The following is a 238,883-nucleotide window of genomic DNA, read 5'->3' as shown; positions in this document are numbered from 1 at the left end:
GTAGGCTCCCAAAGATTACAAATCCTGTGAAGACAAGCACCACATCTGCACTAATAAATGGAAACCAGTATATTAACATTATATCTATATAATTTCCAACACATACCCATCCTGACTCAACAAAATAATACTCAACTGAATGCCGCTATCTTGTTAACCCTCCTCATAAGCAGTAGATGCCGAAAGGCCAGAGAGTGAAGTTCTCTGGCACCAGGGTCTCCTTTCTAACTCAGCCCATGGTTTCAAGGTTCAAGGATCCAGAACTCTACCTCCTTCTTACAAAAAATCGGAAGTAGAACTTCCCATTGAGTGGCTCACTGGGTGGGGTGGGAGGTGTGTGGAAGCCCTCCTCCCTCAACAACATACATAACTAGAGAATGAACTATTAAACTAAAGAAAAAGGTGGGGGGCAGAGAACTCCCTACACTCCAGGGAATTGATCTTCAAGGTTCCCTCTATTTCCAAACAAGAGTCTGCCATTTGTGGTCATTTCTGTCCCCTCAATTCTAAAAATGTTTAGTAGAATGCATTCATTTCATCAAAAAGCGTTTCTTGAGCATTTACTATGAGCATAAACACTGTGATGGAGTCAAAGAAATGTTTACTAACATTTTCATAGTGCTTACTAAGTTTCAGGCACAATTCTAAGGTACTTAACATATATCAATTCATTTACTCCCTCCAAGAATCCTATATTATAGGTACTATTACTGTTTTACAAATGAAGAAATGGAGGCACATCAAGATTCAATAACTTGATCAAATTCACCGAGCTGGCATGCAGTAGAGCTGAGATTTGGATCCAAGCAGTATAGCAGTATAACTCATGACCTTGACAATTTTGCTGTATTATTTTTATTTAATCTAGCAAAGGAAATAAGATATAATTTTATTAAATTGTATGTCATGTGAAAGCAAAATAAGAAATACACACAAAAATTCTTCACATCTATACCTTCTTCCTTCTTTTACCTTCTTTCTATACATTGGCCCCAGGAAAGGAGCAGCGGGAGAAGGTCAGAGAACTTATTAGTGTTGACCCCTTGTCTTAGAACCATGAGTAACATACACAATGTATCTTATTCTGATTGAATATAGTTCTGGTTCTTAAAAAATTACTCATTCTTCCACATGTGATGTCAGACCAAAAACCACAAATGGCTTATTTAGAAAATGAGTCAGCCAGGAACTGCTAGGGTGACAAAAAGGGGAGGCATTTACCATAGGTCATGTAGCACCCTAGTCCAAAGGACACATGGATTCTACTCAACCCTTAGTAATGGGGTGGGGTCAGAGGTGGGGGAGTTCCATTTAGAAACACTCCTCTTGGCACATAATAAAGCTGGCCTCAGAGATTGGGAAATTTGCCACTCACCACAGTCAATAAATATTTAATATTGTGATAAAAATAAACGATCTAAACCTGGGATCTTCCAAGGTTGGTGATAGTCCACATAGATCTTGAAGCCTTCAGTCTGTAGGCCAGTCATGACCACTCTGCAGCCCTCTAGGCAGCTCATGGGGATTCCCTACCCATATCTTTACCCCAGATTAACAAGGATACAACACTTCATCCCAGCCCCATGGAACTTCCCATCTCCTTGGGTCAAGATTAACTAATTCTGCATATTTATTTGCTCACAACTCTTGTTTGTATATTTACTAAGCTCAACACATTTTGTGGGAAGAATATAAAAATGGATTAAGCAAAAATTCTGCCCTTATAAAATTTACCATCCAGTAGAGAAGGTAGCATATATACAAATATAAAGAAGGAAGTGATCAGTGCTGTAAGACATACACAGTCAAAATGTTAGTTTGGGAAAAAATTAAGCTTGATAGGCATTGGTAAAGAAATAGGAGTCAGAATGCTTACACATTGCACATGGGAACATATGTTGGTACTACCACTTAGGGGAACAATTTGGCAATATTTAATGCATAAACCCTATTACTCAATAATTCCATTTCTAGACATCCACTTGCACATGTACTCAAGAAGGCAAGTAAAAGGATATTAGTCACAGCACCATTTATGAAAAAATGGAAACAACCAATTGTCTCTCATGGAGGAATTAGAACATAAATTGTGGTTTACTCATAAATTGGAATACTATATAGAAGTTAAAGAAATAAAAATATTTGTGGAATTCAGTTAAATTCAGATAAGATGTGGAAGGAGAATGAAAAAAAAGCCAAATAAATGTAAAATGCAACAAGCAGTACAACAAGCAGTAGGTGTTATGGGGGTGGAGCATACTTCTAGCTTGAGTGTCAGAGAAGGGGAGCACCCTACTAGTGAGTTGTGAGCAGCCCACAGGATGAGGAGACATGCCCACTAGAGAAATGGGGTGAGCACACAGAATACAGTCACTGAATTTTACAGCTGGAGGTTTCATCTAGTCCTATCCTCTCATTTTACAATTGAGAAAACTGAGGCCCAGGGAACTTAAGGAGCTGGCCAAGGTCATGAAGAAAGTTAGTAATAACAGTAAATGAGTCTCAGTTCTAGGTGTCTGATGGGCCATTTGAGACACTGTCCTTCGTAAGATAAATGAATAGGTTTCACTTCCAAGAGCCCTCCAGGGAGGCCTAGGCTTACAGAACATTTTAGAAGCCAGGAAAGAAATGGAAGAGACAGTGTTGGGCCACAGGAAGGGGCTAAAATCAAATCTGAATTTAAATTCTGGCTTTGCTAATTATTAGCTAATTGACTTTGATTATAGCTTTTATGTGTCTCAATTTTCTCAGCTATGAAATTAGAACAGTAGTACCTTTCTGAGGAGATTATTTTAAAGATTAACTGAGCTAAGCTTCATCAGTAAATTGTGTTGGGAAAACTGGACAGCTACCTGCAAAAGAATAAAACTATATCACTTTCTCTCACCATACATAAAAATAAACTCAAAATGGATTAAAGGCTTAAATGTGAGAGCCGTTCTTCTAGACAAAATTCCTGGAAGAAAACAGGCAGTAATTTCTTTGACATTAGCTATTAAAACATTTTTCTAGATATGTCTCCTCTGGCAAGGGAAATAAAACAAAAGCAAAATTAAACAAATGGGACTACACCAAAATAAAAGGCTTCTGCACAGCAAAGGAAGCTGTCAACAAAACAAAAAGGCAGCCTACTGAATGGGAGAAGATATTTGCAAATGATATATCCCATAAGAGGTTAATATCCAAAATATATGAAGAACCTATAACACACACACACCACACACACAAACCCTGAATAATCCAATTAAAAAATGAGCAGAGGATCTGAATAGACATTTTTCCAAGAAGACCTACAAATGGCCAAAACACATTAGGAGATGCTCAACATCACTAATAATCAGGGGACTGCAAATTAAGACACAATGAATTATCACTTTATACCTGTCAGAATTGCTAAAATCAAAAATGCAAGAAATAACAAGCATTGGCAAGGATCTGGAGAAAAGGGAACCCTTGTGCAGTTCCTGGGAATGCAAACTTGTGTAGACAGATGGGGTTTCCTCAAAAATTAAGAATAGAATTACTATATGACCCAGCAATTCCACTACTGGGTATTTACCCAAAAAAGGAAAACACTAATTTGAAAAGATATATGTACCCCTCTATTTATTGCAGTGGTGTTTACAATAGCCAAGATAGGGAAACAACTGAAGCATCCAACAATAGATGAATGGATAAGGAAGATGAAAAGAACACAGGAGACTCAATTGGAAGGCACTTGGCTTATTGCTAAATCCTAGTGGTCTACACCACCAAGCATCACCTGGGCCCTGGGCAGGTCTCTGTCCTCTGCCTCAGGCCATGGTGAGAACACATGAATAGAAGAAGAAAATTTCTTCTTGCCTCAGTTCTTACTCTCCAGAATTCCAGTTTTATATATCATTTATATCAGATGTGCTTCTCTTGGATAATCCTAGTCTCCAAAAGCTAAATCAAATCAACATTCAACTATTTTGAACAACTAGAAAGATTACCTGAGGATTAAGGAAACAATCTGTACAGTTGGAGGGAGAGAATGTGGGCAGATGCGAGGCTTATCGTGACAAAAAAAAAAAAAAAAATCAAAGTTCCCTACATAAAGGCCCAAACACTGCACTATAGCAAGGAGGAACTCTGTAGAGGAAGGTACAACAGAAAAGAGCAGCTAAAACACAACAACAGGTTGTATGCATAATATAGCAGAAGCACTTCTTGAAGTTGTTGTGTTTTTGTTTTTGTTTTTGTTTTCGTTGTTGCTGTTTTTGCTGGATTTTTTTCTTTTTTCTTTTCCTTTCCTCCTTTCTTTTCTGGACACAATGACAGATGGAGAAATTCACCCCAAAAGAATGAACAGGAGGTAATACTCACCACCATGGATTTAATCAATACAGATATAAGTAAAATATCTGACCTAGAATTTAAAACAATGATTATAAAAATACTAGGTGGGCTTGAAAGAAACATAGAAGACACTAGAGAATCCCCTTACTGTATGAATGAAAGAACTAAAATCTAATCAGGCTGAAATTAAAAATGCTATTACTGAGATGCAGTCACAAATAGAGGCTTTAACAATGAAGCTAAATGAAGCTGAAGAGACAGTGATATAAAAGATAAAATAATGAAAGAATAAGGAAGCTGAAAAGAGAGAGAAAGACAACTAATGGATCTCAAAGGGAGACTTCAAGAATTCAGCAATTCATAAAGTGAAATAACATCCAGATAATAGGGGTCTCAGAAGATGAAGAGCAGGAGAAAGGGACAGAAAATTTATGTGAACAAATTATAGCTGAGAACTTCCCTAATCTGGGGAAAGAAACAAGCATTCAAGTCCAGGAGGCACAAAGGAACACCCTCCCCCCAACAAAATCAATAAAAATATGTCAACACTTCAACATATTATAGTGAAACTTGCAAAATTCAAAGATAAAAAGAAAATCCTGAAAGCAGTGCAGGACAAGAGGTCTTTAACCTACAAGGGCAGACACATAAGAGTGTCAGTAGACCTGTCCAGAGACCTGGCAGGCCAGAAAGGACTGGCATGATATAGTCAACGTGCTGAATGGGAAAAATATGCAGCCAAGAATCTTTATCCAGGAAGACTGACATTCAGGATAGAAGGAGAGATCAAGAGTTTCCAGGAAAAACAGAAACTAAGAGAATTTGTGATCACTAAATCAGCCCTGCAAGAGATATTAAAGAGGATCCTTTGAGTGAACAGAGAGCCCAAAAGTAACAAAGACCAGAAAGGAACAGAGACAATCTATAGGAACAGCAACTTTACAAAGGTAATACAATGGCACTAACTTCATATCTTTCAGTAAATACCGTAAATGTAAATGGACTAAATGCTCCAATCAAAAGACACAGGGTATCAGACTGGCAAAAAAAAAAAAAAAAAAAAAAGACCCTCTTGCTGCTTATAAGAGACTCATTTTAGACCCAAAGACTCCTCCAGATTGAAAGTGATGACGGGGTGAAAAACCATTTATCATGCTAATGGACATCAAAAGAAAGCTAGAGTAGCAATCCTTATATCAGACAAATTAGACTTTAAACCAAAGAATGTAAAGGACATTATATAATAATAAAAGTGTCTATCCAACAAGAAGATGTAGCAATTATAAATATTTATGCCCCTAACTTGAAAGTAGCCAATTATATAAGCCAACTAATAACAAAATTAAAGAAACACATTGATAATAATACAATAATAGGGGACTTTAACACCTCACTTGCTGTAATGGACAGATTATCTAAGCAGAAGATCAACAGTGAAACAAGGGCTTTGAATGACACAATGGACCAGATGGATTTCACAGATATATTCAGAGCATTTGATCTGAAAGCAACAGAATACACATTCTTCTCAAGTGCACATGGAACATTCTTCGGAATAGCTCACATACTTGGTCACAAATCAGGTCTCAATCAGTACCAAAAGACTGAGATTTTCCATGCATATTTTCAGGCCACAATGCTTTAAAACTTGAAGTTAACTACAAGAAAAAATTTGGAAGGACCACAAATACATGGAGACTAAAGAGCATCCCCCTAAAGGATGAATGGGTCAACCAGTAAATTAAAGAATTTGAAAAATACATGGAAGCAAGTGAAAATGAAAACACAGCAGTTCAGAACCTTTAGGATGTAGCAAAAGTGGTCCTAAGGGAAATATATAGCAATACAGGCCTTTCTCAAGAAACAAGAAAAGCCTCAAATACACAACCTAACCTTACACCTAATGGAGCTGGAAAAAGAACAGCAAAGAAAGCTTAAATCCAGCAGGAGAAGAGAAATAACAAAGATTAGAGCAGAAGTCAATGATATAGAAATGTTTTAAAAGGTAGAACAGATCAACAAAACTGGGAGATGTTTCCTTGAAAGAATTAATAAGATCAATAAATTCCTAATCAGACTTATCAAAAAGAAAAGAGAAAGGAATAATAAATAAGATCATAAATGAAAGAGGAGAGATCACAACCAACATCAAAGAAATATAATTATAAGAGAATATTATAAGAAATTATATGCCAACAAATTAGGCAATCTGGAAGAAATGGATGCATTCCTAGAAACATAAAGTACCAAAACTGAAACAGGAAGAAATAGAAAACCTGAACAGATCCAAAACCAGCAAATAAATTGAATCAGTAATCAAATATCTCCCAACAGGGGTGCCTGGGTGGCTCAGTCAGTTAAGCATCTGCCTTCAGCTCAGGTCATGATCTCAGGGTCCTGGGATGAAGCCCCACATAGGGCTCCCTGCTCTGCAGGGAATCTGCCTCTTCCTCTCTCTCTGTGTTCTCTCTCACTCTCAGTATCTCTTAAGTAAAGAAATTAAATCTTTACAAAAAATTGTTTTTAAATCTCCCAACAAACAAGAGTCTAGGGCTGGATGGTTTCCCAGCAGAATTCTACCAAACATTTAAATAAGAATTAATGCCTATTCTTCTGAAGTTGTTTCAAAAACCAGAAATGGAAGGAAAATTTCCAAACTCATTCTATGAAGCCAACCTTACCTTGATCTCAAAACCAAAGGTCCCATCAGAAAGGAGAATTACAGACCAATATCCCTAATGAACATGAATGCAAAAATTCTCACCAACAGACTAGCCAGTAGGGTTTAACCTATTGGCTATTTAGATTATTCGCCACAACCAAGTAAAATTTATTCTTGGGATGTAAGCGTGGTTCAACATCTGCAAATCAATCAATGTGATGCACCACATTACCAAAAGGACAAGAACCCTATGATCTTCTCAATAGATGCAGAAAAAGCATTTGACAAAGTACAACATCTTTTCTTGATTAAAACTCTTCACAGTGTAGGAATAGAGGGAACATGTCTCAATATCATAAAAGCCTTATATGAAAAACTCACAGTGAATATTATCTTCAATGGGGAAAAACTGAGATCCTTTCCCCTAAGTTCAAGAACACAACAGGATGCCCGCTATCACCACCAATGTTCAACATAGTACTAGAAGTCCTAGCCTCAGCATTCAGACAACAAAAAGAAATGAAAGACATCCAAATTGGCAAAGAAGTCAAACTTTCACTCTTCACAGATCACAAAAACCCCAACAGAAAATTGCTAGAACTGATATAGGAATTCAGCAAAGAGGGAGGATATAAAATCAATGCACAGAAATCCATTGCAATTCTATATATACTAACAATGAGGCAGAAGCAAGAGAAATCAAGGAATTGATCCCATTTACAATTGCAACAAAAACCATAAGATACCTAGGAAAAAACCTAACCAAAGAGATAAAGGATCTGTACTCAGAAAACTAGAAAACACTCATGGAAGAAATTGAGGAAGACACAGAGAAATGGAAAAACATTCTATGCTCATGGATTGGAAGAACAAAATGTCCATACTACCCTAAGCAGTCTACACATTCAAAGCAATCCCTATCAAAAGACTATCAACATTTTTTTACAGAACTGGAACAAACAATTCTAAAGTTTTCATGGAACCAGAAAAGACCTCGAATAGCCAAAGGAATGTTGAAAAAGAAAATCAAAGCTGAAGGCATTACAATTCTAGACTTCAAGCATAATACAAAGCTGTAATCATCAAGACGTTATGGTACTGGCACAAAAACAGACACATAGATCAACAGAACAGAATAAAGAACCCTCAACTCTATGGTCAACTAATCTTTGACAAAGCAGGAAAAAATACCCAATGGTAAAAAGTCTCTCTCAATGGTGTTGGGAAAATTGGACAGCCACATGCAGAAGAATGAAACTGGACTGCTTTCTTACCACCCTACACGAAAATAGACTCAAATGGATGAAAGACCTAAATAAATATGAGACAAGAATCTATCAAAATCCTAGAGGAAAAAACTGACAGCAAACTCTGTGACCTCAGCCACAGCAACGTCTTGCTAGACATGTCTCCAAAGCAAGAGAAACAAAAGCAAAAATGAACTATTGGGACTTCACTGAGATTAAAAACAACAACAAAACTTTTGCACAGTAAAGGAAACAGTCAACAAAACTAAAAGGCAACCTGTGAATGGGAGAAGATATTTGCAAATGTCTTATCATATAAAGGACTGCTATCCAAAATCGATAAAGAACTTATCTCACTCAACACCCCAAAAAAACAAAAACCCTGGTCAAGAAATGGCAGAAGACATAAATAGACATTTCTCCAGAGTAGACATACAAATGGCCAACAGACACATGAATAAATGCTGAACATCACTCGGCATCAGGGAAATACAAATCAAATCACAATAAGATACCACTTCACACCAGTAAAAAGTGCTAAAATTAACAACTCAGGAAACAACAGATGTTGGTGAGGATGTGGAGAAAGAGGAACCTCTTATATTGTTGGTGGGAATACAAACTGGTGAGGCCACTCTGGAAAATGGTATGGAGGTTCCTCAAAAAGTTAAAAATAGAGCTACCCTATGACTCAGCAATTGCACTACTAGGTATTTATCTAGAGGATACAAACATAGTTATCCAAAGGGACACATGCACCCCAATGTTTATAGCATTAGTGTCCACAATTGCCAAACTGTGGAAAGAGCCCAGATATCTAGCAACAGAATAATGGATAAAGAAGATGTGGTATATACATACAATGGAATATTACTTAGCCATCAAGAAAGAATGAAATCTTGCCATTCACAATGATGTGAATGGAACTAGAGGTATTATGCTAAGTGAAGTAAGTCTGTCAGAAAAAGATAAATACCATATGATTTCACTCATTGATGGAATTTAAGAAACAAAACAGATGAACATAGGGGAAGTGAAGGAAAAATAAGAGGAAAACAGTGAGGAAGACAAATCATAAGAGACTCTTAACTACAGGGAACAAACAGGGTTGCTTGAGGGGAGATGGGTGGGGGATTGAGTAACTGGGTGATGGACACTTGAAGTAATGAGCATTGGGTGTTATATAGAACAGATGAATCACTGAATTCTACCTCTGAAATTAATAATATAGTGTATGTTAATTAAATTAAATTTAAATTTTAATTTTTTTAATTAAAAAAGATGTGGTGTGTATATACTACAGAATATTATTCAGCCATAAAAAAGATTGAAATCTTGCCATTTGTAACATGAGTGGACCTACAGGATATAATACTAAGTGAAAAAAGAGTCAGAGAAAGGCAAATACCATATGATTTCACTCATGTGGAACTTAAGAAACAAATGAAGATAGTAATAAACATTTGGAAAAAAGGAATAAACAAGAAAACAGACTCTTAAATACAGAGAACAAACTGATGGTTGCCAGAGGTAGCTGGAAAGATAGATGAAATAGATAAGGGGAATTAAAAGAATGCTTATCTTATGGGCAGTGAAAAATGTATAGAATTGTTGGATCATTATATTGTACATCTGAAACTAATTTAATACTGTATGTTAATTATACTTGAATAAAAAATAAATGAATTAATTAATCTAAAGTCTATTCTTAACAGTGGTTGGTGTGTAAGAGGATCACGATAAATCCTCTCTGTTTCATGAAGAGAACATCAGTGGAAGCCAGCCCCAAATCTCCCCTTGGCCAGGACTTCTCCAGGAGCAGCTAAACAAATGCCAATCATGCCTTTCTTCTTCTCTGGTAACCAGGTGGGCCTCTAGGGCAACTTCAGCCCATTAGATGCTTTTCCTAGGGCTATGCCTCTTTCAGATTAGGTTGGCTAAATTGAGTTGAGGGTAGACACCTAGGGAGGCAAATGCTGCTGCCCTAGGCATCCCACTAGAAAAGAGCGTGCATGTACAAACACACACACACACATGCACACACACAACAAAACCATTGCAGCTATGGAAATGACGACACAAATCCTGTATGACTCTAATGGCCTAATTTTTAGATACGCATACCATGTGATCATTCCAACAGTGGTGTGGTTTCCTTCAAACAATTCCTTTGGGAGACTAAACATTTATTCCAGCAAGATGGATGCTTATGCTCAGAAAATGATCATCCTCAGCTCTGTAACCCTCAAATTTAAATTTCTGTGACTTGTGGAAGATCAGGAGTTCTTTACCTGGGAAAATACAGATTCCCATGCAGACTATTCTCTGTGTTGTACATTTTGTCAGGTCCTCAACACACAAAAAATGGTTAAGAATTATTGTTTTAGGGAGTGAATTTTGATTTTTAAAAAACATGTAAAATTATTTTTGAGTCAATCATGATTAAGCTAGATAATATGTAAGGCTCGAAACAAAATGCAACTACAAATTAATGAGATAATTTTGTGTGGTTTATAAACTGGTTCTGAAGGAAATTAATCCCATTAAAGGAGTCTCATATGTTTTGAATTATTTCTCTTTGAAATAAATGTCAAGCCCCATCAAGATTATTAATTTTGAAAGAAAAAAGATGCATTTCAACAGGCAAGTTCTGTTGTTTGTTAAAAATAACCTTATTACCGCCTATTCTCAAGCCACAGACCAGATTCAGAATAATATTTTCCTCCTCAAGTAATCATAGTCAGCATCCCTTACATTTGTATAGTATTTTACAGTTTATATAGCATCTTGCAATTTAAAGGCTTTCTACAGCTTATAAAGAACTGATTCATCTATATTTTTGTTAGATTCTCACAATAGCCCCATGAGGCTATCCTTTACAGGTGATTTCTGAGTGTCTGAGCTTTGGGCTTCAACTTGAATGGTACTCTTCCTTCTACAAATCTCCTTGGACTTCAAAGTCTTTGAGTGTAAATATGTGGGGAAAATAATGCAATTATTGATTCTGTCTGATGTACACACCCTCTTCAATACCCTATCATTCTTTGAGAACTTGCTTTCTACCTTTTTTGGATATTGATATAGTCACACACATGTACATATGCACACACACACACATATGTGTTGGTCCACTGGTCTATATTTTCAGGAATCTTTTCTTCTCTTGTTTCACAGTCCATACTCCGCCCCCACCCCCCCGCCTTTCACCTTTATCAAGAAATAACCTGCAACAGAGAGAGGGGAAGAAGAAACACCATAGAGCTCTTTCAGGAAGCCCACACCATCTGTAAATAAATGTTCCCCAAGGAACACCACCTCTCTCATTTTCATCCACCTCCATATCCATATATATATCTATTTTGATAAGAATGTCCACCTTTCAACTAACTCCTTCAGGCAGCTCACAATAGAAAGTAAAAGCCATCCCAGTGAATCAGGTCAAATTCAGTGACTGCCTAACAAACCCTGGTTGTTCTAGATCCAATTCTTTGGGAAAGGAGATTGCCTCTGCTGGATAACTCTTGGGATGACACAGGTTTGGATTCTTGGATCCATTGTAGAGCTCATGGATGGTAATAGAGAGTTGGAAGACTTGGTCCAAAGGAGCCCTGTAGATGGCTCAACCAAGCCTGACCTATCAATACTCTAAAGACTCTCTCTGGGTGCCTCAATGGCTCAGTCAGTTAAGCATCTGACTTTGGCTGAGGTCATGATCTCAGAGTCCTAGAATGGAGCCCCACATCAGCCTCCCTGCTCAGCGGGGAGTTTGCTTCTCCCTCTCCCTCTCCCTCTGCCCCCCCGCCCCCTCCAGTCATGCTCCCTCTGTCTCTCTTTCTCTCAAATAAATAAATAAATAAATAAATAAATAAATAATAAAATCTTTGAAAATAATACTCTAAAGATTCTCAAACCAGCCCTGAAACCTGAGTGGCTTGGTGAGTAGACTGGAATGACATTTGGGCTGCTCATTTGCCTTTGGAGTTCCACTGAGCTAACACAATATAACTCCTAAAGACACTTTTGAGCTGAATATTTAATACTAAAGCAGTGAATTTCTCAATATTATATTAGTAGGAAGAGGTCAATAGATTATTTCTTCTTAAAGGCTATTCCTTTATTCTGGCTCCAAAGGTATTATTCTGGAGTAAAACATTTTTTCACATCTCTTATTGTTACAGTCTCTTAATTGGGCTTTCTGGCTTCAATCTCTTGCTTATTTCTTTAAGGTACACTTCTTTTAAGATCTCTGATCATCAAAATCTTTCAGTGGATCTCCAGTTAGAGAGTGGAGACCAAACTCCCTATCTTGGTGGGTAAGCCCCCCTAGAGTCTGGCCTCAATTTATCAGAGAGGCATTTCTAATGGTTAAGTATTTGGGCTTTCAGGTTAGACAAACATGGTTTCAGTGCCACTTTACCACTTGTTAGCTGTGTAACCTTGGGCAAATTACCAAACTTCTCTAAACTTCAGTTCCCTTATTGTAATGATTGTAGTTGTAATATCTCATATGGTTGTTTTGTGGATTAAATGAGATAATGCATGGAAAGTGCTATGTACAGGTATCTCATACATATAAGAAAGATTCTAACACATTTTATTTATCATTATTATTGTTTTCCAATCCTATCTCCTCCTTTTCAGTTGCAGCTAAGCTGATATAAAATTCACTGTCCTTGTTTTTGCATTCTTGCTCTACACATATATTCCCTTTATCATTTTTAGCTATCTTCAGCTTCTAAAAAATTACTTTTCTTATCTTCATTACCCATCCAAATTATGTACATCGTTCAATACCCAGCTGAAATATCACTGACTACATTAAGTACTTTTTTTCCACCTGAGTAGTCTCCTATGATTGTTGTCTGTCATCTAAACTCTTACAATATACTTATTGGTTCTACTACTTACATAGATTTTTTGCAAGTTCACACAGTTTTATTAAAATGTATACATTTATTTCATATCTTTGTTCTATTCATAATATTGAACTCTTGTTGAGTATTTTTATATTGAATTGTTTTCTTCAGCTCTTTTTCTATCAAAATCTATGTTTTAGGCTATTCTGAATCACATATTTTCCCCAACATTTTATCTTGAAAAATTTAAGATACACGGAAAGTTGAAGTATAAAACAAATATCCTTATACCCACTACCTATATTCCCCAAATTAACATATTACACTTGCTTTGTGCCTGTCTATTCATCCCTCTATGCATCCAATAGTCCATCTTACATTTTTAATGCATTTCATACTAGTTGCAGCCATCAGAACTCTTCACAAATCATGACACAGATTAGCTCCATCTGCTAAGGATTGTGAGGATGATCTACTTTATCTCTTGGCTTACAGATGAAAAAACTAAAGCCCTAAGATATTGGGCAATTAATTTAACATTGGTTAGTTAATCTCCAAGTATATATTGATTACCTATATGTGGGTCCTGGAGATATAATAATGAACAAAACAGATAAAGTCTTTGCCATCATGAGGCTTACAGGATCCTGAGATCTCCAGACCCTTACTACTGGTGATATCTGAACACTTTCATGTATAATAATAATCGCTTTTTTTCTACATGAATAAATGACTGTAGTTTAGAATTATTTTTCTTGAACATATAAGAGAAATCTCACAAATTCCTCCAGGGGAGACGAAATATTATGAGAGTTGAAATTGTAGCCTCTGTGGAAGAAAAGATTCTCAGAAACATGGAGATGTGAGCCTGAGCCCAAGAGTTAAAGCTGTGAACCAGAAACAGCAGTCTCCTGGGAGCTAGAGCAGGGACACCCAGATGAGGCTACAAGAAGCATATGAATTCAGGCAAAAGGAACCCTAGACTTGCAGAAAGCTCAATATAAGGTGGGACCAAGAATTACAGATACAAGGATTTCATTAAGAGTGGCCTCCCTAAGCTGGACTTTGTGCCTATTTTTATTTTTATTTTCTTAAGATTATTTATTTATTTATTCATGAAAGATACAGAGAGAGGCAGAGACACAGGCAGAGGGAGAAGCAGGCTCCATGCAGGGAGCCTGATGTGGGACTCATCCAGGGACTCCAGGATCATGCCCTGGGTGAAGACAGATGCGCAACCGCTGAGCCACGCAGGCTTCCCCTGTGCCTATTTTTAGAGTTGTAATTTCCTAGTAGACTGAGTATGTGTGAGTGAAACATGACTTTTCCTTAGGAAATTTCTAGAATTTCTCTCCTATTGAACAATTTAAGGATTTCACAAGATCTCCTCCAAGTTTGTACTGTTGGGATCTGTTTTTCTGTTTTAAGGTAAAGAAATGGGTCCATGGCTCAATTCAAGGGAATAGGTTAGAGATTTATCAAGGCTTTCAATCTGATCTTTAGAATTCCGAAGCCAGATTTTGGCCCCTAGGCTAAGTTCATCAATTGACGGCACATTTCCCTAAGACTGCCCTTTCAAAAAACATTGTTATAAATGGAGAGAGAGACTAGCTTTCTTCTTTCTTTTTTAAAACATTCTTTTTAATATTTTTTTGGTTGAGGTATAATTGACATATAACATTATATTAGTTTCAGATGGACAACATAATGATTTGGTATTTATATATATATATATTGCAAAATGATCACCATCTTAAGTCTAGTTAACATGCATCACCACACAGATACAAGGTTTTTTTTAACTGGTGATGAGAACTTTTAGGATCTACTTTCTTAGCAACTTTCAAATATGCAATATGGTATTATTAACTGTAGGTACCAAGCTGTACATTACGTCCCAATGACTTATTTATTTTATAACTGAAGTTTTTCTTTTTACACATCATCTATCTTCCCTAACCCCTGACTCCACCTCCACCTCTGGCAACCACAAATCTGTTCTCTGTATCTATGAGCTTAGTTTTTTGTTTTTGTTTTTTAGATTCTACATATAAGTGAATACAGTATTTGTTTTTCTGTCTTGTTTTGTTCAGCATAATGCCTCAAACTCCATCCATGTTGTCACAAATGGCAAGATTTCATTCTCTTTTTATAGCTGAATAATATTCCATCATGTATATATACCACATTTTTAAATCCATTTATCCAACTATGGATACTTAGGTTATTTCCATATCTTGGCTATTTTAAATAATGCTGCAGTGAACATAGGGATGCATATATCTGTCAAGTTAAGGTTTTCATTTTCTTCAAATAAATATTCAGAAGTGGAACTGCAGGATATTATGGTAGTTCTATTGTTAAGTTTTTGAAGCACCTCCATGCTGTTTGCCCTGTACACAAGGGTTCCCTTTTCTCCACATCCTTACCAACAATTATTATTTCTTGCCTTTCTGATAACAGCCATTCTAACCTGTCTGAGGTAATATCTTATTGTGCTTTTGATTTGCAGTTCCCTGATGATTGCTGGTGTATCTGTTGCCTATCTGTATGCCTGTTTTGAAAAAATAAAAAAGTTTATTCAGATCTTCTGCCCATTTTTTAATCAGACTGTTACACTATTGAGTTATATGAATATTTTGGCTATTAATCCCTTATCAGTTATATGAGTTGCAAATATTTTCTTCCATTCAGTAGGTTGCCTTTCATTTTGTTGATGGTTTTCTTTGCTGTGAAGAAGCTTTTTAGTTTGATATGATCCCAATTGTTTAATTTTTGCCTTTTTAAAAAAAGATTTATTTATTTATTTATTTATTCATGAGAAACACAGAGAGAGAGGCAGATATATAGGCAAAGGAAGAAGCAGACTCTCCGCAGGAAGCCTGATAGGGGACTCAACCTGGGACCCCGGGATCATGCCCTGAGCTGAAGGCAGATGCTCAACCACTGAGCCACCCAGGTGTCCTTGTTGCTTTTGCTTTTGTTTTTGGTGTCAAACCCAAAAAATTATCACCAAAGTCAATGTTAAGGAGTTTACTGTCTATGTTTTCTTCCAGGAGTTTTATAGTTTCAAGTCTTATTATATTCAAGTCTTTAATCCAACTTGAGTTAATTTTTGCATATAGTGTAAGATAGTGATCCAGTTCCTTTTCTTTCTTCTTTCTTTCTTTCTTTCTTTCTTTCCTTCTTTCTTTCTTTCTTTCTTCTTTCTTTCTTTCTTTCTTTCTTTCTTTCTTTCTTTCTTTCTTTCTTTCTTCTTCCTTTTTTTTTTGATGTGGCTGTCCAATTTTTTCAACACTGTTTATTGAAGAGATGTTCTTTCCTCATTATATATTCTTGGCTCCTTTGTTATAAATTAATTGACTGTATATGTGTCCATTTATTTCTGGGCTTTGTATTCTGTTTCACTGATCTGTATGTGTTTTATGACAATACCATATTGTTTTGCTTACTATAACTTCATAATATAGTTTAAAATCAGAGAGTGTGATACTTACAGCTTTGTTCTTCTTTCTCAAGATTGCCTTGGCTATTTAGGGTCTTTTGTGGTTCCACACAAAATTTTAGAATTTTTCTCTTTTATTTATCTTACATTTGGTAAATAGACTATTTGTAGGTGGCCCTAAAAAATTACAGATGTCATCAACAGGGAGGATTGTGAGTAGTTTGGATTATTGTTCCCAATTATTCACTCTTCTCCTTTCTTGTAAGCTGATGACATGTCCCCATGCATTGCTGAGGTGATTTGTCTCCCTATCCCACTGACATGGGATTTGGTTATGAGACCTGTTTTGGCCAATAGCATTGGAAATCAACAGAATTTACTCCATGAAAGCCAAATGATTTGGTTTTCGCACTTCCACAAAAATTGGTCAGACTGAGTCTCGGAATGGAAAGACCAGTGGAACAGAACTACCACTAGTTTGCAACTGCCAGCATATACTGTAAGTGATAAAAGCATGTTTATGTTATTAACAATTGTTGTTATGGAGTTGTTTGTTTCTACAGCAAAGCTGACTGATATATATTTACAAAAGCCTATTGAGACTAGCCCTTCCCCAAAGTTTTGCCTAGAGTAGATGAGATACTTCAAAACGTTAGGTTTTTCTTTCTTTTTTTTTTTTTTTTTAACTCTTGCAATATTGCAGGAAGGTGATTTGGAAATTAAAGGATACTAATTCAAGTGAATGAGAATAGTATAGAAAGAGACAGCAGGTCTGTACTGGGAATAGGTAAAAATGTTTCCTTGACTTTAAAATCTTTAGTTTGTTACATTATCCTTAGGCTCCCTAGAAAATCCTTTTTAAACTTTGGAGTTTGATTTCTCCCAGAATAGCCATGGCCTGTGAAATGACTAATAGTTTTATTGAAAAATTAAGTTGCTTTAAATATTTAATAAAATACTTTCAAGCACTATACTTGAAAATAAACCTTTTTTCCCAAGCAACTGTCTAGTGACATAGAAATCAGCAGACTTTGTTGATTTTTATCTGAAAATATGGTTAGATTCTCTTCCTATGGGATGGTAATATAGGCCAGCAATGCCTTTTCCAAGATCTACTGAACCCTGTGAGGACCATCTGGAATCTAATAGGAATTTTTAAATCTTGAGCATTCTAAAAACTCCTGAAATTCTAACTTCTTATTAACTGGGCACCATTTTAGACCATTTGACACTGTTTTCAAAAGCAAATGTCACCCTTATTTAAGTCCCTGTCTTTGTATCCTTGTACTGTTCTGGTTGCTCTCAGACCCACTTTTTCATCCATTTTGAAAAAACAAGACAGATAAAGCCCAAAGTGTCACTTTCATCAAAGCACATATCTGACTCCTATGCCATTACCTAGAGCATGAAGGCCAAACCATAACTTATCAAGGCCCTCTGCAAATAAAACCCAATATTAGGTCTTAGCTTCCTACAACACAAACTCTCTACTCAAGATTAATGATCTACTCACTATTCCCCAAATATAACTTGTGCTTTCCTGCTTCTTCACCCCTACTCATGAAGCTAAAGATATGTGCTCTCCCTCTCTCTCTCTCTTTCTCTCTCTCTCTCTCAACTGCTTGTCCAAATATTCCTCATTCTTTAAACCCTTGGTAACATTTCACTCATGAAGCTATCCATGACAACACAATCACCAGGAACTTGGTTTTCATTACTATCACAAGGAACATGAGATGATACAGGTTTTTCAGAACCTAATATTGCCTGACTTTGTGAAGTCAAAGGACAAGAATTTATTACAACTTCTTAGGAGATAAATAGCTTGACCATAAGGCAAAAAGATAAACACCACATTCAAGCGTATTCTATAAGGCCAGATTCTGCTGTGGGCATTTTTGTTGGAATTTAGGGACAAATACAAACACCAAAATCACCTTTTTATAGTAATGGCTACTGCTCAAGCAATCTTTTCAGAACCTGGAGATCTTTTAGAGATTGTGGGCTCTTAGGATAATAGAGAGTAATTCCTGTTTTGTTTTGTTTTGTTTTGTTTCAAGTTTTTATTTAACTTCTAGTTAGTTGGGATGCCTGGGTGGCTCAGTGGTTAATAAGCATCTGCCTTCAGCTCAGGGCATGATCCTGGAGTCCCAGGATTGAGTCCCACATCTGGCTCCCTGCATGGAGCCTGCTTCTCCCTCTGCCTATGTCTCTGACTCTCTCTCTCTCTCTGTGTCTCACTTGAATAAATAAATAAAATCTTAATAAATAAATAAATAAATAAATAAATAAATAAATAAATAAATAAATTCTAGTTAGTTAATATAGTGTATTATTGCTTTCAGGAGTAAAGTTTAGTAATTCAACACTTATATATAACACCCAGTGCTCATCACAACATGGTGTCCTTAATACTCATCACCAATTTAGCCCATCCCCCCACCTGCCCTCTAGCAACCCTCTGTTTGTTCTCTATAGTTAAGTCTCTTTCAGGGTACCTAAGTGTTTCAGCTGGTTAAACATCCAGCTTTTGGTTTCGGCTCAGGTTGTGATCTCAGGATTGAGAGATTGAGCCCTGTGTCAGGCTCACACTCTGTGAGGAGTCTGCTGGAAATTCTCCTTCCCCCTCTCTCTCTCCCTCCCCCTTTCCATCTCCCTTCCTCCTGTGCCCCCACCCTGCTCACCTGTGCTCTCTCTCTTTCTCAAATAAAATAAATATTTTTAAAAAAGAGTCTTTTTCATGATTTGCCCCCTCTTTTTTTTCCTTCCACTCTGTTCACCCCTTTTTTTCTTAAATTCCACATGAGTGAAATCATATGGTATTTGTCTTTCTCTGACTTGTTTCACTTAGCATAATGCACTCTAGCTCCATCCACATCATTGCAAATGGCAAGATTGTATTCTTTTTGATGACTGAGAAATATTCCATTATATATTCCATTATATATATATATAATATATATAATACATATAATATATGTTATCTATATATAATGTGGGATATATATATATATATATATATATCCCACATCATCTTTATCCATTCATCAGTGAATGGACATTTGGGCTCTTTCCATAATTTGGCTATTGTCGATAATGCTGTTATAAACATCAGGGTTCATGTGTCCCTTTGAATCAGTATTTTTGTATCCTTTGAGCAAATACCCAGTAGTGCAATTGCTGGATTGTAGAGTATTTCTATTTTTAACTTCTTGAGGAACCTCTATGTTTTCCAGAGTGGCTGCACCACTTTGAATTCCCACCAACAGTGTAAGAGGGTTCCCATTTCTTTACATTCTTGCCAACATCTATTGTTTTCTGTGTTGTTAATTTTAGCCAGGTATGTGGTGGTATCATTGTAGTTTTGATTTGTAGTCCCCTCATGATGAGTAATGTTGAACATCTTTTCATATGTCTGTTAGCTATCTATATATCTTCTTTGGAAAAATGTCTATTTATATATTTTGCCCATTTCTTTTTTTTTTCTTCTGCTCATTTCTTTTGTTTTGTTTTTCTTCTGCCCATTTCTTAATAGGATTATTTGTTTCTTGGGTGTTGAGCTTGATAAGTTCTTTATATACTTTGGATACTAACCTTTTATCAGATTGTCATTTGCAAATATCTTCTCCTATTCCATAGGTTGCCTTTTAGTCTTGCTAATTGTTTCTTTCATGGTGCAGAAGCTTTTATCTTGATGAAGTCCCAATAGTTCATTTTTGCTTTTGTTTCCCTTACCTCCAGGGATGTGCCTAGTAAGAAGTTGCTACAGCCAATATTAAAGGGATTACTGCCTGTGTTCTTCTCTAGGATTTTGCTGATTTCATATCTCGCATTTAGGTCTCTCATCCATTTTGAATTTATTTTTGCGTATGGTGTAAGAAAGTGATCGAGTTTCATTCTTCTGTGTGTGGTTATCCAATTTTCCCAACACCATTTGTTGCAGACTGTCTTTTTTTCTTTCCATTGAATATTCTTTCCTGCATTGTCAAAGATTAGTTGACCATATAGTTGTAAGTCCATTTCTAGGTTCTCTATTCTGTCCCATTGATCTATGTGTCCATTTCTGTGCCAGTACCATTCTGTCTTGATGACTACAACTTTGTAATATACCTTGAAGTCCAGAATTGAGATGCCTCCCACTTTGCTTTTCATTTTCAAGATTGCTTTGGCTATTTGGGTCTTTTGTAGTTCCATATAATTATTAGGCTTGTTTGTTCTAGCTCTGTGAAAATTACTGGTAGTATTTTGATAGGGATTGCATTAAATGTGTAGATTGCTTTGGGTAGTATGGACATATTAATAATATTCTTCCAATCATGGAGAGCAAGTCTTAAAAGTCTGGGGGATTTGTGCATTCTCTAAAAAATTTAAGTATGATTTTTAGTCCATTAGTTTTAAACCTTATTTATTTTGTAATAGAACACCTTTTATTTTCAAAAAAGTTTTTCGGGCGGCCCCGGTGGCACAACGGTTTAGTGCCACCTGCAGCCCAGGACGTGATCCTGGGGACCCTGGATCAAGTCCCACGTCAGGCTGTCTGCATGATGCCTGCTTCTCCCTCTGCCTGTGTTTCTGCCTCTCTCTCTATGTGTCTCTATGAATGAATAAATAAAATCTTAAAAAAAAAAAGTTTTTCACACAGAACCTTAATGAATAAAACAGATCAAATGTATTTTAATTAAAGGAGGACAGCAGGTTAGGCATACCACTCAGTTGACCTATACCCCAAGGTGATTTCTGCTTCCCTTCCATGCAAGACCAATTATGCTGGTCTAGCTCAACTCTGCTATCCAGTCTACAACATCTCTGATGATGTTCACCCAGCCTGTCTTTATTTTTCTTTTAAGATTTTATTTATTTTTTAAGACAGTATGCACAAGAGAAAGCACAAATGTGGAGAAGGGCAGAGGGAGAGGGGGAAGCAACCTCCCCACTGCGTAGGGAGCCCGATACAGGGCTTGATCCCAGAACCCTGGGATCATGACCTGAACCAAAGGTAGACACTTAGCTGACTGAACCACCCAGGCGTCCCCACTCAACCTGTCTTTAAGTCTAAGATCTTAGACTTCCTGCTTTGCTGAATCTGAGCTATAAACTAATATAACCATTATCAAAATGGGGAAGTAGCAGCTGCTCAAATCAAAATCCACCTGGGATGAACAGGTTAGGAACCTTCAACAGATAGCAACATGTGCTGTGCATGCCAAAGTACTCAGACAACAATGAGGGAAAGGACTCAATGTCAACCTCTGGATCAGAGCCAGCTGCCTCCAGGTCAGTGAAGATAGCAGGAGGAGCTCTACAGAGTGTACTTTGGAAAATGGGATTGGGCTTTTTGGCACTATCTTTACTCCTTACAATTGCTTCAAGCCTCAGGGTTGCTGGCTGTTTGAAATATCATTTTAATTAAAACATTTACTCTAAGTGACAGAATCAATCTAATGAAAGGTTACAAAGACTAAGGCTGGAGAACATTAAAAATGTGTATCATATTGCTATTTCACTCACACCCATACCAGGTCTCTTTCTTTCATAATGAAGTCCAAGACCAATAGATGGGATCTTCCAGAATCACAAAATACATGTATTTTTCATCTCATGGAAAAAGGAGTTTTTCATAAACCAATGAACATTTAAATGGCGTTGTGGGAAGAAAGATTCCTCATGCCAGGTTCCACATCCAAATGAGCTGAGGAAAAGTACTATGTGGCAGGTAATCATGGATAAACACAAGTAGGAAGCTTAACTTCCTCCTGGTGGCTGTCCAGAGCCTCTTGAGGCTAAGCCAGTGTTTCCACTCCCACTCCTGAGTTAGGTGTTATTGCCTTCCAACAAACCTGCAAAGGTGCCACAGATGTAAGATAGAAGGAAGAGAGGAAGACAAAACTCTGTATGAAAGGAAGTGATTCACTTAAAAATATACTATATTTAAATACATTATTAATGTGAGCATAGGATTCTATACTCTAGTGAGAGTAAGGGTATGTCTGCTGGAAGCCAAATTGGGAAAAAACAAAACAACCAAAGTTGGATTTTGGGAGTTGTACACTAACCCATGGGTAAAATGCCAGCCAGGTGCCTACTGGGAGAATGTATACTGGAGAGCACAAAAGCAAAAGGTGTTGCTGAGAAAACACCTGGCAAACCCTCAGAACACAGAATGCAGGCAATCAAACAGAACCATGAAATAAACACAACATAAAACCCACCAGTCAACCACTTTGCTTCTTCTGAATTATGCTGAGAGTGGTGGCATACTTCCAAATATAGATGGTATGTTATTTAATGGGTAGTAACAAACTGCTGGCATAGGGGTTTCATGTTGTCAGTGTATAAATAGGAGTCATTTGGCCTCCTTGCTGCACAATTGCCCTTGCTGGAGATAAATAGTGTGTGCAATTTCTGCTGTCAACAGAATACAGTATAATAGGCCTTCAGTGGGATGAAATGACACTGGGCAGTAGTGGCTTGAGACCAGGGGCCCTGGTTGGTAATGGCCAGCATTGCATTCAGTGTCATGCACTTTTGCCACCTCCACTTTCATCTAAACTCATCTCCTATAAGAAATTTTCTACCTGGCTGCAGTCAGTCTAGGTGTGAGGCACAGAATGAAGACATTTGCTTTTTCTCTGAGGCCATAAAATCTTTCTGAGAAGAGGAACAACTCTTTTTTAAAAAAAGAATTTTAAAGGGCCCCTTGGATGTTTCAGTTGGTTAAGCATTTGCCTTCAGATCAAGTTGTGATACCAGGGTCCTGGAATGAACCTGAATTGTCTCCCTGCTCAGCGGGGAGTCTCCTCTCCCTCTCCAGGTGCCCCTCCCCCTCACTTGTGCACACACTCTTTCTCTCAAATAAATAAATAAAATCTTTTTAAAAAAGAATTTTAAAATCTTATCTGTATATGTACACTTAGAATAACCAAATCTTACAACTGGAAGGAATTTCAAAAGGGATCTAACCCAAATTCATCTATCACAAACCTGGCATGAAGCAGTGCCTGAGGTTTACAAAGTACAAACAGATAAAGAGTAAAACTTCATGCTTTTAAGTTCTATTATTTCAAATTTTGGAGTATTTCATAAGAGACATAGAAAAACAAAAAGGAAAATTAAAAAAACCTATGTTGTTTATGGTATTTGAAATATATATAATCAAAGAGCCCCCCCCCCAAAAAAAAGAGCCCCAGAGTCAAGGGGAAATACAACATGATACTGCAGAATTTCTAGAAAATGCTGATATTGAAAACAGACAAGTCAGAATCTCATGAATATAGCTAAACAGTACTCAAGGAAATCAATAGTATTAAATATCTATGCTAATAAATATTAAAATAAATGAATTAAACATGTAACCAAAAAGTAGGAAAATAACATAAATGGAAAGAGAGCAGAAGAAAAAAATTGATAAGGATAAAAGAAATTAATGAGATTTTAAAAACTGACACTATTACATCAAAAAGCTGGCCCATTGAAAAAATTTTAAAAATAAATAATCCAATAGCCCATGTAGTTTTGAAAAGAAGAGGAAGCCTAAAGGCACAAAATAAGAAATGGCAAGGGAAAAGTAACCATCAAAAGAGAAGCAATTTTGGGGGCTCCTAGAAATTACTGAAGTCCCAAAGGAAAGTTCATTTATGTGGGTTGTATGTATTACTATTTACTATATTTGATATTAATTTGACAATTTAAACAATGTTTATTAATTAAATTTTAAATAATTAAAAATCCATTTCATGTTAATATAAATAACAATTTTAGGAAAAATAAAAACTCTATTCTCCTTTAAAAATTACTGAGAAGAGTGGCTTGTTTACATCTTTGCAGATCTCTTTAATATCTGGCTTAATAGAAGACAGCTGGATTCTCATCCACTTCTGTATTGTATATTGTTATGTAACATGCTATAGCCTCTGAACACCTCTACCATGTGTTAGTAAGACAGTGAAGGAAAGACCTGGAGGCTTGGTGTTCTAGGAAAATATAATTTACAAAAAAATATATGTAATTTAACAACAAAGAACTAAAGACCAATCTTGCTTGTGACTACTGATGCAGAAATCTTAAATAGAATATTTGAAAATAGAACCCAACAGTGTAGCATTTTAACCAAACATCAGGATCAAGCAGGACTCGTTCCAGAATGCAAGAATACTTTGATATTAGGAAATCATTAGTCATCATAAGTCAACCAAATACATAAGTCATCATATTAGTAGATTGAAGCATTTGACAAAATTAAAAACCCATTCTTGATAGAAACAATCAATAAAATAGGAACCAATAAATACTTTTTAAAAATCATAAAGTGCATAACTATCATGTTATTTCATTAACGTAAATTTATGTACACACTTCTTTTATTTATTTTTTTAAAGATTTTATTTATTTATTCATGAAAGAGAGAGAAAGAAGCAGAGACACAGACAGAGGGAGAAGCAGGCTCCATGCAGGGAGCCCGATGTGGGACTCCATCCCAGGACTCCAGGATCACACCCTAAGCCCAAAGGCAGACATTCAACCGCTGAGCCACCCAGGCGTCCCAGACACTCCTTTAATACAACTTTATATATGATATAGATGTAGATATGAAGATGGAGAAAGAAATAGAGACAGAGATAAAAACAGAGATATCTTAGCTCCTAGACCAGCATCTTATTTAATGGAAAATCCTAAAGGCATTCCCACTAAAGTGGAATTTAAGACAAGGGTGATCTCAGTCACCATTATTAACCTGATATTGGAGATGTTAGTCAATGCTGTCCAGTAAGTGAAAGCCGGGCAGCCCGGGTGGCTCCTTGGTTTAGCGCCTCCTTCCGAAGGATCGAGTCCCACATTGGGCTCCCACAGGGAGCCTGCTTCTCCCTCTGCCTGTGTCTCTGCCTCTCTGTGTCTCTCATGAATAAATAAATAAAATATTTTTTTAAAAAAAGTGAAAGCAATTAGAAGCATAAGAATTGGAAAAGAAGGATAAAATTATCTTTCAGGGTAAATCCAAGAGAAGTGGTGGAAAACTACAAATAATTAGAGACTTTAGTTAAGAAGCAGGAAATTGGGTCTCCCCAACACCACCACTTATTTCATATGCCACATTCCTGTTTATTCTCTGTTCCATTACTTTGTTTTTTCTATTTGTATATCAGGATCATGCAATTTTAATTATTATAACTTCATGATGTGTTTCTATTGTTAGGAAAATTCTAGCCTTTTCTCCCTTTCCAAAGTTGGTTTGATTATTTTTCTCTTGCACTTTTTCTCTTCCATGTGAAACTTAGGACTAGATCGTCAAGTTCCATTTAAAAGCCTTTTGATACACGCACCCCTACATTTATTGCAGTATTATTTGCAATAGCCAAATAATGGAAGTCGCTCAAGTGTCCACTGACTGATGAATGGATAAAGAAAATGTGGTATAGGGGTGCCTGGATGGCTCAATCTGTTAAGCATCTGCCTTTGGCTCCAGTCATGAGCTCAGGGTCCTTGATCAAGCCCTGCATTAGGCTCCCTGCTCCACAAAGAGCCTGCTGTTTGCCTTCCCTCCACCTGCTGTTCCCCCTGTTTGTGCTTTCCCTCTCTCCTGTTGCTCTCCCTCTCTGTGTCTTTTTAAATAAATAAATAAAATCTTTTTAAAAATGATGTGGTATATATACACAATGGAATATTATTCAGCCATAAAGGAGAATGAAATCTTATGATTTGTAACAACATGGATGGAACTAGAGAATATAATGCTAAGTGAAATAAGTCAGAGAAAGACAAATACCATATGATTTCACTCATATGTGGAGTTTAAGAAACAAAACAAATGAACAAAGAAAAAAAGGCAGATTAAGAAACAGACTCTTAACTATAGAGAACAAACTGATGGTTACCAGAGGGCAGGTGGGTAGGGCAATGGGCGAAATAGGTGAGGAGATTAAAGAGTACACTTATCATGATGAGCACTGAGTAATGTATAGAATCATTGAATCACTATATTGTACACCTGAAACTAATATAACACTGTATGCTAGTTCTACGGGATTTTTTTTTAAGAGAGAGGGAGAATGCAAGCGAGGGAAGAGGGCAGTGGGGGAGAGGAGAGAGAGCATCTTAAGCAGACTCCATGCCCAGTACAGTTCCGACTGTGGGGTTTGATCTCAAGACCTTGAGATCAGGACCTGAGCTGAAATTAAAAGTCAGACACTTAATGGACTGAGTCACCCGGGCGCCCCTTGTAATTTTTTTTTTTGAAAGCCTTTTGACATTGCCATTGGGAAAGCATTGTATTTGCATATTTATTTACCAGGAGAATTGACATCACTATAATATAAGACTTCCCATCTTCTAGCATATGCTTTCCCTCTAAGCAAGGCCCTCCCTGACCACCCTATTTTAAACTGCATTCCCCCAACACTCCCTCTTCTCCTACCCTGCCTTATTTTTCTCCACAGCACTTGTCTCCATCTAACCTACTTTATATTTTATTATTTATTTTATTGATCATCTGTCTCCCCTTACTAGAATGGAAGCTCCATGAGGACAAGTACCTTTGTTTTCTCTACTGTTGTAAATAGTCCCAATGCCTAGGATGATGCCTGACACTCAGCAGGTGCTCAACAGATATTTGCTGATAAATTAACACATTGAGTCTTCTTTTATTCCTTAAATCACACTTTACAGTTTTCTTCATATATGATTTGCTAATTTCTTGAAAATTTGTTTCAGCTATGTTTGTGGTTGCTGCTATTGTGAAAAGAATTTGATTCTACTTAACTTTCTAATTTGTTGGAAGTTAGAAAGTTCTAACAGTTTCTTTATTGACTGTCTTGGACTTTCTAGATCAATAATGATATGATTTGCAAATATTATCTTTTTCTTTCTAATATTTATACCTGAAATCTTTCCCTGTCTTGTATTTTCATTGGCTGGGACCTCCAATAAAATATTGAAAATTATGAGTAAGAAGAATCCTAGTTTTGTTTCTTAATTTTAGGAAATGCTCATCATGGTAAATTATTAAATATGATAGAGGGACTTTATAGGTCAAGGAAGTTTCCTTTTATTCCTAGGAAATAGGAGGCACAAAAGTTTTAAATTTTAATATACTCAAATTATTAATATTTTCCCCTATGGTTTGTATTTTCTCTGCATCTTATTTGAGAAATCCTTCTTTACCTCAAGGTTATAAAGATACTTTCCACATCTCCTTCTATAAATCTGCCACAACCATTAAGGTCTTTGGTGTACCTGAAGTTATTACCTATGGTATCGTGGGCAGCCCGGGTGGATCAGCAGTGTAGCGCCACCTTCCGCCCAGGGCGTGATCCTGGAGACCCGGAATTGAGTCCCATGTTGGGGTCCCTGCATGGAGCCTGCTTCTCCCTCTGCCTGTGTCTCTAAATAAAATAAAATCTTAATATTAATGGTATTGTGATATAGGAATACAGTTTCATTTTTCTCCTATATGGATAACAATGATCCCAGAATTACCTCTTGAACAGTCCTCATCTACTTGCAGTGATATTTCTATCATATACCAATGCTTGGGTCTATTTGTGGGCTCCTCAGATTTATTCCATTAATTTATTCATCTGTCCTTACACAAATACCACACTATCTTCCTGTAATTAATAAATCTTAAAATCTGATAGGAAAAATCCCCTACCATATTATCCTTCAAAATTGTCTTTGTGATACTTGATTTTCTGCCCTTCCATAAAAATTTAGGATTAGTTTGTTTGGTGGACGAATTGATCTTGTTGAGATTTTGAATTTTAATTGTATTAAATATATAGATGAATTCCAGGGAGAAGTGCCATTTTTACAAACTGAGTCTTTTAGTGCATAAATGTGATATATCTCTCCGTTTATTTAGGATTTCTTTTTATGTTTTTCAGTAGTATTTTTAAATTATCCTCACATAACTATCTTGCATAAGCTTTTTTAGATTTATTCCTGGATAGCTTATAGTTTTTGTTATTATGATAGACATCCTTTATTTTGCTATATTTTCTAATTGAATTATTATTACTGGTGTATAAAATGCTATTGGTTTTTCTAAATGTTGATTTCTTCAGGAATATTGTATTCTCTCATTAGCTGTATGTTTAGAAATTTTTGGATTTTCTGTGTTGACATTCATATTGTCTACCAAGAAGGACTATTTTCAATCTTCCTTTACAATCGTTTAGGCTCTAATTTACTTTCCCTACCTCTTGATGAACAGAAATTCTTAATTGTAATTGTCCTAAATGTCAAGATTTCCTTTCATTTTATTGTTTTCTGCTCCTATTTAAGAAATTGTTCTGCATTCTCCTATATTCTAAAGTATTTGTTGTTTTCCTTTTATATTTAAATCTACAAGTCATTTGGGATTGATTGGAGGAAATAGTAGGAGATAGAAGTCAAGATTTATTTGTTTTTCCATATCAGATCAATTCATCACCATTCAATGAAAAAAACAACCTATGACCTACTGAATTACAGTGACTACTTTGTTGTAAATCTCTGGAGGTCTGTTCTAGAACCCCTTATTATGTTTTAATGGTCTACATTTTTGTAAATAGCAGATTGTCTGAATTACTGTATTTTTATGGTAAACCTTGTTATCAAGTAGCTTTAACACTAATGTTGATCAGAATTATCTTAATATTCTTCAGCTTGTCATTTTCCACAAAAAGCCACCTGAGTTTTTTTGTTTTTTGTGTTTTTTTTGGTAGTATCCGTTTGGAAGACTTGACATTTTTACAATATTGAACCCACCAATTCATAAATAGAGTATATCCTTCTAGTTATTTAGGTATTTTTTAATTCCTCTAAGTAATGTTTTGTAGTTTTCTGTATAGTCTTCCACACCTTTTGCTAGATTTTTTCCCTAGATAGTTGATTTTTTCTATTATAAATACACACACATACACACATATATGTGTGTTATAACATTTTATAAATATATATAAATAATTATTTAACAAGTTATATCTAATTGTTTATTTCTGGCATATGGGAATATCTCTGATATTTTGTATATAGATCTTATATCTAGCAATTTTGCTTAATTTACTTATTTGTAATGGTTTGTAGACTTTTTTGGATTCTACTTAGGCAATCACGTCATCTGTGGATGATGGTTGTTTTTTCCCCAATCTTTATGTCTTTTTTCTTTCTGGCCTTACTATACTGGCTAGGACTTCCAATATAATATTGACTGAAGTGGTGATAGCATATATTCTTGTCTTATCTCTATTTCAGGAGGAAAGTTTTCAATATTTCTCTATTAAATATATTTACTAGTTTTTTTCCTGCTATTTATTTGGTGGGTTAATTTTTAACATACTTTATCAGATTAAGGAAGTTCCCTTATATTCTTAGCTTATTAAGACTATTTTAAAAAATCAGTAGTGAATGTTGAATTTTATCAAATGCTTTTTCTCCATCTATTAAGATGATCATATGTGATTTCTTCTTGATTCTGTTAATGCATAAATTATATTACCCTGCTTATATATCAATGGATTTGATTTGCTAATATTTTGTTTAGGGTTTTTTCTGTATTTATGGGAAAGATTAGTCTGTAATTTTATTTATTTGTGATGTCCTTGCTAAGTTTTGGTGTCAATTATATTGGCCTCATAAAATGAGTTGGAAAATGATTCCTCTTTTTCTTTGGGAAAGTTTTTCCTTAGACTAATGTTATTTCTTCCTTAAGTGTTTGAAAATTTACCAATGAAGCCATCTGAATCTGGGATTTTCTTCATGAGAAAGTTGTAAGCTAAAATTCAGTCTCCCCAGTAGATATAGGACAATTCCCATTTTCTGTCTTCTTTTGTCTGTTTTGGTAGGATGTGTTTTTCCAGGAATTTGCCCATTAATTTAAAATTTCAATTCATTGGCATAAAGCTGTCCATAATACTCATCTTTTAAATATTTGTAATATCTTATTCCTATGGTTTCTTTCTCATTACAAGTATTGGTAATTCTGCTTTGTCTAATATTATTACAGCTACAACTGTTTTGATCATTGTTCAGATATTCATTTGATAAGGCTACCATTTAGATTTGTACCAATATTTTTTTCTAACAATTTTTACATAGATTTGTACCAATTTTTTTCTAATTTTTACAGTTTTGTTCTTTCAATTAGGGCTTTGATCTATTTTGAATTAGTTTTGTGTATGGTATGAGGTAAAGGTCCAACTTCATTCTTTCACATGTGTGTATCCAATTGTCCCAACACCATTTGCTGAAAAAACTACTCTTTCTCCCATTGAATTGTTTTGATACCCCTTTGAAAATGAATTAACTATAATGTAAGGACCTTTTTGGGTTTTGCTTTTTACATTTTGCAGTCATTTCTACATGTTTGAAGCATATAAGATATGTGAAAATGTGAACTTATTGCAGTATATCAGTGAAAAGTTACTATATTTATTTCATACTCTTCTTCTGTTAGCTTGGGAATTAATGTCTATGTTGAATTTAATGTTTCCGTTATCATGCTGTTCATTTTCTTCAAATATTGGTGATTCCTTTTTGTATGTTATCTTGTATGTGAGATCCCTATGTGAATGCATTTTCTGTTTGTCACTCTCTAATTCAGATGCTAAATTAAGGAGGACAGACATTTTCCAAATGTGATATTACAGTGGTTGTTTTTTGGCTGTGGAGATTCCCTGTCTCTCATAGTTGGTTTTTATGGGTACACTCGCCTACTTTGATTATTCCAGTGCCCAAATTCAATGCATTCAATGGATTAAAGTCCCAAATGTGAGATATGAAACCATAAAAATCTTAGAGGAGAACCTCTTTTGACTTTGGCTACAGCAACCTCTTACTAACTATGTCTCCTTAGGCAAGGGAAACAAAAGCAAAAATTAACTATTGAGACTTCAACAAAATAAAAAGCTTCTGTGCAGTGAAGGAAACAATCAACAAAACTAAAAGGCAATCTATGGAATGGGAGAAGACATTTGTAAATCACATATCTAATAAAGGGTTAGTATCCAAAATATACAAAGAATTTATCAAACTCAATACCCCAAAAAATGAATAACTTTTTAGGAAACTTCATACTATTTTCCGGAGTGGATGTACCAGTTTCATTCCCACTGATAGTGCAAGGGGGATCCCCTTTCTCCATATCCTCACCAACACCTGTTATTTCTTGTGTTGCTTATTTTAGCCATTCTAACAGGTGTGAGGTGATAACTCATTGTGGTTTTGATTTTCCTGATGATGAGTGATTTTGAGCATTTTTTCATATGTCTGTTAGCCATCTGTATGTCTTCTTTGAAATATGTCTATTCATGTCTTCTGGCCATTTTCTGATTAGATTATTCAGTTCTTTGGGTGTTTAGTTTGATAAATTCTTTATAGATTTTGGATACTAGCCCTTTATCTGATAAGACATTCCTTTTGTTTCCTTTGCCTTTGGAGACGTGTCTAGCAAGAAGTTGCTATGGCTGAGGTCACAGAGGTTGCTGCCTGTGTTTTCCTCTAGGATTTTGATGGATTGCTGTCTCACATTTAGGTCTTTCATACATTTTGAGTCTATTTTTGTGTATGGTGTAAGGAAATTATTCAGTTTCATTCTTCTTCATGTGGCTGTCCAATTTTCCCAATACCATTTGTTGAAGAGACTATCTTTTTTCCGTTGGATATTCTTTCTTCCATTGTCGAAGCGTAGTTGACCATAGAGTTGAGGGTCCATTTCTGCGTTCTCTCTTCTGTTCCATTGACCTATGTGTTGGTTTTTGTGCCAGTACCATACTGTCTTGATGATTACAGCTTTGTAGTAGACCTTGCAGTCCGGAATTGTGATGCCTCCAGCTTTGATTTTCTTTTTCACCATTCCTTTGGGTATTTAGGGTCTTTTCTGGTTCCATACAAATTTTAGGATTGTTTGTTCCAGCTCTGTGAAAAAAGTTGACAGTATTTTGATAGGGATTGCATTGAATGTATAGATTGCTCTAGATGGCATAGAAATTTTAACAATATTTATTCTTTCAATCTGTGAGCATAGGACGTTTTTCCATTTCTTTGTATCTTCCCCAATAGATTTCATACGTGTTCTATAGTTTCCTGAGTACAGATCCTTTACCTCTTTGGTTAGGTTTATTCCTAGATATCTTATGGTTTATGGTGCAATTGTCAATGGGATCAGCTCCTTAATTTCCCTTACTTCCTTTTCATTATTAGTGCATAGAAATGCAATGGATTTCTGCCATTATATCTTGCTAATTTTCTGAATTCCTGTATGAGTTCTAGCAATTTTGAGGTGCAGTCTTTTGGATTTTCCACATAGAGTATCATGTCATCTGCGAAGAGTGAGTTTGACTTCTTTGTTGATTCAGATGCCTTTCATCTCTTTTTGTTGTCTGAATACTGAGGCTAGGACTTCTAGTACTATCTTGAACAATGGTGGTAAGAGTAAGCATCTCTGCGGTGTTCCTGAGCTTAGGGGAAAGGATTTTAGTTTTTCCCCATTGAGAATGATATTCACTGTGGGTTTTTCGTGTATGGCTTTTATGATATTGAGACATGTTCCCTCTATCCCTACACTGTGAAAAGTTTTAATCAAGAAAAGATGCAAAAAAAAAAAAAAAAGAAAAGATGCTGTACTTTGTCAAATGCTTCTATTGAGAGGATCATAGGGTTCTTGTCCTTATACTAATGTGGTGTGTCACATTGATTTGCAGATGTTGAACCACCCTTGTATCCCAGGAATAAATCCCACCTAGTTGTGGTGAATAAACCTTTCACCTAAATGTACTGTTGGATCCTATTGGTGAGTATGTGAGAATTTTTACATCCATGTTCATCAGGGATATTGGTCTGTAATTCTCCCTTTTGGTGGAGTCTTTGTCTGGTTTTTAGACCAAGGTAATGCTGATCTCATAGAAAGAGTTTGGAAGTTTTCCTTCCATTTCCATTTAAAAAAAGTCTTCAGAAGAATAGGTATTAATTCTTCTTAAATGTTTGGTAGAATTCCCCTGGGAAGCCATCCAACCCTGGACTCTTGTTTGTTGGGAGATTTTTTAAATTACTGCCTCAATATCTTTGCTGGTAATGGGTCTGTTCAGGTTTTCTATTTCTTCCTGTTTCAGTTTTGGTAGTTTATACATCTCTAGGAATGCATCCATTTATTCCAGATTGCCTAATGTATTGGCATATAGTTGCTCATAATATGTTCTTATAATTGCTTGCATTTTTTTGGTGTTGGTTATGGTCTCTCCTTTTTCATTCATGATTTTATTTATTTGGGTCCTTTCTCTTTTCTTTTTGATAAGTTCCACCAGGAGTTTATCAATCTTATTAATTCTTACAAAGAACCAACTCCTAGTTTTGTTGATCTGTTCTACTGTTCTTTTGGTTTTTATTTCATTGATTTCCGCTCTAATCTTTTTATTTCTCTTCTCCTGCTAGATTTAGGCTTTATTTGCTGTTCTTTCTCCAGCGCCTTTAGGTATAAGGTCAGGTCGTATATTTGAGACTTTCCTTGTCTCTTGATAAAGACTTGTATTTGCTATATACTTCCCTCTTAGGACTGCCTTTGCTGCATCCTGAAGGTTTTGAACGGTTGTTTCAAATGAATATTTAAAATTTTTCTTTAATTTCTTAGTTGACCTATTCATTCTTTAGGAGGATGCCCTTTAACCTCCATGTATTTGAGATCTTTCCAAATTTCCTCTTGTGATTGAGTTCAAGTTTCAAAGCATTGTGGTCTGAAAATATGCAGGGAATGATCTCAATCTTTTGTGACCCAGTATGTGATCTATTCTGGAGAATATTCCATGTGCACTTGAGAAGAATGTGTATTCTGTTGCTTTAGGATAGAATGCTCTGAATATATCTGTGAAGTCTATCTAGTTCAGTGTGTCATTCAAAGCCCTTGTTTTCTTGTTGATCTTCTGCCTAGATGATCTATCCATAGCAGTGATGTTAAAGTCCCTACTATTATTGTATTATTATTGATATGTTTCTTTAATTTTGTTATTGTTTGGTTTATATAATTGGCTGCCCCCATGTTAAGGGCATAAATATTTATAGTTGTTAGATCTTCTTGTTGGATAGACAGTCTTATTATCATATAATGTCCTTCTTCATCTCTTATTACATTCTTTGATTTAAAGTCTAATTTGTCTGATATAAAGACTGCTATTCTAGCTTTCTTTTGATGTCCATTAGCATGATAAATGGTTTTCACTCCCTTACTTTCAGTCTGGAGGTGTCTTTGGGTCTAAAATGAGTGTCTGTGGAAGAAGCCTCGGTGTCCATTGAAAGATGAATGGATAAAGAAGATGTGGTCTATATATACAATGGAATATTACTCAGCCATTAGAAACAACAAATACCCACCATTTGCTTCAACATGGATGGAACTGGAGGGTATTATGCTGAGTAAAGTAAGTCAATCAGAGAAGGACAAACATTATATGGTCTCATTCATTTGGGGAATATAAAAAAATAGTGAAAGTGAATAAAGGGGAAAGGAAAGAAAATGAGTGGGAAATATCAGTGAGAGTGACAGAACACGAGAGACACCTAACACTGGGAAACAAACAAGGGGTGGTAGAAAGGGAGGTGGGTGGGGGATTGGGGTGACTGGGTGACAGGCACTGAGGGGGGCACTTGACAGGATGAGCACTGGGTGTTATGCTATATGTTGGCATATCGAGCTCCAATAAAAAAATATATATATACAAAATAAAAAAATAAATAAAAATAGGGCAGCCCAGGTGGCTCAGTGGTTTAGTGCTGTCTTTAGCCCAGGGCCTGATCCTGGAGACCCAGGATCGAGTCCCACGTCAGGCTCCCTGCGTGGGGCCTGCTTCTCCCTCTGCCTGTGTCTCTGCCCTCGCTCTCTCTCTCTCTCTCTCTCTGTATCTCTCATTGATGAATGAATAAAAATCTTTTAAATTAATTAATTAATTAAAAAAATAAAATAAATAAAATTAGTCTCTTGCAGACAGCATATTGATGGGTCTTCCTTTTTATCCAATCTGATACCCCGTGTCTTTGGTTAGGGCATTTAGCCCATTTACATCCAGAGTACTATTGAAAGATATGAATTTGGTGCCATTGTATTACTTGTAAAGTCACTGTTTCTGTAGATTGTTACTTTCTGGTCTATGTTTCTTTTTTTTTTTTTTTAATTTATTTATGATAGGCACACAGTGAGAGAGAGAGAGGCAGAGACACAGGCAGAGGGAGAAGCAGGCTCCAAGCACCGGGAGCCCGATGTGGGATTCGATCCCGGGTCTCCAGGATCACGCCCTGGGCCAAAGGCAGGCGCCAAACCGCTGTGCCACCCAGGGATCCCTGGTCTATGTTTCTTTTGGGCTCTCTGGTCACTCAAAGGATCCCCTTTAATACTTCTTGCAGGGCTGGTTTAGTGATCACAGATTCTTTTAGTTTCTGTTTGTCCTGGAAGATTTTTATCTCTCCTTCTATTCTGATTGACAACCTTGCTGGATAAGGTATTCTTGACCGCCTATTTTTCTAATTTAGGACCCTGAATATATCAAGCCAGTTCTTTCCGGGCTGTTAGGTCTCTGGATAAGTCTGTTGCCAGTCTAATTTTTCTACCCTTGTAGGTTACAGACTTCTTCTCCCAAGCTGCTTTCAGAATTTTCTCTTTATCTCTGAGATTTGCAAGTTTCACTATTATTATTTTTTTAATTTTTATTTATTTATGATAGTCAGAGAGAGAGAGAGAGAGAGAGGCAGAGACACAGGCAGAGGGAGAAGCAGGCTCCATGCACCGGGAGCCTGACGTGGGATTCGATCCGGGGTCTCCAGGATGGCGCCCTGGGCCAAAGGCAGGCGCCAAACCGCTGCGCCACCCAGGGATCCCAGTTTCACTATTATAAGAGGAGGTGTTGACCTATTTTTATTGATTTTTGAGTAGGGGTTCTCTGTGCCTCCTGCACTTGAATGCCTATCTCCTTCCCCAGATTAGAATGCCTATCTCCTTCCCCAGAAGTTCTTCACTATAATTTGCTCCAATATACCTTCTGCCCCCCTTCCTCTTCTTCCGGGATCCCAATTATTCTAATATTGTTTTGCTTTATAGTATCACTTATCTCTAGAATTCACCCCTCATAATCCAGTAGTTGTTTATCTCTCTTTTCCCAGGTTCTTTATTCTCTAACATTTTGTCTTCTATATCACTAATTCTCACTTCTGCCTCATTTATCTTAGCAGTTAGAGACTCCATTTTTTATTGCATCTCATTAATGGCCTTTTTGATTTTCACTTGATTAGATTTGACTTTTTTTTTTTTTTTATTTCTCCAGAAAGAGATTCTCTAGTGTCTTCTATGCTTTTTTCAATCCCAGGTAGTATCTTTATAATCATTATTCTGAACTCTAGTTCTGACATCTTACTTATAGCAATACTGATCAGGTCCCTAGCAGTCAGTACTGCCTCTTGTTCTTTTTTGAGGGGAGTTTTTCTGTCTTGTCATTCTTGCAGAAAGTGGTCACTGTTCTATTTGTAGAGTTGTAGCTATTCTTTTCTTAGGTCTCTGGTTGAATTCATAAGTGATCAGAATGATTTGATAGCTCTCTAGCTGAATTCCTGGGACCAGACAAAACTAAGATCTCCTACTCCTCCCCCATCTTAGATTCCTCTCTTACTATTTATTTTTTATACACATTTAAAAAATTTTTTATTTAAATTCAATTTGCCAATATATAGTGTAACACCCAGTGCTCATCCCATCAAGTTATACACATTTTTTGTCATTGTGTAGATTTTTGCATAGGAGGAATGTATAGATTTATTTCATGTTTACTTGACTATCTTAATTCAATCTCTGTATTTTCATTAAAAAAGGATTTTTCTCAAGAAATGCTTTTCTAGATAAATGAAAAATATAAAGCAGATCTTAGAACATTTAAGACACTAAAAGAATGCTATCATGCACTTTAGAGATATCCAATTATGAATAATTGATATTACTAATTACAAATCATTAATCATAGGACCTACACAGTGCTTTGACACAGTTGAAATACATTATGTATTTACTGAATGAATGATAAAATGAAGTATTTTTTGGGGGGGCAGCCATCCTCAGACAGGTGCATTAGAATCCTCTGGATTCTAGGGACATAGAGATCTTTAATTTAGTAGGTCTTGTGTAGATAGAATGTGATCAAGGAATATGTTTTTTGCAACACTCTCCTAGTACCTTTTCTAGCCAACCAGTTTTGGAAACTACTCTTAGGGCAGTCTTGGGAGTTAAAATTTTACATGCTGAGTTAAAACACACACACACACACAGTGAAGTTTCTACTTATGTCTCTGGAGATTTATAATAATAGTCAGAATTTACATTGTGTCCTGTTGTTTGCAAAGGACTTTTAAATAATTCTCTCATTTGATACTCACAAAGTTCTATTCTATACATATTATAAATTAAGTCTAAAGTAAGCAGTAAAGAAAAGCTATGTTAATTGTATCCTTTCAAAACACTATGATAAGTAATTTAACTTAAATCATCTCATTTAATCAAAAGCCCTCCATAAATTATTCTTGCCCAGTAGACAAGAAAGTTGAGCCTCAAAGACCTATGTTACTTGCCAAATTACACAGAGCTAATAAGTACCAAACTGGAATTTGAGGCAGTAAAGTAGTTGAGAAGTTGAGCTCCAGGAGCAATAGACTTTGGTTCAGTTCCTGGCTTTGTCTGTTTTGAGTTTGTAAACTTGGCAAAGTTATTTAATCTTTCCAATTGTCCAATCTTTCCAAGTTTCTTCATCTGTAAATATGTAATAATAATAATAATAATAATAATAATAATAATACCCACTTCACAGGTGGATTCATTGTGAAGATTCAATAAGGTAAAGCATGCAAAGAACTTTGCACACTGCCAGGCACCTGCTAAACTCTCATAAATGTTAGCTATTATTATAGCTAATCTAGCTATTACTAGATTTCTCTCCAAAGCTTACACTTCTTTTGTCATGCCAGTTTATCTTCATAAAAGAATGTGATAAAGAAAAAAGTATACAATGCCATCAGTTCTTTATTATTTATTAATGATACCTTACCTCTCAAATCCTAAATTACATAACTTCCTATTCAACAAGAATTTCTTAAATGTGTTTTGCATATTGTTACAAATGTAACAATGGGGTTTAAGTTAAAATATTTAATGCTTTATTATACATGGTTATATGCAGGTTTTATGGTGAAAGCCCTGCCCCCACTAGCTGAATCCACATTATTCTTATAGGTTTTAGAAGGCTAGACTAAATCTTGTCCTTTCATGGTAGTATGAAATTATAAAAGGATATAATTACAATTTGTTTTGTATAATAATTATCTATATCACTATCTGTCTAAAGAAAGGTATAGAAAAGCAAGGCCGTGTCTAATTCAACTTTGTATTCCCTCCTTGGAATTTAGTGCAAAGTTGTATTGCATTAAACAACCTGACTGTTAACTTAATGTTACAATAATCAGCATTTTTAAAACTTTAAAAAATCAACTTCCCCGATGTATAGTTTATACGCAATAACATATACTCATTTTTAAAAGGTATGCAGTTTGATGAGCTTTAAAAAATGAGTATACCCATGTAACCACCCACCCTCAGGATATAGAGTGTTGCTACCACTCCAAAAAGTTCCCTTGGGCCCTTCGCAGTCAATTCCTATACTTCTCCACCAGTCAAACAGTCCTGAGCTAAAGACAACCACTGATTTGATAATCCTACCTGTTCTAGCACTTCATAAATGAAATAAAAAAGAGAGTACTGTTTTGTGTCTGACTTATTTTGCTCAGCATCTTGTTTTTAAGAATCATGCTTCATCATTTGTAAATCCTCCTTTGTGAAGTGTCTATTCAAACCTTTTCCCACTTAAAAATAATTGGCTTGTCTTCTTAATACATAGAGTTCTTTACATTTTCTGAATACAAGTCTCTTGTCACATATATATATTATGAATATTCTAGTTCATGGCTTGTCCTCTATTTTCTTAGTAGATGTCTTCTAAGAGTAGATTGTAATCTTGATGAAGTCAAATTTATCATTATTTTTCTTTTATGGTTAGTTCTTTATGCATCTTATATAAATAATTTTTGCTTATCCTAAACTCGTGAATATTTTTCTCCTAACTTTTTTTTTCTAGACCTTACAATCTTTTATTTATATGTAAGTCTATAATTCATTTTGACCTAGTTTAGTGATATGAAGATTGAGGCTTATTTTTTTCCACATAGGTATCTAGTTATTCTAGCACTGTTCATTGAAAAGATTTTTCTATCCCCATTGCATTTCCTTGGATTATTTTGTTGCAAATAAATTCTATATAAAATATAGATGCATCTATCTATATCTATATGATATCTATATGATAAAATATAGATAATATTTTATATATACCATATAATGTATAATACATTATTATATATTTTATATACCTATGTCTATCTATATTCTATAAATATATATATTCTATATATAGTATATTTCATATGTGTATATATATACACATATATATGTAATCTCATTGTTTTATTGATATATAGGTCAATCTATATGCCTATACCATATTGTCTTGATTATTATAGCTTTTTACTAAGTTAGGTAATATAATTTTCCATTTTTTTTTTGCTAGTCCAGGTATTTTATGTTTCCATATAATTTTTAGATTCAGCTTATACATTTCTTTTCTTCAGCAAGTCTGTTGGGACTTTGATTTGGATTATGTTGGGTCTATAGGTGAGTATGAGAAGAACTGAGTCTTTTAATACATAAACATGATTTCTTCCTTCATTTATTTTAGCCATATTTGTAGTTTTCAGTGTATAAGTCTTACACATATTTTGTCAAATATTTCTCTAAGTAATTTAGGTTTAGGGATGTTATTATGAATGTATTTTTAATTTTACTTTCTACTTGTTCTTTTCTACTATGTAGAAATACAAATGAATTTGTATATTGATCTTCTAATCTGCGACCTTGCTGGGGTACCCAGTAGCTCAGTTGGTTAAGCATCTGTCTTTGGCTTGGATCATGATCCCAGGGTTCTGGAATCAAGACCCATGTTGGGCTCTCTGCTCAGTGGGGAGCCTGCTTCTCCCTCTCCCTCTGCCTGCTGCTCTGCCTGATTGTGCTCTCTCACTTTCAAACAAATAAATAAAATCTTTAAAAAAAAAATCTGTGATCCTGTTAATATCACTTAGCAGTGTACTGGGGTTTTACTTTTCCCATATTCTTTTTAAAACTTTTTATTAAGTTTTTAATTTTAATTCCAGTTTAGTTAACATACAGTGCTATATTAGTTTCAGGTGTACAATATAGTGATTCAACAATTCTATACATTATTGAGTGCTCATCATGATAATTGTACTCTTTAATCCACATCACCTCTTTCACCCATCTCCCAACGACCTACTTTTCTCATATTTTTGTCAGCACTTGTTATTATCTGTCTTTTGGTTTATAGCCACCCTAGTGAGTGTGAAGTGGTATCTCATTGTGGTTTTTATTTCCATTTCCATGATGGCTAATGATTCTAAGCATCGTTTCATGTCCTTATTGGCCATTTGCATATCTTTTTTGGAAAAATGTCTATTCAAATGCTTTGCCTATTTTTAAATTTGAGTATTTGTCTTTTTATTGCTGAGTTGCAAAAATCCTTTATATACTTTGGATGATATCCTTTTAGCTAATCTGTATCTTTAAATGTAAACTTTACTTTTTGCAAATAGTATACACTTAGGACTTTGTTTACTTTGTTTACAATTCAGCCTGGAGGGGCACCTGGATGACTCAGTGGTTGAGCATCTGCCGTCAGTTCCTGGGATCAAGTCCCACATCAGGCTCCCCAGAGGGAGCCTGCTTCTCCCTCTGCCTATGTCTCTCCCTCTGTGTCTCTCATGAATAAATAAATAAAATCTTTTTTTAAAAATAAAATAAAATTCAGGCTGGAAATCTTCACACTTAAATGTTTAGATCATTTACATATAATATATTATAGATACATTTGAATTCAGGTCTATTGTCTTACTATTTATTTGTCCCTTTTAGTCTTTGCTCCTTTTTTGCTCTTTTCCCACCTCCTTTGGATTAATTTAATATTTTTAGAGTACCATTTTATATCTTTGATTGGTATATTAAGTAAACTCTCTGTGTTGCCTTTTTTCCATTTGCTCTAGATTTATAATACGCATCTTTGCATAACTTTTTAACTTTATATACAGCTAAGTAATATTATACTTTTCACATATAATGTAAGAATCTTTAAAAAAGATACTTCCTAGTCATGGAAAACAGTGAAGGAGAAAGCTTTGGGATGAGTCCCAAAAACAGTCAAGGAGAAAGCTTTGGGATGAGTTCCTTCACTGAAACAAATATTAACCTGGAAAAAATCAGAATCAACTATTTCAGAACTCTAGAACCTGGCCAGACATTTATAGCAACCAGTGGAACACTTGGTGAAAGGAGAGACTACTGAACAAGAGAGCAGCATGCATGAACCAGCTACCATGCCCTATTCCTTAGTCTCTCTTCTGTGGGGATAGTGTCAGTATGGGCAATGTCCCCTGGAGTGCCTGAGTGGCTCAGTTAGTTAAGAGTCTGCCTTTGGCTCAGGTTTTAATCCCAGGGTCCTGGGATTGAGCCCCACATCAGGCTCCCTGCTCTGCAGGGAACCTGCTTCTTCCTCTCCTGTCCCCCCTGCTTGTGCTATCTCTCTGTCAATAAATAAATACAGTATTTTAAAAAAGGATCTTGTCCCCCATAATTTGAGTTGTACATTTTGGTCAATTTGATGGTTCCCTGGGAGACCAGCACAGATACTTACCTCTGTTTCAGCCCTCTCAGGTTGTGATGGCTTCTCTAACAGTATCTATCAGAAGATTTAAAGAGATAGAACACGTTGTTGAGAAGGTCAGACTTTTCCTGTCATAGGCTAACTTCAAAAATAACAACAGAAATTTCAGTGACCACATACAACAAAGAATACAAGCTCTGCAAAAAAAGTTTGGAAAAGTCATTATTAAAATAGGCTGCAGTTGCAGCCCTCAATGGCAAACCCTGAGAAGAAGCAAGACTGATTTCCAGAGTTACCACATTATGATATTCAAAATGTCCAGGTCTTAACAACAACAACAACAACAACAAAACAAATATAATGCATACAAGAAACAGGAAAATGTGGCTCATTCACAAGGAAAAAAAGCGTTTGACATATGAAAATCAGTGCATGTTAATAGAACAAAAGAAAGACCACATGATCATCTCAATTGACACAGAAAATCATTTGACAAAATACAACACCCTTTGATAATAAAAAAACACTCCTTAACCTAGTAATATAAAAGATCTTCTTCAACATAATAGAAACTGAAGCCATACACAAAAATTCTAGTGAATATTCTGCTTAATAGTTATATACTGAAAAATTTTCTCCTAGGATCAGAAACAAACCAAGGATACCTGCTTCTGATACTTCTATTCAACATAGTACTGGGAGTTCTAACCAGAATAATTAAACAATAAAAAGAAATTGAAAGCATCAAAATTGGAAAGGATGAAGTAAACTGAACTCTTTTGCAGATGACATGATCTTATATGTAGAAAATCCTAATAAATCCGCCCAACCCCAATCCTCCAAAACACCATGTTATAGCTAACAAACAGATTCAGCCCAGTTGTTACAACAAATTTCATTTGTTTTTAAAATGAAAAGTATAATAAAATACTTACACATATTCAACAAAGCAAGTGGAAAACTTGTACATTTAACTCCAAAATATTGCTTAAAGAAATTAAAGACCTAAATAAACAGAAGAACATTCCATGTTCATAGATCAGAAGATTTAATTTTGTTAAGATGACAATACTTCCCAAAGTAGTTTACAGGTTCAATGCAATTCCTATCAAAATCCCAATTATGTTTTCATACAAAATTTCAAAGTATCCCAAATAGCCAAAATAATCTTGAAAAAGAACTAAGTTGGAAAATTCAAACTTCACAGTTTCAAAACTTACTCCAAAGCTACAGGAATGTGCTATTGGGTGTACAGGTAGACAGTTGACCAATAAAATACAATTCAGAGCCCATAAAGTGACATCTATGGTCAATTGCTTTTTTTGGCTAGAGTGCCAAGACTATTGAATGGGAAAAAGATAGGCTTCAGGAAGTGATGCTGGGAATATTGGATACCCACATGTAGAAATGAAGTTGGACCTTTAACTTACCAAAATTTAAGAGCTAAAGCTCTTAAAAGTCTAAGAAAATAAAGAGCAAATCTTCACAACTTTGGATTTGGCAATGACTTCATAACTATGATACCAAAAACATAGAGAATAAAAGGAAAATTAGATAAATTTGAGTGTATTAAAAAAAAAGCTTTTGTGCCTCAAAGGAAACCATCAAGAGAATGAAAAACAACATGCAGAGTGGGAGAAAATATTTGCAAAACATATATATGATAAAGGTTTAATATTCAAAATATATAAAGAACTCTACAATTCAACAACAAAAAGACAAACAATTTTTAAATGGACAAAGGAATTAAATAGAAAATTTTCCAAAGAAAATATACAAATGGCAAGTAAGCACATGGAAAGATGCTAAACATCATTAGTCATTGGGGAAATACAAATCAAGACCACAGTAAGATGCTATGTCACACCTAATAGAATGGTTATTATTCCCCCAAAATGATAAAATAACAAATGTTAGTGAGGCTGTAAACTTTGGAACTTTCATATAATGCTGGTGGGAATGTAGAATAGTGTTTCCCTTGTGGAAACAGGTTGTCACTTCCTCAAAAAGTTAAACATAGAATTACCATATGGCCTAGGAATTCCACTCCTAGATATACCCAAATAATAGAATACCGAAGCTAAAACAGGGACTCAGATACTTGGACACTAATGATCATAGCAGCATCATTCACAATCACCAAAAGGTGGGACAACTCAAGTTTTTACCAATGGATGAACGGATAAACAAAATGTGGTATTACATGCAATAGATTATGATTCAGTCATAGGAAGAAACGGAGTTCTGATACTTGCTACTACATGGATGAAACTTGAAAACATTGTGAAATAAGCCAGATAAAAAAGGACAAATATGGTATGATCCCACTTATATGAAATAAATGGAATAGACAAATTCATAAATGTATAGTTAAAAATGGTTATAAAGGCAAATTTTATTCTACCACAATAAAAAATGCAGAAAACAAAAAACAAAACAAAAATGATATCCTATTCCTCCCTCATGCTTTTGTGTTATTATTGTATACATTCTAAATTTTATATATGTTGTAAACACTCTGTACATTGAATATAATACATTCAATACAATAAAAAAGAAAAAATCTTTTATATTTACCCACATATTTATTATGTCTGAGATTCATCATTCTTTTGTGTAAATCCAAATAATATTGTCCTTCATACTGAATAGCTTTTTAAACATTTCTTGCAGTGCTTGTAAGCTGCTGACCAATTGTCCCAGAGTTTGTTTATCTAATAATGTCATTATTTTACCTTTATTTTTAGAGATATTTTCACCATGTATTTTTTTCTTTCAGTATTTAAAAATCATCCGGTTTGCATGGTTTCTGAGGAAAAGTCAGAAGTCAGTCTTATCTTCATTTTTTATGTATTATATAATGTGTCTTTTTTTCCTCTGGCCGATTTAAATTTTTTTCTTTATAACTTGTTTTTAGCAATTTGGTTGTGATGTGTCTTGATATAGTTTCCTTCATATTAATTTTGCTTGGGATTCACTAAGCCTCTTTGATTTGTGGGTTTATAGATCACTTGTTTTTTTTTAATTTGGGGGTAAATTGGTCTTCATTTTTTTTCTGCATCTCTTCCTTCTTGGACTTTAATTATATTCATGTTAGGCCATTTCATGTTGTCACAAAGTCACAAAGCTCTGTCCATTTTTTTCTCAATAGTTTTCTTCAATGTTTAGTCCACATAGTTTCTACAGCTATGGCTTCAATTTCCCTGGTATTCTTTTATATTTCTAAAGTACTGTTACTCTCATCCAGTGGATTTTTCAATTCAGATATTGCCTTTTCAGCTCTAGAATGTACATCCAGTTCTCTTACATATCTTTAATTTCACTCTTCATTGTGTTCATAATTTTACTCAAACTCTTGAATACATTTACAATAGCTTTTAAAGTCCTTTCTGATAATTCCATCATCTCTGTCATTTTTATGACTGTCCTTATTGAGTAATTTTCATTACAGCTATGGATCAATTTCTTGCTTCCTCACAAGTCTAACAATTTTTTGTTGAATACTAGATATTGTGATTTTTTGGTGTGTTGATCATTTGGATTTTGTTATCTTCCTTGAAAGAGTATTGTGGGATTTTGGCAGGTGGCTAAAATACTTGGAGATAAATTTGGTCCTTTTGAGGCTTGGTTTTTAAGTTTTGTTACAGAGGTGTAGAATAGCCTTAATCTATGGTTAGTTTAGTCCTACTTTTTTTTTCTTTTTTCTTTTTTTTTCAGAGAAAGGAGAGAGAGAGCACAAGGGAAGGGGGAAGGGTAGAGGAAGAAGGAGAGAGAGAATCTTAAGCAGGCTCCATGCCCAGTGTGGAGCCCAACCCTGGGCTCGATCTCACAACTCTGAGATTATGATCTGAGCTGAAATCAAGTCAGACACTCAACTGACTGGGCCATCCAGGTGTCCCTAGTCTTACTTCTAAGGTATGGTCTTCCTGAGGTCTTTACTGAATGTGCTAGGTGTTTAAAGAGGTCTGTATTTGAATGTTCTCAGCGTTGTGTGAGCTCCATGAATTGTGTTCTATGAATTGAACTAGAAGCTTATAGTTCCCTGATATTTATCTTTTCCCCAGTAATTGTAGTTTTTACTACCCCTGCCTTATGTATTCTCATTCTATGCATGCTCAGTTTAGTATTCAGGCACAGACTAAAGGGGAACCCATTCAAACTTTCAGAGCTTTTCTCTCCTCACTATTAGTCTACACCATAGACTTCAGCCTCCTCATTCTCCCAGAACTCTAATATCTGTCTCCTCATTTAACATGACCTACCTGTTGGGCTTGGCTTCCTCATCCCTATGCTGTAATCCAGAAAGTGCCCTGGCAGAAAGTTCTGGTGATCATAGGACTCTCCTATTTTGTTTCTCTTCTCTTAAGGATCACAGTCCTATACTACTGACTAATGTCTGAAAATAGTTGTCTCATAAATTTTTTTCTGTTTTCTAGTCACTTACAGTGGGAGGACAAGTCTGGTCCCAGTTCTGCCATGGAAGAAGTAGAACTATAATCTGTTTTTTCCTCTCATGGAACAATGATAGTTTACAGCTATGTTCCCACTTAAGGTAAAGGAAGAATGAGTGAATGAGTAAAACTAAGTATAGTAAAATAAATTGCCAATGGTATAATCAAAGCTTCTATAGGTTGGAGAAACTTTAAGTTCTCACTTTCAACAAGAATTCTTTAAGTTGTGTTGCCAGTTTAATTCAAGGTTCTTTCTTCCTCCCAGGTCAGGCATATTTTAGAAATTACCCCCTCACAATAGTTCTTTAATTGATCATTAACACCAATGGAATGCTACCTCAAGTAACTTTAGCTATCCTCTGTGATTTCCTCCAACATGAAGTTAGGAACACTGGGTATATTCCAAATGTGCCTTATTTCACTGAGGGACAAATAACAAGTTCCAGCTTGCTCCAATGATATTGGAATTAAGTCAGCCAACCATGTTTTCAAGGTCAGGTATGTTAATTTTTGTTTATGATTTCATAGGAAAAATAAAGTCTTTCTTTGTAAGATCTAAAAGTATAAGATTCTGTTTTTGAGATTATGGCCAATTTTCTCATTTGATTTGTATTGAGTGTTTGGATTTCTTTAACCATGGGGCCATGATGAATAGTTTGAATGGGTCTTACATATTTTTATGCATACTTCCAGATGGATCCCTCCACTTCAAGGCTTACATCATGCTAGATATTTTATCTGAGTAGAAAATTAACAATTGGGATAAATATAAAGGTGAGTCTCTTTCTTAAGTGTAAAAATCTCTAATTTGAGTCAGTTTGTCTTATGTCTGGTGAGGGCTACAGAAGATGTAAAGCAACTTCAAACAGAAAAGGTAAGTAAAGGAGACATAATTATTTTTGCTTGTTAATATTTATTCAACTGCCCGCAGCACTCCCAGTGCAGTGTTGAAGATACACTATAAGCAGAACTGTTAACCTGCAAAATGGGTGGATTTAGTTAGCAGAGAGGTTGCCAGGGTATAATATATCATGCTTTTCTATGAAAACATAGCAATCAAGGTGAATGTCAGAAATGCTGTGTAAGCCAGGAGGCTTGACCAAGAACAAAGAAAGAGGAGGGTAAGAGAAAGGCAGAGAGTGAATATGACTTGTATGCACTGAAGATGAGAAGATTTCTAGAATCTCGAAGAGTTATTAGCACTTCCATGTTCATCACAGCACTCACTATTCACAGTAGCCAAGATATGGGAACAGCCTCTGTGTTCTTTGGTAGATGAATGGATAAAGGAAATGTGGTTTATACATATAATGGAATATTATTGAGTCTCAAAGGTGAAAGAAATTCTGCAATACGTGACAACATGGATGGACCTTGAGGATGTTATATTCAGTGAAATAAGCCAGACACAGAAAGACAAATAGTTCATGATTTCACTTATATGAAGTATCTAAAGTAGTCAGTTTTGCAGGATGACAGAGGAGAATGCTGGTTACCAGAGACTACGGGGAGAACAGGGTGTTACTAATCAAGAAGCGTAAAGTTTCAGTTAACAAGATGAATGAGCTCTCGATTTCTCCTGTACAACTTTGTACCTATAGTCAACAACATTGTATTGTACAGTTAAAAATCAGTCGAGAGGGTAGATCTCGTGTTAAGTATTCTTATTACAATCTGAAAAAAAAAGATGAGAGGATTTAGTTGTATTCATGATAAAGAGATCTTACAGGAATGTTAAAAAGACTTCAAAGCAAAAAAAAAAAAAAAATTGTTTTTAAGTCCAGTCCTGTAATGACTTTCAGGTTTTCGGCACATGCCTCGTTCTTTGACTTTATGAATGGAAAAAGGTGGCAAGTATCCACTGGCTTAATCTAAGGTGTCAACAATCCCTCTCCAAAACTATTGAAATAAGAGGAGTGCCTACAATTACTAAAGATCTTCCGGTGATAAAAAGAAATTGCATAAACTTCTGGCTAATATATCAGAATGATTCAGCGTTTCACAAAAAATTTACTTCCATTGACTTTCCAGTTAGGTAAATTTTCAGGAATACTTTCTTCTTACACTTAGCTGAGTCAGTGGAAAAGCAACAACCGCTCATTCCCAAAGCAGTCATGGCGCTTCAGAAGGCTGGTCAGAGCCCTGCTTTTACTGTCTTCTTTATATCCATTTTCCCCTCTGAAAGCAAGACTGAGTGGATGACGAAGCCGGCGCAGAATTCTACCTGCTGGCAGACGTTTTTCTAAGCTCGGTTAGCAAGGGTGAGGCAGCTAGTGAGGCAAAGAGCATGCTCCAAACTCCTTGTAATTGAATTGTCTAATTCACTTGAAAGAATCCGTGCCTAACTTCTTGCTTATCAAGTATACTCTCTGGGGGACCTGATTAAGAAAGGAAAGAAATAGGATATTTTTTTTTTTTTTAGAAATAGGATATTGAAGCCACTGCTACAGAACTTCTGTGTGAACATCTACCTAATAAAACCTGTTGAAGCCATGCCTATTAACCTTTAACTTCTAAGTTTATGTATATAGTAAACACTTAGCTATAAGGGTCCTTTCAAGGATGGACTGGAATCTGGACCACCAAGGTTTTCTGGATAACTATGAATAAGCATCAAGCTTTTTAAAACTATTCTAAAAGGAGGGGATCCCTGGGTGGCTCAGTGGTTTAGCGCCTGCCTTCAGCCCAGGGTGTGATTCTGGAATTCCAGGATCGAGTCCCACATCAGGCTCCCTGCATGGAGCCTGCTTCTCCCTCTCCCTCTCCCTCTGCCTGTGTCTCTGCCTCTCGTTCTCTCTGTGTGTCTCATGAATAAATAAATAAATAAATAAATAAATAAATAAATAAATAATCTTTAAAAAAACTATTCTAAAAGGAAATAATTCTGAAATTTATTTTTCTTTTATAAGCAAAATTTATAGAATACAAATTTTCACAAATACCTAGTTGTTAAAAATTGCAGTCACAGTAATGAGCTGTAATGTGGTGATACCCTTAGGTATAGTGAGATGCTAGGACACATTTTCCCTATGATACTACCTCGTTCCAGACTCCTGTCCCTTTTAAGTTGTTGAGTTTTTTCCCCCCTTATATCATTTTGTTTGATTCTTTCCTCACAGATACGGTGTTAGTAGTCACTACTTCCTGTTATTAAGAAATTTTTTAATGCTTCTCTTAATTTGTTATTATTGGATATGGGCATAGATGATATATTGCCAGATTTCCTTTGCAGAGACTCTCCATGAATCAAGTTTGCTAGCTTTGGTGCATAGACTTGGTGGCATCTGTTTTGTCTGTTCAAAGGCATTTGTTATCATGATCTTTTCTGGAAAAGATAGGTAAGGTTGCTTAGAAGCTGATCTCTTGTCTATTGATGTTTTGTTACTATTTTATATAATTTTTTACACAGTGAAGAGTTAGTTTTCATACTATGAAACCAAATAGTAGATGCTGTGGTACAGTACCCCAAATGTCCCTTCAGGTAAGTTTCTCTCTGGGCACTGCCATCAGCCATGGGGACCTGCATTGCCACAGGTTATGCTCCTTCCTGAGATACAGCTCACATCCAATGACCAATTTGTATGAATGTACATAGGTCCAGCCTTCTTACCTTGATTGAAGACAACTTTTAAAAGCCATCCCAGCTCCAGAACTTTCTGTGGGATTGGCTAAAGCCATTATTGCAGCTGAACCACAACTTAGTTTCTCTTGCCCAATCCTGCTCCCCTTCACTCTCTTCCAGGTGTTGATCTAGAGAGAATTCCCATTGAAACTTCTTCAAACAAATCTCCATCCCAGTCCCCATCTTAGGCAACCCAGCCTAACAAAGGCAGTAACGAGTTCCTCAGCCAATGGATAGTGTCATCCTTCACAGTTCTGACATGAACATTTACGCATTAGGTTAGTACCTCTATCATGTTCCTCTTCTGCTGCAATTTCTAGATTTCCATATTTTCTACAGAATTTCTTCTTTGAGTAGAGGCTTTGAAGTTTACCAGCTGAGGTCATGAAACTTAGGCTTGAAAAGATAGACTATAAGCTAACATTTATTCAGATATTAACTTTTATTGAAGAAGTTTTACTTAGATCTTTGCTTACAGCCTATGAAGTATCCAGGCCTTTTTTTTTTTTAATTCATGAGAGACAGAGAGAGAGAGAGAGGCAGAGACACAGGCAGAGGGAGAAGCAGGCTCCATACAGGGGGCCTGATGCAGGACTTGATCCAGGGACTCCAAGATCATGACCCAGGCCGAAGGGAGGCACTAAACTGCTGAGCCACCCAGGGATCCCCTATGCAGGCCTTTTAATGTTACAGTATTTTATTTCTTCAGTGTTACAAATGCTCATTTTGATCATCCTCTGTGTGTGCTTTATTCTTTTAAATCAAAATTTATGTTCCAGAATAAGCAAATATTTTGAACATCTATTTTCCTACCATGGCCTTCTTTGAATTCCCTTGCTCTCATGTTCTGTCTGCTAAAACTTATACAAATGTTAAACATCTTCATCCTTGTCTTTGATATAAGGTCTCCATGCTACTATTGTGACGATCTAATCTAATAATCTAATCTAATAATCTCCATGCTGCATTTATTCTTTTATCGTTATTTTATTGAGGTACAGTTAATGATCCTATCAATTTTACCTGGTGATTTCTAGTCTTAAACTATTTAAATAGCCTGGTTAACCATCTTAAATGCAGGGATTTAAAAAAAATTGAGAAAATCCCAAGCACCCTAATGTAGTACAATTTTTAATTAAATTATGTATAAACAGCAACAAAAAGTATTGCTGATTAAAACCAGCATACACTAAACTAAGGTCACCTATCTCACAGAGTAACAGAATTGAAAGGGACCTCAGAGAAATAATCTAATTTAAGCACCTTACTCTATGGATGAAACCCAGAGAGAAGTGAATTCCCCAGTGTACGGCAACAAAAGGTGGAATCTAAAGCTAGATCTCTTAACTATTGATTGGTTCAGAAATCTTACTGCCTTATAACCACTGAATTCAATTTGCTTCTCTCCAAATCACTCCATGAACTCAGAGCATTTCCTTGACTCAATACTTTGGAGACCACAGTTATTTTAACTTCATTGCTCTTTAAACCTCAAGTGGGTTTTTGGTATGGCTGCTTCCTGATTCAGTTATGCAACTCATCAGCATAATTTAACCAATACAAGTTTGCTCCGGTGAGAAAATATTTAGGTACTTTCATCCATATTGGGTTATTTAAGAATAACCCAATAAGATCTTTTTATAAGTTCTACTTGAACCCAATGTGCTAAAGTAATTGTCAGAAAATGTATATGTTCCTTTTACAAAGGCCTCATATAATATGCTTTGTTGTGCGACATTTAGCTTCATCTATTGTAGGATGAAACTCTTATTCTGACCTAAAATACATGCAAATTGGTTCACTTCCATATACTTAGGCTTCATCTACAATAGATTGGTTAACTAAATAAGGAACAGATGAACAACCAGTTATACAAATATTCATCATAGAAAGGCATCAGGGTAAGTTTCAACTTGAATAGGAGTCTTAGAATTACTCTAGAAAGATAAGAATTATGCCAAAAGGAGGGAGCAGGGACTCTGATTTGGTTTTACAAATATTTTCCTTTCATATCTCTGGTCTTTGTCAATCTCTTCAGAGCCACCAAGGTAGACAGGCAATTGACAGTTTCTTGCAGTAAATTATTTTGCTTAGAAATCCTGCATAGCAGGTATTGCCTGACTTCGCTGGAAATGATAAACTAGCAATGTTGTTATTCGAGTTAGAAGGACCTGAAGGAGCATAAAGCTACCTGCTGTGTCGTCATGGTATCTGCTTAAGAGGATGATAAAGAACTTCATTTTAGGGAAGTGGAAGGCTTCTGCATGCATGAAGAACTGAATTCTCCAAAGCCTTCCATGTAGGTTAAACTACCTAGAGAGGAAGTCAGATCCAGTCTTGACCTCACATATAATTCCATTCTCTAGCAACATCTCCAAAGATACCATAGATCTACAAAGATTTCAGTTATAGAAATGTTTCTCAGGCCCCTGGCTTCTTATGAAGTTTTCTTACATGACTGGTGTGGGTGAATCTGGCCTTGCTTCTTATTTTTGCTTCTTATTTTTGTGAAGGGACCACACTGGAATGTACCACGTCCCTACTATGGGTTTGGTAGGGGCTAATAGCAATGGAACTGTGAGCATTTCAATATCATGCTGCCTCTCTGGAGCCAGACAGTCTCATTTACAAATCATGACCCTCCTTCCATACCAATCCCACCACCACCCCCAACAACAACCTCCTGGCATTCTTTACCAGGCACTGAGATTCAGGCTGAGACCTGCTTCCTTACAAAGGACTTGTTTCCTTCCTATCTGGCATATTCCAGGTAGAAATCACGTTTCATAATGTTTTTCTCCTTTTGTTCTCAGATGTTCTAAGTCGGCTCCCTGCAGTGCATGTCAACATTAGAACACCTGGGGCAGAGCTGGCTCCCAGAACAACAGGAGAGACTTGCCAACAAGCTTGCTTAGGATTTCTCTGCAGTGGAAATTTTGGGACTGGGACCTGTTTGGAAATATCAGAGATAACTAGAGGTGGGGGTAACGCCAATGCTTCCTAGTAGAACAAGATAGAAAACCACATGGATCATTTCAAAGAAGCCACAGTTTGGATTGGATGCAAGAAGGAATGGTTTAGAAGAGGTCACAGGTCACTGCCCCTTTGTTATTGAGCATACTTTGGTTTTGTTTCCTCTGTCATGATTGGAAAAGGATCTGTTGCTAACCTTCTATCAAGTTGTTCTTGTATAACTTGAGGCCCAGCATCAACTCTCGAGAGGAGTGAAAAAGCTACTGAATGCAAGTAGAACATGGAGCCTCTCCATCACTCTATCATTTTTGTCTATCACTAAGTCTGTTGATTCATTGAAGTCCAAACTTTTGCTGGCACCACCTTGGCCTCTCACGGTCACCTCCACAAAATCTCCAAGTGAGTCAGATGAAATGGTAAAGAGTAAAGAGGTGTGTTTCTGGCTCCTCCACTCCAGACTCTGAGCAATGAACAACTCAAACAAAGTCTTTCAACCTGAAACTCTCAAGGGCAGGGTGTGGGGAGGTGTGCAGCATGGTTCATGTTCAGCAGGTTGAACATGTGTACTTTCAGTCCATTTAATAACTAACTCCCCAGCTGAGCTGCAGTCCGGCTTCCAATGCTTTTCATAGAAAATACCACTAAAACACCGATCTTCAAAACTTTTGTGTTTTATGGCCAGGAATAAAAGCTTACCTCTTTCCCTGCAGTGATTATCTTTCCCTGGTTGCTCATGTTCTAAAAAGTTTATTAATTAAATTTGGCTTCTCTGGTTGATTTTGTAGAAAGATTTTTTTCACACATTGAAGTCAAGCATCTGTACACATATTGGTTGACACTCTGTTGATAGCTAAGGATGCAAATGGAAAAGGCTTTTGCCTGTAAGCTGTCTTGTATGACTACAGAGCCCCACCATTCATGCAATTCTTCAAGTTCCATATAACTAGAAGGAGTTCTTTGCTAGCTAACAGAGAAGACATCACTCCTCTCATACCTCTATGGAATGTTGCTAGGTAAGAAATAAGAATTGTTCATCCAAAGCCTGGAAAGTCCAGTATTCTGCCTCTAATGGAGGACCAACAGATATATTTTTTTCCAGCAGATATTTTGTAAGAATCCTGGGTTGTTTTCCTTGATGTGAGGCTTAAAAATCTAGAAAAACATTATGAAATGTGATTTCTATCTACTTGGCAGGGAGGGATGGTGTGGTATTAGATTTAAACACACACACACACACACACACACACACACACACAACTCTGTGGAGACAAGTTTCAACCTGTATCTTGGAACCCCTGGTTCAATCCTAAGAGACAAAGGACATCAGACCTTGTAGAGAGAGGTATCAGAATGTGGACTTGAATCAGACTGCCCATATTCAGATACTGGCTCCTTTAGTTACCAAGTTAGGCAAGTTACTTATGTCTTTGTGCTTCAGTTACCCAATCTGTAAAATGGGGACAATAGTAGATCCTACTTCATAGAGTTGTTATGATAATTAAGATTTGTAAAGTACTGGGGTTCCTGGATGGCTCAGTCAGTAGAGCATGAGACTATTGATCTCGGGGATTGTGAGTTCAAGCCCCACACTGAGCATAGTAGAATTATATAAAAATAAAATCTTTTTTAAAAAATTAAATAAAATTTGTAAAGTGCTTAGAAATGTGTTGGCCACATAGTAAGCTCTGTATAGGTGTTTCTTAAATAAATTAAATAAAAGTGCGTTATAACCATATTGGTTTGCTAGGGACTGCCATAACAATACCACAGACTGGGTGGCTTGAACAACAGAATTTTTTTTTAAGATTCTATTTATTTATTTGAGAGAGGGAGAGTGAGCATGAGTGGGGGAGGGAGGAACAGAAGGAGAGAGTGAAGCAGACTCCCCCTGTTGAGCGTTGAGCTCAACACAGGGCTTGGTCCCAGGACTCCAAGACCATGACCTGTGCTGAAGGCAGACGCTTAACCAACTGAGCCATCCAGGCACCCCTAAATGACATTTATTGTCTCATAATAATAAATGGGGCTAGAAGTCCTAAACCAAGGTTTGGGTAGGATTGTTTCCTTCTGATAATAGTGAAGGAAAAATCTACCACAGACCTTGCTCCTTGGCTTGTAGTTGGTGGCCTTCTCCCTGTGTCTTCACACCATCTTCCTTCCATACATGCATGTGTCCAGATTTTCTCTTCTTATAAGTACACCAGTGATACTGCATTAGGGCAATGCAATGGCCTTATTGCAATTTAAACACAATGATAAAGGCTCTATCTATACAGTCACAGTCTGAAGTACTGGAGGTTAGGACTTCAACATATGAATTTATGTGGGGAAGGCACAAAAGATGATGCACAATGCAGTCCATAGTAGCAATTTTAACATGAGCTCCTCTATCTCCAGAGGGACTATGTACAGTTGAAACAGCCACATGTAAAAGCAGCTACCAAACCATGTGCATGGGGGCCCTTCTTTCTGCATAATTTCTGCTTTAAACCTGTTGTATTCCTTTATCAACCTCTATTGCAACTACACGTACAGCCTTGCCTCTCCTGGGAACTTGGTGCATCCAGTAAGCCCAGGCTATTTCTTCACAGCAGCACATTTGAATGTCAGGTTTTTCTTATTTAATTTGTCCAGAGTTCATTTTTTGAGTTCAGTTGGATTCTTCCTAGTTCTAGAATCCTTTCATCCAAATCTATCAATATTTGTTAGATGGTGATGTTGTCACTCATAAGCCTTCATCTTTCCAGACTAAGAGTCTTAGTCCTTTAAAATAGCTTGTATTACTGTATACTTACCATGCTTTTTGAATAACTAAAAATTTTTGTTTCTAATTTTTCTTCGTGACATGCCTTGATAGGTGAAATACAGAGCTCTCTGTACCATGCCATATTTGCAAAGGCTTTAGTTTGTGAATGACTAGATACATGTTAATATCACCCGGACAAAAAAAATTCAATGTTCTGAATGGGGAAAGAAAATCAGAGAAAGAAATATTGCAGGATTAATCAATTTTAGAAATAGTAATGACAATAAAATTCAAGTATAAGTTTAGGATAAGCTGAAAGAAAATTTTAAAAAGCAATAATACCCCAAACTCAGGACACAGTTGATTAGGTTTAGAGCCACACCATTGTTTTATACTACACACTCTCTTTTAATTCCTCATGGTGACTAACATAATTCTGGACATATATAAATATAATGAATATTTGTGTATTAAAAACATTTAATTGAGGCTTAGGTTTAAAAGAGAAAATCTTAGAGTTTATCTGAAGGAAATCTAGGATGCCTGCGTGGCTCAGCAGTTGAGCGTCAGCCTTTGGCTCAGGGCATGATCCCAGATTCCCGGGATCGAGTCCCACATCGGGTTCCCTGCATGGAGCCTGCTTCTCCTCCCTCTGCCTATGTCTCTGCCTCTCTTTCTGTGTCTCTCATGAATAAATAAATAAATTATAAAAAATAAAAAATAAAAATAAAGGAAACTAATGAAACTCATTACATGTCAAAGGCAGTGCAAATTGAAAACATGAACAGACAAAAAAAAGAAAGAAAACATGAACAGACTCAAAAAGAGCTTAGAAGTAGAGAATTTTTCTCTTAAAGAATCATTTGCTCAAAGAGAAGAAAATCCAAAATAATCTCATACAAGCAGGGAAAAATTAGCCCTCTTGCTTTAAACACGAGGATCAAGAACAAGAAATCATAGACCTTAGAAGGACATCCATCTTGACCAAACTCCTCATTTTACAGATGTACAAACAGAGGCCCAACCATATTAACTGTCCTAGATCATGCAGTTAACTATTTACTGGACACCAAGCTGTTAACCTGATTTCCATACACTATGCTTCCTCCCTTCCTCCTGATGGATTTACTTAGTGAAGAAATGATTTAAAATATACTTCAGTTCCCTGACTTGTACAAAGAAGAAGACGGAAAGGAACTACTACACATGGAAAGCACACCTGGTAACAAAGAGGTGGAAGCACCCACTGTGTCCACTGATGGATGGATAGATAAACCAGGTACAGTCTATAACACAAAGGAAATTTATCAGCCTGGAAAGGAATGAGATTCACACACAGACTACGACATGGACCTTATGTTGAGTGAAAGAGGCTAGTCACAAATGGATAAATACAGTGAGATTCCATTCATATGAGGTACTAGATTCACAGAAACAGAAAGTAGAATGGTGGTTGCTGGGCGCTAAGAAGAGGGGGAACGGAATGATAAATTGTAATCTAATGGGTGCTGTTTCAGTTGTGTAAGATGGAAACATTCTGGAGGTTGGTTGATTGGTTGCCCATCAGTGTGAATATATTTACCACTACTGAATTGTGCTTAGAAATGGTTAAAAGGGTGCATTTTATGTTATGTGGGGTTTTTTAAACCACAATTAAAACAAACAAAAAGGAAAGAAGAGACAAACATAAAATAATAATAATAATAATAATAATAATAATTAATAATAAAAGGACAAAGAAGGCACAATGCCAAGGAAAGCAAAGGATCGGCATAGTTCCTCTCAATCATGGAGCTCCTCACCACCTGCACCTGCACCCCTAACTCCAGCCTTCTGTTCTGATTCTTAGATCCATTTACTGTACTTGTCCATCTGTTTATCAAAACCACTCTGCTGTTCATGTCAGAACTCCCTGCTCTGCTATCAAATTTCTTTTTTTTATATAAATTTATTTTTTATTGGTGTTCAATTTGCCAACATATACAATAACACCCAGTGCTCATCCCGTCAAGTGCCTCCCTCAGTGCCTGTCACCCAGTCACCCCCACCTCCACCCACCTCCCCTTCCACCACCCCTAGTTCGTTTCCCAGAGCTAGGAGTCTTTCACGTTCTGTCTCCCTTTCTGATATTTCCCACTCATTTTTTTTCCTTTCCCTTTTATTCCCTTTCACTATTTTTTATATTCCCCAAATGAATGAGACCATATAATGTTTGTCCTTCTCCGATTATGCTGTCAAATTTCTGATCCAAATTTCTACACACACACACACACACACACACACACACCATGGTAGGCCAAAACCATCCTCCCATTCTGCAATCTTCTCCTCCCCAGGTTTGACCTGTCACCAAAGCCAAAATCCTTGTCATCTCTTCTACTCTGTAGGTGGCCAAGAGTCAGAACTAAACCAAACTGTGAAGATAAGATCTATTTCAGGAGCCTCTTTCTCTCTTTTCCCGGGCTCTGGCTGCCCAGGGCCCTCATGCAGCTCCCAGGCATATAGGAGGCACTCACTGTGCTCAACCCAGAGATGTTTGGGTCAGTGCCCTTGCTTTGCACAATTTTCTCTGTGTGGTTTCTGCACGTGGTTCTTGCATGTGATTCTCCTTCCCTCCATCTCTATGCCATCCCCGCTCCCCACTAGTGTCACTGTCACTCCTACACACCATCCAAATTTGCTCTCCAGCAACTGTCATGCTAAAAATAGAATCAGACTACAGAAATCACACTGTGGCAGCATGGAGAGATAACAGTTTATTTATATGTGTTGATCTCTCAGGAAATATTTGCATTATAGTAGGTAACAATTCAAATGGTCATCTCTGTAGTGGTGAGATTTTAGCTGTCCGAGACAGGCCTCTGGGAACATAATTTCAGAGTAGCAAGGCCTCTAGTACATGTCCAAAGGACATGGAGCTCTGTCTCTTCCTTCTTTCCTGCCTTCCCACTCCTGAGACAACTGCCCTGTCTCTTGAGAGTGTCACCTGAGAGAGACATGCCTGTGATGTTTTGGTGCTTGGCTTCATAGAGAGATAACATGACAAAGTCCTACTTTTCAGTAGTTTATAATCTATAGTTAATGACTTCCCTAGCTCAAAATTGCTATTTATTCAGGTGGTCAATTCTGAAAAATTCTCATTGAGGGACTTCAAAAGGATGGCCAGATGAAACATAATTCTTAAATTCCTGGTAAATAAAGCGCTGGTCTCTTTCTCATAGAACTTTTCCCCAAATCTGTTGTTTTGCATAGGATGCAAATTCCTGTTTGAGTTCCATCTTTTACACTTTCCTCCATTTTTGTTGGAGAAGCTAGTGAGTAGTTATCTATGGTAAAAAATTGCTCAGGAAGGTGGTCAAGAAATGGAGAGTACCAGTAATACGGAATTATCAGCTCCTTATCTTACTGGGGGCTAACTTGGCCAAAGTGATTTTTGTTTAATTATGTGTTTCTAATATAACTGGGTACACTTGCACTGTAGAGGTGAACCCCTACAAAATAAATTCTTCACTGAAAAGCATTTCAAGAAATGGTACATATATCCTTCTAAATTACCAAAAGACATTCAAGCACTGGGCTAAATTCATAGCTGGCCTTGTCACTGATGAGATTCACTAGGCATTCTGAAGGCAGTAATATAAAGATGTGCAGCTTCCTGTGTGTCTTCCCCGTGATGATAGCTTATCTTTTGTTCTCTACTGAGACATCCAAATATCTGAGTATTGGTCTTCAGACTAATAAATGGATTTTCTGTTCTCACTTACCTTGAGTTGTGGGAATGAAAGATCAAATAATGTTCACTGTTTTTCATTGCACTTGGCTTAAGAGACCCTTTCCTCTGTTTTTTTTTCAAGGCTTGCTCTTTCCTTGAAGTGTCACACCAGATAAAACAAGAATTTCTCCTATAGCATATTTAAAGCCACCCCCATGTTCCTAGCACCAGTACAAAGCAGGAGAAAGCTCAGAATGAACATTTGTTTTTTAAGGAAGAACATTACCAATAAACTATCTCTCTCACACAGACTGTCTTCAAACAAGCAAAAGAAAAAAAAAAAAAGATGTAATTGCCAATAAACCAATGAAGCTGCACAGCCATGCTAGCTATTATGGTGTTTGATAGCTAGAACAGCTTCAAAAGCCAAATCCAATTCTGTAAGAACAGGAGTTGAGCTAACACTCCTGGGTAATCCAATAAAGCTTCCAGTAATTCTGCTTTTTTTTTTTCCTACTCCTGGTTATTTTATTTTTGTCTTTTGCTTATCGTTTGGAATAATGACTCATATTTGCTACTGGGCAGCTACCTTTGGTGACTCAACTTTCATTTTAGACTGAAGGCACACTGCACCCTTTTCAAAAGTTTGGAATTCCTTTTCTAGGGAACGTGTTATGGCAAATCCTAGGGACCATAAACCTCCGTAAGTCTTATTTATAAACAGGTTACCTCCTTTCATCTCCTAAAAAGGTTTTTTTTTTTTCTTTTAAATACATTAACAAGAAAGAAATACCAGTCTTCCCAGGAACTAAAATCTTAGTGAGCCTGTATTTCAACTTTTTAAAAAATCTACTTGAATTCCAATATTTTTTTTAACAGACTAGATAAATCCTGGTTATCAGTGCCCAGGAAAGGAAGATACCTCTCCTAGGGTCCCCTCAAACTTAATTAACTAACATTTTGGCTGGGGCAGATGCTACAGAAATTTAATCAAATTTATTTCTGCCCAAACCAGTATTTTATTCTTGGTCTTTGAAAGGAAGAATAAAATAGAAATAACAAAGAAGTTTCTATAAAGATTTTTAAAAACATTTGGGATTGGAATGTCTACATTTGCACTACATTTTATAATTGTTGTCATCATCACATTGAAAAACACTTATTAAGCCATTGAGTCTGCATGGTGCTGTGGTAAGCAATGTATAAGGAGAACTACACAGAAACAATTCCCATTTTGCTGGGTGGAAAGGGGAACCTAAAGCATGAGGGATATAGATTTGTGAGTGATGAATTATGAAGATTAAAAAAGTAGGTGGATTTTTCTTGTTTTGATTTCACAGTTAATTTTTAAAAATTAAAAAGCAAAACAGTCATACAACTGTAGAAGTAGAAGCAATATTAAGGATCATCCAGACCAATGCTTTTATTTTATAAATTAGAAAACTGTACGCAAGAGACTCAAAATGATTTGCCCAAAGTTACAGAAAATGAAAGACATCCTCGGGGATTATGACCTAGGAATCGTAAATCCAAATTTAATATCCTTTTCATGGCACTATTCAGCCACCACGTTTTCCCAAAAAAAAAAAACCACATTAATAAGTTATTATAGACGCTGTCTTAGCAAAGACTCAAGAATTGGAAGGTTAGCAGTTACAGGATTAGTTTCGAGGAGAACAAGGGAAAGAAAAGAGCATGTCTGAGAAAAAGAAAAGTTTAAGAGGCAAATGGAAATAAGAGGGGACTGCAAGTTAACACGTAATTCCTCCCACAAATGAGCAGCAGTGTGAAAGGCAGATTATAGCAGAAAACATGGGGCCGGGTGACAGGATACCTGGGTTCTGCTTCTCATTAGCTCCAGAACTATTGATCAGTTCCTTCATATCCTTGCATCTTCGTTCCTTCATGGATAAAACAAAAGAGTTGAACTGAATTCCCTCTAAGATGCCCTTTCCTGCTTTCACGTGCTCCAATTCTATTATTTGATGGGCACTGCAAAACATAGGCCGTTCTGGAAAGAAAATCCTATATTGTTATGGAAGAATGTGTAAGCTTCCCGCAGGGCCACCAGTGAAAAGGTAGTAGTCCTGAGTCAAGAAGAATGATCTCTTTCACTAAAAGCCTCAGAAACTCAGAAAATCAGGAAGTAATTTCTTTTTTTCCCTGTCTCAGTTACTTCTTTACCACACAGGAGGATTTGGTTTGGGTCATTGTTTGCTTCTATATTAGAGCCATGGGAGCCTGACTTTTTGTTGTTAGTTCTGGGTGCATATCAATGCATGTAAACATATATAGTAATAACCTTAGAAGTTATTAATAAGGGAAGCATTTCTTTCCTTTCTCTGTTCTTTCTTTCTTCTTCTTCTTTTATTTATTTGGTTAAACTCTCCCCTGCCTTAAGTTCCAAATTTGGGGTACTGGGTTTAGAGTAACGTTCCTCTGGTAGAATGAGCGTTGCCACTCTTGACTCTCTCCAAGGGGGATGCTCTGGTTAGAGAGAGTACTCATTCTTGTGTTGTCCTCATTTCAAGAAAAAAGACAACTAAGTCATATGTGGTTGGTGCTTTCTGTTATGTTTTAAAATGCAGCTACCAGTTGTCCACTTGAGACCAAGCAGAGCTCTAAAATAAATTTAATAAATTCCTGATCCCGGGTTGTACCCCCACACTACAAATCTTTTTTAAAATTTTTGCTTGATGTGCTAAACAAAATAGTCTAACTTGCATGTATGATTATTAAAGCAAAGATTTGTAATCATAACTCATTTCAGCAAAAAAATCCAGCTAGCTTAAGGCAGATTTAAACAAAGCCATGCACCTTGCACAGCCCATTTCCTGAGGCCTGAGATAAGAGCAATGAGCATCTAACTACACCATCCCAAATATCTGTACGCAACCTGCGAGGTTCTGTGAAATATCTTTGTGTTTTGAGTTATGCTATTCGTATGTTTTGTCTACATGTCTACATTGCACTGAATAGTTAGATGTTTGGGAACATCCAAATGATGGGTTTAAAAATTCTTGTGGGTTTTAAAAAATATTTTATTTATTTATTTGAGAGAGAATGAGCAAGACAGAGAGCACAAGTAGGGGCAGGGAAAGGGGCAGGAGTAAAGGCAGAGGGAGAAGCAGACCCCCACTGAGCAGGGAGCTCAATGTGGGGCTCCATTCCAGGATCCCAGGATCATGACCCAAGCGGAAGGCAGATGCTTAATTGACTGAGCCACCCAGGTGTCCCTCAAAAATTCTTGATTTGATGAGATTGTTGGCATTATAACCAAGAAGCCTTACCAATCAATAATACTGACATCACTGGCCTTTGAAAAAGCTTATACTTTTATTATTTTATTTTAGATTTACATGAGAGAGTAAAAATCTCTGTAACCATAACATTTTAACTCGGTTTTGCATATTGCCTTCCATTTGCAAAAATTATAGAATGAAATGCCATAAATTATAGTGACGATGCCTCTAAAGTTTTAGAAACTTCTCACTCACTGTCTACTTCTTTGTTTTTCCTTTTTTATATTATAAATTTGATCTTTGCCTTATTGGAACTATGAAGAAATCTAAATCTGAATAGCCCTTTTTATAATAGACAGTCATTGTTTGTACTTGCAAAATTGGATTAAGAAATCACTGGTATTCTTAACACATGTTTTTTTGCCAAAGAAAATTCAGCATATTTCTGCTTAGCCTTGAAATTTCCACCAACCAGACTGAGTGATTGGGTACCACCCACACTCTTCTCCTTGGCGTCCCTACTTCCCCAGCGAAATCTCAGCTTGAAACCCATAACATGTATAAACTCTTCTTGTGCCTTGTTCTGTTACACCTGTCTTGCAGGTGAAATGATTCCCCAACTATACCACATTATGGGATCGAGCATTTAGTTTGTAAAAATCAAATAAACATCTTTTCTATGTTTCTTCCTTTCTGTTCTGTGTATATCTTAAATTGTAAACTATACCCTTCTATTTGATGGGAACACCTCTCTTTGCACGTTCTTTTCTATTATTTTTAAAGATTTTATTTATTTATTTATTTATTTATTTGAGAGAGAACAAGCACAAGCAGGGAGAGGGAGGCAAACGGAGAGGGAGAAACAGACTCACCACTGAGCAGGAAGCCTGATGTGGGGCTCGATCCCAGGACCCCAGGATCATAACCTGAGCAGAAGGTAAACGCTTAACCTACTGAGCCACCCAGGCACCTCTTCCTTTTCTTATTTTTAAGCATCAAACTTCCTTTAGATCATAATTACTATATTAAGCATGAGTATATCATAGTACATGTAATGAATACAGGTTCCTTCTTTCATTGCACAAATACCTGAATTGTTCAAAACCCACTCTTCCTTTTTCTCTGCCTCCAAACCAACACACACACATACACACACACACACACACAACTTTAAAAAATTCACATAAACTGGGGCACCTCAGTGGCTCAGTGGGGTACCTGCGTGTCTGTCTTTGGCTCAGGTGGTGATCCTGGGGTCCTGGGATTGAGTCCCACATTGGGCTCCCTACAGGGAGTCTGCTTCTCCGTCTGCCTATGTTTCTGCCTCTTTCTCTGTGTCTGTTGTGAATAAATAAATCTTTTTTAAAAATTAGCATAAAATTAATTTTATCATGAATATAACAATCAAATCTTTATAATTGGCAACTCCCCCTTTGCTTTACTTATATCCTAGTACTATCAAAAAAGGAAATATAAAATAAATACATTGTTAATCATTGTAATAAGCAGATAGTTGGAATTTTAAAATGTTCTCCTTTATTCAAAGAGTACATGTAAGAAGTGAACTAATAGTATTATACTACTTATTACAAATGAAAAAGAATGTACCCCCCACCCTGAAAAAAACTACAATCCACTTACTCGCACCACCATTTCTGAGTTCTACTTCTCAGATACAATGTCTTTTACCAATTTCTTTTGCTCTTTCTGTTTCTTCTGGGAGTTCCCTCCATATTTCTAAATGATATGCTTTTGCTGCTTTTTCTTCATTAGTCAATCTATGTATGATCTGACTTGTACCTATGGAAGCTGGGAATTTAGCACTCTCCCCCATCCACCCTCATCCTTTCTTTCCTTTTTTCCTTTCTCGATATAGTTCTGTCATAAGTTTTAGACAAATAAACATTCTGTGTTTACATTATTACTACCGTGTACAAATTATTCATGAGTGAGCCAATAGCATAGTATGTTACATTTTTTCTGTATGTTTACTTTTCCCTAGAGTTAATAATTTCCCCCCCACCCTTTTTAAATTTTTTATTTATTTATTTTACTATGGCCAATTTTTACCAGACTCTTCAAAAGAATGGTAAAACTTTTAACACAGCCACATTAGGTGATCTATTGGTTTCATTTTGAGGAAATCGGGAAACATCTTTCTGGAAGTTCTCCAGCCTCCCACTCCAGGTGGGATTAATTGTTCTTTTCTGCCTCCTGCAAAGTTGCCAATCTTGCCTTTACCACCATCCTGAGAATTGTTCTCTCTTTCTTCAATGGTTTTCCCAGTCTCCTGGATTTTTGTCTTCTTTGTTTTGTTTTGTTTTTTGTTTTGTTTTGTTTTTAAGATTTTATTTATTCATGAGAGACACAGCGTGGAGGGAGGCGGGAGCAGAGACACAGGCAGAGGGAGAAGCAGGCTCCATGCAAGGAGCCTGATGCGGGACTACATCCTGGAACTCCAGGATCACTCCCTGAGCTGAAGGAAAACGCTCAACTGCTGAGCCACCCTGGCATCCCTTTTGTCTTCTTTGTAATTGGTTTGCTCTGGACTTTTGTTAGAGCCTGTCTTCTAGTAGCCTCCTAAGGGAAAGGGAGATGGAAGCAATTTTAACAACTTTTTATTTGTAAATAGCTACAAGATGACATGGGTGTAATCGTAGATTATAGTTTCCCCCAGACTCTCTTATTCTTAGTATTTTGCCCCATTTGTGCACACACACACATCTTGAGCTTAAAACTAAGCTCTATACGTAATGATCCCCTATCCCTAAATATTTCAATATATATTTTACAAGAATAAAATATTTATGTATCTTATATCTTTATGGTTCCATCATCAACTTTGAAGAATTTAACATGACACAATAATCTACCATGCATATTCCAATAGATCAATTTTGTCAATTGATCCAGAAGTGTTTTTTTATATTGCTTTTTCCCCTCTGCTACAGGATCCATTCTAAGATCAGGTATTGCATTTAGATGGCATTAATCTTCTTTAATCTGGAACATTTCCACAGCTTATCTTGGTCTTTTATGATGCTTTTTTCTAAAATAAATAAATCCCCAGGGTGGCTGAGTGGCTCAGTGGGTTAAGGGCCCAACTCAGGTTTCAGCTCAGGTCATATCAGGGCCCTGAGAGTGAGCCCTGAGTTGAAGCCTGTTAAGATTCATTCTCCCCTTCTCCCTCTGCCCTCCTCCCCCTCTACAAAATAAAAAAATAAAAGAATAAAATAAAATAAGTAAAGCCCCCTCCATTCTATTTAAATAGGGTGTTTATCAGTTTGGTTTCCTGTTGTTTCTTCCTGGATAGATTCAAATTATGCATTCCTAGTCCTGTGTTCTTTTTTGGGGATGTGCTGACATTTGGAGGATCCAGTGTCCATCACACCTTATTTGTGAAGTTAATTTGGTTATCAGGTCAAGGTTCTAGCTAATTTTTTCCCCATTAGATACTTTGGTTTTCCCCCTTCCAATAACTAATCTGTGGGAAGACACTTTAAGACCATGCTAATGTTCTCTTCATTGACATTTCCCCCTAGATTTTGCAACCATTGATGATTCTTACCTAAACCAATCATTACTTTGATGGCTGCAAATTATGATTTAACTCCTGCACTCCCTATACATTTATAAGTAAGCACTTGGCATGCTACCAAAAGAGCCTTCCTTTTCCATATATTCAACCATCCACCCACCTATCCATCCATCCTTCTGTATCTTATCTACCTATCATCTCTCTATTCTTTATATGGACTATTCATGGATTTCTTTTTTTTCCCAATGATTTATAATTCAATAATGTCCCTACTCTTTCTTTCTAGAACTCCTATTTTTCAAATTCTGGCATGATACTCTAATTTTCTTATCTTTTTTCTTCTGTTTTTCACCTTTTGGTCTTTTAATTCTACTTTCTGGAAGAGTTTTTCAACTTTATCTCCTAAACCTTATATTGACTGTTTTTAATTTTAGCTATCACTTTTTTAATTTTTGAGAGCTCTTTCTTGTTTCTGATTGTTTTTATTTCTTGGATGCAGCATATACTCTTCTGCCTTTCAGAACATTATTGAACCTGTTTTCTGCTCCCTGCATTGTTTCTATTTCTTTTCTCTGAGTTTTTTTTCAAATTACTAAAAACAAATTATTAATTGTTTTTTCAAATTATTATTTGTGTGCCTGTCATGTTGGAGGTGTTACTCAAATGTTTAGTGATCTTTGACAGATTCTACTTAAGAGTGAGGCATGGGCAGGGTTTGTTGACTGGTGGCTGCACTGTGATATGATTTGGTAGGGCCCATTTGTTTCACTGAGATGTCTCCAAATGTCAGTGTTTAGATTTGTTTTCTCTTGAGGTAGTTTCTCCAGGGAAGAATCATCCAATCTTCTGGTTGGCAAAAACTGTGATGGTTGTGGGGCAGGGCAGGGAGTCTGAGGGACTGATTGGGGGCAAGAGGGAGATAGAAACTTGGATGCTGAAGCACAAAGGAGGAACTTCTTCACAGTGTTCACCGACACCCTTCATTGTGCCTACAGTCCCTGCACTCAGAGCCTCTCTCTCTTTCAGTTCCTTCAACAAATAAATCTCCATTCTTGTATAGGGTAAGAGAGGAATAGTCACCTAACTGGGTAAAGTAATGGACTAGATGGAGGTGGAGAGAGCTAAATGCTCTTGGGACAGACTCTCAAACAGTCCTCAATCCTCTCCATCCCAAAGTTTACCTGATGTCTCTAATTCCTGAACTTCTTAGTGTTCTGTAGAATGAATTAACTTTCTTCTCACTGCCTTCTGCCATCTGTAGACTTAGGTTTTAGCTTTCTCCACTCCATTAAGTCAGTTATGATGGGTCCTTCGACTTTCCATCTCTTAGAATTTGTGGAATCTTCCATCCATTGTCATTTCCTCTCTCATTATCTGTATTAGTGAGTTTATGCCATTTAAAATTCCTGTTCTGTCATTTTGATGATGCTTCACAGAGGAACAGAGATAAAGATATGTATTTAATCCACCTTGTTAACTAGAATATAAACACAAATTTGAAATATGATGAGAGAAGCAAAGTCCAAGATTAGAATTAACATTCTGGACACATGCACTTACTCCTCTCCAGTTTAAGGAAATGGCTGCAGGGTGTGAGTTCTGCTCACATAAGTTTGTTTTGTGATCAGGGAGAAAGACAGGATCCTAAAGGATTAGCATTGGGGAGGATGTGGTATAGCTGCTAAAGGAAGGGTATCAAGAGAAGCTATTTACATCATATTTCTTTATATAATATGTAAAACTATATCTTATCTGCACTGACCTACATACCTTTGCAAAATTGATCTAGAAAAATAGAACAACTTCAAGAAGACCCAGTTCTGGAGATCATAGTATGGATTTGATACAAATTATCTATATTTAAAAAGACAATTCAGATATAACATGGGATCCAGGGATGGATTTAATAGGGATTTCAATCATAAAATAGATTAAAGAGGTGCAAACTTCCAGTTATAAAAAAATAAATCTCAGAGATAAAAAGTACAGCATAGGGCATATAGTCAATAATATTGTAATAACACTGGTGAATAAACTGCATTTACCATAGTTAGCATTAATTAATGTAAATAGACTTGTTGAATCAATATGTTGTACACTTGAAACTAACATCACATTATATTTTAATTATACTTCAGTTAAGAAAATAGAGGGGGTTGCGCCTGGGTAGCTCAGTTGGTTAAACATCCAACTCTTGTTTCAGCTCAGGTCATGATCTCAGGGCCGTGAGATGGAGCCCCACATCAGGATCTGTGCTGGGCATGGAGCCTGTTTGGTATTTTCTCTCTCACTCCCTCTGCCCCTCACCATCCTCTCCTTCTCTAAAAAAGAGAGAAAGAGAGAGAGAGAACAGAACTTAATTTTCAATGTGTTCAAAAAATGTGAGATACCCATGTGCCAGGCACCATGCTAGGTGCTTATTTCCTAGATGCTCATGCTAGGTTATTATTAATATCCTCAGCAGGAGAAAATGTGTTTTTGACAGAAATGCAGACAAACTCAAGTTACAATGATGAAATAAGGAAACTGGTTGACTCTATACAGTAATAAAACTGGAGAGTGACTATAAAATATAATCTGCTTATGGTGCAGTTTGACTTATCTCATAGGGATTTGACCAATAAAATGTTACTTATGTACCTAAGGAAACTGTATTTTATGATTCCATAACTAACTGGAAATGAAGCAATTTGGCTGAATCAATAGTTTATTTATAAATATTCATATTTTTGTGAAACCACAGCCAGTTTGGGGGTAAAGTTTATCTAATCAAACAGTGACACAATATAAGAAAAGGAAGACCCATTGGATGCTCTATATATCAAGGGGAAGAAAATTCCATATACCAGTCAGGATTTTCAACTTGATACTCCATTAAAATTTGGCTGGGTTTAGTTAAATTATGGACAAAGGAAGGAAGGAATAGTTTTCCTACACAATTCCTTCACAGACTTTGTCATTGGTAAGGGGTAGATGAAGGAGGATTGTGGAGTTCTCCACAATTTGTGGAGTTCTCCACAATCTATAGTTGAATGAACAAAGGAGGTCATGATATGTATTTATAATATGCAGTCTGCATGAGAAAGTCAAGCAGTATTTACACAAATGGTTAAAGGAGGTAATATTGGGATGCCTGGGTGGCTTAGTTGGTTAAGCATCCCTCTTCAGCTCAGGTCATGATCTCAGGGTTCTGGGATCAAGTTCAGCATTGAGCTCCCTGCTCAGCAGGAGTCTGCTTATCTCTTTCCCTCTACCCCTCCCCCTGCACTTTCTCTTTCTATCTCTCTCTCTCTCTCTCTCCCTCTCTCTTAAATAAATAAATAAAATATTTTTTTAAAAAAAGAGATAATATCAAATTTGTAAGCTACTTAGGCCAACTGATGACATCCTTGTTCCCTAGATGTCAAGTGCAGGGAATGATGTGGGCCAAAATAAATGCTAATATATTGCTAATGGGAATGAAAGTTGGTATAGCTACTCTGGAGAGCAATCAAACTTCACATCAGAAAAAATGCAAAATAAAACAGGAGATACCATTTGGTGCACATCAGATTAGAAACAATTTTAATATCTTACAAACTAAATGTTGGCAAGTACTTGGGAAAGTTCACACTGTGTATGCTTACAAATCCAAGGGACCATGTTGAAGAACATTTTGGCAATTGCCAGTAAAGTTGAAAATAGGCATATTCTGTGTCCCAGACATTACAGGTTTTAGTTTTATTTCAGTTCTTTCTTGATTAAATTATATCATCAAGTAGACTTCAAGAAATGATCTACAGAATCCATACTTATCTGCCACTATCTATTGTATGTTTCCTGTATGTATCTATGCCCTAAAAGACACTAAATGACAGGTATAGAATTTTTCAGCCAAATTCCTTATCTCTCAAAACATTTAGATATTACTTCAGTTTGTGGATGAATGTTCCAGAGAAGAGGTCTCAAGTCAGTTGAATTACTTTTCCCTGTGTAGGTGGTTTAGTATTTATAAATAAACTATTGATTCAGCCTAATTGTGGTTTAACTCCTATGGAAGCCCATAGGAGTTGACTTAAAGCAGCATTGGTGTTAATTATTCTTTGTTATTTTTTCCTGAAAACCTTTAATATGTAAATAGAACTAATCATTTCAGAAATATTTCTGCCACTGAATATACTTTTGATTTGGTTTTCCACATGTTCATTCTGTGCCTCTCTATTTCTAATATATGTCTTTGTTCTGGGACTGGATTATTTTCTTCTCAGTTCCTTTCATTGACATTTCCAGCTCCTTTTATTTTATTTATTTATGTTTTGTTTTTTCTCGGAGAGGGAGAGAGAGAATCTTAAGCAGGCTTCATGCCCAGCACAGAGCCTGATGTGGGCCTCGATCTCACAACTCTGAGATTATGACCTGAACAGAAATCAAGAGTCAGATGTCCAACTGACTGAGCCACCCAGGCAGCCTGACATTTTCAGCTTTTTAGAACTTATTCTGTCATTTTGTCATTTTTCACATTCTCCTTAATTTCTTCAAGAGTGTGAGGAATATAGTATCTAAACATTTCTTCTCCTTCCAGGGTAACATGTCTTCCAGTTTAGATTCTTCACCACATTTCTCCCCTTTAGGGGGACCTATGGAGGGGAGACTAACAAATTTTTGCACAGGTCCCATTTCAGCTTGTTTTGCCTACTCATCTCTGGCTTGCCAATCCTATCCTGGCCTTTTGGCCTCCAAATAATGTAGCAAATCCTCCTTGACTCCAGATCTTTTTCATCTGGGTAATATTTGAATACTCCCCTTGAACAGGACTTTACAGCTTCATGTTAACAGGCTGTGATTTTGTTCTATTCTTTACTTGCTTGTGGATGGGAGTAGGGAGTTGGGGGTTTGGGGAGATGAGATTATGGAACTTTATCACCTCTCTTTAATGAACCCTGCATAACGAGGCCATTCCATTGAGTTGGGAGATAAGGGTCTGTCCTTGCAGACAGATAGTTGGGGCACTAAGATTCTCTTGAGTTGCACTGTGTTCCCCTGTTTCAAGGTAATTAATGTATTGAGTGTGCAAGCATTCGGTGTTTTCAATTTTCAGTTTGATGTGACATGTTCTCCCACCCACCTAGGGACTTTATTTGTTAGTTAAACAAAAACAAACAAACGAAATTCTCTTTCACTTTACACCAAAGGGAAAAGAGGTAAATTTTACAAATTTTTCTAAATTAGGCTCACACTGAGATTGGAGGGTGGGGCTTCAAGTTAGAAGTTCTCTACATTTTATCATTTACATCCCCACTCTTCATATCACCAAACCTCAGTGAGGTTTTCCAGAATTTTATCTGCCTACTGATTGCCTCACTGTGTTTCTGTCTTGCGAGAGGAAGTCAGGAGTCTCTTTCCTGCATCACCTTTAATTTGATAAAATTTGTTTTATATTGGATCATATTTTTGAAGTTTATAGCATAAGATGGCACCCTTGCATGATTGCAGCATCAATTATACATCCTTTGCTCTTTTCAGTTCATTTTGTATTTGGCTTAATTCAGAGAAGGAAAGTTCTGGAGTGGTTCTGCATTTTAACTATCATCTAAAGATCTTTTCAAGTTCATATTGTATATATCCTCTTTGTTGTGAACGCATTGGGTTAAGTACAGAATATTATTTGCATTGAAATTTTCTAGGGGAACCTGGGTGGCTCAGGGCATGATCTCAGGGTTCTGGTAGCATCGGGCTCCCCACACGGATCCTGCTTCTCCCTCTGCCTCAGTCTCTGCCTCTGTGGCTCTCATGAATAAATAAATAAAATCTTTAAAAATAGTCTTACACTAACATTCCAATAGGAAAATCAGAAAATGACATTGATAAGCCACTTAATGGAAAAAAAAATACAAATGACCATTAAAGATAATGTTCACCTCATTAGTTACCAAATGCATTTAAGGTAAAAGAAAATGCCATTATTTGCTTATTAAATTCACAAAGATAAAAATAATTTTATTCTAAGTGTTGAGAGAACATAATGAGATACACTGACATAAATAAAAATAAATACAACTTTGATGGAATGTAATTTGAAAATTCTTAGGCAGGCAGAAAAATTTGAAGTTTTTGCCCTTACCTACACATTCTACTGCTAGGAAATTATTCCAAGGAAATGACCAGAGAAGATTATAAGTATTTATGTATAAGAATATTTATTGCACTATTACTTATAAGAAGAAAAAAATTGAAAGCAACCTAATGTCAAGTATTAAGAGAATGCTTAAATAAATTGTATGACTTAAGATGAAATATTTAGCAATCATAAAAATTGTGTTTTGGAAGAATTATAGCAGCATGAGAAAAGTACAAAATATAACATTAAGTGAAAGAAGCAGACTATTCTGCTTAGGCTAACTAGCAATAGCTCATACACATAAAATAAATCTGGAAAGAAATACACCAAAATATCATCAGTGATTCTATCTGGATAATGAAATAATAAATAACCTTTATCTTATTCTTTAAATTTCATTATATTTTCCAAATGTTCTTTAATAAGCACGTATTATTTTATAATCAAGTAGATTTTTAAAATATATTGTATTTATATATGCCATACATGATATCTCTATATCCATATTATGTCCTCAGCAGGACAGGATCATATTATATACCCTTACAATGACATATAAGATCTTTCATGATATGTTCCTTACGTTCTCATTTTATATTTTACTCTCCTGAGATCTTTCCACTTCATTTTAGTAATGCTGGACTACTCGCAATCTCTCTGAAAGTGTTTATCTACACATGCTATTTGGGTTTTTTTTTTTCCTGGAACGCCGTGGGCTTGATTTTAGGAGCAGACATTCATTCTTTTGGAGGAGAGATTTGTAAGAACAAGACAGGGCCTAAGGTCTGAAGGGTTCTGGGGTGCCAGGCAAAACACCAAGACAAAAACTCAGGCAGAGAAATAGTGCAGAACCTCAGTTATCAGAATCGGGATACCAAGAATCATACTAACTTAAGTAGACCATCAAGGCACTGAAACTTTCTGAAGGTCCTGGCTAATGTGACTTCATGTTGAGTGCATAATGCCTGCTAAAACATGTCAGTCCCGACTTGCTAAGAAGTAGCCATATTTTCATTTAAAAACAAGGTCTTTTTTTTTTTTTAAAGATTTTATTTATTTATTCATGAGAGACACAGAGAGGCAGAGACATAGGCAGAGGGAGAAGCAGGCTCCTCTCAGCGAACCCGATGTGGGACTTGATCCCAGATCCTGGGATCACATCCTGAGCTGAAGGCAGTTGCTCAACCACTGAGCCACCCAGGGATCCCCTTAAAAACAAAATCTAAACAAACAAGCAAACAAACAAATTAATGAATACAAAGTCAAATTCTAAAAGCTAGATTAAAAAACCTCTTGTAATTATTACATCATTGTTTATCTTCATGAGAAGAAATGATGAGGAATTTATTATATCCTTAATCCTTACTGAATAATCATGTAGTTCAATCTCTGGGAAGCTTCACCTAAATATGAGCTTCTCAACCTTTTTCACATTGTGGAGCACATAGAAAATGGCGTTTATGTGGCACAGAGGCCTATCCAAGAGGACGTTTGTGGACAAAGATGATCAGTCTTGGGTCTCTGTGGGCCCCAGGCCCTGCACAGCTTCCCTTACGGCTGAAATGATCATTATCTCTGCACGCCCGAAACACATTCCCCACACACCAGCTCTGGTCTACATCATTCCAAGCAGAGGTACATCTAGTCTGTTTGGAAATGTCCCCAGGAAAAGAGTTTCTATTCCTCTTCCCGAGGTAAACTTTTTCCTCAGATTTCGTCACGTGGATACCAGCCAAAGATCCCTTATTCTAAGCCACATGCTAACCTAGCTCATTTTAAGGACTTTGTTCTAGGTGTATGGCCTCATTTTAGGCTTTGTTTTAGATTACATACTTTTAAAAAAACAATCTCCTGTCACTTTTTTTGTATAGCACCCTCATCTAATGCATACCTTACATAGGGGGACCAGACTATGACTTGTGTTTTCACAGATTGCTTAATAAGTATCTTTTCAATCAGGAGTCAGCAAAATTCTAGAGGTAGATACAGAAGTAAATCAGTTAGAATCAGCCAACAGTTATTTTCCTCCATTTGTGTGGGACCCTATCATAGATTCTTGGAGAGGGAACAAGGAACAAAAGAAAGACATGACAAGGTTGTGTGAACCACTACCTTCTGGCATGTTATTATTCATTACAAATAGACTTATTTCCCCCTTTCTTATTCTCTGCTAAAGGACTAGCCCTAAGTGTCCTGCTTAATTTTGGTGATTGTATTTCAAAGGAATAATGGATATGGTCAAAGGCATTTATTTGGAAGCACTGATAGACTGCTTATTTTTAAGGGAATAATATGATATGTGTGACAAATTACTTGAGTTTCATTTCTTTCCACCAGGAATATGATCAAGTATCTTTTGACTTTTTAAAATTGCTGTTTACCTGGACTAGTTCCTACCATGAATGGATAATGGGAAGGAGTGGCAGTCCAGGCTTTAGATTTGCTGTTTTTTTTCTGTTTCTCTTCTCCTCCTGCCCCATTATCCAGTGTAGAAGTGTCTGTGCTTAACATTATATAATCATGTATTTTTTCCTGCTATCAAATACTTCCTTAAAATGATACATATATCCCATACACTAGAAAATAGTGGCTACTGCTCCTTGCCTAGTGCCTGTTTTCTTGATAATTAATACTCAGTCCTAACAGTGACAGTGGCAGCAATAGAAGAATTTCAAAAAGAGGATTTAGGTAAATGACCTACTCCATGCATCTTGAAGGACATCTAGACCTAGGAGAAGCAAAGCTTTCTCATCATAACTTTTTTCTTTTTTCATCATAACTTTTTAACAGAAACAAGTGATTTTATGGGATCTGCATTTTTTTTTTTTTTTTAGTGCATATAAACTGCATTATTTGCCATAGGTTTATAGAATGGGATGTGTGGTCAGGCTTTTATGAAACTATTTTCCCTCATCTTGGTCAACAGGCTTACAATTTGGTTACCTGCCAATGGTTTAGAGGTGGGGCCTTGTGTTATGGCTTTATTGGGCAATCAGCTCAGTTTTTCTAGTCCATGTGAATAATTGAAAGCAGGACCAGCCCACAGCCTAGTCAGCCATGTTTTTCTTATTTTAAAAATAGCTAAATTATACCCATCGACTTGACTCCTAGATATATGGCCAAAAAAAAAATGAAAACACTAGTCACATAAAAACTTGTGTCCAAATGTGAATACCAACACTATTCATGGTAGTCAAAAAAGGAAAGCAATCCAAATGTCTATCAGCTGATGGATAGGTAAACAAAATGTGGTATATCCATACAATAGAATATTATTCAGCAATAAAGAGCAATGAAGTACGTACTATAACATGAATGTGCTACAAAAGTATTATGCTAAATGAAAAAAGCCAGTCACAAAACACCATGACTCCATTCATGTGAAATGTTCAGAAAACAGAAAGCAGATTAGGTTGTCACGCTGGGGGAGGGAGGTGGGGAGGGAAATGACTGTCAATAGGTATGGAGTTTCTTTTGGGGGAGGTAAAAATGTTTTAAAGTTGGTTGTGGTGATGTTTGCACAACTCTGCCAACATTTTGAAAACCACTGAACTGTACACTTCAAACAGATCAATTTTAAGGTATGCGAATTCTATCTCAATAAAGCTGTTCTTGTAATAATAGCTCAGTTATAACTCTCTACCCAGTAAGTGGGGGTTGGGAATGGTGACTTCCTTCCAAAGAGTACAGTATAAAAAGAGGGGAGAAAAGAATCATCTCGGGATCCCTGGGTGGCTCAGCAGTTTGGTGCCTGCCTTTGGCTCAGGGGCGATCCTGGAGTCAGGGGATCGAGTCCCGCGTTGGGCTGCCGGCATGGAGCTTGCTTCTCCCTCCTCCTCTGTCTCTGCCTCTCTCTCTCGGTCTATCATAAAGAAATAAATCCTTTTCTTTTTCTTTTTTTTTTTTAAAGAGTCACCTCACATTGGAGAAACTTGACAAGCACTACTACCTCAGCCAGGTGATCAAGGTTGACACGATATGTTGAGAACGCCACTTTATTATCTTTCTCCCCAAAACCTGTAACTCTATTCTAAACATGAGTAAAACACCAGACAAATAAGAATTGAGAAATATTCTACAAAATATCTGAGTAGTACTCTTCAAAACTGTCAAGGTCATCAAAAAGAAAGTAAAGTAGAAGTAAAAAAAAAAGAAGAAGAAGAAGAAAGTCTGAGAAACTGTTATAGCCAAGGAGACAGGAGGACTGAATGTAATGTGGTGTCCTGGGTAGGATCCTAGAATAGAAAAGGGACATTAAGTAAAAACTAAGGAAGTCTGAATGAAGCATGGACTTTTATAATAATAGATCAATGTTGGTACATTAATTGTGACAAAGTTACCATACTAATGTAATATGTTAATAACAGAGGAAACTGGGTGTTACCTAGCTTTCCCAAGCCTCAGTTTCTCATCTCTAAAGTAGGGATGATAATAGTGCCTACCTCATTGGTTTTGGGGATTTACATGATTTAAGCCATTTTATATATAATGTTTCAATAGTGCCTGACAAAATGGTAAGCGCTCAAAAAGTGCTAGCTATTATTACTACTATAGTTACCTACACTTTTTTTCCATGTATTTTTTTCTTAATGAGACAATGATTAAGAAGAAAGTCTAGCTAGTGCAAATATAAACCTGACTTTTTATAAGAGGTTCAGAAATGCTGCCCTTTTTTACAATGTTTATTAAGTAAACAAGTGCCTGTTTCAGAGGGAGGTGATAAGGAATTGAATATGTAGGTACATTTTTCTCCTTCAACCATCTACATTTTAGATGGAATTGGAAGGAAGTGAAAGAAGATATATACCAAAGGTGGAAAATAGAAAGGCAATATGTTATTTTGAATTCAGTATTAGTGGGGGACAAATAGATAAGAAATGGACTGTTCCCTCCCATAGAACCTCATGCCAGAACAAGTAAATAGCAAAATTAATTTTAATTATAGTTTTTTCACCATTACTCACTTTTATCTGATGGCCATCCACAGGGGCAGTAAAATCTCAATGGGAAACTGCACAAAGACTTCTAAATACAGAAAATAGCTGGCTACAAACATTACATATGTATAAAATATCAACCATAAATACTGAATACCCAGATAAACAACTGATAAAGAAAGAATACTTTTTTTAGTACACACATGTCTCAAATATTGCATGAAAATACTTAATACCAGGCAATTACTCATTGTTTATCTGAAAATTTTTTTTAAGATTTTTAAAAATTTATTTATTCATGAGAGACACACACACACACACAGAGAAAGAGAGGCAGAGACACAGGCAGAGGGAGAAGCAGGCTCCATGCAGGGAGCCCGATGCGGGACTCCAGGATCACCCCCTGGGCCAAAGACAGGCATTAAACCACTGAGTCACCCAGGGATCCCCCTGTTTATCTGAAATTTAAATTTAACTGGTGTTCTGTATTTTTATTCACTAAATCTGGCAACTCTACCCAAGGATAAGTATGCTCTTCAATGTTTGTGATATTTTCTTTCTAAAATTATCATAAGAAACTTAGATGAACAGCAGCTGCTGGGGTTGCTCACACATTTTCTAAGCAGCAGTTCTGTAAGCCCTAGTAAGAAGGCTTTCTCTTGTCAAAGGTCACTGACTCGTAGAAAAAAAAATATTAGAAGCCACAGCAATTCTATCTTTAAAGACATAGAAATTTATTAAATCACCAGCTCTTTCATCTAAATTCAAGAAAGAAAATGGAGAAAATGTGAATAAGTGTGAGAGAAGCAGGGAGGGAGAAGAGCAGACATGGAAACAGAGGAAGGCATTCAGACAGACACAGACACAGAAAGAGAAAGACCAAGGCAAGGGGCAGAGGAGGGAGATGGGGTGGAGGGAGTATCGTAGGTCTGAGATGAGTCAGTGGAGATGCACAGGGATTCTGGGGACTGCGGGCTGCAGGGCAGAGGGGCTGGGAGAGGAGGTCACAACAGCCAGACCAACATCCAACCAAGGACCAGCTGTGTGCATACTGAGGGATACATGGGAAGCTATCCTGCCTAGGTTGCAGCCAAGGAATCCTATGCTTTTGGCTCAGAGGAGACTGTTAGGAAGGATGGAAGGAAGGAAGGAAGGAAGGAAGGAAGGAAGGAAGGAAGGAAGAAGGAAGGAAGGAAGGAAGGAAGGAAGGAAGGAAGGAAGGAAAGAAGGAAGGAAGGAAAAGAGTGGGAGAGGAAAGGAGGGCAAAGAGGAGGGAGCGAGGGAGAAGAGGTACCCAGCTTTTTCTTAAGTTATATGTAGTGTTTTATCTAACTGGACAAAAGAGAGACTTCTTTTACTTAAAAAAAAAAAAGGTAATCTCAATTTGCCTTGGGAATTGAATCCGTCTCTCTCATGCTCACACACGTGCACACACACACACACACACACAGACACACACCCCATGATTACACTCTGCATGTTTGACCTTGACTGAGTTCAGCTTCATGTTCGGCATCCTCCAACCTGGCCAAGTGGCAAAGGTGAGGAAGAACTGAGTCATTAAAGATAAAGTATAATTCAAGTAATCCATTTATAAATCATAAAGATTTCGTTGTACGTTAAATTGTTAACAGGCCTAAAGAGTCAGACTTGGAGAAAAGATTTTTAAGCTGCTATCTCTTGGAACTTTCCAAAAAAATGAAAAATATTATAATAGCATTTTAATACTGGGGATGGGGAAATTGATTTCTATTGTGTATATTTTTTTCAAAGCACAGAGCTATGGACATTTTAGAGCAAAGTTTCCTTACATATCATCACAATAAAACATAAATGTGGTCTTGGTTAAAACGTGGACATATCAAAACTCTTATACGTGCTCCAATTGTCGGGAGAGAAAAGGCCTAAAACCAAGAAGCACCCGGGAGACGCCCTCTGCGGGGATGGAAAGGTCAGGCCGCCACGCCTTCCTCTGGGCCCCGCGCAGCCCCGCAGCCCCGCTCCTCTGGGCACCACTGCGGCTGCGCCTGTGCTGGCGGTGCCCCTGGAGCGGGGGCGCCCAAGCAGGAGAGCCCTGCCACCGGCCTGTCCTACCACCGGTACCTCCAGGAAGTCATCAACGTGCTGGAGACGGATGGGCATTTCCAAGAGAAGCTGCCGGCTGCCAATGCCGAGGACATCAAGAGTGGAGAGCTGAGCCGGGAGCTGGACTTTGTCAGCCACCATGTCCTCACCAAGCCGGATGGGCTCAAGCGACAGGAGGTGTCTCGGCTGCGGATGCTGCTCAAGGCCAAGAAGGATGCAGAGCAGGAGCCCAATGTACATACAGTTGGATCATCCGAGCCTCCTGAAGCTGGTTGAGCACCTGGACCCTCAGAATCAGCACACCTTTGAGGCCTGGGACCTGGAGATGCTGATCCAGAGGGGCCACCTGGGCCCTGGCCCAGGATGACACGGCCCATCACGAAGAGTTCAAACGCTACAAGATGCTGGAACATGAGAGACACCGTTATCTGGAGTCACTGGGTGAGGAGCAACGCAAGGAGGCAGAGAGGAAGCTGGAAGAACAACAGCGCCGGCACCAAGAGCACCCCAAAGTCAATGTACCTGGCAGCCAAGCCCAGTTGAAGGAGGCACTGGATGGATTGGACCCCAACAGGTTTAACCCTAAGATCGCCTTCATATTGCATGCAACCTAAGCCGGGGTTGCCAGGCCCCTGCAGCTATGCCTAGGACACTGACCCAGAAGCTGCAAGCAGTCGACAGAGCCAACCAGGGCCTGCTTCATTCATTCAGCAAACATTTACTAAGTTCCCTCTAAAGACCAAGCTTCACGGAAACCCTGTGGATCTACTGTGAACAAAACAAAGTTCCCCCTCTCACGCAGCCAGTGATCATGTAAACAGAGAACTCTGTATTTCAGTGTTTAAAGTGGGGCTTTACCCCACTAAAAAACTGGATAGTGTAAGCTATTCTAGAATTTTTCCATAAGGTGCCCATTAAACTAACACACCACCAAAACAACAACAACAACAACAACAAAAACCAAGAAGCAAGGATGGTAAGAATAATGTTTGAGGTTGTTTAATTTAGAAGGAAGGCTGGATAATAGCCAATAAATTTCTTGGCTTTAAATAAGACCCTGGTGACATGTTTCATTTTGATTTCTGAGATTAATTAATTATGGGAAAAACCCTAGAATTTATTTAAAGAGTCACATGGGAAAAGTCATACACGAGTTAGAGGGGTTTGGTCTGAGATCGAGGGGTTCCAAGATAGGATGACTGGCATGTGGAAAATTACTTAGAAACAAATAATGGCTAATGTTCTTGTTTTCTAAGTTAGAAAGGAGAAATTATTTTTGATACTGCTGTAGAGATCGTTAAAACCTTTACAAACTTTTTTGGGAAAGAACTGATGTACAGCAAGCCCGGGAAACTTTTCTGAATTTTCGGTGTTGTATATCCAGTATCTAATACAAGCGTGGCATAGATAGATAGGTAGATAGATAGATAGATAGATAGATAGATAGATAGATATCACCAAACCCAGAAAATTTAAGAGCAGCTTCAAATTCTGGTAAATGGAGAAACTGGAAGATTAAGAAAAAGGTTCGACAAAAAAAGAAATACACTTCATTTGACTAGTTTGGAATCTGTTTTGTCAATTTAGGTTTCTTAAGCATTTGCTAAGATGACTGCAAAAAAAAAAAAAAAAAAAAAAGTACGAAAATGAGTGCAACCAAAACATCAGACTTTAAAAAAACCAACCATAGCTCTGTTGAAATTCAAAATGCAAGGGTGAAGATTTAATTTTGGTCTGTCTGTATCTGTCTGAGAACCATTCCACATGCTTCATTTGCTTTTCAATTTTCATCATAAACCACAGAATATTCAAGAAATATTTCTACACCCTTTTGGGGTGTGTTTGGACAAACACACACATATACACACACACAATTTTTAGAGGAAAAATGCAAGACATGAGCAAAAGATAGAGTCTAGAAGCGAAATTTTAGCTCATCTCCTCAGTCCTCTCTCCTGGTTAGTCTGAGGTTTTCTGCAAAATAATAAAAATAATGGCAACATCACATGTCTGGTCACATACTCATTCTTCTTTCTCAACTTCCCTCTTTATCTCATGCCTCTTCTCTCTCAGAATTCTTTTACAAACTTCTGATTATTTTTTAATGATTGTACTAAAATTGTGTTCCAAAAAGTCATGTTAATAACTTCTTCCCTTTATTGATTACTACTTTTGCTGTAGTGATTTAGCCATGATTTAATTCTTTTTTGGTTCAGATGTCCCTTGCCTAATAGGCCTATAACTCCAGATTTTGCAGCTTTCTGTACACATTGCTTCATATTTTCCAATGAAAAAGATCACTTTTTCAGAATTACTACTATGTGAATGTTACTCTTCTCACAGAAAATTCTGCAGAAGCTTAATTCAGCTCTACCAAAAGCATCACTTTAGGTAAGCAAATCCTCAAATATACAATGTCTCTGTCGCAAGTAATACTTTTGAGGAAAGTAATTAATCAAATAATTATTAAAACTTACAGAGCAAATAGCTATAGTTTAATTTAAAAAATCATCAAGTTTTCAGTTAAAGCAAAGCACTGAGTTATATTCTACAATATCTACTCTTCCACTTAAAACTGCTCCATGTAATAAAACTCCGAAAAATACCATCTTGCTAATACTATCCCACAATTTCTATCATATTCATGCCAAGAGCAAAACTCTCACTTTTGTGCATAGTGGTAAGTGGAAAGTAGACTTGAATTCTTTTTCCTAATTTAGGAAGACTATTTATTCAGTAGCTATAGTTTTTTGGCGCTGCATCGGGATACAGGTGCAGTTCCTTTCTAGATTTCACATTGTCTGGAATGTTCCATGTTTTGATCCAAAATATACTTTATGTTCCACAAATGAGAGGAAGAGTTTAGAGTCCTGGATTCTTTTACAAAAGTAATTTTTTATTCTTTGAAAAAATTCAGTGTTTTACATATTTTATTCACACTTTCATGATCAATGGGAAACTTTTCCCCCTGTTTTACTGTTTTTCTCACAATAAATAATAGATGAAAAAAACATACGATTTCTGAAAAATTCAGAAAATACCAAGAAAAGAAAAATCACTAGTATCCCATAAGGCCTTTCAACAATTTGGAATCTTGTCAAGTCGTTCATAGATTTTAAATTTTATAGAAGTTTTGCATCTGCTTTTTAAATAATATATTGCACACTCTCCATTTTTGACCCCCTGAGTTAGAAAGCCAGTTTTGTTAACTACTATTTCTCCTCAAAAACAGTCCACGATTTGATGATGTGAAATTGGGTGGGAGAGGGGGGAATTCAGAAATAAAAATATCTGCTGGGACATAACAGAGAAGAGTGTCAAAGGGAGTCAGCATAAAGATAATTTGTGCCCTAAATATATAGTGCAAAACTTAAATTGCTTTGAATTTCTGCAAATTATTGAAGTGATTTAAATAAATTTGACCTGACTTACCCTTCTAAATTCTTCCCAGGATTTTTTTGTCTGAAAGGTTAATTATGGGCTTGCAAGTGTCAAGAAAAGTACTAGGGGGTAAGAAATGTTCATTGGTATCAGTGTTTTAGGTTTGAGTAAGGAGTAATAAGTTTTAAATATTCTTCAAATACCTTTTTGGTTTGAATAAAATCATGGCAAATAAACTCTTTCACTCAAAATACAGTAATAAACTAACAGTAATCAAGGCCTGAGATACTATAAAAGTATTGCCTTTTATCATATGATGCAGTTAGGGTCTCTAAGCTATTGTGTTTCAATATTTAATCATTTCTGAAGACAAATGTTTCTTTTTTTCAAAATTAAACAATCAGATACATGAAGCCTTATTTAAGATTTACATGGGGGGATCCCTGGGTGGCGCAGCGGTTTGGCGCCTGCCTTTGGCCCAGGGCGCGATCCTGGAGACCCGGGATCGAATCCCACGTCGGGCTCCCGGTGCATGGAGCCTGCTTCTCCCTCTGCCTATGTCTCTGCCTCTCTCTCTCTCTGTGACTATCATAAATAAATAAAAATTAAAAAAAAAAAGATTTAGATGGGGCGACATATTACAGGATCTCAGGTTTGTTGTTTTTTTCTAAACAGTACTCATTTTGGATGGGTGCTGAACTAACATGTTTATGACTTCTATTGCCATGGAAAATCGTATTTTTTTGTTTGGTGTTGTTTTTGACAATCAGTCCCCTGCCTGTAGCCTGGGTGACTTAAACTTAGACATTTTCTTTGCAATTTTCAATTACATTTGTTAAAATGACAGTATGTGTCACCCTTTGCTCTTTTTGTCCACTGAACATTAGCTAATTCTTTATACTGGGAGTTTTTTGCAAGGATCAAGAAAAAGAGAGAAAGGGATATTCGTTGCCAAATATAATGCAATGAATTGTAATCCTATTTTTGTATGTAATTTGTAGTTATGTGCTGCAATTTCCTAACAAATATTACTTGATTTCTCAGGCAATTCACTTCAGAAATTACATTTTCTCCCACAATACAAAAAAGTAATGTCACAAAGGTGAATTCTGAGATACATATTGACAATAAAGGGCCGTAAGCACACAGTGGGCAAAAGTCCTAGCAAACTTGAAAAATATTTAACTGAACAATAATGGAGCAATGCCAAATGCTAAAAGTCACCAAAGATAATTTTAATTGTTGTAGATATAATGGTGCTCAATGACAGCTGTTTTGGAACAAAAAGGTTATTTCCTGCAAATTTCAGTAAGGTTTCTCCTAAAATAAACTCTCATTGATTGTTAGAATTACCAATTGTCCTTAATGGCAAATGGACACCAATGTTGGCTAATAACTTTGAGTATGGAGTCATTCCTACTTGTTGATTTGTAAACACTATCTGGAGGAAAAATTAAAAAGACATAATGTAGCCCAGTGTTATTTCTCCCTATGGAGATATTACAGAGCTCTTATGTAAGAGAAGTAGTTGAAAAAAATATCTCAAGCAAAAAGTACTTACGAACTGAATGTTGCAACTTTCCCAGTAAGCACAGCTTCCTCTCTCCTTTCCCCTCTCTTTTTTTGGAAATGACAAGAATAAGCTTTTTTAAAACCAAAATTTTGTTACATTAAAAGTAAAAAATATTAGCTATTTAACAAAAAGAGACATAACTTAATAGCAAATAAAAATGTATTTTGTGTGTTGGCCTAATAACACTAGAATAAACTACTTTAGATGTTTTTTATTTATATATTAAAAGTCTATTTTTAACTTTATTTTGACCCAAGGTTATAATTTTATACACCACATATAATGGTCCAATGTTATTTCTTGGCCTTATAAATTTTTAAAATCTGACAACTATTTGAGTAAAAATAATGTGGGGAAATAGAAAGATAAAGGGTGAATGCTTCTTTTTCTTGAATCCAGAGACATAGTCATTTAGTTCATTTTCTATTAATTCATTACATTGCTTCAACTTTTTCTAATTAGGAAAAATATGCAAAAAAAGGGAAAAATATACATATTTATTGTTTTTAAAATTGAAAAGTTCAGAAAAAGATAAAGAATAAGAATCACCTTGACTACATCCCACCACCCAAAGATAACCACTATTAAAACATAAGCTTGTTTTTTCCTCTGCATTTTTCTATACATGCATACATACAGATATATCTTTAAACAAGATGTAAAGAGCATCTTGGTTTTTTGTTTGTTTGGGTTTTTTTGTTTTTTGTTTTTGTTTTTGAGGAGTGGGGAGAGGAAGGGCAGAGGGAGAGGGGGAGAGAGAGAGAGAGAGAGAGAGAGTCTTAAGAAGTCTCCATGCCCAGCTCTGAGCATGACGTGGGACTTGACCTAACAACCCTGGGATCATGATCTGAGCCAAAATCTAGAGTCAGATGCTTAACCCACTGAGCCACCCAGGCACCCCACCTCTTGCTTTTTAAAAAGATCTTAGTTGTCAGTTTAACAATGATGAGAAAAGAACTGAAATTTTTAGAAAGAACTCCCATTGTCCAGTACCATAAGAATTCTCATTATCCTTAGATATTTAAGATTTTTATTTTATTTTATTCTATTTCTGCCTGTGGGATCCACAGCATTCAATTATATATTCTTTGAGGTAGTATTCCAGTATTTTCTACTTAATTCTTCCTTTTAAGAATGCTTGGTTTTTAGCAAAATATTTATGTAAGGCATTTTATGTCAAAATAATGCATTAAATCCATGTTTTTAAAAGATTAAAAAGGTAGGAGAAAATTTCTATGAGGCTTCATCTTCTATCTCTCTCTCTAAGATTTTATTTATTTATTCATGAGACATAGAGAGAGAGAGGCAGAGACACAGGCAAAGGGAGAAGCAGGCTCCACACAGGGAGCCTGATGTGGGACTTGATCCTGGGACTCCGGGGTCACACCCTGAGCCAAAGGCAGACGCTCAACTGCTGAGCCACTCAGGCATCCCGGCTGTGCCTTCTCAAACAAGAAATTAAACATGGAAGTAATTTAATACAATCACTAGTGTTTGCCAATCAAAATTTTAGAAATTAATTGTTTTGTTTTGCTTTCTTTTGTAGGATACATTTTAAAAATTTATTAGGTAGTAATACAACACTGACTTTCAAAAGAATAAATCTGTGTATTCTGACATAAGAAGAGCTTATTAAGTGAGAAAAATCACGGAACAATGCATTTTAAATAATTTATGCCAAACAGCTGCGAAAGAGCCTGTACTAAACTACAAAAGTCCTTCCACACATATGAAAATGCATAGAGAAGAAATTAGTGAGAAACGCCTCAATCCGGGAAGGGAAGTGGAAGTGAGGAGGTAGTAAGGGGGAACTCTTATAATGTATTCTAGATATTTCTGTATTCCTTTAAAAAAAAAAAGAATAAATTCTTGCAACAAAAATAAATTCTTACTGGTATAACCATTTTTAAATGGAAGAAATTAGGGTGATCCAACACCATACTGCCATTTATATTGGCCCCTTACTACTCTGAATTCTAGTCATTTCTGTAATCTTTTCTAAGAAAGTTGAACGCTCCTAAAGAAACTATATGCATGGTACTTTGCATTTTCCACTACAGCCCTAGCATTAGTGTCATAGCACATTATGTGCTCTTACGTCTGTCTGCAATATATAAAATTATGAACTAGAAAAAATAATTATGAACTAGAGTATGAGTTAGATGTCACTGCACCAGCACTGCAAAACTATTATCTTTTGAAGAGGAATGTACAAAGAGTTTTGGTCATGGACTTCATTATAGAAATGAAATTTCATTAAGAAAGAATTTCATGAGGGGATCCCTGGGTGGCTCAGCGGTTTAGCGCCTGCCTTTGGCCTGGGGCGTGATCCTGGAGTCCCGGGATCTAGTCCCACATCGGGCTTCCGGCATGGAGCCTGCTTCTCCCTCTGCCTGTGTCTCTGTCTCTGTCTCTGTCTCTCTCTCTCTCATGAATAAATAAATAAAATCTTTAAAAAAAAAAAGAAATTTCATTAAGAAGCATTGGATTGTATTGCCCTTTCTAGTATAATTACTAGAAGCTCAGTTTAGGTCAAGTTTAACCACATTTGCATATATTTTTTAAAAATAAGACCAGGGAAAATTGAAACCAATAATTTCTAGTACCGTAGCTGGATCAGCTAAAAGCTCATCAATGGGCACCATTTTGTGAGCCTAAAAGAATAACTCTGAGAGTTCCACTGGAGCATAGTAACCAATAGAAGGAAAGAAGGCATTTGGTTTTATAATGTGAACATACGAAGGAAATGTAAAATGGAGCCTATCCCTGACTGTTAATATTTGCCTTGAACCTAGACAGATAGGGCCTAGTTTGATATGAAAAGTACAGTTGTGAATTGTAGTCAAATGAGAAATGCAGTCTACTTTGTCATGAATTATACTAACCATATTAATGGATTCCAAAATGAGAAAAGACTGGATGGACATTTATTATAGGTGTTTTCTTTCATGAAACATACTTAGTACCAAATAGCTTCAAGTAGTTATTCAAACTGACAGCCTCTTTCCCTATATATTTGGATCCAGCTACAGAAATAGAGCTTTGGCTAGAAATTCATCAACCTCTTCATTCTTAACACAACTTTCTTTCTCTCTTTCTTTTCACTGTCTCCTTCCCCTTAGCTTAAAATTATGTCCAAACCTCTCTCTTCTTTTTTTTAAATTTAAATTAAACTAATTAGCCTATAGCATATTATTAGTTTCAGGAGGTAGAGTTCAGTGATTTATCAGTTGTCTATAACACCCAGTGCTCATTACCCTCCTTAATGCCCATCACCCAGGTCCCCAGCCCATTACCTCCCTCCCCTCCAGCGACCCTCAGTTTGTTTCCTACAGTTAAGAGTCTCTTATGGTTTATCTCCCTCTCTGATTTTGTCTTATTTTATTTTTTTCTCCCTTCCCCTATGATCTTGTTTTGTTTCTTAAATTCTATATATTTTTCTCCAATTGACTTATTTTACTGAGCATAATACCCTCTAGTTCCATCCATGTCATTGCAAATGGTAAGATTTCATTTTTTATGGCTGAGTAATATTCCATATATTCCAATATACCACTTCTATATTCATCTGTTGATGGACATCTGGGTACTTTCCATATTTTGGCTATTGTGGACATTGCTGCTATAAATGTTGGGTACACTATGTTTGTATACTTTAGATCACTATGTTTGTATCCTTTGGGTAAATACCTAGTAGTCCAACTGCTGGGTCATAGGATTGTTCTGTTTTTAACTTTTCAAGGAGCCTCTATACCATTTTCCAGAGTGGCTGCACCAGTTTGCATTCCCACCAACAGTGTAAAAGGGTTCCACTTTCTTTCTCTGCATCTTTGCCAACATTTGTTGCTTCCTGAGTTGTTAATTTTAGTCATTGTGACCAGCATGAGGTAGTATCTCATTGTGGTTTTGATTTGTATTTCCCTGATATTGAGTGATGTTGAATAAAACTCTCTCTTCTTTTTTTTAAACTCCCTCTTCTTAAAAACAAAAATAAAACCCTAAAATCTACCTTGTTTAGACTCAATGTTCCCCTTATAAAATCTACCCTCTTTATTTCACTGATAAATGTCTCTAAAAAGGCATCTGCATATATTATCTCCACTCTTTTGCCACAACTGGTAACCAGAAATGGCTAAGAGACTGTGGAGTAGATAAGAGCTGAGTTTATCTTAGATCTGCTGTACGCTAGTTGTATGACTCTGGTCAGCTCCTGTCTGTCCTGTCTCAATTTACTCATCTATAATATGAGGATGACAGTAATAATAATACTGCCTTCCCTCGGAAGGCTGTAATGAAGAATAAAGAGCATGATATTTACAGTGCTTGGCACATAGTAGGTGCTCAATAAATGTTCCCGACTGATATAGCTTCTGCCTTGATCTCACCAGTTATCAGGCCTGCCTTAACTGACTTCTCTGTGCCATCTGAAAGTATTACTTCCTTCTTCTCTTGACTTTCATTATACCACACTGTTCTCATTTTCCTTTTTTTCTATTTCTTGGGCTGTTCCTTTTCAGATTCCCCTTATTCCTTAAAAGCTCATCTTCCCCAGAGATTCCTCCTTGGCCTCCTCCCCTTCTAGCTCTCCCTGGCAACCTCATTCACATCAGTGGGTTCAGTTGCTAAGTGAGTGATGACAATTCCACATTATATTTCCATCCCAGACCCTTTTCAAAAGTTATAGGATATCACCAATCGTCTCTCTGGACACCTTCATTTGGACATCCCCCCTGAACATCTAAAACTCAACATGTCTCAAACCGAGCCCATCAACTGCTCAAGTCAGAAACTTGAGCATCAGCTTAGACTTATGGTCTCTAGTGCAAATGCTTTATGGAGTTTTCTGTTTTTGTGTTTTTTTTAAAGCCTTGGATCCTAACTCCTAAATATTTTTGTATGGCTAGATTGTACTCTATCCTTCAAGATTGAGCTCAGATAATACATTTTTGGGAAGCCTTCCCATTAACCACCCCCTCCCCACCCTTTCAATCTGAGCTAGTTTTCTCCCCTTTTCTAGTACCCCATGGCACCAAGAACAACCCTTTCATAACACTTACCACATTGGTATTCTAGCTTTTTTTTTTTTTTTTAACTTCTTTGCCTTTTCCTCTTCTACAGGACTGTGAACTCCCTAAAAGCAGGGTTTTTACCTTTCAGCCTAACACAATGTATGGCAAAAGGATGTGCTTAATAAGGCTTTGAATGTCAACTATATTAGCCTACTGTTGAGTTTGATTCCACTTCTCTTGTGGGAGGACTACTGATAGTCAGGAATATAGCAACGTGATGGGGAGAAGCTCAATGACATTATAAACAATCTACAAAATAGTAAATCTAGTCCTAGATAAGCAGGAGTTAACTATACACTGGAGTTCAAGGGAGCCTTGCCAAACCAATAAATTACTTGATGTTTACTGAATACCAACTGTTTTCCCCACATACTGAATATGTTTACTATTACCATGGCTCACATTTCTTACTAAGAGTAATCGGAATTAAGCCTTTTTTTTTTTTTTTTCCGTGAGAAGGAAGAGATTCTTTCGGTAAGATATCATCTTAAATGATGGCCCTTAAATACTTGAAAAGGCAATTCTTCCATTTCTTTATTGGGACTTGGACTCTCTAATTCACATAATACAGAACAACGTTAAGAATCTGGCCTTATATTTTGAGTTCTAACAAAATTTTTTAGTTGTGCACAAGAGGTGCTCCTGAGTCAGGGAAGGATGAGAAGGAACCAGGATTGGGAACTAGGATGAGAATTTGGCATTATTTGAAATCTTCAATTTTTTCTAAGAAAAAAATGTTTATGTAGAATTTGAGTGGTTAAGAATAAAACCTAAAATATCACACAGGATGCTTTTTATTTTTTAAGAGAGAGGGCAGGGAGGGGCAGAGGAGAGAGAGAATCTCAAACAGGCTCCACACTCAGTGACCCTGAGATCATGACCTAAGTGGAAATCAAGAGTCAGACATTTGACTGAGCTACCCAGTCACTCCAAAATATCACTTAGGATGTTTCTTATATCAAAGATTCATGAGTTCAATCACGTGGCTCTTAATTAGCCTAGGAATCTTGGATTCTACCTTTCTAGGATTAGAAACAAACCCATAAACAAAACCAAAAAGAAAATAGCAAGTGTTTGATATGCAGCCAGATTTGAGAACCACTGATTATTCATTTATATATGGAAACACTTTTGAGTAATCCTGATAGTTAACAGTAAATACTTCTTTCATAAACAAATAAACAAACAAAAAATAACCACAAAAAAATCACTGACAGGGGCAGCCCCGGTGGCGCAGCGGTTTATCGCTGCCTGCAGCCCGGGGCCTGATCCCGGAGTCCTGGAATCGAGTCCCACGTTGGGCTCCCTGCATGGAGCCTGCTTCTCCCTCTGCCTGTGTCTCTGCCTCTCTCTCTTTCTCTCTGTGTGTGTCTCTCATGAATAAATACATAAAATCTTTAAAAAAAAATCATTGACAAAATCTTGCAGCTTGAAACACTGCAAATACTTAACACTAAAAGATTAATTTTCCAGAATTCTGGAGTTTCTCTTAGAAGTAGTCACTAATTGTATCACATTTTTCTCTCAAGGTGGAAATAAAGACCTATTAAATCTATGGCTATTAGCCAGTATCTAATCTTTAGGTATCATAAATAAACAAAATTGCACTTGATCCATTGATCCATTTCCAAATATTTGTTGAGTACCTACTATGCACCAGTCACATAAGCACTTTGTATGTAGAGTACCATGATTTGGGGGTTCTTCCTGTTTGGGATAGAGTGTTATTTTCAACATAATAGTAATTCAATAAATGTGCATTGACTCACTGATTAAATTTAGTGTCAAAAATACTATTATTTGAGCTCTTTTGAAATCTACAAGAATGCTGTCAGAAAAGTTGCATTGTTAGAACAAGTAAGTATTAGGAAATCCCCTTGATAGTGGTGATACTTTAGTGATATAAAATATAAAAACTATTGGAGGATCATAACATAAAGTTGAACAATAACACTGAGTCTTTTTTAAACAAACAAACAAACAAAAAAGCCAATCTAAAGGAACTGTATTACACACATTCAAACTAGAAATGTGCTTTTTGAGATTAATCAGATAATATTCAGTCCAACTTGTGAAGAGAGGGCCTAAAGGTGTTCCATTCTGGAAAATAACACATTATAGTAAATTCATTACAGTAAAATGAAGTGTTTGGCTTTTAATCGTAGGCAGTAGACTAAATACACATATTTACCAATCTTGACTACCCTAAAAGCCCATTAAAATGATTAGGGCCATTGCTTGTTCCTAAAGCTCTTCTGTGTGGGTCAGAAAAAGTCACTCCCCTTGGGGCGCCTGGGTGGCTCAGTGGGTCAAGCATCAACTCTTGATTTCAGCTCAGGTCATGATCTCAGGGTTGTGAGATTGAGCCTGATGTCAGTCTCCATATTGGGCAAGGAGCCTACTCAATTAAGATCCTCTCTTACTCTCCCTATGCCCCTCCCCCCATAAAAGGCACCCCTTCTTTCAGGTAGAATGAGTGCATGGCTAGGATTTTAGACCTTTTTTGTCCATTTGGCTGGCCTCTCTGGGCATAGTTACAACCTGTACAAACAATCTGCTGCAGCCCTGGAGAATGGAATGACATTACAAGGCAGGTGGGTGAAGAAGGGAAAAGTAAAAACATGCTAGTTCTTATTCACAAAGGAGGATAGATATAAATATTTTTTCTCAACATTTTTTAAATTGAGATATAATTCATGTATCATAAAATTCAGCCCTTTAAACAGACAATTCAGTGGACTTTTAATAAAGTATATTTTAACTTATTTTAAAGTATATTTTAATATAGTATATTTAATAAAGTCATGCAACCATCACCATTGTCTAATTCCAGAACATTTTGTCACTGCCCCAAACTATACCCGTTAACAATTATTCTTTGTTTTCTCTTCTCCCATCGAATCTACTTTGCGTCGCTGTGGATTTGCCTATTCTGAACATTTCATATAAGCGGAATTATAGAATATAAGGTCTTTATGACTGACTTCTTTCACTCAGCATAAGTTTTTTGAGGCTCACACATGTCATAACATGCATCAGCACCTCATTCATTTGTGCTGCTGAATAATATGCATCACCTTCTATTTACCTGTTCATCAGTTGCTGGACATTTGGATGGTTTCCACTTTTTTGGTTTCCTATGAGTAACACTGCTGTGAACATTAGTATTCAACTGGCTTGACTTTTTACAAGAAGCTTAATATGACTTCTATAATTTTTAAAATAATTAGAAAAAAAGGAAAAAAGCAATTATTTATATAAAAGTTCAAGGCTGTGATTTATTTTTCTTTTCTTATTTTGTTTTTCCACTTGGATGTGAATATCTTTCATTGTGTGGTTGGGTTGACTTTGCCCATATATTGTGATTCTTATTGATCTTATGGTTTGTAAATGTTTGTTTTATTTGTTTCATATAACATTGCATGCTTTAACCATGTAATATGATACATTAAAAACATGTTTTTGACTGTCTGGAGACACTATAGAATCATATTGAATTTCTGAAGCTTTACTGAAAGAATAAATGGTAGTTACAGGACATTTAAGACAGGAAAATACTTTGAGAAGGAAAAAATATCCATGTATCCAGGTTATGGTGGTAGGAAGAGAGGCTGCAAAGATATTAATGGCAACAATTATTGCTCTTCAGAAAAGCGCACCTGGCCCCATCTGACCCCTTAACTCCCTCTCCCATGACTTCCCAAGAGGTTACAAAAGTTTCTAAACATATAGAGTTAACCCTTGAACTGTATACAGTTTATAAAATAAATACAGTAACTATAAACATATTTTCTCTTATAGTTTTCTTAGTAACATTTTCTTTGTCTAGCTTTTTTATTGTAAGTATACGGTATATTATAAAATCCATATAACATATAAAATACATGTTCATTGACTGTTGATGTGATCAGTAAGCTTCAGGTCAACAGTGGGCTATTGGTAGTTAAGTCTAGGGGGAATCACTGTTATAAGCAGATTTTCAACTGCACAGAAGACCCCTAACCCTCACATTGCTAAAAGGTCAACTGTACATGCAATTTATGGCCAACTGACCAATTACTCTAACATTTAAATTGCAGTAGAACTGTAAAACAGAAGGAAAGTCTATGCTGTGCCAGGCTGTCACCCCTAGAAAGATGCTTTTCCCAAATGTCATGTCCTAGCCATATGAAAAATGCTCCTTTAGGTGTCAGGCGCTTGAGAAATAAATAGGCATGTAGGTGCTGGAAAATCTGTTCTGTAAAAGAGGAAAAGGGAAATTATATTACTGAAAAATCACAGAGGAAGAGAAAATCTAAAATAACTCTAATAGGAAGCACAGCTCTGGAACCCCAGGTTCAAACTTCCCCATCAGTCCTCAGACTGTGCTCAAAACAGAAATTGTGTATCTATAGTAGCTGTTCACCACCTCAAGAGCAAAGTTGCCACATGGGTTCAGAAGTTCAAACCAAAATTATGTTCACAAAAACGGAGAGGCCAGTGGCTACCTAAGGAAGGCTCAAATCAGTAGCAGAACCTGGGGATTTACTTATTAATCAATTTTGCAGGACATAAATGATGAAAATACAACTTTTAAAGGTTATTGAGTCTATGACAGTATTACTGTTACAATAATTAAAATGTTTTGAGCCCCTACCACTAGTCATGTTAGGCATACTATAAGCGAGGGCTACAACAGTGAATTTTTAAAAAGGCCCTATTCTTAAGGGGTAATGGGAAATCTCTGTATCTTACTCTTAATTTTGCTGTGAATCTAAAGCTGCTCTAAAATAACAAAGTCTTACAAAACTCCCTGCTTTCATGGAGTTTATATTCTAGTATGGGGAGACAATAAACAAAAGGTTAAAAACGTAATTTCAGGTGGTAGAAGAAAAATAAAACTGTCAAGAGAATAAAGAATAACAGTGATGGAAGACCTCTTGACGAGGTGACATTTACACAATTTACTTAACAGTAGGCAGTGGTTTGCAAATTAAACAGTCAGCAATCAATCATTCAACAGTCAGGGATAGCACACTTACCTGATTTCAGGCATTTAGTGAAGGAGGTCCTTGGCATTAAAATAAAAAAAATCAATGAACCAGGTTTCTGTGTCGAGGCACTTACATCTCAGTAGGAGAAGATGGACACTTCAACAACAACCTGTGCCAAAATATCGCAGTATTAGAGACTGAACTCAGTAGGCAGAGGAGTAAGCAGAAGCCCAGAGAACACAACCACTCCCAGGGAGGTCTTCCAGAAGGGCAGAGTAGGGTCTTGCAGTTCTTCCTAACCTTTAGCCCACAATTCTCATTTGGACAGTTCACATAAGGGGAAGAGGAACGTGAAAGAAGAGGGCTGCCCCCCCTGAGAGTGGGGCAGCCCCTGAACATTGCCAACCCAGGCCACACCCAGCTACCCCAAAGTGTGGGGAGCCGATAGCTGCTGAAATCTGTTCTTGGCACAGGTACACAAGGGTTGTTTTGCTTTTGTTTTTTATTTTGTGGTGTTGTTGTTGTTAGCAACTGAAACTACCATAACTGTCTTTCCTGAGGTCCAAGTTACTTGCCCATTTCTCAGCTTCCACATAGTTATGTTCTTGGGTCTTCTGGAACTCTGTAGCATGCAGACAACGGTTCTCTCAGCAATAAACATATTTTGCAGCCTACCAGTAATAGAGCTGAAAAAATGTCAGTAGAGAAACCTTTCTGATAAACCCCAAATCTCCCAGAGTAAATCATTTGAACCAACTTTTACATAGAAGACTTAAGAACAACATTTTAAAACAGTTTGAAAGTTTTATGCTGAAATGTGTTTTGGGGATTTGCTTCAGAATTATATTAGAAGTGAGGGAGATTAGTGAGGGTACAGAAGAAACAAGATTGGCCATAAACTGACACCGGATTATGAATACAGGGTTTCATTTCCTAATTCTGTCCACCTCTGTATATGTCTGATATTTTCCATCATAACAAGATTTTGCTTCTTAGCTTTATATGACAAAGCCTAACTAAGACTTATAAAATCACACAGGTGTCCTGAGAAAGCCCTTCTTATACAGAAATCTGGGGTTCATAGCTGTTTTTAAATCTATTCATTATATTACTGATTCTTTACATGCAAGAAAGGTAGAGCATCCATGTAGACTGATGATTAAATAAGATATATATATATATATATGAAAAAACACTTCAAAAAGTATTTCCAAAAATGTACTGAAAATACAATTTAGCATCCAAACTGTGCTTTAATACATTAATCAATGACTATCAGAAAGGACATTCTCTACACTTTCACTCAGTTAATAAAAATTTACTGAGTTCCTACTAGGAACCTGAATTGGCATTTTCTCATGTCATCTCATTGGTGAGATTGTAGGAATATATTATATTTCCATTTTATAGATGAGGAAACTAAGTTTCAGAGAGAGGAACCAGGTCTCATTGTGACCTTGAGCAGGGATAAAGGTCAGGGCTCTTTCCATTCTACCACTACTTAATACTCTTGAAAGGAAATGACAAATGGAAAGTAGGACAACTTTCCATTCTGAAAACTCTGCTGTTCCAGGGTGACTGGGAGTTCTCTTCCCAACATTTACTCACTTAACTTCCTCCCTCTTAACACTTAGGGGCCAAGCTGATATGCAAAATAGGTCAGTTTTTAGAAGGAAAAAGTAGAAAAAAATTGGCAAAGCAGGGCAAAGTCTCTCTCTCTCTCTCTCTCTTTTTAAATTTTATTTATTTATTATTTGACAGAGAGAGCAGCAGGCAGAGGGAGCGGGAGAAGCAGGCTCCCCGCTGAGCAGGGAGTCCGATTCAGGGCTCCATCCCAGGACCCTGGGATCATGACCTGAGCTGAAGGTGGATATTTAACTGACTGTGCTATTCAGGCACCCCAAGGCTCTCTTTTTATATTCCTTGAAAATCCAAGTATTTCTGAACCTTTAAAAGATGTTTTCAAATCATTAAAACTTTAAAATTTAAGTAGTCTAGTTCAAAGCCATTAAAATTACCAAATGGAATTACCTTGGTGTTAAATATCATCATTAAGTTCATAAGATGTTCACAAATGATAAAAAATAAAATATTTTCAAAAACAGGTGAGTAAAAGAAAAATGGGGAGTTAATTCATTCAACAGGAAAGAAAACAGTACTATTGAAGAAACAGCTTTGGGGCACGTGGGTGGCTCAGCAGTTTATAGCACCGCCCAGGGCCTGATCCTGGAGACCCAGGATCAAGTCCCACGTCGGGCTCCCTGCATGGAGCCTGCTTCTCCCTCTGCCTGTGTCTCTGCCCCCTCTCTCTGTGTCTCTCGTGAATAAATAAATAATATCTTCAAATAAAAGAAACGGCTTTAAAATTATTTCTTTCAATTCTTCCAAAGTATCTTTTAAAAAAGCTCAAAGTTGGGATACTAAGAAAAAATAAAATATTAATTTGGCTATGTTCTCTTATGGTTTTTAATTTGAATCAACATATAGCTGTATATATTGTAATAATTATTTGTTTCTAATCAAGATTAATACTTGTATGAAAATGTGCCAAAAATAAAATAAAGTGTTCCAGAAATTTTTTTTTTTTTACTTACAAGCAACCACTCAGAAATAGAAAGCTGACCTACACAGAGAGATATAATGAAGAGATCAATCAATTGGAAGTCAGAAGAAATGGGCTACCAGCCTGGCTATGGTACTTAAGATATTGCAACAAATGAGCAAGTCATTCAGTGAAGGACAAGATAACAGGTGTCAGAATACAGAGAGGAAGGGAAAAGGAACTTAAAGCAAAATTGGGAGGTTGCAGGGAAAGTTTCATAAGCTGATCCAGAAATCATGTATGGGAACATAATAGAGTCATTCAAAAAGTGGATGTATTTGTGGAAGTGTGCGTGTGTGCGCGCTCGTGTGTGTGTAACCTGTCTGGCGTGTTGAACTGGTTATAATTTTTTTAATTTTAAAATAAGATCTTCTAAATCTCCTGGGAATGTATGGTGTTTAGATACGACAAATGGTTTCTCAGATAAAGAGAAGGAGCAAATGTCAGAGCCAAGACTGTACACAGCGGCCATGAATAAGTGACTCAATTGGATGATTGGAAACAGAGCACATTAATTTTCCAAAACCCAATATCCAAAACAGTTAAATATCACCATTAATGCCAACACTCTGTCACTCTGTTTTGCCAAACCCTTGAAAAATAAAAATACTTATTTTTAAAAATGTTGTCATTATTTGATATTTCTCCCTTAAGAAGTAATATAACAGTATTTAAAAGTATCTGAGTTCTCAAAAAAAAAAAAAAAAAACCACCTAAATTCTCTCACTAAGGCTAGTTTTAATTGGAATAAAACATGAATCAATTCAGTTATGGCCACCTCCCACCACTAGATCTGTAGTTCCTTCCCAATATAATAAACATAGTATGCAATTATGAACCTAGGAACAAAGTTCCCCTAGTTGGAAGAAAAGGAAGTATGTTTGCAAACCTCAAGTGAGGTAAACAGCTGAGGACTAATTGCAGAAAAATAAGTGCCACAGGACCAGACATCAACAGTTGGATGGTGTCCTTGTGGTTGGGAAAAACTGAACCAAGGTAAAATTTTTTATCTCTAGAAACTACATATGGATAGGACTGCATATGCATGCTGTCATAGGGCGGAGCCTATGTGCTGTTTATCATTTTATCCACAGCACTTAGCAGAGGGCCTGGCACACAATAAGCACTCAATAAATGTTTGTGGAACGAAAGAATTCTGCAACCGTAGCTTACACAGTGCTTTTCTAACTTAAAAATACGGCCAACAGTAAGAAACACGTTTTACACCAATTCTTGGTACACACCAACACACATATACATAACATGAGTTATGTATACACTTTTTTAAACTTAGGAATTACATTCTGATACCTTCTGTTCTCTTCTGTTTTATTGGACTTTAAAAAATTATATTGGTTGTGACCCCCTGAATTGATTTAATAACCCACCAGTGGATCAAGACTGGTAGTCTAAAAAATGGATTTATACTATTTCTATTTACATTGCTTAACTTCTTACACTTTTAGGCTTCACTTACTATAGATCGCTTTCAAAAATCACATATTTTTTTTTCTCATTAGGATGTTTGGAAAGTATTTAGATCAACTCTAAAATGTTGCATCAGTTCTGAGTTTACTGTTGTTTACTCTTTGGACACTGTCCTTAATTACGGGAATTTCACCAACCAAAAGCAGATTTGCCCTACCTCACACCATACACAAAATTTAACTCAAAAATAAATCACAGACCTAAACATAAGAGCTAAAACTATAAAACTCTGAGAAGAAAATTTAGGAGTAAATTTTTGCAGCTCTGGATTAGGAATTGATGTGACACCTAAAGAAAAAAATAGATTAATTGGATTCCATTAAAACTAAAAACTCGGGGATCCCTGGGTGGCTTAGCGGTTTAGTGCCTGCCTTTGGCCCAGGGTGTGATCCTGGGGTCCCAGGAGCGACTCCCACATCGGGCTCCCTGTATGGAGCCTGCTTCTCTTTTTGCCTATGTTTGTGCCTCTCTCTCTCTCTCTCTCTATATATATATATATATCTCATGAATAAATAAATAAAATCTTAAAAAAACACCTAAAAACTCTTCTGCTTTAAATGATGCCAAGAAGAAAGTAAAAAGAACTACTGGATGGAAGGAAATATTTGTTAATTATATATCTGATAAAGAACTTGTATAGAGAATATATATACAAATCTTATGTTAACAATAAAAATATAAATAACGCAATTTAAAGATGAGCAAAGGATTTTTAAAAATACTTTTCTTCAAGAAGGATACAAAACAACCAATAAGCATATGTAAAAGTGTATGTTCAGTCATTAGGGAAGTACAAATCAAAACCACAATGAGATACCACCTTACACACATCAGGTTGGCTAACATAAAAAAGACAGTAACAAGTGTTGACAAAGATGTGGAGAAATTGGAATCTCCATTCATGACTGACAGGAATGTAGAATGGGGCAGCCAGTCACCTTGGAAAAATGCTGGCAGTTCTTTAAAATGTTAAACATACAGTTACATTTCTGCTCCTAGATACATACCCAAGAGAAATGAAAAAAAAAATATGTCTACACAAAACCTTGATGTGAATGCTCATAGCAGCATTATTCCTAGTAGTAAAAAAAAAAAAAAAAAAAAAAAAGAATATTCCAAATATTCACCAACTAATGGATGAACAAAATGTGATATAGCCATACAATGGAATATTATTTGGCCATAAAAAGAAAGAAGGACCTATACATTACCACATAGATGAGCCTCAAAACAGTATGCTAAGTTGGAAGAAGCATGTCACAGAAGAACTTATTGTATGATTTTATACGATCTACCCAAGATAGTTTAATCTATAGAGACAGAACTGGATTAGTGGTTACCCATGGTTACAGGGAATGACTACTAATGAGTTGAAGGTTTCCTTTGAGGCTGATGAAAATACAAAATTAAGTAATAACGGTGGTGGTACAACTCTGTCAGTAAACTCACAAATGTTGAATCATACATTTGAAATGTATGGTACTTAAATTATGTAATTTATCTCTCAATAAAGCTGGTTGGAACTCGGCAATGATCAAGAAGGATGCATGCAGCAGCACTTCTATGCCTGAGAGTAAGCTGTTGAGCCCTGACAACCTGACTTACCCAGACAACAGGCAAAGAAACCAGGTTTTCAATAATTAAAAATGGTCTTCTTTTAAATCCTTGTAGAGCTGTAGCTCTTGTGTTTTAGGACACAAGTAGAAGGACATGAATCCATTGACTTAAGCTCTGCACCTTCTCAGAAGTGATACTCATCCTCAGAAAACTGTACTTCAAAAATGAGAACCTTCTGCACTAAAGGGGGGGTGGGTAAGTAAGCGTCCCCAACAAGTTAAAATGCGAAAGGACTAGAGAGGCTTTCTGGACAAGCAATGGGTCAGCTTCTTGAAGTCAGGAACAGGTATTCATCTTTGCCTCCTCAAGGAGGACCAGACCTAGAACAGGATGCTCAGTAAATGAGATGGGAAGAAGGGAAAGGAGGTAGGGCCTCAAGGCCACAAGACCAGAGGCTTTCTGCCTGGGTGGGCATCCGGGCACCCTCCGGGCGGAGGTCGACCCCAGCATTTACCCGGCAGCAGGCCCCCAGCCGCTTCCCGATCGCAGGAACTCCGGGTTCCCACGGCCCGCGCCCCCGCGCCCCCGCGCCCCGGCCCCATGCGTCCTGGTCCCTCAGTGGAGGAACCGCCGCTAAAGAATTCAAGAAATTCTGTTAATGAGTTTAAGAAATGCTTTTAATGATTAAAACCCAAGCTCTGTCACCTTAAGGGAACAATGAGCACCGGTGTGAAGTACAAAAGCAAAAGGGGCGGGAGGGCTGGAAGCGCGCAGCACCCTCCGCTAAAAACCAGGTGATCCTAGGTAGGATTTAATTTCTTTTTAAAGAATGTCATTAAAAAAAAAAAAAAAAAACACCTGGAAAAAAAAAATCTCGCGGGGCGAAGAGTAAGACACAGCGGCCTGGAGGCGGAGGGCGGGCTGGGGACCCCGCAGCCCGGGCTCGTGCCAGACGGGAGCGTGGGGCACCTGTGGGAGCGCCCTTAGGTGCCCGCTCTGGGGACTGGGACCGTTTCTGGGCCGCCTCCCAGCGGCGGCCACGAGGACCGAGCGAGCCGGCCGAGCGGGGGCTCGGGCAGGCAGCCCCGCGGCCGCGGCCCCACTGTGCGCCGGGCCCCCGCGCCCCCTCGCCCCGCGCCCCGCGCCGCCTCCCCGCCCCCGCGCCGCGCTCCCCGCCCCCGGCCCGGCCCGGCCCGGCGGGGCCTCGGGCAGGCGGGGCCGAGCGCACTGGGAGCCGCAGCGCGCGCGGGAGTCGCCGCCTGGGGCGCTCGGGTCGGCTGCCGGGACTCCGGGGCCGCCGCCGCCGCAGGTCAGTGTCGCGGTGCCGCGCGGCGGAGGGTCGGGGCGCGCCGAGGGGCCGGGCTGCCGTCCAGGTCGGCGGGGACGGGCGCGGGCAGCCCCGGGGGGGACCGGCCCCTCGGAGGGAGCGCCCGCGTCGGGTCCGGACACCCGGGGACACCCGGGGACACCCGGGGACCTCCGGGTCCGCGGCGGCGCTGCGCAGGCGTCCGGGAGGCGCTCGAGGGCACCTCGGGGACCGAACCGCGGGCTCCGGCGCGCGTCCGTCCCGCCGCTGCGGAGCCCGGGCCGCGGTCCGTGGGGGGCGCCCTCGAGGTCACCAGCCCCGGTGCCCCCGAGCGCCGAGCCGGCCGGGAGCCGCCTGCCCGGCTGGGATGTGGGCGTGGGCCGGGCTCCCCGGGCTGCAGGCGACGGAGGGGCGTCGGGAGGCGTGGACTCCCCGGCTGGGGGCTCGCCCTCGGGCCGCGCCTCGCCACCCCTCCGAGCCCCCCCGACCCCGCGGCGGGGAGAGGCAGGTAGCCTAACCGAAGGCACCGGCCCCTCAGTGCAGGGGGTGGGAAGTGGGTGTGTGGCTCTGGTACCGTCCGCCTGGGTGTTTGGGGAGGAGCCTAAGGTAAGGAGGCAGAAACTGGGAGTAACCTATTCGCTGCTTTTATATAAGGTCAGTTGTTAGGTAAAGAAGGGGCCTTTACCTCTGCTGGTGATCGGAAGGTTGCATTTCTAAATTCTTCTTGTTAGCTTCCGTTGCTTAGGTGAGTCGCCTCACTCCGATTGCATTTTGTTGAAATGTGTTGATGTGTCCCAGATTTGCAAGATGATGATGGTGACGATTCTATTATATCGTTATTATTTGGCTGTGGTCTTGGTTTACCGTAAGAATCTAATTCACTCGGGTCTAAGGATAATTCACTATTGGGGGCGGGGATAATGTCAATTTTAGGAGCAATAAAGTCAAAAAATAGTCTTGTAAGGAAGAAGCTAAAGTTTTTCTCTTTTTCTTTCAAAGCTGAGGGGATGAAATGTAAAGTTAATTTTGTTTGAATTATCGTCTGAGAACAAAACCAGGCAAGATGCTGAACTGAGTACTAGGAACTCTGTTCCCGGACAAGCTCCTTATTTTGAAGGAACCATTATTTTAATGTCAACTGTTTTCATCATTCATGAAACAGATTGTAACCAGCATTGTTGAGAGAACAGTGAAGAGCTCACTCTTTCAAAGGACGCAGGCACATCTTCCCCAAATCTCAGGTGTTCTCTGGCGGTCTCCCGTCTATAGCTAAGGGATTAATCACTGCCTGAAAGCAGAACCGAACTGATGGTATTAGATGATTTAGGAAACCCTTCTGGTATAGAGACTGAGATAGACATTCCCTGGGGCTTCTTTCTTAAAGAAATGCTTCACACTCCTATGACTGTTGTATGGAAGACACACGTTACCACCTAGCGTTCTGAGTAATGTTTCAAGAGAACCTGTTCGCGTTTTAACATAATTTTTGTGTTGTCTATTTTCAGTCGGATTCACGGATTCGTTCCGTAGTTAATAGTACTCTGTAACATACAAAAATTCAAGACTAAGGGTCTTGTTAGCCAAAAAATGAAATTTGTGTCAAAACCTATTTTTGCCTTCCTGTGTACTTCACATAATTTTTCTCCTTTATTTAAATTATATGGTAGGTGATACTTGCTGATCACTTTAGAACATCTTAGAATCAACTAGTGACCACCTCAATCTTTTATAAGTCACTGGAAGGGGAAAAAAGTGGTTATTTCACTTTTAAATAAAAATTCTTTTTCCCATTTGAAAGTTCACTTTTAGTCTTTATGATAACTACTGTAACAGCATGGTGTTGATGAGGTATAAAGATGTGGAGAATTCTGGCTAAGATTTTTGGACATTGTTTTTTCATTTTTTTAAACTTAAAGGCATGTAATTTAAAAAAGTAAAACTCAGATATCCGCCGGCATGATCTTCTTTATTACACTTAAGATACTTTGAAAATATTTTTGTGATTGGTATTTTTATAATTAAGTATACTATTTTTTTAAAGGAACACACTGCCTTAATGTTCATTTCATATATTTCAGAATTACAGTTAAACAAGTCATAATTTTTTTTTAAAAAATCACTATTAATTTCAAAATCTCTATAACATTTAAAATTTACACAGGAGACAAAGTCTGACTTTAGGAATATGACTTAGAAGTGCATTACTGATCATGGTTAATTGCTTCTAGTTAGTAAGTTATAGGACAGTAAACAAATACTTATTTTCTATCTCCTATAATTCTCTGAAAATAAGATGTTTGCCACTAAACTTAACTATGAAGATAATTATGCATGTCAAAGCTCTGTGAAAGCCACTGCTGTGAATACCAGTATTAACACATTTCATTTAGTTTTCAGATTGTGAAATGGTTGTTAATGACAACAGACTTTCATGAAGCACAGAAAAAGTGTTACAATAATACTTTACAAATGTTTTCTAAATCCTGGCCCATACTTTTACTTCTTTCATAGGATGTATGTGTATATCTATTTGCTTATGGATAACACAGAAAATGTCATCATTCTAATTTGTGAGTGTCTTGGCGAATTCATTTTCACTTGAACTTGGAAATATATGTCCTAAGGTGTAGCAAAATGTACTGGAAAACGGTTTTGATCTCATTAGGTTTCCACTAAATAAATACCAGTTGTAGAGCTTTTTTAAAAAAATCACTAATCTAGAAAACTTGATTTAAGTCACCAGTCTATAAATGTAAACATATGCTCCCTACATAAAAAAAATAGTTACACTGAATTTCTAAGTTGCTTTTCTTATTTTTCCTAGCAGATCCCAACGTTAGGGTAGTTGAGGCCTAAAAGCAACAAAAAGGGCAGCGGTTTAAAGTGCTTACGAAGATCCTTTAAAACTGATATAATTTGACTCCACCAAAGTATGGTAATATCTGTGAATAACCATCTTGTAAGCATAGACAGCCCCCACATATCATACTTCAGTTAGGTTCATACCATTCTAGATGAAAGATTTTTAAATTGAAGATTATTTGAAATCTTCCTAAAGTTTCTTATTTACTATTTTTATTTTATTACAATACAGAGGTAGATTTTGAGAAGTTGAATAGCAGATGTTTTAGAGCTTATTTAATGAAAATGTCATGTTTTAATTTTTATTTACCTAAAATACTGAAGTTGGTTGTTAGAAGGAAATCAATTCAAATACAATAGACCATATTTTGGAGATCGCTTTCGTAGATGTTAACGGCAAAAATTATCACCAGTAGTAGTATATACTTATTTGTTTATTTTTTAGAAGTTAATATATTAAGAGACTTTTTCTTCAATAGTCAATACATACCAACATTTTAATACTGAATATTTAATTCAGAATATGAGTATTTACACTTTTCACAGTTTTCACTTATTACAGTGGGGTGAGTCACTTGTGCTTTCTCTCACCCCATTACAAGCAGGCCGGACCTGCTTAGCTTCTGAGATCAGATGAGCTCCAACACAGTCAGGGTGGTAATGGCCATCAACCACTTATCCTTTCTAACTGGCCATTTCCTCATCTGTGAAATGGGAAAAGTATTGCAGTTATTGTTCTGTGCTTTTTTTTTTTATATGATTTTAAGACTTTATCAGCAAACCTGTGTATCTTAAATGATATGACCTTGCCCTGAATTTTAACTGAGCAGATATTTTAAAGAGAACCTTCATGGCTGTCCATGTCACAGCTAACTCTTCTACAAATGCGGATGGTACCCTAGCGCTATTTTTGAGATCATTGCTAAGAATGAACTGAAGAGGGGTGTCTGGGTGGCTCAGTTGGTTGAGATCTGACTCTTGATCTCAGCTCAGGTCTTTATCTTAGGGTTGTGAGTTCAAGCCCCACACTGGGCTCCATGCTGGGCGTGGAGCCTGCTTAAGAAACAAAACAAAACAAAACAAAACACAACACAACAACAAAGAATGAGCTAAAGATAATGCTTGCTGTGTGGTGATCAACTTATAAAGTGTTTCTGGAAATATTTCATCAGTATTCAATGTAAAATTTTATTTCCTATTCCCTGATGACTTTAGATGAAAAATCAGATGACTAATTTTTTGTTTTATTGATAATATCTTTGTGAGTCCTGTGTAGACACAGTGTGGATCCTCTTGTGTCAACATTGCGTGTCTAATGCCACCTAGGTGCAGATTGTACTTTTATTTGATAAAGTTCTATTCCTTACATATTTTTATGGTGCAGCCTGTGAGTGCTTAATGTATGTTACCCAGGAGCCGGTTTGTTTTATAATGAGGCCTGTGAACCTTCAGATCAAAAGACAAGTTTAGTATCTCAGACTAAAAGACTAGTGACTTGTACTTGTTGTAAAAATTGAGTCTTTTTCTAACAAGCTATAACCCCAAATCGGATTTTAGAGACTCAAAAGTGAGTATGCCTCTTAATAGCCCACCAATTAGGAGGGAATAATTGGAAAAGCATGTAATTAACCATGCATCATCCAAATAAAACATTTTAAATTCTTTTTATGAATTGTTAAGTAATGCTTTTTACTGTGATGTGTCTCCTCTGCAAGAAAGTAAGGGACTTGGTTTCAGGTCTGAACCCCATTCTGTTCCAGGAATATGGAGCTCCAGAGCCCATGTAGGGATATAGCTAAAGGGGTGGGGAGACAGAGGGCAAAGAAAGGTTTAGGCCAGTGTCTGTAGGTGAGTGTTCCCTTGACCCTTTGGGGTAGGGAACTGGGAGCAATATTTACTTCCACTCTCTTCATAGTAGCTTGGGCTTTCTCAGAATCATTGTTATACCTTCAGCTATTCCAAGCAGCCAGGCCGTCCTCAACTTGAAAATCTTTTTTGCGACAGGGTGTAGAGAGTCTCCTTTCCCTACCATGATTTCTCAGAGATAAAGGAAAGAAATGAAGTCATCAGTTCATGCAACAAGAATCAACTAAAATTGAGATTTAAAACTTTATCAGGATTTAAAACAGATCATATAATGGTTTAGTTCAATTTTTATTAAGTATATGTTTAGGAAACATTTTTATTCCACTTTATTGCTTTTAGAAAATAAATTCATTGCTAGTTTAACAGATTCACTGTTGTTTTGGTTTTTTTCTAAACCACTTTAATTTGTAGACTCTTCTAGGAGAGTTAACAATGTGGATAAGACTTACTGAGACAAATTTTCTGACCTTCTGGAAAGAGTTCATATTAGCATAAACCCGGGGTGTGAATTCCTTCACAGTTTACCACAGATAAGGAGGAGGGAGATATGAAGGAGGTAGAAAAATAGGGAAATACCCTGAGTAGGAGTATATGAGATGTGTGTTTGGTCAACTCCCACAATCAGCAGATTGCAGTTACTGTACATAGACCTCAAATATAAGGTTGGTTTCTAAGAATTAACCCTGGTCCTCAGTGACATCATAGAATTTTAAAATAGCTTTAAATTCTAAAGTTGCCACCTAGCACTGTTACTCTGTCTGGCTCTCTAAGTTGCCTCAAGACAGAATCTGGGAAAGTGAATGGAAAGAGGGTATTTTGATCCTGTATGTTTAAGGACTGCATTTTCCTTTACAGGGAAGGCAGTGGGAAAACATACCTGTCAGGTTGCCTGAGTACAATGATAAAGTGCTGGAAAGAAGCCCTTCACTTTGACCCCACCCGACTGGCTGTCATTCCACCTCTAAAACTATTTGTCATTTGAAAGTTTGAAGTCCACTTTCAAAATGCCAGTATTCCTAGCAGAGTTTCTTTAAACCACTGTTAGCAAAAATTTGAGATGTTAGTTCCCAGTTCCTGCTACCTGAAAACAAGGCCTTTAGGGGAGAGAAACACATGTGGGAGTTTGAAAGAGGTGATCTGGAGAAGGAAAAATAAAATTAAAGTGATTCATGTTCTAGTTTCCCCATAAACCAGTCTCTCTGAAACCAAATAGGAAAATAACTATTGGAACTAGCAGTGGTAAGAAAGGATATCTTCTCCCATAAATGCCTTTATTTTTCTCTTAAAAATCAATACAAATCTTCCTTGAACCATTTTTCCCCCTCAAAGAAAACACCTGTGATGTTGTCCCCCAACATCAACTTTCTGAAGATACGTTACCGAAATTAAGGTCATGAGTAGTAGTTGGTAATCAAAGATCTGAATAATACCTCTCATTATCTTTTTATTTTCTCTGTGATGCTAGTCAAATTATCTAGAGTCTCCATGAGTTAGTTCTTCCAGACTTTTAAAGTAGATTGAAACGAGGGGGACCTTTCAGTCATCAGGAAGAAATATACTGAAATATAAATAATGCTTAATGCTTTCCCAGAACCACCGATCATGAAACTTAACACGTGCTTTATTTTTTCTTTAATTTTTTTGCTTAAGAATTGTTATGGCAAGCCAACACATCTTTGTTGGAAGTAGAATCTTGGTAACTATGTCAACAGCAAGTTCATCAATTCTTTGAATCATCTGGTAGGTAGTGTTTAACAGTTAGGTTTGGGCCACCCTCATACATTATGACTGAGCACGTTGCTTACCTCCTTCACTTTTTCCACAGTGTTGCAGAAGTCGGAATCTAAAACAGAGAATCTCAGAGTCCTACTCTATTAAACGTTGTTCTTTTCTGTCAGTTGATAATGACCGGTGTAAACAAGTTTTTGATCGCATGTGGAAAAGTGCTTAAATTTTTTCTCTTGTTTTGTATAGTGGATAGAGTTTATGAAAAAGAACAAACATACGAATGGTGTATATATAAATGAAGAAGATACTTTAACAAATTATTTACATATGTCAAAATACAAGAAGAGTGAAGAAAATACCCAGGCATTTGCCAATGTGGAATTACTACATGTTTTCCTAAAGTATTTAGAACTAATTAGAAACATCCTGACTTTATTTAAAGACTTTATTTAAAGACTTTATTTAAAGTATAATATATTTTTAAATTTGCTTTACAATGAGGTCCAAATTTGTTGGTGTTTAGGACTAGAGCAGTACAATGTCTGCAAAAATATAGGTAGTTTCTTGAAGCAGGTACTAATTGGGTTTTACTCATCTTCCTATCTCTAGCATATAGCACAGTACTTAGTGGGCACTCAATAAATGTTTTAAAAAGAACGATGAAATCATCTAACATGGTGGTTCTCAAGTGTGGTCCTTGGACCAGCACCATCAGCATCATTTGGGAACTTGGTAGAAATGCAAATTCTCAGGCCACACCCAGACCCACTAAATCAGAAACTCTAGGGATGTGTTTTAACAAGCTCTCTGGGGTGGGGGGAGATTCTGATGGATATTGTTTTGGAACCCCCTCATTCCTGCATCTCATGTGATGGCCTAGACCCTTTGATTAGTGCGCTTAGTTTGGATTATTTTTAATAGACCTTACCCTTGACTATAGTTAAATTCTTGGCTGTATTCTCCCCATTGATAGACTCTCTTGGGGTTATCTTATAAAATTAACCACACTGGCTTGGCATTGTATTACTTAAAGAAGTTCAGTGTTGTCAGTAAGCTTGTGTCAAGAGAAGTTAGCCAGCTCGCTTTGTAATCTGAGCATCACTGGTTCTTCTTACCTTAGACTAGTTGCTAGCAATCCTGAGTCTCAAAGACTACAACTTTGGGACTGGATTTTATAACGTCACTGAGGATGATTCACCCCTAGAGGATTTACATTAAACAGACTTACAAGATATGGATCTAAGCCTTGATTCCAGTTAGTAATAGTAGAAAATGTATCCTTCCTAGTGAATATTGATGGTAGTTGTTTGGTTTTTTAAATTTAAAATTCTTTGGTTCTGGAATTGAAGAAACTGGTACTCATATATTTCTGATGTCACCTGTGATTGAGTTCAGGGTGCTTAGAAAGCAATTGGGCAGTATATCACACATTAGAATGCTATACCCCTATTTCTGGAACATTTCCCAAAGACACAGAGGATATGGGGAAAGCAATATACCCAAAAACTTTTATAAAAGCATTGTTACAAGAACGAATATTTGGAAGTAACTTAAATATTCAATAACAGGCAAATAATTAAGTAAATTATGGTATGATCACTATGTGGAATGTTATATAATCATTAGTGACAATTTAGAAATGGTAATAAATCAAAAATACTAACTAAAAAGTAGCAAAAAACTATGTGCACTATTGATTGCAACTTTATATAAGTGTGTATATATGAAAAAGTCTAGAAGGGAAGGAATCTATAAAACTTATGACAGTGATATTAAATAGTGAGGTTATGTAGGGCTTTTAAAATATTTTTGTATTTTTCTCTTTTCCAAAGTTCAGCCAGTATTACAAAATTATTTCTGTAACCAAAAGCATATATTTATAGCTTTTCTGCTTTTTAGTATATTTATAGCTCTGATTAGTAAAAATCAAGGCAAGAAGTCAATTAAACATTGAGAATCTTCTACCTATTTAATTTCTTGAAAGCATTGATGATAATGTAAGGTACCACATGAATTCTTTTTGGTTATACCCAATTTTATTTCACATATTAGACTTATCTGTACTCTTTGCTTGACTAGCCTTGATTTGGGAGGAGAAAAATAACCCATCTCTGGTATAGCCTCTTAATTTTCTCAGCCATACATAAGATTTGATTTTGTTTATTTCTTTGGGCCTATACTCCCCATTTGATCTTTAGCATATGCTGACAAACAGAGCTTTTTAAAAAATAGTTTCTGGAGTTATTTTATTTTAAAGCCAACCTTGTTAGATTTTTTTCTAAAAAAAAAAATATATATATATATATACACATTATGTTTCTTTATAAATATAAATGATCCCATGATAGGATAGAATTTAATAGCAAGTGAATTGAGGTTTCCAAAAATCTAGTCAAACTTCTGAGTGAACACTGTAAAAGGTATATTTTTAAATATATAACATATATTTAATATAATATGTAAACATACATACACAGAGCAATACATCTTTACACACATGTATGTGCACACCACACACAGAGAAATAGCTTTTGAATTAATTAATTTTTCCTTTTTTCTGTTGCATTGTTCTAGAAATCCCAAAGGGAAAATTACGTGGTTTTGCCTTTAACCCAGATTACAGGTTATATTTTTCTTGTCACTTTCTTTGGAACTTCTTTTGAGAAGTTTATATTAGCTTCATGTCTTTAGAATAACCTTTATCTGAATGAAAACAAAGTTTTAAAAGCTTTTAGAATTTTTTTTTATCAGGAATACTAAATATTTCTTTTTTCTGCCTCCCCCATTTCTGATTATTTAGTCCTTAGTACAGCCCAGGGCAAACCTCAGCCAACACAATTCAGCTTATAGCTCTTAGAATTTGTAGGTAACACAAGCTTCGTATGATGACACCTCTCAAATCAACTGAGAAGAAGCCCCTTTTTAATGAAGCTTTATTTATTCAACAAGTATCTATTGAGATCCTGCCTTGTGCCAACAGCTGTTTTAGAGAAGAAGGATAAAGCAATGAACAGACAAATTCCATCTCTCCTGGAGTTTACAATTATTATTAACTAGATTTAAAATGAACAGTAGCGGGAGGGGTGGTATCTAGGAGGAGGCCACAATCTTAGGCAGCATTGCTAGACCAGCATGGAGTCAGGTGGCTATCTTTGAGTTGGTTGTGAATAGGGGAAAACTTGCATCCTTGAATATTTTTCTGGATCCCTTAATACTATATTATTTTAGGTTATATTCATGAATTGTATACTATGTATAACATAATATTACATTACTTCTCTCTGAGTAACAGAGTTATTAACAAAGAGGTAGAACGAATCCTTTGTTAACAAGGTATTACTGTTATTAAAAATCCAAATGACAAGGTGATTATTCACTTTGCAGAAGGATGATGTATAATGTCGTCACAGTGAATATACTGGAGGGGTGAACTATGCAAGTGAATGTGTAACCTTATTTACAAAAAAATTATATTTAATAGAAATGTAAAGCAAAGTTCACTGGGACTATCTTGTTAAAATTAAAAAACAAACCAACAACCAAAACCACTTCTTCCCCCTGAGAAACAAAGTTAGCTACTTTTCTTTAAAAGCCTATAAAGAGCGTTTACATATTTAGAATATAATATTTGAGTAAAAGGAGATCCAGATACTATTTCAAATGTGCATCCTTTGGTCAGAGTATTTATTATAACAATTTCCAATTTCTGTATTCACATAAAAATTTTCTACCATTTTAGTTCTGATGTTACATTGACAGAAAATGTTTTATTGACCACTTAAAAATAAGTTCTGAATAATCTGACACTTTGGGGGAAATCATAATGAGGAAGACCCATTTTGAAGGAATTTATGTGAAGTAAAATACAATTAATCCATTCATATATAGACTGACTTGGCAAACTCAGATTTTTCAGATTTCACTACAGTTTTTTCAATTCTACAGACTCTAAGACCTCTTGCTTTTCAACACTAGATATCCCTACATAGGAAGTAAAATTTGCCCACCTGGAAACATGGCCAGACAGTCAGACTAATACTTTTCAGTCTTGAGAGCACACCATGCTGGGTAGATAAACCAGCATCTAACACTAGGGAGCAAATGACCATAGCTCGTAAAAGCTGAGAAAATAACTAAGCAGTGGAATACAGCATATTAATTTGTCTTTAGGCCACACACATGATTCATTCTGTGTATTCCACTGTGTCTGCTGGGACAATCTTTGATCCTAGCAAAGCACAATACAGACACACAATTAATTTGTCTTTATTATGCACATTAGATTTTTAAACGTCAGGTTGATTTCCTCTGTCATACAACACGTATGTAAAATATTTATACTGGCCACCAGTTTTCAAATTTGGAAAATGCAAACTGATTTTAATCTGAGCTGAAGTAAAACCATTAGAAAGCAGATCTACTCTGAAATGTAATTTAACGTGTTCCATATTCTACATTACACATTGTATTTGCGGATTCTTTGCTGTCATGTCTTATAATTTTTCTGCACCAATTCTGTGTACTAAGCATAATTGTTAATTCATAAGGGATAGAAATGATGTTGTAGTTTTTATTCCTCATACGTACATATGTACTGCCTACCTTCCCTAATTCATGGCCTATAGCATAGGGAACTGGGTGTACTGTCAGTACTTTATAAATACTTTAAACTTGATTTAATTTCCCTAGTTCACAGCCTGTAGTGCATGAGAGCTGGATGCATTAGAAGTACTTTATAAATACTTTAAACTTGATTTGATTTCCCTAATTCACAGCCTGTAGCGCAGGGAGGCTGAGTGCATTCTAAGTACCTTATAAATGTTTTTAAATTTGATTTGATTTTGAGGACAATTTTGTGCTTTTTCAGGGTCACATATATGGTATTCTTAGTGCTACTATACATATTTAAGGAATTCCATAAGTTAGTCTTTAAAATCTTAATTTTTATTTTATTTAACATTTTTAATGATATATAATGATTTGAAATTAATGCCACAAGAGATTTCCATTTTACTATTCTAAAGCAGGCAAAATGGGATATGAAAAGAGGAAAAAATGTTAATTACAGACTTTAGCATTCTATGTTGGATCTTTTAGTTGTTCTGGTCAGAAAAACAGGTTTTAAATGGCCTAAGGGCCAGAGAAGTGTTTTACATTTTTGTTTGGAGGCTTCCAATGGCAACTGTAACAAATTCTATTTAGCACTACAACTGGAGAAAAGCTCATAGTAATGTACAATAGAGAATGTCATTTAGACTTATTACTCATGCATAAAATAAAACAAGTTCCTTTTCAAACATTTTGTTAAGTATTAGATAAAACTGTCAAGTTTTGGCCTTTTAATTAACTTATAATATATAACATAATTTAATCACTTTATTTCATATATGAATCATAAGTATTATCATAATTATTAAACAGTTAATATCCTTTCACAAGGCTGATACAGGTTTATGAACAACTTCAAACCAAAATACCAAAGAAACTGATTCACGTATAGAAGAAAAGCAAATAGAGAATCTTCTTTTATGTGGCCTCGTGACATCTCTGCACAACCCCTCTTCTCCGGAGGCCTTAATCTGTTGATGTAGAATGAAGGTAGAGGAGTCTCTTAGCAAAAGATCAATGCAGGGAATTTGCACCCTCTCCACCCTTGGGCAGCCTGCCATTATCCTTCTGCAGCCACACCTGTCCACCTCCTACTCGGGCAAAGAAGGGCCCTCATAAACACAATACAAGAGAGAAGCAAAATGGCAGGGGAGGGTAGAGCCTGATAAAAACAGGATGAAGAACTGAGAGATGAAGAACTCCAATAGGCTTGGAGCTTTCTCTCACCGACAATCCAGACTTCAGTTTTCTTAATTTGTTTTTCTTTCGTGTATGGCTGGACCCAGAGAATTGCACACGTGTTCAGGTATGTTCTAGGCACAAAGGGAGACACCAGAGCTGCTAGAAGAAATTGTTTATAACCTACATGAATCAAAATGGGGTAGAATTGAAACATTTAACCGACAGTTCAGAGCAGTATATGATTAAGAGCTAAAATAAGTAAGACAGAAAACAAGTGTTACACAAATATCGGGAATGGTGGATCAGTGTGGAGTAGAGGGTGTACCCAGAAAAAGCCATGTAGAGAAGGGACAGGCTAAACTAGACTTGAGAAGTTTGGAGGTTGACAGGATAACCTTATGGGGGAAAAAAACTAAAAAATATACAGAAAAAGAGACAAAAGAAACAAAGAGGGGAACTAAAGCATGATTCCTTTAATATGAAATATCCAGAATAGGCAAATCCATAGAGAAAGAAAGCAGATTAGTGGTTGCCAGGGCCTGGGGGGAAGGGGAAAAGGGGAGTGACTGCTTAATGGGTACAGGATTTCCTTTTGAGGTGATTAAAATGTTTTGGAACTAGATAGAGGTGCTGGTTGCACAGCTTGAAGAATGTGCTTAATAACCACTGAGTTGTACACTTTAAAATAGTTAATTTTATGTTCTGTGAATTTTGCTCCATAAAACAGCGACAAAAAAAGTTCAGGGTTTGAGGCGGCCTAAAAGGAGGGGAAAGGAATTTCCAGTGGAAGAAAACAAAGCCTGGAATAGTGCGTAAGCATGGATTGAGGGAAACTCTGCAGAGATCAACGCATTTGAAGTGGCTGTAGCACGTGTATGTGAGTAGGAGAAATATGGTCGGAGATACAGATTTTAGGTCAGATGAGAAAGGGTCTGGAATGCAGGCAAAGGAGTGTGGGTTTTATCTTATAAGGAGTGGTGAGATTCCAGGTCTTGAGAAAAGGAGTGAGATGATTTAATCAGGAGATTAATTTGGCAGTAGTGTGCAGGGAAAACAGGAGGCTATCGCAACATCTGGACATAAAATGAGGAGGGCCTGTAGGAACAAAGAGGTAGGGAAAATGAAGACCGATCTGCTCATAAAACCCTTAGTTTCTGACCTGGTACAAGGTAAATGCAAATGGGAGGATAAGCATTTAAAATTTTTATTTTGTCATAACATTCAAGCACATAATTTTGCATTTTACAAAAGTATCCACAACGGATTGAAAAGAAGAGTTCCTTTACCTCCGAGTTAGAGCACCACTGCTCTGCAGGACAAATGCACTGAACTTCGTGACTGAGTCCTGTGGGGCAGTCATCAGCCATGTACTCATTTTTATGGCATGTTTACTATGTGTCACACATTGTGCTAGTCACTGGGACTGGAGCAGTAAGCAAGATAGACTGGTCACTTCCCTGATGGAGCTTCCTGTGTCATAGACAGCCCATTGCCAGAGGATAGCTAGAAATTAAAGGGAGGCATGCTTCAGCTCAGCGTAAGGAAAGGATTCCAGTGAATTGGAATTGTCCACTAGCAGGAAGGCTGCCTTGTGCCTAAGTGAATACGTTGCTAGTGGAGACATTTATGCAGAATCTGAATGGCTGTCAGTCAAGAAGTCTTATTTGATAGGACAAATGAACTAGATGACTTACAGGGTGATGCCCTAGCAATTCCCTAGTCTGTAATATTAACTTCATAGACTTATTTCTTTTGTCATTGATTGTATTGGAAAACCAGCATATACTAAGTGAACGTTTTCATCGGGACTTGAAATTACATTTTTCTCTAAATTTGAATGCACATCTGATACATTTTAAGCATATCTGTACAGTTAGTTCCATAGTACTTTTAAAAGAAAGTATGGTTCTAATGTCTTCTCAGCCATCATCCCACCTTTAATATTTGTGGTAAGTTCCTTTTTCAAGTGATGTTTTTCACAAGTAATGAAACATCTGCAGAAGCAACTTATCTAAATCACAGTCATGCTGATCTTAAAATCATTTGTTCTCCCTCCTGTGATGTATTGCTTTGGTTGAACAAGACCAGCCATGACTACCTATTTGGGGAATGTCTTCAGGGTTCCATTTTGATGTTGGGGAAAGGTCAAATAACTTTTATTACTCAACGTTTTCGATTTAGTTATTACAAGCTTCAAACTGTTGTTGTCAACATTTAGTAGCTGGAATTATCACAAATTAATTGTACTTTGGAGGATCTTGAGGATTTAGACTCCTATACAGGAGTGATAGCCTCACTAGATTTTTGGGAAAATTCTAGAATGCTTTTTTTTTTTTTTAAGTAAGTGACATTATTTTCATAAGGATCTTTTTTAGTAGTAAGGGTATCAGATGAAGCAAAAGGTTAGCTGCTGAAGAAAAAAATCATTTTTCTTCATGTCTGGTAGAATATTTTGTTAAAAAAGCCCATTTTCATTAAAATATGTATAAAAAATTTGAATTGTGCCTAGAATAACACCTGGTATGTAGTAGGTACTCAATAAATATTTATTGAGTATTGTTCATTGAACGCGGAGTGATGGTAGACAAAGGACTTCAAATGGAAAAATTATATGAACATAGACATCAAAGAAGGGAATGTGAGTTTAGAGAAAAGCAAAGATAGTCTGAAGGTAACATTTGTATGTAATTACCAGTGTAAAAACTTTGATGGTTTCTTAAGTTCTGTACAGTATATAAATTACCAATGATGATCATTTCTGTTGCTTATATCCAAAGCGAATAGCTGAGCTTAAATGTAAAAAGTTATTACCTGTGACTGATCTGGATTTTTGAGGTCTTCTGGGTGTCCCCTCAGTTTTTGCTCTAGCTCCTGTAATTCCCTCTTTCCCACCCCTCCTCTTTTATTCCTCCTCATTTTTGAAATGAGATGTCTCTTTTTTTCTCCTCCTTTTTTTTTTTTTTTTTTCGGTCTCTGTTACTCTCTCTCTCTCTGATGGCTCTCTTTCTTTTTATCTCTGTTTCCCAATTTCTAACATCTCTTTGGTTAGGTCTCTAATATGGAAATGTATTTTTATCTGCTAGTCAAATGATGAAGTAGGGATGTCTCTATTCTGAATTTCACATAAAATGCTTATGTTGCTCTTTCTGAGATGAAATAAAATTGATTATCACTTATACATGGACTTTGGTTTTATAAAGGATTTTTTAATCACTAATCTTCACTTGGGAGGGAGGGGGTCAGTAGACCTTGACTTATAAATCTAGTAAAGCATAGTAACTTGTTGAAGAAACTACTAATTGTCTCTAACAACTTTAGTTTTATTTATCTTTTCCAAATGACAGATATATGAGATATATCACATGATCCTTCAGGATCTAGGTTTTTTTTTATTATTATTATTACATCTTCGTATATGCCATTACACAAGAGCTGGAACATTTGTCTGTTTTGTTCATTCTTTATCCTTAGTGCCCAGAACACTGCTAACAAGTATCAGATGCTCAAAAAATAATTGTCAGTTTTTATTTCAAATCTACAGTCTCATTTTACTTCCTAATCCTAAATAGCTATCATGACTTTTTGGAGTAATGTTGTCACTAGGATAGCTTATTTTATAATTGATTTATAAATATAACCATATGATTTCCTGTTTAGAGAATGCTTTCTTTCCATTCAGTCTACCCTTTACTCCAAACTCTTTCACCAAAATTCCATTTAACTATCCTTCTGACTATTCTTTAATTATCTCAAGCACCAAAAAAGTAATCTAGCTATCAATAGTAATATTTAATGTTTGTTGAGTACTTATTCTGTATCAGGCTCTATTTTAAGCATCACATACATTATCTCATTTTATTCTCCCGACAACCATAGAAAGTACACACTATTATCTCTCTTTTGCAGATGATGAAATAAGCACAGAAACATAAAAATAATCTGCCAGGTGATAATATGAGGTTTTGAACCCAAGCAGTTTGAACATAGCCACCCTGTCTTGCACTCTTTAACAAAAGCCTAATTTTGCAGTAACTTGCCAGAGAAGGAAATGTCTACACTCTACCACCACCACCACTACCACCGTTCCACACTTAGCAATTAGATCTACACAAGTATAGCCATATTCAGGTGTAACTATGGATTAAATCTAAACTTTCAGGTTCAGTTCACTGCATCAGTTTGTCTCCTAAGTGCTAAGAAACTTGAAGTACTTGTTACTTGTGGCAAGGTAAGCCATATCACCAAATCTTTAACTTACATTCATTAATTCCACCATCACTTAAAACCACCACTGTTAAGAGATTCTTCATTTCCATTTTTCTTTCTCTCTTAGATTCTTCTTAATCAAAATAAAGACTTTTTTTTGTCATGCTAGGATAAGTAAATATAATAGCAAATTTTGTATGAATATTATAAAAATCTAGGGAAGGAATATAATTGGCCCTTCTGGAATCTGGCCTCTAATGGAATCAGTCAGCTATTTAGGGGAAGGATAGAGATTTGGTTTGATGGGATAAAAAATTAGTCATTTGGGCGTGTTCATTTATTTTCATTTTCCCCTGATCCCCCAAAGGGAATCTTCTTTTGACAATACAACACTCTCTTTACCCTTAGAAAGTTGATCTTGCAAGGTCATTTCCTAGTTTTTGTGAGGAAGTGCTGGAGAATGAGGAGAAAGGGACTTGATGTGAAAGCTGGAGGACATGATAAAGTGCTGAGAAAGGGAGGAAGAGGGAGAGATTATAAATTTACTGGGATGGGAATGAAGAAAATGTTTAGTGGGAGAGGTTTTGGTGAAGGAGATATTTTGGAGAGGGTGGTGTGTGAAAAAAATTGAAGAGAAGTAGGGAAAAGGGATAGGAGAAAGGTTGCTTGTGATTATGAACTGAGTCTTCTAGAATGTATTTTGAAAGACCTGAGTAAAGAATGGAATTCTTTTTAATCTTGCAGGGAACGAGGAGTGGCCCACTTATGTGTTGAGTTGTGTTTCTTTGGTTCTTTAGAGGGAGAAGATGGGTAGTTAGTTTGGGTGGTGTTGAGGTTGAGGTTCCCAAAGACTCTTAGGTAGGGATGTCCCTCCAAAATTTAGAAACACAGACTTAGAACCCTTGAGAGAATAGTTGTGGTTACAGATAAAGGTTTGGGAGCTATAAACAAGCAGATGTGTTTATGGGTAAGAGTGACCCAAGAAAGAACTTTCAGGACACATACGATAGAAAACCTCAGAAAGAAGAGGCACTGAATAGTCGTCATGTGACAGGATAAGAACTAGGAGAAAGTGGTCTCCAAGCTGCTAAAGGAGGAGACTGTTTCAGTGGTAAAGGATGGACAAAATATCAAATACTGCAGAAAACCAGTGTGCGGGAGCCAGCTTAGACCAGCTCGTTAGATTTTCAGCATTTCTGTGAGCCCATTATCATCCACGGCCATTATTTAAAAATACAATAGTGTATACTTGCAGTTAAACAAGTTATGTCAAACAACAACAACAAAGGTGATAAACATAGCACCGGCACTTCCTAATTATTTTACATTGTTGTGTTCATGTTGATTTTATCCAAATGGAAATACCCGGTGGCTTGTGCCATTGCACCAGCTCTTCCCAACACTGCTCAGTGACATCACATGGGTAGCTTGAACTCAGTCGTGGTGGGAGTCTACATCACAGAAATTGGCAGACGCTGCCAACCAGAGCATTTTTCCCTGTAAGGAGAAACCGCTTGTTAAACATTTACCAGCACAGCTTTGGATAAATAGAGTGAAAATCAAGAAAGTCTAAAGCATTTAGCAAGAAGGAAACAACTTGTAAGTTTTGCCTTAGTTTCAGCAGAAGGGTGGGCGACAAAAACCACAGTAAAGTGGGTTGAGGAGTGAAATAATAGGAAGTGAAGAGACATGTTCAGATAAATTTGAGAACTATTGAGTTAAGGCAGATTGTTATTGTTGTTTTTTTTTAATGTAGGGCCCATAGAATATATACAATGCTTATGTACCTTATTAATCCTCAGAAAAGGAGTAACATGCAAATTTGTTTTGTGATGAAAACTTTTTCTGTTGGAAAGTCTTAAGGAACTAGTTATCTATAGAACACATTTTGGGAAATGCTGCTATAGTATTTAACAAATAAGATGATATTAGTTGTAAATTGGAGTGAGATAAATATTCCTATTATTAAAGTTTCTTAGTTTTCTAAAGGAACAATGTCAAGAATGGGTGTTGAATTTTGTTGAGTATTTGTTTGCATTGTTTGAGATAATCATCTGGTTTCTTTTAAAATTTGACCTAGTGCTGTGGCATATTATTTAATAGATATTCTGATGGTAAATCTTTGCCTGAGGTAAATCCAACATAATTATGGTGGTTTGCTCTTTTAGTATATGATTGGATTTGTTCATTAGCATTTTATTTATAACTTTCAATTAGTATTAATCAGTAGGACTGGTAATTTTTCTCTGTTTTTTGTTAGGTTTTAATATCAGTATTATGCTACTTTTGAAAAATTAATTTGGTCACTATTTTTTTCTATTCATAGATAGTTTTGTAACAAGAAAATTATCAAAAAAAAGAAAAAATGAAAAAAAATAAAAAAATAAAATTATCTCTTCCTTGAAAGTTAGAAAAAAATAATCTAGAAAATTATCTAGACCCAGAGCTTTTGGGGGAAGTAATTGTTTGATAAGTTTTTGGTGGCTTTCCTTGTTAATTATTTTTCTATTTCTGAAGTCAACATCTACCATTTGTACCGTTTCTGACAACTTAGTCTGAGTAAATTGCCCCCTGGCCTGCATTATTATCTACCTACATCTGAGAGATGACTTTTAGCAGAACCTAGAAAGTTGGGAGAAAAAAACGAACCTAAAAAGTTGGATGAGTAGGTATGAACAGCCCCTATCTACCGTGGGTTCTGTTGAAATGTCAGGGGTTGGTCTGCTGTTTACACAGCCTAGTTCTTTGGCATTTAGGGATGAGGAAAAGGATTTATAATCTAATGAATACAAACCAATTTAACTAACCAGGTAAAGAATGTGAAAGAACTATAATCTTTGGTATATATTACCCCTAGAATGAATCTTGTTTCTTCCTGACTATAGTTTATGTTTGGAAACCATACCTTCTATGTGTGGTACAGTACAATTCTAAATGGATACAGGGAGGAGATTACTGATCTTAGCTATGGAAGGGTTTGGGGAAGGTTATAGAATCCTTTCTGCCTCTGAAAGCTGCAGGGGTCGACCCAGTTTTCTCTTTGATCCAACTCTTGGGGCCAGAAACTGGAATACATGGCAGTTTACTTTCTTCTTGTCTACCTCTTAATGAATTCATATGTATTTCAAAGGGAAATTGGGACCAGTGTCAAGGAAAGCTGTTATGACTTCATTTTAACCTGGAGTCAGCATTCTTTAATTTTTCAGATAGAAATTTTGTTCCAATTTTTATTATATTCTTCCTTTTCTCCCCCATATACTTAAGCCCTTTTTAACTTATGTAAAAAAAAGTCAAAGTGATAATCCATTATAGATAAAGTTGTTTCTCATTTGTTATATATGTTATATACAATGAATAGTTTTGGTGTAGATACTCCTTTTGTTTTTGACTAACAGAAGGCATGTATGTAAATTGCTCTGCTACAAGTCAGTAATCAGTCAGAAAACAAAACATATAGGTCTAAAACATGGACAAATCAGCTTTTCCTATAGAAGTATATGTCCCATTCTGAAAACAAGCAATTATTATTAATGTTGAGTCTACGTTAAGTTTTCAATCCCCAAAGAGAAGTACTTACTAATGCTAGACAAACAAAATGCATTGGCTATGGTTTGTAGTCTTTCCTGTTAGAAATAACAAAATGGGAAAATGTTTTTTACTCATAATTCACTACTTTGATCTTATATATCAGATAATAGAATAGTTTTTGTGAGTTCCAAGTTTGCAAAAGTATAGAATTTAAAAAGAAAAAAATTTGGAATTTTGTATAAGTTAGACCGTGCAGATCTTTGGGTTTGGAAGTTTGGGCTATTAAGGCCCTGATGATAAGGCTTTTGGCAGTAGATACTGTTTTGTCTTTATGGAATGTACAGCTATTCTAGGATCCCCGAGCCCTTCATAAGAGCCAAGGATATGAATCCTGAGACCTTTGGCACATTTACTTGAATACTTTGCTCTCTGGGTCTTCCTTTTAAAAATCTCCACATGGAATGTGCTACATCTACTGTCCCTAAATGGTTGTGATACATGACTATACTTTTACTGTAGGATTAATAGGCATATGCCATCTAGAATGAGGGTCTGCATTTTAATAAATAGCATATTTGCTATGTATAACTTTTGGCAAACACCTGTCTTTTGAGATTATTAATTCTTTTAAGATCTAGTTTTCCTTAAGTCTGTCCAGTAATATATATTTCATTATTAATTGACATTAAAGGTGGATAAGATAAAGGACCTTAATTCATGATCAGTGACAGAATAGGAAAGTAGGTGAAGTAAATCTAATACATGTCTATTTAAGAAGATTACCCAGCCCTGCATGATTTATAGTTGATAGTCTGTGGGTTACTTCTAGAGAATATAAAAATAAGCTAAGGGAAAACAAGCATTCAGAATGAAATCCAACAGAGAAAATACATTTATTTGTGCCTGTACATTTTGGCATTGTAGGTTGTATAAAAATTTTGAGTATGTGTATATCAAATTTTTTTTTTTTAATTGTTCAGATTTGAAAGAAGCCAACTCTAAGCCGCAGCATACAAGAAGGCCGTTTTCTCAAACAAGAGTCGCCCTTTCAGGGTAGGTAAAGGCAGAATTTATTATACTAAATTGGTATTTTAAAGTATCTTTTCAAAAGAATGGGCAAATTTTTCATAGTACTTTATTGTAAAATTTCTTAGCTTTTATTTTGGCTATCAGAATACTTTCTGCTGTATGATTTTCCAGTTAGTTGAAGGAGAACACAGTAGTGTATTTGTCTAAGACAAAACAAAGATAGGAAAGTGACCTAGAAGTTGAAAAATAACTTAGATCCTTAGAATTAAGTCTCAAGTACATTATTTTAGGTTTCTGTGATACAATTAAATTGGGATAAAAATAAAAATATCTTGCCTGGTTCCTTCTGGGCCATGTGACCATGATCCTTGCTCTCAAAGGAGAAAGAAGTTTCAGTATCCAATACTCATCTATATATATTTTATTTGGGGAGTTAAAATCTGATACTACAATTATTTATTTTATTGCTCATATTTTTCCAGCTCCTAATGGCCAAAACTGAAATAATTTGAACAATAAAATAAGTAAATACATTATTGGATTATAGCTCCCCAAATAAAATGCATATATACATGATTCCACACTGATACAGATAAATGACTGGATAAATAAATGTGCAGTTAAATATGTGCAGTTTTGTATATCAATTATATCTCAGTAAAGCTGTTAAAAAAAAAAAAAGACTGAGAAACTACCCAAGATTTGGAGAAGAATGAGAAGACATGGCAACTAAATGCAGTGTGGGATCCTGGATTGGATCCCGGGGCTGAGAATGTACATTAGTGGAAAAACTGATGAAGTCCAAAGAAAGTAGTTTATTGTATTGTGCCAATGTTAATTTATTAGTTTGGGTCATTGTACTGTGGTTGTAATATGTCAACAGTAGGGGAAGCGAAGTGAAGGGTACATGGGAGCTCTCTGTCTTTACAACTTTGCTGTAAGCCTCAAATTATTTCAAAATAAAAAGTTCTTTAAAAGTCCCACTGGAGTCCTTAAATAATCGTTCTCATTAGATTTTCACTGATTTATAGGGTGAGTTTCTGTTTGTTTGCATATCTTAGGGAAGCAAGAGCATTCTCTTCATCAAGGAGACTCTTTGAGCTGTTTCTTGATCCTAGTAGGCACACTATCATCTCTACTTCCACAAGCTCGGGCTCCACTTTAATACTTCAGCCAGTTACTTCCAGTCCCCTAGAAGACTTGTGAACGATAAAACTCCATGAAGCTCTGCCTCCTTGGGAACTATCTCTTAGCAAAGTTTGTAGTGGTGATGATCAGGGTCTGATTTGAATTTTCAAACCAAACGGTGAAAGTGTTGAGATCTCATTAATAGTTTCTTGGCCCACCAATCTTCATTACCCAAGGCAACACCTGAACTTAGAGTTAGGAGAATTAAGAATTATAGTTGAATGGCGAAGATGAGGGAAGATCACACTATTTTTAGGTAAAAATTTCTGGGAATTCAGTGATTTTAAGTAGTACTAAGGGAACTTGATTCTTAAAAATAGCAGCATTAAGTTTGCTTTGAAAATCAGTGTAACTTTAGAAAAACCTAAAGCCATTTAAAATGAAAAGACCAGCCTCTTTAAAGACAAAGTAAGGGGCAAGTATATACTTTGGCATCTGAACATGAGTGTTTGGTCCGAATCCAAGCCTTTGAGCAGAAAAATGAAATGCTATGTATTAGGCATTCCTCTGTGAAGTTTTTTATTTTACTAGCAACTCTGTGTTCATCCAGTTTAGTAAACTACACTATTTTTACACACTTCAAGTAAACTGAGAAAAAAACAGAAGTTTGTACCTAGAGCAGTTAAATTCAGAAAAGACAGCAAGTAGCAGGATCTGGGAGGAGGGACAGGTGGGGAGTTCGAATTTTAGTATGGGAAGATGAGAAAGTTCTGGAGATGCATGGTGGTGATGGTTGAACAATGTGTGAATTTACTCAGTGCTACAGACCTCTACATTTTAAAACGATTAAAATGGTAAATTTTTCTGTTGTAGATCTTTTACCACAATTGTTCTGAAAAGCGAAAAAGAAATAATGGAAGTTTCCACCAGTTAACTTTACTTCTTTGCGAGGGTGCCCAGCTGTGAGGAGAATCTCTGCTTGAGGGCCTTTATCCTGAGGAGTTTTTAATTTTATTATTAATCTAGAGATGATACCTTGGGTGTCATTTACCAACTGGCAGTTTAAATGGCCCCTAGATCATCAATTGTGCATGTAAAAAGAAACATGGTACACAGGAAACAGAGTTGGGTGGTAGGGAGAGTTGCTTGTGGGGTTAATTTATAACTAAGACAAATGAATCTATAAAAAGAAGAAAAGCACCATAAGAAATATGTTAACTGATGGTCAGGGAGAAAAAAGGGTTTAGATAAAAGATATCAGTACTTGTTTGGTCCCAATGATTTTATGGTTGAGGAATTCAATCATAGGTGTACTGGGTGGAGCAAATCACAATTCCGTAAATTACTAATAGGACACAATGATCTTTATCATTTTCTGTATGTGCTCACATGCAAAGTTCAGTCCTGCCCTCTGTAAATAAACTCTCTTTGGCTATACTGCTGTGTATGAATGCAGGGCTTCACGATTGGAACATAGATAATGTTTACTTGTAAAACCTAAAAGGCAAGTAGGTGGTACATTTAGAAATAACATTAGGAGCTAGGATATATTACTTTTGCTTTTGCATTTTGATTATTGGGTTTGTTTCCCTTTACATTAAATTCTTTTAAGACATTTTTATGACTGAAAAGCTGAAAATACTTTTTATTTTTATTTTAGTTTTTAAAGATTTTATTTATTTATTCATGAGAGATATAGAGAGGCAGAGACACAGGCAGAGGGAGAAGCAGGCTCCCTGCAGGGAGGCTGATGTGGGACTCGATCCTGGGATCCCAGGATCATGCCCTGGACCAAAGGCAGACACTCAACTGCTGAGCCACCCAGGTACCCCAAAAGTACTTTTTAAATAAAAAGACCAAGTTAATCACACACGCTGTCCTATTCTTATTTCTGCATAGTTTCCCCTAGTTCTTGTTAATGTGTCCAATCTTTTACTTACTGATAATTATGGCATATGTAGCATTTTTGCTTCTTTTACTGTTAGATCGTATAAATCTTAGTTTCTACGTGGCTTCCAGATTTGTTGTAGTAGCAACACAATAATACATCTTAATGATACCACATAATTTACAAAGCCAGTTTTGAAGTGGTTTCAAGTTTTTTATTATTATTTTACAGTTGCTACTTACTCTTATATCATTACATACAATGAGTATCTTCATGCACATATTTGACTTTTTAAAAAATAATTTTGTTCAGATGTGTTGCTGGAAGAGGAGTTTCTTTGTTAATGGGTTGGAGCAACTCTATATTAGACTTGCATTATTAGTATTGAAGACATTTCAAATTGCTCTGGAGATATGTTACCAGCAATATGAACAGAAACGGATTTTCTCCAAAGCATACATTTAAATGCTTTCTGTTCATTTAAATATATTATCATTTAGCAATGGCTCTGTGTGATAGTGAAATGAGGGTAGAGAATGAGGAGCTTTACTAACTTTAGGTATCAGAATAACATGGAGTTTTTAGTGTTTTTTGTTTTGTTTTGTTCTTGGCTTAGAAAAAACCTACTTAAAAAAAAAAAAACCTACTTAACTGCAAGGAGTTGCAGATGATTTCCTGAGATTATGCCCAATTTAAGTAAAATGTAAAGATAGTGCTGCGAGTGCTTCATGGCCTTCAGGTCTACATGTTGCTAGTTAGAAGGGAATGGCTGCTTTTGAAAATGCAGATTTAGCAAAGCAAGACTTCCACAGAGGTGGATACAAATCAGTTGTTTAAAAAAGATTTATCTAAATCAAATATTTTAAATTTTGAGTTTGAATATTTGAGAGGAATAGTCATTTTAGAATAAAGATCTAGAGAAAAATTTTAAGATACAAAATTACATGGTTAAAATAGGTCACAGTGAATAGGAAAAAGATTAGGAGTGATTGTCTTTGCTTTCTTTTTTAATTTTCATTATTTATTCATGAGAAACACACAGAGAGAGGCAGAGATATATAGGCAGAGGGAGAAGCAGGCTCCATCCGGGGAGCCCAATGCAGGACTTGATTCCGGGACTGCGAGATTACGCCCTGAGCCAAAGGCAGGTGCTCAACCGCTGAGCCACCTAGGTATTTGCTTTTCATTCTAAACTTTCATTTGAGGGGTAAGTGTTATAGTTAATGACATGAAGTAGAGATTATAGGTTTTAACTATAATATAGTATACTGTATTTTTAATATCAAATGAGCAATGTAATCACAATACAGATTGTTTGAAGAAGAAAGTTGTCTATAATGTTCTTATTCAATTCTATGCATTGCCTTCCAGTTCTTAATAAACGTATACACATATTTTTATATGTCTGTGTAGTATTTGATAAATACAGTGTTATCCCTTGGCCCTCAATGTCCATGCATTTAAGGGATTGTGATAAATGATTTCTAAATTCTCTATTTGAAACAATGTTTTAAAACCTAGCTTTGTCTAAACTATATAATATTTTGTGAAAAAATGTCCGTCAATCACAGTGGGTATTGTCTTTACTTAAAAATGTTAGTCACAGCTGTAAAATGTTGAGGGTTAAATTCCTAAAAATTAAGCCTGAAAGAAAAACTTTGGTGTGATATAGAGATTCTGAATTAACAGCTAAACAGCAGAATGCATGGTAGGTTTGATTATTTGAGATTCTTGAGTAATAAATGAAGCTGTGTACTCAAGTAATTTTAATAAAACCTACTGAATAAATATGATGAGAGGATACAAAAAATTACTTTTGTTACTTAATTCTCATTTATATCCTGTACCTTGATTCTTAAAAGAGAAAATATTTTTAATCTTTTCATAATTTCTTAATATTTCTATCAACTAACACTGTATAAAATTATTGATTTTGGCACCTAGTTAGAAAAAAATGTATGTGTCTTCATCATCTCTCCTTCCAAAGTTTTGTTTGCCTATTAAAAAAAATAACAGTAAGGAGCTCTAGAGTCCCAGCTGTAGCATGCTTGACTATGATACTTTGAATAACTCATATGTTACAAATAATGGTGCCTAAATTCTGTCACAGTATCATGTCCTAAGAGGTCAATAATTGGAAGCCACTATTATTCCAAGGAACATAAAGTGAAACAACTGTTATTCAGTTTTCTTTATACTGATGAACTCCTTGTCCTTCAATCCAAATCCTGTGATCTGAAATCATTGAAATTATTAAAAGTTTGGTATTTTTAATCTTTTATACTCTCAGTAGTCCGGACATAGGAAATTTAGTGACGTAAACATCTTTAATAATCTTTAAAAGTCATAAGACTTGGTAGCTAGGACAAAAAACAATTAAGTATAAATTTCAGGGAAATACCATAATGGCATGACTTTTGTTTTCTTTTGTTAACAAGCCACATGGCTTTCCTCTCAAACTCAAGGAGTACATAGTGCAGCCTCCTTTTATGATTTTGGTTTCATGTGCATCACAGAAATATATGGTTCCCTAAGTTTACTCACTATAATTTGTGATTGCTATTTTTCTTATCTGCGAAGGAAGTACAACAGCTCCCACTGGGGAAATACCATGTTAAGTCAATCCTAAAATAAGAAAATCTAAGGGAAAGGTCACATCCTAATAACTTGTGCAAATCTAAATTCCCATGGAGCTTTAAAATTATTTTGTAGGAGTAGAGTATTAACAATGTGTTGTTGAACTTCTTCCAGAGAGTGTCGTAAAATTGAGAGCACTTTTGTGTCCAAAAGAAACCACTGACATATAAATATAATTGACAAGAACGGATTTTTTTTTAGCAATCTATTTTGAGTATCCAGAGAAATCTAGCATGACTATCAAACCATGAAACATTTTTTGTTGCTTTCACTGAAATATAAGTTGTGTCATTCAGGATGTATTATAATAATTACATACAATGAAGATGATTTTTCCTACTACTAAAGAGATGTTTAATACTCAACTTTTTACCAACACTGACCAACAGTTATACTTTAGAAGAACCCTAACTCAGTCATTCGAGAGAATATCCTTGTTTGGGAGCCAGGACACCTGGGTTGTAATCTTTCCTCTTCTGTTAATTGGCAATTTCTTAAAAACTTGGGATCACAATTTCCTTATCAGTTAAGTGGGAGATGTTTATTATGAGGCTCAAGTAAAATCAGATGTCTAAGGAGCTTAGAAAATTCTTACCATTATATGTCTTTAAGGTATGACTATAATTGTTGCCTTAAATTTTTATCTTCAAATGAAATCAAAATAGACAAAGGACAAGTAACTTATTCTATCCCACTCAAGCTAAGAGTCACCAGTGCTCCACTCTCCAAATCCAAGTCATTTTTTAAGAGTGGGATTTGAGTGGAAGCCACTCCATTATACTGTAATACTACGTAAGAATTACATTTTGCCTCAGGACAATTATTTCCTAGCACATATTAATTTTTTTTGAAAATCTGTTGTTGGTGCACATCTTTATTCCTTAACCTGTACTTTCTTTTTACCAGTTAAAATGGAACAGAATGTGGTTTTTGCCTTTTGACCTGCTGCTATTTCTTTCCCTAATGGTGATTATGTGTTTTCAGTAATTTAACGATTTATAGGAACATACCTGGTTGTCCTACCTGCTGCGGCCCATTCAGTAGCAGGAGCGATTTGTTGAAATGATTGAAGTATCTCTGCATTTAGTTCAGTTTCAAGCCCCACAATAGTATATTGTCATACAATAAGAAATAACAAAATAATTTGCTTAAGTGCTTATCTGCGAGATAGGAGTTCAAAGAATTTCTCCAACTGTTCAGTATGTTTTAAAAATATTTTCATTCAAGAAGAAGATTAAGCCCCTTCATTGTATTAGTTAGCTGTTTTTTAAATTTTATTTTAAGTACCAGTATGAAAAGAGTGACATGTAACAGATCTGTACTCTACTACATTTTACCAGAAAAAGTGCTTACTAGAAGCAGTCACACTTCTAAAAATTGCAGTGCCTCTGTGTCTGACAAAGTAAACTAACTTCCTTTAAGTTCACATCCTTTCAAAGAATAGCTGACCTGGGACGGGTTGGTGGCTGGAATGTGTTGGAGTGACTTGACTTTCACCTTAAGTGAAACATGAAAGTTATAGAAAATGCTGCCAACTTGTGTTCTCTATTTGGGCTATTTTTATCCATCACAATTTGGAATAAAAGTAATAGCAACAGCAAGTGTTTAAGAAGAATACATTTTTTTGGTACACTTCTGCTCCCCAGTGCCAAATGTGGTAGGGGGGAAAAATCTTCATATATTACGAATCTACTGATTGCTACTACTATAATTTTGTTTTCCCAACTTTTTTATTTCCTTTGATGTTGATTTAGTGTAGATTTTTCCTAATTCTTCACCTGAGTAATTGCAAGTTATCTGACTCAACAGTCTGTTGTTTGCATTTCATCCTCCTAGTTGACAGTTATATTTCTAAAATGCTCTTTGTGTACATTTTACTCTCCTTTCAGAGAGCATCAGAAACTTTGCTGTCAGCCTCAGCCTATCCCCTCCATTTGCTATCATAGATATTATAGTTCAACCACACCAGATTGCTCAGTGTTCCTCTCACAGCATTCGATTCATGACTGGAATATTCCAATTATAGCATATGATTACCAATTTTATTAGTTTTAGGAGTGAGCTTCTTGAGAGCAGAGACTATCTTCTGGCTATCCCTTGTGCTTAACACAATTCTTAGCAAGTATTATGGAAGTAATGAAATGATAATGTAATTGAAATTAAATGATTCAGATACACTTTTATTTCGACTAATTAGGCATAGTATTATTAACAGTTATGCCTAAATATTACCTTAAAATTGACCAACTAGAGATGCAAAGCATGTACAAAATTATGTTTAAGAAAGAATTTCCATGACACATTATGTGTTTATAATTTTGTAGATTTAACATTTACAGAGGCTTTTTCTTTTTGCAAATGTTGAAAATGAATCCATAATAGTGCCTAAGTACCTCATCAATTACTTTTTACCTGTATAATTCAGGAATCAAGAACATTCAGTTCACAGACTAGTCATGGCCTTTCAGTGTTCTGTTGTATCTGCAGCAGGGCTTCTCAGTCAGGTAAAGGGCTAGGACAGTTATTGGTCCTGAGATGATTTTTGATTATTAAGCAAGTTACTTATTGAACTACTTTTGTAGATCCAGCTCTCTTCTAGACAAAACAGAGATGAGATAGTCCTTGCTCACAGTCTTGTTTCAAAGACAGTACCTACACATACCACATGAAAGAATTAAATAACAAAGCTGGGTAATATGTGATTGAGGAAAAAACACATAGTAAAAATTTGTGGAAGGAAACACATGCAGAACTGGAAGAGTGAGTAGTTGTTTCATAAGATGCTTGCACCTGGAATTAAGGATATAGATACATGGAAAGAAGAAGAAGCTGGAAATCATAAACATGAGGAGCACGATGGGGTAGGAAGGTCAAGACACTGGTGGGCATGCTGTACTCAAGAATCAGTGGGAAGTGCACATATGGAGGGCAAGGGCAAGTTTGGCAAGGTGCAAATGCTGGACTTTGGGGACACCTGGGTGGCTCAGTGGTTCAGTGTCTGCCTTCGGCTCAAGTCGTAATCCCAGAGTCCTGGGATCAAGTCCTACGTCAAGCTCCCCAGGGAGCCTGCTTCTCCCTCTACCTGTGTCTCTGCCTTTCTCTCTTTCTCTCTCTCTTTCTCTCTCTCTCTCTGTCTCTCATGAATAAATAAATAAAATCTTTTTTTAAAAAATGCTGGACTGAGAAACCTGGACTTTCTCGAGGAGGCATTGGGAACTTAGGGAAGAAATAAGACAAAGCTCTCTGGAAGAGACAAGTGAAAGAGAGATTTTGATAACTTATAAGATTTGGTGACTAAATAAAAGATGAAGAGGATGAAAGACAAAAGGGTCGGAGATGAACTTTTGGCAGATACACAGAGAGATGAGATATTAAAAAAGAGAAGAGAGTCCTCTGGGGAAGAAAGATGTGCTTGCTTTTAAACTCGTTGAATTTGAAGTGAAGGTGGGATATCTAAGTAGAAATAGCCCAGAGAGATGTGAAGATAGGGGATGAGCCTCATTTCAGATGGTAGAACTGGCCTGTTGATTTGGGTGTTATTGGTATAGACCAAAGGTGAGGTCTGCAGAACCAACAACACACACAGGTTAAGTTTCAAAGAAGAAGATAAGATGCCAAATGAAGAGAGTTTTAGGAAAAGGAAAGGAAAACAACACTTGGTATCTCTTATGTACCTAGCATTGTGGTAATAACTTTACACAGATAATCTTATTTAGCTCTTACAGTGACCTCTAAAGTAGGAATTATGAGTATCCCTATTTTGCGTGGCTTAGCATGGTTCAGGAGCTTGCCTGAGAGCTCACTGCCAGGGCAAGGTGGAATCTGGATTGAAATAGAGATCTTTCTGACTCCCAAGCTCAACATATTTCTTTTATTGAAATAAAATGTAAAATGATAACAGAAAGTCAAGAAGAATGAAGAAAGGAATAATGCCATTAACAGTCACAAGGAGGAGACTGGCATTTAAGATTAGGGGTTAAGTCCAGCCGTGTGAAGGGTATTTCAGCAAGCTGTGAGGGTATCAGGTGGTGTGTGGATGAAGCGAGTGATTTTAGACCACTGAGAATATTGGCAGCAAGGAAGACAATTCTCCTGGAACAGCTGAGTCAAGAAAAGTCGAGAAGAGAGCGCATCACTGGAGACGGAGGAAACTAGTATAGGGGTGAGTTCTCAGGGTAGCCATTACGAAGAAGCAGACCCTATGAGAAAAGACTGCTTTCATTAAGTTTGGAAGAAAGTAGAATGAGGTTAAATGTGACTGCTCTCCCAGTGGTTGTAAGAGGTTGATAAAGAAGAAAGGTGTCCGATGAGCATAGGTTTATAAAAGCACTAGCTGTGATGTTTCTGAGGTTCTATCTTACTTGGAAGAAAAGTTCACTAGAATAAAGACATGGCAGCCAAGTTCCTTAATCAAGTCCCTTTCCCTCTTCTAGCCTCGTATATTAGGCAAATCAGGTTAGGTTAGATCAGTTGATCTTTAAAGACCCTTCCAATACTTAATTTTCTCAGCATATAGAATGGGACAGCCTTGACCTATTCACAGGGCAGTCATATAGCTTTATGTGTCAAAGGTTAATTTGCAGGAATAACTAAAAGAAAACGAAGGAAATTTTTAGAATTTTAAGTCCACAAGTCAAAATTTCAGGATGTATCCTTCCTCCTCCTTATTAAAAATTATTAAAATGTCCGAGTGTATTGCTAACTGTAAACTCTTGAAGGCAAGGACTGTATCCTATGCTCTGATGTGTCCTTAGCATAGAACCTAATGCCTGCTATACAATAACAGCCAAACCCATACTTATTAAATGAATGAAAGCTGAATTACAAAATAAAATGTCACCAGTAGAGGCTTCATATAGTATTCTTTCCATGTTTTTTCTCTGCTTTGATGGTTCTTATCAGTCTCCCCCATGACAATTCAGAAATAATGCTATGTTAAGATAGTCATTTACCTACCTGCCTTGCTTTTGTTCCATTTTAATTGTTTTTCATTTGGTTACTGGATTGCTTTCTTGTAAAAATGGAATGATACTTGGGGACTTGACTGACAGTTCATGGAAATCTCAGGATTTTTCAAAATTATCTTTTGTAGTAACTTAAAAATTAGTAAGTACCCTAGTTTCCCATCATTTGTTTATTTAAATTTTACCAAGAACATTTCTTTTCTGAAAAAGGAATTGTGTTTTATGTTATGAAGAAAAAGTGATTTTGGAAAAAAAACAAAAACAAAACAGAAATCTATTTCTGAACAAATTTAGTGATGCTGGTGTAAGAAAAAAAAAAAAAGCCACAAGAAGTCATCCCAAATTTAGTAATGCTTTGCATCTTAAACACGTGATTTCAGTTGTCCCCAGGCTAGCTAAAGGTTATAAAATGTCACCGTAATACGTTACTTCCTTATGCGTTCTTACTACCTCCTCACTATAGATGGAGTTTTAAAAGCCCTGAAGTATGACAGTATAGTTTATTATACTTTTAGGTAGGAGTACTCTGCCAAAAGAAGTGAAAAACTAGAGGAACTGGATTTAAATTTACAGCAGTTCGGTGAAAGAGCATATATTTTTTCCAGACCACTAGAACAGCAAGCCAATTTGTAACACTAATGCCTGGCATGGTGAAAATTTACAGCTGTAACAAAATCAACAGAGACCTCTCTGGTTAGTGTTCTTAAATGAGAAAATCGACTCCAGGAATATTTTTCCAAATACATGGGTTTTTTAATATACTTTATACTAGTTTTTAGAATATTATCAATTTTATTAGTGCTATTTTGGGAGTCACTGATTCCTCTCATCTTTCTGATGAAGAATTCGAGCCAGAGTCGACATTTCACTGTTAGTTAACTTCACCAGATGCCTTTATATCCTTTTTATTACCTAGCTTCAAGTTTGCAGATTGTCATTGGTCCTTCTTTACCCTATCTCTAATGAGTTAGAGATTTACAGTATTTGTTTACATAGTTTATGTAAAAATGCAGACTTCAATAAATAGCTTTTTGATTCTTGGATAGAAATTGAAATGTTGGGTAAGACAATCAAATATCCAAAAACTGAATGCTCAGCAGAAGCTGTAGTTAGTTATCCTGGGTTTTTAGTCAAGATAGTAGCATTGCTTGTAGAATCAGCCATCCTCTGAAAATATGAACTTGAAGGAAAGGGATAATTGATTTTAAAAATTTATTCCTTAATAATTTGTTCAGGGTCACCTGGGTGGCTCAGTCAGTTAAGTGTCAGCCTTTGGCTCAGGTCATGACCCCAGGGGCCTGGAACAAGCCCCACATTGGGCTCCCTACTTGGTGGGAAGCTGCCCCTCTGCCTTGCTTGTGCTCTCTCCCTCTCAAATAAAATCTTTTAAAAAACTTGTTCGATTTTAAGTTTTTTTTTAAATACACAGTATTATTTTAAGAGTAACCAGTGTATCATGACACACATATAAGTTATGTCAAAAGATTATCTTATAATTTAGAATATAAAAGTAGAGTGAAGAATATTGAGTGGTTAAAAAAAAAAAAAAAAAAAACGAAACGAAAGAAAGAAGGAAACTGGATGTTTTACCCGAATTTGCTGCTTCCTCTTTGGAGTGCTGTGGATTTTATTTTAGCCGTTCTGTTTCTCTGACCATGGGCAGTGTCACCATTTCTGTTACAGTCTTCTGTACTTAGAGAGTTAGAGCCACCTATAAATCAGCTGTCTGAGTGGAATCTTGGCAGATGAGGTCTCAGTCAGGAAACAAGCATTTTGTTTATATTTAGATAATTTGAGAGCCTGGCCTCTGAACATTCTGTTAAGAAGTCCAGAAAAAAGAAGCCTGAAGAACAGAATATTTATTATGAATAGATGTTACCTTTCTCATTCAGGGGTTTAATTCCAGGCAGCTTGAGTAAAATGAAGGATGCTGTCTCTTTTGACTTACTTGGCAAGATTTTTCAAAGAGAGTGAAGTGTCCAAATCAAAAGAGCATGAAGACCGTAGCAGAAAATGTAAGATGACAGCTGGCACGAATGCCTTTTGGCACTGTTGAGAAAATCCTCAGACTCAAATTCTGAAGAGGTAGTAAGAATGATCATTGTTCCATAGTACAGTTGATACATTTAGGAAAGTCCTTTGAAACATAGTCACGTCACAGAAGAGGTGCTAAAATACCATGGTTTTTCAACCAAGAAGAGCACTTCTATTAGAATCATTCACTTGTCAGGTTGAAAAACAAAGCAAACAAATAAAAATAATTCTTTTGTATCTGCAGGGCACTGGAGTTCTGTTTTCCTTTGCAAAGCATGTGTACTGTAAGGTAAACATTGGAAGAAATAACATTGGGTTCTGCTCTGGGTATCTATTGTATACAACAATTGTGATTTAACTTTTCTCTCCTTGATTCTAATAGTCATTTAACCATTTATCACCTCTAAAAGAAGGGGATACAAAAAGTAATAAGAGATCAGTATATTTAGATTTGTAGTTCAACAGTTCTTCAGTTACCCTTGAGGCCTCTAATGTTCATCACTAAGGATGATTATTAATTAACCTGAGCCATAGAAATAGGATTTGTACTATTTGATAGGTGTAAACCAGTTATAGGGACCTCCATAATTCTAAATATGAGTAGGTGATTTTTCATACACTTACTACTGCTAATTCTTTCTTTTTCAAGATTTTATTTATTTGAGAGAAAGAAAGAGCACAAGCTGCGGGGAGATGCATAGGGAGAGGGAGAAGCAGGCTCCTCGCTGAGCAGGGAGCCTGACGCGGGGTTCCATCCCAGGACCCTGGGATCAGGACCCAAAGCAAAGGCAACCACTTGAACAACTGAGTCACCCAGCTACTTCAGTACTGCTAATTCTTGAGATACTTGATTTTACAACAAGTTTTTCTATTAAAACAATGTATTGTATATTCTATATCTCTATTAGATCATTAACCTTTATATGCTATATGTTGGCAAATTGAACTCCAATAAAAAAAAGATCATTAACCTTTAGTTCAACCAATAAATAACAAGCTCTTCTCCCACTGTTTTTTATTGTGGTTTTTATTTTTTATTTTATATTTAACATAAAATTTGCCATTTTAACCATTTTCTTTTTCTTTTCTTATTTTTTAAAGATTTTATTTATTAATGAGAGACAGAGAGAGAGAGAGAGAGAGAGAGGCAGAGACACAGGCAGAGGGAGAAGCAGGCTCCCTGCGGGGATCCTGATGCTGGACATGATCCCAAGACCCTGGGATAACGACCTGAGCCGAAGGCAGATGCTCAGCCACTGAGCCACCCAGGCGTAACTTTGTCTTTTCTTTTTAAAAAATTTGTATTTAAAAATAGTGGGCACACAGTGTTCCATTAGTTTTAGGTGTACAACATAGTGATTCAGCATCTCTATATGTTGTACTATGTTGACCACAAGTGTAGCTACCATCTGTCATCATCCAACACTATTATGATGTCATTGACTATACACCCTATGCTCTACCTTTTATTTTCATGACTGGAAGCTTGTATCTCCCATTCCTCTTCATCCGTTTTGCCCCTCCTCCCATCCCCCTTCCCTCTGTTCTCTGAATTTATAGATCTCATTCTATTTTTGTTTGATTATTATTTTGTTTTGTTTATTAGATTCCACATGAGTGAAATCATGAGGTATTTGTCTTTCTTAGTCTGACGTATTTCACTTAACAAAATAGTAGGTCCATCCATGTTGTTGGAAATGGCAAGATCTCATCATAAATGGCTGTGCAGTATTGTGTGTGTGTGTGTGTGTGTGTGTATCACATGTCTTTATCCATTCATTTAGTTGCTCCCATATCTTGGCTATTGTAAGTAGTGCTCCGATACACCTAAGGGTGCATATATATCTTTTTGAGCTCATATTTTCGTTTTCTTTGGGTAAATACTCAGTAGTGGGATTATTATGTCATATGGTATTTAAAAAAAAAAAATTTAGGAACCTCCATATTGTTGACCATGGTGGCTATACCAGTTTATATTCCCACCAACAATGCACGAGGGTTCCTTTTTCTCTACATCCACAACACTACTTGTTATTTCTTATGTTTTTTATTTTAACCATTCTGACAGGTGAAAGATGATCTCACTGTGGTTTTGGTTTACATTTCTCTGATGATTAGTGATGTTGAGCATCTTGTCATGTGTCTATTGGCCCCATTTCAACCATTTTAAGTATACAGTTCAGTGACATTAATTGCATGCAAAACATTGTGCAAACATCTGCTCTGTCCATATCCAAAGCTTCTCATCGTCCCAAACAGAAACTCTGCGCCCATTAAACAATAGCTCCCCATCACCCATCCACCCACTCACCCAGGTCAGTGTTATTTCTATTCTATATTCTGTCTCTATGAATTTACCTATTCCAGTTATTTCATATAAGTGGGATCATACAATATTTGTCCTTTGGTGTATGGTTTATTTCACTTAGCACAATGTTTTCAAAGTTCATCCATGCTATAGCATGCTTCCCATTTCTTTTTTGGCTGAATAATATTCCCATATTACCTATATACCACATTTTGCTTATCCATTCATTTGCTGCCAGACACTTGAGTTGATTTCACCTTTTTGACTTATATGAATAATGCTGCAGTGAACCTTTAAGTGTTCAAGTATCTGTTTGGATCCCTGTTTTCAGTTCTTTTAGATAGATACCCAGGAGTAGAATTCCTGGATCATATGATAATTCTGTGTTTCACTTTTTGGGGAACCGCCAAACTGTTTTCCATAGCTACTATACTATTTTACATTCCCACCAGCAGTGTGCAAGGGTCCCAGTTCTCACATCTTCCTGAACTCTTCTTGTTTTCCATATTTTTTATTATAGCCATCCTCATAGGGGTAGACTGTTATGTCATTGTGGTTTTTTTTTTTTTAAGATTTTATTTATTCATGAGCAATGCAGAGAGAGAGGCAGAGACATGGCAGAGGGGAGAAGCAGGCTCCATGCAGGGAGCCTGAAGTAGTACTCAATCCCTGGACTCCAGGATCATGCCCTGCGCCGAAGGCAGGAGCTAAACCACTGAGCCACCTAGGGATCCCCTTCATTGTGGTTTTGATTTGCATTTCCCTAATAACTAATGATGTTGAATATCTGTTCATGTGCTTATTGAACATGGAATATGTCCTTGGTTAAATATGTATTCATGCCCTTTGCCCGTTTTTAAATTGGGCTGTTTGCCTTTGCCTTTTATTTTATTGCCTTCTCTCACTTTTTAATTCATGTTCTCAATGTACTTCTCTATATAATCAAAAAGATAATATAATTTGAGCCCAGGAAATGCTTTCTATCTGCCTTTCATTGCCACATACATTGGCTTAAGGTCAAATGCTTTGCATCCTGTTACCAAAATCAGTACCTAAGAATGTCTCTTCAAATGATAGATTTTTTTTTTTTTGGATGCCTTGATGCTGTGAAATTCCTTGCATTCTTTCCCAAATCTCAGTTTAATGAGCCCATGTGGAAGAGTTGGTAGGGGAAGCCCATGTGTAGGGTATGATTCATTATGTTGTTCTCTGGAAAATAAACATCCATTTTCAATTTTATTTATTTTATTTATTTATTTAAGAGAGAGAGACCACGAGTGGGGCAGAAGGAGCCTCCGCTGAGCAGGGAGCCTGATGTAGGGCTTGATCCTAGGACCCTGGGATCATGACCTGAGCCAAAGGCAAACACCTAACCAACTGAGCCACCTAGACCCTCCTCCATTTTCATTTTCCTAGCATGATGAAATTTTAGACCTGGAGGAAACCATCTCTGTCTCAAACTGGGATACACAGATTCTTGAAATCCACAAATATATTCTTGGGATCTGAGAGTTTTAGGATTCAAAAAATACTATGTTTTTATATTAAGAATCTAAAAGGTCATCATAAACCCCAAATTTCACAATTCAAGGACATTTTAATGATTTCTTGTATCACTGTTCTCACCTGGGGGCTACAGGACTTCTGGGGAATCTAATAAGGACACAACCTTGGCAGGTGTCTTACGATTTTTTTTCTTCCTTTAAAAGGGACCCATATATTATTAGTGAAGCTTAAGAAACTCCCATCAAAATCAACGCCTTTCCTTTTACAAAAAAGTCCTAGAGAAGTTAAGAGGCTCGCTAGAAAAACACAGCAAGTTAATAAAATCAACCAGAACTAAAACCCAAGTCTTGTAAGGCTTTATTCCATATTCTTTGTGCCAGTATAGGGGTAAAGCAGGGATCCTGTCGTTACTAAGTTTAAAATATAGTTCGAAAGCAGATGAACAAGTAATAACTAAAATGACAAATGTGTGAAGGAGGAAAAGGGTAATTGTATCGAATGATAGCAGGGTGGTTTAACCTAGTCTGAGTGGGCAAGAGATTTTTATGCTGACAATCAAAGAGAGAACAGGAATTAGCTGAAGGGAGCCCTGAGAAGAGAGTAGTGTTGTGTCGGGGCTCTGAGGTGGGAAAGGAGTAAAAAGACGCTTCAGAGGTAAACAGGGACCAGATTATTCCAGTATAGATTTAAGACAATTAGAAGTTGATACAGAGTTTCAAAAAGGAAGTGATGTAATCTGAGTGACATCTTTAAAAGGCACTCTGGCTGCAGGTGCAGAATTGGTTGGAGAGGAGATAAAGGCAGATAGAGATGTAGGGAGACCATGTAGGAAGCAACAGGAAAGATATCTGTAAGAGATGAGAGGAGCTTGGTTTAGGGTTGAAAGAGAAGGCTGAGAGAATTGGCTAAATGTATTTAACGAGTAGAATCGAAAGGACGTGGTGATTGATTGAATGTGGGTATGTAGCAGTCAATTATGACTCCCTTTGTGAGGAGCATGATCAGTTGGGAGATTGTTGGAACTGTTTACTAAAGGTAGGGTTCACTGAAGGAGATAAGTTTGGGGGAATAGATGATGAATACAGTTCTTGACCATTAGCAGTTGAGTTCCTCTAAGCTGTTTCAGTGAACATCCCAAATAGATGTCCATATACAAAGCTGTGGCACAGAAGAGGCGCCTAGGGCAGAGATACAGATTTGGTTTCAATATATCCATGATATTTGAAACCTTCTATAATAGGATTGCCTAGGGAGAGCAAATGAAACTAGAAGAGTGAAAGAGCCTAAACCAGAGCCTTGAGGAAGGAGCAACCCAAGTGATAGGATAACTGGTATCTCAGGAGCCAGGAAGAAGACAGCAGGGGAAGAAATGCCAGGATTCAGGGGTCTGCTGTCTGATGGAGAAGTCAAATGATTAGTTCCATAAAATGTTTGCCTACCTTACATACAGAGATAGATAGTTTTATGCTACTGATTGTCAAATTAAATATTTTTCCAGTCCTTTTGCCAAAATCTAGTCATGTGAAACATTGATAAACTGAGATGTACAATGTATATGTTGTTCTTGGTGAAATTGAATTTCTGGCTAACTCAGCCAACTAAAAAACTCTTTTCATTTCTGGTTGCATGAAATCTTTCTTGGGGCACCTGGGTGGCTCAGTTGGTTTGGCACCTTCAGCTCGGGTCATGATCCCAGCATCCTGGGATTGCCCCCGCATTGGGCTCCCTGCTCCATGGGGAACCTGCTTCTCCCTCTTCCTCTGCCTGCCACTCCCCCTGCTTGTGCTCTCTCTCTCTCTTTGACAAATAAAAAAATCCTTTTTAAAAAATTAAAAAATCTTTCTTAAACACAATAAGCCATTTTTCCATCTTGGTAGATACTGTAGGGTGAAATAAAATTTAAATTCATTTTAGATAACTGAATTGATGATTTGAGACCTTTTAATGTCTTAGTTTCATTTTGAATAGCAAATGACATTTTTTCTGAAGATTATCTCAGGAAATGCTCTGGAAGCTACTTTGAAAAACAAATCACTTTTTAACTGCCTTTTTTGCCCCCCTTAGCATTTATCCATTTTTTCTAAAGGTATAGGAACAACTTTCAGTACATTTAAAGGTACTTGACAGCTAATGAAAGTTATATTGTAATTGTTTTTATTTATCATCTGAATTTTCTATAATTCTAACTCAGTAAAACCAGGTATATCAGTATATTCCTCAGCAGTATTAATTTCATCAAAATGTGTACTCTTTGATCACTGTCCTCATATATAATACAGCTATATCAAATCATTTTTACTGACATGACAGATAAATATATGTGTGTAGTAAAGATCCATCTGAAAAGTTACATCTAAATTAGGTTTGAGTAAATTAAGTCATGAGGCAGCTGCCCAGGGGATATTACCAATGCTAGTAATACCAGAGTGAATCTCTTAATAAAGTAAAATACCCTTTAAAATGGGGTCTGGGGAGAAGGAAACTAACATTTATACTTAATTCTGTGCTAAATACTCCTAAGTGCCTTACATATATTATTTCTGAGTCTTGAAGTGGTTCTATAGCTTGCCCAAAGTTACAGCCCAGATATGGGGTGGCACTGGAATTCTAACTTAAGTTTGTCTAATATTAAAACCAATATTCTTTCCATTCACACCTCTGTTTCTCACTGGAAGTCAGGAGACCTACATCCTAGCTACTATTCTGTTCTTCCTATAACTCCACTAACCTAGGATAAGCACAGTAATTTTTTGGCATTCATCCCCCAGGCATTCTTTTGCCCCTTCCCCTTGTCTAGAATGCCCCATACTTCCCACTATGTGTTTGTTCATCCAGTTGTTAATCAGTTCATCAGTCAGCCAGACAATGGTCTTTAATCATGTAGTAAGTTATTGAGGTTCTGTGACATAAATATGAAAGTGACATAGATATATGGTCTCTGTCTCGAAGGAGGTCACACTCTTCTAGTGTCTATACCTTGCTCACTGTATGTCTTCACTGAAATCCCATTTCTTCCATGGAGCCTTTTCTATGAACCATCCCATTTAAAAAAAAAAAAAAGACTTATTTATTTATTCATGAGAATAACACAGAGAGAAAGAGGCAGAGACACAGGCAGAGGGAGAAGCAGGCTCCATGCAGGGAGCCCGATGTGGGACCCGATCCCGGGTCTCCAGGATCACGCCCTGGGCCCAAGGCTGCGCTAAACCACTGAGCCACCGGGGCTGCTGGAACCATCCCATTTTGATATGCTCTTCAGGAGTCCCTGTGAAACTTAGTCATTTTTCAATTATTTGGCAATTAACCAGATGCTACCTTGTGACATCTCTTCTATCATTGGCTAGAATCTTATTCAAATCATGAATCATTATTACTTAACTTTTCACCTCTTTGCATCTTGTTTCGCCAGGATATAAATTCCTTAAGGGCAGGTTTACCTTTCTCTATATTCCCACAGTGTCTTATAAATAGCAGAGGTTTTTTTTTTTATTTTTTATTGGTTTCATTCAGCAAATGTTTGTTGTGTTAAATTTTTGAGTTCAGAGTTTTCTTTCTGGTCAAATGATCTTGGTCATCACTTAGCTTCCATGAGCCTCAGTTTTCAATAATTCCTACCTCTTGAGACTAAATAAATGCATAAAAATGCTTTGTACATTTAAAAATTTTAGACTATACAAGAGTTACTGATCATTTTATACTTTGTGGTATAAATAGCCCTATCCTGAATTCTTCCAATAGATACTTTGTGTCTCAACATTTACTTCACCTGTTCACTTGATCTATTTTTTTATTTTATTTATTTTTTTTTTACACAGAGAGATCTATTTTTTTATATTTATTATCCTACTATATAGTCTTTGCAGTTTAACTTATCTGTTTTAAGTTTATTTCTAATTTTCTGCTTTATTTTGCATATTCCCAAGCCTTAGTCTCATTTATGTTTGTGGACATGAATAGTATAAACTGTACCAGATTAGCCTAATCTAATGGATCACAGGTCCATCCAATTAATGGGCCCATCATACTACAAAACCGAGAATAATAGAAATTATTGTTAATTTTCTTTCAAGGTAGCTAAATCCATTCCCTTGTAGTTTTAGATTGACATAAAGGGTTTGTTGTTAGGAATGTTGAGATGCTTTTTAGTCTCTATTAGTGTTTGGTATACTGTCCAAAGAATATATTAGGACTGGTACCTTCAAAACCAGTGTTGCTTTAGGTCATCTGTATGGGACTATGGCAGACTTAGTAACAACCTCAAAATACAATCATTTCAATAGCTAAGGCTTATGATTAAGACTTCCCAGATGTTAAGAATTTACTGAATTGCGTTTTTCAGTCCTTATTACTTCTAATGCTTTGGTTAACTTCATGCTTTGGGAGGGCACCTGGGTGGTTCAGTTGGTTAAGCATCTGCTTGCAGCTCAGGTTATGATCTCAGGGTCCTGGGACCAAGCCACATGTCATGCTTCCTACTCAGCGGAGAGTCTGGTTCTCTCTCTGCCTCATGCTCTCTCTCTCTCTCTCTCTCTCTCTCTCTCTCTCAAATAATAAAATCTTTGTTAAAAACTTTAAAAGAACTTTATAAATTTGGTATATAAATTTAAATTTGGCTTTGGTTAGTCATCAAAGTTTATCTTACTGCCATCATTGAAATAAGCTTTTTGATCATTTAAAAATATTTGTAATAGAGTCATTCTTTTCTCTGCTATTTCTGGAGTGTAATTCTTGTGTGGTTAATGTCTCTTACCTCTTGGAAGCCTTGAAATAAATATACTGACTATTATTGTTATTTATGTTGAAAGATATTAAAATGAGATTTGTAATCCAAATGGGCATTACTTACTTCACATCTGGTTGCTTGAAAAGTGGCCAGATGCAACAATTCTTAATGCAAGACAGCCTAGGGCAAAACCTTTGCAATTCACACCCTCCTTTCCAAAACAACTGCCCTGTGTGAACCTTTCACATTAAGAAGAAAAGAAGAAAAGAAAAACAAAGAAAATTTGCTTCACCATATTTAATTTTAAATTTCCAATGAAAGTGTTCATAGGATTCCTACATTCAGTAGCAAACAACCATTAGAAGTGGAGGGAGACAGAACGTAAAGACTGCTAACTCTGGGAAATGAACTAGGGGTGTTGGAAGGGGAGGAGGGCGAGGGGTGGGAGTGAATGGGTGACGGGCACTGGGGGTTATTCTGTATGTTAGTAAATTGAACACCAATAGAAAATAAAAAAATAAAAAAAAAAAAGAAGTGGAAGGCAATGTGCAATAAACAGTGGCAGCCTTGACCTAGTTTCAGGGACAGGACCAAAAGATAGGAAGCTTCTTTTCCTCTCTTACATCCCTCACTTTGCTGAGTTTTTTTAAAAGTAGGCTCCATGCCCAATATGAGGCTTGAATTCATGACCTCAAAATCAAGAGCCGCATGCTGTGCCCTCCACTCTGCTGAATTTTAAAGTGATTGTATTCCTGGTTGCCTGTGACGGTCTCAGTTTATGCCTGTTCTTTGAGTGTCGTTTATAGTATTGCCCTCTTTCACTTTCAAAAGTGTCCCAGGTTAGATAATAAAGTATATGGTCATCTTATTTCATCCCTCGGAGACATTAACTGGGAGGTAAGGGCTGGGAATGATGAGAACGTATTAAAGGGAAAATGATAATGGGGTTGGGACAGTCCTGGAACCAAAAGGCTACTGATCAGAATTCTCAATAAATAATATGCAAGCTGAGCTGGAACCTGATTTGTGAATGCATTCTGAACATCATAAGATCCATCAGATTAATGCTGGCTCCTCATGGGGAGTGGGGAGAGGTAGAGGGCAAGAACCAGGTCAGGAGTTTGTGGTATCTTTTATGCAATACTAACGTTAAGCTTCCTGTCTGAGGTTTTCCATGTTGTGAGTCTCTCACCTCTTGATACTCTTTGAGGACTGTTGAAGCTGGTATCTAGTAGAAACACTTCACAGAATTATATATATATAAAAAAAAGATGGAAGATAATAGTTCTTTAGAAAAATGGAAACATATTCTAGATAACCTTCCTCTTCTTTGAATAGCTTAGCTGATGGTCTCTGCCATTTACCTTAATAATCTACTCAGAAACTTAATTTTATTAACTATAGAAAGACTTGCTTGTTTTTTTCTTTTAAAGAGTCCTCCAGATTTGATGGCTGTTATTTTTTAATACTCAACTGTTACATAGTGTCTTTCTTTTATTTAAAATAACTTTTTAAATTCTAAGAATAGTAGCTACCATTGAAAAATACGCAGAAAAACATAAAGCAAAAAACAATCATTTATAATCCATCACCCAGAAATAGCTAACAATAGCATAGCTCCTTTCAACCTTCTTATACATATATATTTTTTAATGAGTGTCCGATGGAGCTCTTAATATAACCATAAGGAAAATGGTTTTAGTGTTCTAGCAACAATAGAGAAATAATTTCTTACATTTGCAAAGACCTTTAAAACGTGAAGTTTTTTGCCGATAGTAAAACATTTAATCCTCATACTATCTCTATAAGGCAGGAAAGATGTTACTTTCCATTTTATATATGGGGAAATTAAAGCCCAGAAGTGCTCAACGACTTGCCCAAAGACATTCATAAGCAGTAAAATCTTGATTAGAACCCTGCGCTCCTTCACAGTGCAAAACTCAAAGAATTAATTATACTAGAATTTTCCAGTACCAAAAAATGAATCCAGTCTAAAGAGCTAATTGTGAGAAACTAATTTTTTAGCTGGGAAAAGACTGTAAGGAAGAAGAGTGTTGTATTTGAATGATAGTCTTTAGGTTTATATAGGGGCAGTATCCAAAGAATAGTAACCATTTTTCTTAGAACCTCTTCTGAAAGTAAAACAGGGGGTTGAGTTTCCTGTGGACATTTAAATTTGGAGTAGAATACTTTCCTGAAGGCCTTTGAAAAGACAGTGTATTATCTGTTTGGAATTAACAATCAGTCAAATCTTGAACACCTAATGCTATACTAAAAAGAATAAATGAAGTAAAAGAGAAACCCTCTCATGATTTCAGAGGACTTGACAGTATACTTGAAGGAATAAAACAAATATATATGAAACAACCTAGGTCTAAATTATGTGGTATCGACTCTATGTAAATGAATTATTAGAGGCTAGAAATAATAGATACTCAAAGAGCATTTACTTTATGCTAATCAAGAAAATATCATTAAATGTTATAAATAAGATCAAGAAGCCAGAAACAAGTCCTAGTGGATGGCAGAAAATAAGAATATACACATTCATTCACACATTAATGCAACATCCACCATATGCCACAGGTACATAGGAGTGACTAGATACATCGTTTTGAATAGAACTTAAGTTACATGTTAGGAAATAGTGAACAATAAGGTGGATGTGTGGATGGATTATGGCAACATTATTAACATACGCAGAGGTTAGGTGTGATTCTAATTAGGGACAAGAGTTTAAATAGATGAGATCTAAACACATATAATTCATTGAATAGAAGGGCTAAAGGGAAATGTTAGAAGTCCTGCCTTTCCTTATTTCTGCTTTAAGAATGGAGAATTACAACCAGAGCCATTGTGACTTGCCTGAGTTTATAAACAGAGTTAGTGGCAGACCTGAAGTTAGGGCAGAATTGAGTCCTGGTCTTCCACTTTACAATTATTTATACCATTCTGCCTCTTGACTCTTGAATTTAGCTAAAATATCTTTTCTTCCTCCCCACACCAGCTGTGTGAATACCAGATCTTAGATCCTCAATTAAAGGTTTGAATTATAATCAATAATATTATTGATTATTATATTATTATATTATTATTGAATATTATAATATTCAGTCATTAGTAGAAAAATGTGGCTTAGAAAATGAATCTGTTTCATGTCTCAAACTCAGTGACTATCTTATTTATAAGATGACTAAAAGGCTCAATGCGATTAAAATATACAACTTGGGATAAATGTTTTGTAGCCATGGCAGTGAAGATTCTGTATTTCAGAGCTTAGCTCTATCACTAACTAGCTATATAATTTTGTATAGGTCCTGCCACTTCTTTTTTCCTTATCTATAAAATATGAGGGTTAGAAACATTTTCAAAGCCTGGTTCAGTTATTTTATATAGCTATGCCTTCTTATCATTTGAATAAAAGCACAGACTTCTTTTAAGGAAAAAAACAATTCTTAGGATTCTCAGCATTCAGATCATTTTTATTGTAATGTAACTTAAATATGTACAAAACTAGCTATAAACTTTTGATGCATAGATCTTACTTACAACCAAATCAAGTAACAAGTTACAAAATTCTTAGCATTCACATTAATACTTCAAAATGGAAATGACTGCTGTAATGTGTTTTTGAGGTTCTGTGCCCTGTACAATTCAGTGCCATGTATCTTTTTTCTTTTTTAAATTTTTAAAAATTCTTTGTTCAGTGCCATATATCTGATTAAATTTTCCCTCAGCTTTTCTCTTACTGAACTTTTCTGTGAAACAATCCTGACTGTTACTGGATCTCATTTGGTTTTCGCTTAACTTAAATGAATCATCTATGTGTTAAGTCTACCTGTGCCCTTGTGTCATGAATCTTGGACAACTAAAGTAATAAACTGGGCACCATATTTGAGTTTATGAAATCATAAATACAAACTGTGAACCTGCATGTATTTGGTTACAAAATCATCCAGATAGCCAGATAACCTAAGATATAATTGTTTCCATTTTTATCATTAAAATGAAAGGAAAATTGAAAATGTAGAATTAAAAACTTTGTATCAAAAATTGGAAATAATTTAAATGTCCATCAACCATAAATGGATAGCCAAAATATGGTATACTCATATATAGCCTGACCTAGATTATTCATCAATAAAAAGGAATTTACTACCGTTACATACTATAACATGGATGAACCTCAAAACAATAATCTTAAATTTAAAAAGCCAGTGGGACACCTGGCTGGCATAGCCAGTAGGGCATTTGTTTGGCTCTTGACCTTAGGGTTGTGAGTTCAAGCTCTACATTGGGCATGGAGCCTACTTAATTTAAAAACGAAAAACAAAAATGAAAGAGACAAGACCATATATTGCATGATTATATTTATATGAAATGTCCAGGAAAAGCAAATCTGTAAAGACAGAAAAGTAGATTTGTGGTTGCATGGGATTGGGGTAGGAACTGGGATTGATTGTAAATCAGCATGGAAGATCTTACTGGGTGATGAAAATGTTCTAAAGCTGATTTATGATGATGGTTACAAAACTTGGTAAATTTGGGACGCCTGGGTGGCTCAGTGGTTGAGCATCTGCCTTTGGCTCAGGATGTGATTCTGAGGTCCTGGGATCGAGTCCTGCATTGGGCTCCCCACAGGGAGCCTGTGTCACCTTCTGCCTATGTCTCTGCTGACCTCTCTGTGTCTCTCATGCATAAATAAAATCTTTTAAAAAAACTTGGTATATTTACTAAATTTCATTTAATTGTACACTTAAAATGAATTTTTACGATATATAAAATATACCTCAATAAAGTTGTTAAAGCTTTTTATAAAGTTTTTTTTTTTAACTAGGACTTCTAGAAATATATATCCATAGATATCCCTTCCCCATGATAAGGAGACCAGGTTGAGAAAAATACCATTATAGTGGAATCAAAAATATCAGAGGTCATGGATTCTATTCTAGCTTTGACTTTGGCATTAACTTTGTATTACCTTGGGCAAGGCCTCAGCAAGTCACTTAATCTCTTTGCGTCTTGGTTTCCCCACCTGCAAATGAAGAGGGGGTTAGATTATATGTTCTCTAAGACCTCCTGTAGATACAACAACTTTATCTTCACATTTCTGTCATCCTCTCTCAGTCTCCTATTTATCATCCTCACCTTCCCTCCCTGTCACATGTTGTTTTCACAGCTCCTTTAAGCAGCTGGCATATTGCTTGTCTCATTAACTCTTGGTCACTAAAACTTCCTGACCTTACTGCATAGGTCTTTTGAGTACACAGCTCCCAGAATGTTTATCTGAAAGTTCCATACTAGACTGAATGCCGCATCATTCATTAATCTCCCAGAGGCTGTATTCTCATCCTCTGTAACTCTTATGGATGCTCTTCCATAGATAATAATACACTTCCCCTTCAGGCAGTACATGAAAGAAACAATGGACGATACAATGGAATCATCCTATAAAATTACACAGAATGAGAATCTGACCCATTGTTTTCTCCTGCTGCCTAAGGAAGAAGTTGTACTCTTTGGATCCCCATAAAGATATTGGCTTGTCCACCTCCTCAGATTCCCAAGTAACAATTAAGCAATCTGGCCTTCTTCCCACTTCTCTTTTCAATGTGTAGGATCCTTGTCAACTTGCCCAGAATGACTTTAGGCATTTTGAGCTGTTCATCTGTGCAATAGATAAATAAAAACATAATTAGAAGGAGGGCTGACTTAAGACTCAATTTTATTTTTATTTCTATTGAGAGTGTGTGTGCCCATTTCAGAACTGAAAAAGTTACTTCTTGTCTGTCTTCTTCCTTTTGTGTTCAGTAAGATGGTTCTGAATGTTTCAAATGAAAAGTTTCTTCAAATGAGGCTTATGTTTATAAGTATAGAAACATAGCATCTTACTGCCTAGAGCTGAGTATATCTGAAGAAAAGCAACCTTGGGTATAAGGAACAAAACTTGGTGTTTGGAATGTGATTTAATTAGTCCATAAACCTGTCAGGAATCATGAACTGTCTTCCTAAAGCTCTGCTGATACACAATATAATTTTGGAAGAATGAGTTAAGTTTGTATTCTACTTATCCCCTATAATTTAGGAATAAGCATTTGATAAAAACTGCAGGTCCCTGTTCATAAAAATTGTTAGGCAAAACTGTAGCATTAGTTATTTTATTAGGGGTTGATAAGTGGTTTTGTATTGCCATAAAACGAAGCAGGGGATGAGTATCTTGGTTGTAACTATCAGGACCAAAAGAATAATAGAGAAAATTGAAGTTGAAGTATAATTCTTTAGAAATGATTGAAAAAAGAGAAACTTAGATATATAAATATCTTATGATATGAACATTCAGTGAATGGAAGAAATAGATATACTCCAAACAAGAAAGTTTGGTGTTGATACCTACCATTTTAATGACAGAGAACAGATTAGATATTTATTCTTCCTTTGTAGTGGGAACTATGTTTCAGGGTATCCACATAGTTGTACTTCCCAAAGGAAAGCTCTACCTCATCAAAAAAAGTGACATTTTTCATTTCATAAACTCAAAGTATTGATTCAGGAGAAGATTATTAAATGTGTTAAAATCTTTAAACGAGCGATTGGTGAAACTGAACGTCCTCATGTGCCAAAGCCACAGCACACAAGTTGCTTTCTAGATGCAAGGAGAAAAAAGTAACCTTACAATGGAGAGATCTGACTATCATTAGTAGTCGATCTTAGCATCATCAGTGGTCAGTCATGTGCTGTGTCTCTGATGTGATCGAATGGGAAGTCTGGAACATCACCTGTGTTACATTCGAGTAAAAACTGTTTAACTGGAATTTGTAGATCTTTAAATATGACACCCAGTTTATAAGTAACACAGGCTAGAGAAGAAAGGTAAACCATATCACAGGAAAGCAACCAGATGAATCCAGGGGGGTGAAACATTCTATGTGATACCTGACCTGATCTCTTCAGTTAGTCAGTAGCCTTAAAATTAAGGAGAGGCTTTTAAACTGATTTAAGGGACAAATAACCAGATGCATTTCATTATCCTGGATTAGATTCAAGTTTGGAGCAAACCAGCTATAAAGGAACATTTTGGGTCAGCTGGGGAAGTTTGAATATGGACTGGATATTATTTGTAATGAAAATTAAATGGAAAAATAGAAAGATGAAGATTATTGACTTGAAGAAGCAGGTTACTACTGCTAGGTATCATATTTCATTTTTTTTAAATTGTAAACACTGTATGTAGGTACTTAAGTGTGTGATATATATATATATATATTTTTTTTTTAGGTTCATACATATGCTCAAAAAAAGAACCAAACACAGTTCAATATCAATGATCTATAAGTGGTAGGAATAAAATGACTTAGTTTTTAAATTTTCAACAATCAAAGTAGACTGGTTCTGTAATAATAAAAGGTTATTAAACAACCACAACATGCAGAAAAGCAACAGTGGGGGATCCCTGGGTGGCTCAGCGGTTTGGCGCCTGCCTTTGGCCCAGGGCGCGATCCTGGCGTTCCAGGATCGAGTCCCTCGTCGGGCTCCTGGCATGGAGCCTGCTTCTCCCTCCTCCCGTGTCTCTGCCTCTCTCTTTCTCTCTATATCTATCATGAATGAATGAATGAATGAAGAAATTAAATAAATAAATAAATAAATCTTAAAAAAAAAGAAAAAGAAAAGCAACAGTGTACTTTGTCTTTTAAGGAAAATAAATGTTTCCTTTGAGGAAAGAAGGTACAAAGACTAGAAAACACTTTCTTATCTTTCAGAAACATCTGGTAATAGTTTGTGGCTGTAAAGCTTTGCCTATTTGTCTTTACTCAATGTGGCATAAAGAGTCAGACCTGGCTTTGAATTCAAACTCTGTCAATCACAAGCATTTTTACTTTTGGCAAGTTACCTTATTTCTCTAAACCTCTCTTTTCTCATCTAAAAGAATAGTTGTGAGAACTAAAGACAATTGAAATAAATCAGTGCCTGGAATGGAATAGGCTCCCAAAATTATAATATTATGAATTCTTATCAAAAATTTAAATCTTACATGACAACTTGATTAATAAAGTAATAAAAAGCAGTTATCAACTGGCATTGCTGTTGCTTTTATTTAGTTTTTTTAAATGAAGTTTTCATTTTGGGATAATTTTAGATTTATAAAGAAGTTGCAGATGTATTCCAGAAAGTTCTCATATAACCTTCACCCAATTTCTCCTATTGTTAACATTTTATATTACCTGCTATTGCTTTTAAATGTGTTCTATGAACAAAAATATGTTTCATGAAGAAATGATATACAAGTGGAGTATGGAATCTTCAAAAACAAGTAGGAATTACAAGTTCACTTAGTAGAAGTAGACCACTGCATTCCTAATAGTGTTTACAGAGTTGATAGAAAATAAAGTATAAAAAAAAGAAAAGAAAGTATAACTTTATGCCCCAAATCCATTACCAGGTTCCACATTGTAGCCCTATTCAGTACTTGCTATTGTTTTCTTATTTTGCTTTGAATAACCTCCCACTGGCATTGTGAAATTCAAGTGAAGTTAAAAATAACCATACAGCTCCAACGTATTTTTTTTAATTAGAGTACTGTTACCTCAAAGTGAAAGTTTTTACATAGTAATCTCATTATTTTCATAAGAACGAAGAACTCTGTCAGTAGAAAAGACAGCTGTTTTATCAGAAGAATTCCAGAATGCTAGGATGACTCTTGAAGAGTGTATGAATGAGGCAAAAGGACATTTGTCAGCAAAATGAATTCCGGAATTGATTGCTTAAATATTACTGTATTTTATTTACCACGTTGCCATTGAATACTTTGTAGAAAGCAAAGTCTCTAAACTCTGTGATGAACTATGGCATTCTCATTGGTGATTCATGCACATTAAGTGAATCGTATCATAGTACAAATGCTTTCATCCTGATAGACTTCTAACATAATTATTAGCATTGAGGATAATGGATCGGACAAATTATTTGAACATTTTATTGCGTCATTTTTATGACAGAGCATACATAGTTTGGAGCTTTGGACTGGGAATGAAGAAAGGTGATTTCTTCTGTTCCTAATTATCTGGTAATACCTTGGGCAAATCATTTGATTTTTCTGGAACTCATTTTACTTATGTGAAAAATTAAGAGTTTGAATGTATTAATCTCCCTGGTATTAAGTTTTTATGAGTCTGTGATCTCAATATCCATATATTTCCTTTGGTATAGTTGCGAAATTGGTAAATTGTTTTATGCAAACTAAATTTGTATATAGCATTGTGGCTCTGAGCTTGCTTTAGGATGTTTGTGGAATTCTAGTGTGGTTCACCAGTGAGAAGATATGTTACCTAGAGAATCTCCATATAACTGATCTGAAAAATTAATTGTTAAAATCTGAACAGGGGAAGAAGATACTTTTTAGAGGCTTAGTACTTTACATAACATAAATACAGGTCAATTGATAATACAACCCATGGTATTTTGTTATGCTAGAAACTACATTACTGGAGAACTTCAGATATTATAGGCAAAGACAAGTTGACATACTTTAGGTGGGATGTTTTGGTTCAAAGGTACAGTAATTTGAAAAGTGTTTAATTGATCCCTAGAAAGTGGTTAGACAGGTTAGGCTCTTTTTCAGGTATTACTGGCAAGTTAACTTTTGAAGGGGGAAAAGAAAAGGAATTTTTTCATTGGTTTTCCCTTGAAATCAAAATGACGTATTAGTTTAAAATATTAATTCTATATAGAAAATGTTACTTTTTTGAAAATCTGAACCAAATTAGAGTTTTTGATTAAAGAAGAATAGACTTCACCTTTAAAAAAATAGTAATAGCACAGATGTTCTCAAGAGCAGCCTTTCTTTGTTTCTTTCCATGGGAGGATCCGGCTTGCTGTGATGGTCACAGTGGAATTTACATCTTAGGATACAGGATTATTTGTTCCTCTCTTAGGCATGTGTCCCGTTGGAACATCATTGATTCCATGTTGTGTCCTCTGTGGCTGTGAAGAAACCCTGGATTGATGCAACCACAGCTAGAAAATTAAGTTCTGAGCCCACTTTAATTGGTAGGAAAAGGCACCTATTCTGGGTAGGGGGAGCAGTGAGCTTAGATAGTCATTCTGCTTGTTCGCAATTATCTGGTGTCTTCTGGAGTATGACAGGGAAATGTCTTGTTGGAAAAGAAGAAAACCGATGTTTTTGGCAGTTCATTGGTCTCTAACTCTTCCTTGAATGATCCGTGTAAGACAGATGTGCACGCAGCTGTTCTTTCAAATTCTCAACATAAACAGAAACAATAAACATGTGTTTTATGCCAACTAGGGACACTGTGCTAGGCTCTAGAAATATGAACAGGTGTTAGGTCTTGTTCTTCCAAGAAGTACCCAACCTTTGGGGCCAGCATAAATATTCATAGCACTCGAAGCATTAAGTGAAGCGGCTTTTAAAATGGGGTTATAGCAAAAGAAAAAAAATACCGTATACACTTTTATTTTTATTTTTTTCCGTATACACTTTTATACCAATACTAGCACAGCTTATATTACATAAAAGAAAAAGAAAGCAATTAAAGCAGTTTTAAAGATTCAGTTTTACTCTAGAGAATAAAATCCAAATTTAACCCTACAGCTTCCAAGAATAACACAACACAAAAAATACTTAAGATTCTATTTTATGAAGATATTGGATATAAATTGTTCTCAACACTGAATAATGCATTAAACAACCTTATCCATATATAATACCATGTTTTCATTAACCATGGATTTTTAGACATTCTCTTGTTACTAAATCATGCACAGTTGCTATTATGTCCAGTTCATCATGGACATAAAATGTCCGTGTCCAGTTGCCTTCTCCTAAGTGTACTAAAATTTTGGGAGTTTTCTGTCTAATATTCAGATTCTCTTGGCTTAAGACAGGAATCATAAATAATACTGAAGACCAAATACTGATACATAGCCTTCTCAAATACCAAACTACATTTTTTTTCAAGTGTCATAAACAAGGACAGAATTAAGTCAGTCTTTCGGCCTTCTCACTATACAACCATTCCTAATTGTCCTCATTCTTCCTCTTGCTGTTCATGTCTACTCTACCTACCATCACATCCATACCCCTGTATCCCCAGAGTCCAAGAGGAGATGACCTCCCAACCTCTGTATCACACAAAACACTGTATCCCTCAATAGGAGAGGTTGAGTTAGCTTTTGTGCAAGTGCATAACGAAGGTGGTCTTCTACCATTGCTCCTCACTCTGCTGAATTAGCAAGGACTAGCCTTCAAAGGGGGTTCTTGGTGGGGTGGAAGGCCATAGACTTCTTTGTAGAGGTACCCTTCAGATGCGAAGCACTGAAATGCAGTTGGTGTGTAAAACATCTAGACATGGTCTACAGCTCCAACATCTTACATTACAGTCCCATTTACCAGCATGCTCTTTTATGCATCTTATTATAATACTCTTTAGATTTTGGTATTATGAAGAGTAGGACATTGTGGAATCGTTAAGGCCTTGAAGATAGAAATACTCACATGCATGTCAAAACTCTCATAATTTTCTGGTGATCATATACTGTCCAGTGATAGGAATGACTATATTTAAGCATATATATTATTTCTGATGTCAGTGTGTGCTAATTGACCTTCAAAGTTAAGTGAGCTAAAGATCACTCTTTTAGGTATATTTGGATAGTTTTGATAAATAAATTTGAACTTACTGAGGATAAGAACTTAGGATTATTAATGAATTTTATCTCCTATACCTAGAACAATATCTGGCACTCAGGAGGTATTTGATAAATATTTGAGGAAAACATGGATAGAGTAAGTCTTTTCAGTATCTCAGAGCAAAGCAGATTCCTACTTAGATACAAATGAGATTGGCTCAGTTTATTTTTGTCCATATGAACAAGTTATTTCTCAAATGACCTGGTGCTACAGTATGATACAAAATATTAAAATATAGTTACTGGGGTGCCTGGGTGGCTCAGTCAATTAAGCATCAGACTCTTGGTTTTGGCTCAAGTCTTGATCTCAGGGTCATAGGATTGAACTCCCCCCCCCCCCGCACGCCCCCCCAAGCCACACAGCAGGGAGTCTGCTTGAGATTCTCTTCCTCTGCCCCTCCCCCTACCCCCTCTCACACACTCTTTCTCTCTCAAATAAATCTTAAAAAGTTAATAAATGTTACTAACATTAAAAATATGATTCAAAATCCACATTGTGTTTTGTTAGTAACTTGGGATGTTTTCTATATTGCTTGATATCCTGTCAAGAGTTTAAATAACATTTACTTACCCTGCAATCCACATGTTGATAAAACTTGTTGATAAAAATTGTAATTTTTGCTTATTGACTATTTTTGAAATCCACAAGATAAGAACACATCCATCTTGTTCATCAAACCAGCACCTAACTCAAGGCCTGCCAATATATTCTGATTTTTTGCCAATAAATATTTGTTGAACAAATAAATGAGTGAAATACAGTGAACAAGACAGGTTGTCACTCTCAAATAATACAGTCCAAGGGGAGAAGGGAGGACAGAATGTGGTATGTGCTGTAAGACTAGATGCCATTAGATTCAGATGTTAGGGAATAATTAGCTCTTAAAAATAATTTTATATTTGAATATTTAAAGCACAGTGTGAGAACTGTTAGGAGGTTGGAAGGTATAGCTACAACAGTAGATGGACAAGTTGAATGGTGTCTGAGTGGGGAGGAAAAAGAGAATAGAAGTAACAGTAAATGAGGAATCCAGAAATTAGTCCCGTTGATAATAGTTGGAAAGAATGGATCTGTGTATTGTCCAAATAGTAAAAGATACCACTGTACAACTGGAGGACCAGGTTAAAGCCATTGGCCTCAGAAACTAAACTGAGATCCCCAGATAGAATTTTGTGGTATGAATGAGCTACATCATCATTGAAGAAATGTAGGAATGAGAGAAAAAAAAAAGTCATTGAGAAACTCCCCACACCAACTACATATCCACGAGTATTGAAAAATAAATAACACAGTTATTGACTGATACTCCTTGAAAGAGTTAACATACTTTCCTCTTAACAGCCTATACTCTCTCCCTGCGGTGACTGATTTATTAAAAGAGGTAATTTAGACACTTTTTAAAAAAGATTTTATTTATTCATGAGAGATAGACAGAGAGAGAGGCAGAGACACAGGCAGAGGGAGAAGCAGGCTCCATGCAGGGAGCCCGACATGGGACTCGATCCCAGGATCACGCCCTGAGCTGAAGGCAGACGCTCAACCACTGAGCCACCCAGGCGCCCCAGTAATTCAGACACTTCTAAGAGTAGAAGTTGATGAAGACCAATAACTAAGCTGGCCTGGGAATTAGATAGCTAAAAACCTGGATTCTAGTTCCAGCACTGTCACTACCTACCTATTTAACCTGAAGAATTTACTGTCATTTGGGGGCCTTATTTTCTTATCTTATTAACAGAGTGTTAGATTTTTATCAAGAGTTTCACTTAGGGATGCCCGAGTGGCTGTGGTTGAATGTCTGCCTTTGACTCAGGTCATGATCCCAGCGTCCTGGGATCGAGTGAGATCCCCAGAGGGAGCCTGCTTCTCCCTCTGCCTGTGTCTCTGCCTCTCTCTGTGTGTCTCTCATGAATAAATAAATAAAATCGTTTTTTTTTTTTTTAAAGAGTTTCACTCTAAGATGATATCCTTCTGCCTGTTTTATCCTTTTTATAACTCTGGCATAATTTTAACATTTTAATAAACTTGTTCTTTTTTTTTTTTTTTTAATTGGAGAGACATTGGGATCTGAGTACAAGATTGGAGAGAGGATAGGGAATCGAGTGAGAAACTGCCATTTCATAAGAAGAAAGCTAAAATTTGCTTTCCAAACTCAAGCACATCTTAGGACATTGAGGAAGAGTATCTGTAGCAGAATGGGGTTTAAATTTTTGTTATGTTTTACTAACAAGAAGGAAATTATCCTTGACTTCTACAATTGATTTTCATCTATCATATATTGAACCAAAAATGTTGGACTAGTCACACTTTTAAATATTATGATTGTGTCTGTAATACAAGGAAATTTCTCAGCATTGAGAGGGAAGGAGAAACTCCTTTATTGACAATTCAAGCTGAATAACCTAGTTCTACACACCTATAATTACCTCAGTCATTTGGACTGTCAAGGAGCTTGCTTTAACTTGAACTACCTTAGTAAAAGTTTCTTGGTTTTCAAAGGCTTTTAAGCAATATCAATGCCCAGTTCTCCACTTTATTCTGTGCTGTTGAGACCCTGTGAGCATTTTCCCCACCAGGCTGTTGCTGTGTGATTAACAGGGAAACTTTTGTTAGTTCCCCTGCAGGATGACCAGTTAGCTACTCAATGTAGATTAAATAGATAGACTTATTCCACTTGGAGAATACTGGGTTAAGTTGAAGGGAATTACTGCCATCTGGTATATCGCCCTAAGTGGGGGCATCTTTATTACATCCACAAGTCACTGCAATTCTATCAGGCCACTTATGTGACAAGTGGGGACCTGCTTCCATGCTGAAGTTTGGCACGGCTTGTGTTTCTCCTTGCCAAAAAGGGCAAAGGACTTGAGCAAGAAGCCAGCTTTCTCCTGATTACAAAACTGACCACAGTTCCTCGCCAACCTATCAGTGTGAGTCAATTTTTTTTTTTTTTTTTTTTTGGCTAATACATTATTCTTCTCAGAGAGAACTCCACTTTTTTTCATTATGACATGGCATTTATCATTTAAACATCTGCTATGTTCAGACATGGGTACAGCAGTACTGCCTTTGCCTAGTGATGGATAAACTTAATAATCAAGTGACTAAAAAAGCAAACCCTGATACACGACATCTAAACTATATCTCTCAACTACTTAATTTTATAGAATTTGTTAGTATCATTTTGGCCTTTCTAAAGTTGGCAAACAAATGCCTCAGAAAATAACATTTCAGCAGCATGCTGATGCCAAACTTTAAAATACAAGTACATGTTTTAATTAAATAGTTTTCTTCAGATAATAACAGTTTAGAGATTCAACCAGGGATGGGCAGCTACAAAAAAATGTTGTTGAAGTAAGTTTATCTGGTACTTCATAACCCAGAGATGTAAAGTTTAAGAAACAATTGAAAATTGAACAATCTCTTTGCTCCGATAGCTCTAAATACTGTACAACTCACACCCCTCACAAGACACAGAACATGTGGGTCACTGGCGAGACAGTGTGGCAATGTTTTCCTTGTAATGTACCAAGTCTTGCCAAAGCAGTGAGCAACATCATGACACAACATTTGTCACAGCTGGCTCTCTAACAGGACAGTACCAGCCAATTCAGGCCTAGTCCTTTGTGGATTTATTCCCACCTCTCCCAAATATTTGGAAACTGATGTCTTAACTCATTGGTTGTGTTCACAAGTTCTACTACTGCAAGTCTTTTTCTTTTAATGGATTGGTCTTTTGCAAGAAATAGACAAAATATCAGTGTGAATTACAGAAAATCCCTCTTCCATGCTGTTATGGGTGAAACTCTGGGAGATTCTCTCATTGACCCAGAAAGCGACTCCTTTGCTGATACACTGTCTGCAAGCACTTCACAAGGTAAAGTCAACTCCAGATACGGCTCTTGGGTTACTTTGGGCATTTATAGAATGGTAAAATTGCTCTTGTCGTTTGTTTTCCAAGTTACATTCTAGTATGAGTTGTGTCTAGGCCACTATTTTAATGTCTACTTTGCTGTGTTTGTGTTCACTTATAAGCATCAGAGCTTTGAAAAAGAAGCCTAAGCTAATCCATATTTATCTCTATGCATAGCTCCCATTTCCTGAATTTTAAGCATTAAAGGTATGTTTATATTTTTAAAGATCCTATTCATTTTTATTTTCTAGTTTTATATATTTTCCTTTTTAAAAAAATAATTTATTTATTCATGAGAGACAGAGAGAGAGAGGCAGAGACACAGGCAGAGGGAGAAGCAGGCTCCCTGTGGGGAGCCTGATGTGGGACTCGATCCCAGGACTCCGGGATCATGCCCTGAGAGAAAGGCAGATGCCCAATTGCTGAGCCACCCAGGTGTCCCTATATATTTTCCTAAATATACTTAAGGTCTTTTTAGAATACCTGGGGTGGGGGGAGTGTCCCTTTTCCCGTTTTATAGTCTTATGGTACATATCTCTCAGGCGGCTTTTATCCCTCCCACAGCATTTTTATTCCTCTTAAAGCTCTCTCAACATGTTTTTGTTCTACTTTGAAATCTAGATATTTGTACATGTTATCTTTCCAGAGAAGTGTACACTGAGTGTAAAACCAGCTTATAATCTTCTTTAGATTTCTTAGGATACCTAGCATGGTGCCTAATGCATTATAGAATAAATAGATTGTGGGGCCTCGGAGAATGTCTATTCCAAGCATTTCATTTTACACACAAAGAAAATAACATCCCTAAATGCCTATTGCATACTAAGTAAATGATTAGCTATTACTTGCACTCAAATATATAAGATTCAAGCAGATACCTCATTTTTCAAAATTCCTTTCTTGACCATTGCAAAATATAAGTTCTTCATTTCTACAGCTCCTTCTACTGGAGTTTCTTAGCACAGCTTCTTCTGTTTTGTACTGTTTCATATTTATTTCTATATTTCTGGTTATTTTTTCTCATAGATACTATGTAAAAATAGATTGTGTTAACTAGTGTGATTTGTGTTTTATAAAATAAGTGCTGAAGTGTTACAGTTAAGTCACTTCATTGTTGAAATGAATGCCTTTACATTTCAATGTGTTAATTTTTCTGGAAGCCTGAAGTTTAAACATACTAATCACTTGTTTTTTGCTTAAACACTTGGCTGTTTAAAAATTAAGAAAAAATATTTCCTGAAATACTATTTCATTCTCTTAGGGTGATTTGATTCAATATATATATCTGTCACCTGAGCCTCTTAAATATGAGTTTGGTTTCATTATATTATATAAAAATATGTTATTCTTTGTTTCTAAAAGCCATAGAAATTATTGCTATCTTTCTCCAGTTATTAGTTTAGCCTGCTGATATCAGGATAGATGTGAAATAGTCCTTGAGTCAAAATTTGATAATTTTGTCTGTTTGCAAAAAATGTGTTCAGAATGTAGTGCAATAAATATTTTAGGTTAACTGAGGAAAAATACTGTTTATGGTAAGAGATAGTTATGTGATTCCAGTTAGTTTTCATTCTGTACTGATCTCTATATATTTATGTCTTGGATTTGCCCAGGGCCTAATTGTTTTGAGTCTCAAATCCCCTTCAAAGGAATAACTCAGTACTTTTCTTCTTAATTAGTACAGAATAAAATTAATAGCAATTAAGAAATGACATATTGTGCCAATTATTTAACTTTTGTTTATATGGTCTCTGATTACTTCTTATTCATGTTGTTTTTCTGTTGAAAATGTTATTCCTAAAGGCCAAACACCTATGATTGTTAACTTCAATTGCATTTAGACATATAGGGGGGCCTGAGTGACTCAGTTAAGTGTCTGTCTTTGGCTCAGGTCATGGTCCCAGGGTCCTGGGATGGAGCCCCACCTCGGGTTCCCTGCTCAGTGGGGAGCCTGCTTCTTCCTCTCCCTCTGCTGCTCCCCCTGCTTGTTCTCTCTCTCTGTCAAATAAATAAATAAAATCTTTAAAAAAAGAATTTAGACATAATCGTCATTTGCTCTTTGAGCCTATCAGAGATGAAACACTGTAGAGTTTAGGTACTTGGCTTTAATACAGTAATTAATTTAGGTGCTCCTTCTTCTTTAGACAAGGTGGGATTGGGGGTTGTTGCAAGTAGCTCGGTGCTACTTTGAAGTAAAAGTGGCTTGTTGAGTGTGAATGATCCAGATGTCCAAGCCATATTGGTCATATTCATGAGATTCAAAAATTTATGTAGCCACTATGCCCAAAGAGGACTTCTGTGCTTTTCCTGGGCTCCATTATCGCAGTGACCTCCTGCCTTTATCTTATTCCCCTATTTTCATCATGAGCTTCTCAAGTAACCCCAAGTAACCCCATTCTGGCTCTGAAACCATTTCCACTAGTAAAAATTGGCAAGACTGAAGGGAAGCTTCCACAAACTGAAGCTGAATATGCCTCCTGCTTTTAGTGCCAGACTTAGTCCTGTGTGAATTCTATAATTTTAAAGTGTTGCACCAGAGCATTGAAAGATGATGACATGCTTGTCCTTTGGAGCTGATTGAGCAATGGAAATATGCCTTGGAGACATGATAAATGCTGCAATAGACAATCCTTTGAAACAAGCGCCTCTCCAGAGATAGGAGTGAGTGAGTGATTGCCTGCCATTTTTATTGAGGGATACTTAAACTGTGTCTCTGTAACTCCAGGCAACTATATATTTGGAAGCATTTAAATAATTGACCAAAGTTTTCATCTTTCTAGAGGTTTTAAGGGACCCGTGTAGTATCAAGGAATGTAACTTAACAGTCTTGCTTTGGCCATGTACGTTCCACGTAAATCTGAATAAGTCATTTATCCTCTCTTCCCTCTGTTTCCACATATAATAACAGATATACAGGGTTATTGCAAGGATTAAATGACACAATATTTGCGAAAGCACATCTGAATCCTATATAGACTGTATTGTTTTGATCTTCTAATATTAATTACTTATAGATGGAAAAGAAGACATATACTGTCCTAAATTGGAAACATTTTAAAGAGAATATATGGCAGGAAAGGTGCAGAATTCTTTGTGCGTCAAAATAAGTGGCACTTTTTGAGTGAGATGGGGCTTCTGCATATGCTCCTATGAATGTTTTGATGAGGAAATAATCATATTTGGAGAAAGTATCTTTCTGTCTGATTTTTTGAAAGATTTTATTTATTTATTCATGAGAGACACAGAGAGAGGCAGAGACACAAGTAGAGGGAGAAGCAGGCTCCATGCAGGGAGCCTGATGCAGAGCTTGATCCCAGAACTCAATCCTGGCACTCAATCCCGGGACTCGATCCTGGGACTCGATCCTGGGACTCCAGGATCACTCCCTGAGCTGAAGGCAGATGCTTAACCGCTGAGCCACCCAGGCGTCCCCTTGTCTGGTTTTTTCTTAATGGGGGAATTACCTCCCCTTTTGTTAAACATTTGTTTCAAAAAAGATTGAATTTCCAAAAGTTGAAATCATTCTTTGGCCCTAAATGAAAGCAACAATTACATGGTTTCTTCTCTAAGACATTGAAAAACTATCTTAGATTATAATATTCTTTATGATGAAGATTTTGGTCATTGACACAGCTCTGAATTTCATAGTCTCACATTAATAATTCTGGACTTTTTTCTAGGATTTTACTCTTGTCTGTATTAATATTTTTCTTTAGCATGGCTCTATTTTATCATTTATTTCTCTGATTTAACTATTCATATATCTTTTATGATCAGCAGGACTTAGTAGATTTGGTAGAGTTCTAGACTCTGAGAATTTCCCATGTTTCCCAAAACTGTCATTTCTCTTGTGCTTCCCCCCAAATTATGAATTTTAGGAAACACTAAAAACAAATATCATGTATATTAGATGCTTATAAGAAAAAACAGTATTAAAAAATTTTTTTTAATTTTCCCCTGGCATCCCTAAGGAATACAACTTGTCTTAAAAGCTACCTGACAGCAGCTAGCCATTTAAACTATTCATCGGGGCACCTGGGTGGCTCAGCAGTTGAGCATCTGCCTTCAGCTCAGGCCATGATCCTGGAGTTCCAGGATTGAGTCCCTCATCAGGCTCCCTGCATGGAGCCTGCTTCTCCCTCTGCCTGTGTCTCTGCCTCTCTCTCTCTCTCTCTCTCTTTCTGTCTCTCATGAATAAATAAATAAAATCTTTCGAAAAAATAAATAAGTGAAAACTGTCCATCACAGTGTTAAACATGGAACATCAGATGGAAACTATTTTTGTGGCTCTGTCAGAGTTTGTCATAGGTCACTATCTTTGTCAACATGCTCACCTATAACTTGAATAAGGTAACCCTTAGGAAACTCTAAAATCATCATAGCTCCTTATAAAGTACATGTTCTTTGCACCAGAGGCAATCTTAGCAGAGTCAGTTTCTTCATTGTGTTAGGTCAAGAGAACTGACATGGGTTCTGTTATTTTAGCTTCATTTGGACACCCTTCAGTTAGGTGTAAGAAAGTTTTCCAGTAAATGCCTCATATCCATCTACTAGTGTGGAATATTTGCAAAAATATATGTGATAGTGAATCAGACTCATTTAAATGGAACTAAGTTTCTGTAAACCTCTACTAGATTACTCTTTTTTTGTAGATGCCGTTTGAACCTGTAACTAATTTAGAGACACAGGAATTACATATGCAGCTGATAGCAGCTGCTATCCAACCCCAGTAACCTCAGAATTAAGATCGTGTGGCTATTTGAGTACACAGTTTTTTAGACCCATGTAATTTTTATCAGGTAAGAGATTTGCCAACCCAAGATTGAAGTTCCCACAAGTGGTGAATGGTTTGCATTATAAAGTAAATTTAAAACAGTCAGGGATCCCTGAGTGGCACAGCGGTTTGGCGCCTGCCTTTGGCCCAGGGCGCGATCCTGGAGACACGGGATCGAGTCCCACATCGGGCTCCCGGTGCATGGAGCCTGCTTCTCCCTCTGCCTGTGTCTCTGCCTCTCTCTCTCTCTCTCTGTGAGACTATCATAATAAATAAAAAAATTAAAAATAAATAAAAAATAAAAAAAAATAAAAGTCAACTGTTAATTATCTACATGTGTATCATCCCTTATTACCTCATGCTGGGATTCCTGTACAGCCTTTTAGCTGACTTTCTAAGTGAGGAACTTTCAGCCATCCAGTGTAATCTTCAAGATAAGTGGTCCTCAAAGCCTATCAGCCTTCTAATATGTGAAGTAGTGCACCATACTGAACATTGTGATGTCTAAACACCTCTGCCTAGCTTTCAAAGCTCTGTATAATCTGTTTCCACTTTGTGTATTTTATTTCTCTCCACACTCCAGTGATTAGTCTGCCTTGCTTTACTTGGACTAATCACATTGTCCCAAGAATAAGCCAGACTCACTCTTGCCTCCAAGCCTACTACATCCTGGAATGCCTTTCCTAATTCTTCAACCTTTTCAAATCCTCCCTATCCTATCCTTCAAGGTCAGGTTCAAGTAACCTCTGTGCCATGAAACCTCCTCTTAATACATTACTATTAATTGCTACTCTACACTGGAAATATGTTCAGAATATATCTCCTTTCCCCATTCCACTGCCAGCACTCTAATCCAAGCCATTATCTCTTGCCTGAGTTGCTATCCCACTCTTTGATGGGTTGTCCTGCCTCTACCCTCACCTCCCAACTGCTTAGTCTCAGCCCATGATGCAGAGGGATCATGTTAAAATGTAAGTCAGATCCGTCACTCAGCTTACAACCAACTGCAACTCCTCACTTCACTTAGGATAAAAGCCCAGTCTGCCCCAGACCCCCACCCGACCCTGGTCAACCTGTCTGTCCTTTCCTCAATCAGCTCCAGCCACATTGGCCTCCTTGCTGTTCTTTCCACATTCCAGGCATGCTCCTGCCTTAGTGCATTTGCTCTAGTTCTTGTTCCTTCCTTGAGCCCTCATCCTCTGACATCTTCTCATCAGCTCTTTCTAATCTTGGCTAAGATCTCACTTGTAGTAAGGACTGCCTCTACCCCTCTGTTGTTGAATTATCTGCCCTCTTCACTGCCCTTTCCCTCTCCCTGCTTCATATTCTTTTTTCTAAAGTATTCATTATCCTTTAACGTACTGTATCATTTACTCATTTATTGTATTTATTGTTTATTGTCCACTTTCTCACACTAGCATATGAACCCCATAAAGACATAGGGGGCTTTGTCTAGTTTGGTCACTGACTGGTATGTCCCAAATGCCTAGGACATGTTTGGTAAACGACCAGGATCATTAATACTTGTTAAAATGAAAAAATAAAATCCTCTCTTTTGTATTGGTCTATATCACACTATTTAGCCCTTACTTAGAGACTGTCTGATGGTATTTTCTGTTTTATATATTCCCCTAATTCAAATTACATAGTAATTGAGGATAAGAGCATGTTTTATTCTCTTCTTTATTCCACAAGTATCTAATATATAATAGGTATGTAATAAGCAATTATTGTTGACTTATTAATACCAAGCTGATCTGCTGCTGTACCTTGCCAGCTCCTGAAGTGAGGCACTAGAATATGTTAGATAAGTAAAAACAAAAGTTTAGTGTACATGCTAACATATTATTGTAAAACCCATGCTGATATAGACAAACCACTTGCCGGGATGAGCACTGGATGTTATGCTATATGTTGGCAAATTGAACACCAATAAAAAATAAATTTATTAAAAAAAAGAAATATATTCAAACTCCACCCCCCCAAAAAAATAAAGGAAACTAACAACCTTGGAAATAAAACCCAACATTATATATGCTAAAACCAGGTACAAATATATTTTGAATTACTTGTTATGCAGTTATTTGCATCATATCCCTCCATTGATTTGAATTATCATTAGTTGAATATTATTTGAATGTTAATTTGAATATCACAGTTTGTGAGTTATTCAAATGCCTGACTTCTTTTGCAAGTCTGCCTACCTTTTCATACTTTCAGTATTCATTTGAACTTTTAGGAGACTTATTTTCTAGCAGTGCTAAGAAAAGCAACTTATTTGATTAAGTAACCAGTATCCAATCATGATATTGGACTTAGCACAGTGCCTGGTGTGTAATATGTGTCCAAAAAACGTTAGTTTTGTCTTCTCAGCCCTAAAATGGAAGTTACAACTTTGGGATAATACAGATTTTCATTATCCATGCTATCAAAAGTTTTCCATTACTATAGTTAATAAAGTCTTACTTCTTACTTGCTTACAATCATTTCCTTAGCTTTTTTTCTCCAGAATATTTACATATTATCTGATAGATACATATTATTAATCACAGTTGCAGAAAAAAGAAACCCAGGTTCAGTTTCTTGTTTTGGCAAAGTGCCAGTAGCAAAACTCAGGAGCAGAACAGCAGTTCTAATATTCTTCACAGGTTCTAGACACGTGAACCCCATGGCTCACCTAACTTCTTTGTATTTTGTTTGTTTTTTGTTTTTGTTTTTTTCACCTTACTTCTTTGAATTAAGTCACTTCTTTTGGAAAAAGTAAAACATTCATTATTCTTATTTTTTTGGCTTTGCATTACCAGATGAATATTTTTAATGTAAGATTGTTGGATATGACATTACTGTTGTCTTACACTTCCTAAAACTCTGATTTTAGTTTATTTTTGATTTTAGACCTATTTATGTAGACTGGGAAAGTTTGCTTAATTGTCTAAAATAAGAGCCAAATGTGTCAGTTTGATATAAGTGTGGTCAGATTTACATAGAAATCTCTGCCATTTACAAAGAAATCTCTTTGGCACTGATATAACCACATCTCTAGCCAGTTACAAGATAGAAACAGTTGATCCAAACAGTTGACCCAGTTGACTAAGAAATCAGTCCAATTTGCAAGCATATGTCCTAACACAAAATTTAATCATTTTGATATCATAGTCATTTAGGCCTAATCAAACTCAGAAAATATAAGATACATGCTGGGTAGTAGAAACAAATATCTTTTCCTTGGAATATCTTTATCAATAATAATCCAAATCCGGGATCCCTGGGTGGCGCAGCGGTTTAGCGTCTGCCTTTGGCCCAGGGCGCGATCCTGGAGACCCGGGATCGAATCCCACGTCGGGCTCCCAGTGCATGGAGCCTGCTTCTCCCTCTGCCTATGTCTCTGCCTCTCTCTCTTTCTCTGTGTGACTATCCTAAATAAATAAAAATTTTAAAAAAATAATAATAATCCAAATCCTAATCATCCCACAGGGTTCTCAGAATTCAAAACCCATCTCTACTATGAAGTTATCCTGGATTATTTCAGAACATGTTGTCTTTTTCTGCTACATTTCTAGAGCACTTAATGTCTCTATCACTAGTTTGGTTTCTATGCTGCCTTCTGTTATTAAACGTCTTTCACCTTGGTAAGCTTCTCAAGGTCAATAACTGCATTATATAATGCATTTCTTGTGAGGCCTGAAAAATACCTTGCACATAGTATTAGGTAATTGGTTATCTTGATTTGAGATGGTTTGAGTTTTATATTACTGATTGAGCATGTACTGATATTAAGATACTGAGAAAGGAAAAGAAAAGTAAAACAAGGAGGGGCTTTGGAAGAGGAAAGCTATAGTAAAATATGATAACTCTTTTAAGAAAAAGTTTATGAAATAGATTGTTGATACAAAGAGGATTTAAATAATTACCATAGATTTGGTAGCTTGGATTTAAGCCACTGACTTTATTTCATTTAAATAGAATGTTTCCAGAGACAACTCAACTGATCCAAACATGTTAACTTTGCAAACATAGGATTCCTGATGTAAGCATTAGTATTTGGGAAAAGATTTCCTGCATTAAAAAAAAAAAAAAATACAGAGTTCTTGTAAAGCAGAATATGCCTTACATATAAGCCAGACAGATATAAAGCAAAAACATAACTTTCAATACTCGTTAGGATAAAATGTACTCTCTCTAAATTTTTACCTTCCCTGTTTACTCTGACCTGAGGACCTTAATTGACTATGTATTGAGCCTTTATTACACAATGAAGTCAGTTAGAAAGTAGTTTATTGAGACTAATTTTAATACTATTTTGTAACTCCTGAATAGAAAAATTCTTAAATAAATACCCTAGAAATTCCGTAACAATCTTTTTAACACAAATGAAAGGTTTTTTTGGTTTTCTTTTTGTTTTTTTGGCTTATGTGGTTGATCTGCATGTTTCCTTCTGTCCACTCCCACTCCCAGGACCCATCTCTCCTGTTTAAGCTTTTTATTGAAGTACAGAATGCATAGGCAAAAGTCTGTAAATCATTTTCACAAATGAACAAAAGTGTAATTCGCACTGAGATAAGGAAACAAAACAATACCAGCCTTCCAGCCCTCTGACTGTTCTAATTTCTAACCCATGGATTAGTTTGCCTGTTTGGGGGTTTTATATGAGTAGAATGATACATTGTTTACTCTTTTGTATGTGGATTCTTTTGCTCACTCTTTGTTAATCACATTTACTCTTCATTCTTATCACTGTATTTCATTATGTGAATATATCACAATGTATTTATCTGTCCCTATTGATGGGCAACCAGGCATTTTTCATTATTGCAAATAGAACACCTAGGAACACTCTCATATAGGTCTTTCAGTGAACAGGGGTTCACATTTCTGTTAGATGTGTATGTGAGCCATAGGATGTGTTCAGCTTTAAGAGGTACTACCAGTTAGTTTTGAACACAGCTGTACCATGTATACTCCTCCCAACAGTGTCTGAGTGTTCCACTTAGTCCACAGCTTTTCTGGTACTTGACGTTTTCTTTTTCATTTTAGCCATGCTGGCGGGCTTATGGTGGTATCACACTGTAATTTTTATTTCCCTTTCTCTGATAACTAAAATGTTAAGCACTTAAAAAAATATTTATTACCCATTTGGCTATTCTTTTTTCATGAACTGCCTGTTCAAGTCTTTTGCCCATTTTTATATTGGGTACTTTAGATATAAGTTCTGCAGCATACTTTGTTTAAAAAAATAATAATAAAAATAAAGCATGCTTTGTCAAATACCTGTATTGCAGATATCCTCTCCCCCACTGTGTGTTACTTTTTCATTTACTTAATAATCAGTTTAAATCTTAAATATCATCCAAGTTATTTAATTTTTCTTTTATAATCAGTGCTTTTTATATCCTGCCAAAGAAATCTTTGCCTACTCCAAAGTTGAAGTGTTATTCTAGTTTTTATTTTAAAAAATATTTTGTTTCATATTTCACATTTAGATCTGTAGTCTGTATGAAACTGATTCTTGTATATGTTTTAAGGTAGAGGTTGATTCACTTTTTTCCATATGGATATCTAGTTGACCCACTTCATTTACTGACAAGGTGATCCTTTCCCCATTACACTGCAGTGAAATTTTGGCCATAAACCAGGTGACTATATATATGTGGGATTGATTCTTGACTTGCTCTCCTGTTGCATTGGTCTATTTTTCTCTTTGCACTAATTGATATATTGTCTTAATTACTGTAGTTTTATAATTGGTTTAATATCTGGTAGTAAAATCTTCCAGTGCTGTTCTTCTCTTCAAGATTGCCTTGGCTATTCCTGGCTCTGTGAATTTCCATATACGTTTTAGACTCAGTATTTTAACTCTCTACACAAAAATGCTAGTATTTTATTGGATTTTTTCTGAATTATAGATAAATATAGAGCAAATTGACAACTTTACAATATTGAATATTCTAGTCCATGAACATGGTGTATCTCTTGATTTATTTAGATGCTTTTTCTTAAATAATATTTTTGAGTCTTCATCACAGCAGTCTTATACATATTTTGCTAAATTTCCATGCTAGGTATTTGATGTTTTTCATACTATTGTAAAAATCATTTTAAAATGTCATTTTCTATTTGTTGCTGGCTAATAAAAATACAGTTCATTTTTAATAGTGGTTGATCTTATATCCAACAATTTTGCTAAATTCTCTTATTAACTGTAATGCTTATATATATATAAACATGTCATTAGTTTTATTTTTTCTTTTCTAATCCTTATTTTTTTTCTTCCCTATTACATTCTATAGGATTTCTAGTACACTGTTGAATAGAAGTAATGATAGATGGTATGCTTATCTCATTCCTGATCTCAAAGGAAAGCTTTAAATATTTCACCATCAAGTATGATGGCTACTTTAGTTTTTTGTTTGTTTGTTTATGGATATGCTTTATCAGATTATTGTTTTATCAGTTCCCTTTTCTTCCTAGAGATTTTTAAAAATCATGAATGTTTTGAATTGTGTCAAATGTTTTTGTGTAAAATATTTTTGATAATGCTATAATAGCTCAGAAGGACTATTTAGACATGAAAAAAAGTTTACGGATATTTTAATATCACATTATAATATTTTTTGAGATAATACATAGGATAGCTAGTGAAAATCTGCAGATCAGCCCATAACCAATGGCAATCTGGCTACATCTGTTTTGACACTTTTGTTCTCATGTTTGTTTAGCTTCAGACCATTGTCTTCTCATTAAGAGTGCTTGGCACAGTAAATTAAAAACAAGAGTACACAGAAGCATAGTGTATCACATCATTTTGCCAGACTAAACAATTCTGAATAAGACAATGCCTTTCCATCGGTGATGATTTCAAGCTATTTGAGGTACTTCAGTAGTAAAGCACTATTTAAAACCACTACCACTCTTATCTTTTCCTGGTTGCAAGAGGGCCCTTGACAATGTTTGAGAGGTGGATAAAGCAAAGAGAAACAGTACTTTGGCAGATCTTTGGTGGCCTCTCCTTTCCAAATAGTTACAGACTCCTGGACCATTCCCTTAATTTTTTTCCTTTCCACTGAGGCTCCTGTCTTCCATTCTCATCACCCTCTCTCTGCAAAGCCAAAACCAAACTGTGCAGGGGAGCTAGCCAGGGAGAACATTCCAGTTTCTTTCTTATGACCTCCACATCATGCTGCACTTGCTGCTAATATGCTAGTGCATACTTGGTAAAGTAGGAATTTCAATTAAACCAGAGTAACTCACCGCTCAACAGATTGAGGTTTAGTGTTGATTCAATTACTAGTAAGCCTCCCGTTAGAACCCATGAAGGCAATTTTAGCAAAAGAACCAAGCTTGAGTTAGTTTGACCACGGTGAAAAAGAGGACATGAATCTCCAACTCAGGAAACAGAGGAAGTGATGACTGTGGATGAGGGCATGATCCTGTAATCTTTCCTGTCTCCTGACACCTCAGGACTGGATTAAGCAAGCTATCTAAACAAGATGTGACCCATGTAAGAGAAAATGATCTCTTGAAAAACCTAAGTGCACATGGCCTTCTCTAAAAGCTGATGATAGGCCCTTTGTTGATCTGAATTTGAAAATTTGTTACAAGACCTTCTGGCTCATTATAAAGAAAAGTACATATATGGTTACATATTGGAATGCTTCAGCATCTGCCAGAGTTATCAGTGGGAGTATCAATGGAGAACCAAGCCATAGAAGCATTAGATTTGGGTCTTAATATAGTCTAAGTAGATAACAGGATGAAAACGTATTTTTTCACATTGAAGAAACAAATGACATAGCAAAGAATCCATTTCTAATCCCTTTCTTAATTCATGGTGTCCAAAGTAAGAAGTTCTCTATTCTGAGAAACCACACAGGACTCATATCCCACTACCTATTACCTGTGTGACATCAGGTAAAGCACTTAACCTCTTTTTTTGTTTTTTAGTATTTTATTTATTTGAGAGAGTGTGAGTAAGGGGAGTAGCAGAGGGGGACAAACAGTCTCTGTACTGAGCACAGAGCCCAGTGTGGGGCTCATCGTGGGGCTCAACCCCAGGACCCTGAGATCATGACCTGAGCTGAAATCAAGAGTCAGATGCTTAACTGAATGAGCCACTCAGGCTTCATGCACTTAACCCCTTCCTGTCTAACGTTTTCAATCCATTGGGTAGAGATAATGATTGTGTATAACCCATAGGACTATTCATAGATATAAATTATATGCATGTATATGTGTATAAATTACACATATATGCATTGATAAATTATAAATTACATATGTTATGATTTTAAGGTAGTGTGCCTGTCATGTAAGTACTTCAAAATTGTTATCTATTATTAAGTTGTACTTCTGCTAATGTGATCCAGGTTTTTCCTGCTTTACTGATCAAAATACTTGATACCAGTGAAGGAAAAGAAATGAATTGACAGAATTTTTTAAATACTTGAGCCAAAAGGACAGTCAACTATTGATCAAGCATCAAAAATATTTTCTGATTTTTCTTTATTTTACTTGAAACTACATTAAAATTTTCTCTACTTTTCCATTATAGTTCCTTTTAGGAGGACTGAGAAACATGCAAGGAATATATTTACTTCCTTTGTTCAGTGAAATCATGGGAAGACACTATAATTAAAAGATATTTAGCTTAGGGACACCTGGGTGGCTCAGTGGTTGAGTGTCTGCCCTCAGCTCAGGCCATGATCCCGGGGTCCTGTGATTGAGTCCCACATCGGATTCCCCACAAGGAGCCTGCTGCTCCCTCTGCCTCTGCCTCTGCCTCTCTCTCTCTGTGTCTCTCATGAATAAATAAATAAAATCTTCTAAAAAAAATAAGAGATTTTTTAGCTTAGTTTTTACTTTTATGAAAGTAATACTTGTATGTAGTTTTGAAAGTCAGAATAAAGCTTTTCATGAAGAACAGTTCCTATTCCTCAGACACAGTAATCTTTAATTCTTTTAAATATTTCTCCTGGAATTTACCTCTGTGTCTTTAAGATAACATGTGAATGCCGCTATTTTAAATACATATTCATTCCCCACTGACTTCCTACAGTGGAAGAGAAGTTAGCTCTTCACCACAACACCCCCTTTTCCCAAAACACGCACTTCTCCTTCCCTCCATCTTCATGATGTATTTGTAATTTTAAGTAAAATCAGTTGTGTGTGTTTCCATCATATTAGCTTTGAAATTGTGCCAGGCAGTATACTACAATTCTGTTTCTGATCCTGAATAGCTGTTTATTTTTCTGAAGTTAATATCTTTTTTTACTTAGAAATTGTTCATTTTTATTGTTCCTTTTCCAGAACTTTTACTAGTTCTTTCTCAAACTCTCTGACAGTAGGTGGTCATACACATCAGGCATTCTGATTTCTTGGGTGATCTCACATGGCCTTCTTCACTTTCCTGTTCCATTCTATCCAGGCTATTTGGGATCTGTTGTTCTGGGTCTTCCTTCCACCCCTACTGTACTTAGGTCCTTTGTTTTGTGGATCCCATATTTTCCTTTCGTTCTGGTGTGGAACTCTCAGAGTACCTGGCGGGTAACTTTTTTTTTTTTTTTGAGGTCCTATATTTCTGAAAAGGTCTTTCTACTCTTACACTTGAGTGAAGGTTTGTTTGGCTGAATCTGAAATTGCAAGTTGGAAATAATTTTTTCTTTGAATTTTGAAGACCTTGCTCTGTTGATTTTCTGGCTTTCAGTGTTACTGTTGAGGAATTCACTGTCATTCTGGTTCTGATCCTTTATATAAGCTTTCTCCTCTCTCCACCACTCCCTACCCAGGGCTGGAGGCTTTTAGCATGGTCTTTATAAAAAGAGTGTTAGTCTTTTTTTTTTTTTTTTTTTTTTTTTTTTTAAGATCTTATTCATTTATTCCTGAGAGACACAGAGACACAGAGGCAGAGACATAGGCAGAGGGAGAAGCAGGCTCCATGCAGGAAGCCCAATGCAGGACTTGATCCCAGGACTCCAGGATCATGACCTGAGCCAAAGGCAGACACTCAACCACTGAGCCATCCAGGTGCCCAAGAATGTTAGTCTTTATAGTGGTCCCTTTCTGTGTGGTTTAAGAAATCATTTCTCTCTTGGGTCCTGTTGTTTTAACCACTGTAAATCCTTGCCCTTGGTCACTCTAAAAGAAAACCTGAGGGACAGCTTCACACTTTTCAAGTGCAAGTGGTAGTGGGCAAATATGTAGAAGATGGTAGCTATATATGTTTCAGAAAATGAGGGGGAAAGTTACAAACTCTAACATAGGTTAGACCATCACTTCCCAAACTATTCCATCAAATGTGAAAATCTGCAAATGTTGCACACTGTGCCTTCCTCTCCTTTGTACATTCTCATGAATTATTAGCATATGAGCCTTAAGAAGTTCTGCATTTAACCTTGCTTGACCTAGCATTTCCTAAATTTATTTGCTTACAAAAATTTTTTAATTATTTTAAAAGGAACATTATTAACATATGTATAACACAGTTGGAGAAAAGCCAGATAAGACCTAGACTTTCCTGGACAAAAGAGCAATTAAGCATTGGAATGAATAACCAAGAGAAGCTGTGGACTCCTTTTCCAGAGATCTTTAAAACAGGACATCTGTTGAAGGCGTAGTCCTGTTTGAACAATAGGACTTTGCTGCTGTTTCTTCCTCTTCCTGTCCCCTAGTGGTAGCATTGGAGGCTTTGAGCCCACCTTTTACATGAGTCTACTACTCTGGTTACTGATATGTATAAGAATTACTAACTACTGCCCATAATTAACGTTTATTAAGAACTTACTAAGTGTCTGGCCCTATGTTAGATGCTTTATATATATTATCTAATTTAATATTCAAAACACCTCTATGAGATAGGCAATATTATTTTACAGATGGGTTAATTAGGTATAAAGAAATTACAAAACTGGCAAGCAATAGGTCAAGATTCAAACCCAATGCATCTGACATAACTGGTTCATTTATCTTCAGTGTTAATGTTCAGAATGACAATCAACAAAAAAGATAAATAAGATATGTATGCCTGTATTATGTAAAAATTTGGACTGATCTGTGCTCACTTTATTAGACTATTCCTTAAACCTTTTGATGAATTCAGATTTTATTAATTTTTGTTAGAAACAAATTCTGTTACAGGTGATTTTATTCTAATTTGCCATCCAATAAATAGGTACTTGCATGAGACTTCTTTCTTTCATAAATTTGATGTCATTCCTATAGCTTAAGACCTCCAAAAACCTAGATCTGTGAAAACTGGCATAGGTTAAAAGTCCCATTTTCAGAGTGCAGAAAATGCTAGGATTGGAAACAGTAAACCTGGATTCTCATTTGGTTAGCCCCTAACTGTGTGTTCATGGGCACATCATTCTCTTATTTTCTTCATCTGTCAAATGAGGGATTTACAGTATCTCAAAAAGGCCTTTTTCATTCTGATATTTCAAGATGATTTTTCTCTCTGGATATCAGCTATCATCATGGGAGAGGACTTCAATTAGAAAATTCGCAGGGTCCATTTACACTACAAAATGGTATGCATGAATCAATAGGAAGGACTAGATAAATAAGCTGGAACCATATTGATGAGTACTATGAAACAAATTAGAAGAGAATGAAAAAAATCAGCGATTAAGTGTTTCTTTAGGGTAACTTGCAACAAAGCTACTAAATTTAAGAGGATCCATGAAAGGCTTTTTTCTGCCACCTACCTGCTCTTGTACACCTTAACACCTTTCTCCAAAGAAGCTTCTATTTGACAATTACTCAGTCTTTTTAGTAAATTCCCAACTTCCTATACTTGGCACATCCTAGGTGTACATTGAAGTCTTGTTTAAATCAATTGTTGTTTAGGACAGAACTAGAAGGGGTGTCCTTGGTGGCTCAGTGGGTTAAGTGTCTGCCTTCAGCTCAGGTCATGACCCCAGGGTCCTGATATGAAGCCCCGTATCAGGGTCCTTGCTCAGGAGGGAGTCTGCTTCTGCCTCTCCGACTGCCATTCCTCCTGCTTGTGGTCGCTCTGTCAAGTAAGTAAATAAAATCTGTAAAAAAAAAAAAAAAAAAAAAAAAGAAAAGAAAAAAAAAATTTAGAACTGGAAGATCAGGAAGAGATTTGTTTTTTTAACCAGTTTAGAAAGTTAAGAAAAAAAAGTTTAAAAAGTTAAGTGTGTAGGCTATAGATTTTTTTACCATCTGGGTTCACAGACCAGCTCTACTCTTTAGTAACTGTGTGTTCTTAGGTACGTTACCTACTTCCATGTCTGTGCCTCGGTTTCTACTTCTCTAAGGAGAATTTTGAGTGTATCTACCTCATAGCTAATGTAATTAGCTGATATTGTAGTAAGGAGATGCAGCATTTCCCCAGAAATTCTAATAGAACTTTCCCTTTTCTTAAGGAGCAGCGTAAAAACCCCAAAGGTAAACCACATAGTTCTGATGCTTGATTTTATACATTGCCATCTTTTCTGGCTCACTTCTATATTCCCAAATAATGATGCATTTCCAGTTAGAGAGGTTCTTGATTTGGGCATGATATTGGTTATATTTTTCTTTGAAATACACTATACTTTGGAGTGTTATGCAAAGTCTGCTCGTTGACTGTAATAGAGTGTAAAGCCAAGTTTGAAGGTCTAAGATAAATGACACAAATTCATGTCCTTGCTCACAGTGTCTGCCTAAAGACTTTTGCTTGAAACACACTTAAGGTTGTAAAATTGATAGATACACCCTGATACAAAACTCTCCTGTCACCCAGCTGAAAAGTTAAGATACTGTTACTTATCCCTCAGAAGGACTGTTGTTCATGCAAATATTTTGATCATTTTTCTTTCATGGGTAATTGCATGGAGTAACAAAAAACACCTACTCGACTTACAGCTTGGCAGAAACAGTAGCTTATGTTTTCTAGAGACAAAATTAGCAAGCTCCCTGGACCCATCTCTAAGTCAAAATAAAATATAATGTCTAGGGAACCACTGTGCTTTTCAGTGACTATGGTCTATGGAGTAATGTTTTTTAGGTCAGGATGTCCCAGAATAAAAAGGACAGAGAGAAAGGAAAGGGGGAAAGGAAAATGTGTATTTGAGTAATATATTTTCTTAGAGATGAAGAGGCAAGTGTTTTTTTCTTTCTGACATTGTCTTTTCTGTGTGTTGGGGGGGGGGAATACTTTACAGAACCCTAATCTTGCTCCTAAAATTATCAAGAGCAAAAGTGAATATACTGTATATACCTTGTTGAACGGAAGAGTTATAGTTTAAATTATATTTCATTTAAAGCATTGAAGATTATCATCTTTTCTAGGGAAGTGTTAAGTTTTAGCCAAACTAAACCATTGAGAAAGTATCTTCATTTTTCTCCTTTTATTTTTGTAAACATTTTACTGTAAGTTTTCTTTTTCTATTTTAATTTTTAAAAGATTTATTTACTTATTTTTAGAGAGAGAGAGAGAGCAAGCATGGGTGCAGGGGAGAGGCAGAGGGAAAAGGAGAGGGAGAGAAGAGAGTGTCTTGAGCAGGCTCCATGCCTAGCACAGAGCCAGTGCAGGGCTTGATCCCACGACCCTGAGATCATGACCCGAGCCAAACCAAGAGTCTGGCACTTAATCAGCTGAGCCACCACGCACCACTGTTTTAATTTTTATTTACTTTTTAAATAATCTCTACACCCATTGTGGGGCTTGAACTCACAGCCCCAAGATCAAGATTTGCACACTTCACCAACTGAGCCAGCCAGGTGCCCCTATTTTTTTTTTTTCATTTTCACATAGGAACAAATGGCTATTCAGTTGGCAAACATTTAGTAGACAACAGCCGTGCATAAGGACTAAAGGAAAAACAGAATAATAAGACACCATCCATTTAGAACTTGAAATCTGATATATTTATCCAAATAATTATATCAGAATTAAAAGAGAGGTACAGAGAGCTATGGGGAACACTAAGAATGGATAGTATCTTTTTAAGTTGGAGACTTCATGGAAGGTTTCCTGGAGAAAGTAGCATTTGGATACTGTGGGATTTCCCACTGTGGGAAAGACAGAGGGATTATGACATGTAGCAATGAGGGATGGGAAGAAGCTAGAGAGCCTTGGCATGAACAAAAATGAGCAGACTAGAAAATGCAGAGCATGTTTAACCTGGGAAATAGTATGATATGCCTAAACACAAGGTATGCCAAGAATGGGAGTGGGATCTGCAATCACTAGCAGAAAATAAGACTGAAAAAGTAAGTTAGGGCTGTATCAGGGAGGGTCTTGAATGCCATGGTAAGGCATTTCATTTATATATATGATATATGAAGGTCAGGGTTTCTCCTGCTTTTCAACTAATATGCCCTTAAAAGAAGAAGACAGCAAAAACATAGCATTCTGTGGGGGAAAAGGGAGGGATAAATAGTTGGAACACAGGATATTTAGTGCGGTGAAGCTATTCCATATGATTCTGTAATGGTGGATACATGACCTGCATTTGTCAAAACCATGGAATGTACAACACAAAGAATGAACCAGAATTCAAACTGTGGATAATAATAACAACATATCAATAATGCTTTATCAGTTTTGTAACAAGCATAACGGGCTGATGCAAGTGTTAATAATAAGGAAATTGCAAGTGTTAATAATAGGGGAATTGTATGTGTTTCAGGGGTCAGAGACAGGGAGGAGGGGAAAAAGGGCCTATAGGAACTCAACTTTCTATTAAACTTTTAAGCAAATCTAAAACTACTTTTAAAAATAAAGTCTGCCTGGGTGGCTCAGGTGGTTAGCGTCCAACTTTTGATCTCAGCAGGTCTTGATCTCAAGATCAAGCCCCACTTGTTATGAGTTCAAGTCCCATGTTGGGCTCCATGTTGGGCATGGAGCCTACTTTAAAAAAATAAAAATAAAGTCTAGGGGCACCTGGCTAGATCAGTAAGTAGAGCATGTGACTCTTGATCTCGAGGGTTGTAAGTTTGAGCCCCACATTGGGTATAGAGATTATTTTTTAATGAATTCTTTAAAAATAAATAAATAAATAAATGAAAAAATGAAAATAAAGTCTATTTTTAAAAAACAGCATTCTTTTGGCCCTGAAATATACTACAGGTATCAATTTTTTAGGGAGTTCCATGTTATATCTTTAAAATCATGTGAATTATTTATTCTGTTCGTTTACACACGAATGGCTATTTTAACATTAAAATTTTCCCCAAAACTTTTTAGTAAAGTAAATGACCCCTCAAGGTATGACTCTGGTGTTAAGAAGCATGGCTTTCATTGACAGGGAATCATTAAAGTTACATATTAAAAGTGAAACAAAACAAAATTAAACCAGCAAAATGATGAGCAACCAATTTTTCTTGCAACACAGATATTTTTTGCATCCTTATTTTCATTTCCCAGTATTCATACAGAGGCTTATACACTACCTTTAACTCAGGCAACCTTTATTTTGTTTGCAGATGAACTTTGCAACAGGTATAATGAGAAACAGTTGATAAACCCTTGTGGATATTACAATCAAGACAAAAGAGGTATATTTTGATATGAAGGTAATTTATACCAAGCAAAGTAGATAGAGAAATGTAAAATAAGCATGCTGAGGAGATGGGCGAGTAAGTGGAGTGACCTGGATTAGTCAGGTTTAGATGAATTGTGAAACGAAGGACACAGTTTGATGGGTGCCTTGTCATTAAGAGCACAGATGTTTTTCTGGGTGTCATTGAGACCCAGCATGACCTTTAAGCTATCACCAGTACACACACATTCCTCTTCTTGTGTGTCGTGTTTATACTGTGACTCAGATAACTTAAGGTTGTTTGGGTGCTTATTTGTGTAGATATTCAGATATATGAACCCAAACAGTGCCTTAATGAGTCCTCTTAGAACCCCTGAAGCACATTCATAGGACAGTCTCCTTATTCGTGTTTTCAAGGCACTTTGTTTTCCTTATGAAGACCACAACTGAAACTTTTAACCTCATGCCTTTGAGAATAAATTCCTTAGCTCCCTGCTTGCTGGGAAAAAACAAGAGGCCCACCGACAAATACCCTTAGGAGAGTAGCCCTTCCTCCGTAAACTCATTTCATCAATGAGAGAATAAAGAGAATATATACAGAATAAATAGGGTCCTGGGTCAATCTTGAGTTTATCTCCTCTTACCAGCTATTGGACACGGGGCAAGTGTGTCCTACTTCTACTTCTACTACTACTACTGTTGTGTTCACTCTACTTCTAGGTCCTGGCTTATTATAAAGTGGGGATAAGATCTTGGGTTACATGGAGTAAGAAATAGAACGTGTCTGGTGTGTGAAAGGTACTTCAGTTTGTACTAGTTTGCTTCCCCCTCTTCCTGCCTGTTCTGCTAAACTTTCACGACCACCTCGTCAATTCATTTGGTATTTAATATGAGCACCTCCTGTGAGCCAAGCCCATTGGTAGGCGGTAGGGAAATGACTGGAAATAGGAGACATAAGCCTATGATTTCAGGAGCTTCTCGAGTCAGCAGTCACAAAATCACACAGCTCTTCACTGGTGGGCTATTTTTTTTTCTTTTTTTTGGTTCACTGGTGTTTTTGGCCGAAGAGTTACCATTTAAAATACTCAGTGTCTGCTTTTTTGGTACCCCGTTGAATAGTGAACTGGTTTCAGGAGAACCAAGGACCCATGAGGTACCGTATGGATTCACATGTCTGAATATCCACATCAGTAAGTACCCACATGGGTTCCTAGCGCATAGGGCTTAAAGTCCACATACTCTGGTGACTCACAAGCCCACATTAAATAGTTGGAACTAAAATCCCTCAGGGTTTTATTTCACCTACTGTCACCACAAATCATATTTTGAAAAATACACATGGCATGTATCATCCTAAGCAGACAGTACATGAAACGAGTTATTTTGTGGCATTAGAATCCATATAAGTGTTTTAACCTTTGTCTTTATATGTTTCCTTGTTTCTATTTTTGTTTTGTTGTGGTTTGGGGTTGAGAGTGGCTTAAAATTAATGCTGGACTAGACTATCATTTAGACATTCTCTCATTTATAATCAGATATGTTTCCACGTATCTCTAACCTTTTCGTTCTCAATATGGAAGACACGTTCTCTTCTTTAAGGAAAACTATAGGCACAGAAAAGAAGTATTTGGTTAGTTTTCATAGAGGGATCTTCCCTTTTAATACAGTTAAAGAATAAATTTTTACCTAAATTTAATGTGCCAAATTTTCTGTCACACAAAACTATTATAAACACAAATGGAGTAGCAAAATTTTTATCCTAAAGAGAAAAATATTTAAGATATTTTCAAGAAAGTAATTTCAAGAAAGTAAAATCGCTCCAGAACTCTGTGCTCTAAAAATCGTGAATAGACTTGATTTGATGATCTTCTTTAAGAGATAATAAGAGCAAGGCTGTTTGTAGGACATTCCTGTGGGTACACTGACTACGTCAATACCATTATAGGGTTCTCTGCTGGAATATCCAGGTAAGGGTGGCTTCCTTCCTTTAGGAAAACAACCTGGACAGGACTCAGAAGGTGATCACTCATCGTGATAACCAGAGGAGATCATGGCACCGAAGACCCTGTCAGTCCCTTTCCTGTGTATCTATAGAAGATTGCTCTGCTCTCCAGAACTAACTCCATAGCTGTTCTTTTTTCCATTTCAGAAACTACCATGGTTGACACAGAGATGCCATTCTGGCCCACCAACTTTGGAATCAGTTCAGTGGATCTGTCCGTAATGGATGACCACTCCCATTCTTTTGACATCAAGCCATTCACCACCGTGGATTTCTCCAGCATTTCCACTCCACACTATGAAGACATTCCATTCTCAAGAGCGGACCCGATGGTTGCAGATTATAAGTATGATCTGAAGCTCCAAGAGTATCAAAGTATGATAGTTATTTTTACTTTTCAGACTGCTAAGACTATAGAATTCAACTGACCTCTCAATAACACTGGAATAAATGCTCCAGACACTAAGACTCTTTAGAAAAGATACTTAAGCACTCATTTACTCATCCATTTATCTATAAAACGTTATGCATTTATCATATACCAAAAAGGAAAGTAGTGTGTCTTTCTTTTTTTCCCTCTTTTCTTCCCTCTTCCTTATTTTTTGTTTCTTTCCAGCATTGGCTGCATTGCCAGGTTTATCTCAGGCTAAGAGTCCATCACCCAAACTTTGTATTCTTTTGGCCACTTTTAAGTTAATAAGTAATAGTTTGCTACCTTACATAACTTCTCATCACCAGATTGCTAAGTTGTGGCCCATTTTTCCTAATTCTGCAATTTGAGCAGCTTATACTGAAACCTATTTTCCTGCACAAATTTAAATTTTGCCATTGTAGTCTATTGATAAACCTTCCTCCATTAAGTAAATTCACATCAAAACATCAGACTCAAGACAAACCAAAACTGCACTTTTCAAGATAAAATAAATTTCTATGATGCTATTTCCTTGATTTTTATCTTTGTGTGCTGATATGCTGGTTTTCCAAAGCCACCACCATGTAATTGGCAACCATTACTTGACAATAAGTAAGAACTTCCTGTATTTCTAGTTTTTTTTTTTTGAGATAAATAATATACTTGGTTATATTCATGTGGTTTTCAGTTACAGCCTAATATGGAAATTTAATAGGCCTGATCCTAACCAGCAGAAGGGTAGTATTTACTCTCCATGGGTTCTCTCACTCTCTATCAAGGATTATTTTACAAACCACCTTTTCTGACTCAGCAACACTGATGAAAACTTGGTCATGTACTTTCACAGCAGTGTTCCTTCTGTGTTTCTTTTCCAAGAGTGGTTTAAAAATACTTCCAAAATGTAATATTTAAATACAAATATATAATTTAATTTTGTGATGAATGCCAAATACAGCACATTATGTAGCAAAATAACCTTAATTGTCTCAGATACTATGTGGTATCTGTCAGAGTTTCAGTACTACCAGGCATTAAAGGGTTATAGAACCACAAACTTCATTCCCTTCCCCATTTCATTTTTACAGGTGAGGCTCAGAGGTGTTGTGACTTGCCTGTGGTTACAAAGCCGACTTTTTCCTGTGTTTTCTCATGTTCCATAATGTTTCTACACTTAAATAATAAACATATGGCAGTAGGGTGTACTATGGTGACTTGCCATAGTGCCTTTGTAGAGTTTTTCATATAATTAGCTCTCACATTTTTCTGTACCCAGGTGCAATCAAAGTGGAGCCTGCATCCCCACCTTATTATTCTGAAAAGACTCAGCTGTACAATAAGCCTCACGAAGAGCCTTCCAACTCCCTCATGGCAATTGAATGCCGAGTCTGTGGAGATAAAGCTTCTGGGTTCCACTATGGAGTTCATGCTTGTGAAGGATGCAAGGTAAAAAAAAGAGAGAGAGAGAGAGAGTGAGGGAGAGAAAGAGAGAAAGGGAGATTTTTAAAAAAATAATTGCTGAAATTTTACCTGTTACTTCGTTATATAGCAAGGAATTAAGATAAAATGTTTTTGTTTGTTTTGGTAAAACCCATTCTTCAAGTGATTTATTTGAAAACCTAAGAAAATTGGTAAAAGTAGAGCTGCTTTGCCTCACTTCCCTTTCTCCAAATTGGTCCTTGAGCCACTGATCTAGTTCAACCCTTGTATCTTACAGGTTAAAAAAAATAAGTTACTTACTCAGTGTGTAATGGCAAGACAGTGATGAGCTGGCCCAGAACCCATATTTTCTAAATCCTCTAGTTTTGTTTTTGTTTTTTACCTCACCATTCCTTGTGATATTTTGTATATGTAAGGCTGGACAGATTAGATAGAGACCTTCATTTGATACCTAGAATAGTCCTGTGAGGTTGAACCCCTTGACAGATGTAGAAATTACTGTCCGTGGTCATCCATTCGTATGTGGCAGAACTAAGACCAGGACATATATCTTATGATTGCTAAGCGAGTGCTCTGTATTTTCTTATTTGAACATCAGCTGCAGTTGTATGTTATGACAGGCAAAGAGATATAACTTTTTTGGAAGGGAAATACTTTGTTTCCTCCTTTCTTTGTGAAGAGTGTATTTTGGAAAGCTCAAACATTTAGTAATATTCTGACCAATTATTAAGAAATTTTTAATCCATTCATATTTTAATAGGTAGTCTTTTACAATAATTAATTTTAATATACTCAGTGAATAAATAGTATTATATATTTGAAGGCTCACAATATATTGTTCTTAAATATTTACCTTATTAAATAAACACTGCTTATAGAAGATCAGATTTGATCCCCAGCTGGGCTTTTTATTCAGAATGGAAATATATAACATAAGTTAGGTAGGTGTTAGAACATCTAGGGTCTGAAATTAATATGTATTGAATTTCACTCTATACCAGATATTGTGTAAGATGCATTAGCGTATATCATTTTGAAAATACATTCTGCCTAAGTTTTTATGTCTATAAAATGATAGGGTTGAATTAGATGATCTCTGAAATCTCTTCCATTTAAATACTGTATTACTAAAGGCATCCTAATAAAGTGAAAAAAGACAAGCTAGTCACCTAGCCACTTGCCCAGAGTTACTACCCAATCACATAAACGCTTTAGCCCTCAGTCACCTCCTTATGAAATGATTTGGTTAGATTAGCAGCTCTCCAAGGTCTGATTCATTTTTAAGGTCTAAAGTTCCAAAATGACTTTTTGAAATACTATTGGCAAGGGACACTTTCGTTTAAAACACTAAAACCTATTCACTGGGTCATTTTTTTTTTTAAGATTTTATTCATTTATTCATGAGGCACAATGAGAGAGGCAGAAGCATAAGCGGGGGAGAAGCAGGGAGCCCGATGTGGGACTCAATCCCAGGACCCCGTCAGATCACAACCTGAGGTGAAGCAGACGCTCAACTACTGAGCCACCCAGGCATCCCTCACTGTATGATTAAAACCAAACTGAGACATATGTGATCTCTGAAATCATTATGTATCATCATTTATTTACGATTCCAATGAGTAATGAGAACATGTCATTTTGTTGTGTTAGACTTATATAATTTTTTAATAAATTGTTGCTAAATTGTGAAAAATACCTGAAGAAACCATTTCTTGTGGTCATCTTAGTAATTTATGTTGATAAATAAATACAAAAGTGTGATTGGTTTAAATTCCCACAATACATTATTGTTTTTTATGGGCTGGTAAAGCCCTTAGAAAACTAGAACATTGAAGCAAATAGTTATACAATGATTCTGTTAGATATTTGTCAGGAGTTAACATTATTGATAACTGCTAAAAATTGAAAAGACAATAGCCAGTTATAATAATAAAAGCTAAGTTCTCAGGGCACAAAAACTTGGAAATAAAAGCAAGCAACGAAGGAAAGTAGCAAGAAGGAGAAGAGAAAAGGAAGGAAAATATCCAAATGACATCAAGTTAGGTACAGAAAGGGTCCTAAGGCAGAGATGGAGAGTGAACATTTAATCAAACCTGAAGAATACCCTGGATTACCGGCTTCCAAGATTAAAATCTGAAGAAGGTTACACTAACCTTGGAAGGGAAATAGACATCTACTCATTGTAAAGATAAGAATAAGAAAAATGTTAGTGGAATAATATAATTTGGCTTCTCTAAGTATAAGTCAGCAGTTCTCAAAATGTGGTCCAGAAGCCTCTAGAGGTCCCTAAGACCTTTTCAAGGAACCCGTGATGTTGAAACTATTTTTATCATAATACTCAGTTGTCTTTTACCATTTTCACTCTCATTCTCTCAGAAGTATACATGGAGTGTTCCAGAAACTACATGACACGGAATGGTAACAGTTCCGGTGGCTAATGGAATGTTTTTGCCTGTTATGTCCTTGTACATGACAATTTCTCAGTTTTAATTTCTTGTCTGATAAGTATCAGTAGATATAATCCACATAAACCAAAGCTCATAGGGTTCTCAATAATTTTTAAAAGAGTAACAGGATCCTGAGACTAGAAAGATTAAGAACTACTGAAAAAAAATACTCATTCTTTGCTGTTTGGGAACTAATTGTTGCCATAGTCTGAATGCAGCTAATTTAGACCATTAGCTATCAGTAATCAAAGATACCTTCTTAGCATACCAACAGTACTTAATAAAAAGCCATGAAAGTGAAATTAACAAGAGTGTTTGACTTAGAAGTATTTTCCCTCTTTTTTAAGATTTTATTTTATTATTTATTCATAAGAGAGACAGAGAGAGAGAGGCAGAGACATAGGCAGAAGGAGAAGCAGGCGCCATGCAGGGAGCCCAATGTGGGATTCGATCCCGGGACTCCAGGATCATGCCCTGGGCGGAAGGCAGGCACTCAACCGCTGAACCACCCAGGTGTCCCTTATATGTATTTATTAAAGAGTACTTTGGCAGTTTAATATTTGCCATTTTATTAGAATGTAGGATATGCCCATAATTAAAATACAGTTAACCATAAACCTGCAGACTAATTTATGGATTGAAAAGAATACTTATAGTATTGCTTATGATAGCTGTTAGTCTTCTGAAACAGTTTTACAGTGAACATGGAATGGGTTTATATTAGTGATCCTTGCCAAAAATCAAACATGAATAAAAAGATTAGATTTGGATTTTAAAGTGGAATAGTGACATACTTGGATTATTAATGTTACAGACCTAGGTAAAATAGAACCTTTGGCTACTGAAAAATACATATACCCTAGAGCTTGCAAAGCTGTCACTTATTGCTTATAAATTAGACATTTATTCATCTTCTGGTAGGTTTCATCCTATTTTTGTATCTTTAGTGAAAGATCATTTTAGAACCACAGACTTACCTAAAGATATAAGTAAATATAATACAGTGTATTTCTATGTAGGGGCCTAACTCAGGAAGAGTTTGTAGTATATTCTCATCTGCCATGGGAGCTCACTGATTCAGTTTCTCTGGGCCATACCACTTTATAGGAAAGCTGAATGCAGGACCAGCACAGGGCTTTTAATCTCACTGTAAAATTAACTTAGGTCTCACTGCACCTAAGTTAAAAGTTTTGTTAAAAGTAAAGCAATTAAGGAGAGGTTGGAGGAAGCTTTTTATACGGCAAAAGCAAAAAAGCATCCATCACCTTCTCACAGACATATATGAAGATTTTGGAATAAATCCATACAAAAAAAAAAATTTCTACAGTGGTGATTCATGCATTTCCATCATACCACTTCACACTTCAGAACACTAAGTTGTTGAATTGCACACAGTTTTACAAACTCTAAAATAATAAATAAGAGTGTTGTTAAAGAGTGTTTGCTTTATCAACAATATGAAGAAACCTCAGGAAAGCCAGCTTCATTCTTCAAATCAATAAATGTACAGAAAAGCACTCAGTAATAGCCTTATATCTTCCTTGCTAGGTTTCCTCAAAGAATCAAAGGATAAGGAAACAGTTGACTATCATAAACTAAGTGTTTTGAAAAAGGAAAGTAAAAGCAACTTCTTCTTTTTTTTTTTTTAAGATCTTATTCATTTATTCATGAGAGACAACAGAGAGAGGCAGAGACACAGGCAGAGGGAGGAGAAGCAGGCTCCATGCAGGATTCCAATGCGGGACTTGATCCTGGAACTCCAGGATCACATTCTGAGCCAAAGGCAGATGCTCAATCTCTGAGCCACCCAGGTGTCCCATAAAAGCAACTTCTAAGCTATGTGCTGTAGTATGTATATATTCAGTTTATGATCTTATGTATATACAGTACATAAATAATATTCAGAATTATTTTCAACATTGAAAGACCCTGAATCATCACAAAAATAATGTGAAACATTTTGAAAGATATGAGTCAAAACAAAACTTTACATTGTAAGGGTTAAACTTAAATAACATAATTCTCTCATCAGAAAAACCTTCCTCTCCAGCCCTGCCAAATAACTGACTACTCTGGGACCTGCTCCATTCTCAGCTAGCCAAGCCGTATTTTCCACCATGGAGATCAATTTTTAAAAGTGAACATTTTAAAAAACAGTCAAAGAATATATAAAACATGTATGATCACAGTGACAAAAGTCCAAACAAAATTTCCCACCAGCACTTATCAGTGAGAGTAGTTCTGTACATTAGCCTTCTATTTGCAAGTGAAAAAACAAACAAACAAACAAAAAAACCTTTTTAACATTCAGAGGTCCTCAGAACCCTTTAAGAATTAAGGAGGCTTCAAGTTCCAGCCTCTATAGGACCTAATCTTTGAGATAATACTGATCTCACAAGAGGTCGGGAAAATTTCTCCCAAACAACCAACAATAGCAACACAAACAAACAAACAAAAGCCCTAGGTCTTGGCCTGTGGGCTGCCGGCACACTTACTGGGGCAGGGTTTCTCTCATGGTAGATGCCCATAGGGGTATTGAGGTGCAGCAGTGCCCCAAGACAGATGCCTAGAGCAGGATCCAGAGCCATCAGTGAGGAGGAGCTGAGTCTAGGGCTTTTGAATTGAGCCAACTTTCTCAAGGGAATTTGAAATAGTCACAAGTCAGTGGCACCTCTGACTTCCAACAGAAGCATATGCAAATTCTTTTTGGAAGAAAGAATTCCCAATTTAAACTCTGTAGGATTCCCACAGTTTAAGGTCAGTATATGAGTTTAAAATAAAATATCAGGGATCCCTGGGTGGCTCAGCAGTTTAGTGCTGCCTTCGGCCTAAGGCCTGATCCTGGAGTCCTGGGATCGAGTCCCACGTCAGGCTCTGGCATGGAGCCTGCTTCTCCCTCTGCCTGTGTCTCTGCCTCTCTCTCTCTGTCTGTCTCTCTGTGTCTCTCTCTGTCTCTCATGAATAAATAAATAAAGTCTTTAAAAATAATAAAATAAAATATCAGTCAGTAAACACATTAAGAAGTCAACCAACTTGAATGACATTTATCAAAATTAAACAACAGAATCAGACCCTTCTGCCCCCTATACAAGGAAAGCAGATTATTGGGATTGCCTGATAGAGAATTTAGAACAGCTGTATATGAACTGTTTTGGGAAAAAGGGCAGAATGGGATCCCTGGGTGGCTCAGCGGTTTAGCGCCTGCCTTCAGCCCAGGGCATGATCCTGGAGTCCTGGGATCAAGTCCCACCTCGAGCTCCCTGCATGGAGCCTGCTTCTCCCTCTGCCTGTGCCACTGCCTCTCTCTCTGTGTCTCTCATGAATGAATAAATAAAAATCTTAAAAAAAGGAAAAAAGAAAAAAGGGCAGAGTCACAGCAGCGAATGAGCAATAATAGACTATCAGGAATGACTGGGCATATTTGAAAATAAATTTATTTAGTGAAGTTAAACTTAAAAAGTGAAAAATATAATTATTGAAATAAAAATTCAATAGAAAGATTAAATAGCTCTTGGACATAGCAGAAGAAAGGACTACTGAACTGGAAGGTAAATGTAAAGAAATTACTGAGATTGAGAACCACAGTGCCTTAAAGAATATGTCCTGTCCAGAATCTGCTAGTATTTGAAGCCTCTTAGTTCTTGAAGGATTTGTAGGATCTTTGATTATTAAAAAAGTTTGTCTTCTTCACTAATCAATAGAAGAATAATGTACAGAACTGTTCTCACTCATGAACTTTGGTGAGAAATGTTTCCTTTTTTTCTCATTGTAATTATATATTTTTTGTTCTGAGGTTTAACTATTTATTGTTCTGAGGTTTACTTTGCAATCAATATTAGTGAATAATTAATAACAAAAGATGGAAAATATAAAGGAGAAGTTCAGAAATATTGAAGGTTAGGATAAGGTCTAACACTTCTCTAATTCATGTCAGAATTGATGAACAAGTGAAACCATAATACAGAAAACACGTCCAAGAGAATAAATGAAAAGAAATCCATTCCAAACTGAAGTACAACTGCAGGATACTGAAAACTAAGAGAGAATATAAAAGCAACCAAAGAGAAAAGAAAAAAACACTTCAAAGTCAATTGAAGCACAGCAACAGTGGAAGCACAGAGATCATGGGATTCAAAGTGAGATAGAAGATAACTTAGTTCTCTGTAATCTTTCAACAATGCGAGAAAAATGAAACTGTTCACAGGTTTAAAAAAATGGGAGACTGAAATATTAAATTTCAAGGATAGTAAGCCATAGAAAGCAGAAGATATTTGTAACACCTGTAACAGACAACAGATTAGTGTCTAGAATATATAAAGAATTTCTAAAATTCAATTTTAAGAGACCATCCAACTGGAAACTAGGAAACGAAAAATCAGGAAAATACAAATTAGATTCTATTTTACATTGTCAAGAAGAAAGAAGTCTGACAACCAGTTGTTGGAAGGGGTGTAAACTGGTAGAATCACTCTAGAAAACAATTAGGCATGATCTTGTAAAATTTCACATTCACATTCACTTATTGTACAACCCAAAAACTCCACTCCTGGCTAATTCTTGTATATGTGCATCATCAAACATTTATAAGAATATTTAGAGAAGTACTATTTGTAACAAAATATTGGCAACAATTTCAACATCCATCAACCTGAGAAGAGATTAGTCATACAATAGAATTTTGTGAAAATGTGAAAATGAATCAATCATAGCTTTTCACAAGAAAGTAGATAAATTTTAGAAACCTAATGCTAGGGTGGCCCAGGTGGCTCAGCAGTTTAGCGCCACCTTCGGCCCAGGGCGTGATCCTGGAGACCTGGGATCGGGTCCCACATCTGGCTCCCCACATGGAGCCTGCTTCTCCCTCTGTCTGTGTCTCTGCCCCTCTCTCTCTCTATGTCTCTCATGAATAAATAAATAAAATCTTAGAAAAAAAGAAAGGAAACCTAATACTAAATTTTAAAAAATGAAAATCCCAAATTGCTGTACGAAATATCATACCATTTAATAAACCCCCCAACAAGCATAACTAAGCAATGTATTATTCAGTTTTAACATGTGGTGTGATAAAACTGTATTTTCTTAAAAGTCAATAAAACAATAAACACAAAATTGAGAATAATAATTACTTTGTCAAGGGAACACAGAGGGCAGGAATTTGTTAGAGGAAGAATACATAAGTATTCCAGTCATAATTCTAAATCTTGGCAATGGGCTCATGTGTGATATCTTATTATGTTTTATAATTACATGTACTTTCTACAGGTTTATAATTGATATTACATTTAATAAGATAATAGAAAAAGGAGAGTAGGGCAGCCCGGGTGGCTCAGTGGTTTAGCGCCACTTTCAGCCCAGGGTGTGATCCTGGAGACCTGGGATCGAGTCCCACGTCAGGCTCCTTGTATGGAGCCTGCTTCTCCCTCTGCCTGTGTCTCTGCCTCTCTCTCTCTGTGTGTGTCTCTCATGAATAAATAAATAAAATCTTTTTTAAAAATTAAAAAAAAGAAAAAGAAAAAGGAGAGTATACTGATGGCTTTGTGATATTTGAGTCACGGTTTAGGATAGAAGAATGTCAGACATGGCCCAGAAGGGAAGTTAAGTGACATATATCTTAATTGAACAGATTTTTTAAAAAGATTTTTATTTATTCATGAGAGACACAGAGAGAGATGCTGAGACATAGGCAGAGGCAGAAGCAGGCTCCATGCAGGGAGCCCAATGTGAGACTTGATCCCAGGACTCCTGAGATCACGCGCTGAGCCAAAAGCAAATGCTGAACTGCTGAACCACCCAGTTGTCCCCACTGAACAGATTTTAATAGAAAACTGTTGTTGGTATTTGTTTCATATCCAGTGGCTCCCCGTGGAGCTCACAATTCTAATTAGACAGTGAGGGAGGGGCAGAAAATAAACACTTAAATATAATAAGTAAATTATATGGTATGTTAGAAAGTCCCAAATGCTATTGGCAAAAAGAAAGAAAAACTGGAGCAGAGTGAAGGAGGCCAGGAGCTCCAGAGAACAGGCAGGAGAAGGGACAGGCCATGTATTACATGAGACGTATAAGCCTCATTAAGAAGTTGAGATGTTGGCAAGACTTGAAGGCAATGAGAATAAGCAGGTATATATCTAGAAGAGCTTTCTACATGAGAGAAAGAAGTTGAGTGACTTCAAAGAGGTTGACTTGGAAAAAAATAATAAAAAAAGAGTTTGCCTTGAGAGACTAGGAGGGTGGTTGCACTAGCTGAGATGGTGAGAGCTGCCAATAAAGTGAGTTTGCAGGGTAAGATTGGAGTTTCAGTGTTGACGCACTGGGTTTGAGGTAGCTGTTAGCTTTCCAAGTGACATGCCAAGTAAGCAGTAGAAATACTTGTCTAGAATTCAAGATACAAATCTAGAGAAGGTGAAAATGCATATCAGTGGCAGAACCAATTCTAGTTCAAGGATTTTTTTTTTTTTTTTTTTTTTTTTTAGTTCAAGGATTTTTGTACCAAACAGGGCAAGATGCATTTGAAAGAGTTAAGAATGGAATTTCATGGAGATGAGTACAATAGAAATGAATAAGAACACTCTGACAAAAAATGGAGTTAGCAAACATTTCCAATTAAAATTTCTTTCAGGTCTTTCAAAAACAATATAAATACAGCAGAATCAATTAGCCTCAAATCGACTTATTTGCTATTTTGAGATGGCAGTCCATTGTCTGAGGATTTATATACTCTCGTGTTCTTTCCTATTATCTTTTTTTTTTTGTTTTTCTGTAGAGTTCGACAGTTACAGAGCACTCTTTCAACTGCATAAGTAAATTAAACCAATTCTGTAGGAAATTATGCAACATAGAGAATTCTAAAAAATTATCCACATGTGGATTTTTATTGGCCCTGATCATGTTTTAGAACGAAGTGATTATAACTTTGCCAAATGGCGTTAGCACAATAATAAAGGCTGGGGCATGCTGTTTTGGAATGATTCGCAGAGAGACTGAACTGATTACATGGTGTTTTATTTGCATTACATTAAATCCAGAGCACTTCTTAGAGCATGCTGAGATCCAAATGTTGAGCCAAGATACATTGAATGACATCAATTGGATGTGGTCACTGTCTCAGAGCTAAAGGACGCACGCTGGAGCTCTTCTGCTTCTTTATCTTATAGGAAAGAAAACTGGCAGTTAACTGAGTTGTCTAAAGTCACCAGGGACAGAACCTACCTTTTCTGATACCTAGGCCAGTGTGCCTTTAGCCAGATGTTGTTTCCATGTGTCATAAAGACTTAAAATTTGCTTCTTTTTCTTGTGTCCCTTTTACAGGGCTTCTTCCGGAGGACAATCAGATTGAAACTCATTTACGATAGATGTGACCTAAACTGTCGGATCCACAAAAAAAGTAGAAATAAATGTCAGTACTGTCGGTTTCAGAAGTGCCTTGCTGTGGGGATGTCTCATAATGGTAAGTGAACACTTAGCACACATACTTTGCTGTTCTCATTATGGCTGCCAGATTGGTAGCCTGGGGGGCCATTGCTAAAAATGTGTACACTTTCCAATAAAATGCCAGATTTCAGGGGGCACCTGGGTGGCTCAGTGGTTGAGCATCTAGAGAAGGCTCAGATCGCGATCCTGGGGTCCTGGGATCAAGTCCCGCATCAGGCTCCCCTCAAGGAGCCTGCTTCTTCCTCTGCCTACATCTCTGCCTCTCTCTCTGTGTCACTCATGAATAAATAAATAAAATCTTAAAAAAAAAAAAACGAAGTCACAAAACAAATTTGATAGTGACTTGTAACTTGATAGTATTGTATTTGTCAAGTATAGTTCTTTGAAAACTCATTATGGGCTCAAGAAATATAAAATGCCAAAGTGATCAAATAAAATCTGAAGTCTTGTTTCACGGGATATTCTACATTTTTCTTTCTTTTGCCTTCACCTGTCTCAAAACTGATCTGGTAAGAAGATAATGTTTGAAAGTCAGCCTTCGTATGTTAGGATTCCAAAGCATCTGTGAAAATTAAAGTTTTATTCCATCATGCAGATGTTTGGTTTTCACAGTGGACATCTTCAAAATATTTGAAAATTACTAATTGATTGATGTCCTATTCTTTAAAAACAGTTCTCAAAATTATAGTTTTATAATTAATATGGGTCATTTCCTCTAAAGGCAAGAATGTATTATGAAGAGATCTATCAGCTGTATTGGATAGGATGGAGATTTGGCCAGACTTCCGTCACAATTGATTACATCTGCTGTGCAGCAGTATACAACTGCAGTCATTGATTGCAAAATAATTAACTGGTTTGATTCCATCAATTTCCTTTCTGTTTCAGACTTCATAAAACATAAGGGCACATTTTCAAGTCAAGGGTTATATTTTAGATGATGCAATCAAGTTGCAGTAAACTTATTTTATCTTTATGATGAAATCTTTGACTTTGAAATCATTATTACTAAAACTGCCTAGAAAAGCATGCCAGTTCTGCTCTTAATGGTATTTATTTTTTGCCCTTTAAAAATTTGTCACTTCACGTAACATATATTTCCTGTTGCTTGCACAAAGTCACATGGTGTCTCCTTTTGCTAATCGTTTATAGGCAAATAATATTTAAAGCCCAGCCTATGTAGTATTGATGATATTATTTTCTCTTCCTGGGAAAGCCAAAGAAAGCCCATAAACTTAGCAATAATTTAATAATAAAGTCATCATTTGACTTCATATGACAATTAATTTATTTTTATTTAGAGAGAGAAGAGCAATCTTGATAGGGGGTGTTCAGTTAGTTCTTCTTGGAAAGAAAAAGACCAAAAAAAAAAAGGAATTAAATGTTCTGGCATCAAAGACTTATGCAGTTCAACATTTACAAAATTGCAACTGTGCTAAGAAAATCCCTACTAAGAGGTTTTTATGGGAATGTGTTTGCTGCACAGAAAACATCCATTTGATCTTTGCACAAGAAGGGAAACTCAAGGGGATCCCTGGGTGGCGCAGCGGTTTGGCGCCTGCCTTTGGCCCAGGGCACGATCCTGGAGACCCGGGATCGAATCCCATGCCGGGCTCCCTGTGCATGGAGCCTGCTTCTCCCTCTGCCTGTGTCTCTGCCTCTCTCTCTCTCTCTCTCTCTCTCTCTCTCTCTGTATGACTATCATAAATTAAAAAAAAAAAAAAAAAGAAGGGAAACTCAACAATGAGGTTTGGAGTAGTTTTGCCTGTTATCCTAAGAAAGGAAATATTTCCAAATACAGGGTTTTCTAGGAGGTAGTAGTAACTGTTTAAAACTATTTTGTTAATTTATTATTTTTTTATGTGAATGGACCTCACTGTAATAACCCACCCAACTTATCAAGAGCCTTCTTATATTATACCAAAATCAGCACCTCACTGCTTTCAGTACATATAAGAAGATATAAACTTCCTCCCAAAGTAAATTTACTCCATTCTCTGTTATTTCTGTTTCTTCTCTTTGGTCTCTCTTCAGTCCATTTGATGCATGTAGCTTGCCCATATAGCCGCCCACTCCCAGGCTTCAAGGAGGCTTCTGAAATAACCTTCATAGAACCCTGAGGGCCCTGGGGAACATTTGTTGGAAAATCACTGAAACAAGGATTACTAAATCCTTTCAACTTTGAAAGTTCTATGATTCTAACCTAACTCAACCTACCTACCTCACTGAATCTTTCGCTTTTCAACAAACTAGACTATATTTCATAGACATTGTCATGGGTTTCTCAAATATGTAGGTATCTGGCATCTGTCAATGGCCTGAATGTAAGTTTTCACCTATATATCTTGGTGCCATAAAAATATAATTCGTTTGCCTGAATCAGGTCTTCTGGACGTTCTGAACAATTGCTCAGCTATTTAAGGCAGTACATTTGATGGTCACATAATGATGTAGACTTAAAGTACAAATCCAAAGGAGTCCGGGCTAAAGAAAGAATAAATGTTATGTTTGGTTAATGGCATATGAGTCCATCTTCAGATGGAACTTTCATTTTGATTGTGACACATAGCCTAAACATTGTAGGACAGAAGGATTTCAGAATTCTTACACTTGGGAACCTAGTTGTTTCTCAGAGATCTATTTTCAGCACTGAGGAGGAAAAGCACCGAAGCGTCAAACTGATGTGCTTTGGGAACACATTTTTTTGTTTTTCTGTAGTGATCAAGATAAACACGTGTTGCAGTTGTTTTGGTTGTTTAACATACCATCATTTCTAGACCACGGGTCAGTTCCACTCCCCTGGCTTCCTGAGTCATGCTAAGCATAGTCAGTTGAATACCCTGACCAAACACCTTTAGAGGAAAGCTCCAAATGAAAGTAAAGCAGAAATAAAGACCCAGCTTCCTGGGCTATCCAGAAGTACATGTGACTTACCAGGTGATCACAGCATCACCTGCTACTTGGTTTACATTTTGAAGTAGTGAAGCTGGTATGTACAGATTCCTGATAAAAATACTCTCACAGATTAATGTAGTTTCTTCAATCAAATGGGCCCTCACGCACACTTTGATATTTGTCTTAGAATAATTTTTGTTTTAAAGTCCTATCATCAAGATCTCTAACAGTAATCATATTTTTTAAATGTGTCTTCTTTATTTTTGGTAAGATAATTTATTCATTAAGAACTTTGACTAGTGAATATTTTGTATTTGGAGCTGCTTTTCATGTGTGAATTAATAAAATTATTAAGTTTAGGCTGTTAATTTTATTTTATTTTTATTTTTTTTGTATACTTTTTTATTGGAGTTTGATTTGCCAACATATAGCATAACACCCAGTGCTCATCCCATCAAGTGCCCCCTAGGCTGTTAATTTTAAAGAATAATGTGACGTAGAGAAGAATTGACTTAAGTTACTTATCACTCAGCTGGGTTTTCCCAATGCCACTGAGATTTGAATGAAAATTCTGCTTTTCATAAATATAAAAATTAGTGAAACCTTAGCTTTACTGATTAGGACATTCTATTATATAAATTATGGGGGGTTTTCCTGTTATTTAAAAAAAAAGCTGACAACTTTAAAAATAATTTCTCAGAAGCTTCATAAAAATCCAGAAAAATGATTTTGCAGATATTTGTGGCACTCAGCATTTTTAAGACAGTTCTCTCCTTCCTTGTAAAAAAGAAAAAGGCGAATGGCAAATAAGTTTAAACTTCAATGTGTTAGGTTTTTTCCTTTGGTCTTCTTTGTAATATAAAGGAAAATTACCCAAATGTTAATTTCCAGAAAATATCCCGAAGTCGAAAGTCCTGATGCACATGGCATTCGTGGTGGCTTACACACTAGCCTCCTCTACCTCTTTTCTCCCACTGCTGACCTTTTCAACTTACACTTCAGGTAAACTGTGTACTTTGCCATTCGTGGAAAACACTCTATGGTGAAACCTTGGGTCTCTGTTTATTATGTCTTTTGGTTCCCTGTCACAATTCTACCTGGCATATAAGGCCCAGTTGAAACACCTTCTTCCCTAAGACTTTCTGATTCCCCTTCCTCCTCTTCTGTGTGTTTTATTCCTTCCCTGTAAAACCACACTTTCCTTTATAAAGCAAGGGAGTGACCAGATCTATATGACCAAAAACTAAACCACTGGCAGCTGTTAAAAAGGATAAATTAGAGAAATAGGGAAATTCATCAGAAGACAAATGCAATATTATGAATTAAGACAGTGGGAACGGTGAGTGAGAAGAAAGGAACTTGAGAAAAATATTGGAGCATGACCAATGAACAAACACAAGGGTCTGAGGGAAAGCGAAGTTGTCAAACATTGTTCAGGGTGTCTAGTTAGGTGATAGGATGAATTAACCAAGAAAGGGAGATGGGGAGGAGACAGTTTGGAGGGGAAAATCAAAAGTTCATTTTTACAGCTGCATTTGAGGGTCTTATGGGGTATCCAGCATCTGTATATAAAGGAATATAGGAACAAGAGGAAATTCAAGGTTCTCAGGAGAGAGTTGGCAGCAGTCAGCACATTTTGTGACTTAGAAAGAAGATTGAACTCGGAACAGCAGAATATAAGGGAAGGAAGAGGGGCCATCAGAAAGGTCTGGAAAATAGGCAGAAAGATAGGAGAACCAGAAAAGCAGAAACCACGATGAGAACATTTTAAAATACGAGGATGGAGAAGGTCAACAGTAGCAAAAGCTGGGAGAATGCTGGAGAGCTCGAGCAAAAAGGAGAACTCAGAAGAGGCCCCTAGATCTGGCTAGAAGAAAAAACATGGGGGACTTTTATTTTTATTAATTTTTAAAATATTTTATTTATTTATTCATGAGAGACACAGAGAGAGAGAGAGGCAGAGACACAGGCAGAGGGAGAAGCAGACTCCATGCAGGGAGCCCGATGTGGGACTTGATCCCGGGTCTCCAGGATCACGGCCTGGGCCAAAGGCAGGCACCCAACCACTGAGCCACCCAGGGACCCCATGAGGGACCTTAAGAGCAAAGTTTTGAAAAATTTTTTTAAGATTTTATTTATTCATTCACAAGAGACACAGAGGCAAAGACATAGGCAGAGAGAGAAGCAGGCTCCCTGAGGGGAGCCCGATATAAGACTCCATCCCAGGACCCTGGGATCATGACCTGAGCCAAAGGCAGAAGCTCAACCACCAAACCACCCAAGGACCCCCAAAGTTTTGGAAATTTAAATGAGGTGTAGGCAAGATTTCAGAGTTCAATGAATGAATTAAATAATACCAGGTAAGGGACGCCTGGGTGGCTCAGCGGTGGAGTGTCTGCCTTTAGCTCAGGGTGTGATCCCAGTCCAGGGAATGAGTCCCACATCAGACTCCCTGCAAGGAGCTTGCTTCTCCTTCTGCCTATGTCTCTGCCTCTCTCTCTGTGTGTCTCTCATGAATAAATAAATAAAATCTTATAAATAAATAAATAAATAAATAAATAAATAAATAAATAAATAAATAAATAAATAAATAAATTTAAAAAAATCATGTAAGTCTCTGGAGAACTATAAATTAAGTCACATGAGGCAGAAGTGTTTGGTCCTTCTCTGCCTTGGAAAGAAACCGAGACAAATGTTTAAATGTCTTCAAATAAATGTCCTCTACAAATAATTTGAAAATGTTATCCCTGAATAAAAATTTCTTAATATTGATGTTAAGCCTCCTCCTCCTTTTAAATAAAAAAGCTAGAAAATTATAGGTATTAGATTCCCAAATCCTGCAAAACCCCAAAAGGCACAAGTTTTTTCTCGAGAAAAGGGAGGTGGAAAAGCATAACTTACTGGCACCATCCATATTAAAACCAATAATGTTATGTGTCTTATTTACATGATAAGGCTTTTGAAAAATAAACATGTTAAAATTGACCATGAGACATAGCCTTACCAATTGTCAAAAGCCTAATATGATTATTAATTCAACCCTTATATGTTAAAAGATGAAAATACTTTTAGTAAGACTCAATTCATTCTTCTGTTTTCTATTCATAATTTTGAAAATCACTTTAATATTTAAATTAAGTAGCATTTGTCTTTAATGCTCTTACAATCGGGTAGGTGTTTTAAAAACACATTATTTAAAAAAAAAAAACAACAAAAAACAAAAAACACATTATTGTCATTAAAAAATACTGTTTCTTAGCACTATACCGAGATCCAGAGAGCAGGATATCTAAATTTGCATGTGCTTGGAGTTTGTGTGTTCAGTAAATCAGTACTAAATACACAGTACTGAATCTGTCATATGCTAGTGGTGAATTGCATTCAGTTCAGTAAAAGTGTATTATATAAAGGTTAAGCTAATATTTTTTAACCAGAAATTGCGTCTCTACCAAACCTGTTCTTCCTGAAGGCTGTGTACTGATTCTGATACATTTTTTTAAGCCAAGATATGTGGATTCTCTGTAGGTAATTAATTATCTCAAATATGATACTGAATGACAGTGTTTTGGAAGTTACTCTATTATGTCATGTGCAAAATCTATAGAACAGACAGAGTGTGTCTTTTTTTTTTTCAGGGTCTCAGAGACTAGACAATGCTTTAAAAAAAGAGAAAGAGCATAGTATGTTCTGCAATATACTATGTGTCATCAAGATTTGTAGAATTTTAGAGCTAAATTTAGAGTTAAAAGAAGGAATCTTTAGAGGTCTTCTTTTCCAAGTGCCTCATTTTATAGATAAAGCAGTTGAAGACCAGAGAAGTAAAGCCACTTTTTAGCTAGTTTTTCACTGAGCTGAAACTAGAAAGTAGACTTCCTGACTACTTGAAATGCAGTGTTAATTTCATTGCCTTCCAGAGAGGCCAAAAAAGTTCTTCCTCCCTGACTCATAGTAACACATGGAGCACTTTCTGCAGTAGCAGAAGATATGGGAAAACATACTTGTATATGGGCACACCCAGCCTTTATATTTCTAATCCCCAATCTAGAACTTAAGTCTTCTTTTTCTGAGCTCTGACTTTTGTCTTATAGGAAACAGCATTCCAAAGGGAGAATTACTCCCTCTTCTTGATTCTCAGTTTCTCTAGCCAGTGGGTGGAAAGAGGTTCAAGAATTAGTAGACCATTCCTAAAACAAGTTAAAGACAGAGATATATATATACATAAATATAGATTGGGTTTTCAGGATTTATTCTTTATGTGGGAATGAATCTAGGTCTATATGCCATGGCTACCATCCTGGTCTGTAGTTCACAGTAACCATGGCACCATGGTTGTCCTAGACCACTTTATCCACAAGTAATAAAAGCTGCATTTATTAGGCATTATTATGTGCCAGGCACTGTGCTGAACACTTTCTGGGCCTTATCTCATCACCTCACATGCGGTAGATAGGTATTATTACATAAGACTCCAAAGCAACAAAATAAAATCGGTGTTTTCTCCCTTAAAAAATACATACAAATAAAAATTGGCATTTTCTCTACAATTTCAGATTTCCATGTTTTATGCAAATTTAGTTTCACCAAATGTGATATATTTTTTATCCCTTTGTTGAAAATGCTACCATTATCTATATGATTAGTTGCACTTATAGTTAATTGAATCCAATGTACACCATGAGCATTTAATGATCCAGAAAATTTGTTTATAAGATTTAACCTTTTGGAGGAACTTCGACTTAAAAAAATTCACATTTTATTTAGATTGTTAGCAGAAGGCTTTCACTTTAATATGTCCTAAATCTAAAATGATTTTTAGAAGTTATTTTCAGCTATTTTTATTAGGTTACAGAAAAGCAAGACTAGCTAGCAAATGCAATAAGTGGCTACGTTTGGCTGGAGGTTTTTTCCTAACAAATTTTATTTTAATTTTTTTAATTGAAATATAGTTGACACACAATATTACATTAGTTTCAGGTATACAACATAAGGATGCAGCATTTCTATATGTTATTCTGTGCTCACCACAATGTTGCTACCATCTGTCACCATGCATCACTGTTACAGTACCACGGACTATATTCCATGTGCCCTATCCTTCCTTCATCCCTGTGACCTACTCATTCTGTAGCTGGAAGTCTGTACCTCCTCCTCTCTTTGGCTGTTTATTTTAAATTAACTTTTTGGATTACCTTTTAGGAAAGAAGTGTTTTTCTAGACATGTAAACTTGAGTGTATATTTATACTTTCTTGCCTATAAAAATGTAACCAGAGCCTAGAGCAATGTTGGGCACACAGTAAACATTCAGTAATTATTCGTTGAGGGAAGAGATGGGACTGTGTATTCCTTTTTTTTTTTTTTAAGATTTTATTTATTTATTTATTTATTTATTCATGAGAGACACAGAGAGAGAGAGGCAGAGACACAGGCAGAGGGAGAAGCAGGCTTCATGCAGGAAGCCTGACATGGGACTCGATCCCCGGTCTCCAGGATCACAACCTGGACTGAAGGCGGCGCTAATCCGCTGAGCCACCCGGGCTGCCCAGGACTGTGTATTCTGTTAAACAGTTAAAGAGCAATAGATTGTTGGTGATTCTAGACACACTATTTTGGTATGGAATTCTGGTGGTCTCCAGTCTTTACACCAAAATTTCTTCTCCCTTCAATACGCCATAATTTTTTTTTTAAAGATCATATTTATTTATTCATGAGAGACACAGGCGGGGCGGGGGGGGGGGGAGGGGTGGGCAGAGACAGGCAGAGGAAGAAGCAGGCTCCATGCAGGCATCCCGGGACACCAGGATCATGCCGGGACCAAAGGCTAAACCGCTGAGCCACCCAGGGATCCCAATACACCATAATTCTTACTGGGTACTTTCCTTCATGATCACTTTCCCAAACTTTGCAGTATACATACTGTCTTATTATCTGTTTTTAAACTTTATACTGTAGAGTTTAATTCAGTAAGCATAGATTGTATACCTGCCATGTGTATTTTGTTGCACCCAGGAGCAAAAATGAGAAAACTTGGTATTCATAGATTCTAGTAGAATAACCAACATAAACCAGTATAGAAGTATAGTCCTATTTTGCTACCTGAGCTAATATCTGCATGCAAAAAGAGCCCACCAATGTAATTTAGGAAGCTTTTTCTAAACTGTCCCAAACCCCAACTTTTTGATACACTCCTCATTGGGAGTAGGGATGGCATATCAGCATTTCTTATGGAAGATACTTTTTTTTTTTAGAAATTATCAAGTGATTCTAATATGCCTGCCTCCCCTCTCCTTACTTCTCAACTGAGAACTACTGATACACAAGGAATAACCTTAGTACAGGGAAGCAAATGATTGGACCAGCTTTACAGAGAAGGATTCTGAAAGGAATTTGCTACCTGGTTCTCAAGTAGTTGGGTTTTTTTGTTTTATTTCAATATATATTTTACAAAGATTTAACATGTGCTGGACTTTATACTAAATACTGAGGATACTGAGCAAGATTCCTGCCTTCGTGCAGATTACATAAGGGAGACAAGAAAATACTAGATAATTTACTGTGATCAGTGCTGTGAAAGAGAATACAATGAGTAATGAGATCATATCCTGAGGGACCTAAACAAATCTGGGGCAGAGGGGTGGGGACTGAGATAAGAATATGAGCAACCATTCATTGTCTATCCCTGTGGAACTAAAAAAAAAATGGGGAAGAGTGAGTAGAAACAAGATTTTTGACCAAAAAATGGCAATTATTTAAAGATTTCTATTTGAAGAGGTCACCGGCAAAGGATACATTTACCAAATGGATGGATATAGGCTAATTTAATTTAAAGGCATCCTAACTGAGAGGTAAGGTTCTCTTCCCCTCTAACTCAGAGTTCCCCAGGGAGGCCCCCATAAAGAGTTAGTGATAAAGCTTATTTAGGATCACATAAAATGTATTTATGAATTTGAGACCCAGAGATGCATAGCAGTCTCTCCTCTAGCAAATTGAAAATGAAATTCACCAAGTATTCAGATGGAAATGTGTTTATGTGCATTATAGTCTTATGGTAGAGTGCTACCTTTAGCATTATAATGTATAGCAAGAAACCATCCATTTATCCATTCCTGCTTGCAGCAACCATTGACACAGCACCATAAATGCTAGAGATAACAATGAATATGATAGACTCGGCCCTCAAGGAGCTACAGTGTAAGGAAGAAGACAATCATAAGAACAACCACTGTGGGCAGCCTGGGTGGCTCAGCAGTTTAGCGCTGCCTTTAGCCCAGGGCATGGTCCTGGAGACCCGGGATCCAGTCCCGTGTCAGGCTCCCTGCATGGAGCCTGCTTCTCCCTCTGCCTGTGTCTCTTCCCCTTTCTCTCTCTTCTCTCTCTCTCATGAATAAATAAATAAAATCTTAAAAAAAAAAAAAAAAAAAAGAACAACCACTATGCTACCACATGGGGAGTGTAAGAGTAGAGCTACACACAGGGTAGTATTGACTGCGATATCAAAATGTCCTTATTATGGGAAAATGCAGAGTCCAAAGTGTGGCCCAAAAGTAGCATTAGTCAAAATAATATTTTGCACGCCTGGGTGGCACACTTGGTTAAGTGTCCAACTCTTGGTTTCGGCTCAGGTCACGATCTCAGGGTCATGAGACGGAGCCCCACGTTGGGCTCCGCAATCAGCACAGAGTCAGCTTCAAGCCTCTCTCGCTCTTCCCTCTATCCTTCCCCCCCTACACTTCCACTCCCCCCCAAATAAATAAATAGCTTTTTTAAAAAAGGAACAAAATAATATTTTGCAGATCCCACAGGGGTGAGGGGGAGAAAAAAACATCTTAGTCAAAAGAAGTACACACATGATTTTTACCCCCAACCTAGGCCTTACTAACCTCTCTTAAATGTTCCACTTTGCCTTTCTTTCTTTAATTTTCTTCTTCTTTACACTTCCTCACCCCACAGGAAGCCAAATGTTAAGTGAGGAAATGGTCTTTTTGACAAACATCATTAAGTGGTAATGCTAGAGAGTCAGGGGAAAGATTAGGGCTTCTCTCTACGATTTATAAAAGTACTCTCTGGTCTAATAACATGAAAGAAAGCGCCATCCATGTTTCTTTATAACAGGGACAAAATAGATCATACAGATTTTTGGAGAACAAAGCTCCCTCCTTCAGTTTGTGAAACATGTTGATCCTTTTAGGGCCTGACCTTATGTCAGGTGCTGGGGATGCAAACATGAATAAGGCATTGTCCCTGGCCTTCAGGATATTGTTCTATAGTGAGATTAATAGACACGTGAAATCAAAAGTACAGTTTGAAATTACTGTCATTGAAGAAAGTACCAAGGGCTCTTGAAGTACAGGCGAATGAATAATAAATTCTGCTTGAAGAAGTCAAGGAAGGCCTCACAAATAAGGTAATGTTCGAATTGGGTCTTGAGGGTTGAGTAGGAACTGGCCCTCACCTATTTTATGTGTAAGTAAATACCCTTTTCTCTCTCTGCCGAGCTCTTAGATCCTTTCACCTTCCCAGTGAGATCATGCAGTAATATTTTTTTAATTAAAGAAGTGAACAATTTAATTTTTACTGATAGCCTGCGCTATCACTGTGAAATTAAAACGTGAGCAAAGTTGGAGCAGAAAAACCAGACCTTGAGATTGGTGGAGGAGAGGAGGGGCTTTCCTGTGTGGGCACTGGGACTGGGGATGAGCAGCAGTGATTCAATGATGCATCTTTGTCGTTTCTCTCCCTCTGTAGCCATCAGGTTTGGGCGGATGCCACAGGCTGAGAAGGAAAAGCTGTTGGCGGAGATCTCCAGTGATATCGACCAGCTGAACCCAGAGTCGGCTGATCTCCGGGCCCTGGCAAAACATTTGTATGACTCATACATAAAGTCCTTCCCGCTGACCAAAGCAAAGGCGAGAGCGATCTTGACAGGAAAGACAACAGACAAATCAGTTAGTTCTCTTCTGCTATCTTCATTTGGGGTGGCTGGGTTTGTTGTTGTTGTTGTTTTGTCTTTGAGAAAATAATTCACCCTGTTACACACACATATGCTGAGTTGTGTTCAGCTGTTGGCTGTTACATAGTACAGACTGAAACACAGGAAAGGAAATGTTTTCAGATAGGATAAGTAACCCTTATTTTGAAGAGGGAAAAAATCCTTCGAGTTTTCCTAATAAATTGTTTGAGAATAGTATAAAGACCCCCTCTGCCCTACTGCCCTCCTTCAGGAGCCATCTCTTTTCTTGACATCAGAATAACTGGCACAACTACATCCATTCCAGCAGCGCTGCTTTCCTCTGGGAAGGGCCTGATCTAGGTTTGGAAAAGGTATGCATTCCTTATTTTCCAGTTCAGGAGAACCACTAGAGTTACTTAGTAAGTTCCACGTGGGGCATAAAAATACATCTAGATATTACATGACCTTCTTCCTTTGTAGCTCTGTTGATGGCTCCTGGGCAACTATCCTTCTATTACGTATGTGAATTTTATCTTCTTTGAGGCTCTGAGCTGCCAGGGTTACTCCTACCCTAGATTCTCGAACATCAAACATCTCGAACATTGATTACCAGTTTAGAAAACCCAGAATAGGTTATAATTGTCACTAAGTCAGATGTTCCAAAGCAGAACTCTTCCTCAATAGGAAGCTGAGAAAGCAAAATGGAATCGTTTTAAAATAAAACACAACAACACCTGGTTCTGCCTATCAGCCTCCAGTATGACCTGGGGCACATCCCGGCGCCTGTTTCACAGGCAGGGGTCCGACTTCGATTGTATGGTCTGCAGCAGATCCCTAGGGTTGTAAGAAGTGCAGAACACATTCAGGCGACGCCGACCCGGTCCTTGAAAATCCTTTTATGCTATCATTTATTTTCAAATGAACACTTCCAGGAGAGGCATGCAATTACCTTATAGATATGTGTGTTTTTCCCCACTCAGTTATATTTGGAGAAAATATAATTAGCCTTTAGTCACATCTCAAGATGTGATTTTTTTTCCCTTTTAGCTATAAACCATTAGAGTCATGTCATCTTATAGAAAAAGAAAACTGAAAAAAAAAAAAAGAAAAGAAAGAAAGAAAGAAAAAGAAAACCGTGGGATAATGCTGTATAAATAGCCAAATGCCAAGGACCACGAGTTTCCTGACTGTGAGAGGTCAGAGGTCACTGGTACCTTAACAGTATTATACCTGTATCCAGTTCTTCGCAATTTCAAAAAATCTTACACATTCATTATGTTCAAGACACATAGCCATCTTACAGCTGCTGTTATTATTCTGTTTTGTTTTGTTTTTTTTTTAAAGATGAGACTAGAGTCCAGAGAGGTTAAACATTTTGCCCTGAATTGACATAGTTAGCATGCAGAAGAACCCTGTGATGCAGGCCTTCTAACTTCTACCTCAGTGCATTCTGAGCATGATACTCCCTCCTGGAAGCTCGTCTTCCCCACTGGCTAGCAATGAGCCAGGTGGACAGGTGCGCTAGGAAAGCTTCACCTTGGGAAAACGTGCTACACTATAATTTATTTTTACCAATGTTTAGAATGGCAGGAATCTTCTGCCTTGTTCTGCTATCTCAATATATTCGCAGCCAGGAATTCTGTCTTTTGCTCTTCCCAAATTTTAGGGTCTAGGACAACTATCTCCCATTGAGGCAGGACTGCAGACTCTAGGTCCTAGTAAAGCTGAGTCTGTGTATTCATTAAATGCCCCCCAAAATCGGGGCACAGCAAAACAAAAGCCAGCGAAGACATCTGTGTTGCTGATGTGACTATGGAAAATCAACTGTGTTTATTCAAAGGGAGAAAAATAAAAGGAAAATTAGTGGCCTGGCTAAAAGGGGTTAACAGCTGAAGGCAGACGGCAGCAGTTTGCTGAGAGCCAGTGTGAGACAGGGACCTGGAGGCTGGGGAGGCCCAGAGCTGGGAAGGGAGCTAGGACAAGGATGAGGATGGGGAAAGAGTCCGAAAGCAAACTGTTTACTCCATAGTTTTGCCTCAGGCTATTTAGTTTCCAGGAACTGCTTTCTCACCTTCTCTTTATCTCCCAATCCATACCTGCAACCCATGCTGGAAATCCTATCAATTTCATAGTACCTGGAAGATAGGAGGAAGGCATTAAAAAAAAAAGTTTTTCCCCAGTAGTCAAGAATTTAAACGTACACTACCAGTGAGCAGCATATTCTCTTATGTGTTGCTAGAGGGCAAAGAGCCCAGTCCACTGTAAATCACTTTAAAACCTCATGCCAATTGGCAATTTGGCTCTAAATCTTTGAGTTAAAAATAAGATAATTGTAGGCTCTTTATGGGATAAATAGGTATTAAGGTATTTTAAGAGAAAGGACTGCAAAATGCTTGATTATAGGCTTCTCAAGTTCAGAGGCCAAATGTTTGTCATGTTTTCCTCTATAGTAACTAAGACTGTGCTTTGCCCATAATAGTTACTCAGAATGTATTTGTTTAATTGAATTAAAAACTGTTGCCTGTGCCCCTTTGAAATTCTGGACTTTGAACAGAGAGCCTTTAACTAGCCCAATATTTGCTCACCAACCTGGACATCATTAATGGTCTGGATAGAGGCAGGATTGCCTCTTGTTAGGGTCTGGAAAGGAAAGAGAAATTGGGCCAAATTAAAATAATCCATTCCCTGATTACACAAAACTGAAATAGAATTATTTGGCTCTCACTTTTCTCCTTATCTCGCAAAATCAAATTAAGCACTAGTGGAAAGAAATAGTTCAGAGAGACTATGGTAGAAGGGAAAAAAAATCCAAAATGTGATTTCCAATGAGACTAGAGATTTGTTCTTTATCTTAGTGGTCATGTTATTTATTTGATAGCATGCTCTCAGGGGTGTTATGTTATCTCTTGGCCAAGACTTATGAAAGTTAAGATTTGCATTGATAGGAAAAGTCATGCAGAAGTATGGACTCTTGAGAGGGTGGAGGATATGGAAAAGTGGCCATGGCTGGTGCAGTAGGACAGCTTGGGTCTCATTATACACCCTGCTTGAGACTGATGTCATTAGTGTTGGTTAGGCCAAGCCTGGGGGGGCGGTGGGGGGAGGCTGCTAAGCATAATGGATGGCCAGTTACCCAGAATCTTTGGAAAAGGAAACAACTTTATTGAAAAGGCCATTCTTCTTTATCTTACTGCTCAATTTAACCATTGCCTATTCGGTCTCATTTGGGGATACCTGCTAATCTCTCCTCTGTACCTGTACCAGCATTTGCCTTCAGGCCAAGCAGGGCTTCTCCCTTCTCAACTAAACTTCGGTCTCCTGTATCTTATTTCCTGGTGCCACTCTCACCTTTCAAAACAGATAAATGAGCAGATAAATGAAATGCTTCTGTGTCCCTCCCATCTTTTTAACTTTGACATCGTGTCTTCAGGTTATGATGCCCCTACTTTTCATTGCCATGTCTGAAAGAATAATGCTTGGAAAGTTTAGGCTCAGGGCTGGATGGGATACAGACTCACCGGATACAGTTAACCCAAGAAGGAGGTTCACTAGCAGTAAACCTTTTAGCTGCCCTCAAAGGGGATTGGCACTGACTGTCCCCACAATCTCTTTCCCTTTCAGTGGCTTATAGGAGCCCAGCACCTTCTTTAAGAGATCCCGCTGAACTCTGAAAACCGTGAATATAGAACCAGGGTGCTGTGTTTCATGATGGCAATTTGAGAACTGAATGGACTTTGGAAGTTCCCAGTGTTTGAATATTACCCTGATGTGATGAACACACTGGGTGTGTCATTGTCACATGACCCCATGTTTGTTGGTGAAAATAAACAGAGAGTGGTTTTCAAAAACCATTTTCAGTGCCATGGTTTGTCATAAAACAATAAATAGAGAAACCCTTGGTACGCCTGCCAACTTTTCATCTCATATCTGAGAGATGGCAAGGCCCTGGCTGCACTATCTGCAAATAAGGAATAAAACTTGTTATTTGTACTGTATTGGACTTTGGGTCCCAAAGCATCACATTGCTTCTGATGGGTACATGTAGAGTCACTGTTTTTATAATTACGAGAGCAAAGTGATGCCATCATAAAAATGGTTTTTCTAGTGTGTGAAATACAAAACTACCCAATAATAAAACCGACATGGAAATGTGAACTTTTGTGAAAACTGTTCTATACCCCTTCAAATTTTCCCATTCTAAAATTTACAGTGGCCGTCAAAGCCTCGTAATTCTCAAAGCTATTGGAAAAATATCTGTTCTTTTCTGTCCTACACTTACAGCTAAACAAAGTGTGGTTTCTTTCCCCTTTATGTACAAAAAAACCTGAGTGAGTTGGGATTTGCTCCCCTAAGAAGAAAGATACTGAACAAACTGTCAGAGAAAAGAGACTTAGGAGCCTCCAATATAAATAAAGAGCAGAATAGTAGTGCTGATTTGTTTGGATGGCTAATAAAGAAGCTGGGCGCCTGGGATCATTAATCCATATATTAATGTTAATAAAATAAATTCCTTTATTGCCAAGGCTATCAGGAATAGCTGAAGATATAAAAGACCTGAACCAATAGTGTTCTTTCAGACAATAAATTTAAAAAGATATAGTTAAGAAAAGCATTTAGATTTTTTTTTTTTCTTAATGATTAGACTCAGTTGACCAATACCCTTGTTTGCCAGTTTAGTAATGCTTTGGCTGACAGTAGATGGTTTTTTAAGAGCTGTGGTTATGTGCTAGTTCATTAGAGTGTGAATAATTCTTCCCATTAAGTTTTTATTTCTCTTAAATCTCTAAACCATGCAGGAAAACAGAATTACATTTGAGAGATTTTTTAAACTTAACATCAGTCACATCCAGCACTTAACTAGCACTTCTAGGAAATAATAGTTCAAAAGGCACTGCCTCCAAGACCCCATCATAGAAGAGCTTCGGTTTAAAAGCCAGTGTTTCTCCCAGGATAGTCATTTTATTTTAAGAAGGAAAAAGCAGGAAAGACATGTAGAAAGCAATAGAAAGGGAAAAGAACTCATCATGAGTCAGGAGATCTAGGTCCAGTTCAGGGTTTGCTGTAAATAGTTATTTGACTCTGGAAAGTCTCTTGGCTTCATTTAGTTTATTCATATCTCGTCAGAGAATGATGATGTAGGTGATTTTTGAAGATCCCTTTGGGTCTATAAATCCCATGGTTCTCAACAAGAGGAAAAGAGAAATGGGCAAAAGCAGAAAGAAAATTGGAAAAAAAAAAACAACAAAACAAAACTAACCAGTGGGTTTTGACTAACATTCACTCATTATAGCTAATCTAGGAGAACCATGCATCTCTAAAAGGATGAAAGTCAGAAGAATAAAAAGGAAGAAGGAAACAAAATGAAGAAGATAGGCCCTAAGAATTCAGTTTTTCTTCCTTGAGACTTTGTTCTAATCTGTCATGAAAACTAAGGCTATCAAGAATGCTCTATGAGATGAGGCACACATTTTTTTTTCAAGCCAATTTGAATTCTGACGTGGTTGGCAAGTGATGGTTTGTGAATGGGTAGAGTTGTCTGTTACACTAAAATTTCAGTCTCTCAAATTGGAGCAATCACCAGGACAATCTGTGCTTTATTAGTTGACTTTCTCATTTGTCTCCATTAGCTTGTTGTTTGATTATTAGAAAAGAGCTGTAAACTTAAAGCATTCATGCAGAATCCCTTTCATAACTTGTATATTAAAATGATGTTATGGATTCCTAAGGAACACTATTCTTCTATTTCTCCAGTCAAAAAAGTCAACTTTTATTACTCTACTTTGTTTTCATTATTAAGCCAGCTTCCCCCCATGATCATTGTGTTATATATTAGCAGCATGCAAGAGACCTGTAACTAAATTTAATAATATATATAAAACAGTACCTATAATCCTGGTTTTGATATGTGGAGCCATTTTTGAAAATCAAAATATGTCAAAAATAATTGCATTTGATGTATCTCTCCAAAGAAAACTAATTTTCTTTTACAAAAACTATTTTTGCTCCCCTATAAAAACATTCTGTTGAACTGCAATTTTCTTCATGTCAGTCTCACCTTTTTTTCTGGTCTGTCCAGCATATGAGAAATACAAGTATCATAGTGGCCAGGGGCAGATTCACCACAAAGTGAATGAAGCTTAAGCATCAGGGCTCCTCCCTTGCACAGAGCCCCTTCCAATGCTCTGGGAAGGGTCCGAGAAATTTTGCTCTTAAAATTTGTATTATTGAACCCAGCAGTTGTCAAGATGTACCCAATGGTTGTGTGCATGTCAGGCCCCACAAAACCTGGATCCTGATAATTTATTATCTTCCTGTTCTTTCCCGTTAAGGAGAAATGCTTATCTAGCCATTTGATATAGTGTCTGAAGATAAATACATCATTAGTTCCAAACTAGAAGTGTAAAATCATTATGACCAAATTTGAGGATGCTGTGGTTTCTCTTATAATAGCAGATCATCAGATGGTACCGTACAAGCTAATAGAATATGGAAGGCTTCCCTTTGATTTGTAGAATATACAGAAATATGGAAGTGAAGTTCATTTTATTTTACCAGAAGTGTAACATTAAATTAATGATCCAAGATAAATTACACAGGTCAAATTCCACTTGGTTTTAAGAGTTCAACCTTCTGTGAATCAGGCAAGTTCACTGTCTTTTCACTATTTTGAGGGGGGTGGGAGAGGAGGTCCCAGTGTGAAATGGGTGAGTTAAGTATTGGCCATCTAAGAATCAGTGAATTGGTGGCAAAGAAAGGCAGATTTTCATGCAGATGGTGTCTGGTGATCACTTTTGCAATTTGACAGATTTACATGGAGTCTGAAATTACCTTTGCAGACTTCAAAAATGCAATGAAAACAGTGTAGTCTTGGAAAAACAAATCTACCTGGTAGTCATTTGCATGTCAATGCCCAGAATTCCCTACCAGTTCACCACTTTTTCAAAATGCTGAAGGGATTAAAAAAAAAAAAAAAAAAAAAAAAAAAAAACCTAGAATGGTTTGGCATGATGGTGGGGGCTGCTGATTCCTTTCTCTGTCCTTGAGTGTTTACTGCCAGGAAATCCTGACCAACATCGATTGCCAAGGGGTTAAAGTCACATTGTTGTTAAATTGGGAGAGAAAATTAGCAGGATTTTGTGCCCTATGTTCAACTATCACAGAGTTTCAAAAACAGGAACCTGGGGCTTTATATGAGGGGACAGGGGAAGTCAAGGGGAAGAGTCACAGGGTGATTTATCAGGGCATAGTTCCAGATAAATTGCTTACATGGAGGTAGAAGAATTTCATGCATACATTCTGTGCCAAGAAGCCAAATGGTTGAGCAGAAGCCCATCCAGAAGTTGAAGTGGGCAGTGCTGGGTACAGTCTTTCCATATGTGAAGACAGGATGATTTATAGCCATGTTATTTTGTACTTACATATGTACAGCTACCTGTATGGTATCGATACCATCTGATTCTCATAGCAATAAAGAAAGTCAGTATTTTAATGACAGAAATTATAATATGCTACAAAAGTCCTAGAGGACAGAAACCACATTTTTCTGTAGGTTCTATAAAAGCATGTCTTTCTCATGATTAGAATCTGACATTCTGGGGTAACTCAGCACATTTTAACTGATGTGACTGATTATCTGCTCTTTTTTCCTCTCTCGTTAAGAATATCAATCCTGAAGTAGAAAAAAAAAAAAAAACAAGCAGAATGTTTAAAAACATAGTAAGCATTATTTGTTTCCTAATTTACTTGAAGAATTAGAGGCACCAAGCAAATTTACTTTTGGGTCCTTGCAAAGCCTCTGCCCTCCTTTGGGGTTGACTAAACAATACACTTGAAGTGAATCTTTTGGTTAGGAAAAAGGAAGAATTTCTGGAATAATTCCAGTGAATGGTGTTGAAATAATATGCAGGTTTGGAAATCTACTCAACATCTAAGAGTCCGTAGCATTAGTGTTATTTCTTTCAATGTAGACCAGACTTAATAGTTTGGTGAAAATCACAGACTTGTGTAGAGATTAACAGTTACAATCTCCAAACTTGAGTAGCTACTGCTACTCAGTATACTGCTTCCTCTTGCCCATCAGGAAAGAATTCTCAGCATCTCTGCTTAAAAGAAACTTTAGTAACACCAGAGACCTCATGTTCAGTGTTCAGGCATGTGCGTACATGCTCACACATACCCACATTAGACCACACACATGTGTACACAGCTTCAGAGAAACGCAACTAGAATATCTTCAAGAGAAAGGATGGAAACATCCAATTTAATCCACTGCCCTCAATTGAGAAATTTGAGCCTAGGAAAGTTAAAGGACTTTCCTAAAGTGACATACTTAACCAAAACTGGAACACAAACACCCTCAACTCTTATTCCAGTGCTTTCAGGTCTACACTTACTTGAATGAGATTGGGAGTTTAACTTCTATAGTTCAGTATTTCCAGTGTATATAAAATGCTGCCCCTTCTCAGAGTAGCCTAGAGAATTTCACAATGATGGCAACCCTTTGGTCAGTCTATACAAGGAAACGAAAGAAGAAAGATCATTTAATGACTAGCAACTTACTTTTGATGGCAGCCTTTTGCAGACTGAGTAACTGATGCATGTGTTTTATTGATTATTTGACCTTTAAGGACAGATATTGTGAAAAATAAGTTCAAAACTGTTTTTTAATTTTGCCACTTTATATGAAGTGCTTACCCACAGGCTTAAACATCTGGCTCTTTCTGAAACAGATTGCTTCCAGAGCATTAAGAAAAGAAATAGACATTTTCTTGGCTCAATATTTCTCATCTGCTTTCAAACTGAATTTTTATAGTTAAGTATATTTTACAGGCACACTGCGTTTCATTTGAGATCTGAGTAGATTTAATCTAAAACTGTAAGATTACTTTATGTTCAAGTGGGTGTGTTCAACCCTGAGTTGCCGAAATGATTTTTTTTTTATTGAAAGAAGGTTAAAAACACACTCTCTTGAAAGCCAAGATAAACAACAGATTTTGTATGATTTTTACAAGTCAGCAACAAAGTTTCTCCAAACAACCAAAACTGGAATTATTAGCCAGTCATACATAAGTAAAATGTTGCAGTATAAGTTGAAAGAAAAGAAGACCAAGCTTGGTAAAATATGTTTGGTTCCAGAAGACAATTAGGAGCAATAATCAGGAGATGAGAGTACTTTCTCATTAAGTATCTTCAACCTTAAAGATTTTAGTTAGCGAAGCAAATGTGTATAAAGAAACTGGAATGGGATTCACCCTGAATTAGAGATCTCCAACTCAGCCACTTCCCTTTTTTTTTTTTTTTTTTTTTTTGCAGCCATTTGTTATCTATGACATGAATTCCTTAATGATGGGAGAAGATAAAATCAAGTTCAAACACATCACCCCCTTGCAGGAGCAGAGCAAAGAGGTGGCCATTCGCATCTTTCAGGGGTGTCAGTTCCGCTCAGTGGAAGCCGTGCAGGAGATCACAGAGTACGCCAAAAGTATCCCTGGTTTTGTAAACCTTGACTTGAATGACCAAGTAACTCTGCTAAAATATGGTGTCCATGAGATCATTTACACGATGCTGGCGTCCTTGATGAATAAAGACGGGGTTCTCATATCAGAAGGCCAAGGATTCATGACAAGGGAGTTTCTAAAGAGCCTGAGAAAGCCCTTTGGTGACTTCATGGAGCCAAAGTTTGAGTTTGCTGTGAAGTTCAATGCACTGGAATTAGATGACAGCGACTTGGCAATATTTATAGCCGTCATTATTCTCAGTGGAGGTAAGATGCATCTTTTGATCTTTCGTGGAAGAGGGTGGGACAGCAGTATGATAATTGGAAGAATTTTGACATCCTTTTCTCTGTACTGCACTTTCATGCAAAAATATGCCAGTGGCATGATGCCATGAGAGCATCACTACACAGGTAAAGTACCAGGAGAGAAGATCATAGATTTGCTGTTGGAAGGCTGTGGGCAACCCCAGCCTTTCCAGTCAAATCCAAACATGAAAAACAAATGCCCTCTTCTTCTTTTTTCTCCTTTTTTTTTTTCCTTTTTATTTTCTTTTCCCCTGTCTTTTCCCACCCCTCCCCTTCTCTCTGTTCACTCTCCCTTCTCCTTCCCTTTCCTTCCCATCCCTTCCTTCCCTTCCAGCCAATCTATTCTTCATTTCATTTAAGTAATGACATGTACAACTTTGCTTAAGTCACAGTGCTCACTTGGCATAGAGAGAGCACAACTAAGTGGTTTGGGGCAGATTTTGTTCCTGCTCTACCATCAGGAAGATATTACTTTGAATTGCTTTCCTAATATCAGGAATCGAGTAATATTTATCTACTGACTTCCACCTATTCCCTCAGGTAGATTTATCTGATGGCTTCCCTTAAAGTAACTTTGTGAGGTGGTTGGCTGTGATTAAAAATATAATCTGAACCAGAGAGCACAGAGCAGAGAAATAAATTGAGTTATTTAGCAATTCATTGTATTTTTGGCCTTGCAAGTACATGATCTAACTGACAACTCCAAAGCCAGGTTTTATACTAAATGCTACTTTCATTGGCTACTCCACACATTTCCAGCTTATGTAGAAAGTTTTACTGTCATGTCTCTGTATAAAATTGTCTTTAAGCAATGAGTTTTCATTACTGAAATGGACTTCAGGTGAGCTTTTTGTGTGTACTCTACAGACAGAGGATACTCTTGGCAAAAGCTGACGTGGGGAGGGATGGTGGTCCTATAGATGTAAACTGTAAACTATATAAGATATTATAAAGAACATGGTGTACTCTGTCCTCCTTTGTTGTCCAATTACTTGAGAGCAGAATACTTCTGAAATCGGGTGCCTGATTACTACTAATAATAATGATAGAAAACACTTAAATACCTACTGTCTTCTAAGCAGTATCCTAAGCACATGATACACGTTCACTTAATTCTCCAGCCCAGCAAGAAAAGTACGTTTTGCAAAGGAGGAAGCCAGAGCCCTGAAAGGTTCAGTCACTTGCCCAGGGCTACGCAGCTAACACAGGATAGAACCAGGATTCTGAACTCCGGTAGTCTGGCTCCAGAGTCTACAGTAATACTGCCCTTTAGGTAACTTGGGTGCAAATAGATGACAGTGCAGCCCAGGTTAACTCTGGAGCCTCCACTGCAGTGTCAAGTTGTAACTCCTTTAAAAATGGTGTTTGGGGGGTTATATTTAATGTAACAAAAACTACTGTCCAACATGTTGTAATACCTTAACTGAATCTACTTAAACAGATCACCCCTCGATCCTCTGGGATCCATGATCAATTCAGCAAAGAAGAATAAGATTCTAGTTTATTTGAGGTGCATTAGGAGAAGAAACTTAAATTTTGAAGCACTAGATGAGAAAACAGGTTGTTATTGCTTAGCTAATAATTTGAGGCACATTTTATTTTTTTTAGGCACATTTTATTTTTAATGCAAAATAGAAATATTAACAGTTGATATGTTTCTAAGTTTTTTCCTGAGCATACCATATATTCCATGTTTATATTCAGTCATTTTCCCCACGTCATTATGTACTCTTTGTTAATATTTTTCATTAATTTTTGAAAATAAAAGTAATACGTGGTCATTTCATAATTCAAAGGGTACAGAAAAGTGTGAGTGAAAATTAAAGGCCTCTGTCCTCAGAATAAAATAAGATTAACAAAGTCCTATTCCTCCTCCTGAAAAGTTTCTGTCCATGTGCTAGCATATATATGTATACACACTACCATTTTAATGACTATAAAATATTCCATTTTAAAAAGGACCATTATATACCAAATAATCTCTTTACTTATTTTTTTTAAGATTTTATTTATTTATTCATGAGAGAGAGAGAGAGAGAGAGAGAGAGAGGCAGAGACACGGGCAGAGGGAGAAGCAGGCTCCACTCAGGGAGCCCGACGTGAGACTCGATCCCAGGTCCCCAGGATCACACCCCAGGCTGCAGGCAGCGCTAAACCGCTGTACCACCAGGGCTGCCCAATCTCTTTACTTAGGATTGCTAATTTAAAAACCTATCAACAAGAACATAGAAAATTATCAAAAATGTGTTCTAAATTTTTGTTTTAGTGAACATTATTAAGTGTAAATTTCTGTTGAAATTCCAAATTATTTTCTCATTCTAAAGTACCAGAAGTGGAATTGCTGGGTAGATGATTATAAATATTTTGTTACATCATTGCCACATTGTTCACCACAACATTTATGAGTTTATATTCCCACCACAGATATACTAAAGGAAACATTTGAAATAAGCTATTCGAAGATGATTAGTTGCTAGCCAGGGCAGGTTTACACAAGAAACAGTCATGATAATTCTGGACTTTTTTGAACAAATTTTGGGTTTGTTTTGTTTTGTTTTGTTTTGCTTTTTAGGATTTATTTATTTTAGAGAGTATGTGTGTGCAAGCAGGGGGAGGGGCAGAGGGAGAGGGGGAGAGAGAGAATCCTGAAGCAGACTCCCCACTGAGCACAGAGCCCTATTTGGGACTCTATCCTAGGACCTTGAGATCATGACCTGAGCTGAAATCAAGAGTTGGCCACTTAACCAATTGAGCTACCCAGGCGCCCCAGCAAGCAATGTTGTTTTATGGGCCTGTGAGACAACAGGGTGTTTTCATCTAGGAAAACAGCCATTATGGCCTATAACTCATAAGCCAGGTTATTTAAAAACCAGCAATTTATTAGGCTTTAAATTTTTCATTAATTTGTCAAAAAATAACAGTAAGTTGATTGCAGGCTTTGGTTTTTTTAATTATGAAAATTAAAAATGGTACATTTTAAATGTGGATGTTATATAAATGAGTTCCTTCTGGTCTTACACAGACCACTTTAACAGTAGCCAATATCCAGATCTTATTGGATCCTCACAACAATGAAGAAGGTAGCAGCCAGCTATAAATTATTAAAGTCTTATACCTGTGGTTATAATGAGAAGAAAACCCTGTAAATAATTTTAGACTTCCTTAAAAAAAAAAATAGAATTAACCATTGACTAGTTCCCATATCACAAAAGGCAAATCCTTCCCTGATCAAAGTTTGCTTTTGTAGATGAAGTCTACCTACAGGCAGTAGATAAGAATGAATAAACTGGACCCCATGTTTGCATAATACACAGAAATTTGATTCTCTTCTTTACTCAGAGAAGCTGATTGGGTATGGGCCAGAGAAAGAACTGCTCTTTTCCAGTCCAAAGACTGGACCTCAGTAAGATAATAATCCCAGTCATTTGTAGATGCTGAGGTCAGTATCCCAGATTGTGGCTTATTAGATCATTTATATTATTATATATTTCTCAATGAGTTCTAATTTTTTTCCCTATCCTGGTCTTTCCAGAAAGGGAAAACATTCATGCAAGCAAGAGGCAGTGATCTAGTAAACAAATTTCTGATCCTACCTAATCTTAAGAAAGGTTCATCATTTTCTTTTGTGTAGTTTACATTGAAGTCTATAGATAACTTTAGTGATCCCAGAAAGAAGAGCTTTTAGCAGGGGTACCACTGACCTCATTCTGAGCTGGCCCTAGGATCACAGAAGAATTTCGTCTGGTGAAGGTGCCATAACCCTAGACTGAAGGAAGAATGGGAGATGGGCACTCCCACAAGGGTAAGAGTAGGGTGGTAAGGAATTAGGGAGACTAAAGGCAAGGCATCTCCAGAAGACCCAAAGGGGACTTTTTTTTTTTTTTTTTTTTTTTTGGATGAAAGTACCTGATTTGACCCAACTAAGTATTTGCTGAGGAAACTGGAGTTGCTATAGTAAGATCACTGTCATTCAACTTCAAACCTAGAAACTGCTGATATGGTGAGATTTGGTACTTAGATTGGCCTGGTGCTTAGCATCTTTACTGTTTACTCAGCTCTCAAACCAAGCTAGCTGAGAAAGATGACCTAGTTCTTCTCAAGTTTTTCCTCCTGTCTCTCTCCACTGAGCTTGAAGCAAGAAAAAAATGGGACAACAAAGAACAAGAGTCCAGAATCAGATAAAAGACAGCACTTTATACCTCTTTCAGAGCATTTCATATATGTTCTCTTGTTAGATCCCAACAATTCTCCTATATTTTTATCCTTGTTTCATAGAAGGAAAAGCAAGGGTCATAGACTTAAGCTGTCTGAGACCTAACAACTAGTGAGCAGTGGGACTGGAGCTGAAACCCATGTGTCCTGTCCCCTTGAAGTGCCCTCTCTGCCACACACCCTATCCCCTGGCTAATGGATCATGGTCACCCTGCTCACACCTGTGTTGGTGGCCACAACCTGTGTTCCCTTCACCATACCCCCTAAGGTATGGGCCCATAATTCAGCAGTAGTGCTTCCTCAGTAGTCATGATAAGTAATAGCTTCCCTTGCTCCCTCTAGGATGGGTGGTGTCAAGAGTAATAAAACTGCCTCCAGCATGGGCATGTTTGCAACTGGCGCCACAGCTTCATGCCAACCATACTAGCAAACTCCCAAAACTACCCAGCAACCAAAGCCAAGTATAAAGCTCAGTAAAACTGACAAGCCCCAGGACACTCCATTGGACTCTTTGCCCCCTTGAGCATTAGCTGTTAAGTGAAGAAAAGCATAGGAAGGTTCCAGCTGGAACTCTGCAACAGGATAAAGCTCTTTTTGTTAATTCAAAACAGTTTGGAATCCATTGCAGTTCTTCCGAAACTTCCAAGATATGGGGGAGGAAATTCACTGGGTTTTACAATATATTTTTTGGGGTAGATTGCCATCACCATCTTAATGACAGAGAAGATGTAAATATTGATACAATGGCCACAGATGGCAAATCATCAGCCTCCTCGTTTACCCTCTTGAGTATGGCTTGGTTATGCAAACCACCTCTATAGCAGCTCCTTCCTTTTCCAGCAATCGCAGCCATGTTCTTTCTCTGTGCAGCAACTTTGGACAGCTGGTCTTGGAGTGATCATGGGTGTTTCTGCTGTTGAGTGGGCAGGGAGCTGAGAGAATAGGGCACAAGAAAGGGGAATTGTTCTCATAGCTGTACTTTTGCAGATCAAGGAAGAGTTGATGCTCTTAAGACAATCGGGTACGTCCTGGTTCTCTCAGGTCAGTAACCCAGGGCTTCTAATTCTTACTCTTGGTCTTGACTATCTATGCGTGTATATATGTGTCTTTTTTAATCTGTTGGAATTAGAATAGAATCAAAGCACAGCATCCAGTCCAGAATATGTACTTAGTAAATGCATACTGAATGCATAGTAGTCAAATGTTAATAATAATAATACTGTCATCGACACAATACTTCACTGTATGCCAGGATATATACTGAGCACTTTACCAATGCTCATAATCTTTGCTTAACCTTTCCTGCAGCTCTGCAAAGTCTGATATTATCCTCATTTTACAAATGGAGAAAATAGAAGTTTAGAGCTCTAAGATTAAGCAGCTTGCCCAAAGTCACAGAGCCAGTGATTGATGAGGCCAAGATTCAGATCTAGGTCTCTCTGACCTTAAAACTGATGCCCTAGGTACTACTGCCTTCCATGTATTGAGATGTGGAAACATCCCAGTTAATTACCTTGGTCTTGGAGTTCTTTGGCAGTTACCAAAAACTACCTATTTCATTTGCCTCCAAATATTTCAGTCAAGAATTTTCAGGTTGTAGTCTAGATATTTCTTACTAATATACAAAGCTCTTCTCAAGACACTGTTTTAACCTAACAAAATGATACCCCAGGTTTGAAAATTGCTGTGGGAAGGAATGGAGCCTAGTATATAACACTGAAGCCTGGTGCTGTGTTCTTTTTTTTTTTAAGATTGTATTCATTTATTCACGAGAGACACACACAGAGAGAGAGGCAGAGACACAACCCAGGCAGAGGGAGAAGCAGGCTCCACGCAGGGAGCCCGATGTGGGACTCGATCCCGGGTCTCCAGGATCATGTCCTGGGCTGAAGGCAGCGCTAAACCACTGAGCCACCCGGGCTGCCCTGGTGCTGTGTTCTTAAACTTGTTCAGGTAGCATGGCCCTTGGAAATGATGGCATTTGTTTGTAGCACTCATCACAAAAATTGACGATAAGCTTTAAGTAACTAAGTGAATATGTTCATACTTCATCAGATACCATCTTACACCGGGTTCTAAGAGAGATAAGTGGTTGCAGAAGAAATTTATGAGAGAAATTTAAAATTGTTAAAATACCATCAAGTAACTTCATGTCTTCCTGCCTGTCAGAGGCAATCAAACTAACACTCATTCAGCTGTAGCTGCGAACACCTCATGCCACTTCTCAGGCACAGAGTTTGAGGACCTTAGTTTGAGTATTCCATCTCTCTTCCCCACCCCTCATTGCCCTTCAAAATCTCGAGGATATTTCCAGCTCATGTGTAGTCTTTGCATTTTCTGCAGAACTCTTTTACAAGTTAGAATGGATGATGTAGCAGTTCTCTAGAACAGGAGACAGAGTACCTGTGCCTGAGTGGGCCCACACTTTCCTTGAGGAAACTGCACCTTAAGGAGGCCTCTGATTCTGCAGGACCCAGTCACCCCCCACATCTCTTTGTCTGTTAGCATCATCCTTACTAGTTGACTGGGAGCAGCAGGCACAACCCAAAATAGTTTAGCACACGGTATTAAAAACACCATGAACAACAATAGGCCTTCTTGTTCCTACTCTCCTATGTTAGTTAACTATGCAGCTATCTCCGTCTTATCCATACAATTTTTTGGACAAGACTTAGGTTGGTGTCTAAGTGGCAAAAGTTGTTTTTCTAACTTCTTTCTCATGATACTGAGGATAAACAAAGGTGTCTGATTTCTCATCTGACTAAGCTCTGAGCAGGAGAGTCAAAGAATGTTACTACATGGTTCCTGTCCCCATCTGGGCCATGATGGTGTCAGAGAGTAACAGCATTCATTTTATTAACTGAAAAATATGTAATGGCACCTACAGTGTGTCTGCATAGCCTGCGACACTCTGCTCTTCTGTTCTTCCCACCATGCTGCCATGTCCAGTGGGAAAACCTTTGTCAGGTGGCCAGGATGGCTTTGAATAATGACTCAATTAGAATTATCTAGAAATGTCCCATCAGTTCACTCTTTTCATAACTTTGGTTTAGGTAGAGGTGAGGTGTAACTATGAGTTCTTAACTGGCATGCAAATTCTGAAAACCAGAGAGCTGGCAGGGGCATGGAGGGATAGGGAGAAGATGAAACATACTAGAATCATCTGAGAAACTTAAAAAAATACACACACACATACATACACACACAGAGGCTTTTGTTGTTTGTAGAACATAGAAGCACCTTTCTCTGTGACTGCTTCAGAAGTAAAATCTCTTCCTCAGTGAGTGAGCGCATGATTGTGTTTGACCTCAGAGACAGACATGGGATTGAAAGCCAAACTGCTGAGTCATTCCTATCCCCACACCAGCAGTCTTGGAAAAGGTTCAGTCAGTCAGTCAGTGGGCTGCTTTTTGGAGCACTTTATCATTCTGGGTTCTCACAATGTGTGTTTAAACTCCGGGTGACCCCAGGCAGCCTTCCAGACTGGCACAATCCACCAAGACATTCAGACAGATCATCTGCAAGTGAGGAAGAATGAAACTCAGGACCAGTTCAAGTCACTCATCACAGAGAGGCCAACACAGGTTGTGAAGGCACAGTGTACTCCCAGGGAAAACACCTTTCAAAGGTCTTGCCAGATTCACAAATCAGAAAACCAGAAGAGGCAGGATGGAATATTGGAAAGCTTTGGAATTGCTGGGACACCCGCCTCCACCACTTATTAGATGTGTGATTTCACTCAATTATTTACCTCCCTGGGCCCTAATTTCCTTATCAGTATCACAAGTAAATGAAATAACATTATGTGAAGGCTCTGGCACAGTGCCTGGGACCTGTTAAGCACACAATAAATGATAATTTTCTCTTTTCCCCTTATGATAGAATTTGAAGTAGCTCTTGGCAATCTTGCCAGTCAGATTTCTTGTAATTCCACCAATAGTCATTCTTAAAATCCTTTATTACCATATAAATACCCCTAGGGAGATATCAGCTAATCCCTTTATCGGCTATCACTTTAAGGGGATTAGTTGTGGATTGAGTAAAAAAAACCCCAGGGGAAAGATATAACCGCAGGAAGGGACAGAGGCCTGACGAGCTAAGGAGAGAACTATAAGCCCCGTTACCCCTCAAGGAGATAGAGAAAAGCAGGAGTGTGGTAAGTTTCCACACTCCCAAGGTTCTGATAAAGGTTTGGGACATTATGTGTTGAGAGGTCATATTGGAGATTAAAGATCACACCATTGTTTTCAGATCACAGGTTCTTCCAAAGACATTGAAAAGGAAGACATTGAGGGAGAGTTGCAGAGAACAAATACTTGGCTACGTTCTACATTTGGTTATTGGCATTTCTAGAGGTTGAGGAAGCGAGGAAGAGTGGTTGGCTTAGAGGGAGGAGTGTGTCAGGCTTGATGAGAAAGAAGAAATCATTCTCTTTCCTCTCCAGTCTTCTTCCTCTACCTCCCACCCACCCACCCCCTATTTCCAGTTCTGCTCAGAGCCAGTGCTAGACATAAAAGGAGCAGAAATTTATCTATATCCCTCAGCTCAAGGGAGATTCACTGCTCTCCTGGTGCTGACACAGAGAAGGGGAACAAACCATGTGGCGGAGCTTCAGTTGAACAACCTTTAGAACAACAAGGGGACCCTAACTCCCTGGTGAAAAGAGACAGGAAAGACAAGGATTTCCCAAGGGCAGGATGGAGATCTCGAGTAGAATTTCCATTCTGAAAGACCTGGAAATAAAATTAGCCCAAGCTCATTTCACTCCCTGGAGGTACCATTGAACAATGCAAAAAGCTTTGAAGACAGAAAAGAAGAAAGTGCATCTCACCTTGTTATTAGTTATCTTTGTGTCCACTGTTGTAGTTAGAGAGGTGGCTTTGGGGGGTGGTAGCTGAGTGTTTAAGTTGAGGGAAGTTGGTGTGGAATGGTTACTCGATGGACAGATAAAAGAGAATATTACCTGGCTGGTTTCATTGTGGTGGTCACCCCCTTCATCATCCTGACCACATCCTGTGTGTTATTGTTTTAAGGAGTGGTTGTCGTTTGGACATAGACAGAAAAAGCATTAATCAGGGAAATGTTAGAATGTCAACCCACTCCAGAGTGAAGGACTCTGCTGACTACATGTGGGTTCATGGGAGAATGTGCTTGTTTCAAGAGATCTTTATCTGTTTGATAACACATTTACAAGACCTCCCAGTTATGTGGTTCCCTTGCCCAGATAGCCACCATCAACTGCATTTCTCCTAAAATCACCACCATGCAGCCTTCTGATTAATTTAGGCTTGCCCTGCTGGGATTCCTAATACCAAATCTCCTGCAAGGTGCAGCCCCAGGAGGGGAAAGGGAAAAAACATTTGGAAGGGGAAGCAGAGAGATGACTGAGAAGAAAGGAGCAATGAAAGGAGAAAGAACAGGAAAGATAGAGGACCCAGGAAAATTAAAAGAGAGAAGAAAGCAAGGAAAAAGAGGCAAGTGATATAATGCTATTATAAATAGAAATAGCTGCCTCACTGTGTGTCAGAAATTGCCCTAGCACCTTCCATCTATTAACTCATTTAATCCTCCTGACAACACTATGAGCTGCATTACTCTTGTGTCTCCATTTTTAAAATGAGGAAACCAAGGCACAGAATAGAATGTTAAGGAACTTGCTCAGGATTACCCAGCAAGTAAGTTTTAAGGCTGGGATTCCAACTGCTTCTCACTGAGCCACTAGTGCTTACTTTTGGCTGTGCATTAGAATCACCTGGGAGCTTTTAAAAACCTTGAAGGTCATACCCCAGACCAAGCCAATCAGAATCTCTAGAGCTGGGATCCAGGTATTAGTTTGCAGGGTTTTAATCTCCCCATGTGATTTCAGTGTGTAGCCAAAGCAGAGAATCACTGCAGTCCATCAAGGTCCAGTTGAAATTTAAATATGAGAAGAACACACGTGAAACTTTCTTACAAGAACATGGAAAGGAACTGCTATAGGCCATACCATAGTTTACCGAAGATAAAGTTGGCTGAATTCACAGTTTTGCCTAATGTGCTTACCATGATTCCAATAGATCAGAAAATGACTGCAGAATCCCTAACACCATCACTTCAGGGAAGAAGTGAAACGGGGTGCCCTGGCTTCCTTTATTACTGCTCTAAACTGTCTTGCTTTTATGCATCCGACTACAAGAATGAGAACCTGCCCAAATCCCTCAAACGTGAGTCTGCATCAGGAATATATATATATATATATATATATATATATATATATATATATATATATTTTTTTTTTTTTTTTTTTTTTTTTGTGCTCCTAAGTTGTGCTCTTACCAGAATCAGTTCAGGAATCTTCCTCTTCCCAACTGTGTATGCTGGGAAAGCCCAACCCAGCCTACACTCCAGACCTGGTCCTGGTGGAAACTGTTTTTATTTGAACAAACCAAGAGAATATTCCTATCTCACAGAATCCCTTTACCTTGCTCATTCTCACCAGGACCTTATGAAAGAAATACCATTGTCTTTAAAAAAAAAAAAAAAGCCAAACTCCAGAAAAGATGAAAGGACTTGTCCAAAGTCACATAGAAAGTAGGTGGAAGAGAGACAGGACTTCAAATCTTCAGTTTCCAAATCCATTGCTCTTTTCAACACATCTGTGAACTTAGGAAGACTAGAATAAAGGAAATTGGAAAGGAAGTGTAAAAGGAAGCCCTACCTCCCCTTTGGTTTTCACCGGGCACCTGAACTAAGTAAGGCCTTTCATTGTCTGTGGATCAATTTACAGCTGCCCAGCTATCATACTTCTTGTTTTCTAAATCCCCTGGATAGTCCTTTCCAGATTAGTCTTTATCAGAAAGGCAATAGACATAGATTGGAAAAGCCTTAATAGCAGCTCCTAGAATAGAGACAAAACCATCCACTTTGGGTTTTCTGCCTTTCTCTCCAGAAGACCCCACCAGGGCCCTCTGATTCCCTGGATGCCTGCTGAGAAAATCTGTGCTTGGGAAATGCCTGGCCCAGGTGGCTGATCCCAGGAGGGTCAAGAGAATTAGAATCTTCTTCAGCTCTCACTCTACATAATGGAGCCAGATCTGGATACGATGGGAGTTTTGTAGGTTTGCTCATAATCAGCAGCCCTCCATAATCAGTTCCAGCACTGTGTGAGCGGGGACCGGAAAGGTTGCTTTCCCAATTCTTTGCAGCCTGGGAGTAAGGAACCAGTAATTGACTCCAGCTTCCTTGAGTGTTGTGTCCTGGAGTATGTGAGTCAACACTCACTTTCCCAGAAGGGCCTTCTAGGCAACCTAGGCCAATAAATGGGGTCCTTTGACCCTGACCCAATTCCAGACTTCAACTCTGACCCTCAGCCAGGTGCAGGAAGAAGATCTCTGTCAGGCCTTCTGAAAACAGTATCTTAGCAGGTACTGGGGAGTGGAGAGGGAAGGTCAAGGACCCAGGATGGCTCCAGGTGCTGGCAGAGACCTGCACATTTGTGATGTCCAGCTTAGCTCAGCAAGTATTTGACTGTGTGTGCAAGGAAAGTGGAAGGAAAAAGAGGAGAGGGCACAGGGAAGGCCTTAGAGCAGGGTAGAAGGTGGGGAGCAGCCCTGGCAAATACCTTTTGCCTTCGATTCTAGAGATTGCTTTAAGACCAAGGGAAGCTATTTAGTTTTTTAAAGAAGAGAAGCCAAGTGTTTTAAATTTAAAGTGTAAGCCTGTTAATGTACTTTTCTAATTAAGTTTTGAGTGTATTTCCCCAGTTTAATTATGTGAATTATGTATTTACAGACTAGAAAATTGAGGCTTGGTGGCCTTGATCAGTTTGCCCAGGGTCACAGAGCTGGTTAAAGTACACTACTTTTTACACTCAACTGCACTCGATTTTGCCTTGATGGAGGCTCAGTAAAGGGGACAGAGACAGATCTGTAAATGATCTAACTTGTCACTGGAGAAAATATAAATCAGTGGCCACAAAATTTCAGCCATTCAGCCAAACTTCATCTGTCACATAATAAAAAAAATAATAACTTGCCAAAGAGGGATTTGAAAATCCAAACCAGATCCTTTTCCACTCCTAGAGGAGCCAGTTCCATTACACTGCACCCAAGCCAAGTGTTTCCAGCAAGCCTGATCAGCTGCATTTTAGGGTTTGGTTGTTTGAGCTGTCATGATAAATGAAACCTACTAGATTAATGTAATCTCTGCAGAAGTTCTGACTGATGCTGCCCAAGAGGAAGGAAGAAGGAGATAGCATTCTAAGGAGCCAGTGTCCCAGTGAGCAGAGGTTCTACACAGGGTGTGGGGTCCCAGCCCATGAAGGAGCCACATTCAACACCCGCCTTCCCACAAAATGCTGCCATTTCAGATGCACATGCATTTGCATAGCTACAGAGGGCTATTGAAATCTGGAATATTCATCAGGGAGAGAGGATCAGCAATCATTAAACCGAAGGCACCAGTCCAGGATTTGTCAGGGGCTAAAGCATCAGGGTTTTCATGATTGCATGGCAATTGTGAGAAAGGCGCAGGTCCTCCAGGGGCACAATTCTCTAGGCCAGGACTGCATCATTTGTTTCTTTCTTAGAATCTGAGATTTTTGCAAACCTAAATGCTGGGTGGGGTGGGGGGTGGTGAGGGGAGAGAGGAAGTATACTTATTCCAATCAATGGAATAAGTAGAAGTTAGAAAACAGAAATCAACTCAAAGTTTCCTTCGTAATTAAAGAGGAGAAAGGGAGAGAATGAAAAGAAACTTAATTTAAAAGAATGTCTAGAGTTCTGAAAATCCCACTCTGAGTCCCTGCTACCATTTCTCTCCTGTACCTCACCTCAGTGGATAAAGGTTCCTAGAGTTTATTAGAAACAAGAAAACACTGTTTGGGACACCTGGGTGGCTCAGTGGTTTAGTGCCTGCCTTCAGCCCAGGGCGTGATCCTGGAGTCCCGGGATCGAGTCCCATGTCGGGCTCCTTGCATGGAGCCTGCTTCTCCCTCTGCCTGTGTCTCTGTGTCTCTCATGAATAAATAAATAAAAATCTTTAAAAAAAAAAAAAAAGAAGAGAAGAGAAGAGAGAAAAGAAAAGAAAAGAAAAGAAAAGAAAAGAAAAGAAAAAAAAGAAAAGAAAAGAAAAGACTGTTTATGGGAGCCTTCTTCATTGCATTGTTCACCAACCAGGAGAATTGTACTTTTCAATCCAGGACTCTTAGCCAGAACAACCTTCTTGCTCATTAACTCAGCCAACTGAGTACTTCCTGTGTTTCCACCAGAGGCTCAGAGATTATCAAGACATAGTGTCTGCCCTCTGATACCTCATGACCTCGTAGGGAACATAAAGAAGAAAACCAGTACTTATGGTTTGATTTATAAATACAATATAGTTATAATACAGTGTTTGAAATTAAACAGACTTAGATTCAAATTTCAGTTCTGCCATTTACTAGGAAGTAGCAAATCTTGGGCAAGATTTAACACCTTTCTCTAAATCTTTGTTTTTCCCTCTATAGAACACTGGCCTTCTGGAGTTTTTGTGAAAATCAAATGATCTATTATGTATAAAGCCCTTAGCTCATTCTTTGGAAAATGATAACCATTCAATAAATGTAATCTACTAGTATGATGGAGATTGAAGTGTTTATAGGGTACAATGGGTCCAGAGAAAGGGGGTTGGAAGAATAGGGGAGAGGAAGAGATAATGTCAAGGAGGGTTTCCAAAACATAGTGACACAGGCTATATTTTGAGGAACAGGTTGAAGTCAGTAAGATGGGTAAAGGGAAAGGAAGGCTGTTTCATGAGAGAAGGACAGAATCTGTATAAGCACAGTCGTGACAGAAAATAGGATTTTTGATGGACTTAGTTTGGTAATAGCCTAATATGGCTAGAAAGAAGGATGGTTTCAGAAAATGAGACTACAGGCTGAAAGGTATTATAAAGGTAAGTAGGGCCTCCTGGCTGGTTCAGTTGGTAGAACTTGCACCTCTTGATCTTGGGGTCATGAGTTGATACCCCAGATTGAGTGTACAGATTACTTAAAAAACGTTAAAAAAAAGTTTTTTTTAGGGGTGCACCTGGGTGGCTCAGTTAAGCATCTGCCTTCAGCTCAATCATGATGCCAGGATCCTGGGATTGAGCCCCATGTGGCTCCCTGCTCAGTGGGGAGCCTGCTATTCCCTCTCCCTCTGCTTTTCCCCCTGCATGTGCTCAGTCTCTCTGTCTCTCTCTCTGTCAAATAAATAAATAAATTTTAAAACGTTTTTTAAATAAATAAAAGGTAAGTAAAAGCTCTTTACAATGCTTTAGAAAGAAGGGGAAGAGATAAAATTAGAAAACAAGGGTGAATAGCCTTCAAGATCTGAAATTTGGAATCAGCACAAGGTATCAGGTGCTATTACCTGATGTCCTGAATGGCGTACAAAAACTCTGCACCCCCTCTCATGAGCTTTAGTAAGAAAACCCTATATCCTAACCACAGTGCAACAGGCCTGAGAAATTACAAAATAAAACTTAGAAGTTAGAAAACAAAAACAAACACCCACATTTTCCACTTGGAAATTTCAAAGCATGCTTCTATATAACTCTTAGATTAAAAATGAAATCAAAATAGTAAGACTATTTAGGAAAGAGCTATGAGCATACTATTTACCCAAGCCTATGGGATGAAACCAAAGTGGTACTCAGAGGAAATTTTAGAGTTTTAAATGCATCTATCAGAAAACAAGAAATACTAAAACTAAATGAATTAAGCATTCCACTCAAGAAGCCAGAAAAAGAGGGAAAAATAAACCTAAAGAAAGTTAAAAGAAAAAATTAAATTGAAAACAAGATAGAATTTTTAAAAGAGTTGATGAATAAAACCAAAAGCTGTGTTTCTTTAAAAAGAAAAAGAAGCCTTTAGCAAATCAGATTTTTATTTTTATTTTATTTTATTTTATATAAAGATTTTACTTATTTATTCATGAGAGATAGAGAGGCAGACATAGGCAGAGGTAGAAGCAGGCTCCCTGCAGGGAGCCCAATGTGGGACCTGATCCCAGAACTCTGAGATCACGCCCTGAGCCAAAGGCAGACGCCCAACCACCTGAGCCACCCAGGCATCCCGCATATCAGATTTTTAAATGAGAGAATATACAAAATAAAAAGCATTCAGTTATAAATAAAAATAAGAAATTTCAAATTCTAAAAATATTATGTATAATTCTATTCCAATATGAATTACAAAATTTTACTTTTAATAAAGAGTAAATGGTCTTTACTAAATCTTGATTAAGCTCTTTACTAAAGAGACTAAAAGCTGTAGAAGAAAAATTAAAGGTAGACCAAGATTTACCATCAGGCTCAGGTGGTTCTGCCAGTGAATTCCAAGAAGCCAGTAAGGAATAGACCCTTACTACATAGAAATAGAAGGAAAATTTCTCAACTCAGTCTAGAAAGCTAGTTAACATATCGAAACAGACAAAGGATGGCACAAAAAAAGACAACTCTGGGCCAATCTCACAAATTTTTAAACCCTAAGGAAAATAGGAGCAAATAAGTACAGCAATATAAGGAAATCTCTTAATATAATTTACTAGATTAAGATAAATCCATTCAGTTATCTCTTTAGAAAGCAAAAGTTTAAAGCATTTGATGAAATGTCACAGCATTCCTGAATAAAACAAATTAAAAACTTTATAACTCTTGAAAAGCCAGGAGTAAAACATATCCACTATAATCTCTGGTAAACATCATACTTGTGGTAAGCCAGTAGAAGCATTTTCTTCATGGTTAGGAGTGAAACAAGAATACCTCCTCTCCTACCGCTACTATTATTTAATACCATACTAGAGGTATTAGCCAATACACTGTGGCTAGAAAAAGAAATGAGAAGTGTAAACACTGGGAAAGAAGAAATAAATGAAGTTATCAGTATTTGCAGATATAATAGTCTAGCCAAAATAGAAAAATAAATCCCCGATAACTGTTAGAATTGACAAGAGTCTAGGAAATTGGAATATATTCAGTATACTAAAATCAGTACATTTTTTGTAAGCACCAGCAGGGATAGATTAGAAAAGATCCTGAATCCTATAGAATCCTATAAAGCAAAAAAATAAAGGACACTGTAAAGTATTTAGGGTTTCATCTAACAGGATCTTCATGAAGAAAAACATAAAAAGTTTAAAGGTGTCATTTAAGTCCACTATTTAAAAATTCAAATAAGGAAAGTTTAAAGAAGAAAGTGAAAATTCCCTCACCGCTTGGAAGAAACCTCTGTTAAAATCGAGGGCTCTATCCTTCCAAACTTATTTAAAACGATGGCTTGTCTCATTGAAAACATATATGGCATATTAAGGAAAAAAGAAGACAAAGCTGATTTTAAAAGTGTACCTACAGCTGTGGTGAGCAAGTAAGTAGAGATTTAGAAAATACAGACTCATCAGGAAGGGACAGAAGTTAAAAATGAGATTTCCGAGCAAGTAGAAACCTACTAGCGGACGAGTCCACAGTCAGGGGAGGATTGCATTGCCATTGTGTGTGTCAACTGAGCAGGCAATAGATTATGCCCCAGCCAGGAAACGATGCCCCCCGGAAGTTCTGCTGGTCTTGGTTTCAACCTGTACCCCCATATGCAGTTCTTGCCCATGGTCTACTTACCCTCTCTCCCCACCGTATTTTAGAACCAGAGCAAAACAAGCCAATAAAAAGACAGGTTAGAGTAGCTTGGCTGAAAATGCCTCAGATGTAGGACCAGAGAATTCTGTAACTGAACCTCCTGTTCTTCTCCCCCTCCCGCCCCCAGACCGCCCAGGTTTGCTGAATGTGAAGCCCATTGAGGACATACAGGACAACCTGCTACAAGCCTTGGAGCTCCAGCTCAAGCTGAACCACCCCGAGTCCTCTCAGCTCTTTGCCAAGCTGCTCCAGAAAATGACAGACCTCAGACAAATTGTAACAGAACATGTGCAGCTATTGCAAGTCATAAAGAAAACAGAGACAGACATGAGTCTTCACCCACTCCTACAAGAAATATACAAGGACTTGTATTAGCAGAGAAGTCCAAATTCACTGACAACGTTTTCCTTCTTCCGATTGCACTATTTTGAGGGGAAATCTGACACCTAAAAAATTTACTGTGAAAAAGCATTTTAAAAAGAAAAGGTTTTAGAATAAATAGATCTATTTTATGCATATTGTTTATAAAAATACATTTACAATTTACTTTTAATATTAAAAATTACCATATTATGAAATTGCTGGTTGTGTTTGAAGACTGAGTCTTTATGTGTCCTCTACCCTCCTCACACCGCCAGGCTTATTTCCTTTTATTCCCTCCCTCCCTCCCTCCCTCCCTCCCTCCCTCCCTTCCTTCCTTCCTTCCTTCCTTCCTTCCTTCCTTCCTTCCTTCTTTTTTTAAGATATATTTATTTTAGAGAGAAAGAGCATGGGTAGGGGCAGAGGAAGAGGGAGAGAAGCAGACTCCCCGCTGAGCACAGAGCCTGATGTGAGGTTCCATCTTGTAACCATGAGATCATCATCTGAGATGAAATCAAGAGTTGGGCTCTCAACCAACTGAGGCACCCCATCTTCTTTCTTACACATTTTTAAAAATTTGAATGGAACTGCTGCTCAACTTTCATTCTCAGTAAATTAATTTTTCACTCAATTTACAACTTCTCTGAACTCTCCATCTGCCTTAAACAACCACAACTAAGAAAAGAAGGAAAACATCAGGACCAAAAACCTTTGAGAGCATGTGTTTCTTACCCTAGATGTGCAAGTCTGGGGCATAGCCTTATACCTACCAAGAATCCTGTCATCTTCCACAAACCCCCATCAAGATTTCCACTCAACATGAGCAACCTACTGACAGGGTGCCAAGGGATACACCATACACCCAGTGGCAAGCACCAACTGCTAGAAGCTGTGGGTAACAGAAGTGTTTGAAGATTTGGCACCTGCCAAAAAGAAGTTATAGTTAAATTGAGGAGAAAAGATTCCTCTTTCTTAAAAACAGATTATAATAGTATAATCATGTGCCCAATAAATGGCTCACACTCCATAAGTAGTGTAAGAGTTCAAAGGAAGTAAGGATTGATGAAGATTGGATTAGTTGAGTGTGACTCTAAATTCATTGAAGTGGGCCTGAGAGAATGTGCTGGATTTGGGATAGGTAGATAGTAGGAGAAAAGACATTCCAGGAAAGCAAAACAGAACACCAACAAGAGAAACCAAAAACCAAACATGAATGAGGGAGAAGAGCCACATTCTGATTCTGATGGACATGGATGAGTTTTGCTATCATTACTCCTATAATCCTCCTTGGGACCCCGTTGCCCAGAGATCTTTTGCTTTTCTAACCTCAAAGGCTAATTATCTGTATCATTTAGGTGATGGCATGCCTCCCCAGCATGCAGACGGTATGTTGACTAAAAGGGCCTTCCTTCTTGGCACGTGAATAGATTCACTGATCAGAACCACCAGTTCACTAGTGTTGCCTATCCGTGAACTCATGATACTATGACTTCGAAGGGTACTTTACAAACAAACTCTCCTGCAGTCTTTCTCCTCCAGGATGGTTATGTCCACTGACCAAAATTATTTCCCTGGTACTCCTCCCTTAGTTTATCTTTCTTTATAATAACGCACTGATACTGGGGCATTTGGGTGGCTCAGTGGTTGAGCGTCTGCCTTTGGCTCGGGTCATGGTCCCAGGGTCCTAGAATCGAGTTCCGCGGGGAGCCTGCTTCTCCCTCTGCCTATGTCTCTGCCTTTCTCTCTCTCTCTCTCTCTCTCTCTCTCTCTCTCTCACTCATGAATAAATAAAACCTTTAAAAATAAATAAGGCACTGATACTTAGAAGAACATAACTTCACATTTGAGGCTTTCAGGCCAAAACATCAGGAAAGACCTTTTCATCCTTCACCTAAAAATAAACATCTCCAAAGAGTCTGTTACAGAAGCGAGTCCTGACCACAACCCTAAAAATGTAAGATCCCTAACCCTTGAAGAGCCACGACTTCCCAGCTCAAAACTTTAGTAGCGGCAACCACAGCTTTTTGGGACCAGCGACTGAAGTCCTTGTCAAAGTGTTAACAGAACACCAGGAGGGAGAGTGACAAACTCGGTCCATCACATGGCAATTTTTCCCTTGATGCCAAACATCAGGATATCCTGAAACATCCCCATGACTGACTAGAGGCTCACCACTGTTCCATGTGGAGAGTTTATCATCCAGGAGATCTTGAAGGAAAAAAAGAAAAGAAAGAACGTGTGTGAGCAGTAGACGAGGTGAGGATTCCACCTCAGAGGAGATCCCTTGTTTACAAGATTTCTCAAACAAAAAGTCTTTCAGCACGCTGCTGCTGCGCTCTGCTCCCACCAGCGTCCAAACCCTCCCCACATTCTCCGCGCTGTGGCTGCCAACGCAGGACGAGGGAGCCCTTCTCCGCTCTTTGGCACCGATGGTTAGCATTGAATAGCTTTTAAACCCTGGCAGCTCGCAAGTTCCCATCTCTCCGACTTCTTCCCTGTGGTTTGGACTGTCATTTGTTAAATACTTTACAACACATCTTATACAGCCTCCAAAGCTCCTGCTCCTCTCTCTGGTCTCCCTTCCCCCGCAGGATGATTCACAAGTTCATCAACAAATGTATCATCGGTTATTCATAGTGCTTTCTCCGGACATAAACACACTTAGGGATTTGTGTTAATAAAAATAGGAAGAAAAGTAACTTTGGTCAAGAGTCCAAAAAGAGAGAGGGGGGTGATTCAGGGCTCCTGTGAGAGCCCTACCCCTAGCACTGCCCTTGACTCTGGCCTGGCTCCTCACCCCCACCCCAAGCCCACCCCCATCTGCAGCTCCCCGCTGTCCATGGAGCACATATCTGCACACCCCGTTGTTCTGTAGCTACCATCAAAAACTGGGCAGATTTGAGTATCTGGCTTCTTTTTAAAAATTTGGGTGAGGAACAAGAGGAGGGGGTCTGCAGTAAGAACTCACAGAATTGGGATGCACTAGCCAGTGCCACTACTGCAAATTCTGGAACCCAGGAGGATGGCCACATCTGTGCCACTGAAGAAAGAAGGGAGGAGGGGGAACTAGGCTTCTGTGGTAGGCCTACTTGGTTGCTACTGGATTCCAGTGACTTTCCTCATCTCCCTAGAGGCTAACGAAGGCAAACCCTTATTATGGGCAGGCCCTACTCGCTGGATATCCACTACTAACTGTGTGGTGCTGATATAGCGGGCCAAGGGTGAGAAAGAGTTGGAAATTGGCCCCTAGATACTATTCCCTTCAAAATACCCACTGGGGAGCAGGGGTGGAGGCTTCTAAAGAAAGCCAACTTCAGTCCTAAATCCCAAAAGAACCAAAGTGTGTTGCCAGCAGGATCATCCCCCATTGCTTCTCTTCCCTCTTTCCCACCCACTCGCTGGAACAGTTTGGGGCTGTGAGACAGACCAAGATGCCTGTTCCTCACTAGGTAGCCGCCTCCCTATTTGTCTCTGTCCTCTCCACATCCTGGTTCCCAGCCCTGGCTGCTGTTGTCTCTATTCACATTATTAGCACTGTTATTATCTGCGTATCAGTCCTCACCAGGCGATTGTATATGGAAGGCCAACCATTTTAATGCTTATTGAAATGAACTAAAATAGCAGTGTCTTTAGCACTGAGACTGTCAGATGTCATCTCATCCCACCTCATTTGTGAACATGTATTCAGCTCATGCTCCAGACCCCATGCCACCATATGAGGAGGAGGGGAACTAGGCCCTGCCCTCAAGGGGCTCATAGTCTGTTGATGAAGTCAGATGCATTATTAAGCTCAGCCAAAGTGATGAATCGCCTAGAGGTGTGAAAAAGAATTCATGGGGGATGTGGGTAGACTCAGAAGAGTAAAAGCACATCATGTGTTCAGAAAGCAGCAAGAAGTTAGATATGCCTACCATAGCCGAGGTGGTGAGAAGTGAATGTGGCCAGGTCAGCGTCAGATTTTAACAAGGGAGCTACCTTGGACTGTATTTGTAAGCAACTGGGATCCAGTGGATAGTGCCAGGTGGAAGAGGGACATGATCAAGTTTGCATGTTGGGAAGTCAGCTCTCTAAAAGGTCAGATCCCCTCTGCAATGCTTCTAACAGCTGTCTAACCCCTGAACAACTACCTTACGAGTTGGGAGGCTCTCTCCCTTCCAAGCCCCTTGATGATTTCCATCTGCTGCCCCTGGGGTCACACATACCACATGCTTGTTCCTGCACCCTAGAGGTTCCGACTCCCCTCGTCCTCTTCAATCTTTTGGCTCCATCTCAAGGTCCCCAGCTCCCTCCCTCCTTGCTGTCCATTTCCTAATGCTCCTAGGAGCTGGGGCCTCACATCCCCCTCACCCACAATGTTCCTCTGCTTTGATGGCAAAGTCACCGCTACCCCCATGTAACAAAACTTTCAGGCCCTACACTCATTTCCAGGCCAGCCCTGCATTTGTCATAGAATTCTAGAAAATTCAAGCTCAAAGGAGCTAAGCCATTCAAATGACAGATGAGAACCTTGAGAATCAAAGAAGTTAAGTGATAAGCCCAAGACCCTAGGAGTCTACTAGGATTAATTTATTCAAAGGTGTTATATTTCATACATACTCTTATCAACCCTGACATGGCCACTAGTGGGATCAGCAGGTTAACATGAGAATCTCGAAGTGCATGACGAACTTGGAGCTAGTGTGAGTCTCTGCACTGTGGAACAAGGAAAAAGAATGGGGCAAAGTTCTTAGAGGGATTATTGTAATGATCAAAAGATTATTATGTGAGTCATTCAGTATGTGTCTGGCACATAGTATGTGACACTGTTATGGAAGACAATATCTCAATTTGGACTTTAGAGATGCCTGGGTTTGAATTAAATTCCTAACCCTACCACTACTTGCCCTATAACCATATGACTTTTGGCCACTCTCTGAACCTCTTTAGTTCTTAATTACCCTCATCTGTAAAATGGAACAATAATACCCATCTTACAGGTAATTGTGAGGATTAAATGTAATAGGGCCTATAAAACACTTCACACAGCTCCTTGGCACCTCTTAACCAGTCAGTCTGTGTTGGCTACAGATAACGTCGTGGCCACTGTTATTATTAAAGTGTCCTTCACTCAAGAAGGCATCCTGGCCTCATAGAACAGGCTCTTCCTGTTCAAGTATTCCGCGCCTTCCCTGAATAGACGGGAAACCAGGTAAAGGGATTGGATTTCAACATTTGGCAGTACAATAAAAAATACATTCTCTCAAAAGCATTTTGCTTCCAGTCCATAAGCACTAGGAGAAAATAATTATATGAAAGACAACTGCCATGTTCTGATTTAGAAAAAAAAAAAAAAATGCCAGGATGAGGCTAAGAAAACATTTCTCCAAAGTAGTGGGACTTTTCTCTTGTGACTTATGGTCCTAATTTTAGACTAATATTACATAGTTTGCATCTCCGGAGGGGTTATAAAGAATAAGAAAATTGCTAATTTGGGTCTGTAGGGAGTGGGTTGGGATATTTCCATCCCCTCTAGAGTTTTGTAAATATGTTCCAGGCCAGAAGTTCCCAGGAGAATAGCATTCCTGGGATCTATTTAGTGCCATGGGCTGTGCTCAAGGAGGATCCAAGTGGCTTTCTGCAAGAGTTGGAAAACTGTGATCCTGTGGCCACTTTTACATAATCCTAGAGGCTGTGGCGTGTAGAATAGAGTATCCACTGTCAGCTCGAGGCTTGGCTCTGCTACTTTCTAGGTGTGTGGCCCTGAGCAAGTCACACTTCCCCTCTGGGGACAAAGAACCTGGCCTAGAGAAAGAAATCCTTCAGCAAATGACATCTGATTCATTCATCATGAATGAAGGAACGGGTCTCAGTTTCCCTCTCTGTAAAATGGGAATAACTGCACCCACCCTGCATGTCTTACAAAATATCACATGAAGCAAGCAGGGCAGGCTGGGTCACCGCTATTCTTAGACAAGAAAGAGAGCCCCAGTTGAGGTACAGGAGCTAGCCCAAGCTTACACAAATAAAAGGTAGAGGCAAAGCTAAGCCTAGATCTCAGGCCTGCTGAGGCCCACCTTATTTATTTATTTATTTATTTATTTATTTATTTATTTATTTATTTAATTTATTTATTTATTTATTTATTTATTTATTTATTTATTTATTTAAAGATTTTATTTATTTATTCATGAGAGGCAGAGACACAGGCAGAGGGAGACGGGGAGTCCCACGGGGAGCCTGATGTGGGACTCAATCCCAGGACCCTGGCATCATGACCTGAGTGGAAGGCAGGTGCTCAACCACTGAGGAGGCACCCAGGTGCCCCGAGGCCCACCCTATTTAGGGTTGTTTTCTACTACCCGCTGGGTGCAAAGACAGTGTTGCTGGTTGGCAGAGCTGCAGCTGATGGCATACAAGACTTCAGTTGGAATTTTGGCTCTGCCCCATACTAGCTGTGCAACCTTGGGCAGGCCCCTTCCGACTCCGGGCCTCAGCTTCTTCCTCTAGTCTGTGATGGTCCTGCCTTGTAGGGTCGCTGTGAGGACCAGAGGTAGGTCCTGGAGCCCCTTGCAGCATCTGCTGGGCCCTCGCTCGGGCCTGGGGATGTTGG

The 238,883-nt window shown here is 37.1% G+C and overlaps 1 protein-coding gene and 2 long non-coding RNA genes across 11 annotated transcripts; 2 read left to right on the top strand and 1 right to left on the bottom strand.

Moving 5' to 3' along the window:
- The first annotated feature begins 46,739 nt into the window (after positions 1–46,739).
- On the top strand, positions 46,740–54,122 carry LOC140611255 (uncharacterized). 3 transcript variants are annotated; one of them, XR_012012532.1, is made up of 4 exons: positions 46,740–47,248; positions 47,444–47,524; positions 50,493–50,650; positions 53,186–54,122. It is a non-coding gene; the product is annotated as an uncharacterized lncRNA (long non-coding RNA). The 3 variants fall into 3 exon arrangements; XR_012012533.1 differs by lacking the exon at positions 50,493–50,650; XR_012012534.1 differs by lacking the exons at positions 47,444–47,524; positions 50,493–50,650.
- Positions 54,123–101,556: 47,434 nt separating this feature from the next.
- On the top strand, positions 101,557–232,512 carry PPARG (peroxisome proliferator activated receptor gamma). 7 transcript variants are annotated; one of them, XM_072785090.1, is made up of 9 exons: positions 102,258–102,396; positions 122,612–122,684; positions 135,556–135,600; positions 181,868–182,095; positions 183,406–183,575; positions 193,325–193,463; positions 205,086–205,285; positions 214,603–215,053; positions 232,062–232,512. In XM_072785090.1, exons 4-9 carry the CDS (start codon positions 181,876–181,878, stop codon positions 232,307–232,309), a joined length of 1,428 nt encoding a protein of 475 aa, XP_072641191.1. In that variant the 5' UTR covers positions 102,258–102,396; positions 122,612–122,684; positions 135,556–135,600; positions 181,868–181,875; the 3' UTR covers positions 232,310–232,512. The 7 variants fall into 7 exon arrangements, with proteins under 7 accessions (XP_072641189.1, XP_072641193.1, XP_072641190.1 ...); XM_072785088.1 differs by lacking the exons at positions 102,258–102,396; positions 135,556–135,600 and adding an exon at positions 101,557–101,654; XM_072785089.1 differs by lacking the exons at positions 102,258–102,396; positions 135,556–135,600 and adding an exon at positions 102,080–102,257.
- Positions 104,975–107,088, bottom strand: LOC140611254 (uncharacterized). Its single transcript, XR_012012531.1, has 3 exons — positions 106,829–107,088; positions 106,461–106,550; positions 104,975–105,217 (listed from the first exon to the last, which is right to left on the bottom strand). It is a non-coding gene; the product is annotated as an uncharacterized lncRNA (long non-coding RNA).
- Positions 232,513–238,883: the final 6,371 nt, after the last annotated feature.

The sequence above is a fragment of the Canis lupus genome, chromosome 19 (assembly GCF_048164855.1).
Source record: "Canis lupus baileyi chromosome 19, mCanLup2.hap1, whole genome shotgun sequence".
NCBI lineage: Eukaryota > Metazoa > Chordata > Mammalia > Carnivora > Canidae > Canis > Canis lupus.
The sequence above is the reverse complement of the archived record's forward strand: the minus strand, read 5'-3'. Positions and strand labels throughout refer to the sequence as shown.

What these genes read in the sequence shown, in the direction of transcription:
- PPARG (XM_072785086.1), top strand. Translation starts at nt 159,270, where the DNA reads ATGGATTGGTCTTTTGCAAGAAATAGACAAAATATCAGTGTGAATTAC. An exon ending in GTCTGCAAGCACTTCACAAG is followed by an intron (nt 159,424 to 181,867) that starts GTAAAGTCAACT and finishes TTTCCATTTCAG; the next exon opens with AAACTACCATGGTTGACACA. An exon ending in GAAAGACAACAGACAAATCA is followed by an intron (nt 205,286 to 214,602) that starts GTTAGTTCTCTT and finishes TTTTTTTTGCAG; the next exon opens with CCATTTGTTATCTATGACAT.